This window comes from Labrus mixtus, chromosome 18 (genome assembly GCF_963584025.1).
Source record: "Labrus mixtus chromosome 18, fLabMix1.1, whole genome shotgun sequence".
Classification (NCBI taxonomy): Eukaryota; Metazoa; Chordata; class Actinopteri; order Labriformes; family Labridae; genus Labrus; species Labrus mixtus.
In genome coordinates this window covers 4,238,179-4,451,087 of record NC_083629.1, presented here as the reverse complement: position 1 = coordinate 4,451,087, position 212,909 = coordinate 4,238,179, and the positions used below count along the sequence as shown (strand labels likewise).

The 212,909-nt window shown below is 41.0% G+C and overlaps 4 protein-coding genes and 2 long non-coding RNA genes across 10 annotated transcripts; 3 read left to right on the top strand and 3 right to left on the bottom strand.

Annotated features, from left to right (window-relative positions):
- Positions 1 to 19,943: 19,943 nt before the first annotated feature.
- daam2 (dishevelled associated activator of morphogenesis 2) lies at positions 19,944 to 127,246 on the top strand. 4 transcript variants are annotated; one of them, XM_061063837.1, is made up of 26 exons: positions 19,945 to 20,105; positions 59,993 to 60,288; positions 73,493 to 73,582; positions 82,406 to 82,480; positions 88,551 to 88,645; positions 98,624 to 98,957; positions 99,729 to 99,839; positions 99,995 to 100,098; positions 100,419 to 100,485; positions 100,769 to 100,886; positions 101,095 to 101,233; positions 103,964 to 104,022; positions 104,204 to 104,388; positions 104,955 to 105,257; positions 105,761 to 105,868; positions 107,471 to 107,500; positions 109,621 to 109,727; positions 111,155 to 111,239; positions 111,607 to 111,713; positions 112,396 to 112,484; positions 114,957 to 115,125; positions 116,703 to 116,810; positions 117,597 to 117,657; positions 119,218 to 119,349; positions 125,206 to 125,376; positions 126,177 to 127,246. In XM_061063837.1, the coding sequence occupies exons 2-26, from the start codon at positions 60,121 to 60,123 to the stop codon at positions 126,387 to 126,389; spliced, it is 3,228 nt and encodes a 1,075-aa protein (XP_060919820.1). In that variant the 5' UTR covers positions 19,945 to 20,105; positions 59,993 to 60,120; the 3' UTR covers positions 126,390 to 127,246. The 4 variants fall into 4 exon arrangements, with proteins under 4 accessions (XP_060919823.1, XP_060919820.1, XP_060919822.1 ...); XM_061063839.1 differs by lacking the exon at positions 19,945 to 20,105 and adding an exon at positions 44,721 to 44,989; XM_061063838.1 differs by lacking the exon at positions 19,945 to 20,105 and adding an exon at positions 44,721 to 44,993.
- A 5,019-nt stretch (positions 127,247 to 132,265) lies between these two features.
- On the top strand, positions 132,266 to 133,742 carry LOC132993635 (uncharacterized). Its single transcript, XR_009676497.1, has 2 exons — positions 132,266 to 132,338; positions 133,573 to 133,742. It is a non-coding gene; the product is annotated as an uncharacterized LOC132993635 (long non-coding RNA).
- A 3,901-nt stretch (positions 133,743 to 137,643) lies between these two features.
- LOC132993567 (uncharacterized) lies at positions 137,644 to 138,326 on the top strand. The gene is made up of 2 exons (XR_009676490.1): positions 137,644 to 137,963; positions 138,181 to 138,326. It is a non-coding gene; the product is annotated as an uncharacterized LOC132993567 (long non-coding RNA).
- Positions 138,327 to 138,930: 604 nt separating this feature from the next.
- LOC132993479 (interferon-inducible GTPase 5-like) lies at positions 138,931 to 142,715 on the bottom strand. The gene is given in 2 exon segments (XM_061063348.1): positions 138,931 to 140,335; positions 142,157 to 142,715. Coding segments are annotated over 2 exon segments (1,197 nt in total). The 3' UTR covers positions 138,931 to 139,697.
- A 15,609-nt stretch (positions 142,716 to 158,324) lies between these two features.
- LOC132993258 (interferon-inducible GTPase 5-like) lies at positions 158,325 to 160,493 on the bottom strand. Its single transcript, XM_061062985.1, is given in 3 exon segments — positions 158,325 to 159,650; positions 159,922 to 160,409; positions 160,411 to 160,493. Coding segments are annotated over 3 exon segments (1,191 nt in total). The 5' UTR covers positions 160,479 to 160,493; the 3' UTR covers positions 158,325 to 159,015.
- A 4,429-nt stretch (positions 160,494 to 164,922) lies between these two features.
- Positions 164,923 to 176,615, bottom strand: mocs1 (molybdenum cofactor synthesis 1). Of its 2 annotated transcripts, none has more exons than XM_061062468.1 (11): positions 176,343 to 176,615; positions 173,818 to 173,929; positions 172,521 to 172,688; positions 170,858 to 171,022; positions 170,004 to 170,065; positions 169,682 to 169,793; positions 169,069 to 169,181; positions 168,684 to 168,794; positions 167,948 to 168,068; positions 167,822 to 167,869; positions 164,923 to 167,337 (listed from the first exon to the last, which is right to left on the bottom strand). In XM_061062468.1, the coding sequence occupies exons 1-11, from the start codon at positions 176,526 to 176,528 to the stop codon at positions 166,223 to 166,225; spliced, it is 2,313 nt and encodes a 770-aa protein (XP_060918451.1). In that variant the 5' UTR covers positions 176,529 to 176,615; the 3' UTR covers positions 164,923 to 166,222. The 2 variants fall into 2 exon arrangements, with proteins under 2 accessions (XP_060918451.1, XP_060918452.1); XM_061062469.1 differs by having other exon boundaries at positions 167,205 to 167,337; positions 167,807 to 167,869; positions 176,343 to 176,613.
- Between the last annotated feature and the right edge of the window lie 36,294 nt (positions 176,616 to 212,909).

The window sequence follows — 212,909 nt, the reverse complement described above, 5'->3', positions numbered from 1 at the left end:
TATGATTCAGCACCGTACACACTCTACCACACAATAAGCCATTGGCTGTTACATTATGCTAATAGGTGCAGCCATATTAATAGATTTTACATGTGGGACACTGAGCATGTTTGCAATACTTTTTGTTTTTATCTCAGTAACTCAAAGCTATATGGACAAGATTTATTTTTCATGTAGGCCTACTAGGATACATAAAAATGTGTCTGCTTTATACCCACACTATTTATATATGATAACATGTGACTATTAATTTTCAAGGAAGAAGCCAGATGTGGTGAGAGTCCCACTAGATTCCTCAATTAGGATGGTGTTCTGAAAATATAGGTTACATTGATTATGAATATTAGAACATTATAATAAAAATAATTATATTATTGTTTTCCTTAAAACATATAACTCCATTGAGTCAACATGCATATGTTACAGATGTTATTCAATCCCTCAGTTTTTGATTGTGAGACAGGAAAATGGAAGAATTTGCAATGCAACAAACGTAAAAAAATAAATTAAAAAAGGTTTAAATTTATTTCTGGGACGACTGAATCTAATTGAATTTGCTTTCTTATTATTGCATATAAAACAAAATGCAGACAACATAACCAAAAGGAAAAAAAAAAAAAAGTTTATTTAATTCACCAAAAGTTCAAATTCTGTTTGGGAAATGAAACTAGAATTTGTTAAGGTTATAACTAGATGTCTTACTGAAATCCTTGTGTGAATGTGTGTGTATGCTTTGTGCATGATGTGGGGTAAAAATGTATACCCAGTGGAGCCACTAGAGTCCATTTAAGTTACTAGCCAGCTTGCTTTCAGGCCCCCCCCCCACACACACATATGAATAGAAACATATAACTCTGCACCCAATGTTTAGGGGTTTATGTTTATTCACAAGGTTAAAGTTGACTTTGTCACCTTATTATACCTGCACAGTATGCGGCTTTGCTCAAACAGATCCACCAGAGTAAAACAGACTGTCACTGAACTCATAAAGAACACAAATTCACTTATCAGCTGATTTACACACAACCATATGTCTTGTGTTTAGAGGTTTGGGGTTGTGGCTTTGACCCTGTCTCCAATTTCAGTGTAAGAGCGTCATGTAGTTTCTGGTATTTCACCTGAACCCTGTTTGCCCCCCCCCCCCCCCCCCCCCAAATATAGCCTACCAGGAGGCCTCCCCCCAGGCTGCACACCAGCCAGCGTACCGGGAAGGCTGTGTGGTTTCATGGTGGCATTCAACTGAATGTATCATGTTTGTTTCAGTGCATTCCTCTGTGCCACAGAAAATACTACTTGTGTGGCTCCTTGTTTTTAAAAGAGCTGCATGCGAGTGTGTGTTTGCTTGTTGTGCATAATAGTACAATATATACCGCTGAGTTGAGTGGGCAGCTAGGTTTAAATGTGTAGATAATAATATACCAAGTTTGCTATGAAGAATGTGTGGCAATATACAAGTGTGGTCGCCTCCACTTTCGGACTGCTTTCTGTGAGTTATGGACTCGAGAAAAAAAACTGAAGAGCACTATATAAAACCAGCAAAGTTGGAAAAAATATTTCAGAGAGCCACACCAGAAGTTGAATGAAAGACTTGACTGTGTTTCCTCAAACCTCCCTGTCAATGTCCAAATGGAAACATTTTATAACTTGCATTAATTTTGCTCCTCGCTAAACTTATTAGGACAACATAAACAGTTTGTCCACTCACACTTCAGCAGAGGATCGTGTGAGGCAAATAAATTGGGTAGGATGTGTTTTACATGCTTTAACATGCAGGTGTGCACTTCTTGAAAGAGGCACTGTGTGTTTGGGATATTTTCTATTATGCAATGGGAAGGGCTCTGTGAAGAGAACATGCAGCCATCCAGAGAACTGTTGCTAACATGTTCACGTGTTTCAGTGTGCTACCAGTCGGCTGGTTGAAGCAGCCGTCAGGCAGATACTTCTCACCATGCATGGTTGAACAAAAGCTTCTCTTGCAGAACCCTGAAGTAGTAAGATAGCTTCAAAGAGAAATGAAGAATGTACTTTCAGGTGTTGTAAAACACCCTTAGGTGGCCATGTTTAAGGTTGGCAGCATTTGAAATGTCTCAGAAGATTTCATCTCACTTTTGATGCAAACCATGTTGAAAATAGATCCGGTTTGCACGCGAGTTCTTTCCTGGTGCATGTTGACTGTGTAAGAACATTTACAGCTCGTCTCCGTCTGTTGTACAAAAGTGAAGCCAAAACACCCCTGTGATGTTTGTGATGTTTGCTGACTTATTGCGCGGGGGACGAAATTTTGAACCAAGATGTGCAGAATTTCATTTTCATTTTCTACTCTGCTAATCTGGTAAAAAAAAAAACACAGCAAGAAGCTACATATGTCAACAGGACTGTTGATCATGACGCAACTTCTGCTCTTATTTTTGCATCAAATAACCAATAAAAACAAATCTGTTCAGAGAAGCAACACTTGGAAATAAATCAGCATGATAATAATGAACTATCTGGATGGAATCTGGGTTTGACAAAAATGTACTTGACATGTATCTTAAAGGTACAGTATGGAGTTTTGGAAGTGAAATTTCAAAGTTGGAGAAGTGGAACAATTCTATGCTATATTTTCTGAACTGAATAGACAAACTTTATTCAAAGAAAAAAATTGACCCCTGGAACTCTGTTTGGAGCTTAAAAGTTACCAAGAGAGTAACAGTTTCTCTGTTGCGTGCCATCCATCATAACTTCTCACATAGCATTTTATCTTCAAAAAGAGTTACAAGGACCAAATTGTCCTCTGAGGACAGTTTGTGTGTAGAGTAATGAACATATACAACACAATCTGTATACTTCTCCAACTTTCACATTTCTCTACCAAAACTACATAGTGCACCTTTAACTTCCTTGTTTGACCCATGTCCCCTTTAACATGGAGGAGGTAGGGTCATTGATCTATACTGCAGCCAGTCAGCAGGGGGAGCTCTAAATATTTTGTCTTTACTCCGAGACTGCTCTTGTTGCACCTTCGCACAATATATCAGTGAGAAGAATAAAATGCTGGTTAAATTTAAGCAAAATAAGCACAAAGATGAAAAATAAATTAGTAAAAGTTGTTTGCTCAGACTTCTCAAGTAAGTATTGGGAGCACCTTGTTACGACGGAGGATTAGGGCCACGTTAAAAAAAAAAAAATTGAAGAGATTAAAATTGTAAATTTACGAGAATAATCTTGTAAATAAACGAGTTCGAGACCAGCCTGTGCAAAATGATGAAAGTAGAACTCTTAAAGTATTTTCCTCTGCAGACAACTTCCATCAAGTCAGTGTGCTTCTTTCTTCAGTTTCTTGCAGTATCTTTTCAGGGTGCTGATATTTTATGACAATGTGAAGATGATGATGTGCTAAAAGCATGTGTAGTTTCATATCTGCATAAGTAAAGCCCCCAATACATCTATTTGTGTCTGTCATCAGTCTGCCTTGTTAAAGTGTCTCATGTGCAGAGACAGTTTGTGTCCTGTTCATCATTTTACAGATAAACAAGATCTTCCAAGTTGAAGTGAAAACTTCTCTTGAACTGTTTTTACCGACTACACAAGGAAGTAGCCTATTTCCTTATTAATGAAACCTTTAGGACAAGATGCTCCATGTTTGTCATTTGAGAACAGGATGCTGCTGCTCTTCTGATATAGACTAAAATAACCACTTTATTCTTTTATTCTTTAAAGACTTTAAGAGTTCTACTTTCATCATTTTCGCGCAGGCTGGTCTCGAACTCGTTAATTTACGAGATTAAACTCGTAAATTTACTACTTTAATCTCGTAAATTTACGACTTTAAACTTGAGATTATTATTATTATTTTTTTTTTAACGTTTTTCATAGAGATGATTTTCATGGTGGAAACACATATCAGACAATCATGTTTTGGGGAAAAACATATGTTAGCGTCCTTCCTTAGCAAAGCAAAAGAAGAGGAAATATTTAGTCAATTAGGGCCATATATATGCATTTTTTGCCTTTATTTGATAGGACAGTGGATACAGGAAACGAGAGAGAGAGTGAGGAAGAGTGCAGGAAAGGAGTCATGGGTCGGACTCGTCCTCCTGGAGGACTACATCCTCCGTACTGTACATGGGGCGTGACCTAACCCCTAGGTCATCTGCGGCACATATAAGCATGAACAAACATGTCGATCACATCACATGAAGTTTGAGTGATTGCTTACTAAGTGCAGCCTGTTCAGGAAGAATCCACGAGATTCAAAAGGAAAGCAGCCACGTCCACTTTAGTCGAAAACAATTACACAGTGCAGTTAAATCAGTTTCCTTGACAGAAGAGAGCGCGCAGTAAACACCAACCGAGGGCCGGACTGGGCTTGTTAGGGAGCTGTGAACTCTTTTTTTTTAATATCCTGTTTTGGTCCATGAGTTGTCTTTAGCTTTAGCTGACATAGCTGTGGTTTCACCCTCAAAAAGACAACCAACTGTACAGCATGAGTCCAATGCACGGAAACAGGCTTCAAATCTGGATGCAAGACATTTTTACTCTCAACAAAGGAACAAACACTGAGTCTGTTCTTTTATTTTTAAATAAGCATGCAAACCAAACGGAGTCCCTTTCCTCAGGCAGAGGGAAATGATTTTAAGCTTTTACCCTATAAATGATTTCCCATAAATCTGACTCTTTTGCCCTCTTTTATCTTTCACATTCCCTGTGTTGGGTTCAGAGAAAGATCAGCTGACAATGAACAATAAGTGTCGCAATGATGTTGTCACAGTGGATAATGGTGACACAAGTTGACACGTGCGAGAATCACTGCATGCACACACACGCACATTAAAACACACACTCACACAAAAGCATGCTTCATTGACCCTGAAAGAGCTGAGGTACAGTAAAGACTGCTGTTTGGATACAGATAATGGTTGAGGCTTCTTGTTTCAACCGAATACATTTCAAAACTTGTAGAACCTTAAAGGCAAAAACAACTTGAGCTTGCAGCAGCAAAGAAAAACCAGTTTTTTCAGTCATCTTTGCCAGCATTCGACACCTTTGTTTCTTAGCACTGGCCTGGCAGTTAATCAAAAAGGTGTGCTCAGTGTTGGAGGATTACAGCCCCGATTGGGAGTGTATGCAGCGCTCTTCCGACAGAGCTCTGGTTTGTGGTTGTTTGGATGTTTGGATCATGAATTCAGTGCGGGTAGAATTACAACAGGATGAAAAGTGTCCTGCACTGAAACTTATCCATGAATGACAAAAATAGAAATGAGACACTATAAGAAACAGTGACTGATTCTTTGTGCAGATTTGTCTCTGCAGTTTTACTCCTTTTCATAAAATCCAGTCCCAGGACATTAGAAGAACTTGCCACTGCTTGCTTACAACAACAACAACAGCAGCAGCAGCAGCATGACAACCAAACACAAGCAGTACACAAGACTTTTGGTTTCTCTGTTTATCTGTGAGCAATAATTGTCATGCATTGTTGGGTATGTGTGCAGTGAATGTAATAGGGGCAACACACACACATTCTTCTCCAAGAGCAACAACTGATACTCTTGTAAAAAAGAAAGTAAAAGTACTGATTCAACTTCTTTTACTGAAGTTAAAGTGAAACAAGTACAGGCTATGAAACAGGCATTAAGTAGCTCTCTGAAGGACATCCCTTCTATTTGTTTCTCTGAGAAGTGAACCTCACATCACATTAAGAATATAAAAAATATAAATAAAGAACCTAAATCTGCACTGAAGTCACCTGTAATGTCTCCTGTAACAAAGCACCAGTACTCTGTGGTCAAGTCTATTTCATCTTGTTACGACTTTTAATTCACACAATAAATGTTTTTTTTAGTTTCCACCAAGATGCATCTGCAAAGAGAGCTATGCACTGATGGACATGCAAAGTGTGTAACTGTCCCTACACTTTAAGGTGGTAATGTTGGAAAGGCAACACAATGATGCAAATAGTTGTTAATTTCCCCTGAAATGTCCCTGTTACTCATGCACACAAACAAAAGTGTTGTGATGCTTTGTTTCTTCCCTGTCTCTGCATCTGTGAAGTGCACACACCCAGGCCAGGGTATACAGTAAACACTGTACCCTCCACAGCTCCTGGCTAATCAATCCCTTACGAAGGCATCCTGACGTTCCTTTCAAACAGAGTGGTTTAGATTTGGCTCGGCCATCATTACAGACTAGGAGAAGATGATGCCTCAGTTAAGTAGTTGCCTCTCAGTGGCTTAGTGGTTGAGGTTAGATGGATTCCATAGGATGATGTGTCACTTTCTGTGTGTGTGTGTGTGTGTGTGTGTGTGTGTGTGTGTGTGTGCATGCGTGCGTGCGTGCGTGTGTGTGTGTTGTCCCAGTTCTGTCTGAGGGTGACCACAGAGGCTTTGTGGTCGAATGCCAAGAAGCTCCATTAACCAAAAGAAAGATTAGAGACAAGCTTCTGCTTCTACTGTACCTTACTTATACTGAGTGTCATCACACACATATGAAATACACACATCTCTCCATCTGAACTGCAGCAACATCTGCGTACACCACATTAACACAGATATATCGAGTGAGCGTGGGAAAAAGATTAATATTTTCTTACAGCAGTGTCGAGTCAGAGAGGGGATGACGCTAACAGAGTCTTGAACAAGTGCTTTGGTAACTATGGTAAAAGGAGGTCAGCCCATGCAGGGACCTGTGCATGCAAGTTAGCATGTTGGTGTTTTTTGTATGCTTTCATTTTTTTTTACATTTTAACACTGCTCTTCAAAACATGGAGAAACTGATTTTAGTGAGTATGTGAGTTGATTGGTGCCAATGCAGACATGTAAGTTACAGCTGCAACTGTGTGCAGGATTTATAGCCAGTCAGATCCAGGACGAATCAATCTTCACTTTTTTCTTTTTCTTCATTTTCAAAGTAAAGCTACAGCATGTAACACTATTTCATTAGAAATTCTGTTTAAATTGGGCGCTGGATGGCCTGGCGGTCATGATGCATGCCCAATGTACAGAGGCTATAATCCTCATTACGGTAGCTATGAGTTCAAATCCAGCCTCGGCCTCGTTCGCTCCCTGTCTTCTTTTCAGCGGTCCTATCCAATAAAGGCAAAATAGCCAAAAAAATATAACTTAAAAAAAAAAAAAATACCATCATGGTCTGAAAAAGCTGCAACACTGGACCAAATCTGTAACTCTTCAGGTTGCTTACTGAAAAAAATATTCTGTAGAGTTTATGGGAAATATAGACTTGATTGTAATTGATAGAGCAGGTTAAAGGAATTCTTCTTAATATAAAAACACAGTATACAATATAGCTGTGTGCACTGTGTATTATTGCCCAGTACTGTACAGTAAAACACATTCAGTATCCCTTCGAGTATGTAGGGACATTGTAAATATATCTCTTAATCTAATTTCAGTTGTGTCCAGAAGCTCAGGGTGTATCTCAGGCAGCCACCAGCAGTGAAGTCTGAACTATTTCAGTCTGGGGTTGCAGCAGCTCTCCACTGCACAGTTTTCTGGTCAGAAGTTGAGTCCAAGGGAATTCTTTAGGGCTTTGGTTGTGTGTTATTCTCTGAGGCTTTTGCCCTCTGTTTTGCTTGCTAGGCCCAGGCATATCAGACTTCAGTCTGCATTCCTGAAATACTGTATATGAATCACCAAGACCGGCAATATTGTGGGATGGATTTGGGGATGAGCAAGAAGTCATGGACAGGGTGACATTTAACTGTTGTTTTGTTTTGGGATGAGTCAGAGTGTTTCTTTCTGTCTGCATCCAGACAGTCCAGGAAATCAGAAACAGAGAAGTGTGTGCTTTTCAATGATTGGTGTATGAATGTTTTGCAAAGTTTTTGCTCTGCACACTAAATGAGTTGTGTTTAAGTTCTTCTTCTGCAGGGACGATGTCAAGTAAAAGACAAAGTCAGAGTTGAAGACTTCAATATTTGACATCACTCATATGCTTTGACTTAAAAATGATCAAGCACAATTTTTTCTCAAAGACTATTTTTAGAGTGTTCATTAAATTCCAGGTTAAGTAGCTGATAGTAAATTTAGACACAACATTTCATTCAGTCTCTCTCTCTCTCTCTCTCTCCGTACGACCGACTCAGCCCACTCCTTGTTCTCAAAGATTACCTTGAGTTATATTTCCTGCTGTCAATGAATATTATGTTATCACATAACTCTCTCCTGATAACAGCTTCATAATTCCTCTTCAAAGTGAAACTACTGCCGTCATGTTCAACAGATTTATTGAGCTGGAAAATCTGATGCATACCTTCTCCTTTTATAGCAGTTCTCATGCTTGCCATTTTTAGCGAGGGGGGAATTTTGAGGCTATTGTTGCATGATGGACATTATGTTAAGAGTTTTCATTGATTGCAGCCGAGAAAATCTCTCTTACCTTCTGCAAATGGAATTCATCTCGAGCCATCTGTTTAAATAACTACTGACCATTTTATCAAGCCTATTCTTTGCTCTTCTTTTCTTCTCTTTAGACATGTACATGTGGAAATATATCAATATAATTTAAAATGTTCTCATTACAAAACACTTGAATAAAAAATAAAAAGTAAAAAGTATTGATAAAAGTGAACACAGCATATTTATTGATTGTACTATTAGTAGAGAGAAATTGGGAAAACAATGTATCCTTTAAAAAATAAAAGCATGAAAGTTTGCACGTGTGCTGTTCAAAATACAGCCATCGCTATAAACGCTCTATCTGAGCAATGGCCACCATTCTCCTTTTTGTCATTAAAATTTTATTGTATTTCGGGGACACTCTTTATGAGCTGATTTCTTAATATACACTCATGTTGAATATCTTTTCAGTCTTTGCAGTGACTTCATTGTCAAGGTACATAGAGGATTCCACCACTCCATCCATTATATGTAGCGCTTGTCTCGTTCGGGGTCGTGGGGGGGCTGGTGCTGATCCCAGCTGTCATCGAGCGAGAGGCGGGCTACTGATTGCTAGTCAATCACTGACATGTGGAAACAGACAGTCAGGCACACACTCACACCTACGGGCAATTTAGACTCACCAATTAAACTGATGAGCATGCCTTTACACTATGATAGCCGGGGAACCCACACATGCTCAGGTAGAACATGTGTACTCCACACAGAAAGGCCCTGTCCCAACCAGAAACCATCTTACTGTGAGGTGACATGTAACCACTGCACCATAGTGCAGCAACAAAATAATCACTAGTGAGCAATTTGCCTCTAAAAAGACAATAAAGTGCTGCATTAATTATTAATTCATTACTATGAGGAATAAGTGCTGAAATGACATCTTTGCCATGACTGCCATGATTTTCACCCACCAATTCAAAAAACATAAATCAACTGGTTGTCAAAATTATTCAACACAATTGTGTTGTTTTTTTTTAAGATTTATTTTTGGGCTTTTTGTGCCTTTAGATAGGACAGTGGACAGAGAGAGTGGGGAATGACATGCGGGAAAGGAGCCACAAGTGGGATTCGAACCTGGGCCGCATGCTTGGATGCTGCCTGATGTATCACTGCTGTGAGGTCAGTGGAAAGAACCAATCAAATGCTTCCCTGGCTCCCAGTCCATACTCTACCATTGCTGTGCACCAGCCCGCAATCATATGTGCTTCATCGCCTCCAGAGGTATTCCAAGTCCACGGGAGGATGGCAGAGAAAGCTCAGCTGAAATGACCACTGCCATGGCACCTTGTAACCGCTCGCCCTGATGAACATGGCAAGAAAATAAAGACAGGAGCAGAGAAGGTTGCGACTAAATAAGACTTTAGATAAACCAGAGGACACAACAGAGTAATTTTTATAAAGATTTTCAGCGATGGAGACCACCGGGGAGTCAAAGGGTCTGAAAGGTGACACCACTGTTGCTGTCTTACTGTTGCCTTGTTTGATTTTTTTTTAACATTATGTTAGGTGCCTGAATGTGACATGAGGTAACATAGTTGACTAAAATTGAAAGCAACGGTTTGAGGTCCTTCCTCCGCTCTGTTGCAGAGCAGTTGTGATCGGGCAGGGATGAGTTGAGACAGAGCTCTGAGGAGATGTTACTTTCTCTTTTAAGTCTCACTTTCCAGACTTACAAACCCTGCCTTTAAGCGTTTTAAAACACTACAAAACATGCAAAAATAAAATATTGTCATGTGTCTTTAGAAAGTTATTTCCTTCTGACAACATCACAACTGTATTTTATTGTACTGTATTCAGCATTCACATGAACAGTTTATGATACTGTGCCTCACACTTTTTTCTTCAGGGCCCCAGACTGTATAAGTAAGTTTCATGCTTTTATACAAGATACCATACGAGGACCATGAAGCTTTTTACACTTCTAACAGTACATGCATCTCAAGTGACTCCTCCATCCTGTCCACTCCTTTCATCTGCTCCGCCTCTCCCCATCAGCTGCATGTGGTCAGCAGTTTGGTCAGTGGACAGGCACATAGCTGGGCGGTCGGTTGGCCCTGCTGGCCTGGCAGTGCTGTGCAGTGCGGAAAGTGAGTGGATTAGGCCCTCCCTCCATGGGTCTAAAGGGCCCGGAGCTCTGAACGCAGCGCTAACCACTCTAACTCCTCAGTATAAATAGAACAAACTTGGGTTTGCGAGAGCCCACATCTTCACTTCTGCGCTTCTTCTCAGCACACAGGAGAGTCAGGAGCACAGGGAGAATGTGTGTTTGATGAAAAGTGTTGTTACTGAGAAGTGGAATTTCTAGTGAACTTCTGCATGAGAAGGATAGGGAGTTGAGGAATGGGGAGAAAATAAATGGATGTGAAACGAGAGACAGGGTTGAGAGAGCACTGGAGGAATATTTGCAGCTGGAATGACAAACATAGTCGCTTAATGAATTGTAATGTGTTGGAAATATTGGCAGCACTTCTACAGTAAATCCACTTTCTCCACCTATTTCCGAGCGACTGTCCGCCAGAGCCAACAACTTTCATTCCAAATCCACTTCCCGACGCGAGCCAAGTCCAGGTGACGGTTCAGTGCAGCGTTATGTAAGCATGGCGGGAATGCTTTCTGTCCCGACTGTAACGAGCTGAGTGGGAATTTAACAGGAGAGTTCCGGTAGGAACGCTGAATTCCTGCTGGAAGATTCGAACGTCCAAATTCCTCTCCTCGCTGTGCGGTAGAATTACAATGAAATACCTCGCACTGCTGCAGCCTTTGAAGTGCTATTCAGAACCGTGTGTCAGGCTTCTGTTTTTGCATGCCATTCCTCCAAACAATGAGCTGTGTTATGTCACTGTAACCCCCTGACCAACCCTGTGAGGTGTCACGCCAGAGGAGGCCGATCATGTCAACTCTGCCAAATGATTTCTGCTTTGACGCGATGAAGAAAGTCGGAGTGGTTGTGTGGCAAAAACCCCGACACCTTGCACATGAATGCCTAGCAACAGGGGTTCTCAAAGTTTATTAGTTACCCTCTTTTTAAAATTCTTCAGTCAAGTACCTTTGGTGGTCACTGTGGAAATGCAGCAGTCCCTAAAGGTTTGGTTATGAGAAACAGTTTGCAAATTCAGTAACAACCAAGCAGCAACCTGTTAAAGTGGAAGTGCAAAAAACTGCTGTTCCTTAGGTGTCCACTTGAGGCTAGCTGCAAAAGACGCAGACCGCCCAGTACACTCACATGTTAGAAAGCCCATTGGACAGCAGATATAAACATCTTTACAGCCTGGTTCAAAATTTAATTTGGTCTGGATAGTACATGACTTTATCGGCGCACACTGCACGTGGGAGAATTTTTTTAAACAACTCATCCGTTTTGATTTTGAAGGATAAGGGTGCTGCGTAATTAGGGGGTTCTGATCTGACTGCAAGCGGGCTAGATGTAGCTCCATCTCTTTGACTGTTACTAGATTGACGGACAATCTGATTCCATCAGTATTTCCATTATTGCAACCGCCATCGTTAGGCATCAGACCTACGATTCAGGAACCAATGGGGGACGTTACCGAGATTAAGTCCATGTCTCATGCTGTCTATGGTAACGACACAAACTGGAGACTATATATTTAGCTTTTTTTGTTGCTTATTTTTGTGAATTTGATTTTCATTTTTTATGAAATTGCAGAGTGTTTTTTGTCGATGCATATGTTTTCCTTTTTGCAGCATGTTTTCACATTTTCTGTGTGTCTCAGTATTCGCATTCTGTCAGTGACCATTTTACGAAACAACAACGTCGTATCAAAAAAAGTTTGGATACAGATCACATTTGATCACCAAGTATGAACAAGGTGTTTGCCAGCCAGATGAGCTCCAGATGTGTTCAGGCAAAACTGTTAACATTTTGGTCCAAATTGCGTTTCACCTTGAAATATCAAAAGTTCTTTCTTTCACATCATGTTCAGATACAGATCACATTTGTTCATTGGTTTGTTTCATTGTATTTTTCAAACTTGGCACACAAATAGGGATGGGGATAGTTCATTGAGGATGTTTCCATAGCAACAGACTTGGGCTTGTGTATTGATTAGTAGTAATGTGTCACATTGAATTAGGCCACCCTGAGTAGAGTGTGTGTGTTAGAGTGAGCGTGCTCCTTTATCATGTTGTGTTTTTTTTTTACTGGTCTGAGAGTAAAGAATATTCTGTTTGTTTTGTCGTTGTTGTAAAAATCAATACATCTGCCAACACTGGCTTTGCAATGATATTACTCTTACACTCAAACACACAGACACACAATCATATACACACTGATGAGATAATAGCTTCAGTGCTCTGCAGCCGAGACAAAAGAAAAACAAATGAGGAGAGACTTTGATGACAGGCGGGAAATGAAAGTGAGTGGAGGCAAAAAAAATAGAACAGAGAGGCATTTTATTGATTCTCAGACTTTCACGATAATCATTGCAAAGTGTATCGGGAAGAGAGGAAGAAGGGAGGAAGATGGAGGCAGGATGGTTCAGAGAGGGAAAACACACATAGATGACTTTGCATCCTCCCGAGGTGAGAGCTGATGTTGGAGATGAAACTGAGCTGCACTTTCTCGTCCTGACTTTCAGAGAGGTTACGGAAATACACACGGATTGGAGTAGAAAATTGACAATTGTACGTTTGTGATTCAGTGTGTGTGTGTGTGTGTGTGTGTGTGTGTGTGTGTGTGTGTGTGTGTGTGTGTGTAGGTGTGTGTCATCGGAGAGTAGACACAATCCAGCAGAGCTTGCAGTTTGATGGACAATGGCGAGCCTCTGTGTTGTGTTGGAGAGCAAAACTATGCCAGCTGTTCAGAGCATGTCAGGTGTAGAGGAACAGGAAGCCCCTAAATGGAGGTGACAGTGTTTAGAGATTAGTGTATGATTGACACCCTTTATACGTACTTTGACTCTTAGTCTCTCTAGTCATCTAGCTCCAGAGTTTGGTCAGTGGGCCAAAGTGTCAAACTATAAAACTGCAGCTAAACAGAAACCAAATGTAATCTCTGGATTCTGTCCTGTAGCTTATTGTTTTTTTGATGTGACACAGCATCAAGGGTTTTATATAAAAGTTTCAGGGGATTTCTGTTAGCCAGAGTTCCAAATTGTCGCCACATGTCTCCTCTGTTTAGTCACAACAATATGTTGAAAAGGGAAATGAAAGACTAATAGTGTGTAGTTCAAACATGTTTATTTTCAGTGTATTATAGCATACTTATCATATTATGACCGACCTCTACAAGGAAGTTCTGTGTCTTTTTCTGATTTGTATTTTTGTGAGCTTACATGCAAGTACTTTACATGTTACCCTTTCCCCCAAATATTACTGATACAATTAGGGAGCGCTCTTTATGAGAATCTTTCTGTTTAAAACTAACCCTCATATAGTCATGTTAAACCATTTTCATAGTCAAACATGTATTTTTGTTTAATTGACAGGGACACACAACGGTGGCTGGGAAGTGCAAACCAAAAAAACAAAGTGTGAAACAGTTTTACCAAGGACATAACACATTTACATTTCGGACAACACATTTACAAGATGCTAAACCATTTTGTGAGCAACAAATTTACAAGCGACAGAACACTTTTACAAGTCTCAAAACAAATTTACCAACAACAGAATCTTGCCGGGAAAGGAATGTACCAAATGTCGGAAGTGACCCGTGTTACGGCTACACACAGCCCCACAGCTAAATGCTATCCTAGCGCCTATGCTAAGGCCAGTGAGCCAGTAACCTAAATGCCTCTCCTTATGTGTTGCATAAACGTGAATGTGTATCCTGCCTTATCTGAATGTGTGTGCAACTGTCCTGTCTGTTTGAGGGGTGTGTGTAGGTGACTCATCCCAAAGATCCTCGTACGTGCCGCGACCAGCTCACTCGGACAGCCCGATCCACGAAGCCACTTGGGGTACGATCTCCTCCGCCAGCCCTCTCCTTCATATCAGGGGTTAGGGTTTAGTTCATGTGTAAAAAGCAAAAAAAAACCTTACTTCAGATTCAGTCCCTCAGGTGTCTGCGTCCTCGCGTCTCCCTCGTGGCGTCTCTTCGACTCGAAACCAATTTTTCTTCGGCTCCTCCGCAGGTGCTGCTAATGAAGATTACAGAGACAGAGCCACCACACCCCCCTCAGGTGTGTCATCAGTTCTGACCCTGCTTCTCCTCCTACCAACCACACCTACTGCTAAAGACACTGAAGTGAATCCTCCTAACGCATTATCAGAACACCCGGAAGTGACTGAGTTGAGCGTTCAAGGAGATGGCTTTGGCATCTGTGCGAAATGTGTTGTATGGAGTTTATGGAGAACGAATTATGTTTTTGTCCGTTTTGTGGAAATCACCTGAGACAGTTAACGCGGTCTTTCCATCAAAACAAATTAATTGGCCGCTCACTCTGTCACTTCAGGGGCACTTCCGATATTTGGTTCGTTCTCTTTCCAGCGAGATTCTGGTAAAAGTTTTCGGTCGATGCTAAATCTGTCTCTGTGCTTGTAAGTGTTTTGCTTCTTGTAAATGTGTTTGATAAAATGTAAATTTGTTTTGTCCTCGGTGAAAGGGTTTTGCTTTTGTCATTTTTTGAAATGTAAATTTTTTTTCCAAAATGTAAATTTGTCTTAAGCTTTGACAAATGTTTTTACACTTTTTCTTAATTTCTGGATTTTGCACTTCCCAGCCACCGTAACACACAGAAAAGTGGTAAATAGGATCTAAATTGGAGATGCTTTTGAAAAAATGGAGAGAGGTTAAAACACAGAAAGGTTTACAAGACTGATGCAGCGCTGGCTACAACATGGAAACCCATGTCCCCAATGACTCTAGGGAGGAGGGGGCAGGGGGAAACCAGTCTCTCCAGTGTTTGGAATTTGGACTGCAGTACCAATTTTAAACACTAGGTGTGTCAGAGTTACATATAGCTCCTTTAATAAACAAGCTATATAAAAGACTAAGAGTCCACTAACAGTCGTGTCATGTCATCTTTTTTGGGGGGCTTTACAGCATCGACGGAGTTTAACTTTGACCAAAATGTCACATGGATGCTATTTAATGAGCTCCTTTTTTAAGACACACTTCTTTTGAAGTAAACAAAACAATAAATAATGAGAGGGAAATAAAGTCTCCAGATTTTGTGAGGGTGGCGTGTGATGGGGAGACTTTTTGACTTCAGTCCTTCTTAACGGCCCTGGTTGAAACACATTGCTGTTATTAATAGTTCAAGATGTGACCGAGTAAAATAAAGCCTTGTAAAAGGCTTGGTCTGGGGACACTTGGATTCTGCCTTTTGTTTTTCAAAAACAAACCAAGCTGTCTCTGGTTTTAATAGGGACATGCTCTGATAATCATTGAGACCAAACTAATACCAGAGCACTTATGTTCGAAAAATTCTGTTTTGACTGGCTTTCATGTTTTTTTTGCCCACTCAACATAACGTGATATTTTTACACATTTCATCCTTCATGCTCCATGTGATTCATGCTCTTTTTCTTTCAGTTAAATTAGAGGTCAGTATTTTAAAGCAAACCGAACTCGACACCACAGAGAATGAATTATCCTGAAATATTCAGATTCAGACATATTTTTTTTTTCATTTGAATTACATGAAGCCATTCCCCTTATAGCGCAGCGCTTTTATTTTTCCATCATCACTCACACAGCTGAATGCACACACTTACCGGAGTCATTTTCACCACTTGCATTCACGTTGTCAGCCATTTATTCAGCTGGCTTGTTACTCGCGCAATTAGGGGGAAAGTGCTGCTGTGTCAAGGGCACCAAGTCATTTCATCCCCCGGAGGTCAACCTGACAGGCAAGTCTGTACCCTGACAGCCAGACACACCTCATGATGTGAATGGAAATGCTTCATGAAGGTACTATAGTACTTCTGAATTAAGGAAAGATTAATGCTTGATTATATCTAGATAAATATTTAAAGGAATTAGAACTTAAACTAATTTTTTTTGGCTACTACAGTATCTGGTTCTGAACTTTAGGATGACCCCATACAGTCAAATCTTCTACCATTTGAATGAGCCTCATTCGACCGCCAATCTCACAGCCTTAGCCTCCTGGATAAGACCCGCCTCCTCGTCCTGTCGGCGACTGATATGATGTTAACATTGCAAAAAAAGCCATTTAAAGAGACAGTTTACATTTTGAAAACAGGCTACATTTTACTGAAGCAACAATAAATAAAACATGTATATTTCTTGCTTTAATAACTCTTTTTCAGTATTTGGGTTTAAAAGAAAATGTTTTGATCATAGCTTCACTTTAGGATCAACCATGTTTTTTGATGACCTCAATGGGGGGCCCCTAGGCGGCCTTACCCCTGAAAGCTTTCCCTGCTAATGGGCAGCCTTGTCTTGCTGTATATGTTCCTCTTGAAAAATGATATAGATATTTAGATGATGAAGAAATATTTGAGTTTGAGGCTTTTTACTGTAAAAGAAAAGTCATGGCTTGTATGTACATGTCTTCAAGTTTCAGCGTACGCAAAAGGCAAAAGTACATGTGCATAATAAATGCTCATGTGTGCATTCAGTTAAACCTGCTTCTGTTCTGCCAGACACCCCTGAGATCCGGAGGTGTCGACTGGACCTTTTCACATCTGCACGCCCGTCAAATCAAGCCTGTCTCCAAACAACCGGGCTCCTGTCTGACAGACGCTCAGAAAATCCTCCTGTAACTACATCTGTTAGTTTTGGCTCTCTGCAGCGTCAGGCTTGAGCACAAAAGCTATAGAGTTTCAAATGATTTGAAAGGTTTGAGGTGTGCTTGATACGTCTGCCTGAACACTCCCGCTGTCTAAGAAATAGGGCCTTTTCCCCTTGTGAGATCGTGAATCCAGCAGACCACGCGTCTTCCAGACATCTAAAAAGTTCAAAATACATCTAAGCTGCGACTTTACCTCTGCCTAACGTGTCCCTCTAAGATTAAAAACTCTGGAGGCCTTATTTCCCGCAATGCAACTCAATGCAAAGTCACCAGTCTTGATAGTCTTTAAACTTGAAAAAGCTTGATCCAGAGCAGGAGACCACTGCTGTGACTGCATTAAGTTAAGTTGGCCTAACGCTTCACAATATTTTCAAGAGATTGATCTGTTGCTGAAAATGATTTCAGGATGGAATTTGAGTTTTTCTGAAACGCCTACCATGTTGATTGTTTGGTGTAAAGTGGTCTGTGTTGTTCTAAGTCAGTTTTCTTCTTGTTTTAATCAAATAACTTTTTTAATTAGAACCACATCTGTCTGGCACTACACAGGAAGTAGCAAACAGGGAAGACAGCAAACATGGAAGGACTCCAGGGAGATGGAAACCACTGCATTCACAAGCGGCTGCTGTCTCAGTGAATGTGGTAGTATAGTTGACAACTTGCCTGCTGTTGTAACACAGTGTTTGCAAGGCGGCAGTTACTGGTAAACCTGAGGAGAAGGTAGGAAGGAAGGAAATGTCTCAGGCTTGTGGTCTGCTGGCTAATTATGCTAAGCCTGAATCCCAGCAGATAACACAAACCAACAGCACACAGGAGCGGCTGTGACCATAAGCTGCTTCTGTTTCAGGTCCACTGTTTGTTTTTTCTTCTTGCTCATTTCCATCAGGAGCATGATGGGAAACAATGTCCATGTCTGTAGCTTTGTAAATAGGGCTGGCTGTTGACAAATCAGGTTGCTTATATTTCAAGGGTATCAGGAAGTCATCTCTGATATGGTGGCTGCATGGTGATGCAATGGTTAGTGCTGTTGCCTCACAGCGAGGAAGTTCCTGGTTCAAAACCCCGTCTGACAGGAGGAGCCTCTCTGTGTGGACTTTGCATGTTCTCCTCGTGCATGCGTGGGCTCTCTCCTGGTACTCCGGCTTCCTCCCACAATCCATAGAAATACCTGTTAGGTTAATTGGTGACTTTAAATTGCCCGTGGATGTGAGTGTGGCTGGTTGTCTGTCTCTATATGTCAGACCTGTGATTGACTGATTGGCTAACAGCCCAGGGTGTAACCCCGCCTCTCGCCCAATGACAGCTGGGATCGGCTCCAGCCCCCAGCGACCCTGAACGGGAAAAACCGTTATAGATAATGGATGGATGGATTTCTGATATGTGTTGCATGGCTCCAAGCGTATATTCTGATCATTACAAGTTTTCTCCTGAGGCAGAAAACTGTGATGCTGAGTGTCTGAGTCTCCAATGTATTCACCCAGGCAGCCTCAGAACTTTTGCATTTGATGTGTTCATATTACAGATTGAGAAGAGTTCATTTCAGGCCCCTCAACTGACTTCTACAACACTCTCATACACATATCCCAAAACCCCACACAGCGGGGGGTTATTTCATTCTCAAACACATGAAATGAGTATTGATGCCCATGTTTGAGCCCAGGTCAAAGCTGATGCCCAGAATTTGCAATTAATGAAGGATTACAAGCTGTGAGGAGATCAAAACACAGCCAGTCATACTGTTTCTTCATATTTCAGAGGATTAAATGCTTAGCGGCCAGAGCAGAAAGACCTTTACTTTATTTCATCTGCAAACATCCACCGTGGCACATTTTCAGCTGTAGTAGGGTACTCTTTACTTGAGTTGAGTTGCTGACCAACACAAAGTAAAACAAAGAAATAGACTGCAATTTGAATTGAATTTTAAATGAATTCACACCAGATGTCACAACAGTATCTCTTTTTTCTCTCATTAAAAAAGGGCTCGTGGGGCGCCAATGGCCTAGCGGTTAGGTCGCGCCCCATGTACGGAGGCTATGGTCCTCAAGCGGGCGGCCTGGACTCGATTCCAGCCTGTGGCTTCTTTACCCTATGTTATTCCCCACTCTCTCTCTCTCTCCCTGGTGTCCTGCTCTATCAATTGTCCTGTCCATTAAAGGCAAAACGCCTCAAAATAAATCTTTATAAAAAAGGTCTTGTTAGTTTTTGCAGCTTGTAGTCACACACTGAACTGCTATTCTATACTTTTTGTAGCCAATGTTTGAGATGAATGCGCTTTAGCAAAGAGTGTGACTGACAGTGAGTTTAGTTACATGTTGATTTGTATGTTGAGGGGGGTGGTGGGGCTTAAAAATATTTTCATCTGCCAAAGTGAGGCCCTGCATTAAAAGTTTGGGAACCTCTACACACTGTGGTGACAACCAAGCTGTACAACAACCAAACCACCCTTCTGTTTTATACTACTTTTAAATATTTGTAGTTACAGCAACACATTTTTTTATGTCAGATTTGAGGTAGGAATAAAAAAAAAAAAAATAGGAGAAGGTATGGGGTTTCTAAATTTTCCAGAATGTGTTGACTGAATCCTTTAGGGAGCATTCAAACGCTCTGCAGAATCATGTTACCGGCTGCTCGGTTATTCCTTGATAGCAATGAAAACATCTACAAGAGAATATAAATATTTTTTGAATTGGGCTACATTGGCTTGAATTGTGAGTTCTCATCCCTTTACGCGCTGAAGGTGAGACAGGTCGACGCACAGACAGAATGCGGTGGCTTTAAGAGGGGAGGCGTGGTGCTGCTGTTTTGACCGACTTGTCAGTCCTCCTCACTCTCCACTATCATTCAGCTGAATGAACGGCGAGCGCAGGGCATCGGCTCTCTATTTTTAACAGCCCGCTGCGAGACACGACTCGGCCGTGTTTTCCTGGTGACAGGGACAAGGGATTATTATTATCGAGCAGACATTGTTTCTCCGCAACGAAGCTGCAAGGTAAGTTTGGAAATCCAGTGTAATTCAGTGTGAATTGAGCGGTAGGCTACCTTGTGATGGTGCTCAACTACCCCCCCGGTTCTCCCTCCAGCAGCCGCGGAGGCACAGGGAGCCATCGGCTGGAAGTAGTTCCTCTGAATCACAGATTTACGGACGTACGCATGATGAAGGGAAATCAAGTATTTCCTGCCTGTTTTGCCTTTTACGACACATTTTAAGAGCTGTTCAATGGGTTAAAGATGGAAATGAGCTTTTTGCCATGCTGCTGTTTATTCTGATGAATCGTGCCCACTGAATCCAGCACCTGATCTGGAACATGCCAGTGCGCATTTGACTCATATATTTAAGGAGAATGGCCTGATTCCCGTCAAATCGAACACGTTGACCGCCATTAAATGCATATTGGTTAATTTATATGCAGCTCTGCGCATGACAGCAACAGACTCGATCATAATGAGATTTGTCGTTTAATGATAGTCTCACAAATATTTCCTGTGATTTCTAAAGATGTGTGACACAGTGATGGACAGTACTGAGCCGTCACTTGACGTGCAATGCAGTTGACCTCGATATTAGGCGGCTGAGCGTTCACTGGGCTAAACCTGACAGACAGACAATTAATACCTGTGAGCATCTAAAGAGGGCGCTGTCACTACACAGCCTGCCTTCTGTCATACTGCAAAAAAATGTCTATTCATAATATAGCCTAAGTAGTGCGAGGCTATATCAAGTGAGATAAATGTTCATCTTTCAGAGCTTCTCTGTTCTCCTCAGGTCAAGCCTCTAATCAAAACTGATCTGGATAAGGAAAATTATATTGAGATTTTTTTCATGTTTGCATAAAAATATGACATTTTGGCTCAATATTAAAACAAAACACCTGTCATGGTCGACCCTTTTTGCAGTGGGCGGTAATTCCTTTTTCTCCTGAGCTAAATTTAGCCACAGTTTTAGACATCAGCATGCCATCAGCAATGTATTTCCTGCTGTAACAGAAAACAGGTGACTCTTTATAATTTAGATGTCTAAATTTAAGGACTGAATGAATCCAGACGTGAGGTTCGGTTAAAGGATTGAGCTATTAGAGTGTCCGATGCTCTTAATTTGTACTGAATTTAAGAAAAGCAATATTTATTTGTAATGAGGAAAATTGAGGGAAATGTTTGCACACTTTGGGGAGGGGGGGGGGGGGGGGGGGGGGGGGCATTCATTCCTCTTAAATCCTGCATGAAAAGTCAGTTCATAGGATGGAAAGTCATCAAGAGCTATTTAATCTGAAACTGAACATCTGGCAGTGATGCAGCATTGGGTCATTTTGGTCAGTTGTTGAGGCTTTACAAGCAACAGCACCACGCTAAGCAAAAAAAAAAAAAAAAAAAAAATCCCCTCCTCCTCCTCCTCCACCTCCTCCTCCTCACCCGCACAGCTTTGCCTAAGGAGTACTTAGCATCTGCCACATTCCTCCTACTGGATCAAGATCGTGCTGCTTGGGAGCGTTAAGTAAGCCACGGTGATCCTTAACTGTTTACGGCCACAGTTCACAGACATGAGAAGAAGTGAAAAATAAAAAAAAATAAAAAATATGGGTGAAGGGATTGGAACAGATTATGATGTAGATATTACATTTTAATCATGCTAACCCGTCGGGAGTAAGTGGCTTGCAGGATTTGACCATGTAAGGCCACCGGAGGAATTTTCAACAATGTGCAATGCACATACTTTACAGGCATCAATAGGCTGCCCACTGAACCCCGCAGACTTTGTGTTAATGGACATCAATGCTGGATGGGTTTATTAAAAAGCCCTGCACTATAGCCAGCTGTATATCTCTAAGCAAAGCTGCAATCCACTGAGCTTTTAATACACTTTAAGCTTTTTCACAGGTTCGGCTTTGAGCATTAAAATCATACATATACAACGGGAATCTTGTCTGTTTACTCTGAGGTCAGACAAGAGCAGCTGTTGCAGCAATTTGGCCGCAGTATTTTAAGGTCCCATGTTTTGATTATATAGTGCAAATCCGTGTCCAGCTACCTGTGTTTTTTTAGAGGGGGAGGGAGGGAAGGAAAATAGGTCTGATGTCCAAGAGTAACAAGGCCACTGAAGCTGAGGTGTGCTGCGTGTGGTTGTCCCCATGCTGACTGAGTAGAGGGCACAGAACCTCTGTTGTGTGTGTGTGTGTGTGTGTGTGGTGTGTTGTGTTTGTGCGGCAGGAGGATGACTGGAAGCCTTACTCAGCTCAGGGTGGCTGTGTGTGGTGATGACCAGGTGTTGGTGTGCCACAGGGAAGGATGGTCTGCAGGGGAATGACAGGGCCATTGTTCCTTTTCAGCCACTGAGGCAGAGGTTTATCGACTTCTAACTCACACCAATGTTTTGGTTGGCATCTTCCTCTGCCAGTTCAGGCTGTAAGGTGAGAATCTGGTGAGGCGGGCAGGATAGGGCAAGAGCTCAGGCAGGGTGGAGGTATGTGCAGGAAAGCAGGAAGCACATTTTTTGCATAATTTATACAGATTTAACGATATGCACAAATCTTCAGGTTCTCCCTGATTGTTAACTGGTTGTTTAGCTTTTCAGAGACAACCTTTAGCTTCAACTTCATCATCCATTAGATGCTTTAGCTCATGCCTTAGTATGGTTCTGATACCATTTTTATACCCCATAGTAATTGCACTACCCTAACTTGAGTATTCACTTGTGCTGAGTTCCTTTCTGATACCACTGCAACAGATAACAAACCAACATATAATTCTATTTTAGCATTGATCCGCCCATTGCCTTGTGCATCGTTCTGCTGTGGCCCAGTGTTTTCTTTGTATTGTGCATAGACAGGCAGCTGGCTTACTGTATCTGTGCAGAGTTTCTGGCACAGAGGGAAAGAGTCTGGGAGTAATTAGCTCTAAGGGTATAATCCTATAGTGGTGTGTCTGTTAAAACAGTATTGCGTCTGTGCGCTCCCCCTTCTCCTACTTCAAGTCCTCAGTCACTGGTGGTCGTGAATCCGACCCCCAAGCACAAGTTCTTTACTTTACTTTCATGTATAAGTATGTCTAAAACTCTAAAGAGAAACATAAGTTCTGTACGTTTTCTTAATATTTTTTGGACTCCAAAATATGGACATATTTGTGTAAAATGTGCCCAGAAGAATCCTCAAAACTCTGCAAAATATTGTTAGAGATGCAGTTTTTGTCTGGGCATCAGTCTGTTGGGGGAGATTCCTGAAGAGTGCTGCAAAGGCATGGTTCTGTTTCTCCCATACAGACCTCAAGTTGTTCTACCTCCTGAAGAAGCTGACTTGGAGATGATTTCCAGCTTGGAAGCCATGCCCAAGAAATGCTAATAATAACCCTTGACACAAGTTCAGAATTTGGGTTTTAAAACTGTGAAGCAGAGCTCTTGTATCAATCTAATGTATATTTGCTTGCAGACAACTTTGATAAACTGCTAAATGTTCTTTGCAACTGTAAATGTTTTAACCGTAATTGCTTGTAAAAATCAAACATCCGTTGGAAATGTGTTGTATCTATTTGTTGAAGGAAGAAACCTCCTGTCCAGTGGAACTTGTTAAAAAAAAAAAAAATTTTGCATTCCTTCCGACCCCTCATTTTCCTCTTTCCTCCTCCTCAGTCCGTCCCTTAAGACTAATTTCCTGTCAGTCTCACGACACATATCCACTCATTTACTATAAATTGAAAAGAACAGGTTATGCAATCGAGTGGTTAATTAAAATATCAGAAATAGATACATTATTACAGGAAAGCACCTCATGTTCTGTTCCTGCAGTTCTGCAAGAACAGCTCTTGAACTCTGCAGCACTCATGCCACTGTACGTATTTTTTTAGATACAGTAGCTTGATAACTTGACTATCTGATTAGACATGCATGTTTCCACCACTTGTATAAAAGGAAGGATATTTAGGTCCGGGTTTCATGCGTCATTATTCCTGTTCTATGCAGGGGAGCTTGCAGCTACAGTAAGGGTGGTATATTACAATAAATGTGCAAAATGGCTGGATGACTGGTTTCTTCAATCATATCAGGGCTAAACACAGGGAGCAGGTGCCCACGTTAGATTGGCTCTTTAATGTCTTGAGGAATTATTTTCCCATCACTGTGAATGATTAAGCACTGGGGGTAATGGAGGTTGAGAATACCCTAATATGTCTTCACTTCCTGACAGCTCCCTGCCCCCTTCCTCTCCTAGCTTGTTTCCAACCTTGGTCCCTTTTACCCTCTATCCTGCCCCCTACCCCCCACCCCCACCCCCAGACAACTGACTCAATGCAATGGTTGTTTGTGTCCCCTGGCTCCACGTAGTCACAGGCAATTAGCTCCCGTCAAAATAGACTGCTGGATGGAAGGTTGAGACTCGGGCATCTAAATTCTTGTTCCCGCCCCCTACACTTGGCTAATATAACCCTGAGCTACTGAGGTAAGGCCAGATATGGGGGGGAGTTCCACTTGGGACCTGTGCGCGTGCTACCTCACTTAGCACAAAGCAGCTCTTTCACTGGGGATCTGGAGCACATATGGAATGGTTTATCAAACCTTTAGTTCGTCAGTCCCGTATTCTCTTGGCTGCAGGTTTCCCCTCACTTCAGCATCTCAGGTTCACTTAAATTAGCTTGAAACACTGCACCTTGAGATGGTCTTTCATAGGCCCTTGGTACTCCTCAAAACTCTCCAATATTTCCCCCACCAACTTTAAGGTCTGCCCCTAAAGATCTCATACATTGTCTTTCTTAGATGTGATCTTTTGCTCTACCTACAACATCCAGCTTTAACTAATTATGACCACTTACATACATTCAATGAAGGTAGACTATTTATTAAATATTCCTGTATTCACATGAATATTGCAATCTTTTCCTGAATACTTTCACCAAGGGACAGCAGGATGCATAATAACTGCTTCTTGGTCATGTTCCTTAATCCAAGGTCTATCTTTTTTAGACTTTACTTTGAATAAATTTGTATTCCCGCAGAATGATAGGAATGCCATTTAAACAGTAACACAATGCCAGCGTGACATCATCTCCAAAGATCGGCCCCTAAACTGCACAGCTGGGTGCAGATAACAGAGCTGGGTGGATGTTTATTTTTTTCCCCTGCTGCATTCCAGCTTCTTATTTTTAATGGCTGTGATATCCAGCTCGGGGGGTTACTTCTATAAAAGGAAGTTTGAAGACTTTTGCTGACCTGCTCGAAAGGAGGCTTGCACGCTACATTTTCTCAAGATGTAACCTTTTAGAAGAGGAAGGGCATCAGTCAAACAGGGAAAAAAAAGAATGGATAGTTTGGCTTTGGTCAAGGACAGTTGGATGCATGACTGCAAACACTCCCCAGTGATGGTTATTAGCTACCTCATGGTGTTTCCACACATTCACAAAAATCCAGAAATTTTAGGGGAGCTGCATGTGCTAAAAAAATTGTCTTATTTTTCACCCCGACTTTACTCAGACTTTTTCGCATAGCACTGTCACTTGGTCCACCATCTTTGATTTCTTAAGCGTCTTACCATCATGTTTTTCCTCCTGTGACTGGCCCTCTCGTCCAACAGTGGAAACTCTACAGTGAGGGGTATAGAGATAAGCAACTCAGGAAGATCAAGGGCATGCTGTCCTGAAATTTTCAGAACCACATGTGTGAAAACAGCTTCTGTTGAGGATCTGCTTTGTGTATCCCAAAGGATTTAGGGCCCTGACTTTTTTTCTGTCTAACTGAAACATGGCACAAGAAAATGCTAAAAAAAAAGCTGTGTTAAATGCAGCTATTATTTACTCTGATCTTTGTGTCAGAGGTCAAGCATGTTTTTGTTGTGAACAGACTCAACCCACAGCGGGGAAAGGCGATCTTTGACCTATGACCAGGTCTAACTGCCTGGCTGGCCCTTTCAGAAAAAAAAAGAATGTGTGTTTACACAGAGCTTGTGATTATATGATTGGATGGATGGATAGCTAATGGCATTTGAGGTCTATCTGGATCCATGTGGTTTTGTTTTGCCTGAGACCTAACAAACGTTCAGCCAGTTCCTCCTTAACAAGAAAATATCCTTGCTTGCAAACTGAGTCAATTTGATCTTCATTGCCATCTGACGAAAACTAATTTGGCCCAGATAGTTGTACTTGAGCTTGTATCATGTATTGTTGGTTTCCTAGGATCAAATCCCTCCTAAATTAGCAGTAACAATTCAGATGCCCTCAGTAGCCTGGCACACCATTTAGAGCCTAGCAGATGGTATTTGTGCTTAAAACAGATTACCTTAAAGAGGTCATTTACCAATGAACTGTGTGGTTTTGGCCAAATCATCTGGTAGAGGCCCATACCAGCTCACTGAGTTTCTGAAATGTACTTAAGGATACTTACAAGTTAAACATTCTTAAAATGATTTGAGTCTCTGCTGGAAGACTGAATATCCTTTATATTGCATTCAGCCTGAGGGGCCTCTTCACAAGAGATATGGAATAGCATGTTCCTCTTCGGGCAGTGTTATTGTAACTATCAGATCTTCCTTCTCTTTCCCTCCCTCCCTCTGTCTCCATGGTGGACAAGGGTCCCCTCTGCTGCCCTGAGCCGCTCTGTTTGTGTGTTTGATTGTGGGAAAATTTCTCGACAGTCCGTGAGAGTCCCCCGCTCTCTGGACTGTTTTTTCCCTTGGGGTCCTCCATGCTTGGAGAGTCAGAGCCCAACCATTGCTCTGCGGCCCTTCTCCTCCCTGCAACTCTTAGTTGTTGTAGGGATAGTATAAACCCCCCTCCCAGTCTTTTGAGTCTCAACCCCTTGTCTATCCGTTTGTATGATCTGTCCCCTTCCCTAACAGCCAGCTTCATCTTTGTATTTTCAGGTCGGTCTTTTCAGAAAGAGGAGATCCTTCAGGCTTTCAGCACACTGATTCAAAAGCCTGGCAAAAAGTACCCCCTACCAATAAATCATTTTAAATGATTGGCTGAGATGGAGACATGGATTTGTAAAAGAGAGTTTTGGGAATGGACCAGCCTTTGGTGGGTTTACTTTGGCTGCTCTTGTAGAATATGTCCTGGCTCTAAAGCTGGATTTTGAACCTTAGATAGGTGAGGTTTATAGCTCTAAGCTTGCAGTTTTGTTAATGAGATGGGTTCTGGTTCACATACAGTATGCTATTTAGACAGAGGAATTACCTCATTAAAAATAAGTTGGTGGCTTTTACATTTAGATTATGAATTCTTGTTTTACTTTCAGTGCAAGCCACTGGCATTGATTTACTTCCATTTTCATATTTGGATGCTGGTGCTGTGTGGTTTTTACTTTTGTTTCATGGGATTCCCCCTCTAATACCGGGTGTATTTCAATTTCACATTTACATTTATCTTTGATCATCCTCTAGCAATACATTCACCATCTTTTCAGTTCAGAAGCAAATATACATCACATTCAAATGCCTTTCTCTGTCATAAGTAATGTCAAGTGACTGAATTCTCACAAAGTATAAGAAACTAAAACTGTGCACCTTGTGCATATTTAGTTAAAAAGTCCCAGTGTATCTAGGCGGGGGAATACACTGAGAGCAGGTTGTAATATAATGTTACATCGCCCTTTTTTGAAGTGACTTTGCTGGTATTGAGTCTGACTGTCCTGCTACACTACCCTCCCTATATATCATCTCAGTAGTTGTGTGGTTTTTGGTTGTTTTGAAACCCATCATGCAATATGTAGTGCCTGTTGTCCTGTTGTTCTTGCATTGTTTCATGAATAACCCCCCCCCCCCCCCACCACACACACACACACACACACTCCAAATATCAAAATACCCATAACAGTTTGCATTGAAATGTTTTATTTTGTACATTTTGGTACACATTGCCAAACCGTAGTAAGTGTCACTAAAAGTTCTCAGACTTTAAATCTACTATGAGTTGCTCTTGTTTGACTCAACACTGACCAACCAATAAAGAAACTGGAACTCTTTCCGAAGGATAAAACAGGCTGTCAGGTAAATGGGACTCCCTACACCGTACTATATCAAGTTTTTTCCGACCGTAATTCGCTTTTCATGCAGCATATTAAGAAGATTTAAGATATAGATCAACCCATCTTGTTTTCCTTTGTAATCATCAATCAAAATAGTCTTATCCTATCTTAGCCTGCAGAGGTTGGATGCCGTGCAACCATAAACTGTGGCCATAGGACATTTTTTTTTTTAAACATACAGTGTCACACAAAACCTTCCCAGTGATCTCACATGTAGAATTAAGGCAGTAAGAGTAAAACATTTTACAGGCTTAACAGCATCATAACTCTAGCTAAGACTTTCAGATGATTCAATTTGGCATATCTATCTTCCCATGCATTTCTTCCCAATCATGTAATGACTTTATAGTTCACTTCAAAGCTCTTAAGTAGAATAGAAAGCTGTGACAGGCACTTTTACTGTTTTCTTCAGACTCTCTCAGCCCGTAATGCATCATCTGACCAAACTGCCATCTCACTGTGTTTGAGCTTTGAGCTGGATGAGCACATGCAGTTGAGGATCAGCGAAGGATATATAAATGGTCTTGTCTTTTTGCTATCGAGTAACAAAACATACAAACACTATCTGAACAGTGGACCTGAGCCATGGATCCTTCATCCCCAGCAAGTTCTTTTCAAAAACTCCTTTTTGCCAAGTGACAAACCGCGTGGTTGGCAACAACTAAAGCATTCAGAGGCAGCATGAATAGAGGTCTGTCTCAGGAGAGGCTTGTTGAAATGGGGCCTTTTTACTTGTATCCCTCCTGAGAGGCAGAGTGATCTCGAGCACGTTTTTTTTTTTTTGCACTGGCAGTGCACTTCAAATGGAGCGTTGAAAGGCAAGGCGTTTATTTGCACTGTGTTGTAAACTGTCCTTACCCCAGATTTAGCAACTGTGGGTGTTCTCCATCATCTGTAAGCAATGCCATTGCCAGGCCATGGACTTTTTTAATAACCAGGGCTTTCCATGAACATGTGGAGTAGTCAGCCATTGGGAAAAGTAGTCAGCTAGGGGTGTCTAAGGGCATGCACCCCTCCAGAGAATCCACAGTTTTTCTGCAGCAGCCCACTATATGTAATGATGATGACCATCTTCGCGTCTTCTTCTCCTCAATCATTTTTCTCATATTTATCGAACACTGAAATCTCCTCTTAGTTGAGCGCTCCCTTGGCCCACTTTTACGCTGAGGGGCGGGGTTACACAGATGGGCATGATTTTAGTGGAGGCCAGTGCTCCTTCAATGAACAGGGAAAGAGGATAGCAACTTGTTAGTCAAACTTTTGTATCAGAATCAACAATGGTAAAAAGTCTGTGTGTTTACTTGTAAGGGGTCTTTGAATAATCATCAAATATTTCCTATTGAATGTCAAATAGTATTTCTGCTTGAACTTCACATCTCTACTCCTCAGGATGAAACCTGATGTGAAACACAAGGTTCTTTTTTCTAGCAGATTGGACGTCCAGTCTGAGTCATTGTTTGAGTTTTTGCAGATGGGAAGGAGATGGAGAAGAAGCCTGTTAATACTGTTGTCATCCTCCTGTGATATACACGCGTCAACTCTGCAGGATAAACATCACATGTGGACATCAGGTGACCCCCTTGGTGCTGTTCTCTTGGTTACTAGGAACAGACCCCCCCGCCCCCTTCTTCCTATCCTCCTCCTCCTCGGCCCTTCCTCGCTGCAGCAGCCTCTCAGAGCGGAGGGCTGTTTTTCTTCTCTCTTCACTCGTATAAACCAGGAGACTATCTGCCATCAGCATTCAGGAAGTGTGGGGGTAAACAAACGACAGGAGCCAGCAGGGGGAAACTCAAATGACCCAGCCATGTCCTAGCAACCATGGAAAGGAGGTTATTTTCGGTGCATTTGTATCTTATGTGCATTGTGGTTATATAAGGGTTTATTTATATTTGTTTATGCGTCCGGGGGAAACTTGTTTGTGCACTTGTGAGATTGCAAAAAACTGAAGCAGGGCTCAGCTTCCTTTTTATTTCAAGCATCATCACTGACGGTGCCAGATGGCCTATGATGCAAGTTCTTCCCAGTCCCTCAGTTGACTAATGAATTAATCATTTATAGTATGTCCGCTTGCATCCATGACATTCTCTGCTACTGTGGTCATGCGGGTCTCCTCCAACTTCTCTCTACTAATGTGCCTCTGGCAGTGGTTGCTATGACCAGTTCTGTCATGACTTGTGAGTGTAGTGAGAGGATAACAGTTTGCTTTTCCACGGCAATTTTTCAAACGTGTCAAAATGAAATAAATACAAAACTAGAGAGCTAAAAGTGGCGCAAAAAAAACAAAGTGTGTCTGTGTGCATTTATTTGTTGAGACGTCCAACCTGTCAGCAACAGTGATGGAGAGAGAACACAGAAACCATCGCTGTGTGCGCCAAAGACTCTCTCCGCCACACAAGAGTTGGCTTGCATTGATGGGAAATTCGGGTATTATTAAGCCTAGGCTCTCCTTTACATATTTTGTGGTCCAAATGACCAATAAGTAAAATAAGTTTGTCCAGTTCATTTGCCTCAACTGCCAAACACAAAACGGCTTTTAATGGCTGCAATGCAATCAGTTATTCACAAAAAATGCTAAATTGGAAGGCTAGTATAATAAATATAAGTGTCTGATAACTTCAAATAATGAGTCCCTATAGGGATGGACCTTTTAGTTACAGTCAGGTCAACGTGATGGTACAGCAATTAAGTCCTCGTGAAGATATGCAATGTAGCAATTAAAATATTAGACAGGAAGCCGATGAGTTGACATCATTGTCGTGTTCTAATCAAAATTAAATATGCTACGCTAATCTTAAACTATTCCATAACATCTTAAATCATCAGTCTCCTCAGGTGCTCAGTGACCTGGTGTTTCAACTGAGAGTCTTTCAAACATGGAGGAGCATCTAATGCGGACTGTAAAGTTCCCTTTCATACAGGTAGCTCATCACTTACAGCCTTTTCTGTTTAGAGGATCAATCTGTTGGACGCCTACAGAGCTCAAAGTTGATACTAACCAGAGTCATTTTAAACTTAGTCATGTTTGATCTTGGGCTGCCTGATTTACAGTATTTTGTGGTATGATATTTCTTATCTTGTATTGGTCCATCTGTTTTAGTGTTTGGTTTGTACAGTCTCCTGTGTATTTGTTGTTAAAATGTGTGTTTTAAAGGCCAATCTAGGGACGGGCGTTCAGTTCTTTAAACACTGAAGTGTGTTGCAACGGTTTACCTGCTTCATACTTATCCTTTTGTGTAATTTTGTTGTTTTAAGTTATTAGTTTGGGTCCAACACAATCTTTGTGTGTCACATTAAAACTAAGAAAACTGTAAACTGAAAACAACCAACAAGCTTTGTGTATTTTGAGGTAAAATGACTGTCTTTGTCAATTGAGTCCAGTGATTTTAAAGAGGGCGATGTAACATTCAGACATACAGTATGTGGAAATATTGCCAAATTGAATTGAATCTGCTAGAATAACCCTTTAAAGCTACAGAGAATGATGTTTTCTATTTCTCCCATACGTTTCTCTGCCTCTCTTTTTCTACTGCTTTTGACAGGCTGTCTATTTTCATGTAACACCAGAGCCCGCAATATTTCCTCCGGCGGTGATCCATCTAGAAAATGGCTTTTTAAAGTCCATTATCACAATTCCAACCCCTCTACCCCCACCGCTTTTTACCCCCCACCTTCACATTGTCCAGCAGCCGCAGGGATTAGCTGGAGCATGTAGCGTGAGGACTTTGAAAGATATTGTGATTATCGGAGAGGGAGAAAGAGGTGAAATGGGGGGGGGGGGGGGGGGGTCAGCAGGGCAGTGGCACTGATGCTACCGGACTGTAACCATGCCCTTGACCACATCTACAGGGATTGACGCTAGTGGTGGGGGGTGGATTAGAGGTATTAGGCGGACCGACCAGACCCTTGGTGCAGACTTTAATGCTGTAATATCAACCCATTCAGAAGCCCCTGTCAAGCCAACCCCAACTCCAATCCTGCTGTGCTGACTGACAGAATCCCTTAAATGCACAATTTAAAAAATGCTTTTAACTTCTGTGTTTTAAAATTAATATTTTTTGATTGTAGTTGTACTGGGTTTGGAGCTAAAAATTTAACAAAAACATCCTCCACTCACACACTTTTCCCTTCCCTGAATCACCAACCCTCTAGTCCTGGGCCCTGATTCCTGCCAAGTTGCCTTGACGATGGGCTGCAGTACAAAAACTAAGGGGATGCTAGAGGAACACAGCGCCGTGAGGCAGGAAGTCTTCTACATTTTTTATCTCTCACTCCCTTGGTTGTTGCTCACTCTGTCCTCAGCAGGGAGCAGCTAAAGCCACATAAGCAAACGGAAGCCTGATTTTTTCTATCCGGTCCTTTTTTTCCACCTTAGCAGCCACAGATAAACAAACTCTTTCGTGGTTTGGACAACTTGGATTCTTTAAAACTACTGGTGAGATGTCGTATATAAATTCATATATCTTCATCTTGGAGCCCAGTACGAGGGGTATAAATCAACGGTTTATTGTGATACCATGTTACATCAATTCTTAAACATACAGTGTTTTCTGGTACCACAAGGACTGTCACTTTCTTAAAATTCATGGAGAGCTGGGATCATATGCCCATTTGACACAGTCAGCACAATCTAGATGTGACTAACCTAAGCATTGTGAGTTGCCATTCTGAACTAAATACGTTTGTTAAGAGATCTAAGAAGATTGAATGGAAATATTAATTCAGATGCAATCATGTAAGACAAGTTAGGAGGATGAAGAATGAACTGATGCATATGATATGTTTCAAGGGATTTTATCAAAGAAGGCTGACCTTACCATTCATCATTTCCATTGTATTACTCAAGTACCGCACAAAATGAATCAACACACTTTCACATCCTGCCCATCAATACCCTGCCTTCCTGACATTCCTTCTAAGAGCTTGAGGAACAGGAAAGGGCCGCTCTGCTGATCAGAAGAGACTGCTGGTCTGGCCCATGAAACAGAATGGAGGGAAGAAGCCCTACTGTGATTCATTTATGTATGTTGGGACATTTAAACACAAAGCCGTACACACACACACACACACACACACACACACACACACTCACTTAGGGCACAGATTACAAAAGTATTAAAACAGACGCTGATCATAAATCTGTCTAAAGCTTCTGGCCCCTGGTCAGTGTTGTGCAGAACATTTCCCAGATTTATCTTTTCTTCCTTTAAAAAATAAATAAATAAAATAATCATTTTTTGAAAACTTGAAAAAAAAAAGTTTAAGGTAAATTAGTTGTCAGTAGTTTTACTGCAGGCTATTTTTAGCCAATACCTGACACCTCGCCAACTTGTTTTTCCTTAATTTTTCAAGGTTGACTCCATTAGAAGTAGAACAGTAGGGCAAAGCTGAGTAAGCCTTGTGGCTCCCTAAGGAGACGGCTGCTGACAGTGAACGACTCTGAAGTTGCTGTTCTTTCTTCTTCTGTCATCAGTCTGCTCCATTTTTTCTTTTCATCCCAGTCTCCACAATCAATGCTCATGCTTATTGAAATTGCTGTGTTGGACCAAAGAAAGAAGTAAAGCTTCAATTCAAGGTCATTGAGTTCTCCGTCATATCGCTCATTGCATCTCAGAGGGCAGCCGTGCTAACTGTCTGGGAGCACCACAGTGACCGATGTGGTCATAATAATGCCCGTTCTCACTACAGTTCCACCGTCTCTGAAGGACAAAAAGAAAAAGGCAGACTCATTGTTCTACCAAGGAAACTAAGGTTCAAGGAGAGGAAAAGCTGCAGGGGAAGAAATGCTGACCCACATTTTTGTTGCAGCGTGCAATGGGACAACAAATCGCAGCCCAGCCTGACCATTTAACTTAAATGGCATGTAATAGGAACAATGTGTGTTGATTGTACGCTGCAAGAGCAGATGTGATTAACCCAGATTTGTACTACAGCGGTCAAGGTTTTTCTTTTTTCCTGGAGCAGGTTTCCATCCTGTAGGGGACGACAAGTGGGACAAAGCTTATTGTGGGAAAGTCTGTTCACACGCATTTATTGGACACTATGCATTTTTAAAGCATGAGGTAGAAGACATCTGTTCTAAATAAATACAGTATAGAGTAACTAAATGCTTGTACTTTTGGTTGTGATCTCCCTCATTGGATGCGGTTATAACTCCCAACTGATCACATTTATAACCCTGAGGAACCAATGCTTACTTAGTTCAGTAAAGGTCATACTTTAAACTGGAAACCATTGCAATTATGTCTCTGGCTTTATTTGCACGATAATTGTATAACCTAGTGACCTTTAGTAATTTGAAACTACGTATTTAAGGTGTTGCTCGTGATCTTAATGACTGGTGATTTGCCATGTCTATAATTTGTAAAGAAAAAAATCCCAAACAAATTAATGCTATAATCTGCCAAACACAAACGACATGTGAAAATAGTTTGTTTTTTTTGGTTTGGATTTCTTTGGTGTGTTCTACATGCCCACTGCCTCTCTCCATCCCTCCAAGTCCAGAATTGAGGAGATGGTATTGGCAAATATCAAAGAGGAAAAAAAGCTGTGATGGCAATCAGTGTGCAAATTCAGGAGGCTCATCTCCCCACAAAGCGTGGACATTGATTTTGAGAAAGAACACGCTGAGAACCATCAAAAGAGAAGGGGATGACATGATTAAATGCATGATTTAAAGAAAATGTATCTGTCAAAGGGCTCAACAGAAAGTCTGTGATGACTCATAAGAATGCAAATGTGAATCCCAGCCATGACATCATATCTGAGAAAAGATGTCTTGTTGTAGACGTCCAAACAAAGAGATGATTGTGATTTACAGAGCTTAAACTGGGAGTTTTTGATCTTCCTGAAACCTGCAGTAAAATGAATTTGGTCTGTGATGATGATTTGGCTTCTCTGAATGGCGCCACCCAAATGCAAAGCGAAAAATGACTGCTGTGATAGAGAGGGGGAGTGATGCTGTAAGGTGATAATGGTTGACAATTTTGAGCACTCTGATACTCAGGGAAAGTGAAGGCAGTAGCTGTGTAAGGAATAAAAAGGGGCATTTTTTTCAATTCTGCATCTTGAAGACTTGCTGTGACAAGTAAGCATGCTTTCCTGAATGTCCCGAATTCTAACATTGAATTCAGATTCAGGGTTTAGGGGTTAAATTAACTATTTCCTCTTTAAAAAAAGAAACTAGAATCAGCTTCAGGCCTTGTTTGTAATCATGTAAGAGCCTTAATTAGTGTAGCAATACAAACCTGTGTTCTTGTATGTAGGAGTAAAGTGGTCAGATTGTGGCTGTTCTGTACCAGCATTGTAGCCAAACCTGTATTCTCATGAGGAAAAAGTCTTATTTGTTAGCTTGATTTCACAAGCACTGCGGGTGTGTGGGTGTGTGTTTGTGTACAATTTTAGCAGCAATAAGAACAAGCGTGCAGAACTGACTTGTCAGTGGGTGTCATTGAGAAGCCAGATGGATTTCAGTGGCACGTGGTGCTGGGCGTGTGTCTTCCACTGCAGCTCCAGGAGCCTGCCCCGGGCTCAGCTGGCTTTAATCAACAGCATCATTTTCCCCTCTTGCGGGTAATCGGTGCACAATGGGCCCCCTTAGCAACGCTCCCCTCCACCTCTGCTCCCCCGGCACAGCATGGTGCTTTCTGTATTTACATTGTGTCTCCAGCACACACAGCAGTGAGAAGATACACATGAGCTCTCCCAGTCTAAAACCAGCTCATCAACCCATTCTGTTATACTTAAAGGAAACGCTATTTCACACATTCAAACCTCATCACATGTAGACATTTCAGCTCATGTTCAGTTATTTACATAATAACAGTTTATTACCACTTTTGTTTTATTGTCATAGTTTAAGCCATTCATACCAAACCCATTGCTTAGATCTTGAAACATCTGCACACCTCCTCTTTGCGCTTTAATTACTTGGTAGGAATTCCCATTTTGGTATGAGCTCTTGACTGATTTTATTGCAATATTTTATTTGGTTTTTTTTGTTTTATATTTTGTTGCTTTTTCTGATTTTTTTAAATTCATTTTCGTTTATGTTTTATGGTGATGTTGTCCTTGTGTTTCTTGTCTTCATGTGTGCTCCTGCTGCAACGCAAATTTCCCCTTGTGGGACAATAAAGAATGTAAATCTGAATCTTAAAAAAAGCATCGGTGATGTGCAAGAAATGACATCTGTGCAATCAGATGATGAGGCAGGTTGAAGGGTTCATTTGGAAGTTAAAGTAAAGATAAGGGGGCATTGCTACATTAGTATAAATCCATTTTATACTTTGTAGTGATTGAGTAGTTATTTTTAATGCTCTTTGTTCCAAAACTTTTGTCTAACCAGGAGGCAGGGCTCGGTTAAAAAGACTAAAAATAATTTTCTGACTTTTGTCAAACCCAATCAGATTTATGGTTTTTAGTCTGCTGTGGCTCAAAGGTAGAGTGGGTGTTGGTTGGTGGGTGGTTGGCTGAATGTGCAGCCCTAAGTTTTGGTAAGGTGTGCTTGAATGTGTTCATGACGGTAATAAAAGGATTTCTTAAATATACATTTTTAAGCTTTTACCATGCATTAATTGAAAAGGACAGTGGGTACATGTGGGTATGACATGTGGGAAAGGAGCCGCAAGTGGGACTCAAACTCGGCCAACCCACTTTGAGGACTATAGCCTCAGCACATGGGGCGGGACCTAACCGCCAGGCCAGCTGGCGCCCCATGAAGTGCAGTTTTTAACAATGCTCTTTAACCATAAATTCCTATTGAATGATTAAATCCATTAATGAGACAGCTCTTCTTGGGGTTAGTCTTATAGAGGATAGTGACTTATTCTTCAACTGTGAATTCTCTTTTTGCATTGTGAGATAGATGGAAAAGAGTGAGTGGGAACATAAGATCACTTGGTTTGTGTACACACACTAACCCGATAGCTCTCTGCAAACAGAGCTGATCGCTCCCTAACTCCCGGAACAGAGTAGTTCCTGAAACATGCATATCAAGGACAGTTTGCCCCAACATGTTCCTTTCAACCAAGAAAAGGAAGGTGTTGACCCAGAAAACAGCAGCAAAAACCATGTGATAATCCACCATAAATTCACTGAACACCAAGTGGCATCCTGTGATGAACAATGAAGCTAATGTAGCCTTTTCTTGCTAGGTCCCATATCAAAAAATAAATAAATAAATATTTTGACAGCCTTGTTCATATAACAAATTTGATATCTAAAGCGTACTGTAGGAGGAAAGCTACTGATTAATCTGTTTGGATTTCATTAAGCTAACAGTTTTTCAGACATTTGCATAATTAGGGGTTGGGTTGGGTTGATTTGATTTGACTGACAGGCGGGCTTAAGCTCATCCTCTTTGAGTGTTTAGATTGATCGAAGGTCAGGTTGAGATAGCACTTCCAACATTGTGACTGCCATCGTTGGATTTTTTAATTCCTCTTCAGAAACCAGTGGGGTGACCTCCCTGAGATGATGTCCATGTTTTATACAAAGACACAGCACAGTAACTTTTTTTAGGGAGCCCCCTCTCTCAGCTGGGGAACAGGATGTGGCAGGGGGCTCCTTCACTAAGGGGGATAGTAAATCAGTGTAACAACTTGTCTGACCCTTCCCATCGTATAAGAAGCAGCTGGGCTGACAAACGCCTTGTGTGGTTGGATGGAACATGAGGCACGTGGACTTGAGCGATGCTCAGGGGTTGAAGGTTGGTTGTTATTTGGCTCTGCAAGTTTCCTACACATGATTGAAGGGGAAAGTCTGGCTACATTGTGGTTGAGGTGGTGTTTATGAAGCTCCTGATTTTAGAGATGAGCTGTGTTTGGTTTGTTTTTGTGGTTGTGATGTTAAAGTAACTGTTCTTCACTATGTAAACCATGCTCGTTTCCCTCCACATAGAGACATGATAATGAGTGGATTTGTGTTGAAATGAACAGTGGCTCAGAACAGATTGCTGTGACCTGCTGTGTAGAGATAAACAGGATATGTTTGTTATTATTCTGTCATCCGTGAAGCTCCTCAGACAGCTTCAGTGCAGTTCAACAGCCAGCAAAGCATTACATCTGAAAGACAGAAAGGAATTAAGAGAAAATGGTCAAAAATGGCAGCTTGTAATTTGACTTTTCAGCAGCAGTGCTGTGGGTTTGACTGGGTTGGTTGGACCCATTATGGTCAAGACAGGCCAAAGACTTTGAGATTAAAATAAGTGGGCTATTTTTAGGAAATCCACTTCCTCTGGTTTGTGATAAAATCTTTAGAGAGAAGATGGAACTTTATTTTCGCCCTAGTAGCTTCAAAGGTTTGTCCAGTTTTTGCTTCTGCTGTCACAGCACTATGCAAATTCACAAATACAGCTGTGTTTTGCTTTCTTTTCTTATATTTCACTTAGAGAATGGACCGATCCGATCTAACATCGGTATCGGGTTCGATATGGACGTACTGTACGTTTCTGATATCGGTCTGATGGTGCAGATCCAAATCACCAATCAAGAAAGATGTTTGGGCTCAAACAGTCTCGCTTTGAAAACATTCAGACTGAATTAAAGTCATTGAAAGAAAATGTCCCTCCAAGCTATCCAATCTTTTAAAATCACATAGTGTGTGACAAAAATGTCATTAAATATGGGCTGGCGTCACACTTCAGTGTTTTCAAGGTCTTCTAGCACCAGGTGGGCACAGGGTTACTTAACCTTGGCTCCTGACACTGCTCTGTTTGTGTCCATGATGGTGCCACTGGGTTGAAAGAGTTTCCAACCTATAACAAGAGGTCAAGAGTCAAGAAAAAGGGCATAAGGCCACGGATGGAGACACCCACCTGTTCACAGGGGGTCTTTGGTTTCGCAGAACAGATGACTCCCAGATGTTTTTATGAACATACTGTGAGAGCCATGACTGTTTGAGTGTGTGTGCAGGGCTATGATACGATCACCAGAGAGAGGGTACCCCCAGCTAGATCTCTGTTTAGAGCTGGAGTAACTTCCCATCACACTCTCCAGCCATAAATGGACATATGCAATTCTTTAGAGGAACGTAAAACCTTGATTTACTTTGTTTTGAATGGATTTTAAGAAGGGACATTTTTCCACCTGCAAGGGCTCAGATGGAGGACTTATCTCGGGTTCAGTCTGTGGTCAGCTCTTTCTAGAAAGTCGCCCCTGAGAAGATCGGTACTTTTGATCGTTTTCTTTTGAATGGCGGGATACGAAACAGCAATAAATTGTAATGGCAGTTGTACAGCTGAAGTTGCACACCGTGGAGCAGAGTCCCCATGTTGCCAATATAACAGCAACTGGAATATATAAACCTTGCCTTTGAATACAAGCATCTGGAAAAGGAGCAAGGCCCTTTCCTTTCAGTTTTACAATCAGTCTTTTTTCCCCCATCAGTGTTGTCTATCAGTCTTCCCTGTTTAATGGTGCACACACCTGGATTCATTGAAATGTAGTAGCAGGATTTTCATGAGCATCCTTCGTACTTTATATTGATTGTCTTAATTGATTGTCTAAAAATGTCTGTCACTGAAAAACTGTGCACCTTAAAAAGATAGCAAAATTAAATCGATTTGCCTTGACTTGTATATATGCTTGTTCAAAGCAGATTTTCACCAAAGACTGCCTGACACTTTGCAACTGTAGCTGCTGTTGTTGTTGCCATTGCTGTAATATCTGTAAAATTGACAGATTTGCGTGGGTTTGTTTACCAAACACTTTATCAAATGCAACTGAGGACTATGGAGGTGTAATATTTGTTTCTTTATATATCATTGTCTATTAACAATGAAAGCTCAGTGTTCCTTTTAGAGTAAGGATTTTGTATTCATACTGGCCAATCCTTTGAATCATGCTGTGGAGCATGTATTTATCACACAATATGTCACCACTGACTGCTTTTTATATTTAGACTGATGTGGTTGTCAGACACTGATGAAGACTTTCAGCCCATACTCACCCCTTATGCTCAAATGACATTTCTAACTTTATATCCCCTTAAAAGGGAGTGTCTCTTTCATTCATGCATGGCAGTCCCACTTAACCGCAAGTACGTTTCTGACTTTATTCAAAGTCTATTTGTAATGTCATTCATGCACAAAGATCAGGGCATTACATCATTGGTCAACATGATGAAGCTGTCATTAGTCAGTCAGCAGAAAGCTGGACCTTTGTCCAAACATGACAGCGTTTAGCTGGCCCATATCCAGACAGACAGCAGAGGTTCTGGGGGGGCAAGTGACAGGGTGACCTCTGATCTTGCCCAGTCTGCCTTTTGGATGAAAGAGCCATTCAGATGGCCATTACTTTTGCAAATCACCCAAAATGCACTCTGCATTTAAATCAAATGACTGGTAATCCTGGTGAAATACTTGTTTATTCTTTGTAAAGATTGATAAAAGCAGGTGGATTCAGTTTATCTGTTGGAGGAGAAGAAAAAATACAGGAATAATTTCATCCTACCAGTAGAAAAGAATGTATACAGAAGGGGTGTGATTTTATTAAACAGGAGTGAACAGCACCATATGGATTACTGTCCTCAGTTAGATTTATGGTTTATGGCTTTACTGTCATTAGGCTATGTTTGTGAGGCATTTGAAAGATGGATAGTGTAGTGTTCCCCGCTATCAGGATTTATAGCTAACATACAATTGCACCATGTATAAAAATGTGCCCTAATGTTTATGCTGTCAAGAGTTCAGGCTTTGTGCTCCAGCGTTATTTTTCTCACTGGCAATTTATCTCCGTGCGGGCGTGAAAGAAATGCTTGTGTGCAAAGTGCTGTCACAAGGAATTCCTCGCCTCAACAAAACAAACTTAAATCAGAGCTGCCCGGAAAGGGGGAAAACCTAAATAATACATTGAGATTCAACACGTCATAAAACATGACTGTTTGCCATATTTGATCTGGCAGATTATAGGAGGACTCTCGCCACATCTTTTCATTGACAACATTGGAAAGATTGCTTCTGGCGCCAATATCCGCAGCTTTAAACACTTCTTTACGGCTTCTTTTCCAGTTGTTTCTCCGCCCGTTATCAGGTTTGACTGCTCCTGCACATGAGAGGTCTGAGGGAGAAAGAATGGTTTATGAGCCTGAAGGAGACCACCTTAGGTGACCCACTTCTTCGTGGCCAATATTCCATTCACCTTTTGTCCAACTTTACAGAAGGTGCCAAGTTCTTTTTTTACTATGCTCCCTGACAAAATGTAGCACTTGTTAGTCAGACGGTGAGTGCTCCTGCACACGGTGAGTTTTCTTTACCCAAATATCACTGCTTGGAATGCTTAGTCGAGTCTGTCATCTACCTCCTCAGTGGGTAGAGGCCGGTGTAGACAGCAGTGCTGTGGGCTTCACAGACTTGACTGACAAGTGACTGGCAGGTTGTCTGGAGCGCTGTGTCATTCCACCACACACGGTTCTGCAAACAGGCAAGCAACCTATCTGAAGTGTCAGTGTTGCTTGACACACCCTGCAGAAGGTTTATCTGTCCTGGCATTTCCATTAAGAGTGATATAGTATAGTTAAACACCAGCCTAACTTAGATTTACCCAGGGTGCAGTGAAAGTTCACCGAAGCCAAGTCTGTCGAGCCCACAATCTGCGGTCATCTGCCTGGCATACAGCGTGATGTGGAGCAGCAAATGAGAGTGTGCAGCCTCTTTTGTTCATTCTGTCTGCAAAATGCATGCTGTCTGAGGCAAGGGAAAGACAAACGGTGAAAACAGAACAGTGGGAAGATGGACTGGTGGGTTTTCTCGCATTCCACCCTGCTTCTTTTTTAAGCAAGCTTGATGTTTATTCAGGCATTTGTTACCATACAAGTTATTATTTGAAACTTAGACCGAGTGCTCCCAGGCAAATAGAGACATTTAAATAATTTACGATGTATTTACACAATAATCCATCTTATTTTTTCCAGCAGTGCCTTTTCATCTTGTCAGACTGCTACCCTGTATATAGAAAATAGGTTACTATCTTAATATCTTTTAATATCTTAAAACATGTGAAGAAGGATGCCTTTTAGCACATGCTGAACAGGCAGGGTGTTGTGTATCTGTATCAGTTGCCAAAGGTGGACCCCAACAAAGCATTGCATTTCAAGCAACTTATGAGGGCAAATTGGGTTCTTGCAAGTATCACTAGCCCATTCCAATTGTGTCAATAAGCTAATGTATACCATGACGTGATGGATGATACTGGGGTATCTGAGGTGCACTTTGCTAGACTGGCACATAAGCTCAGCCTATTCCTCAGGGTAACTCCCCCCTGCTTTTGAGATGGAGACATTACCCTAGAGACAGAGCAGATGTGATGCAAACTAATAACAATGATGCACTGAAAGTAAAGGAAATAGGGAAAGACGCAGTTGGGGAAGTGAACGTCATGGAGATAAGCTGGCTCTGTCTAAAGAGCTGGGCTAATGGATGCGTCCCCAGGGCTCGCTCAGGAATGTACCCAGGCATAATCGCCAGCAACTTGATGTCATCTGTCTTGAGTCCCTTGAGAAGATGACAAATACTAATACGGCTCCTCCTTTCTCCTCTCTCTAACTAGCACATCAGTGCAGTGTTAAATAGGTTACATTTATGAGTCGTGCCCATGGCAACCAATCTAACATAAGAAATGTACATATAAATGCAGACTCCGTAGATCAGCCAGGAGATTTTTTGTGGTTGATGTGCCCTGGTTTCCATTTGTTGTTGATGTTGCCCAATCATTTTTGGTAAAACTACAGCTAAGTGCAGGACAACAAGCAGTGTGGGCCAAAATGTAAGTATTGGATCCATCTGTCATTTTTTGACTAAGCTTGGACTTCTGTTGTTTATCACTGAATACAGATATAAGGGCAGACACACATCTGGTTGTTGAGTTTGTCTCTCAATCTAAACTCAATTCTCACACCTGGAATCGCAACTGTAAACAATCACTTGCACACTCTCCCTAATGAAAGGATAAGTGCTCATTGAAGAAAACCCACATCCCAATTATGCCCCAATGCCCTGCTGATATGACATAACCTTACTTTTGGCCCTTAGTTGCCACTTAGACCAAAACATTGTCAACCTTCAACAGATCCAGGCTCTGTTTATGTGAGTTAGTCAGCTAGTTAAAACACAGATACTACTTACCCTACCACATGGGCCCTTATGACCCCCACAACTCAGCTGTGTAGACTAACAGGCAGCAAGAGCCAGGAAATCATCTGTTTTTTAAACCTTCCTTCAACAGCGTATCTTTTATCACTTACGTAGCCAACACAAGAAGCCTAAAAGTTAACTGCAAAGAAGCTAAAGCGTCTTATCATACTCAAGGTGTTCTCTTCCTAAAAATCAGATGCTCTTTATCTTCATGCAAATATAAGCAAGGCTGGAATCAATCATCCTGTATTGATCAGAAATCACAACCAGACAAGCTGTCACCGGGCTTGACTTGTAGACCAGACAAGCAGTCTAGAGGAACAGAAGATCACTCAGTATGAAATCAATTCACAGTTGACCCTTATCATCCAAGCTGTGGTTAGCTTAGGTAGAAATGTGTGGCATCTGGGAATGTCAGGAGATGTGTTATTGATCCCTCAGTTTTGGCTCAAGATGCCGTCAAAGATGTCTGAAGGTCCTGCTGATTGATGTGTAGATAATATTTTCAGACACATTGACTGTCTGAGGAGAGTGGTTAATCGCATTTTAATTCATAATGACTCGTCAGTAACACGTCATTTAAGTGTTCATCTAAATAATTTGGTAGATCTTTTTCTTATTCATTACATTTTTTTCTCAGGTCAGTGTGTAGGAATGGGGTCATACATGATGCCTGTGTCCTGGCCAGTACAATGGGAGCCTTGGGGATTCTTGAGTACTTAACACTAAAGCTTGCACTCAATGACCCTTCATATTATGAAAGTAACATACTTGAACTCCACTTTATAGAAATGTCCATGGCCCTCCAGCTGCCATCCACCCCACCTTCCATACTTCCATACATTGCATTTATCTGAGCTAATAAGGGTGGGACGTGACAGGGCGAACATCACCCACAACAATCGAGCATCCTGTCTCACCTTCTTGTATTGAAAATGGATTTGATCTCAGGTCAAGACTTGTGTCATAGTAGAAATTATGAGAGCTGAATTCCGTCTTTGGCTTCTCCTTAAGTGTGCTTGTGCTTATATGGATCTGTGTGTTGTGTTGGGTGTGAAAAGTCTCAACAGGAACAGGGGTTTCCTTTGGGCGTTAGTGTGATATGCCCCTATCCAAAACCTTTTCTTTCCTGCTCAGAGAGGGAATGCACTGGGTGGAGTTGAGATGTTGTGGGCTGGGTTTGGAAGTGTACGCTGCCAAGGGTCATTTCCTTTCCATCCTGCCGTCTACCTTGACATAGCAGAAAAAACACAGACTCATACTGTACATAAACACATTTGTAATCACTGAAAATCCATCACCTTCCCAATGACATCCACATTGATGCTGTCATACACTGGAGTTAGTATCCAAACGGGAAGGAGAAGGGAGGGCTAATGATTCAAAGTCAGACCGCGAGAGTGAGGGAGTGAGGGCAAGAGAGGGAGGGGGAGAGAGAGAGAGAGAGAGAGCGGGGACAATGTCAACAGCTCAGCTCCCAGCACAGTCAGCTGAAATCCAGAGCTCTGCTCGGAAGCTCACAGAGAGCAGACAAAACGCAGCAGCTTCAGCCGTTAAACGTCAGACTCAGCAGAGGCATGGAATTTGGCAACGAAACGCAAACTCCAAACAGCAAAACAAGAGACTCTGAGACGGAATCTACAGCAGTTTTTCAAAATCTTCATGTGACTTTCTGTTTTTAAAAAGCTATTTTTTTTACACTTCAAGTGAAGCAACACAGGGACAATTCATCTCTCGGGGCAGCCCGTCTAAGGTAGGTAAGTAAGAGACACATGAGCTTGACACTGATACCCGTAACTCTGCCGGTCATTATGAGAAGCGGCTACACCATGGGGCTGTTCACCCAGTGGGAGATTGCAGTCAAGACAGACTACAGATGTTAAAGCATTTATCTGTGTGTCGAGCCCCACTGCTCAATCATAGCAAGCACAGACTACTGCAGACAATAAAATAAACATCAGTCAGTGGGCTTAGCAGAAAGCTAAGCAGGAAGAGATTGGTGGGCAACAAAGGCTTCTGTGATCCCACAGAGATACAAAAGTTTCCACATTTTTTGTGTTGTTATGATTGGAGTCAAACGTATTGCTTTACAATAAATCTACAGAGGCTTTATTGGTCATAAACAGCAGCAACAACCGGGTCGTGAAATGTTTGGCATCTTTCTTGTTTTGGCTCTTTCTCCAGTGGTGTTGACAACGGGTCTCGCTACACGTGTACTGGTGCAGGCAGTCTTGGATTGAGACTTTTCTGAGATCTATTTTCATTGGAAAACCTTGCATGATTTCAAGGACGGATGAGGGTCCAGCATTTAGAGCTGGAGGAGTAAATCAATTGAGGGTGATATCCATGTTTGGTTTTAGCAAAAAGCTTGGCCTGGGATGTCTAGGACTTGACTTTAAGTTTGAGGAAATGTTCCAGGCATTTCAGGAATTGAGGGGAGGATGGGACACTGTCATACATAGTAAACCGGGGTCTATTTTAGGTCATAGATGTGGACAGATGAACATGTTCATCAATCATGCAGACAGAGCTTTAGTGTAAGCCAGACATTCCATATGTGCTGTACATCTACTCCCAGCAACTACCCATCCTGGAAGCAAGGGGACCAGCTTCAACTTACCTTCAAATGCAGCTTTCTTTATGCTAATGCATCTTTATAGTCTATCCATTCACTTTTCCTTCAAGGGTGCCCAATACTACATATCAACTCAGACCAGCATAAACATGGACCTAATCTCTCAGGGTTCCTCAGTTTTTAAGAAGCCCTATTTCTCCTCTTGGAAGCATCCCAGTTAAGATGCTGTCGTCTTGGCGTTAAATCCTTGCATGTGTCAAAAGTACAGTAATGAAAGTTCATGCATCATCCTTCCAAATTTCCACCTGTGAAATCGGTTTGGGATGCCTACTTTTGGATGGCTTGAGTCTTATTGGTTGTTGGATGGAAAACATTCCAAACATCAGGATTTGTGAACATTTTTCCTGGAGGCTAGGCTTTCAAACAGGTGATCCAGTGGATTATAGCAATATGAAAAAGCACAAGACAAACATTATTCCTGTAAGTAATTAAGTCCTTTCAGTGGTTTGCATTTGAAGGTTGATGAAAAGAAGGCAAAACTAATTTAGAGATTCATTTGGCCATGTGCTCTTTCTTTGATCTCGTTTTGCATTGTGAACAAGACAGTATCCTTACTTACTAGACTTACTTCTTCAGCCTGCTGGAAATTCTCACTCCTACTCTCACATGTGCCAGGGGGCAAGCAGAGTGACATCGCTAAAAGATTCAGTGTGTTGGTAGGGCTTTAATGAAAGTTGAGGACTTGCATGTAGTGTACATACACACCCTGTGCTGCCGTCAGCACTCTCTGGGCTTTTCATATTTCATCGACCATTACGGATGCATGAACGGCTCTCTCAGGATTAGAGGGAGTGTGAAGGAGAGTTAGTGAGCGACGGTCAGACTTTTATCGCATCAGCCCTGCTGTTGACTCTCAGCTCAAAAGCTTCCTCATCAGGGTAGGGACTAAGAGCGAGGAAGACGACGTCTGTAAAGCTGCTTAAATTCATCAATCTGAACTTTTGGATGAGATTATTATCATGTTGTATTTACAGCTGAGTGGTTGCGGCGTCTAAGGGACAAAACTCATAAAGATTTTAGAAGTAATGCTTCTGTTCCTTTATTTCACTCACTGGAAGTCCCCACACTGTGTGTGTCAAATGGCCCTATTGTATCTGTACCAGTGACACACTTTCAGGGGCTTATGATGTGTAAGCATATCTCCTCGTTACAGTGCCTCAATTCAGCGCAGCATTACTGCAGGCTATTTAAAAAAATGCTGGTCACTTCTGAGGGCTGCCCCGATCTTCATTTCTATAACTGTACCAGAAGAGCATTCCAGTCATTACCCAGAAGCCCTCTGTCCTCTGTGTTGCAGCTGTTGACCTCTTACCCAGGCAAGATTAATGGCTTAACAATGTACAATATAGAGTGCTCATGCCCACTTACTGACAGTCTTCAAATCTTGGCACAAAGGATGGGAAGCCACACCATTTGATGCTAACAATCCATTTGTAATGCTTAGCAAACAAGTGCAATGGCTGTTAGCACAAGAGTGTATGGAAACTAATTGGTGAATTGGACAAACCATTGTTCTTGCATCAGTTTAAAGTAAAACAAATCTCTTTGGTTAATAGAAAAGGAAACGTCAAAGCATTGTTATAATTTGCAGAACAATATGTTATCAACACACAGATGCCAAGTATCCATCTTTTATAAACACATTATAATGGTAAAATTACAAATGTAGCAAATTCAGTATTTGCAGGTTGCTAAACTAGATACATGACCTCTTAAGTACATGTTTCATTGTTCAAAACATCTGTAATAGCACAGTTGTTACCATGTCCTGTAGAGTTGGATTATATGCACAAATTCAACATTAGTGGCTAGTTTTCATTACAGTATTTCAAAGTGTATTGACTTGACAATCCTATTTTATCAATTTATAGTAAATACACAGAAAACTGCACGTTAATCAATTGTTTGTAAAGATTAGCCAGAGGATGAAGTTTGCATTCGATAAAGGGAACATTTCCTGATATGTTTTGTTGCAATACTCAGTATATTTTGTTGCTTTGTGGTGATTCACACGGTTCAATGTTGTCCCTTTCATCACCAAGAAGAACTGGATCATCTCAAGCATCAATGCAATTTGGACAAGTGCACTGTATCGATGGAAAAGGGCCATTCCTTCATGAAGATGAGACTCTGGGGTGTTTGAAGAACGCTGAGTCTCTGGGAAGTCCAGATTCCTCCTCCCTCTTGAGAGTCATGGTAACCAGTTCTGAGGTTGTACCCGTTCCAATTTTTTTTTTCTAAATATATAATAACACCTCTTTAGTTAGACTGGGAGCTCGTGACTCTGGCGTTCCTCCCGTATGAAATAATTTGACACGGCTGGGTAGCGCTTTGGGATTCGAGGGAAAGTGATGCCAGGGATTTGATTTCATTCTGAGCTCTGTTAATATGTGGGAATGTCGGGGCCAGTGGAATGTGGCATGGCTGACTTCCTTCTCATTCACAGTATTAATAGCATAGTTATCCCTGTGATCCTGCCTTGTCGATGAACAGAGCGGTGCCCATCAGACAGTATAGAAGTGGGTCACCAGTTGCTCTGAGCTTCCTTCTAATGTAAGACCCCCCTGATACGACCTCCAGTCTGAACCAACAATAACATCTGTATTGTTACTAATGCAGAGTAGCAACTGCTGGACTTTCCTAATTCAACATGTGGATGACCTTTTGAATACAGTTAATACTTCCCAAATGAAGGCTTGAAAGATGTCTGCCTATTCATACAATGCAGCCTATAAGGCCTCCCATGGGCTAGCTGGGCTTCAACTGGGCATTGGGCTACTTGGTTGGTTAGTGTTGGGGCCAACATGGTTAACCCAGAAATATATGTGCTAGAAATGGACTTGCTATTTAGACTGTAGTTCTGGGAATTAGTTTGATTCTAAGTCGGGCTTGATTCTACCTAAATGGGTCCTGTAGGAAGCTCTTCTGTACTAATCTATGTGATGCCATCCATCGAAACAAAGGAAAAAGCTTGGCTCTAGTCATTTGGGCACCATATGGCTGTGCTAGCTGGTAAAATACTGTTTTGAAAGATTCAGGGTGCCTCATGAAACCATCGTTTTATCCTGTTGGAAACAAAAAAACGTGTGTCTGCAAGCTTGGGCTGACTGGTTGTTAACTCCACACAAGTCGTCTGCTTCTGCACTGGTTCTGATTTCAACTTTTTTTTCTTTCAACTCGTGTCTGTGGTTGTGGCTTCTATAAAGGGGTTTAGCATGTTTAGTATAATTTGCTTCAAACTGCAACTGTGCACGGTTGGGAACTCGAGGCCCCTCCACTGCTGCACAGAGCTGCTTCATTGGTTTTAATCAAAGTAGAAAACTCAGTCTAACAGCACAGTTGTGACAACCCCTTGGTTAATGTGGTCCACACCATTATGAATGTTCCTCACATCGGGAAATGCATTTTTTTAGAGTGGCTTTTAATGATTCAAGCTTAATGAAATGGCTATTAATGACATCCCTGGAGGATTGGAAACATCTCCCTCCTCCTATTTTTCCAGTGGGTTAGTCGAGGCATTTCCTCTCTAAGGTGGGTTACTGTGCCTCATGGCCCTATTAAAACCAACAGTGCTTATGTGTTTGTTTTGAATGAGGCTAGAAGCCAACAAGACCTATGAGAATTCTTAAATGTTGGCTGTGAAAGAGTTGACACTTAAAAAGTTTATGATATTGAAACACTGCCATGTATATGGTGGAGATTTGGCTTTTCACTGTTATTTAAGCAGAAAGGATTGTTGGAAAGAAGAGATATAATATGGACTTTGCAGACAAATTGAACAGCTTGTTTAGTAAAACCAATTTGTAGAAGTGGAGTCCCTGGTAATGGAATATCAATTGATGGTATCCAGGGTCATTCAACTATCACCATTCATCCTGGAGGGTCGATGAGTTCAATTCATTTACCAGATGAGAACAGATCACAGGACAAACCTCGGGTAAATACATATAATTACACTGTATAAAAGCTGTTGGTAAACAATAGAAAATGCCTCTCTGTCTAAACTTGATTGCATTTGCCTCTGAGACAGTCTGGAAATATTTAAGTATTATAGCATAATAATGGTATTAACCACAGCTGATTAAAGTAATGAATCATAATGGTGCTCTATTTAAACAGAAATACGTTGACTTATTTTTTCTTTCTCATGTTATCCACACTGCTGACTCTGTACTATATGGTAGCCCCATGAAACCGGCTCAACCGCAACTCCTGAACATTGTTCTGTTGCTATTGTCGAAGCTTGGGGCTGAACGTGGGCTGTTTTTGAAATTCTATGTGCTTGAAGTCCATTGTCATGCTGTGTCAGGAGTATCATTTCACTATGACGGCTCGCAGTGCATGTTTTGCCACTGACTCAGACAGTCCTGCCTGAGACTGAAGTCCTGGCGTCACCGTCTGAGAGCACAGTTCCCAGGCCAACAGCTGAAGTCTCATCCCGGCAGCTTCTCCTATCTGATTGCAGGGCCGACAGGAAGCAATCGAGGGAGAACGTAAGCAAAGTAGTGAAGTAGTTTTGTAAGAATAGTTTTAGAGAGTGGGGAGTTAAAGGGAAAGGAGGGTGGATTTCTGATCTCTTGATTCTGGGCTCTTTTCCTTGAAGATGCACGTAGGCATCAGAGCCGCGTCCCTTATCAGTAGCTGTCTTAAACACTTTGAGACCATGTGCATGGAACTCTCATGATGATCATTAATTGGGTTTCATTGGCTGCTTATCTTGACCGCTTGACACATGTCAATTGAAACAAGTACTTGGTGCCAATTTGAGATTGAGATTGAGAATGAAAAAGATGAATCTATTTCATCAGTCATTTAGAATTCATGGTTAAGGATGGTGTTAAAAATTGACGGAAATGCAATAGGTTCCCTGAGCAACAAAGTTCATACTAACACAATAGTTTTTTTCAGACACCCAGTAACACAGAGAATTGCATTAGTGGTAATGAGGGTGAGGAGTTTAATCGTGAAGCAAGCCTCCCTAGCTTTGTTTAAAGGGTGCAGCGTCTAACCTCAAGCAAACCATTGTCTGCTGTAAAGTTAGCTTAAAGTATGTTGCATTCAAAATCAGTAGTAATACAACTAATCTATTCTAGCATCTCAATGAAATGGAACAAAACCAAGTGGAAGAAGTGTGTAGTGCTGTGAGTACAAAACATGGACACCTCTAAAACACCTTCAAGAAGGCAGGTTTGGTGGAATCTACTCTGCTAGCAAGAGAGATAGCGATAGCTTAGTCTTTTGGACTTTTCTTCAGATACAACATTCTAGTAAAGCTCTGATAAGCCCTGCATAAAAAGTAAAAGACAGAATAATACCCTTGCCTTCTTTGAAAGAACCCTATAATACTTGAAAGAATCCGAACAATATCTCTGAAATTATTCTCTTCTTGATCATTAAATTTCTTCACCGTGCAAATCAAAGACAGCGAGCATGTTTTCCGAGGAGAGACTGTGTTGTCATAGCTAAAAATAACTGCCCTCTGCACATCAGATGCACATGGGCTCTAAATCAAGTCGAGGAACTTTAAACGTTGCACAGGCCGAAATAACTATCCCTGCCTGTATTTTTCTACCCTGATGGGCCCCTGCAGAATTGTCCAAACCAAATCCTCTGGCCCATTGTCCAGGTCCACATGAGAAAGCCACTCAGAGTACAGACTCTTATGAAAGCACTGGAACTTCTGTGTGCTTTCAGAATGAGCAACAGGAATGCATCATGCGTAAATGTACCGTGAAGTATTGATAGTCCCTCCCCTGTGAGTGCAGCTATGGTCATTTGTCTGTTGAGGCTGTAGCACGCTGCTTACCACGGAGACTCGCTCGGGAAAAAGATGGATGGGTGATGTCATGCTTTAGGAATGTGAATCACAAAGCTGCTGGTGGTGGATTTAGAGATCTGTGTTTATAATGTACAGTACATTTGATCAATCATGGATCAGCATTTCTTCACATAAACCCAGTAAACTGACCACCCATGTTGCTAAACCCCAGTGCAATTGAGTAAGTGATGCATGAACAAACTCTCTTTAATTGGTTTGGGACAGAACAAACTAGAAATTCTTGCCTGTATGTTTCACTTATTTAACTGATTAGCACAACAGTTTGACCCCTGACCCTTACGGACTAAGATGAACGACTTGTGCATTGCTTCTCTGAGGTTCCAAACAGTGACTGTGGGTGGGCTACAAATCCTATGGGGTCCATGGGAGAGTGAGTTTTCAGTGTCCCAGGTGATTTGGCTCGGGGCCATTGGCAGTGGATGGGGGTGAAAAGAATTGAAGCATAGGTCCATTAGTCATCGCGCAGAAAGGCAGACAGTAGAAGGGAGGGCAGGGCATGTTGGAGAGGGCATGTCTGGGGCAACGGCATCCAAAAGGTGGCATGGCAACAATGTGTCCAATGGCAGCGTTTAGTAGCTACTTCATGTCAAATTAATGAGATGGAGTGATTCACCTCCTTCTGTCAGACAACACATGTAGTAGTTGAATACCAGTACACAAATATGGGGACATGAAGACAAATGCCAACACTGCTCTATTAAGACCTTGATGTGTGTGTTTGGGCGTTGTCCTTTCATGTTTGTGTCCTATGTATGTTTATAATCTGCTGTGACTGCCTGAGGGAAAGTGTTAATCTACGATATCGGAGAAAGACATGTGATGTTTCATTGTTCTGTTAGAGTTAGAATTCCTTCACATTTCTTTTCAAATCAATTCCCAGTTTTCTTTATCAAGCTAACTGTTTGGCTGGGTTTTTGTCCTTAACATGGCCATTCAAATGGTATAGATGGAGTATGCAGGATCCAGGTGCAGGATTTTCAAATGCATAATCCAGCATTCACATGCTGCTTTTGATGATCCCATTTTTTGGCATTGTGTTCAGGGGTCATACATCTTAATGTGGAAACAAAATGTGCACCACAGAAAAGTTATATTTTATTGCTTAGAGCATTTTAACAACATGTTTATAGCTGTTCCTGTATCAGATTGTGTTCCAATCATTTTACTGCACCTCTAGGCCTACATTCTTTTTAACTAAGGAAATGTACTGTACCTGCTTTCATATCAGGATTTCTGCTTCTGTTTAACTTTTCTAACTATTCAGGGTCACTTAGTTTCAGCAGATGGCTGTTCGACTTGAGCCTTGATCTGCTCGAGGTTTCTGCCTGCTAGAGGGAAGTGTTTCCTTGCTCAACAAAAAGCCCATTTTTGTGAACTTTCTGGCACCTAACAAAGAGTGGTGGAAGTACGGAAGCCTTCAGCATAATTTTCTCCCTCCTGATCCTGTCAACATTGACTGTCCTGTGATCATCAACTGAAATGAACCTGTCAGCAGAGGCCAAAATAACTATATAATATAGAAGCAAAACTGAGTTAATTAAAATGTCTGGATACAGTCCTCGTAAGGCTTCCATACATAAGACAATGTGGCTGGCCCTAATAGATATTTTTGCTTCGTGCATGAAAGCATTCAAATTAACCAGGATGGAAATTTTTCACATCATGCCTTCAGCTGTTTGATTTTGCTACTCTAGTGAAGGCTCAGTCCCCTCACAGACTGCGTGCCAACAGATTGCCAAAACAATACCAATCCTTTAATCTGCATTCAGCATCTTGTTCCTGTCTGTGCCAGCGTGGCACTGCCCCCCCCCCCCCCCCCCATTTTTGCTGTCTGGTGCTTACATAAGCTCGACTGTACCCTCTTCTTCAACCCATTTCCCTGGAGGGATGTTCCTAATTTGTGGGACCCAGATACAATGTGTTTGCTGCAGGCTTTGCCTCTGATCTTTAATTCATCGCCTCCTAATAATGGCGCTCTTTCTTCTGCGCCTTTGCCTCTCCTACTTGTCCTTTGTTTTCAACAGTTTTTATCGCAGCTTCTTGTGTGTTTTCTCAACTCGCCTCCCTTGTTTTGCCTCACTCTGTACTGGCAGAGAGATAAGTTACGTGAAAAGTGGGAGCTGTATTATAATCCATTCATCCGTCAATGCATCACACAGACTATGACAAGGGAACTTCCTTAAAGTGAAAGTAAGTGGCAGGTAGAGGCACTGGGGTGTGGAGGAGGAACAAAAAGCAGGAGGATGAAGGCAGAGATGAAAGGGGGAGAAGTTGAGTGAGTGGAGCAGCATTTTAATGCTGGAGCGTACTGGAGTCAAGCTTTGGAAGAAAAAAAGTGTGCAGAGAAGGAACGTTGACGATGGATGATGAAGCTTTTTTGATTTGGTCCGAGTGTGTCAGGGGGGTTGATTTGTATCAACTTTGGCATCTTGTGTTGTGTCACAGATATTCGGTTAGATAATTTAAATGACTCTGGCACAGATGTTTGAGAGGACTGATCTCTGCATAGATATACACCTCTCTTTTTCTCTTGCTTGCACACACACAGAATCACAGCAGCAGCAGAAGCAGCTCTTCTCTCTCCTCACTGCCTCCTCCTCCTCCTCCACTGACCTACTTCCCCGGCGCTGTGGATGAGGCGATGAGGTAGTGGGCTGAATGAGAAGTGGCAGCAGTATCTCCCTTTTATCCTTGCCTCCCTCCCTCACCTCCTTCATCTCTCCATCTCTCTCTCTCTCCCTCTCTCTCTCTCTCTGTGCTCGGCTGCTCTCCAGACTCCTCAAACACAGCGAGCAGCCATCAGGCTCCTCTCTCTGCTTCAGGGCTCTGTGTGCGCGAGTATGCTAATGCTGTGTCTTTGCTTACATGTGAGTCTGCAGTGGGTGTGTCTGAATTTCAAAGCATGAGTACATGTGACTTCATGGCTGTGCACAGACGATGCTGCATGTTTGTATGCAAGCAGCATATCCATAAAAATGGGTGTGTTTTCATGCTTTTAACCCATGCATGTGTGTGTAAGCTGAAATACTTGTCTCTTATGACATTCAGTTTGCAGTGACAAATCTCTTGTGCTTCACTTTCTGCATCTCCCAGTGTGACACAGATGCTTCTAATTAGCACCAGCCAGCCTTTCACTCTTTCAGTGATTGTTTCCTTTTCCTGCGACTTATATCACAACTGAACATACATCTGTTTCCCCTTGTTGAGCAGGGACAAGTGAGGAAGTCTGTGTGTGTCTGAGTGTGTGTGTGTGTGCGTGTGTGTGTGTGTGCGTGCGCGTGTGCGTGCGCGTGTGCGTGCGCGTGCGCGTGTGCGTGTGCGTGCGCGGTTTTCCATGTCTAAAAGAGCGCTGGATGTGTGACAAGTTACTGACACGAAAAAAGACGAGAGGGAGAGGCAACGACGGAGAGAAAAAGAACGAGTATTATACAATTTAGAGAGAGCTGCAAAAGTGGAACACAGAGAAAATGAAAGAACTGTTCTGTTGGCTAAGAAATAACTTTAAATGAATGGATTTGTTTTGTGCTCAGATTGAGATTCAGTAAGATCCTTAATATGAGTCTCAAGTTCATGACAGCTTGTAGAATAGTCAAAAAATAAATTTACAGAAATGCTATTATATTCAACAATAATATGAATGTAAAACTCCTTTTATATCAGTTGGAAGTTTAATTCCTGCATTATGAAAGCTTGCAGGAAGGCTGCTGAGATAGTGTAGATACATTTGCATTTGCAGTTGCAGGATTTGCATCTTACAAACTGGCATCAAGCAAATCCTTAGACTGTATAGTGTTTGCACCATACCAGAATTTTAAACTTCAATACAATTGTAGTTAAAATCTAACAACATCCTACAGTTTTATGCTCAGGCAACAAAAGGCGGGTCCTAGGCATCACAAAGTAAAACATTTTTTGTTTTCATTTACCTTAATTTGCAATCAACCTCTGCACAATATCTAAATTGCACTAATACAATTGCATTATTTGAGCACCCATACAAAGCCAATGTATCTGTGCATTTTAGACAGTGTCATGTCCTCTGCTGTCTGTTGGTAAGAAACATAAACATAACATTTGCATTTTGCATTGGACACAGATGTGTAGATTCAACAGCTACAAGTGTACAATGGTCACTCTTCAGGCTGGCTGTTTATTCTTGCGTCCAAGTCAGGGCACGTCTAAACAAAAACTGTGTCTCGAGCAAAGGGAAGCAGTAGCACACGGATTTAGGCACAGAGGAATAGAAAAAGGGGGGATAAATCTGGTAGGAGGAGATGCGTGGCAAAGAAAGATGACAGATGTTACTGTCAGAGGGGGGTTGATGGAGGGAAATGTCACCGCATTCACCCTGAAAGAGAGGAATAATGGGAGATGACAGCGAATCAGAGAGGGAGGGAGAGAGGGATGCAGAGAGAAAAGCTGGGAGATAAGAGGGGCTCTCGGGGCACATATGGCAGCGGACATGGTCAATTTGAATGTGTTTGTGTGGGGACTCCACTATACAGAGATATTCCTCATATTTCCCCTATACATACAGTATTTCTGTGTGTATATACTATAAGTGTGTGTATTTGGATTCCTTGGCCTACTTTCCCTTGGCATGAGCTGGATGACAGCCAGCAGAAGGGGTGTTGAGTGAGGACTGGCCGCACGTGGGGCTCAGTGGGAAAGTGAAGATAGAAACAGACACACACACACACACACACACACACTGGACAGGAGGTTTAGGTCGTGTTTTATGCTGAATGGCTTTAAAACCCCTGTAGAGCGGCCTCTTTTCCATTAGGCTCCGCCAGCTGTCCACAGCAACAATAACTAACTCACCACCATAAAGTTTTGGCACTGGCTCCCACTTTATCTTACGGCCATAAAAACGATGAAAAGCCGTCACTGTTAATAGTACGAGGCGGAGTCTCCTTAAGTGTAAATGTATGGAAAAAAAATCTGATTTAGCTTCCTGAAGTTTTTAGCTGTCATCTCCCCGTGCAGTACTGTTTCCTGTTTCTCATTGACTCAACATTAAGTCTCATATATGTCCATATAGAACATCTTCTGGACAGCATGCTGTGGTTAGCCACATCTGGTTCGATCGAAGCCAATGACACACACATGCAACAATTGTTTTAAACGATCAGCACTGAGTCTGTTTAGGTACGAGTTTGGGGAAAGTTGGTACTGAATGTTCACATTGTGTCTGGGATTTTGCTGCAATTTCAGTAGTGCCCACATAAACTGTAGGTTTTTTCTGTAGTGATAAAATGTTTGTTAGGGAAGGTCAGTTCATTTGGGTTTAGTGGGCAAAGGCAACAGCCCTAAAATCACAGATTATCATTGGCCCGTGAAAACTGACGACAGGTGAGCTATTTGACATATTTATTTTAAAGATATTTTTTTTAGCTTGCATGACTTTATTGGCGAGAAGGACAATGGACCAAGGCCCAACTGGGGACACGAGTTGGAAATTAGCAATAGCTATATACTCTTTATGCAGCACATCAGTTTCATGCTTTGTATTGAAATTATGTTAAATTGCATTGTCCCTATTAAATAAATAAATTCAATGGACAGAGCAGAAAACAGGAATGATTGGAGAATGAAAACGTAGTGGAGTGCTGAGGGACAAATTCAAACCAGGGCCGCCCACCTCAAGGACATCTGAAAATCTGAAGGAACTCTTGCAGTGGCTGCAGATGTGAAGCAGCAATCGATGATCACAGACAAATACAAAATAATCTCTGTTTGAAGTTACAATCAGGAGTGAGGTCTCCTGTAGGTTTAACTTAGCATTAAGGCAAAACATTCAGTCAAGATGTCTCCTTTCCAGAAGACTTCTGAAGCCATAATGTTAGCTTCAGCTTGTCCAGGGTTCCTATGTCAACATGTCATTTTATTGCATTTATTATTTAATGAAGCCTAATACTGTCCTTTATCAAATACTGTGCATGCCATGAAACTACAACATACTAATTTGAATCCAGCCTCATGAGACATCACTCTAAAGGTAACCAGATACAGACTTACACTATGCAAAGGGAATAAGAGCGATAGTGAATTAATGGTCAGCAGCAGGTCACTTTTGCTGTGGAGTCACATAACAGGTTGGTCTACCCTCACAGAGGGGTGTACAGGGATTGTCACGTCTGCTGTCATAACACACACACAAACACACACACTGCTGCAGTATCAAATGAACCTCACCCACAGGCACACGTATACAAGATGCCACACACTGCTATTAATTACATTCAGCACAGTGATGCAATGACCATGAAACAGTCCACATATTTAGAGGATCATTTAAGATATAGTTCATGTAAGAAAACATGGTTGCAGAGACCTCGCTGTGTTAAACAACCTAAAGAAATGGCTGCTTTTCATTTCACACATAGTTATGCACAGCTCTTCTTCTTCCTATAGAAAGATGGCAGAGAAAAAAAAAAGCAAAAGACGAAAAGAGCAAAATGGAAATGCTGTGTTTTTTCTCTTTACTTTTCCCCCCTTCTTCCTTTAAGCTCTCGTCGAAAGGCTCAGCGCATTCATAAAGAATTTACCATCCGGCTATTTATAGACAGTGCAGTGAGAACTCAAGGCTGAACAAACGTTTGAGAGAGCGATGGCAGAGAGTCGTGCTCAGCTGAGATGTAGATCGTGGCTTTTTTGTGGAAATTGGAATCATAAACTTTCACTGCCGTATTTAACAGGCTTGTGTAAGGCTCCAGGCATTACTTAATGCATGTTTGGTTATGTAAAAAAAGAGTCAATAAAAAGCACAACATTCAGAGTGGAAAAGAGGGATTTGCTTTTTTTAAAAGCTGCTTTGGTGCAGTTTACTTGAAATCAACTTCTTTGTATTTTTATGGAACAAAGGTTACAAAGGTTGCTTCCTGTATAAAATGTTCATGTAAATCTGAATGTCAGTGATATTTTGCATGACAAGCTCGAGGTCCATTCATTCACAAATGCAGTAAACCGGTGCATAAAGAAGAGCTTTGTGAGCTGCTGTTGGTGTAAGCTCACATTGTGCAAGTGAGTGTGTGGCTGATAGGACATAATATGGTGTAAAGAGTGTATCATTCATACAGTGAAGACCACCCATTTCCTTTTGGTGGCATTGAGGAAATCCTCCAGGGTGTCTCGGCCTATTCAGTCCTCTTCTCCTGTTGAATACACACAGACACGCACACACGCATATACACACACAATGTACGCTCCATTGACGGAGCGAGGGCACTACTGGGGCAGATCTCAGTGATTCTGCAAAAACACAAACAGACACACACTCTGCACAGGCTCCATTGTACACCATGGACAAGAGCTCTCTTTGTGATGGGTTGAAGAGCAGCTGATGTAAAGATGCAGATATCATGGCTCCCCTGCTGCCTCCATGTCTTTTTGACCATACTTATAAAATGTACAGGAGGTGGTGAAGGCCACGGTGATGCAGACATTTGTTTGTGGGCTGACTACTAGAGTGCTTACCTACCATTTGTTTTTTGTGTTGCTGGAGTGGAAGCTACTTGTCAATGAAAAGATTAGCCATACCCAATGCTGTATTGAAGAAGACTTGACTTGCTGCCCCCTCTTTGTCATGGAATCTTTTCATGATGTAGTTAACTACACTTTTCAATGTCTTTGTCGATTATGGTGGCTGTTGCATCTTATGTATCCGTGGCCAGTTAAAACAAACGGAAACTGATGAATGAAGCCAATGCACAAGTGCAGAAGTGATGATAGAGGCTGTAAGAGTTTTACATAATTTAACATAATTAAGGGGCGTGCATGATTTGACAAACAACCGGGTGCATTGTAGTTTTTTTCCAGGAGGCTAAAGGCCACCTCGACTTCACCACTTTGTCCTTTAGTAGACTGTCAGAAGGTTGGATTGAGTCAACATTTCCAACATGGCAACCTCAATGGTTCAGCTTCAAAGCGCTTCTTAAGAGACCAATGCATGACGTCACTAAAACATCCATGTTTCATGCAGTGTATGGTGAAAACACATCTCTACTTTTTTGTGCATTTAAAATAATTTCTAAATCATCGGCATTGAGTAGATGCTGCTCGTGTAGACAGCCTTGAAGCCCTTGTGACTGATAACAGGCTGAATCTCTGCTGTGCTCTGTTGTCTTTGTAAATAACTTGAATTATTTACTGCTCATTAAAATGTCATGCATTGTACAGCGTGCAATTGAAAGTCATTCCCGGTGACACTTGGGACACCAAACAGGCCAGCTTGCATCATCAATGTCTCTATAACCTTTTTTCCCTTCTCTCTCTTCCAGATCATGCCCCCCAGATAGCAGCCTCGTCCTCCTCTCCACTCCCCCTCCCTGCCCCTGGCCCCCTCCCCCCCCCTCCTCTACCTTCCTGGTCCAGCATCATCACTGCCACCTGTGTCACAACAGCCACCATGCCCCCCAGGAAGAGGACGCGGCCAGGTCTGGGCTTCTTGTGCTGCTTCGGGAGCAGCGAGCCCCCGGAGATCAACCTAAAAGACAGCGTTCCCCTGCAGCTGCTGGAGTTCAGCGCCCCCATGCCGCCCGCCGAGGAGCTGCATGCACGCTTCTCTGAACTAGTGGTGAGTAAAGACGGGACTGATCTGAGCAAGCTAGTTTAATAGATGTTGGAGAGGATATGATGAGGTGTCTTTTAATTTAAGGCCTGGAGTTTGACTCCACTCTACTATTGAATCAACTTAGGCCCTGAATGGCTCTACTAAATGACCCGATATAACTCCTGGTAGCCATAATAAGGACCAAATGAATTCAGCGAATCTTGAACCAAGACATAATTGTAAAATTTTATAATAGAAGTTGAATACATTTTAAAACTCATACATTTACTGATAGTTTTTTTGCAGAAAAGTAATCTGAATGAACAGAAAAATGAACCAATGGAGCGGTCAAACCAAGAGGCAGCTTCCAGTCCTGAAAAAAAACTGCAGTTCCATAAGTGTCCACTTGAGGCTGGCTCAGAAAGTCCTGTATGTAGATCCCCATGTTTACAGTAGGAATACTCTCTACTAGAGACAATTTAGCTTAATGCTCCATGATTTATTTTTTCATTATATTGGAACAATGCTAGGATGGTGCAGAAAGGTATAAGACTACGTGTGGATCATCTGCTTATGCAACTACAATCACCCACTGATTCAGTTGGAGCCAGTTCCACTAGAATCTAATGCAAAACTTTTCTGTTTTCGATACGAACTCCAAAATTAGTCACTTTACAGATTTGCCATCCCTAGAGTGGAAAAAAAGTTAAATATACAAAAATTGGCTTCAAGCAATACTTGGATAGATTGTAAACCTTGGAGTTTTCTTTTTTCCTTTGCCAGGCAATCCATTTCTCTTCTTTCCCTTCATTTGTGTGTTGTTAATTATCTGAAACAAACTGGATCATGGACAGGAGCTGGGAGGGAGCAGATCATGTGGAGAGTGTCTTGATGGTTGAATGAGACCACGCCCTAAACCCCACAATCCACAAAATTCAGAAGCTCATCCTTTTCCACTACTCGTAGACCACCTTCATGCGACGCGTTCCCACCGCCCTCCGTCTTGCACTGCTCACACTTTTTGGCAGGAGATGTAGGACTTAAGCATTGGCAGACTTGCGTGGCTGTGTTGGCGTGTTCCCATGGTGTGGAGAGGGATCAGGGCACAGCTGTCAGGATGGAGGAGTCTGCTCTGGCTCTCAGCTGCCATGCAATCTGGTTCTGTCTTTGCTGGAGGAACAGAGCTTTGCTGTTTCTGTTCCTATGTTTGCTCAGTTCCTGTCTCTTTGTCTGCGTCGGTCCTGTCTGTCTCCATCTCAGCGCCTTCTGTTATTCTCTCTCAACCCTCGGATATTTCTCTTTTCCTCTGTCTCTATCTCCCTCTCCAAACTGTGTACTCAGCACCATGGCTGCAGGACTGCTTCTGGCACTGTGGAGTCTCAGTCTTGGGGAATGCTAAACTTCACCGCCTGCAGGATATATCACTCCGCCAACTTTCAAAATTCATTCAGAAGATTAAGCGAAATTCCATTTGTGATAGGAAATTATGCACAGATATCAAAGCAGATGTTTTCCCATTGATGGTCTTTTCCCCCATTTCCCCAGCTGATTTAACCTGACTTGACCCTACATTTACTGTCCTGGCTCCTCTGTAAACATTAGCAATGCCATTAAACCCTAGGAGCTGCTCTATATGTGAAAAAAACAGATACAAATCAGGATTTTAGCATTCAAGATAACTGCCCTAATCTGTATCCTTTGACTGAATAGAGAAGCATGATAATCATCGATACATCAATCAGGTTTTTATAGAGATCTGGAAATGCTAATTGTATGTATTTCTAAGATACAATTAGCTTTTTGGAGTAAATATCTAAGCTTTCAATGAACCTGACAGAGATGCATCAGCTGAAGAAGATGCAGAGCAGGCACATCTGTTTTTTCTGAGACACGAAGCTGTCGATCTAGAAGACAAAGAGGATTTGGCATTTCTGTCTTTGGATCTTGTTCCATCCACATGTTGTGGATAGATTATTCTTCAAATGCTTGTTGAACAGCTACATCCGATGTTTCACTGTCAAGCATCAATGTTTTGTCTTTGGGGTGATTTTTTTGGGCTGTGGCCCATCTTACCTTTACTTCATTGCTAGATGTACTCAAAAGGTCAAAAACCCAAATGGAAAACAAGAGAAATTGTACAAATCTTTTTGTATTTTATTTCATACATGCATTACCCCTCTTGAGCATTGGACATGAAATACAGACTGCAACTGAAAACTGCTGCAAAAACAATTCTGCCTCATCAACAGTTCAGCGTGCATATTTTCACAAGCCTATAGCTCTACTGAACATGCAAGGTATGCAAAATTGATCTTTTAAGGATACACCTGCAGCACTTCTTTGCCAGGTTGTGTGAGCCAGAGTATATCAGCGGGATGAGGTTTTCTTTCTTTGGGGATCGTCTCTTCAGTTTTTTGGATCCAGCAAAGTGTAACTTTTCACCAAGGTTGTGATGTATGCTACTAAGTTAGTAAGCAGCTACAAACTGACACTGATTAAATTAATCCAGACAATAGAAGGAACTCTCCAACCCAAGCTGCTAACAGTTTGTAGCATCTGTTCTTCAAATGGTCTAAACTGAAAATGATAAAATAATTCAATCCCTGACTGTTTGAGGTCGTGTCTGCTTTGATTGGATGACCATTGCATGAACTGCCTCTACCTAAGGATGCTCATCTGGTCAATCTATTTTTCCTCCACATCTGTTTTACTGATGCTGTAGTCGACATGCTGACGCATTTGATCAGACGTCCAAAAACACAACAGCCATCACTCGGTGCTGACACGATGCTTGTAATGCTGAGACACTGAGAGCCAATGTGAGTAGATGAGGAGCTAAACTCTAGGGGAAAGATGATATAGAAAAAAAAGGGAAGACATAACACAGTGTGTTTCCAAGGCAACAGGAGACAGGGATTATTGTTATGAAAGCCTTTTCCTGAGGAGGAGAATGAGACTCAGTGGAGCCTCTAGAGTGGGAGCGACAGATCTGGGCCAAACGGAGGAGTTAACCACCTCCACGTGTCTTCATGTCCATAATGGGGTCTTCCTCTGTGACTAGAGGCTGAACAGTGTGCACTCGGCGTACACTGTTAGAAGAAGAAAAGACTTCAGATCACTTGTCCCTGACGTTTTGTGTGTGGTGTTTTTGTCCAGCTGTAACTTGTGCCATTACTGTTACTTTGAACGTGTACATGGAACACATTATTGACGTCTATTTTACATGACTTTGATTTGTAAAAGTTTAAATAGAAATAATGTGGTGATGAGCTAGGTTGCCTCATTTCTGGATAACAAACCAGTCAAAGAAGCGATCTCTAACTCCATCTGGCATCTAAGATGGGGGTCTGACTGTAAACAATGACGAGCATGTGGCAAATGAAGTCTTGGCCTAGATATTCATTAATGCTATGCTTTTTACAAACACAATGGCAGATTCCCTAAAATATTGTCAGATTCCACAGCATCTTTGTGTGCAGCATTTTGTCCTCGCCTTGGTTTTGCTTCGTCCAGTTGCGCGAGCCCTTACCCACTTGGTCTGTATCTGAAGTGAAGGCATGAGCAGCTGGACTCATGGGTTCACAAGAATCACAGGACACAGTTCCTTTGCCTTTCAGAGGGTTAATGTGTTGTTGATTTAGTGTCTGTTTTGACACAATGTTGATAAAGTAATAGGATGTCGGATTGTGAGTCTGTATGCTACATGGTGTTTTATTTTGAAATTTAACCAGATGCTCGCTGCAATCCCTTCTCTGCCACCCTGTCTGGTTCCTTCTGCTATGTTCAGCTTGATGCATGCATGCATCTTGCTACGTCAAAATAAACTTGGCGTGTTTTTGAAGCAGAGTGGAGTGGCGCTTGCGGCGCTTGCAGTAGATACAGGAGTATTGACGAGAGGGTGCGATCAGCTCTGCAGTGTGCGTTGTGGACAGAATGAGTCGCATACAAATACGCTGTTGACTCTGCCCGTCAACTAATATGTAGCTTACAAAACAAATGATGAGGAATAAGAGTGTGGTGTCCATCCTTGATTCCCTCATGTTAACACTCCTCTGGCAAATGCTCAACAAGTTTTCAGAGCCTGGAGAATAAATCTGCCTCCATGTCCTCTGTAAAACCATATGAAAGCAGTCTGCAGCCAGTAACAACCTTGACGAACTCGTGCAAATGAACCTGGGAGTAATTGTCTCTGATTTGAACACATGAAGAAAACACCACATCAGAGGGGCTAATGGACCATATCAATTAAAGTACACTTGCAGCTGGCTGCAGAATGTCCAAAATGTGCCACAGCTCTCGGTTCTGTTTTATGAATCTGGGTGCATTTTTAAACAGTGATTTTCAATCAGGGTTTCAAGGCTTGCATGCATAGCTGATATCTAGGCCATGTGTGAAGTTTGGCAGCAATTCAAGCACAGTGAAAGCTTTATTTATGTTTGTCGAGGCAATTCCCTGCTAATAACACTTTGTAATCAATGCTAAAATGCTGTAATTTCTCAAGTAATCAAGAAGGGGCCCTGATCAATCATTTTAATGCTGGAAGGCATTTCACACTCGTAGCTGTTGAGTAACCAAGAGGGCAGTAATCATTTATCGACGAAGGAACCAAAGTGTGGGGTTGATTACGGGGACAACTAGAATGACATTTACAAGTTACAGCTGATGGCACTGAACACAAAGCGTTTGCTTTGGAAGGTGGCATATGGTCACAATGTGTCGACACATTTCCCCTGCACACTAAAACGTGTCTAAAATGAGAAAAGCAAACATAGAAGAAGAAGTTATGCAACTCATTAAGAAACATTCAGGGTGGAGAATCTGCAGTGGAGTAGAATTTAATGTTTGTTTGATTAAGATTGAAGTTGTAAAGGAAAAAAAAATGAAGTCTGTATAAGCTTGTTGCTGGCTTTTTTTTCCTTCCTATAAGTTTCCCCTAGTTTCCCCTTGGGGCTGTTTCCTAAAATATGACATTTGGAATCATAAGTTGAGAAGATTCAAACTTCACAAACCAGGTATCAAAGTGGAGCTGAATGATCAACAGAGATCTCAAACATTGTAAAACAAACAGGAATGGTGAATCAAACTGGCAAACACACTGAATACGTGTGAAATGTTCAAATTCAATGTCTCTCATATTTTTTGATGGGACACATTTTCCAAACCGATCAGGTCTTGTAGGCCAACATCTGGCACAGAGCTGGCCGACATCAGATTAGTGTGTGTTCTCTCTGCTTTTTTCTCTCTGCCCTCTTTTTCGATCTGTTTTGTCTGTTTGTTTCTGTCCCTCATTCTTTCTCTCTCTCTCTGTCTCGTAATTTGGGCCAGTTTTAATCCGACCACTCCGGGAAATGGTCCAGCTGTCCAGTGTCAGGCACCGCCTCTGTGTGCCGCAGCCTCTAATAACGTCCATATTAGAGATGTTCCAATACATTTGTTTCTCCTGATATAGATTTTGATACTATTTTTCTGATCAGATACCAGGAATCAATGAAAATCTAGGCAGATAAAAAACATGTATATTTCACTTTTGCACTGATGTAATTTTCCACTACAAAACATGAGAATAATTCCTTATATTTTGCTAACTCCAATGTGACATGCAATGATAGAACCACAGTTTTGGTTTTGCTTTCACTTAATGTGACTTTAAAACTAGGGTTGTGCGCTATAAGCCGACTAAACATTTGAACGCCCGCTAGTTGACATCAGAATCACTAACATGTTTAACTAACTACTGTTATTTCAATTCATTCCTTACCGCAATGCCGGTCAAATGTCGTGTCTAATTTGTAATGCTGCTGCGTGTCACTTACCAGGACTGTAGCTCCAGTCAATGGCTTCTCCTAGACATACATACATACTAGTGGTGCTGTACTACCTGGATATTAACCATCACAATGGACGGATGGCATCTCATAGGGGTTTAACAGTATTTTGATGTAGAAAATGGAGCTAAAGTTGGCTGTAGGCTGTGTCAGGTTAATCTGGCATATAACCACTCGACTGGAGCAATTTGTAACCAGCACAGGTATGTGGACGGAAACCTGCAAGGAGGCCTGAAGGCCTGCAGTGCAAGAACTGCTAACGTTAGCCACACTCGCCAAACGGATTTGACATATTTTACTTACAGACGCTGAGATTCCATGTTTAGCCGTGTAAAGTAAATTGTGCTTGATTTAGATTGTTTCTGAGTGTTTTCTTTGATTTGACAAGTCGACCTTTTTATTAATTATTATTAACCAGCTTTGAAGTTAGTCCCCCTATTTAAAACACGTCTTCATTTGTGCTCTTGAACAGAAGTCACCAGATGCAGTCATCATAAAGTCCATGGCTACAAAACAGGGCAAAAACATAGAATCAGTGCATGGTGTGGTATATTTTAAGATACTGTTCTCCTTTTTTAGGTGGACTTGGATCACATTTCAGTAGTATTTAAACGTTGTTCCTAAAGCAGAAATAGTTTAATTAGACTTTCTCATTCAAAAACCTAAACCTGTGTTTCCAGGAGAACTGCACTCTTTTCAAACATAAATCCTCTCCTAATGTTCCCTCCAGTAAGCCGGACGTGAACCAAAAATGTGTTGCATAACAAGAAAGAATGGAAATGTTCCCCACCCTCTGAGCCGTTGGGAGTGTGTTTCCTCCACTGTGTACGCCCTGGGATGCCCCATCTTTCCTTTCGATTTCCCTCCCTCCTTCCTCTTCCTTTTTTCATTCGTCTAACTGATGCTTCTTACCTCTGTTCTCCAGCTGTCTCTTACTGTCCTGAGCTAACCTTATCATGGAGGTGATGAAGCCTTGTTTGGACTAGGGGAGGGGCGGTAGGTTGAGAAGTAGCTACTGACCCTGACTCATCAAAGAGGATACTGTGACTCATATAAATGTTGCAAAGTGGTGTGAGCCCAGTGTGGGTATGTGGGTGTGTGTGATGTGGTGATTTGTAACTGGACTTAAAGCGGTTAAACCCATTCTGACCAGATCATAAGAACATTAAAATAGACTGTGACCTTTTCTAAGTTGTGGTCAATGATTCAGAGCCAGTCTTTACCGTATGAGAAGAACTCAAGTTGACATGCCTGGTTTAAAAAAACACTTGAGTTGTCATGATACCAGAATTTCAAACTTGGACTAGATACTAGTAAAAACAGACGGTATCGATCACTGTTTCAAAACTATTGCAACAAAAATAGAAGTTCTCTGCACCCATGATTGGGTCATTTCTCTTATTTTATGATGACAAATGCAGGCAACCTCCTGCACACTGTTTGAATTTCCCAAACACATTGCAGTCGACTGTAGAAAAATATATCCAACTTTTGCAACTTAATGAGATGCCAAAATAACTTGAGAAACATTGGTATTTGCCAATGAGTGAACATGAGGGATGACTGCTGCTCTCTCTTTTGCTTTTGCAGCTGTTGGTCAAAACAAAACAGAAGATCTGTAGTTTTCTAAAAAGCTTGGTATCAAAATATCTAAAATTTTGAAAACCTTAAAATGAAAACACGTTTTCACTATTATATTACCAACAGAGGACCATCAGGCTACTGTTTATGTTCAATTTGAACCAATGACAAAATCTACTTTTAAGGTTTTTTTTTATTTAAAACTTTTAATGTAGTGGCTTTTTATTGTAGTCATTTTTTTCAAGAATCGAGGAGACTCACAACTTTAAGGGATTTCTATCTACCAAAGAGGGCAATTTTTAAAACATCTACTTTATAAAGTTTTGAACTCTACTTGAAGTTATTCTAAAACATCCTCCTCTTTAAAGTACACTTTTTTTATTGATGGTCCCCTGTTGGGAAATGCGACAATACAGAGGTCCCGTGTAAGATGGGAATGCAAGTTGTCGCACACACATACACATCCATGCACACACAATCTCACTGAATCTGGTTTGGGTCATTAATGGCAGCTACAGCTTCCTTTGGGTCCCCTGGAGGCCTCATATGACTTCCTGCCATCTTGCCTGTCTTTCCTCTGCCTTCCTGTCTCGCCCAGAGACCACTGCAGGATATATATACACTGTTTGTCTCTCCGTGTGTGTGTGTGTGTGTGTGTGTGTGTGTGTGTGTGTGTGTGTGTGTGCGTGCGTGCGTGCGTGCGTGCGTGCGTGCGTGCGTGCGTGCGTGCGTGCGTGCGTGTTATGCTAGATGGACCCTCCCTGTCAGTCCTGTAGGACTTTACATGAAGTAAAGTCCTTCACATCCTCCCCTCAAATGCCACTTCATAGACACACATGCACGTGAAAGGATGTCATTCTTGGACCACACGTACTTCTCCTTTAGGCGGGCCTCACACATTCTCAATCAGCCGTCACACAGACACACACCCACTCCCACCCCTCTGCCAGTCACTCACACCTACCCACTCACTTACCTCTTTTATTTCCTGCATTTCTCTTTTCAGATTCCCCCCAGCAGCATGAACACTTCCTTTCATTCTTCACTTTTTCGCCTCTTTTCACCACTTTTCATTGTTACCTCTAACAGCCACTCATCTCTGTCTCGATGCAGTCAGCCTGAAGTGAACATGCAGTCTAAACAGCAGAAGCGGATATTTATTCACTCCCATGTTTTATCACAACCTATCTCTTCCCCCACTCTTTCCATATGGTGCAGATAAGTATTTTAAAAATCTCCAAGACTTGTTGCTTTATCTGAATCCCTTTTTGTCATATACATGAATTTACTGAGGCCATGAATGGTGGAACATGTGCTTAAAGATTGAGTTAGTTGTTTTTTTCCTAAAGCAATAAAATATAGACTTCTGGACCTCCATACATGTGTGGTGGTGACTGTGTCTGAAGAGACTGTTTGGTTTTGGTTGACACAGGAGGTTTCTGGGCGGGAGCTGGTGTGTTTCCCCCGGCCAATGGCAGCGCACAGATGAGTTTAGGAGTGGATACAATTCGGCGATTGGACGCAAGTCAAACCGACAAATATGACGGACGTGGAAGTAGCGGCAAATAAGAAAAATATAATCATAGTAAGGAAAAACGCCAAGCGAATACAGCTTATTCCAAAATTAGGGTGAGCCTTACGTTAACCTGGGAGAACCATGCAGCCTCCCGCTGGGTGTAAACGCTGACCCATCCAGTTTTAACAAATGGACAGGCTCGCATGTCGGGCGGACAAGGGAGATCCGAATTCAAGTGTAAACGCCTGTACTTCAGTGTCGTCCACTTTCATAGCAGATTACCCAAGATTGATGTTAATGCAAGGTGTAAACAGGGCCAGAGATCCGCTAGCTTTAAGGCTTAATAGTTTTATGTCTCAGGTTTGTATGCAAAGCCAAGCTAACGTTAAACATGTATTTCCTACAGTTAATTGTATAATGCACATACATTAGTTTATTATTGATTTTCACAGTTCTTCCAATAGAGAGGAGAAAAGTGTCCTCAATATAAGTCTTAGAGTATGGATGGTACTGTATAGTTTCTTTAAAATGTTAAATGTTTCATGGGTAGCCTTTTATAAGTGACTGCAGTAAAACCTGTTGGGGCAACACATACAGAATAATCTTATAGGCTGAATGTGTAAATCAAGAATATTTTCTTTTCTGAAAAATGTCCCTCACCAGATCTCGGTGAGCCTGTTTTGTCAGCACATTTGAGAACCCCTAAGAGTCAAGTGATTGACAGGGCTGATCAGTCAGTCTGCAGCATATCACGGGCAAATCTCACAGCCTTTTCATAATTTGTAACCTTATTGGATTGGCAGCTCTGGAGGAAATGTGAAAGAAAAGGCCTTAGGTTTGTATTTTACCCCTCTCTACTGTAGCTGCAGGTGTAACAATATTAGCTTTGGTTTATGTGAATCCCCGACCGGAGCGCGCTGGTGGAGGAGGACCGGCGCATATCAAGAGAAAGTTTTTATTCAGCAAAGTGAAAAGCGGGTTCAGTGTTGTTTTGGAAGACTGAGACAGGGACTGGGTGTTTCTTGGGTGTTGTTGTGGTTGTGAATAGAAACCATGTGATGCGGATGTGGTATTGGAGGAAGTTTTAATGGTTTGAGCGATGGAAGGAAAGAGTGGGAAATTGCATAACGAGAAAGTGAAAAGTCTTCTGGATGGCATTACATTGGCATTCCTCTACCAACCCAATTTCCTTTCCCAGCTTCATCTCTGTTTTATCACTTTTACCCAACTATGACTAAATAAAACATTCAGCTAATGTTCCCAAATCTCAACATAAATAAGCACCAGGGCTGCACGGCGTTAAGAGAAACTGACATCTTTTTCTGAGATGTATATTGTATAATGAAAAATGACAGCTTATTTAACCACACACCTGCATTTTGTTCCTCATGTACAGATATCATGCTTTTTCATCTACTGTGTCCTTTTAAAGTATATCTGAAGTATATCAAAACAACCCCCCCTCCTAGTTTATATATATCTGATTCAGCCCTCTAAGTCACTCACCAACTTTAGCATGGAGAAGTTGAAGAGAAAGAGGGTAGATTTATGATCTACCCTAAAGATGGAGAGAGATGTGTTTACATTTTCTTTCTTTAGTTTATAAGTTTTTCCCAAAAGCTTTATTGAACATTTATCGAAGCATTGTTTTAACCACATTAAGCACAGGCATGTGGACGTTAACCTGCAGGGAGGACAGAGTTCTGGCGGTTCTAGCACTGCTAACGTCACACTTTGCAAAACAAATTACATTGTTTGCCTGCAGACAATTTGATATAATTTTGACTCAATTTTGAGTGTTTTCTTACCTTAAAACTGTTGGTTAGTCTTTATTTTAATTCCTGTTAAGCCAACAGAAGAAATTATCAGTTAAACAGCTAACTAGGAACATTCCCAATGTATACACCTTGAACCTTATACAATAGCCATCTGTGTTCAATCTATTTCTAAATGGAACTATTGGGTAGCTTTCTCCCAATAACTGTTAAACCGGGGTGTCTCAGACACCTAAATCCTCACTTTTATTGCTGGCGTTCACACAGGACTCACCTCTTTTTAAGCTTTAATTTAAGGGGCCTGCGGTGGAGTTTTGCAAACGGACTCAGTAATACAGTAGAGTGTACGAGAAGCAGCACAGAGATCAGCTGCCGGGCTCAGCTCCCATCTGGTTCAAATCCAGGGGTCTTATTCTCACTGATTTCCCCACCAGCTCCCAGTATCAGCTCTTCCAAACAGCAGCCGCTTGGACTGCAGGGCTTTGACCCAGGAAGCAGGCGGCAGGCCAGAGACGAGCTGGTTTCTCAGCCTCAGTTTCTAAGCCGGGGGATGTGGAGAGAGGATCATGGTCTAACCCAAAGCTGAAATCTGTAAAGATTGAAGGGCAGAGAGTCAGAGGTTGGATGTTTAGCCGCCAGGATATGGCTTGTTTTTCTACTTGACACTCACGAGTGCACATTGGTCACATGCAGCATGCATTTATTGTAGCTGGTCATGTAGACCCTGGAGGATGGGCTCTGTGTGTGAGTCACAATTATTCATTGAACCCACGTTGCTGGGATGAAAAATGCTTTGACCAAAGATTCTAAAGCTTCTTTGTGGTTTCTATCAGTATTAGACCCCCTTGAAGTTCACACCCTTCAGATTTTTCCTCTTTTGCCAAAACCGCAATAATGCTGCTTGCTGGTTATCCCACTGAAAGGACTTGGTAAGAGATGATGTCATCCCTCATAGAGTCGAACACTTGGAATGTGGGCCACCTCAGCCCGCCCCGGCCAGCTGAATGGATGAAAACAAACCCTGTGAATCTACTGGCCTGCTTTAAGGGGGCCCCACCTCTGGCAGCGGTAGCCATCTTCACTATGGGGGGCCCGGGAGGCCCGATACTTCTGGCTGACATCATGGTAGCAGAACCATTAAGATGAGATTAGTTTGAGCTTTAGCACAAAGCCCTTGTGCTATAACATCTCATCCTTTGCTCCATTTTTTCAGGCTTATCCATTTTTGGTATTGCACAGCCTCTTTCTCTTCCTGTCGTCTTCTTTTTCCGTCAGTGCATCTCTTCTTTTGCTTTTCCACCTGATCTGTCCATCTCTTTTTTCAAGACTTTACTTTCCTCCCTGGCACATAGAGACTCATTTCCTGCTCTCATATGCATTTCAAAAGGTGCAGGAGGCTCCTTGTACCAAGCGGAAGAATTAAGTAAAGCAACTGGGTGAATATTAAAACCCTCCTCTGAAGTCTGTGGAGACCAGTTGTCTGTCAAACAGAATCAAATGTCACTGTGTAAACGTGACTCCTTTAGTAATCTGCTGTCACTGCTGAACATGTATTAATACATGGGACTCTCTAAAGAACTGGCTTTCTAATGAGCTGTGTCCGTTTGTCCTGCATCACACAGACTGTTTCTCACTGAACTTTATGCACATTCTTGGCAGCTCATAATGGATCCACTCACTTTGTGGATAAGCTAGCCAGGAAACCTTGACCCTTAAAGAGTTGTCTATTATTCTGCTCTTTGCCTTCCTTCTGAGATTTGACCTACAGGAGACCTAATGCCTGACTGTCACTCCATAAAGACATGATTTTCTTTTTGAACAAAACTAAAACGTTGCTGCTTGTAACTTAACTGCGTGCATGACTGGAATTAGTAATGTAGATATAGATAACTTAAATGTGCCAAGCTGGAAAAATAACATTTAGATAGTCCAAATCATTTCAAAAGTCAAAGAAAAAAATCAACTTAGGTTTCTTGTAATACATGTCTAGTAGGGCTTTAAAGGCACAATCCTATTCCTCAAGCTTACTAAAATGAAACAATAAGTTGCAGCTTGGTGAAGTGTAGAAACAGAACTTGGTTAACTTTCAGATAAGATCACGCTTTGAGGATATAATAATCCAGCATGGTATTGTGGTTTTACAGAGGAAATAGACCCAATTTCACTGCTTTACACTCATTGAGAGTGCTGAAATGTGCAGTGTATGATCCTGCAAAACTATGCCCCGCCCCCTTTTATTGATAAAGTGTGTTACTGGGAGTTTCTTTTGTTTTAAGGGATATCAAAACAGCTGTGATTATGTTATCATGTCCTACGAGATGGAGCGATTATGCGCATGTTTCGACTACTCGTTGCTTAAAATGACCGTTTAATTTGATTTTGTTTTCTTAATCATTCTCTATCTAATTCGCAGCATGCTATAAAAAGTATGATCTATTGGATTATCAAATATAAGATTATCATTTAGCACTTAGTGTCAAAGTTTATTGATAAATACTGTGTGGTTAAAACAGCATACCCTCTTGTTGCAGGATGAGCTGGACCTGACGGACAAGAACAGGGAGGCCATGTTCGCTCTTCCTGATGAGAAGAAATGGCAGATCTACTGCAGCAAGAAGAAGGTGAGTGGCTCTCTGTCGTCCTTTCTTTACATCAGCTCCAATCTCTGGCTGGCCCTCAGCTGACTGGCTGCCTGAGCCCACAGATCAGAGACAAACTGTCTGCAGCGAATGTTGTTGAAGGGCATTTTCTTACCAGAACTAATTTTCTCATTTCTGCATTGACGTAAACATGTGCACCAGCACAGTATTTTTTTAAGGCAATTTTGTGAGTCCACATGTGTGTGTTGTTACCACACATGTAAACATCACTTAGTACACAAATGCCCCCCCCCCCCCAAAACCCTTGTCATAAGACCCTCAATCTCTACATCTCCCTCCCCACATTGGAGCAAGCAATTTCCTTGTGCTGCTTAAGAATTGTCAACATACTGTGGAAGCACTAGAACATTCTGGTCAGCCCTCTCGTTCACCCCTTTCCCCTCGCCAAAACATATTTCGTTTTCTTCATACCCTTAAGCGTGTCTCTGCAACAACAACTCTGGTCTCACTTTGTGGTCAACTGTGCACCATGAGATGGCATTGTGCTTGGAGGAAAAGTGAAATAGAGCCCCCCTCTTTCGCTCAAAAGCAAATTGAATAAATAGTCATAAACCCTCCCCTGTGTTTCTGTGCTAATTTGTTTTTTGGATGAGGGTTTGGAGCTGGAAGCAGGACGAGGCTGTGACCCCTCCTCTCTTTCCAAAGCATGCAGGCTTGGCTTAGCTGATATGATAGGCTCTGACAACCTCTTTAAAAAGTAGTAAACACACACCACTTTCTGTGTGTTCGTGCATGAGTGTGTGTGCACCTGCATGTGTAAGAATCTGTGCTTGTATTTAAGCCAGCATTGAGTTTCAAGGAAAAAGGAAAAGCAGTGGAATTGTGGTGTTTAAAGGGATGTCAAGGCGAGGATGGAAGCTGGAGGTGCACATGAGTTTACAATGAAATGCAATATGGGTAAAAATAACACAAGTGGAGGATATAATCTGTGTATTAAAACATTATGATAACCAAAGGACTTGCAGTTTGCTGTTCCCTTTGAATAAATTGCACGGTATCAAAGAGGATTGCATGTCCGGCTGAATGAGTATTTGCACATGTGAAGCCACATAAAAGATGCAAGTCCAATATCACTCCTATATCAGATATTAAATATCTCAGCGAAGAGACCACAAACGTTTATGAGGACTTCTTTGTTCTGTAACAAGAGGTAGTGGAAACAAAAATTTGGCAACAGCCTGGACATACTGGAACCACAGTGGTTTGCAGTGTGCTCCTATAAGCCGGGTTTAGAGGTAGGATATATTAGTTTGTCGTCCCTTCCCCGATCAGGAATCATTTCCTCTGTGAGGCTATATGGTGGAAAAAAAACAGCTGTGTGTCCACGCCAGGAAACGGAGAGCAAAACCGGGGTCACAGCGAACAGCAGAAAGCTTGAGGAAAAATCTAACAAACCCCTCATTCATGGATAGAGGCAGCGTAATGGAGAATAAGGGGGGAAAAAAACTTCTGGCGTACAATATGGGATAATAACCTGCGTGTCTGAGTGTGAATATTTGGGCAGGAAGGCTTGAATTCTGTCCCCACGTGCACACACCCACACATACATGAAGAACCACATACGGAGGAACATGCGCAGGTTATTCAGACATAACCCACATGCTTACATCACACAGTAGTGCCCTGTGTTCCTCAGACTTACAGCATGACAGTGATTTGAATGGAGAGAGCAGTGGACAGCAGAATTTCCCTCAGCCCGTCCTGTCCGGGACAAACACTGGGACCCTTGTTTCCTCCAGCCGAGCGACGGCTCCAGTTGTTGTGGTTAGATAACACTTGGAGCGAGCCACTGAGGGCACAACAAGGGGACAAACTAACTTTGTTCACCTGCTGAACAAACCGGCCAACACATTTATCCCCAAACCAATGAAGCTTTGACAGTTCTATTTCACCCGCTGTCCGGTGGAAAACAAATATTCTGACTCTGATTTAGGTTTAGTTTTTCCCATAAACTGGAGAACTAAATGTTTCTTTTGTGTTGAGTTTGTTCTTCTATACGTCCAGCCTTTTTAAAGGTTGGAACCATCAGTATATCAGACTCTGAGTTGATTCTCTTGTTATGTTTTTAGCTGCATCACTGATAGAGACAGTGTGGGAAGCTGGAAACTTCATAAACAAAGACAAAAGTAAACTTTCAGAGCTCAAATTCAATTTTTATTTTGTGAGATGATTAACCAGCAGAGAACTATTGAAACTCTAACACTATATCAATTCCTAAAGAACATTGAAGTTAAATGGTCAAAAGTCTAAATTAATGGGGGAAAAAAGAGATTACATTTCTGAACTCCGAGATCAAAATATGAATTCAGCAGTTTGGTATGAAAATGCAGTTTTATGAGACTCTTGGTCTTCTTACAGCTCAAACCACTCAGCAGTGATGTAAGGGAATTAGTATAAATATGATCTCTGTGTAGCATGACTAACTCGAACATCTTGTTGAGGCCTACAGGCTTTACATAAGCCAAATGTATCTGCACCTCTGATCTCAGCCACCCAGTCAGCCATAGCCAGGGGTGTTGGCTAGCTGTATGTGTGTTTGTGTGTTTGTGTGTTTGTATAAGCGAGAGAGTAGATTTCATTCTTGGAACACTTGAGAAAGAAGGGACGTCTTGTATACATGTTTAGTGTACAAGTGAAGTAGAGGTAGCATGAGTAAATCTCTGTATGAGTGTTTCGCATTGCCTGTCAGTGAGGGTAGTGTGTGTGTGTGTACACTTTGTTTTTCGAAGCATGACTCGTGTCCAGAAGCCCCCAGGTAGGGAACACACTGTAACATCTAATAGCTCCTGATAATCGTTCAGTGCTTGGAGCCGAACAGGGTCTCCTGACTCCCATTAGTAGCGCTGCACTGACACACTCACACACTCACACACTCACACACTCACACACTGTACTTGCAGCCCACCATCCCACAATATGGCCCTTTATCAGAGCCAAAACACTGACAAAACAGGCATTGATCCATGAGTCACTGTCCTCAATTTCTCTAAAAATAGGATCTTTTTGTAAACCAGGTTTGCTGTACAAAATCACACAACTCAGCCTTTAGACGCTGTGAGTGGAAAACCGTCTCTAAACACACTCTGGCTTAAGGTACCATATGCACCCTCACATATCACTCCGCAAACGTGCAGCTGATGTATTCAATTATTTGCCATGTGTGCTTTATCCGCATCACTTAAACTAATTTGACCCCGGGTAGAGATGTCTGCCGGAGCGTGTGCTTAAACGTGTGTTGTGTTAGCTACCTGTAACAGGCAGCAAACGTTACATAATCGTCCAGAATTCAATATCCTGCCCATTTCCTGCCTCTCTAGGTGAGACTTTATATCCCGGCTTCCATAGATAAATATTCCCCGCAGAGAGATGGGGTCTTTGGAATGTCGGACCGTCCCCCTCGTTGCACAAACGGGAACATATTGTGACGACAGCTGATGAAGAGAGCATGGAAAGGAATTGACAATACAATAGTGTAGACTATAATGTGTAATTAGCAACTCTCTTTAATGGACTTGAAAGTGATTAGATTGAAAAGAATGGGGTCCTTGCACTTGGAATATTTGATGCAGTGATACCTTTTGTTTCTGGGAAAGTCACACATCTTATCAGCAAGGGCATGTGCACGCTAACTTGCAGGGAGGAACGAAGGCTTGCGGTGCTAGCACTGCTAGCACTGCTAACGTTAGCCACGCTCGGTAGCCCAAGCAACGTCATTTACCTCCAGACAATTTTAAATAAATTGTGCTCAATTTAGACTGTTTTTCGCTGTGTTTTCTTTCCTTTAGACATTTGTTGAATTACAATTTGATTTAATCAACTTTGAAAGTAGTCACCCAAGAGCGTCCCTAACAGATACAAAGAAAACTACACAGAAGGCAGAGCACATATTAAGGACTTATAACTTGGGGAAGGTGGTTTTAGAAGTTGGAAGCAACTACAACAGCAAGTTTGTTCCCTTTTGTATAGACATGGATTTTCTAGGGCCTTAGTCAGAAGACCCCAATGATCTCAAATTATCAGGAGACACAATGACATGAATATAAAGTCAGTTCTGTGTTTTGTGGTTAACCAGACTGGCCAACCCTTGTGTTTGGGTAAGACAGTAAACTGTTTTTTCCCCCCCAGATCTTCAGAGGATAAAACAAATTTGATATTGTTGATTTATCTAAGTTGGAAAGAACAGGATGGGACCGCTCACTTTGTCTGGCACTCAAAGGTCAGATGTTGGTCAAAGGAAACGTCTAGGTTATTTTAGGCTCCCTTCACAATTGCTACAAAATGACTAATGTAATAGGTGTTTCAGCAGAAAGGCACTCATGGCCTATAATGAGGACTTCTCTTCATTCAGGGTTAATTTAGAGGAAGTAATCTGACTTCCACTCCTTGATAGCTGGTAGGAAGTCTTGCAACATCAAACAATCAGTACTGTGCAGCTTGTCGGTGCTTTCACGGCTTTGGGACAGCTCATGAGAGCCCCTACATTACACCCCTGGTCCCCTTGGGCCTCTCTGAGCACATGGGAACAGAGTTTAAGTCGTTGACAAGCACCCTGATTGCCAGAGAAACTGGAGACCTCTTTGGAAAGCATGTTGCTGAGAGACAATGCATGGATTCTGGCTCATAAGGGACCCAGAACAGTTTGACTTCAATTGAAGAAGCAACTGGGCCAAGTTGGCTGCCGAAGCCCTGAGATCGGAAAATGTGAAAGTGAAAATATGCTGATCTGTAATGTGCAGAAGATTATTATATGAAAGTATATCAGGGTCAAGACCAAGCACATGTTGAAGTCATCATGATTGATAAACTCCTGAAACAGATTCCTACATGAATGCAGAATCTACGATTCCGGTAATTGAAGTGTTCTAGTTTCCATTAGTAGTCAGTTTATGGAGAAAATAGTCTTGGGTGGTATCCATTTGAGAGAGCTTTGGTTGCAATTAGGAAAACACAGATTGAAGGCATTGATTAAAATGCATCTCAGAGCCCATTGGCTATCCTCTGACTATGATTTAGCTAAAGTTACGAACCCACCGGCCATTGTCCAAAAACGAGGAATCTATCTGTTTGTCAAAATAACTCTAAAAGTTGCTAGTTGGACATAATGGCAAAATACATTGAAGATAAATGTGTGGTGCTATCCCTTATCCCTCAAAGGCTAAAGTGAAATCAGTTAATGGCTGACTAGTTCCAAGATTGGCTATCTCAAATCAACATGTACATTTTCAAAGACGAGCAAACTGATACCAGAATTGTAAAAATCCTCAGCAACAAAAATAGAAGTCCGAGGCTCCTAATGTTGGGTATTTTTTTTATTTTTTAAATAACTTAAACTGCAAGCAACTCATGCACACTTTCTCTATTGCACAATTGCATTGACAACATTTCACTACCACAGTATAGCCAGTGTATTAATGCAATTAAGACTCTCTCTTTTAGTTCAAAGATGACTGAAGAGCTGTATTAAAAAAATCGTTGGCACTTTTCGATTCTTACAATCACTAAAATAACAGAGATGGTATTGTTTTAAAACACATGGTATCAAAGAATCCAACATTTTGACAACCTTTGTGCAAACGGTAGAAGGAAGCCAAGACACTTCAAAGTTTTTCCTGTGGCCAATTGAACATTTGGACTTTCTATCACCTGTTGTTCTTGAAACCTTGACTTGAAATCCATATGTGTGTAGGTGTCTCCCAATCTGTGAACTCAATCATCATCGTCAGTGAAACCTTTCAGGAGGTTTTGACCCTTAAGCCAGGCTTGTTGCATGACAGCGGGGGAGCTGAAATATGTAATTTCATCTACTCTTTCAACAGGTGCCTCTGCAAATGCAATCGCCTGCCAAACACAGGGATCTGTTCTTGAACCCTGGATTTAGTCAGTATTTGGGTCTGCAGAGAAACAATATATTCCTCAACAGATGTTTGTAACAAGAGGAACAACTCACAGAAATATACCTGAGACACTGCTGGGGATTCCTGTCCTCTTTTAGCTTGAACACAATTGTAAATCATATTTAATGTCACCAGACATGAGGAATGCACAGTGCAGTTTAAGTGTGTAATTTCTGTACTAGAATGACAACGCTGACCTTAAACTGCCGCTGCGATGTACACGGCTGGAATGTTTTTACCCAGATTAGGACCATAAGCAGAGGAGCACTAGGTATGCAAACATTGTGCTTAGTGCATTTATACAAATATTAACTTCAAAACTATTCATAGCAAAGGCCTGCTGTTTGCAGTTTGCACTTATAAGAGGCTCCATTCTTTGCCGTCTGGCTTCTTATCACAAGATTTTAATACCAGTCATCAGCTGTGATTAACTTCCAGAATTATTAGATGCAGAAAGCAGCACACAAAAACAGACTCTGAGAAACTACTTTAAACATGAAACTATTCAGAAAGGGTACAGAGATACAGGACTTGAACCTCCCAACAAACCTAATGTTGTAATCATTTTTCATTGGTCCCAAAACAAGAGGAAAATTACAGTACTTTACTCCAGCTCGTGAAACTGCCAGACTAAATGTTGCATTGGACCCAACATGTTTCTGAGGGCGTGTCGGCGGCGGCTGTAATTCAGCCGGGCCAGAAAGAGGCATTTAAGTTGTTAATCTCAGCGTCAGGATCTGTCTGGCATCGCGTCCTGAGCGTGTCAGCCGGCCAGTTTGAAAACACAAACTGAGTGGTACAGTGCGCTCTATTGTTTTTGTTTCAGTTCAGCTCTCTCAGACTGAGCTCAAATATTGGCAACGAGTGCTGTAGCTCAGAAACAGAAGTTACTATGGGAATTATAACTGACTTTTGAACAACCTTTATATTCCAAAAAAAGATAGAGTGGAGCTACTTGAGTGTTAATGATCCATAAATCAGTGAGTTTGCTGATCTGCAGCTTATTTTTATGTCCAGCGTTTAAATGAATTGGGTTACTACATAATAAGGGGATTTTATGTCTTGGGACAATCAATTCAGGCTTTTCCAAGAAACTAGTTTGACTGGCTTAATCAACAGAAAGGGTAATTTGCTTTCAGTGCCATGCAAATATAGAAGCAACATTTCACAAATGCAGGGATAGGGTGGCAGGAAAATGGATTTTACCAAATCAAGAAGACACACAGAGAGAATTAACGAGCACTTACTGTGCTGTGAATGACCTTGCAGTAAATGATGTTGTAAAAGTACTTGAGGAAAGTTATGTAAGCAATCAGAACGCCCCAACAGCTTTAGTTTATGTAAGAAGCTCTTCGTAGAAGGGGATCTTGGCACATTTAATGTGAGGATACACTTTGATTTAGCATCAGCAGTTATTAATCCAAGTAGAAAACAGAGTCTTTGAGACAAGTCATGGATCTATTTTGACCACATTAAGACAAAAACAACAGGTACTTTTTGATCGTCTTCTCCATTTTATGATCAGAAAAAACCCAAATAATATCTCCAAACTTTTTCTTACACAGCTATCTTATTCTGCTCTTACAGTATATAGCATGCTTAAAGTTTCCATCTTTCGTTGACGTGCAGAAACAGGAACAACAACAACAACAACGCTCCACCAGCACTGTAAGCCCCATCTAAACAAAGCCAGATGTGAGCGAGGAACACAGTCTCTGTTTTCCCCAGTGCCTTCAGTTGCTCGTGGCACCACGCTTCCTCTGATTGGCCTGGACAAATTGATCTCAGACAGAGCCCCTTGAAAGCTATTGGGGAGTGCATTTCTTTACCTGGGGCAATGCTTCATTGTTTCTCTTGTTTCTCTTTCTCCATGTGGTGAAAGCTAAGACAGGTGGATAAAGTGTGATTTTGTGACCCCATTGTGGTGGACTCGATCGCCTCGTCGATTGAGTCTTTATGAGGACGTTGTTGTATGTCGCTGAGGTGCAATGTGAAACAATGATGTAAGCTGGGTGTGAAACAGAATAAAAACACAGTGCAAAGAGGAGATGTAACAGTCAAAGCCTGACTTCTTTGTTTGTTTCAACCCATGAAGGTTTTTGAGAAAATGGACCAGATAATGATGTTACTGGGCTTAGCACGTGGCTGGCTTCTTGGTTTAAAGTGTAAAGAATGTCAAGATATTGGCATGAGCTGAACATTTACCAACAGTTTAGATAATGTCTGTAGTACATCAAAGTCTTGTGTTCATCTTTCAATAGATTTGGTTATTACCAGAGTACGTGATTTGATCCACGGCTTCTGGAAAGGGTCAACATCAGAATCAGTCTACATAGGGGCATAGATATTCCATCATCCATTTTCCCATGCCTATGGCCGACTGACAAAAGACCTTAAAGTTGCAGTAGTCTTTGGTATTATGAAGTATGATGTGAAGAGTCTACATTCCCTATCAATCGCAAGCCCATTCAATGATCCAGCAGTGATTTGTGAACCAGAGAGAAAAGGCAGAAGCGTTCATGTTCTCTCTTGTACCTGCTGAGTTGACCGTGAACTTTGACTTTGGCCAAAAAAACAAAGGAATGATCACTAAAGATGATGGTACTTACAAAACAATAAAAAGTTTGAAGAAAAGACGGGAAAAATGGAGGTTTAGATGAAGACAAATAGTCAAATCTGTGATTGAGGTCCAAAACTCTTTCTGCAATTACCTTCGATTGCAGTAGGTGCTGCCAGACAGAACGAAATGAGAACTTCCAAGATTGCTTGCATTGTTTTCATCATAATGTGCTATTTGCTTGCATTTAAGCATGCAGAGCTATAATGAAGGGTTTTCTTTGAAAGTGGAGTGCTTCATTCTGTCTTCTTTGTTCTTTGTTTTCATGCACAGGAGCAAGAGGACCCCAACAAACTGGCCACCAGCTGGCCCGACTACTACATCGACCGCATCAACTCCATGGCTGCTGTAAGTCAACAACATTGTTTGGATGTCTTTTACCCGTCGATGAGAAATGTCCTTTGGTAACTTTGAAGTTTAGCTGGTTATTAAAAAGACTGATTGTTTTACTGATGCTTCTATAAGACCTATAAGGAGGCTATAGTCCTCCAAGCGGTCCGACCGGCTTCAAATCCAACCTGTGGCTCCTCTCCAGCATATCATTCCCCACTCTCTCTCTCTCCGTTTCAAACTCTATCCATTGTCCTGTCTCTTAAAACGTAATAAGCCCAAAAATAAACCTTTAAAATAAAGCAAACAAAACTTAACAATTCCTGAAACTGTGACTCCAGTGCAGAAACTGCATTTTTTAAATTAAATTTCCATGGTGAAGATTTTCAATGAGTGATTTATTTGACTGATAAGAGTGCAGGATTCTATTTTTTCATCAGAGTATTACTTTAGCATGTACAGGACAAGATCAGCAACAAGATAAAACGGATATCCAAGATCCACCCAAAATGAAAGTTCCTCATGGTAACTTTAATTTGACTATTTAAGGACCCCCCCCCCCCCCCCCCCCCTCCTCCTCCTCCCCATTCCTAAGAGGTCAGTGTTCACTCAGTCATTCTTTCTCAGACTTCTCTGTTGGCTCTCTTTTATCGCCTCCCTGCTGACTGCTTGTTATATTCGCATGACCACATTCCTGCGCCGCGACCCCAGCAGTCACACACACTGTGATGACAAACAGGCCACTCAGACACTCGGCAGTTCAGTCAGTGGGAATGACTGTCAAGCACACGGAGCAAAGCCAGGATGACAATATTCATTATTTACAGCGAGCATGGCTGCCAATAAAAACTGCATGATACCATCATAATACGGCCGTCAGTCCTGATCCCAGTATCGTTTGAAACATGGATTCTCATTCTATTATACATTAGGCCACTGACCAGTTCTCGACCAGTGAACTTTGACCCCGAGTCCTTCTGTGGACGGATGGTTGGCTCCTGAATGTTTTGAGATCATAAAACATCTTTAGGGGGGCTCTTTAAGGATGACATGCAAGCATGAACATTTAGAGACCAACAAGTCACTGATGGAGACTTTAAATAAGAGAAAGAGCCTCAGTCAAGGACTTTTCCACATTCCACTGAGTTGATTTTTGTTGTTTGTTTCCCTTATCTAGCAAAGGAAACACTTAATACATCTATCAAGTCTTTCCAGGCGATGAATCAGATTAAACTGTTCGCAGACTTCCTTAAACATAATGGTATTTCATATCTCTTTATTGCAATATTATTTGTTTTTCATACAAACATGCCTGTAGCCGCGACCCATGTTGAATGTTACTATTTTTGCGGCTGATTTTGTCTACAAGCGACACTCAAGGGACAAGAACGAGATGCTTCTATAAGTGGAGCTGAGTGTTGAAGTCTGGAGAAACTATTTTATTGTCATTCTCTTACAGACTCAGACAACACACACACACACACACACACACACACACACACACACACCCGTACAGTATTTTAAGTATAGCTAAGAGAAGCTGCTGATTTGTGAGTTGCCAAGAATTTATAATCTGCCCGGGCAGCAGCAGTGGTGTCTCTATGCTATTTTATGTCAGACACTTTTTAGAGTTATGCTTCTGTCTTTTTTTTTCTTGTATAGCAATTTATATATCTACTGCACAACAACCTTAAACTACGAGGCTGTCACTCTTATTTTTTGGAGTTCACGGTCATTGAAGTTTTAAATTCTCGTGTGTAATGGTAAAGTAGTACCAGGCATTCTCCTGAATATTACCTGTGTTCCCTTTTTCGCTCACCTACACTCCATGCTTAAATTTTAGCCGGGGGTCTGTCCGGTAAAGACGGGTGAAAGTTTTTTGCCTTTTGCGTTCACACATGCAGCTCACCCCTAAGATTTTGGGGGAATCTTCAGTAGTTTTGTGGATGTGTTAAAACAGCTTCATATTCAACACATACAACATACATTTTATTCCATTTAGTTTTTCGTGCTTGCACTTTCTTGTTCCAGCTCTACTTTATCAGCGTCCCCACTTTTAATCACAGCATCACTAATTTCCTCCCCTCCCTGAATCATTTTTTCACTCTCACCATAAATCATCAATTTTCTCCACCATCCACCCCAGACAGCGTCTTGACATGAACACCCTTTTAAGTTTGGAGATTCTCTGCTCGTCCATGACTTCATGTCTTGGCGAGCTCACCGGGGGCAGCCCCTCCAACAGTAGCTGAGTTATTGGATGAGCTCATTTTTGCTTTACCGCCCGGAGAACTTACTGTTCAACCAGCGTCTTGATGTTCATTCATAAAAGCATGTCAGAGCCCTGAGGTCGTTCGTTGGTCACAGTGTGATAATTCAAATGTTCTTGTTTCACTGACAAAAGTTTCTTTCGCCTTGCTGAATACGAACCAGTGTTGAGCTCCTTACAGCACAAGGCTTTGTGTAGATAGAAGATAATGAAGATTTAACACACAGGGAAGCAGAATGGATCCTTGTGATGATGTAAAGAAATATTGAGAATGCAGCCGTTGAACTGTTGATCCTCCACCTCAGAAAAGACTCAAATCAGCTTTGCAAAGTGCTTTTGCTTATTCATTAAAGTGCAGCATTGACGAGTTTAAAACAATGATTCATCTCCAAATCTGGGCTTAAAGACTGAATGGTGACATTGTGTTATTATCACCCTGCAGCTTTTACAAATGGGCTACTTTTAGACACACTACAAAATGACTAAAAAATGTTTGGGATATTACAGAATGGTATGACTTCACAACCAAGTGCCAGTAAATCTGTTCAAACAAAGCTGCTAATTCCTCTTGTTTCCAATCACTTCCAGTTGTTGGTTTCTGGCCAAACAGGAACAATAGCATAGCTTTCAGTAATCATTTTGTTAGCTTAATGAGGTTTTGTGCCTTAACTTTTGCATGATTATTTTGTTCAAATAATGCAGTTTGCCTTCATTTTCATTCAACAAATGCTTTTTTTTTTGCTTGGCCCAACATGACCCACATGGACCAAATTAAGGTTTTGATGAGCTGCACTCATCACTCACTCGGTTAACGACGCACTGACGACTAGCTTGAGGGCACAGTTCTGGCTCTGGGGGGCACTTCCCATAATAAGGATTTAGGGAAGTACGTTGTGCTGGTTTACTGACTGCCTATAATAGTATCCGTATGTGCATGTTGGCCACGGGTTCGATTGAGCTTACAAATAGCAGATGTAGGGGGGGAGCGAGTTGGCTAGACTCATTGACACGGTGAACTGGCCCGCAGCACGACCGAAGCATTCACTCTCCCTGACACTTGTTGTGTCCAACTTCCCATTGACTATGAACATATTGGTTGAGAGGAACAGGAGCCAGAGCCTTTTTTCCCCCTTGGCACTGGACACACAAACCATCTGTACTTAGGACTAAAGCTACAGGATGGATGTTTAGACTGAACTGTTTCTGGACTATACACTCACACAACGGCCAGACCATTGACCAGATATATTGAGATATGGCAATGTGTCTCCACCTCCTCCCATTGTACAAAAGTGAAGCTAAATTACCCCCCCACTGTTAGGGCCGACATAATCGTGCATTTGGACCCAGAGTCTGCGCAGTCTGCAAACGTCAAACCCCTTTCTGTTCACAAAGAAAAACACACTTATCTTACCAATAAAACAACAAAGATCCCTCTGGTTGGTACAGCCCACAGAAGAAGAGATTCTTGTGTAGGTTTGAAGCAGATATTCACGGTTACTGAAGGTTCAATGAGCCTTGTGCTAGTGTCCGTTACTTTTACTCCTCACTGCTCCTACTCTGCTCTGCTAATGTGATGCACAGGGGAGACACACTTGTCAACAGAGCTGTCAGTTATACTATAAAACATCTTTTATTAGCTTTAAATAACTAATTAAACTTCTTAGAGGGCATAAATCAGCATAATAAGAACTATTGTGACAGAAACATTGACGTGTATTTTGGTGGTTAAGTTGGTCCCATCTGTTAACATCACCATTCACATCCAGTAGGCTTTAAGGTCTATACTGCAGCCACTCAGTAGGAGCAGCACCAAATGATTTGGCTTCCCCTTTGGAGAGCTGTGTTTAAGTGCAGTCAATGGGCCTTTCTTAAACCACTGCCTACACACTTCCACTCTGTTTGCACTCGTGTGTAGTGTCCACCATCACAAACTCTGAGGGTGGAGTGAGAGTTGGGTGTTAAAACCCTCCAACAGTGGGGTACTAAACGGGTGTAATGCGATTGACGCTCTGTACTTGTTCCGCGATGTCAGCCGCAAAACTTAAAAATAAGATAAAAACAGTTGCATCAAATAGATGTCAAGATCAAGAAGTTACCATTATTATCAGGATCTGATTAATGATTCTCTAGTTTTCTAATGTTTGTTCTTTGACTGTGAAGAGTTCAATGTTTAGAGGGACCAAAAAAACAAAGCAGTAAGATACTGTATAAACACCAGCTTCAAACAAGAAGATGTTAAAAAGAGAAATGCCACTAAATATGACGTTTTTGTCTCCCTCATATTGCGGATGGAGTCAGATGGAGGTCACTCTGTGCCCGAGCGTGAGTGTAGAGCATTTTAAGAAAGGCCCCTCTGGGTCAGACCAGAGTGCTGTGTGGTTGTTGTAAGTCTCTAGAACCCTTTCTTGTTATGAAATATTCGCAACCAACTTAAACTTAATGTTTTTAATTATTGGAAAAGAGAGTCACATGAGGCCTTTTTTTTATCAGGAAAATGACTGGACATTCACGGTGACTTGTTACTTAACTGTAGTGAAACACACTCTGTATGAATCTTTGCACTTGGCAGTGAGCTGTAAGGAGCCCCGAGAGGCTAAACAGAAGGCCTGTGGCCCTGACTAATGGGAGCACAGCAGCTCTTTGATGTTGCTGATGGGAGGCTTTTAGTGATGCAGAAATGCATTAACACCACATATGGTCAAAGTGTTACTTTATTTCATCTGTTGTAAACTGGATTGGAAGCTAATTGCCTGATGACATGACTTATTTTGGCGTCTTGCGTAGCTTCAAACACATGGTCTGTTTGTGTTTCCTGGAAGGAGAGCCTACCACACTGCAAAAACTCAAATCTTAGCGAGTGTATTTCTCTTATTTTAGTCAGAAATCTCATTGCACTTAATATATGCTACATTCAGCTGACAAGTCCAGGTAAACATCGTATTTCAAGATATAAAGAGCAAAAAATATGGCCTGATATGCTTGTAATAAGCATTACATTTTACTTGTCTGGGTCTTGAAACGAGATGTAAATAGACGCTTTTCTAGTCTTCCTACTACTCAAAGCACTTTTACACTGCAGGTCACACCTACACATTCACACACTGATGGTAGAGGCTGCTGTGGAAAGGGACCATCAGAAGTAACTAATCCCATTCATACACGTTCATACTCCGCAGACGAAGCAGAAGGAGCAATTTGGCGTTAAGTATCTTGCCCAAGGGTTAGGGTCACATCAGACATGTGGCTTCAGGAGCTGGGGATCGAACTCCCAACCTTCCAGTTGAGAGATGACCGACTCTTCCAACTGAGCCACAGCCGCCAATAACTACTAATTTAGAAACAGAGATCTCGTTTAAGGACACCTTAGTAAAATTTGATTGCTGCTTTGAAAGATATTTGTTCGTATTTCAAACAATTCTGGCCTCAGTTTTTGCTTGTTATATTTTTCAATAGGGTGTTTATCTGTCAGGTGAATGTAGCTTATATTACAGTAAGTTAAATTAGGCAAATACATTTGGTAAAACTTGAGTTTTTGCAGTGTAACAGGCTCAATTTCTCCATCCACTAATGGAAACAAACAACTAAACTTGAAAAGAGGATGAAGCATGTAGCTTTAGTGTTGTTGTTTTATTGCTGCCAAATTAATGAGAACATTCTCGTGTTGACCGAGTAGAAACAATAAAAGTCTCTTAATCCAAAGTGAAATAATTATTTTCCAGCAAGTAGCTTGCCCAGTTCTAACTGTGGTAAAGCCAAGTGGTTCATAAATCTGATGTTTCCACTCGATTTAATTTGTGCTTCTCACCACCTCTGCAGATGCAGACCCTCTTTGCCTTTGATGAAGAGGAAATGGAAATGAGGAACAAGGTGGTTGAAGATCTGAAGACAGCGCTTCGCACTCAGCCAATGAGGTAAGAAAATCTCTCCCTACAGCTCAAATGTGACCCTTATCCTGTGCTGCACACTGAAGAGAGCCCGCTTGTTAACAGTGATGATGCATTACACATCCTGTTTCCTACCTGTCAGACATAGCATTGTTAAGAAGACTTTGGTTTCATAGTTTCACAGTCCTGCTAATTCTGGTTCTCTAGTTGAAAATCAACCATTAGAAGAGGGATGTTGTGAAGGGTGTCAAGACAAGACAGGTCTCAAACAGTATTCATTATCTCTCTTTTCATAACGTTTGGAAGAATATTGCTCTGACATTTAAAACAGTGGGACAGAGCGATAGGTCTCATCCTACAAACCCACGTCTACAGATACAGGAAATTACTTTCAGTATGGCGTCTCCTCTCTGAACTCTCCAGCTCCTCATCTCTCAGCTCTCCTTTAAGTCATGTATTTGGGCTCTTTGGCATGTTGAGTTAATGCCAAAAATATTCAATCCAGTTAAAGCAGCATGCTACAAAAATATTTATTTTCCATGAAGAACTGTCTCTTGTCACCAGAGGATTACAGGAAAAAAAATCCCTTTTAATTACTTCCAATTGAAAGGCGTCCAATTAGTATTATTTTAAGACCCACACCCTTATTTTCCCCCCTTTGAAAAGGTCATCAGCAGCTGTGGCGCGTCACTCATCAGCACAAAGAAACATTCAAGGACACTGTACAGCCCTCTAACACAACCCGCCTCCCTCGCCCCGTCAGCAGCTCCTTTAAAGCTGTCCATCAGCCTGTGTCAGTCGGATGATGCAGTTGTCTGGACCGTGGCGTGGTGCTGACTTTTCTCAAGGGAAGCTATGAAGTGCTAGACGTAATGTGTAGAGTGACAGAAACCCAGGATAGCCTCAGAGTCTGGGTCACGTCTGGGGGGGGGGGGGGGGGGGGGGGGGGTGTGTGTGTGTGTGTGTGTGTGTGTGTGTGTGTGTGTGTGTGTGTGTGTGTGTGTGTGTGTGTGATAATATCGATACCAGTTTCTATACCATAGCAACAACATATCTAATTTGTAGGTAGGCTCCAATATTGCGTTATTTCTTGTATTTAATCACCATAAATTGCAGTCAAACGCCTTCACACTGTACAAACTGTGCAAATATGTTGACAACATTTGAGTAGCCAAACACTGCCAACATATTTGTACAAATTAAACAGTACTCTCCTTGTTTTTGTAGAACAGCAAAGGTTAAAAATATGATGACCATGTGTGTTTTTTTAAAAGCTTTGACAATTTTTAATATTACAAATCATAAAAATGACAGAGGGTGTATCATTTTAAAACACTTGGTATATAAAAGTATCAAAGTATGGAACATTTAAGACAACTTTGAACCAAACATCCTTGATTTAGACGATTCAGTCTTGAGTTGAATAAATTGAGGGGATATTATGTGAACAAGGCCCGAGCCTACACCAAATGTTTCAATAATTCCAGATTTATTTTTGAAATTGTTCCACAGGTGTTATTTAAAGCTCCTGTAAGGAGTAGTAGCAATGTGCATCATTGTCCACTGAAAAAGGATCAAGTAAGTGATGTGTTGGACAGTAAAGGACACAGGAGGAATTTGTTTAAGAGAAACAATGTTCATGTACAGGATAAGATCAGAAGACATGAGATGTACAACTTTGTCCACTCACGTCGCCAAAATGAACTCAAACTCAAAGTTTCTCACAGTGACAGAGAGATACTGTATACACTCTCTAAGTTATCACCTACACCTGCTACCAGTCAAATCATGGTCAGGAAAGAAAATTCCCATTAGTAGATTAATGTCTTGTGATAACATTTCACAATATATGGTCACATTTAGGTAAGCCTGGTGCAGTACATGAGCTGAAACTTCAGTGAGAAACTCTTCACTTCAATAATGCAGGAGCAGTAAAAATGTCTGCTTCTTTTATTTATTTGACGTAATCCCCACAGTTCTCACTCCTCTGTTTTAAATCTTAAGTTAGAGTTTCACGGCCACTAAACAGCTTTTATTCACATTTCTGATGACTGAAACTAGGCAGAGTTAAGAAGACGTCTGTTTTAGCAGCTCATTATGCAGCTCAGTATGCAGGTTGCAAATTTAGACATGATAAAAAATATGTGTTTTTGAAAGCATGTAAAAAGGAGAGTAAATACCCTTTAGCACAGTTTCAGACAAATGAGGTCACTAGTGCTTCATTCTTTGATTTAGAAGGTGAGCATGTTTTTTGTCACCCCGTGTTCTCTCTGATTGGTTGAATTAACTGTATTATAATCGAGTGTACTTTATTTACTTCATCAAAAGGAGCTTTAATGCTTCAATCCACATTATTCAGCATTGCACCTGCTCTCATGCCGTGCACAGTGTGAGTTATTGCTCATTAGCACATAGATGTTTTTTGTACTGTATAGCAGGTGCACAGAATATGGGTGTTCAGGGAGAGCATGTGCAGTGTGTTAATGTCCCTGCAAGTCAGTCCTTTGGAGGAAAAAGGGTGGATAAGTAAAAAAAAAAGAGAGGGGGATTTGTATGATTTAATGTAATCACCTAAACGTCGCCTTTGTGTGTCGCCTCTGTGTGTGTGTTTGTGTGTGTGTGTACGCCTTTTATTGAAGCTTTTGTAAGACATGTTTGTGTCTGTATTCAGCTTTGATTCATTTCTGCCTTTGGATGCCTGCCTATAGTGCCCCCCCCCCTTCCCTTCTTTCTGGCGTTTTCGCGAGGCAGCTGGGCCTGGTTGTAAAGAGGTGCCCTTGTGCCTTCAGCCCGCTCCGCAGGGACACAGAACCCAAACACACGGAGGGCATGCAGGGTGCCAGGCAGAGCGCACAAAAACAGCACAGTGTCAGCAAGCCACCCACTGCTGTCCCCTTTCATTCACAGGCTGATTGTATCACATTTAAATGACAAGGTGACATGTTGGGGTCATATGTTCTGCTGTGGGTTACATCAGATGAAACTTTGGCAGGAAAATGTTTCATTTTTCAGACTCTTGATATCCTTATCAGAAACTGTCAATCCAAACTTTATTTTAAAACCATGCATTTTAAAAGTTGTTCACTTGTCGAGTAATGCAGACAGACTTGACAAAGGCATGAGATTTTAGTTGTACAGTCTTTGCATCATGAGATAGTTTTGGCATCCCTTGCAACCCGTTACTTTCCATGAAATCCATGAAAAAGAACATTCTGTATTTTCTGCCTCCTAAAGCGAACATATTCTTATCATGTTTGTTATCTGTTATTATGCTTTCCTCTCGGCATGACAAACTGTACAAATGGACGCAAACAGACATGTCCTGTTGTCGTCAAGCTCCAGAAGCATTGTCGGTAATGTCGGGGATGTAAAACACGAGGCGGAATGATGACGAGTTCAACAAAACTTGGACTGAATTAAACAAAGCCCTCACTCAGTTATAGGAAACAGCAGGGCAGGCAGGTACGTTCCCGCTGCTCTACTCCATTTGAATTTCACCAGAAATTGTTTTTATGGCTGTGATTGTCAAGCAGATTTAAAGGCACAGATGTTTTATTTAACAAAGAAATTGGATTAATTATAAACAGCCATAAAGTGAGACATTTGGATAATTTTCTACATCTCTCTGTTATGCAATTTCACAGCTTATCTAATTTTCTCTGCCAGCAGTTGTTGCTGTGTTTACTAGCTGCCAAATGGAGCATGAACCATCACGCTGCAGTCGTGTGTTTACTCGCACAGCGCTGATTTTCAACTTAAAAGTGCATGTTATAGTCCTTATACAAACACAAACTACCACAGCTGGAAGTGTAGTCACATCAAGTCTGAGCAGTTTGGTGTACATGTTCAATCCAGCTTCCAAACATTCAAATATTTAAACTCTCTTGAGGTATTTAACTGCTTGTTAAGTGTACTTACATAAGGGCGGTTAATGTGCACTCATCTTTATGTCCATGCTGATGAGCATACTGTGCGTGCATTCTTGTATCTCTTATGTGACTCTCCACAATCACTGTCATTTCCGTGCTGAGACGACTGCAGGAGAGCAGGAAATGAAGTTTTCCTGGAGGTCGCTGAGGCCACGCTGGCCCAGAATGCACTGCAAGAATCAGGGGCACGTCAATAGAGCATTGCAATGTTTCCCAAGACACGCACTCTGGACATCGTTCTTGCAAAACTCTTCCAGCAAGAATATTGACTTGGGTCGACTGCAGCCCCCACCCCACCACCCACCCCACCTCCACCTCGCTCCTGTATCAACAGCGCTGTTGGACGAACCGCTACTACCACATGCAAATATTATCCTTCAAAACATTTGCAGCCAAATCTCTAAAAGGTTCTGCTTAATAGAGAGTGAACTTAATATCTGTGTTAACATATTCCCAAATATCTAAGCGGGGTGTCACACCTTAGCAGAGTGTTGGACGGAGCAGTGTTTTCACTCTGCAGATTTCTCACCCCTCAGTGCTGAGATATTAAAGAGACATGCCAGGTGGGTACAAACAGACAGTTTCAGAATGTCTGAGCCTTCACATGACTTAGTTTTGGGGGCTCTTTGTAATAAACTGAAAGAAAGGGAGGGGCTGGGAACAGGGCTTTATTTTTCACTCTCAGGGACCCTAAATAAATGTGACTTTTAATGTCCAGGAGTGCTCAACAACCTACAGAAGACACTGAGTTTGTTGTCCTCACCTGTCTGAGGAGCATTCAGTGAGCTTTTTGCATGGAGAAATCCTCCCTGATTCACTGTAGTGTTGAATTATCTGCTTATTCATTTTTTCAAGTTGAACACAAGGAGTCCACTTTGGCTATGTACGCACTTCAGTGTTTTAATTTTAAAGCGATATCTGCTGCATCTGTTATTAGATTTCTGAAGCTCAAGTCAAGGATTGGTGTTTGTGAGGAATCAGGTGAGGACACGTTGCCACGGATACAACCCAATTTACAAACCAATGAGGTTGTCTGTCTCAATGTCTCAAAATCAAAATAAAAAAACATCCACTGCTGCAGTTTTCAAAGTGAAACAGGGTCAGAAGCATTTACAAAAGTGTCAGATTTAGGTGCTTTAAAAAGCAAGATAATCATGGATGGAACAATTAATTGAATATACAAAGTCAAGTCAAGACACAGTTATAGCTCGATTAGGGCCATATCATTGGACTACTGTCCTTATCCCAGTTTACAAGCACCTTGGCTATATGCCCTACTCTGCTTCAATAGGTGGCACTTTGCCTCTGTATTGGACCTTTTTGATTTTGGTTGACTTATCATGTCACACACATAATATTTGACAAACAAGTGAGCATGCAACTTTACAACTCTGAACATTTTGTATGGACATTTTGTTTTCTTCTACAACTTCCTCTACACCTTTAATCTGTTTAACGTCCGAAGCGTAGCGTGAGAATTGCGGAGCATGCGCAGAACGCCAAGGCCAGTTTGGGGCTGATAGAGATGTAGACACTGGACTTGGCATGATGTCAGTCAGACTAACATGTTTACATCTATCATAATAGAATGTTTTTTGTTGGACTAACACAATAAATCATTGTTTTAACTGTGACTGATTGTCAATAAGAGCAGGAAGGTCATACACACCTCACTGAAGTAGAAGTCTCAGAGTAGATGCCAAATCGCTGTAAGAAGATATGTGGCTTTCACCAAGAGAGTGGTGCATTAGAACTGTGATAAATCAAATGTAACCTTTACCCGAGCTCAGGAGTAAATAATACCATGAATCAACACAACGAACCGTCATTATGTCATCTTTAATGTAATACGTTGTTGTGAATTCCATGTACTCTTCACAAACTACTCTGTGGGACATTGTGACTCAGTGTCTGATTAATGTCTATGTGTGTGTGTGTGTGTGTGTGTGTGTGTGTGTGTGTGTGTGTGTGTGTGTGTGTGTTTGTGGTTTAATAAACAAGTCATATGAACAATAGTGGAAACATGGCTCACTTCAGTCTGTGTCACACACCGCAGACTTCTCCCTGTAGATTAAACTATAAACCCATGTCAGGATATACTATACACATCACAGATGTGCACCTTGGCCAGGGCTTTTATTGTTCTGTGTGTGTATGTGAGTCAGTTCTGTGTGTGTTGCCCCTTTGTTCTGCCATTGCTGTACCACAGTTATACGCCGGGCCTCACATCAAGTTAGATTTACTTGAGCTAACGCGGTGGTGATATCGTATGACTCCTCATCCAAAAAGCTGCAGACACCTTGGTGAAAGTTTAAAGCAGCAGCTCTGCAGAACCTCAGGGCTCTTGTCCACACCGCGGTCCCCTTTTTATAGCAGAACAAGACACGAGTATGTGTGTGTGTGTGTGTGCATTGTGTGCATAGCAGTGTGTGTGTGTCCTGCCTGAGGGTAGGTGAGTAGGTGTTTGAAAGAGATATTTCAGTATGTGTGAAGGCAGTGATTAAATGAAGGGCAGAAGTGAGGCAGGGAGCACACGCTGGCTGATGGTTTCTGTTATGTATGTATTTGTGTATGTATAAGGCTGAACTTAAAGGCAAAAACAATCTCTCGACTGACTGTCTGTTACACATGGGTCATCCATAGTTTAAAAAGTCAAGAGTGTTTTGTCTGCACTGCAAAAACCTCAGAAGGTCCAGTCAGTTGGAGGGAACTTCTGAATATAAATGTGAACATCTGGATTAGTTTCTGCTCATTTAGTGTATTGTCTGCCTGCTAGTGATTGGTTTTATGCTCGTTAGATGAATAGAAATTACATGACCCCAAAGGGTTTTAAACACAACCCTTGCATGTCACTGTTCCTTTAAATTTATGTAACATAAAAACAGAAATGGCAAGGCATTACTTTTGAGACTTTATATATACAGTATTTCTATATATATTTACTTTAAAGTACTTATTTGTTTTTTTCCCCACTAATATGCGTCTCTAGTCTGTCTACAATCCCCCCCCCCCCCCCCCCCCCCCCCCAAAAAAAAATGAGTAAGTCCATCCTCTCCGTCTTCTGCCTGCTCCACTTTTCAGAAAATGTGTGCTCAAACAGGCCGTTTGGAGATTTTCCCTTCATGACATCACAAAGGGCAGTAGCCCCTCCCCCAGGTGGGTGACACTCCCACAGCTAGGTGCTTGTTCTGCCTACTAATTCCACCTTCTCACTCTAAACAATTGGGCATGGTGCAAAAAGAGCCACACAGCTCATTCCCATTTAAAGCTACAGACACAGAAACAGCCTGTTCCGAGCAGACATTTTGAGCATTTGAAGAGTCTCCTAGAAATGACAGCACAATAAACAAAACAAAAGACAGATGCTGTATGTTCACTGGCAGACATTTTAAATTCAGGTCATGAAGAAGGGTTTTGTTTAAATTTGACTCTGCAGTAAACCTGACGTTAACTTTAACCATCCTTGGCCTTGAATCGACACACGCTGCAGTCGTTTTCTGCTCCACTGTCACTTTTGTTTTAGTCTCTTTCAATTCCAAGTTACATTCCTTGCTTCTTTCTTTGTCTGTCTGAAGAAATTAGTGTGCGTTTGTGTGTGTGATTGTGTGCTTGTGTGTGGTTGGCCCGGGCTCTGCATTGTTCAGCTCTGTCTGAGCTCATATTGTATGCAGCATGTTGTTGAGCTCTGGCTGTCTTTAACCCAGCCACAGCGGCTTTTTAGGTATGCAGCGGTTGTTCCAAAAAAAAAAAGGAAAAAAAAGAAAAGCAAAGGGCCTGCATGACACTCGACTGAGCGTGAGTGTCAGTGGATTTGGGAAGACGAGAGGAGACTCCAAAGTCGAAGGCGATGGGATTCATTGATTCAAGTGCTCACTGGAGAGAACATGAAAGCAGGGGGAGGAGGACAGAATAGTAAGATGTTGGCTTACATGTTGTGTCCTTTACTGTAAAGTCGCTGTTCAACATCGTTTAAGGAGCAATGCAGATGTGTGAGATATTTGTACATGCATTGATTTATCTCCTTACTTTCCCTGCACAAGCACTTGCAGTTGTTTTTGCCTGCAAAGGATTGTGTGCATTCATCTGTGCGCACTGCAAGTTTCTGGAAAGCTGTCGACAATCCAGCAGAGCGAAGCGAAGCCTTGAATCCCGTCCACCCTTTTGATCCCAGACTCCAAGAGCAACATCTCTCCTCCTCTGCCTCCATACATTAATCACAGGGATGTTCAGCTTAATTTCTCTCCCTCTATGAAACCTCTCTTTCTCTCTCTGAGGTGGCCCTGTGATTAACGGGCAGGCGAATGACTACTGACGGCCAAAGACTTGTCACTGATATAAGATGTGTAACTTTTAACACTTGGATCACGTCCGCCTTGCTCTGCTTCCAGTGTCTGTGTTACATCTGAATCAAGTCGTATCTAGCAGTTTGGATTTATATTTTTGGCCACCTTGGTGTTGAATGGAGGCCAAGACTGTAATGTCTGCACTGAAACAAAAGAGTATTGGGTTGTGGTTGTCTTATTATTTTCACTGCATCGTCAAGGAAGGTTCTTTGTAAGGTTGTTTAAAGTGAATTCAGTTTTTTAACCCAAAGCTGTGAACAAAACGGTAAAGTAATGTAAAGAGAGACAGCAGTGTTTTGGAGAACAAAGTTGTGGATCGGAGGAATAAAAAACGGAAATACACTTTAGAACCCAAATAAAGAGGCAAATAAAGGAAGCTTAATGTTTAGAGGTTGTGCCCCATATATGGAGGCTTTAGTCCTCCAAGAGGGCGGCCCAGATACTGCTGTTGAAGATGGCATTTCAGCATATATCAAAAATGTTGATACCGAATGCCAACACTTTCTTTCATGTTCGATCATGAAAACAGAAGGCAAGAATACAAAAAAGGATCCTCACACTGTATTAAAAGCTCCCAGCAACTTTAATTGCAAAAGCAACAATTCGATCTCACAGACCTTTTTCATGCAGTTTCAAGTCAAGACAACCTGTGAGATCAGGGGCAGACTGTGGATGTGTGGTGACAGTTTTATTCTTTTTTTGTTTGTGTGTGTGACCAAGACATTTGTCTCTTGAAATATATATAAATAATTGTTTTATATGCTAGATTTGGCAACTTGACTTGGCACCCCAGTTGGTTGCATGCTTGTTGTATGACCTCCTCGGTCTCATGCTGGCTGCTGCTGATCAGAGGATTACACGTCTGTGAGAGATTTACTGGCCATGCCAGGTAACATCAGTGTGTGCATCTGCTGGAAATCTGGGACTGATTGTGTGTGAGCTGAGGACGAGCCGTGGCCTTGATGTAAAGGATAATAATTGGATGATTTACATATTTTTGTGTTGTGTTTTTCCTCGCCGTGCCTGAGCCAATTAAGCGGTGGGAGACATTAAAACAATGTGCAGTGTCTAAAATAATAAGAGGCAATAAATCCAAACTCACACACCCTCCCCCTCTGTCCTCACTGTCCTTTAAACTTTTTTTCTTCCTCCTGTGTTTGTCCTCGTCTCCTCTCCCCGTCAGCTCCTCATTTGTATAAAATAATTCATGAGGCCTCTCAGGAATCTTAGTGAGTGGGAAGGTCATTTACGATACAGCCCACAGTGAGCTCTCTGTAGATGTGATGTTCCTCAGTGTGTGAGGCCTGCCTGTCATTTAATCGGTGCTCTTCTCTCCACCAAAGCTTAATTACTCGCTGATTCTAATTAATTCAGCTAATGAGGGTCATCTGTGGGAGACGGGGAGAACTCGGGTTATTTCACATGTATAGAAGCTCTGCATGTTAGGAAGCATTTTGTAGGTTTAACTGTAGACGTGCAATTGAGAACTCAAAATATAATTTTAAAAATATTTGTGATGAAATTATGCCTAAATTAAAAGTCCATAAAACCACTTTACACAAAGTTCTGGTTCCTGGAATATCTATTAATCAGAAAAATGAGTTCACAAATACTAGGGTCAAGCTCAGCCATACGAGTGTAGAGATGCTTTTTCTTGTTTAAAAAGTTCCCAGGGTCTCGGCACCCTTTTTAAGATTTGAATTAACGCTGACTTTCCTGTCTTTGTCCTACAGGTTCGTCACTCGCTTCATCGAGCTCGACGGCCTCACCTGCCTCCTCAACTTCCTGCGCAGCATGGACTACGAGACGTCGGAGAGCCGCGTCCACACCTCCGTCATCGGCTGCATCAAGGCCCTGATGAACAACTCGCAGGGCCGCGCCCACGTCCTCGCCCACCCGCAGAGCATCAACACCATCTCCCAGAGCCTGCGGACGGAGAACATCAAGACCAAAGTGGCCGTGCTGGAGATCCTCGGCGCCGTGTGTTTAGTCCCTGACGGACACAAGAAGGTGCTGCAGGCCATGGCACACTACCAGAAGTACGCTGCAGAGAGGACTCGCTTTCAGGTGAGGGGAACTGAGGGGAACTGAGGGGAGGTGCAAGTAGATCTCACCTTACTTAAATTGTGGCATGAACATACTCGGTGAACCATTCCTGGAGACATTGAGGAGAACAAGATTATTGAAACAGTCCAAGCTGCAAGATGAGAAACGAGAAAAGAAGCCAACTAACGTGCTAGCTCCTCTGTAGCGCCACCTTCTCCTTCAAATATCTAGTCTATGGAATGTATGACATATGCAGTAGTTGTGCGTGATAAATCAAGCTGTGGTCATTAAAATGAGTTAGAAACTAATGCTGCAGCACCTCAGACTGTCTGCCTGGGGTTAAGTCAACACTGTGGCCTTATTAAAGGCAGGTGAGGACAACCAGAGTTATTGAGGTCAGCTAGTCTTTAGTGCTTTAGTGACTAGCAGGACTGTGTCAACAAGCCACGTCTCGAACGCCCCCCCGCCCCCCCCCCCCCTCCCCAAGGGTTTGTGGTAAATCATGACACCTCAGGCTAAACTAAGAGCACAAGAGCTGAGTGATTCTGTGCCCTTTCTTATGTCGGTTTGAGTTATGACCAGGCCGAGAAGTATGTCGGGGTGTGAGGCGTGAGCACAGTGACCCGCTAACTGCTTCTCTTTAGCGTTATGTTCAAACAACTCACTTTCCATAAATCAAGATTTCTTTCAGTTGTGTACTTTAATGTCTGATCCAGTTGATTACATTCATTTTTATTTTGACATCAAACATTCTTGCTGACTCACTTTCCTTTGTCTGTCCTGACCCTGTAGACGCTGCTGAACGAGCTGGACAAGAGCACAGGCCGCTACAGGGACGAGGTGAACTTAAAGACCGCCATCATGTCCTTCATCAACGCTGTGCTCAATGCTGGAGCTGGAGAGGTCAGCATGAACACCTGCACCACCTTGACATTTACACCCCAACAATTACAGCTGTGCCGTGCACATATCCATGCGTCTGCCCCTACCTAATTAAGAACACAAAAGCCTTTTTTTATACCTTGACATTGTTTTTGTTTTTTTCTATTTATTTTAAGGACAACCTTGAGTTCCGCCTCCACCTAAGGTACGAGTTCCTGATGTTGGGCATCCAGCCGGTCATCGACAAGCTCCGAGGGCACGAGAACGCCACTCTGGATCGGTGAGACTTAGACTTTATATGCAGTCAGCTTGTAAATGATCTTCCACCTTTGGTAACGATGCAGTCGAGCAGAGCAGAGCAGCAAATTAATATCAATCACTTCTTACCTGTAATGCAGGAGCAGCACATGACTTTTGTTTTCTAAAAAAGTAATTCAACGATTAACAAATGCAGACCTTGTTATCCAACATAGTGTTGTGACCTGCTACATTACTTCCTGTTAAACAAACGTCTGTGAAACTACACTACAAACTTACATAAAGGGTTAAATCAAGCTGCAGTAAAACTCTCATCTCACTCTGTTATTTCTCTCTGTGAAGGCATTTGGACTTCTTTGAGATGGTGCGAAATGAGGACGACTCCGAGTTGGCCAAAAGATTCGATATGGTGAGTTACCTTGTGAACAAAAAACATCTATTTTCTTGTCAAACTAATGTTGGTGCCTGTTCCACTTTTGGCTTTATATCTCAAAGAAAGCTGAGTGATGGTCACATTCAGTCATGAGACGAGGAGAAGCCTGCTCACTTACTCAGTGTCTCAGGAAGTTTAATAATCAGAAAGTTCCCACAGAATGTTCTGTCTCTGGAGTAAGATGTTCCTCCTGTACTCGGGGGACTAACATGCTCATGCAGATTTAATAGTAACTTACGACTGTGTCCTATCCGAACAGAGTCATGTAGATACTAAGAGTGCTGGTGCCATGTTTGAGCTGATCAAGAAGAAGCTGAGCCACACAGACGCCTACCCCAACCTCCTCTCCATCCTGCAGCACTGCCTGCAGATGCCCTGTGAGTATAGCTGCATAATAACGAGTTTTTTATTTCCTTTTTGAAAAGGTTTCAAATTAAATCAAATATGTTTCGCTGCATGCATGTAACTACGCCCTATAAAAAAGGCTGTTATATCCCATACATTACCATTAAATCATAAACTGTGCATCAGAGGCCAACCTTTCATACCTGACTGTTTGGCTTTGTTTGTGTGACTTCTTCTCAGACAAACGCGGCGGTGGTAGCCTGCATCACTGGCAGCTCTTAGACAGGATCCTGCAGCAGATAGTCCTACAGGACGAAAAGGGAGAGGACCCCGACATCGCCCCTCTGGACAACTTCAGTGTTAAAAACATTGTTCGCATGTAAGTGAAAACTCATAACTAACCCATAACAAACAGGGAGAGAGTGTAGCTTATGTCATATTTGCTGTCCTAGGATATCATTAGAAGGTGTTATAGAGGCAAGATATGATACTGGAGTTCATACTTTTACAAAAGATAGTTAACTTAAGTAGTTCACTTCAATGTTTTTTATGTTTTCTATTATGTCAGAGGTAACAGAGGAGAATGTGCAGGGAAGGTGAGGTGAAGTTGCAGCAGGGGGTCGTGGGTACATTTGTAAGGAAGGGCATGAAAGAGGAAGCTGGAGATCAAAAGGAAATTTCTCCTAATCACATTGAATGAGCAGATCTGCCAAGTCAGCCGTGTTCAGGTGCGGCGAAGCAGTCACTGCGCTTCATGCGGAGGGAAACATGGAGGAATGATCAATTCATCTCGGAGAGCCGAGCATTAGGACTCCACGTTGATGTTTTCTGTGTGGAAAGACGGTCTGCAGTGACTGTCAAATACACCGTTGATGTGTGCTGTGTTTTGAGGTCTGAGGGTTTACTGACTTCTGAAACAAACCTGAAGTTGTGTTGAAAGACTAAAAACTGGTCCAGGTAGTGTTGAAAAAGCGCATTGTTGCATTTCTGTACGATAGGGTGTGTGATTGGTGTGAGTCTCACACAGGGTAGCTTCAGTTTCTCTTTCTGATGTGCTCTCGTTCATTTCTTCATTATATTTCTTCTCTTCCATTTTTCTCGCTTTTTTCTCTGCTTTTAAACCAAGATTTATATCAGTGATGAATTTTGTTTAGTCTCTGTGTCACCATAAAACACGAAGCGTTGCTCCTGCCTGCTCCAACTCTGTTCAGTACTGATTCAGCTTCTCCTGTTTGTGCATCATCATCTCACTCCAGTGAATCGCAGCGTGATTCTCTCCAGTAGTGCACAAAAGAGGAACTTGAATGTTTCATCTAAGCCTTCACATGCAGTACTGTCCATTTCAAAGCCTTGAAACTCCACACTACCCTAGTAAATGGTAAATGGATTTGAGCTTTTCTAGTCTTCTGACTACTCAAAGCGCTTTTACACAGCGGGACACACCTCCACATTCACACCACATTGACACACTGATCACAGTGGCTGCAGTGTCCATCAGAAGTAACTTATCCCATTCATACACAGTTAAAACTTGGGAATAAATGTTTTGCCCAAGGACACATCGGCCATGTGGCTGCAGGAGCTGGGGATCGAACCCCCAACCTTTCAGTTGAGAGAAGTCCAACTCTACCAACCGAGCCACAGTCGGCAGCACCCACTGGTGAAACAAGAGGTGTTAAAGGCCCAATGACGGACGCGTCATATTGAAAGTCCTGACTATAACTAACTTTTGGTCAATCTTGAACTGGCAGAGAGGGGCAGCTGAGGCTGAATCTTGGTTTCAACATGCCAAATCAGCCACACCATTCCCTATGTATATATAAATATATATAACTCTCTTTCTTAAAACAGATGAGTTTAAAAAAATCATAATTCCAAACACAAAGAAAGAAATGAGCTATATTGGGGAGTCCTGGACCTTAGCAACCAGCCTCGAGTGGACACTGGAGGAAATGCAGTTTTAAGCACTTCCTTATTGGTTTCATTGGAGGGTTGCCGCTAGCATAAAACATCGCTTCCATTCTTGTTGTCTTTCCATTAACTCTCCAAGAGTAAATCACACAGAGTTCAGAGTGCTGGAGTAAAAATGCACTTCATGGTTTTTTTTTCTATTGCGGTGACTAAGAGGGGGGGACGTTAAAACAACAGCTCAAACAACCAGGAGACCAAGTCATTCATCATCTAGGATCACATTTGCACGATCCAAAAACACTCTTTTTGACAGTATTTAAGGTTTTCAACATCTTCGTAGGGATTTACATGACCTGTTGCCAATGAAGTTTTTTTATTGGAAACAAATTGGATCAATAGAGCGTTGCGTCAGTTGTAATTAAAACAGCTCAGACTTTCTAATCGAGTTCATTAACAGCAGAAGGTTGAACCCCGAGTCTGATTAATGCTTAATTTGCTTTTAAATTGCCTGTTGGATTTCCCCCCGTGTTGAATTGATTCGAGGTTTTTAGCGGAGAATCATTAGAAGTCATACCTCAGCACTTTTCCTGCTAAGTAGTAGTGAAGACTCCTCCTCTTTCTCTTCATCAGTTCTCTTCTCTCTGACACTGAAATATGTCTGTTCTTTCAACTCCAGCCACGGCTTCAACCGATTCTCAAGGTTTCACTTTCCAGTCTTTCCTCATCAGATTTAGTTTCTCTTTTCTCATTTTGTTTTCGACTTCTTAACTCCTACTTTTAACTCAAGAGGCAGTCTCCCTGATTGCCTCGTTATCAGGACCACTCATCTATTTCACATCAGTTGATCTCATTTTTATTTAAAAATGTCATTGTAACCCTGTTTAAACCCCAGGCTGGACTAAGTGCTTAAATGAATAACTTTGAATATATATGCAGGATTAATTTGTGGCATTAATGTTGTGTTACGCTGCTTCAAAGAGCAAACTGCCTCAACCAAGTCCATGCTGACCTCACACACACAAAAAAGACTTTTGTCACTTGTCAATGGATTTCCAATCCAATGATTACATTTCCTCATCGTTCATGGCTCGACTTGTTTGGGCTGCAGTTGACCCTTACCTGCTATCATTCTGGCTCTGCTAACTTTATCGGACTGTTTTTGTGTCTGTTCTTATATTTCCGTCTGCCTTCTCCACAGGTTGGTCAATGAGAATGAGGTGAAACAATGGCGAGACCAGGCAGAGAAGTTCAGGAAAGGTACGACTTGTTTGACACGCTGCCCCCTGCAGGTGGAGAGAGAGAGAAAATGCATCATCCAATTCTTCATGCATTTATCTATCAATCTGGTTTTTATTTTATTTTTTCATATTTGCACACACATTACTCTCTGCTGCTCTAAATGAACATTGTTCTGTTTTCTGTTCTGTTTTGCTTTTAGACCATGCAGAGCTGATGGCTAAACTAGAGAAGAAGGAGAGGGAGTGTGAAACCAAGACCCAGGAAAAGGACGAGATGATGAAGACTCTGAATAAGATGAAGGACAAACTGCAGCGTGAGGGAGTGGAGCTGCGCTCGGCCAGGGAGCAAGTCATGGACCTGTCCACACGGATCAATGACATATCTGTAAGCACTGATGCTTTTTATGTTGCACACTGAATGAGTCATGGATATATTATAGTGTAACCCTAAGGTTACATTTAAAAAAGATAATATTAATGATGAAATACCCCTCCATCTTTTAAAATACAGTAGTCTGGTCAGCTGCCCTTCGTTGCAATATTTGGCCAATGGTTGTAGATTTTCCAGATAAAGTGGTTCAGTTGGCATTAACACATTATAATTAAAGTAATGCACACACATTACTTAACCTACACACACAGGTTAATTACATTACAAACATTAATCAACTTATTAAAGTCTCCTTCTTTAAAGAAGTCATCACTGATGATGGATTTAACATGGGGATCAAACCATATCTCCCTGAAGAAGTTTATGTTTAGTTTGACCCATCTATCCGTCAGTCTGAGTGTACTCTCGTCCTCATTATTATTTGTGACATGACTTCAAGGTGGAAACAAAAATGGAGGATAGAAACAGTACTGAAACTGAAGAGGAAAACAATGTACTTCACCTTGTGTCAGTGAGAACAGGCTGTCTTCATCTTTTCATTTCCCTATCTTCTCCAACAGAGTGGCGGCGTGTCATTCCCAACCCCTCCTCCCCCTCCTGGTGCCCCGATGGCTCCTCCTCCGCCACCTATGATGGGTGGCTGTCCTCCGCCTCCTCCTCCTCCGCTTCCATTCAGCTGCCCGCCTCCTCCTCCGCCACCTCCTCCTCCACCCGGAGCACCGCCTCCTCCACCAGGGGCCCCTCCCATTTTTGGAGCCCCGCCTCCTATTCCGTCGTTCAACTCAGCGAGCACCATGCGCTCCAAGTCCATCCCTCAGCCTTCTCATCCGCTCAAGTCCTTCAACTGGGCCAAACTAGGAGAGGTGAGAGAACATGTATCAATATGTTGGTTTGTCTTTTTTATATCTTTTGTTTGGTCTGTCTTATCCATAATCTTGAAGATCTGCAAATTTAGATAATGAATATTTTCTTATTGCATTATTTCTGATTAAGTCTGTATCAGTCTGTATTCCTCACCTGTTAACAGCTCGGGTAGCCGTAATGATTTGTAGAATGTAAAATGAATCAACAAAAAACAAGAAAGAGAAACAAGTTTAAAGATCTAAGATTTTAACTATTTTCATGAAGGTCACAATTGTCCAAAAAAAGATCATGATGTAAAGAAAAATCTGTTCTCAGAGTCTTACATCATTACATTATATCCCTGCTGTTCTTATAATATGATAGCTTTAGCACGGTGTCTCTGCAGTTTGATGTTTTAGCTTCTATAACTACTACGTTCAAGGCATCTAATCGTACTTTAAGTAACTGAAGAAACTTTGAATGCTTGACTTTAAGTGTTAACCCTTTTTGTCCTCCTCTTCAGAATGTGATCAACGGCACCATCTGGAACGACATCGATGACCTGAGAGCGTTCGAGATTCTCGACCTGAAGGACATAGAGAAGATGTTTTCAGCCTATCAGAGACAGCAGGTTTGGATTTATTAGCACACTGAGAAAAAAAAAACTGAATTACATTTTAGGAAAATGTGTGTGGGTGTGTGTGTGGGTGTGTGGGTGTGGGTGTGTGTGTGTGTGTGTGTGGGTGTGTGGGTGGGTGTGTGTGTGTGTGTGTGTGTGTGTGTGTGTGTGTGTGTGTGTGTGTGTGTGTGTGTGTGTGTGTGTGTGTGTGTGTGTGTGTGTGTGTGTGTGTGTGTGTGTGTGTGTGTGTGTGTGTGTGTGTGTGTGTGTGTGTGTGTGTGTGTGTGTGTGTGTGTGTGTGTGTGTGTGTGTGTGTGTGTGTGTGTGTGTGTGTGTGTGTGTGTGTGTGTGTGTGTGTGTGTGTGTGTGTCTTGAGGGTTCAGCTCCAGGCTAACACGAGCAGCTGTTCACTGCTGAATGCCTGATATTGTAGAGATGCCACACGGCTCAAGCTTTGCCCGGGTATCTGCCGAGCGTTTGTGTGAGAACTTGGCGATTTGACTGCGTCTTCACGGGGCTCATGGATTAAAATGAACAGACAGGAAAGAGGCACTGAAGTCACAAGGAGTCCCCACACAGGAACCTCTGTCGGCATAGAGAGGCATTGACTAAAACCATGTTGAACCCGAGACTAACTAATAGGATAATTACAGGACGCACGCCCTTTGGGACCGGAGCATACAGTACACAGTGATTACTTCTGTGTGTGTGTGCTTCAAACTCATTTACCCTCCACTTGTCATGTGATGATATTCATGCAGTTGCATAATACCGCCTCAAATGGCTCTAAGTGGAATGTTAATGGTCCTAATGAGTTTCTAGTAATCGCAGTTTAAAGCAAGGTCGTTAAGGCTCGATGGAGCAGCAGCACTTAACCTCGATGGACGCATTGTTGAACTTCTTTTTTAGGCATTTTACTGCCATGCTTAAAAGCATTCTGACAGCTAAACGCAAAACTTCTCTTTTCAGGCTTTTATTAAAGGGAAACGGGTCGTTTGAGGCTTTTGCCGACGGTGATTTAGTGCGGGTATTTATTTATACAGAGCAGGTTTTTATTGGCTCAGGTTGACACCGATCTCTACGGACGGAGCCGCATTAAAAAAAACAAGATCTTTCTGGCCTCGACAACTTTGGTTCCATTTGGCAAGAGTCAGACGAAATTCAACAGGACGATTTTATAATGTTTACACGGGGCATAATTGCTTTTTTGAAGCTTGTCATTGGTGTTTCTTTTTAAAATGGTCTTATGTTTACATTTGCCCTCTGTAGGATTAGGAACCACACTCATTTTTCATTTTTTGCGGTTTTTCCACGTCAAGACAAATGTAGATGCAATCAAAAGAATACATTAAAACAATCGTGACCTGTTTTAGGAATACAGAAACCAAAATGAAACGAGATATTTTAGACTTCCATGAGCCCCTGATGACTTTTGACAGCAGATTATTACAATTTTCTCTCTCACTGAGGGGCTTCCCAGCTGCAGCTTGTAGTTTGCATAGTTGTAGTTCTTTGCACTTGCCACCACTCTGTTTTCTGCTTGAGTTGCTAATCTTTGCATGTGTTTTCAATTTTTTTTTGTGTCTCTCTGCATTTCTCCGATTGCCTGCGCAGGAGCTGCTCACTAACCAATCCTTCAAACAGGTGAGTTCAAGTTCTCCCAGCATCTTTATCTCAAGTGTTACCTTCACTTCTCAATCACCTTCTCCTCTGCAATGCAACAGCCTCACAGAGCGGACACTTCTTTACATTATGAGTGAATAATGATGTGAATGTCCAAAAGTGACGGGATGACCCAAAGTGGTTGGCATGTCCTGTCACACATCAGCCGTACGACATGACATAGGACACAAGGCACTGACATGAAGCTGATAGTTGACATTTTGTGTTTTTAGTCCTATGGGTGTTTAAACAGGATGCAGTCACTCAAGATGATGCTGTTGCAGGTCGCAGCATCCAGAGCCCACCACACAATCATCTAAACTATGCAGAACACAAAAATAAAAAAGACTCCAAGCCCCCGTCCTAACCTTTGTTTGCTGTGACACAGCCTCTGCAGACGCACAAATAAATAAAATAAAACCATATCTGTGATTATAGCAATGTTCACACTAAAGTTCTAATGCTCAAGATGGATTTGTTTTGCAGATTCATGTTCACATTACTTTTCAAAAAGTGGCATGAAGTGACCCACATGTGCAAAAAAAAACAAACCCAAACAATGACGTCACAAGAGCACAGTGTTTGAACAGTTCACTGAAGTAAATGTGCTCTAAGGTTTAACTCATTGTCCCTCTTCTGTCCGTCTACATCTCAGCTGTCTTCCATTTTGGTTTTTTTTGGAGTGCGAGTGAGTCCTGCCCCCCTGCCTTTCCCTCCGGCGCAGAACTAGGACCCTCAGAGTGTTGTGAAAGTCACATACATTCTGATCTGGCTGCTCAAACAGAGGTTCTGATTGCTAAAGCCTCGACCTGTATCCGATTTAGCGTCACATATGAATGTGGCCAAACTCTGATTTGAAAATATCAGATTCCATGTGACTTGAGCTGGTCAGACTGTCAAAAACAATTGATAGTATATATTTTGGTAATATCCAGGAAAATTCACCAAGCGAATGGGAGGGGTTTATGCATTATGCCCCCCGTCCTGTCCAACAGAGGTCGTCTCCTACTGTGCTGTGAGGGAAATGTGTGAACAGGCAACTCAGGAAGATTTCAGCCGCAGCCTGCCTGAAATGTTCTAGAAATGTTTCATGAGTGCATGTGGGAAAAAGGCTTTAGGAATTAGAAAAGGATGGAATGGAAATGGAAGTCTTTAAATGCAGCCACTTTTATGTTAAACAGTCCAAACAGCATGTGTGGGCAGAGGGGGTTCAAGACGTCCTACAGTATGAAAGGGAGTTGCCCCCCTTACATAGTGCCAACCTCACTCTGATGCCAGACAACCTGGGTCAGTGCAGACATGGAAAAACAACACTTTTCTTTTCTCTCTACAAGCTGCATCTGTTTCACATACGTCATTGGCAGAAACCTCCAAAAAGGACAGGAAACCAGCTTGGACCTAAAATAGAGCGCATTTTAACATGCGGCCCCGACCAGTTTTCTCAGACGTGTGTTCTTTTTCTCTTGTGGATTTTTAAAAACTACATTTGTGTGGAGCTTACAAAAATATCTCACTTGGCCTGGACTAAGTTTTAGCAGTGTTTCCTGCTCCTCGGAGAGGTTTTATAGGCCTGCCTGCATTGTGTTTCTCAGGATGACTCACCAAATAAAATCTGCTTTCACAACACATACTATTTAATTTTTATTTTTTCGCCTGCACAGGCATGAATTTGTGAGTTTCCTCCACTTTTTTGGGCACATTCTTCCAATCACACATCTTCCAAAAACTCAATCCAGGTTTAGATTGTTCTAATGAGACGTGTATTTTGTTCTCTATGAAGTGATGCACAACACTCATCTTAGTTAAATCAGGTCGGAGAACTTGACCCGAGGCCAACTAAAGTATTTGGCATTAGAGCAACCTTTTAGTCTGCGTTTGAAAGTGGCAGTGATCAAACTACCACAACTGGTTCTTCTGACTTCTCCAAAGTCTGGTCCAAATTAACACACTGTTAAATGCTTCGAGGGGCTCATATCATCTCTAAACAAAATAAAGATGTCTAACAGATGTGAGGAGGAAACCTTTGCATTTTATGTGAGCGCTTTTAACTGAAACTATGTTGCAGAGTTAATCTTGTTCTTTTTGTCTTTGTCCTCCTGCAGAAGGAGACGGGCTCCATGGATGACTTATACGTCAGCACACGGAAGGTCAAGGAGCTGTCAGTCATCGATGGGAGACGTGCACAAAACTGCATCATCCTGCTTTCAAAGTAAGACCCCAGGACAGAATTATCAATCATGCTTCTTTATACCATCAATAAAAAACATGTTACTGTCTGTTTATTGGATTAAAATACAGAAGAGATGTCCTAAAGGCAGGCTGTAGTGAGATCCTGCAGCCACTGGGTCAGGGGTTAGAGCTGTAACTCACTTGCTTGAGGCAGGTGCCTCCTTTGTCTGCTGCAAGAAATGTTTTTTAATGGACACAAGAGGACATCTGTCAGCATAATTGAATAACCAGATGTGACCTTTACTGGGATACATGACGGTCAGTGAAGAATTGGAGTAGTGGTCAGATTTCAACAAGGTTTTTGTTGGATATTCTGAATAACACGTTAAGTATTTCTTAACCCAAATGAATCATATGACTCTCCTGCTTTACGTGCAAATGAACAAAGAGTCTCAACAACCTTAATTACCCCTTCAAAACATTAAAGGATGTGTACAAACCGTGATCCAGGCTCAGCAGAGAAAGGAGGGCTGTGCTCATGTTTCCATGCAGCAGAAAGAGAGTGAGCCGATGATTACAGACTGAAGTGATGTAAAACGTTGTTTGATCATGAAGCCTGATGTTCCTCGACAGTTCTGTGGAATATCAGTGATGCATTGGGAACTGCACTGCAACATCTATTCTCTTTTCACTGTGAGAAATCAGGAAAGAGATCAGCGTCATTAACACACCTGTTATGAAACATCTGTCTCCTCACCATGCTGCATTATCACAAACTTGCATCAATAAATGGTGAGCGAGATGGATCGGCTCAGGTCATTTTGCCTTGGCGGCAGGGGTAAATCCAGGGGGGTCGGATGTGCTACTCTGAAATCCTAAATCAACTTTTTGGGCTGCAGCAGGCTTCTAGTATCTTCTATCTATTTTAAGGGCTCTGATGCACCAGCTCAATGAGGATGCTGTTCGTTGATGTAGCAAAAGTTGTTCATTTTAAAATGAAAACATAGACGTGTGGACGTAACCTCCCTTTAGACGTGTTAAACTAACCCCTTCCTCCTGAGGGGGGCTGCAGTCTGTGAACTGGAATCAGTTATCATCATTTAAGGTCCCAACAACATTGACCCAAAGCCCTGTGGAGAATTTGAACCCTTTTTACTGATCAATAAACAGACTTCCTGAGACCCTCTCTGTCTGCCTAAACAGCAACATGGTCCCAAAGCTCGCTCTCGTGTGCACCGTAAATGACCCGAGGGTACAAACCCGACCCGACTGGGGTCAGCACATGGTCAATACATGACAAAGACCGACGATGCTGTTATTGATCATAAAGCTGCACACTTAGCACAGAAGACACCTGGGAGGACGCAGCTGACTCCGGTCCAGACCCAGGCCCAGTAGTTCCATGTTTGAAATAAACATACTTTTAATGTGTTCATGTAAACAAACTACAACTTCCTTCCTGTGCAGGTTAAAATTGAGCAATGAGGAGATCAAGAGGGCCATTCTAGAGATGGATGAGAGGGAAGAGCTCGCCAAAGATATGCTGGAGCAGGTAAGGCTCAGAACTCGTGGTGTCATTAGAACTGTTTGTTTTTCTCTGTAACAACATTGTGTCCTGATTTGATTGATACTGAACGGAAATCGATACTCTATCGTTCAAAAAGGCGCCATGGAGGTTTGATGCTTGGTCAGCAGTCAGTCCAGACAAAGTACCTATAGATTTCTAATGGGGACAGAGGAAGTAAAACAGAAAATGATTAAGCATCCTGAATCTTTTCGATGTATTTCAGTGTGTAATGTTGCCTTGGATGAACTTTAAAAGAGATGTACACTCAGTACAGCCAATAGAAACCGATCCTGTTTATAGCTATACAACTTTATCAGAAGTCACTTTGATGTTGTTCCTGGTGTCTTTGCAGTTGTTGAAGTTTGTCCCCGAGAAAAGCGACATTGATCTCTTGGAGGAGCACAAACACGAGCTGGAGCGGATGGCCCGAGCCGATCGCTTCCTCTTTGAAATGAGCAGGTACTGAAAACGACCTTATTGCATTTCACTGCTTCAGGTGACAACCTTATGAAGTGTATATGGTAGAGCCGGGCAATAAGTCGGATCAACAGGTAGAAATTGTGCAGAATAAAAAGATTAACCAGTAAACCATTATTTCCTCCTGAACAATCGGTTCAAAAAGAATAAACCTGTAAAGCTTTGTGAAGCATAAAAAAACTGACTGAGACTTATCTGAGAGGAGAAGAAGAAGTCATGGCTGTCCTTTTAGGACTCTTAACACATTTGAAGTTGGTGCCTTTTCTTCTGTGTTACAGAATTAACTGTTTGTCCAAGATCATCAAAGCCTCCCATGTCTCCTCTGAAATATAACCCTGTCCTCTCTCTTTCCTCTGGTCAGAGGAATACTTCTGGGATTAAGTCGTTTCCTTTTTAATATCCCTGGTCCCACTTTGAAAATTCACACTCCCTCCCTCTGTGAACCTTTCGGAGAGTTTAACATTCCCATTTGTCAACGCTTGAACTTAATGGGAGCCTAATAGATGATCAAAAGTCTGTGAAAACTAAGAGAGGGAGTTTTGTTCGTTTGGGTGATTTCTAGCTTTGAATTTAAGCTTCCCACGAGACAGATGTAACTCACCTCACCTTCTGTTTCCTTTTCATCCCTTTTCCCCTCCCTTTACCTCTTTCTGCCTTTCATCAGAATTGACCACTACCAACACAGACTGCAGGCTTTGTTCTTTAAGAAGAAGTTTGCAGAGCGTCTCGCTGAAACCAAGCCGAAAGTTGAAGGTAAGGGCAAAAGGCTCTGAATTTAACTTTCTGTGTTAAGGCATGCAATGCTCTTGTTTTCACTTTTAATTAATCAACAAAAACAAAAGACAAAAATGGGACTATCAAAATAACAAAGTCAAACCCCCGATTTATTGGAGCTGCACTGTTGTCATTCCACTAAACACAAGATAAACTTAATAAACCTGCACAGAAAATGTTCCTGTGAGAAAAGCTCGTAACACTTTTCTTATATTTTTCAAACTTTAGCTTGAAACTATGTTGCCCAGCTTATATTCAACATTACCACCCATGTTTAAAACATCTATCCATCCATGATCGATACCACTTAATCCTGTTCAAGGTTGTGGGAGAGGCTGGAACCAATCCCAGCTGCCATAAGGCGAGAGGCGGGGTACACCCTGGACTGGTCAAAGGTCAATTAAAGGGGCAACTTCAGGACACACAAACATTTTTCTAAAACATGAACACAAAATATTTTAGACTTTTGGGTTTTATGAAACGATGATCCCAGAGGCTTGTTAGAAAGTCAGTCATATGTGTGTTTGTAAGACGTGATTATTGAAACAACTAACTAACTTAACTTTCAATAAGGGACTTAACATCCTTTTAGTATAAAATGTGATCCCAACTTCATGGCTCAACAGGTGAAGCAGAATATAATGACAAATATGAATGGTAATAAAAACCATGATAATATTAGGAAGCATTGGAACGGATCTTAACTTGAGCATAACTAAGGATTTTACTGCTTTATGGACCTTAAAGTTATCATTTTTCATCATCTTAAACATTTGATAGATTGAGTGATGAATAGACTGTGAGAGTAAATGTTCAATAAATTGATATTTGAATGGAATTGAAAGTTGCGGGCCTCTTTTATGACACCCTTCAGACTTTTCTTGCATCACTCTTACATCTGAGGCAAAGGATTACAATCTCAAGAACATGCTTATGTCACACTTAAAATGCCATTTGTGTTGAACTCTCTGACCAAATCCTTTACACAGTGACTCATGAAATCCTTTCTTCCTGTTGAGTTTGCACATGTGTTTGCGTGTGTGCACAGTTCAAGCGGATGGCTTATTGTATGTTGGCCCGCTGTAGTTTTTCCCCTTCTAGTCAGCCTCAAGGTTACCAAGGAGGCTGTTTTGGAAAGCTGGCCCATGTTGAGAGGGGGAGAGTCTTTCTCATAAACACTGCAGCTCACTTCAAAGACTTGACAAAGAGGGAAAGGTCTTCCAATGAGCTGTGTGTGTGTGTGTGTGTGTGTGAACATGGGTGTGTCCCGGCTGAGTAAGATTGTCGCAGGTTTTTTCCAATGCCTAGCTAACAGCCGAGGGTAGCAAACCAGCACCAACACCACCATACGTACATGTATCGTATCATCCCAGTTGTCCAGGTGCAACAAAGCACCCAGCTTTACAATGAGAAAAATATAAGTGACGACAGTATCTGTTTTAGCCAAAGATACTTGAAAGACCCTTTTTTCCTCAACAAATAATCCTTTCTCTGCTCTGATGAGCACATTATATTTTATGTGCCAGCAGTCTTGTCTTAGCAGCAGTGCTTCCTGACAGCTAAGCCGTGTGTGCTGTAGCTTCTTTGTCAAAAAGCCTCTCACTTTTAGTTTGCCTTTGTTTAAAATGTGTTCTAACTGGCATCACTGGCTGCCAGTAATGGAAATAAAGAAGGAGCAGAGGAGTAATCCTGTGAGTTCGGGTGTAGGTTTAAGCCTCCTGGATCTTTGTTGTTGGATCCAAACGTTCCCAGAACCACAAATGTTCAACGCTGAAGATGAAGTTCTCATATCCTTTTATTATTCATGCTACTTTGTCATATACTCTAAATGAGACTATGTTTCCAGGACCACCCAGCATGTTCAATAGAAACATTTGAGCAGACAGTGCAGTTAGCCTTTCCTGCATCCAGCAGAACGCCGTCGGCACAGCCAGAGGAGCAGTTCCCATGCTGCACACAGCAGAAAGAGCTGTAACAATAACAAGAGAGGGTTTTGTTAATGATTTTCACATTCACACTGAGGTTTCCTCTGTGGAGCGAGGGAACCACCTGCACTTTGCCAGACAAGTCCGCTCTCATGGGGGAGGAATGGGACAGCACGGGGCTGTGTTTGGAGTAATATCTTCCCCCTGCTGTTTTATGGATGGATGGAAGGGATTGATGGGTTTCCCCTCTGAGCTGCCCAGTTGTTGTGTGGAGTATTGATCAATCATTATGAGTGATGTTAAAAATGAAGGAAAGGATGGGAAGCCCAGGGTCAGCTGAAACTGGAGGTTTGCATATGTGTCCATGGGGGCTGAGTAGAGAAACAGAATGGAAAGGATTGAAGGGGGGAAAAAACACCGGTTTATTATGTAATATAAAAAAGGTGATACACTAAGTGCACACATATCAATCACCAACTTATATGATCTCTCCAGCTGCTTCTCTCTCTTTCCATTTTCCCCCCAGCCATCCTGAATGCGTCCAGGGAGGTGGTCCGGAGCAAGAGGCTGACTCAGATGCTGGAGGTGGTGCTGGCCTTCGGCAACTTCATGAACAAGGGCCAGAGAGGAAACGCCTACGGCTTCAAAGTCTCCAGTCTCAACAAAATCGCTGACACCAAGTCCAGCATAGACAGGTGGGCCTTTTAGCGCCTTAAACTGAAGCTGTCAATCAAACGTAGAAAAAGAAATAGCCTCTTCTTCTCAGCTTTCTAAGTTCTAAAAGTGAAAAGGAAGGTTCGCACAGATGTCTCACACATGGGGTAGGAATCAGGAAAAGAGTCGCTCGATTTCTTCAAAGTCTGTTTCGAACAAAAGTCCAAATGTTGGTTTAGAATTTATGTTTTTCTTTCAAAGATCTCTCGTAATAGTAAGAAAGAGTCACAATTAAAATAAAGCACCAAAGTTGATTGATGCGATTGATTGAAGTGGTAGAGTCGATCACCTCTCGACCAGAATGTTGAGGGTTCGATCCCCAGCTTCTGCAAGAAGTCCTGCAGCCACATGCCCGATGTGTCCTTTGGCAGGACACTTTACCCCAAGTTGTTCCTGTTGCTTCTTCAGTGGTGTATGAATGGATGAGTTAATACTGACGGTCACTTTATACAACAACTACTGTCATCAGTGTGTGAATGTGTAGGTGTGACCTGCAGTGTAAAAGTACTTTGAGTAGTCAGAAGACTAGAAAAGAAATATACAAGTCCATTTACCATTTACTGTTGTATTTCTGTCAGCATGGACTGTAAGCAGTAAAGCAGTATGGTTCTCCAGGGCTTAATCAAGAACAAGTCAAGAACATTTGAGTCGAGCGTATTTGAAAAATTACTTCCAAACTAGTTTAAAAAAGAATCATGCTAATGCCCACCTCAAGTGGGGACAAAAGTTTTGGAAAATCTGGTGAAATGTTTTTATTTGACTTGTGGAGTTCATATCAAACCAGGTTTAATGTGAGACACTTTTTATGAATCGACAAATTGTTCATACAAAGTTGTGCTCAGAGGTAATTCCAAGTACATCCCATCCATGTGCAGTGATATAGAATCAATTAAGAGTTGTTCATTAACAAGAACCCTTATTTAAAAAAATAAGAATATACCGGTGCTGCAGCAAATCTGTGTCAAAATTACAACATCAACAAAAAATACTGAAACTGGAAGAGCTATTAGCATGTTGTTTAAATACTTCAAGAAACAATATACTAGTTATTTTTTGTAGCATGCATTATCTGGACTTAAAATTTAAAACACTATAGGGTCAGAAAAAATACTTTCCAATTCAGGAAATGGGATCATCCACACAGAGCCTGTGAATGCAGCTGTACTCCTTCACAGTTTTACATTTCCTGTTTGAATCACCCATAGCATGTTGGGAACTGTAGTGCAGAATACAAAAACTGAAACATTGAACTTATAATAAATAATATTTTGATGGTAAAACAGAAGAACATCTTCACTTCTCTTTTTTTTGTTTGATTCCATAAAGTTCTCATTAAAAGAACAGTACATGTTCCCGGGACAGGAAGGTGATGACTAGTATGCCATAAGTCTGCAAATAGAGTAACAATAAAGAGTTAAAGCTGAGCAGAACATCCTGAGGTTCAAAGGATTAAAGAGAAGTATTCAAGATGAGCCTTTAATTAGCAGCTCTGCATGACGTTATCTATCCTGGATTACTTTTGGTTTTCAAACTTTTGTCTTCATTTGTGACTCAACAGGAACATCACCATGTTGCACTACCTGATCATGATCTTTGAGAAGAACTACCCGGACACACTGAACATCCAGCAGGACCTCAACAGTGTCCCGGAGGCTGCAAAAGTCAAGTGAGTGTCCCAACTCTTCACTGAAGGGAACATTTTCCCCAGAGCCATGTTTGAGTAGAGACAGGTGTCAACATGTAACCCTTTTAAACCCCTACATTTAAAGGTATATCATCCAGAAATCTAAAAATCTTAGTTTTAATATTAATTCTGTATTACTGAAAATCAAAAGACCAGGTGTGAATTTTGGATTATTATCTGTAATGTATGTGTTACAATAAAGTTAGAGAGCAAGTTTCAACCATTGTAGTGCTGCTCATATCTGCCTGTTTCCTCTGTGGCCTGGTGCTGAAACTTGAGTCCATGCATTTGTGTCTTCAGTCAAACCTTTAACTTGTTTCTATTAAATACTGCAACTAGAATCTTTGACAAAAAAAAGTAAAAAATGAATCATAAAGCAACCAGTTCTGGCCTTCATTTCACTGGTTTCCATTGTGTGCTAGGGCTAGTTTGAAGATGATTTCTTCTTGTCAAGATGCTGCATGGACTTTCAGTATCTCAAATCACCTGATTGATGTTAATGAGGCTTTTACTGCCTGGTTCAGTTTGTTTGTAGTCTGTTTCTCCTATGTATTTATTTCAATCGTAAAGTGCATCAGGACTATGCTGCGTGAGGATTTAGCTTTTTGAATAAAGTTGTAAGAACACTTGTTAGTTGGATTTTAAAAAAAGTTCCTTTCCTCCACATATTTTGGAGTGTTAAACTGAATAAGTCATAAACTAGTGCCATAAAACTTGTAGAAAGCTTCAGTATAAAATTATCTGATTCGTCTTTTTTTCTTTCACTAGTTTGGCAGAGCTGGAAAAAGAGGTGCACAACATGAAAAGTGGGCTGAAGGCTCTGGAGGCGGTGAGTTGTGTGTGTTTGTGTCGTTGCTCCCTCCTGTTGGTTCTTCTGATGTCTGTTATTATGTTTTTTGGAGCAGAGCAGCGATGGACAGCAGGATGAGGTGTTTAAATGCTGCTGATGTTTAATGCTAACATGGACTGGAAAATGTTTACAGCCACGCAGAGAAACACGGCTAATGTTCCTGCACTCTTAAAGACACATAATAACTATAAGAACTTGATCGTTTGTTGTTGATCCTCCCTCACTCTTAAATCCTTGGAGCTCTGCCAGAAGTCAGAATCTGTGACTGGATGAGGGTGCATTAGTGCACATGGCAAGGGGAAGCTGCACGTCTGTGAAGGCACCATTAATAGAATAGAATAGAACTAGAATAATAGAATTACTTTATTGATCCCAAACTGGGAAATTGTGGAACAATTATGCTCAAATATACAGTATGCATACATTTTTTGTATGTATATACATTTTACATATGTGACATATGCTGCAAGATAAATAACATCTTTTTCAGGGAGGGCCTTATTTCATCCAGACGATGACCCACTGCATTCTGAAGCTAAACCATACTTTCTGTCGTCCCGACCTGTCACCAATTGAAAATGTTTGCCGCATTATGAAAAGCAGATTGGACACTAAAGACTCTAAACTGTTGAAGAAAAGTAAAAGATTCCACTTGGCAGAAACTGTTCACCTCAGTTCACCAAAACGCTTACAAAGTGTCTCAACGTTTTTTAAACGTGTTGCTGGCATCAAATTGAAAATGGACACAAAAAGGAAAATGTATTTTAAAATTTCAAGATGTGATATGCTGACTTTGTACTTTTTCTATTAAAAACGGGGTTTCAATGTGTTGAAAATCATTACTTTGGGGTTTTTAATTTTACATTTTCACACAATGTAGCAACTATCAGGACATGGAACTGTATTTTAAAATGATTTATTTGACCTTAAATATACACAACCTGAGCCACTAAGTGATTTAACTCAGGTGACCGTGACTATTGAGAAATGTATTGTACCTGTGGCATAAATAGAAGAATCTAATAAACACACAGTATAGAATTTGTCGAAACAATTTGAATATAGAAACATAAAAAACTCATTAGAAAGCTTTTTGAACCCTCTACATTTAGGTATTTTTTAGATGAACTCATTTCAATGTGGAGTGTTTTGATACATCACTGCGATAACAAAGCAGTGCCTCTGTCTGTGATTTTGCTCATTTTAGTTCAATCAAAGTATCTGTAAAAGCTTTATATCTATCGGGTTTCTTTTTAAGTTAAGCTCTAGTTATTTTTATTGGATTAGTCTGTTTATAATTTCAGTTCAATCTTAACCGGATCATGCAGAAAACACTCTCCTGCAGCAAGATCATGGCTGCCCCCTAGTGCTCGATGTCCCCCAATTCAGTTTTCAGCCACAGGTGGTGTGTTTTCATGGGGTTGAAGGAGATGTCCCTGATTGCTTTATAGAACAAAAGAACCCCTATAATCTTAAGTATTTTCTTTTTTTTTTAAATCCCACTTTTCTCGTCTGCTCGCCCCCCCCCCCCCCCTGCAGGAGCTGCAGTACCAGCAGAGCAGGACGAGGGAACGTGGGGATAAGTTCGTGGCTGTGATCGGAGACTTCATCACCGTGGCCGGCTTCAGCTTCTCTGAACTGGAGGACCAGCTGAGCGAAGCCAAGGACAAGGTAGCTAACTGCATGAGCACCGAGCTATACAGGAAACAGAGCGTTTAAAACACGAGACAAGAACATATTGCTAGTTCATATGTCCATGTGGGTGGCTTTGATCTGTCCTCTGTGACTTGTTGTCACTGCCAAACCCTCATGTCAGACAAAAGAGAGACGAAACGCTGAAGGGAGAAACCCGACCCCAGTGTGATGACTTCAGCAGTGCAGGGGAAACCCAGCCTTGAAAGCTTTCTGTGGATTCCCCCCTCGTCCTGCCTTTGTGTTTGTCTCTCTGAGTTTAGTCTTTTAAATCCACACTCTCCTTCTTTGTGCACGAGGACATATGGCCTCTTGAACCCTGCTGGCTCATGCACTGATGTCTGGTAGGAAGCATGTAAGCTGAAGACATCAGTGGGACTGCAGGAACCCCAGAGTGAATACAGTGTTGAAAAAATTAATGTGAGCAGGTTTTTTCGCAGGCCTTCGGGTGCTCTCTTGCACACAGCTTTTAAGTCCTGCAGATAACATGCAGTAGTAATAGTAACTCCAACATGATGTTTAGGTTGAGGCTCTTTTTTTCAAAATAGTTTATGCACTGATGAAGAATACATAAATAGTTTTAAACTCTCTGAAGAACTGGTTCCCAACCTGTCCAAATCATGGATAACTATCCATCATGCAAATGACCACAGAAGATTTTACTAGTAAGTGTTCTGGTCATTGTTTGCAGTTTCACCAGCCCTTCTCAGTGGTGTAGCTAAGCTCAGCCATCATCACATCTCTGTACATTCATGATTCTACAACGTCGTAAGATTGGTGTCCCAGTCTGTGAGTTCACTTTGCGTTTCGGGATTGAAGAAGCACAGCAGTGTCGGAGCTCACACAGTCAGACATGCATGCACACACACATAAGCCGCGAAATTCAATTTTTCTCAATATAAAAAAACAGCTTATTTTTTTACAAGATTGTCTTTTTATTGCAATAATGAATATTAGTCTGCAAAACATGAAATTAAATGACCAAAATTAGCTTTTGTAGACCATACAATGAAACTTGTGGGACTTGAACCAAGGTCAGGGAATCACTGCGCTCATGAATCAAGAGAGCTTGAGCAAGAAAGGAAGAAAGAGAGGGAGACCCTTCACTCTGCTAAATTATCTGTTCAAGGAGGAGTTCGCTAAAAAGTTGGAGGGAAAAATGGGCCTGTTTGGATGTCATGGGAAAAGAACGAGAGAAGGAAGGCTTCTGTAAAACAAAAGAACCTGTGTTCAGCAGCCCAGACTCTAAACACACTCTTTTCCTAACTCCACTGTGTGTGTGTGTGTGTGTGTGTGTGTGTGTGTGTGTGTGTGTGTGTGTGTGTGTGTGTGTGTGTGTGTGTGTGTGTGTGTGTGTGTGTGTGTGTGTGTGTGTGTGTGTGTGTGTGTGTGTGTGTGTGTGTGTGTGTGTGTGTGTGTGTGTGTGTGTGTGTGTGTGTGTGTGTGTGTGTGTGTGTGTGTGTGTGTGTGTGTGTGTGTGTGTGTGTGTGTGTGTGTGTGTGTGTGTGTGTGTGTGTGTGTGTGTGTGTGTGTGTGTGTGTGTGTGTGTGTGTGTGTGGGGAGGCTGACACATTAACTCAGAGCTTGTCACAGCTCTCTGACGCTCTGTTAGGTTTCCAGCAGAATACAAATATGGAAGAGTGGGTGTGCACTCAATGTTTTAGTTCTAGGTTGAGAAGGATGACTAAACAGAGCAAGCAGTGCAATGCAGCTAATAAAGCTCCATGGCAACCAATGTGTGTGTATTTGTAGGAGAGAAACACACACACACACCCTCACCAGACACTACTACATACATTACAAAGGATTACAGATGTCCAAGGTCATGGGGGTTATTGGGACAGAGGTTTCTAGAGGAGAGAAGGGATTTTCTCTCTGATCCAGAGAGATGGGTTGGGTTTATCTCTCGCACCCTCATCTCTTCATGTTCACAAACAATTCAGTGCAAGATTCAGTCTTCAGTCTGAAACAAAACAACTACATTGCTGTTCTGACCCAGCTCAGTTCTGTTCACATAGCGATGATGAGCTGGATGGGGACGGGATACATTTGATCAGTTTGTGATGTAGGGACCAGATAGATGTGATACACGTTTCATTATTTACAAAAGCTCCCTCACTGGAATGAGACATCAAGAGCTGCTCGTCAAGTTAGAAAACAAACACTGTCAACCCCCCCCCCCCCCTCCCTCTCCTGCAAAACGTCTCCAGACTAACTCTGTGCATGTGGATAAAGTGTGCATGTGTGTGCCGGGGTTTAGCCTCGCACAGCCATCCCAAGATTGTGATAATTTAGGTCATACAGAGGTGGAATAGTTTTCATGATCACTGAAAGGTTTGACATGAAATTCCTTATCAATACTGTAGCACAGCTGCTACAACATTATAACTGTACTTGGCTTTTGGTGCCCGTGATGAGTATTGCAATGACAATATTTTGCATAAAATCAATTTTACCTCAAATGACTGCCCAATGGCTCATTGAAACATGTACAAACAGCACTGGTGTACAGACACGCTGTATTCTCAATTAGCACAATGTGCTTTGTGAATTAGACACTCATTTTTGCACAGGCTGAGCAAGCACAAAAGCCATGCATCCTTTTCTGAATTAGGCCCTCAAACTTATTGGTGCAATCAATGGAGTCGCCCCCCAGTGGACATTAAGGAGAGTGCAGGTTGAAGGCAATTATACTTTATCCTTATTTGTTAAGCCAAAAGTCTATGTCCACTTTCATATACAATCTACAATGCTGCTATTGAATTTAAAGTCTCAAATTTGACTTCCACAACAAAGGAGTATCTGGCTGATCTTTTTTAACCATGTAACCAAAAGGAATAAATGTCTCCTTGAGCGGTGGAAATACTCGATCAAACCTGTTTCAGTTGAAAACTGTAGATTCTTTAATGCTGGGGCATCTTACCAAAGCTCTGCACAAACTGATCTTACTACAGGCTCTCCTTGTATTTCATTTGCAGCTCAGCACAAACTTATTTCCCATGTGCCCACTTTCATTAAACCTAGCCTCTCACAACTGCCAGTCCATGACACTAACACCGTGACAACATCACTGAGCTTTTTGTTTCATGCATTTAATACATTGGCACAGAAAAGCTGGGGAGGGAAGTTTATTTAAAGACAGGCTTGTCTCATGCTGAAGTTGTGTATGGAGGAGTAGGGATCAGACTAAATCAGAAGTGACTATTTGAACTCTAAATTTCTGAATTTCTGAGGGCCAGCCTCCGAGGGCTGGATTATAAAACTAATCTACTTTATTTTTATCTATAAATTGATGCAATTAAGTTTATTTGTTTTCCCTCAAGAACATGTTTATTAAGTTCCCACATGCAGAGCATTCACAAAACCTCGGATGGTTGGTGAGATTACAGCACTATTAATCAAAGATTTAATCTAAAACAGCCTGTAAGAAAGTTTGTGGTTTTTAACAACTTAAAGCTCCTGTGAGGAGTTGTGAAACAGACTGAGATAAATACAGATGCCTTTAAACATGACGGAAACGCAAACAAGACCATAAGCTGCAAGACTGATCATTTTTGTCATTTTAGATGCTTGTTACCACTGCCGCCTGCCAGGTGTCATATAGTGAGTTCAACACAGTGCAGAAACTGTTAATCACGACAACATGATCACTCCTTACACATGTGCAGGACAGAATCAACAAAGAGATAAGAGTCACCACTTTTTCTACAGGGGGCGCCAAAATCCCCAAGAACCTGGAGTTCATCACAGGAGCTTTAAAATTAAAGAACATTATTTTGTCAGTGTACGATAAACAAATACAAACACAGTAACTTGTGAGTATCTTAGTGTAGATAGCACAGGATTGATACACTCATCCCTATGAATAAGCCTCTCATAGTGCCAAAGAGTTTGGAAATCGTAAATGGACTTCAGCTTGTTTAGCGCTTTTCTAGTCTTCTGACTACTCAAAATGCTTTTACACTGCAGGTCACACCTACACATTTACACTCTGATTGTAAAGTGTCCATCAGTATTAACTAATCCCATTCATACACATTCATACGCCGCAGACAAAGCGGCTGCAGGAGCTTGGATCGCACCCCCAAACTTCCGGTTTAGAGACGGCTGACTACCAGCTGAGCCACAGCCTTGTGTGTCTGTGTGACAGGGGCTAAAGCTGTGGGACTTAATATGATCAATTTCCGTGTGTGTGTGTGTGTGTGTGTGTGTGTGTGTTTTCTTCTTCAGCTCAGACCCAGAGGGGACGAGAGGAAACAGATTTGACCAGACACATAATTACAGGAGGGAGAGGGATGATGGTGGTGGTAGCCATGGTGACCAGCCCATAATGACAGGATGATTGTGTAGCCTCAGAAAAAAGAAAAAAACAATCCCATCTCCTCCGTATCAAAACACAAGAAGTTGAAACAGTTTACTACCCCGGCTAAAAACTACAGTGATCGGATGTTTTCTGTAACATACCCAGAGAGGGCAGGCCTTAAAGTACAGCAGATATTCATGCTTTCTTACTACGGCTGTTTTATGTGAGGATGATGATGGCCTTAAGGGTGGATAATGATACACCAGCAAAAATACATTCACAGCAGTTTTCTCTATATTGATCAAAGTGGATTTTTGTCACAATTCATTATGTTCGAGTTCATATTCATATTTAATAATACTCCTGTTTAAGGATTTTGTGATGAGGTCAACTTAAAGAAACCACATCTTCCATTAATTGAATTTAAAAATATACATTTTTAACATGTTTCTAAGAATGATGCGATACTCGATTGAGCTAAAAAGCCACAAAAGTCCACAGGGTGATAAATGCAAAAATAGTCTCTCCAACAAAGAGTTGGTTTCAACTAATTAGTAGAACCAGCTTGTTGATTAATCAGACCTGGCCGTGTATCTTTGGCTGTCTCAAACCAGATACTAATGTACTCCCTTCTACATAAACAAACAGTAGCCTACTGAGCCCACTGTTAGTATGCTGTTAGCAACAAACTGAATTACTGACCACATTACGTTTCTCCAGTTAAAGCTACGTTGGATAAGCTAGCATCAAGCTAGCCTGACCTTAGTGAATGTGACATCATATTTAGTCTGAATAGTATGAAAGTATATGGTTTCTGACACAGCCTTCTTCTATGTCTGTATCTGCTCTGTGTGATACTCATTTCAGTAGCACTGATGATTGTCAAGATGTTTTTTATTTACCTTTTTGTTCTGTGAGCACCTTTTGTTCTCACCATTCCTGTCCTCAATAAAGAGACTATTTTTGCATTCATGTCAGTCAGTGGTCTTTTAGCCCAGTCGAGTTGGTGTGCAGGGGATCTCCTCTGCCATTTTCTTTTCACATTATTGTGAATAATGATTACATTTACAACAGGTTAAACATAACGACATCCTTTTGGCAACAGAGAGGACACTCAGTTCTGTTTTCTGCTGAATGCTGCAGTATGAAGCTGTATGTGTGCAGGAATGTAGAGTAGGTTTGGCTGCAGGCGTCGTCCTGGCACAGAGCACCAGACAGCTTGGACTGAACAGGGGGGACATACGGTGCTCAAATCATGCAGTCAGTCTCCCATCTTCTGCTTGTGTGTGTGTGTCTGCATGTGTGCTGCTGCAGTCCTAGATCACACAACATTAAACATGCATTCAAGCAAAGGAATTTGGGCAAGGATGGATACTCTTTTAAATATAGGAACAAGCAATGAAAGACCAGTGTTTAGCCGAGAATGCAAGACACAAAACTTTATTGTTTTTTATCCATTTGTTCTAGGCTTGCTTTTAGTCACTTCCTATCAAAATGTAAAAATGTTGAACATGGTCTCTGTCTCCGCACAGTTTACCAAATCTCTGAAGCACTTTGGGGAAGAAGAAGGGAGGATGCAGCCTGATGAGTTCTTCGGGATCTTCGACACCTTCTTGCAGTCGTTTTGTGAAGCACGGCAGGACCTGGAGAACATGCAGCGACGTAAAGATGAGGAGGAGAGGAGGTCACGAATGGAGGCCATGGTGAGAGACACATTTTGATAATGATTAGAGCAAATGTCCTGGTGATTCCCATGATGGAACTCCATCAAAAACACTGTATTTCACGCACATGGGCATGTTTTTAAGAACTAGCTGTGCACGCTCTGATGAGCTCAATGACAATCCAGGTGAAGCCGTTTTACCTTTCTGCAGGACGCCCCTGTGTTTCCTGTGAAACCAAAACATATCTTTGTCATATATGACAGCCAGAACAATGATCTTTTTTTTGTTCCAACCAAGTGGATTTGAGGCCCAAAAAAAACATTTTACTAACAAAACAAAACCATCACTATTTGGTAAGTTTTAGGTAAAGATCATGGTATGGGCTTGAATAATAACCAATAGTCCTACTACATCCATATCCAAATACAGACACACTTATAACATCCATCTGAGAAGATCTTTGCTGTTGGAAATAATTTATGCATAATATCTGTATTTTAGAAATTTTTGCATGAAGTCATTATTGTCCCTTTTTCAAAGTCTGGTGACCTCATTAGCTCACATTGCTGATCTTCAATACGATACAGAATGGTACGGCCAATATGATGTCATATGATATGGTACAGTACTTTAGGACAAGGTACAGTACAATTAAATAGGATACCATACACTTTATTGTTTTAAATCTATTGTTTTAGAGTGAAGGTAAATCCATCTAAATTTAAACAGATTGAACCATCTCTATGTGATATAACATGTTTTTAGGGACTCTCTTTCCACCACCACTCCTCTAAAGTGTCTGCCTGTGTCCCCTGACTTCCTGTTCTTTAATTTTCCAGCTCAAGGAGCAGAGGGAACGGGAACGGCGGGCCAAGAAGAGCGGGGCCTCAGACGAGGTCGGCGGGGAGTTTGACGACCTAGTGTCGGCTTTACGTTCCGGTGAGGTCTTCGACAAGGACCTTAACAAATTCAAGCGTAACCGCAAACGCTCTGTCAACCAGCTGGTGGAGGGCGGGGGCCGCGAACGAGCTGTCACCAAGGTCAACTACTAGGTCGAGGAATGGAAGGACAAAAACTAAAAACATTTAACACCTAAATTCTATCGAGGTGTTTGACACCTTTAGTCCAGGTTCTCGAGTGGTGACCTTTGACATAGGAGAGGCTGTAAATAAAGGCTGGACATGTGGCAACATGTATGGACAGTAGCGCCACTTTGAAGGATGCAACACTCTCCTCTGATTTGGTCTTGTAAAGCTGTTTCCAACCTGTTTGTCCTGGTGTTGTTTGATCTCATGAGCTGGATGAAGGACACTTGTGATTGGTTGATCGATGGATGGATAGACGGACAGACAGACCACTGTGACGCACTATCCCATATCTTTTGACCCTATCCTTTTAGCACTGTGTTCAAACTTCCAGCTCTCCATCACCCCTTCTTTTTCACTGCTCTTTATATCTTACAAACCTTTCTCCGTTTCTCAGTAACTTCCTCGGGGCTTGATCAGCCCATTCTCTGTGTATCTGGTTCTAGAGACACATAGGACGTTCAAATCCACCAGTCACGCTGTAAATAGATTCCAGGCCAAGAGAAAGGATTGGGATGAAAAAGTATATCTGGAAAAAGAAGGTGGGGAGCTACGGGAACTAAGCCATTACCTCCACGGCCATGGTGGTTCCCGGGACGAGAGACACTCCAGCATCAGTATTGGTGGATATTCATGAACTACCTTTCCCAGAATGCTTTGCAAGCTTCTGAAAGCGTGAGGAAGGGCACCACAACAGTGCTTCATAACAGAGGATTTATCCCAACCTGGCCTCTTGAAATGCACAGCATTCACAAGTAGGGAGTTATTTCAGAGGACACAAAATGAAAAAAAAACAACCTCTCTCATCTTGTTCTACCCGACAACACGATGACTGTGCCACCAGGTTTTAGCCTCACCTACACTCTCCAATGGTTTCAACATTGTTCTGGCATTAACGAGTGCCAAAACAAAGAGAGAAACACAAATGTAAATGTATTAACAAAAAAACATACTGCAATTAGGCGTTGATATATATTTATATTCAGATGCAGACAAGCTAATTGCAAAGATGTAGAGGTTTTTTTTTATGTTTTCATGGCATTTGGGGGTTTTGTACACACAATGCATTATTTGTTGGTGTTGCAAGTTCACATTGCTGTTGAAGTGAATTTCTATACATTTTGCGCTTTATGTAAAATAGATAATTGCTTGACCTTTTCTCACCAGTATGTGTTGTTTGCACTGTAGATTTTCTGACAAAACTTCACTCTCAGTGGTTCCCACAGGCAGGTCTCGTCGACAAAGTCCTCTCTGTACTTAAAATACCTTTATGTGTAAAAGATAATGAAGGAATGCCACATGAAAATTAAAACATAAAGGCATATTCGGCGGTTTGTTTACAGTGCTCTCACTGCTCAGCTGTCTGCTTGCATCTGAATGTGTTTTCTGATTCATCTGCTGCAACCACTATGCAGACCAGAGGGTGCGAAAATGATGCTGCATAATGGTTCCCATCCATTGTATCTATAGGATCTTTTCCACTGGTGCTAAAACTTGTGGTTTATGTAAAGCCATTAGTCCACTTTAGGATTTAAACCAGGGATTTATTGCTAAGATTCAGCCTCATTACACACATTTCTGTGTTTTTATTTCAGCTGGCATTGTGATTTCAGACCACACTTTGTAATCAGTATGTTACAACAGAGCACTTAAAGGGTGTACACAGTGTACAAATGGCTACATGGAAATGTTAAGGGTTCTTTGATGGTTGTAAGTTTGAAGAAAAAAAACAGAAGTGTGCCCATAGGGCATCAGAAGGATTTAAATTGGGTTATTAAGAGTCGGCCGTTCACCATATTCACATGGCAGCCATTTTTTTCTGGCAGCTAGCTCAGGATGGGAAGCTCAAATTCTGCTATCGGAAGGAAACTGTTGTATTGCTGTGTACATATTTCAAAGTAGAAAAACATGGGGACACAGAAAAGTTGCTTTAAGATTTATCAGTAACTGAAGTGATAATGGTGGTAGAAACAGAGATACAGGGATATCAGAACATATAGCCTATTAGCTAGCATTGGACAGCAGCTAGCAGCATTCAACAACAAACAGTGTAACGTGTGTAGCTGTTAGCTGAAGTGGTTGAATGCTAATGTGAGCTGTTGTCCAACAGAAGCTAATGTGTAATATTATATATATATATATATATTATATTATATTTGAACACAGCCACTGCCCGCTGTCTTTTTAGTTGCTAAACTTTATAAGAGTATTAAAAGGAAAAAGGAAAATTGAAGCTTCCCACCATTATTCTACTTCCAATGTGCCACCAAGCAGTTTATTGTGTCAGAATTTGAGCTTCAGTGTGTGTATGGTAAATGGAGATAGTCTCTTCTTGTCAGTTTTTAAGGGTGATGAGGACGCAGATAGGTTCACACTCCATTAAATGAGTGCGATTAATATGCTAAGTTTGAAAATGCATCTGCATCATGTGCATATAAAGAGTTGGAAGGCAAAGAGTTGGAATATCATACATGGTTACATCTATTTTTGTTTTTTAAATAACCCATGTCATTCAAGGTTGTTAGTGAGCTCCAGAGTCCAGGAGTAGAGTTTTAAGATTGGATTTGGTCTTTTTCAGAGCAAAGGGACAAAAAAAAGAAACACCCTGTTAAATCTCCTTTGTTGGCTCAAGACGTGAGAAGTAAAAAATGAATAATTTAGTTATATTTGGTATGATTATAACCAAACACGAGATACTTGTGCCCTTATTGTGTGTGGATGTATCGAGTGTGAGGCCCCTGATGTAGTCTGTAAAAGCAAAGAGGTTAAAGGTTTTTCTCACAGTGACAATTACAGTTAACACTTGTCTCCTTTCCTCGGATTAAATCAGATCAATGACCCCACAGCACTTGAACCAATGAGCACTTGGTGTACAAACAAAGAAGTACATTTCCAAAAAGATTAATGCTTATGTCATTCAACAAACTGAACCTTTACTCTACACAAATTTCTGAATGCCACACAAATCTCCACAGTAGTGAAGGCTATCCCAGTTGGTCTCTGTTATAATTTGATCCAACACATTTTTTGTTTCACCTTTAAGTGCCTCTGTACCCGTTTTCACACACGTATCATTCCTATTATTGTGTTAAGTGCTTGTGGCTTTCCCAAAAAAATAGTGTTTTCCAGAAGCTGACAGTTTGAATCGGCCTAATTGGCGCCACCTTGTGGCTGCAGATGGTGCACTGTGTCAACACCTACTTCTCCTCAGTGTTAACACTAGGTGCCAGTTGACCTGAACGTTAGGTAAAATTACTCACTCACTTAATTTTTCCATAAACTGTAACTTCACAGAGAACCATCATCCTACCAGGAGGTTATTTATTAGATTTTTCTGAAGTAGAGAAAAGCTAATGTAAGGTTAAAAAGGTGAGAAGTGTGCAGAGAGGATCTTTGAATTAAGAGATTAATTGGTAAACCAAAAAGATTTAAACATTCAGACACTTTAAAAAATCTAAAAAAGTCCCTTATATCTTAAGGGGAAGAGGACGTTTGATTGCCTATTCTTTAACCAACGTCTCATGTATTTTTGAGCTGTTCTATTTCCTAACCTCTGCTCCTTTGTCTTTCAAGTAAATCCGAGTTAGTATTTCAGACTTTGGCAGACCCTTCACACTCTTAATCCAGAGCTTTAACCTGTAGTGTAGTGCAGACTATTTACTGAGGGGTATTGCAACATTGTCAGTATTATTACATGTTTATGTTGTTACATGTATGGATGTTTATTTGGCCATTGACTGGCTGATTGTGGAGTGTACAGATGGAAATCAGAGGAATGAAATTAGTAGCTTGTTCAATGCACTTTTATTATGGGACATTTCCATTTGCAGCGCCATTATGAGGGGCTCAGATCCCTCCTAACTTGAGAAGGGTGCAACGGAAGAGCGGTGCAGAAAAACACAGTGTGAAGAAGAGGAGGGAGATAAAGGGCAAGTGAGCTTGGACGCTCCGGCTGGGCCGCTGTAAACACATTAATATTCAGTCTGTATGGATGGCAGAGGTGGGACTTTTGAGGACACAAAGAGGTGACACTTGTTTGAAACCTATATGTGTGTGTATGTTTGTGTTACCTCCTCAGATGTGTCAGGGGGGGAAAAGGTAATGTTGTCACACTAACACATTTCTATGAAATCATGCACTCGGCGTCGACCTGCATGCCTAAACAACGTGCACAAAGAGTGACGTGTTGACTTTCACCTTTTAATAGAAAATCGTTAGAAAAATGGAACACACCTGTTACACAACAGTTTGTACCGCCTGAGAAAAAGTTGCACCCACTTTTAGAGGTTGTACCATGGTGAGGAGTCAGTATTTTTATGGTTGGAAAAAAATGAATCCTCCACTGAAAAATGTACAGTTGGATAAAAAAGCATTTTGTACACGCTTGATGTTTGAGATGACATTAAAAAAAGATAAAAACATTGAGGAATGTTCCATTTTCCTGTAAATTGTACCTCTATTTATTTGCCTTATTTAGTTTGCTATATTTTGTATGTACACACAGCATTACAATAAAATGTTATATTAAAAAATATGAATAATTCAACTGTGGTCCATGTATGATGGATAGTTTTGAGACTTGTATAAGAATGCAAATCTTTTTCTTTTTTTCATTTCTATAATTTTATTTTTGTTTTGTATTTTTTCTCACCCTGTGTCTTTGGTAGGGTTACAATAAACTTTTGTCCCTTAAAACTCATCTGTTGTTTTTTTTCTGTTATCTACAACTCTTTGGTGCACAGATGTAGGCCTACATAACTTTAGGAATCTAAATTATTTGTATTTGAATTTGTAATCTAAACTCATGCTGACATTAGTCCTACTCGTCATTTTACTGAGAAAAATTCATAATATTGATGAATATAATGGATGAAGTTGTTACTCAAGTATAAATCTCTACATGGTTTGCTGCTTTATAGTTTTCAGATGTTTTACAGAACAAATGCTGGACTGATGTGACATTTATAACTAAATTATCTTTCATTATCGACATGAAAAAAAAAAATGAACATGCACAAAAAGAGGAAGACTATATCGATACAGACCTAAATCTTTTGATGCATATAAACATTTGACATATATATTAATGATTTTAAGATGATGTAATCTCACCACCATTAGCAAGACAGTCCAGAATCATAGCAGTTTATAATCCTTCTGGTTTGGTATGCATTTTAAATCTCACCCACCTGATTGGGTTAAGTAGGACCTGATAAGTATGAAAAACCCAAGTTTTCATAAATAATGATTTACAGTATGGGGACTTTTAAAAAAAATGTATAACACAGAAAGACACCATTATGTAACTAATTAAAGTATATACACATGGCCGTGCAAAAACTAATTAAGAAGACGTTTTCACAAAGCATAAAGGGTTTATTTTAATGCCAAAAGATGGTCGTTTTAAAACATAAGGGAAAACCAGTGTGTGCGCATCCAGGCAAAATGCATACAGCTGCAGGACGAGAAATGTAGACATACTAACTGCAGAAAACAATTGGACAATTTTATTGCAATCGAAAATGGCCCATTAGGAGCAGAACAGTATGCAGACCTTTTTTCTCTGTAACCCATATGAAATATAGGGCTACCTATTAAACCCATGTTGTCTAGATGTGCAGTTATCCATTTTCCCCAGTAGAGATCGCTTGCTGCTGTGTAGCAGCATCCAGCAGCAGTAAAGTGCCATGTGAAGCCTGCGCTTCTTGTCCTATTGTCCTGCAGACGTGAGGTTCACAGACACGACCTGATAATGCTTTTCCTGGTATAAATTGGAATAAAGTAGTCGTAAAACTTTGATTAATCCAGTCATACACTTGTTTTGGTGTTAATAAGTCTGCTCTGTTAGCAGAACACAATCAGTGAGCTTGAGTAAGATAACTCCCGTCGAGTTGTTATTGTGTTTATGAATCTCAGGTGAGTTCATGTTAGCCTAATGCTAATCTCTGTGGAGAGAAAACTGACTGTATATGCTGTTTAAGTTCAGATATGAAGTGTCTTAAATATAAGACAGATATATTATACTGCTCTTTAAGTTGTATACTGCACACATCTGGAAAGAATTTGTATCTGATAGAGGAGTCCCCTTCAGTTGAATGTTTGCTCAGAGGTGTTGTTGGCAGGATGAGTGATGAGTTGCCAGGGAATGCCTAAATCTAAGATAGGATCCCCCACAGTGGAAGGTAAACAAGGGGACCTCTGGGTCCAGAGAGATGCCCAAGAACAAGAAACAGATGTCCTCATGTGTCCTGTGACATTATGTATAAATAGCACTCTCAATGTATGTTCGAGAGAGATCATTATTGGCTTCTTGACTCTCCTGGGCAGACGTGTTCAGTGATTCTGCAACTTGTTAATAAATAATTCTGTTTAAAAGCAAGTCAGTCTCAACGGCAAATTTCTTCATCATCAAACATATCATCAACAACGGAAATCCACATCAGATACTTTTACTTAAATACCAAACGGAGTTACCAGATGATTTTCCTACATTGCCACTGTACTCTGGTGCACTTCATGTCATTGTTTATATGTTTAAAAAAGATCGCTAATGCTAATGGCTAACCCATAAATTAGACTGGCTAGTAATATGATGTGCAACTGCATGCTAGAAGCTAGCTAATGCTAATGCTAAGCTAATGTAGCATTCGCAGCATAGTGGCACAGACTGAAACCTTACAGGAGCGGTGATATGAAAACAACTTCTTTAAGTGTATTTATCCACTTTAATGGTTTAAAGTACAATTAAAATGTGGTTATACTGATCTTAGTTGTTAAAATGCACTAGTTAAGTGTACTAGTAGTAATAATTTAAATCATTTTAATGTTTTAAAAGGTAATAGGGTAATACAATGTAATTTGTGTAAAGGAGTTTAAAAAGGGAAATATGAACCGTTAAAGTGTTTGAAGGAATAAATAATTCATTTATTTGCTAAAATACCGTGACATATCGTAATTCATAGTAAGTCTTATTTTTTGTGGTTAAAAACTCATTGCTGTGATACATAGCAATTCATTTTATTGTAGTTTTTCCTTGGCTTTTGGTTAGACATTGAAAAATACGCTGAAGTAGTTAATGAGGTCTCATGTTAGAAACAGAATAAGAACTTGATCTTTTACAATTCTGCACTGTTTGTGTACCACAACATAGATGAACTTGATGGCGAGCCCAGCCCAGTGATTCAGAGGACGGTCGCTTACGCAGTGAGGCCAGCTGCAGTACCTGCTCAGAGGACGTCAGATTGCTTGACTCATTCATTTGACTCCAGATAAGACACACTCTATTAACTTACCCGGGTAGTAATAAACATTGACACTGAACACACACATCTGGATTTTCCCCCTGAAACTGAACTCTTTTGAGCTTTGAACTCTTCTCTTCTCACAACCCGTCTCTACAGAGGAGCATTTGAGCTGGAAGTCCAACTCGAAGGGACAATTGCTTTCGGTTTTCTTTTATTTTCACAGAACTCTATTTTTTCTATGTTTTATACACACAGCGCTGGTTTAAATGTTTCTTGATGCTGAAAAAGGCATTAATAAGTGTCAACTGTTCAAACCAACACCAACTCCCTCTGGAGTCATTCAAGGTGTATACTCCTTTAGGACGATGTTAGTATCTTATCTATTTAACCAGGTTAGGACCACAGGTGCTACATCTCCATTTAAAAAAATAACAAACAAAAAAATCTCCTGAATGGCCTTTTAGTCTCAGGGTTTTTCCTGCATAGAGAATTCTTTGGCGCCCCCCAAAGAGGTTTTACCCAGCGCCAAAGGAAAATCACAAGCGCCAAAAGAAAAAAAAGACGATTCAAATTACAAATCAAATCCTCCCTGAATGTATGTTAAAAATATCAATACATCAAACGACTGTTGAACAAGAAGAACATAAACTTAAATACGACGTCTCTGACATCTAGCAGCTCATCCGTTTACGCATACGGCTCGCGCTGGATAGCCAGCTGATTGACTGGTCGTTTCTTTTGACTGGTTCATGACGCTCCGCTGACACCCACAATCGCTAAATGCGGGGTGATTTTCTGTTTGGTGAGTTAATTTCAAAGAGCAATCCACTTCATGGCGGTAAATATTTATCCCAACAGTCATGTTAAAACTATACTAAACCGTGTATGATGTAGCTGCGGCTACTTGTCCCTGCTCCTCTGCTGTCTGCAGACGGGTCATCATGGGGGCACGCAAAGATGAGACACACCAACACACATGGCTGCAAACACACACACACACACACACCGGAACGCCAACCACCGCGTGCACCTGTTTACTTGTAGTGCAACGGAACACGGTTGATCCGCTATCCGTATGGACCGAGTCGGGAACGCACTTTTCTCCGTCCACTTCCACCGTGTCTGCTTTTAGCAACAATCAATAATTTAATGATCGTAACGTCAGCCAGCTGTAGTCTGTGAACTTCTCCACACAGACTGTCAAACAGTGCTGCGTTATAGCCAGCAGATATATTATTTCTCAATTTCCTGATCTGATCAAATGATCCAAATGATCTGTGACTTAAATCTGTGATTATTTGAAATACCGTAATACCTTAGTAACTCAAATAAACGTACTTAAACAAATGTGTATGGAAAACGAAAACACAATTCAAAGGAAAAGAGCAGCCATCATAGGAAGAGGGTGAAATGCACTGGCAGGATGTGACCCCCCCTCTCCCAATCTCATTACAAAAATCCTCTCCCTTAAAATCCCTCTCCTCCCATGTTTCACTGTTGCAATAAAAAAACAATCTTTACCAGATTTAAATGGGGTGTCAGTAACTTATGCAGAATGATAATATTGTTTATAAAATGGTCAGAAATAACAGGAAATGCACAGATTTCTGTCAAATAATGTAATATAGACTCAGACTATACTGTAATACACGGGTCGAATGTTTACTACACCGCGTATAATCACCCCCCAAAGGCCCATTCTGAGCCAGGAAAAACCCTGAGTCTGCAGGAACAACACATAGCTGAGCTGTTATGTTTTGTTTTACCATATAGCTCTGAGTCAGTCAGTCAGTCAGTCAGTCAGTCAGTCAGTTAGACAGGTAGAGTGTCAGTAACTCAAGTATGGTGTGTGTAAGTAAGTTAGGAATGGTACCAGTTGGGTATGTTATTTAGGTACAGGTATGATGTCAGTCAGTTTAGCCAGTTAGAGTGTCAATCAGTAAGACAGGTGTGGGGCCAATTCAGTAAGTCAGGTAGGTTGTCAGTCAGTAAGTCAGGTGACCAAACCATGATGGGCAAAGTTTCAATGAGGCCTACGAACTGACAACTTAAAATGATGAATCTTGTTTAAAGCCCCAATATGTAACTTTTCAGTTTTGGTGCCCTTTAGCACCAACAGAAGGTCTCTGACTGCAACTAGACTGTCGTAAAGGTAACGACTCTCAGAGATAACGTGCACTTGTTGACAAGCCGAGGGTGAGGGGACACTGTGAGAAGATAAAGAACCATGTCGACGCAGAAGGTACAGTAATATTACCAGATTTCTTTTTTTTGGGGCATTTTCTGCCTTTTATTGGAGAGAGAGGATAGAGTGGATAGAGTCTGAAATCAGGGAGCAAGAGAGTGGGAAATGACATGCGGTAAAGGAAAACCTGAACGTCTACAGCCTGTTGTTTAGTATGTGTATGTGTATACAACTGTTACCATGATGCTTCTAGGCCGTAGCTAAATGGCTACATGTATACATGCTAGTTGTAGATCGGTTTTGTAAGGTTATAAACTTCTTTGAGACAACGTAAGATAGATATATTTATCTATTTGTCTACAAAGAGACATAACTTGTGTTGACTTTTTGCTGCCGGTAAAACTGCTAAACGTGAGACAACGATGATGACGGTAATGATGCAGCCTGACGTTACGTCTCAATCGGTTATAAATAAGTCTGCAGGGATGTTTATTCTGCCATCGAATAGTTGCTTTCCCATTAGGCATGAAACAGATTATATTACTGACTTGTTGGGCAATATTATAACTAGACTGCATCCATGTACATGTAATAAGTTATGCTATAGTGGTCTGTTTATGCATTGCAAACAGTGGATGAGGTTTTTGTTTTACAGCATCGGTTTTCCTTTTATTCCAGGATTCAACCTGAAATTGCAGCATATAGACAATGTGTGTTATGGCAGCATGGCTGCTTGGGAAAGGGGAACAGAGTTCTGAATCAAAGCTGCTGTGTCTGAAAAATCAGAGAAGCTTCCTCAAGAAGGATAGGAATCCTGTTTCTTCACCATCCTGGAGCTTTGTTATAATGAACCTGAGCCCTGATGATGCACAGCTGTGCAGGCAGAACGTTTAGGAGCAGCTTCTCCCTGTTGCATGTGAGTAAAGTTCAGCTGTGGGTGGTGCCTGTGGATCATCAGCACTTAGACTCTGGCCCTTTCCGAATTGTCACAGTTCAGTATGCAGTACGTACTATTCAGTAGGGAGTTTCAGTATACTGAACTTTAATGGTCATTCAGTATGCATTTTTTGGGTCCACCTCAGTATACTGAACATTTCAGTATGGATACTAACTTCCGGGTTTCATGCAGTATGGATCGGATGCGTGCTTTCAGGAAATGAATTGTATTTTACCACCCACAATGCTGTGCAAAATTAAACGTAAATCTTCACGTCACGTCACTTCTCCAAATCAAAACAAACGAGCGTGGATTAATTGAATCAATTTTTAATCTAGAGTTAAAGTCCCGACTGAAATCATTACTTTTAATTAACAACAGAAAATATAACAAATGTATACATTATTATAAAACCTTTCCCCCTCTATTTAAATAATGATTTCACTATTTAAATGCGTCTTTATTGGTTTATTTTATATTCTGTATATTACTGTCTTTCATTTGTTCTTTCCTTTATGTACTGTATGTGATTTAGTTATTTAATCTGTCTTTTACTTGATTTACATTGTGATATTATTTTTTTTACCTGACTGTATATGTGCTTTACTCTTCTTGAATAAAGCTAAACAAAAAAAACGGAAAAAAAACAAAACGGGTGAATGCGGCCGGTTCGGGAAACGTAAATGATGTCACTTCCATACTGAATGAATCAGACGAAGTAGACACAAATATCTGCCTACTGTGTGTAACTACTGAATAGTAGGTACTAAACAGTATACAGCACGGATAGTAGGTACTGTCTACTGCCTACTGACAGATTGAGTAGGTACTTGGCAATTCGGATACAGCCTCTGTTTTGTAGGAAGGCCCGTTCAACTTTGAATTCTCTTTGCATCAATGGCCGTTGTCTTGTCTCTTTCAAGGTTTACACAATCCAGCTTTTTGATTTTTTTTATTGCATCAACCATGGACAATAATATAATGTTGTATTAGAGTTGTAAAACTTGGAGATATATAAGCTCATCGTGTATCAAACTGCATTAATGGCGCAGTTATGGTTACCATAAATTACACAGTAATAAAAGTAACACAACAGTTTTTGCAATTGTTGCAATAACTATGTCCTTTGTGTCATGGTGTAGTGTAATTCTGTACCATGACCAGAAGAGGGCAGTGTGGTCCCTCTCAATGACTCATGTCAGAGAGGGACAATAAAACTTACGATTGGTTTAGAAGTCAGAAATAAAGATGTCAAAATAAAGGAAGGGTTTTTCTTATCTTCTGTCATTTCTTTGTATACTTGGGGTTACATGTAACATCTGCTATCACTGTTGTCTTAACTGTTTACATACCAAGACACTGCTGTGACGAAAACGGATACAACTGCTACAGAAACTATTTTAAATGAATCATAAAAATTGAAGAATACTGAGACAAAACAACCTCATTCTAAGGATTTTATTATAAGACTCGTGAACATTTAAACATCATGAATATCTTTCAGCAACCACATTACCCAATTTAATTGAAAATCTCTTTGCATTATACATTTATATACTAAAATAATAGTTACTATCTAAAGAATTGAAAAGCAAATTATCATGTGCTTTTAAGGGGGAAAAATCTGCAACTGCATTATCTGAATTAAAAATGGACTTGCAACTTGATCTACAAAATATGTGGTGCACATTTTCTTAAGAAGCTGATTTACAGAAGTTAAAAGTTGAACGTATGAATACATTACAGTATGACACTGGGGACTTCAAACCAGCACCCAAATGTAATTTAAAAGTCCTTTGCTTTATAAAGAAACATATTGAAATAACAGAATACATTTTAAAATAATTAAAAAGCAGGTATTCGTGTGCTTAAAGTAATTAAGTTATTTTTTAAAAACTGCGTTACCCATATTGAAAATTGTGTTTCTCTATGACCTGTGTGTCATGTTACTGTTACATACTTTTTATAATGGGAAATTATTATGATAAAAAGGTGTCATTTTTACACTATTGTTTTGGTGTTTTTAAAGATAATATAATAATCAGTTCCTCCCTTGGTCTGATTTCCCTAAATGTTGATTGCCCTGATTGTCCATACCTGTGCCCCCCCCCCCCCCCCCCCCCCCCCCCCGTGTCTAGGCCAAAAACAATGACCTTGACATACTAAAATGTTCTTGCCATTTCTGTGCAATGACCATTTCATTTGCAAAGTTCTCAACTCAGGCGCCTCTGCTCGTCAGCATAGTGGGAGAGCAGCTGTGTCATTTATGTGTAAGCATGTTAAAGGTCCACTTAGCAACGTTAACGTCAACACTAGTTTGGTTACGTCTGCTTTCGCACTAATCTCATGTAAACTAAAGTGACAAAGTTGCACAATGACGTCAAAAGGAGGAGAAACCGGCACACTCTCTGTTACAAGACCAAAACTCAGTTTTCCCTGTCTACACCTCAAACAGATTTTCTGAAAATCTTCACCCTTGGAGCAGTTTTCCAAATGGTGAGTTTTCAGTGACCTTAAATGCCGTTTACTCGTGTACGAAAGCCTCAGTTTTAAAAAAGAACCACCTACGTTTGGACTAGGCCTTAGTCTCAGTGGTCCTTCCCTATAGGTGTCAGTTCATTGTCAGATTTTCCCCGTGTTCCTGCATGAAGTTTCCTCGTAACACTTGGTTTTCTTCTTTTGGATTTTTGTTGGATTTAGAAAAAAAAGCCTCATTTAGCCTTTTGTTAAAATATATATATATATATGTACCGGTATATATATTCTGGTTTTCTGCACATGGGTCCTCTTTGTTTTTTCAGTCTCATGACACAACTGCACAATAGCCTATATGATGCTCAACATGTTTAAATATGCAGCTAATTTACAGAAGTATAAAGTTGAATATATGAATACATTTGTTTGCACTATTACATTGGGGGTTTCAAACCCATGGCCTTTTTAAATACCCGATGTGCATCTTCAGCAAGTATGTCGAGGAAAGTGTTGAGACCTCTGTAGGTTGTGATGAAAGACAGGGTCATTGCTGTTGGGATTCCTAAGACTGGAATGAATCTGGTCCCTTCCTCTACTGCCTTTAACGTTATTTGGTTGGGACTCTGGGCAAACACCTTCATTACAATCGAAGGAGTTACTCGTGTTGCTGTTAGTGGTGAAATTGTGGCTTCTTTTAATTCCTTTAAAGGAACACCTGCCCTATTCGCTAAGCTCTGCAGCGACTTGATGTCAAGACCAAACTTGTATACATACTGCTTCACCACACCAACCAGCAAGGCTATATCAACAGCAATAGAAAGCCCGGGAATTAATACACCTGCTACACCTGAAGACAGAGTAGCAAAGTATTTAATTTTTGAATGAAGAGATTTTTTCTTTTTGTTGATGATCTCCAGGCTGATATTGGGCATGGCAAACAGAAAGGCATCTCTCTTGTGTTCAGGAAGTTCTCGCTCCAGAGTCTCCTCTAGCAGATGGAAATCATACCGTTGCAGGTCAAAGCTGGACACCAGGAAGACCTGAGGAGACTTGATATTGTGTTCCTGAAGACCTGTGTCACAAGGAGAATTTATATTAGTTGATAAAATATTTAAGATATTAGATATTTCCCACTAGTAGTGTGATGTAAACAGTGTTACAAAGAAATTCACTCACTGTACTTATGTTTCGTCTGGCTATATTATACTATATATGTAACATTAGGCCAGGCTATAATTTTGATATTTTCTGATAGTCATCAGAGAAGAGGAAGTTGTCTGATTTCTGTCATTTAAAAAATGCTCCACTTAAAGATAACTGACAGCATTGGAGTCAGGAAAAAAAAACTATGGGGCTGTCAGCATTAACTAATTCTTCGCATTTAATTTATGTCTAAAATAAATGTATTAATTTTTGTCTTAACTCATGTCGCCATTGGGGGGTGAATTTTTTGATGACTCATCCGTTTTGATTTGATGAAGAATAAGAGTTATTCACAATAGATTGCGTTGCTGACCTGATTGACAGGTGGGCGCGTTGTAACGGTTTATCAAGGGGCTTAAAACCTGCCTCAGCTCCATCTTTCAGCCTGTCGTTAGGTTGACTGAAAGTTAGGGTGAGACAGCATTTCCAGCATGAAGACTGCCATCTATGGGACCCCAAAGCCCCCTGCAGGAACAGATGAGTGACGTTACTCAGGCTTTATCCATTAACATGTAAATCACTGTACAGGGGAGGATGTAATGGTTTGGCTTAAAACCAGCCATCTCTCAGCCTGTTAGTAGCCCATCAATGGGACTCCAAAGCCCCCTGCAATAACAGATGAGTTACGTCACTCACACTTCATCCATTAATATTTAAAGTCTATGGTTTAAACACAGACTTAAAAACAGACATGGACTGAAATGAAAACATGCCGAGAAATCTATCAGAAATGAACAACAATTGTGCTGCAATTACAGACACCATGAATTGTCAAAAACACACTAATCCTCACAACAACTGTGACAGACAAATGCTGCAAATCAGTTTCTGCTGATGATGTAGAGAGCTGGTTTGTCTCAGTTGTAACTATCGGATGATAAAATTATGTTGTCTTTCCTGAAACCTCTGGCACTTGATTTAACTTACTGGCGTCCTTGACGTGTTTTGTTTGTGTTGTTTGGAATGTTTGGCTAGGTAACTCTTTCCTCGTTGCCTGTATACCTGTGGTGTCAGTATCGCTGCTCCCATGATTTGATTATAAAGCCAGCATCCAAATGTCATTTAAAAGTTCTTTGAATTTTAAATAAACATATTGAAATAACAGAATTAATATTGAAATAATCAAAAGCATGTAATCGTGTAACCGTGGTCGTGTACAATCGTGATTAATTGTATGCTATTTTGTCCCTGTATGCACACCATGGATAAGCCTCCGCTGTGTCTCCCTGTAGTCACAGTGATGGGAAAGAACAGGACTGCTGCATCTTTGAATGTCTAATTACACTTTAAAATACTGACAGCTCAGTTGACAAGTCAACAGTCATTTCCACCTTATGACATCAAACATTAACGACGAGTAACAACTTCCTTTTTCCGTGGTTAAGTTAATGTTGTAACCTTCGATCTTCCAGAAGGTCCTTACTTTATTTCAAAATAAAAGAAGGGTTGAATTCAAACGGCAAATATAGTACACTCTTCAAACCATAAAACAATTAAAAATAAAAGCCTTTTTACAATTTATATATTTAAATGCGAAATAATGGAATTTCAGACATGCGATTAAAGATGTGATTAATCACGATTATCTGTGGAACAAAATAATAATTTATTAAAATGATTTAATCGTGTGAAAGCCCTAATAAAACATTAACACTGAGAGATACTAGTCTTTTAATGATTCATCACTTACATTGAATGCAGTTATCTTTGATTTTTCTCAGAGACCTTTCTTCGTTAAAGTTCCTCTGAGTTCTTTCCTCGTCACGCATGCTATTGTCAATCTTTGAGCGAACAAAGTAGAACTTCTTCTCCATCCTCTGAATCTCTTTAGCCAGCCTCACATCGTTTTCTCTGAAGCGATCGGATGAAACAATGATGAAGAAGTCAAACTTTTCAAATCCAACATGCTTCATGTACTTGTCAGCTGGAAACTTTGTGGTGCCGATACCAGGAAGATCCCAGAATGTCACATTGGGATAGTTTGGATGGGGGTACGGTGTGACCTCCACGGTGGTTTCTGTAGTACCAGTAGGAGCAGCTTTCTCATCCCTGTTGTCTATGCCTCTAAACGCATTAACAAAGGTGGATTTACCAGAGCCAGACTCTCCAGTTATAGCAATATTTAGTGGAACATTTTTCTGTTGATCGAAATACTCATTGATCTTTGCAACAGCTAAGGCTTGGTCATTTTTTAGGAGAGCTTCTTTAATTTATTTTTGTACTTGTTCACTGTCAAATGGATTCCCCATGGTGCCTCTTGGAATCTGAGTAAAAGAAAAGTAAAACTTTTTCTATTATCCTCTTAATATCATGCACAAACAAAATAAGACAGATGCAAATATACAGTGTGTGGTAGTACAGCAACACATTCAGCTATTATTAGATTCTCTCTATTCAATACTTTTTCAGATAATTCAAGGAATGGGCCGGGCAAAACTAAAAAAACAGACAAACTTATTTTGCACTGGAGAGTAATTTAAAACCAAACTGTGATGAACCATCTATATGTCTTTTAACCTGTTTTGGCCTGTTTAAGCAGCTTGTATCTTATTATCAAAGATTACTCACCTAGGAGTCAAATAGCAGAAGCAGTTGAGACAAAAGCAGATCGCTGTACAAGTTGTTCACCTGCAGGAACAGCATTCACATAGTTTCTTTACTTCATTTAAATTCAAAAGAAGTTTTTTTTTTTTTTATCATAGTCCAGCCCTTTAGGTAGTAACCAATAAGAAGTCTTCTGTTAGTTAAGGATCACCCATTGGTCTTGTATAATAGCAATATTGGAAGTTGCGCATCACCACACCCCCTGCAGGTTTCTAAGAGCACGGCCAAACATTTCATTTGTAGTTAATCCATTCTTTGCCATGGCTGCTACTGGAAACCCTCCTTCCATGCTTCTTTGTTTCCCTTGAATATTTTAGGCAGAAACGGCTCCCTACGTGCAAGATAAAGAGTTGTCTGTTTTCCATCCAATCTTGGAAAATGTTTAAGCTTGAAACGCTCACCTTTAAAGCTTGAGCTATAATTTGAAATGGAATTTTAAATATTACATTTGGATTAAAGCCACCAAGGTCTATTCTGTGGCACTTGATTTAACTTACTGGTATCCTTGTTGTGTTTTGTTCGTGTTGTTTGGAATGTTTGGCTAGGTAACTCTTTCCTCGTTGCCTTCATATCTGTGGTGCCAGTATCGCCTTACCCATGATTTAAATATATCAACACCTTAAACAACACTCACTGGTTCTATCAAGAGGAGAAATACAGGACCACATTATAAGATTAAATAAGTTCATGTATGTTAAATATTAACATATGAAAGACTTAAATTGTAACCTTGGTTCCCTGAGGGAAGAGACTATCTCTCCACCCCATTATATAACATGTATGGGATATGTTTCCCCTGCTCTAGTGTCAGTGGATAAAACTGTAAGAGACAACGGCTTGCCTAGCCATATTTAAATGCAATGATAGCCTCTTCACTCATAAACCAAGGTTACAATGCAAACATACATTATCTACTGAGACTAACTCTCCGCCCTGTTACATAACATGTACAGGGTAATTCTTTTAGACACCCTGCAAGAACAGTGCAGCACACAATCCAATAAACCCAAGTGCACCATTTACATGCCAACAGAACCAGGCTTCGCCAGGCCACCCCTGAGAGGCAGTCCCCAAGACTAAAACCATCCCAAGAATATGGACAAAGGCCCCATCAAGCACACAAACAGAGTCCATGCAGGTCAACCCTCAACTGCTAGCTAAGGGAAACCCTTTTGTCTAACAATAAGCCCAACTCAGTACCCCCTCCCAAAAGGACAGGCTGCTACATAAAGATTGTAGAACCTGGAAAATGTGGTCTTAGATGAACATATAACAGCTGTACTTATAGCAGCAAGAGAGGCTCCCCGCCACAACGTCCAGGAAGTAGCCAACAAAATAAGATAGTAGAGACTCTAACCAGGTTCCTTCCAAATGCCCAGAGCAGAAAAAGAGATGGTTAGACCTCCTGACAGCACCTTCAGGACTCTGCTGGATCCCTAACTGGGCCTGAAGTCAGTGTGTATTCACCAATCTGAACCTGTGCAATCTGATTGGGCTGCAGGTACAGCCTCATGCTACTAGTAGTGACAAGGACACTAGCAGAAAACAAAAAGAGTTTAGGGTCCTGCTTTTGCCCCTCCATTGCACCTGTTTCTTTCATTTGCACCAAAGCAGGTGAAATTGATTCACAATCACTTGTGCTAAGTGAACAGATTGATAGCCCTGAAGTCTAACTGACTTGGTGGTAAACTGTCTCAATTCAGTGTTGCTTTAATTTTTTGAGCAGTGTATTAATGTGCTAAAGTTGAGAACTGAAGCCCATCTTGGACTACCTAGATTCTACCTTGAGGACTTGGACTTAGGCTCAGGTAATGGGGACTCTACTTGGACAGAACTCAGATTCATCCTGGGCAAATTGTAATTCTTGATATACAAAATGTGAACTAAAAAAGTTCACTAGAGGATAAGAGATGGATGTTTAGCTTCTTCATCTACTGGAAGTCAGTCTTTCCTGCAATGACTTGTAAGTATACTGCTACGATTTTACTTTATCAAAGAAGGTTGTCTTTGTTTCCTCGTGCTTACATTTCAGTGGTTCCTGTAAGGAAGCTGACTTTCTCAGAAAGGGAGGAGTCAGGAATATTTTGGCATGTTTACAGAACCATGTTTACAGCTCTGTGATCTGCAGTATCTGTGGTTCAGATTGAGTGACAGAGTTTACCAGCAGTTGAGTCAGACAACTCACGTTTGTATCGTTTAAAAAATATATATTTCAGCAGAGCATAGTTTGTGTTTCTAGGCTCCGACCTCATCACTACTCACAGTTTAAATTTACTTGCAGAAATGTATGGACTGATGGGATGATATCTTAAACCCTCCATCTGGAGCCTATAGGTGGATGCTAAGGTGGTGGTGGGGCTTAGCAAGAGTGCAGTACTGGTGCAGGTCAGAGCTGACAATGTAAGAGACAGGAAATCTTGCAGCTTAAAAAGACCGCTAATTGAAATAAGGTGTTATCATGGGTTTTTGAGAATGAGGCATGTCAAGGTTGAAATCAGAACAGCTCGAGTTGACTGCCTGAACTAGATCGTAGGCGTCACCTCATATTTGTTTGCTGTATGGTGATAAATAAAATCAGAAATGTAGTGATGATTCAGCTGTAAAAGATCGTAGTTTAAATTGTTGGAGTTTATAGATTTTCCATGTATCTCAACTGAGGCAAAGCCATTGTTTGTTTTACTTCATTTTACCACAGAGCACTCCTTGTCTTATTTGAAGAAAACGTAAATTAAGCAACACAGTTTCGGCAGATGGCTGTTCAACGTGAGTCTGGCTCTGCTCGAGGTTTCTGTCTGTTAGAGGAAGTTTTTAATTGCCACTGTAACTGTTATGATCTACTAGATAATTGGACCCAAAAGCAATGTGTCGGCAGTGAATAGTGTTCAGGGTGGGGGGCTGTATGTATGTGTTTTTCTGCTGACTGCAAGACAAATTGCCCTTGTCAATGATAAACATCATGCACAAAGAAAGTATGATGGAAGAAAACACTTAGTATGTCGAGTACAGCAACACATGAAGCTTTTCTCTGCATAAAGTCAGAGATTCAATTCTGCCAAGACAGGAAGGGGGCTGGGTGAAAATAAAAAACAGGAAACTTGATCTTCCCTGCAGGCTGGAGTTGATTTAAGTCAAGATTTAACTGTTATCACACTGCTAAGTACGGCACTGACCAAAAAGACTTTACAATCTGTTAATGAATATAACATCAAACACACAAATGATCTTCAAATATGAATGTTTGTCCGCATAGAAACAGGAGAAAAGTTTATCAGTCTTGGGCTGCAACCAAGCAAAAGTCCTTCTGTGAGTTCAGGAACATCCTTATTTTTAAAGCAGCTGACTTTTAAGAAACATGCTGATTTACAGGAAATGTGAAAGCTACATGCTCTCACGTCTTCTGCGGGTTAATAAGAACACGCCACACCCTGAGAAGTAAACAAGCACTAAGATTGTGGTGAAACTTCCTCATCTCTGAGATGTTGCATAAAGCAGCAGTTTGTATGTCTGATGGTTTCAGCAGCTGTCAATTGACTTTAACAGTTTTTTGTGTCTACGAAAAATATGACTTTACTTATTTAATTCACTTCTACATTTATTTGTCAGGGACACGATGTGTAGGCATTGTTACATCTTGTTACACCTAAGTGCAACCAATGCAATGTCTATGGGACTTCATGGTTAATTTGCAGTCCTTGTCCCTGGTTAGGCTTTTAGGAAATAACACAGATGATACAACAACGCTGTCCAACAGATATAAATACTTTTGCAGCAGACATAAGCAGCGGCATAGATGAATAATAACAGTAAAGAAAACATAGGCATATTGACGATAATGACCAGGATATATGAAGAGCTCTTTTCCAAAACGCTATAAATCCATTTTAATTGTTTTAAGAAAAATGACATTTATCTACCCAGACCAACAAATTTTACAAAGATTAATTTTATCCTGTTAAAACAGTTCATTGGCTCAGTCTAAACATGTTCAACAATAATTGTGAAATCTTACAACAATGTTGTTGATTATAAAACCAAAGTTTATTATATTTTTTACAAAACGCTATAAATCCAGGCATTACATTTTTCTCTTTTCTTTTTTAAAACAAAAGAACATGCAATGGACCTGCAATATCAAAAGCTCACATTTGAAAATACAATCAATAATAAAATAAATAAAATAAATAAATGCTAAATCAAATAAATAATAACTTAAAATACATTCATTTATGTTTAAATCTCATGTTTTTAAAAAGAACACAACAATATAACAATATCCTAATAATCAGGACCATTCAAAGTGCATCTGTGACAGAGCGACCTGTCACTGCGGTTGAGTATGCGCTCTGACTGCCATGCCAGCAAGCTTGGCATGGCGGTAAAGTGGCACGTCTAGTGCTCTGGAGACCTGGGTTCGAGGCCACCCTTGCCCTTTGGTCTCCAGAGTCACCCCACTCAGGTCTCAAGAGTACTAAACGTGCCACTTTACCGCCATGCCAAGCTTGCTGGCATGGCAGTCAGAGCGCATACTCTTCCTCCCCTCTGGTGCACTTCCCACTCACAGGGTGCTTGCACCCCTTGCAGGAGACAATGGTCATATTCTTCTTGCAGTGCGTGTTTGTCTGACACTGCCTCCTTCTCAGCTCTTGTGGATGCTGTGGCTCAGTGGGCACCGACATCAGACTGGCCTTGACACGCAGGTGTTCCTCTCTCTGTTCCTTTGCCGGCTCAAGAATGAGCATGTGTGTCTATGGTCTCTATCTATTTGTATATCCTATCTATCTGTCGCTCTTTGTTAAATTCCCGCGCATATGAAGTCTATAAATAGAAACAATGACGAAAATAAAACGACTCGCGAAAACAATCCAGGGAAATGTATCATTTTCAACTGCTGTCAAGATGACTCCAGTGGTGGTTAGAGGTAGCCTATAAATGCTCAGAAATCTTGTGTGTTTTATTTTAGTTACACATAGGCTTCAGAAAACATACAAGACACATATTTAAGAAAAGTCATAGGATGAGAGGCTCGTAGTTTTTATTTAAAAATAGTTATTTGTAACTCGTCTTTCAGACGGTCTTTGCTGTACAGAACTTACCAGACATTATAGGTTGGAAATAAACATTTGGTAAAAACTATCTACGAAATGGTATTCAACTATTTCTTAAATGAAAACAATACTGACCTAACACTGTGAGGAATGTTGCTTTGCAGACAGGCACTTTATCTGGATGGTCGTTACACAGCAGACATGTTCCTGTCCTTTCGTTTGTCCTCATCCTCGACCTTTTGACGCTGCCGTTTCACCGTTGTTACAGTCAGTAAGTAAAGCCCTGTCCTGTTCAACCTTTTCAGGTTTGTCATAAAACTTGTGGAAATTCATGACCAAGTCATCGGGTGTCAGTTTGTCTGCATGGCAAAAGCTTGTGGCAGCAGCGTGTGTACATCCTACTGTTGGAATCAATCCGCCACCAGAATGGCGAATTTTCTTAATTTGTTCTCGTTTATGGTTGTATTTGTTCAATTGATGTCGTCTTCCACCTGATGAAAGTATCAGCTGCTCATCTGAACCGTCAAAAGTGTTCATTTTAAAAGCTGTTACAGTTTCAAAAGTGAGACCGGCAAACAAAACTCCTCGCTTCAGGGCGCCGCCGTCTTGAAGAGTTTAGAACGCTGATCGAACGCTGATTGGTCGAGAGGAGATACCGCGTTCAGCCAAAAAACAGTCACAGCCCTTAGTTTGGAAAGGAACTGCACTTTGAGGTACATTTTAAACAAGGATATATAGCGGTCTGGCACAAAACTTTGATGCGGCAGTGAATAGGATCAGTACACAACAGAGCGAGATCGTTTTTTTTTTAATTTGGCGTTTATCGCGTTTTGGAAAAGAGCTCTTCATATATATATATATATATATGTGTGTGTATATATATATATACAGTAAATATATTTATATATAAATATATATACTGTATATATATATTTATGGAACTTGAGAGAAAGGTGACAAAAGCAATGCTACAATGCACTGACCATATTAACATGTCATCCATACAGGCGTCTAATTGAGACCAGTGTTTCTTTGTCAACATTCAGCCACACACTGCTTGTTTAATCTTGTTTATTTAAAGTTTTTTGTTTTGTCAAAATATAAAAGACCCCCTTTAAACTACAAACCAGTACAGTTATTGGATTATAGTAACTCTACTTTAGTGAATGAGAGGTTTTTCTGCTTTGAGAAAGAACTGTCCCTAAAAAAGTTGTTTTCTGTGACACAGGTCTTCAGGATCTAGGTCTCCAGTCTCCTCAGGTCTTCTTGGTGTCCAGCTTTGACCTGAAACTGTATGATTTCCCTCTGTTAGTGGAGACCCTGAAGCAAGAACTTCCTGAACTCAAGAAGGAAGCCTTTCTGCTTGCCATGCCCAACATCAGTCTGGACATGATCAAAGAAAAGAAAAAGGCTTTCAAATCCAAAGTCAAATACTTTGCTATTCTATCTGCAGGTGTAGGAGCTGTGCCAGTTCCGGGACTTTCTATGGCTGTTAATATTGTCTCTCTAGCTGGCGTTGTTAGACAGTATGTATTTGGGTTTGGTCTTGACACCAAGTCACTGAAGAGAATGGCAAACTTCTCGGGTGTTCCTTATGAGGAATTGAAGAAAGTCATCAAGTCAACTCTGGCAGCAGTCAAAGTAACTCCTCAACTTTTACTGGTGTTGTTGGCTGAAATTTGCAGCACAGCTGGTTTAATGGCAGCAGAGGAGGGGGCCACACTCGTTCCAATACTTGGAATCCCAGCAGCAATGGTCCTCTCTTTTGCCTTTACCTACAGAAGTCTTAACACTATCCTTGACATGCTTGCTGACGATGCAGAGAGGGTATTTACTAGGGTCCACTTGAACACCACAGGGTGATAATGTTAAAGAAATAGCATTCAGTACTTATTTGTGCTGTAAAACAATGTGTACATTTTGATTTATTCATTGAAATCACATTGAAAATAAGATGTTAAAAAGAGAAAATCCATGATGAAATTAAATTAGTTTGTAAATGAAAACATTAATGTGAAGAACTGACTACAGTGAAAATGTAGAAGTTAGAAATAATCAGCTAGAAAAAGAGAAATGCAGACTGAGTAAGTCTAGCTGCAGCACAATGCTTCTCACATTATTGATCTATGTGATTCATCTCATCCTTAAATGTTGTTCATATGAATCAACTTTTGACTTTTAGCTTCACATTTTAGAGAATGTGCTTCATGTTTTTTCATTTTCTTCTTACATCCAATCCCATTTAAAACAGTTTGTTTTTAAATGTCTGTATTACTGAATAACTTTTAGCATTAAATCACATTGAAACATGCCTACTGATCATCTTCATAGTGATAATGTTATTATTGTATTAAGGTTTATAATGCATGGAGCTTAACTAATATTTTTGTACAGCTCTGCTGTTTTTAAGTGCTGTATACTAAACTGATTTATAATCCAGCTGCACATATCAGTAATCTGTTCAAATCAGGAAACATGAGTGTTGATATCAAAATGTTTATAACATGTTTAAACTGATGTTCTTGAGTCTTTAAATAAAATCATTAAAACAAACTTAAGTTAGTTATTTTGAATTGTTAAGAACTTTGATTTTTTAAAATGTTTATATTAAAGATTATTTAATAGATTTTATATGAAATATGTAGTTTTTAAACCATAATACCCTCTGTTCCTTGTAACTGTCTTCACTCTCTTTAGCACTTAATGGGAAACTAATTTTTTTTTTTTTGACTTGTTAAAAACCACTTTGATTTATTGTGTTTATACTAAGGGTTATTTTCTGAAGCCTCATAATAATAAAATATTATATATTAAATATGTAGTTTTTAAACCATAATACTCTGAGTTCCCTGTAAAAAAAAAAAACTGAAAATTCCCCTTGCGGGGATCAATAAAGATAAATCTTAATCTTAATCGTAACTGTCCACCAGTGGTCACCAACCTTTTTAAGACCAAGATCCCTGACCTCAGCTTTGGTGAAAGACAAGATCTACCTATTGAGGAAAAAAAGACAGCCCAGGTTGTATTTCCAACTTGAGGCCTTTTATTTAAACTAATTGTATTTGAATTACATGAAATGTGTTGGTCCAGCTTTCAAACTGTTGCTACCAAGAAAACAGTAACACAAAATAAATGCATATGGCTCATTTTCCACTTGTATGAGGAAATTATTGTTTCCATAAAAGACAACAAAGAAAAAAAATCTCCACACTTGCAGTGAGCAGATCATATTAAGTGCCATTGTAAACCATTTTGCTTTCTAATTACATGACATGCTTTAGTTCAAATTTGAGAATTTTAGCAACTAAGGAAACACTAACAAAAAATAAAGGCTTGAGGCTTATTTTCCATTTGTATGAGGAAATGATTTTGTTCATAGTAGACAAAGAAAGAATCAATACACTTGCAGTGAACAGGTCATATAAGTGCCATTGTTGTGAACGTTTTGCTTATCAATTGAAGCTTCATGCAAGTTAATACATTTAGCCTACCATGTGCATTTTAGAAAGTAGAACTCTAACATATGCTATCAAAATTCTTAGTCAGTGCAATTAAGATAAGTGCAGTTATGTGTCCCCTCCCATCCTCTGCATCACTTTTCACATCATCAGAAGGCAAAACTGTTGCAGTCATGCTACTCACTCAACTCAGTGGGATGGCTGTGACTGAATACTGTCTGTGAGTGCCTTGTAGTTTGGCTCATAGTTACAGACAGCCAGTCTGAGACAGTCAGTGAGGTGTCTGTCAGTTAGGCGGCTCCTGTACTTTGTTTTGATTATTTTCATTTGTGAAAACGCCATTTCACAGAGGTAAGTGGATCCAAAGTAGGCACTCACTCTTAGTGCACATGCAGTAAGAAGAGGAAACTTCTGCTGACAAGTCCACAAAAGTCAGTGTCCCTTGATCTGGCTTTCAGCTCTATGTCATTTTGCAAATCAACTATCTCCATGTCAACTCCACTTTGCAAAGAAAATACTTGCTGGAATTTGGCTGATAACTGTTCTATATCAATGGGCAGGAATGGGTTTGAGACGAATGCTGCAATATCTTCCATGACGTCTAACCAAAACACCTATTGAACTCTGTTGCCACTTTGTCCAGGTGAGCACAGTACTGCTCAGGGTGAAAAGCATCCTTGTCTTCGATGGCCTGTGACATTTTTTCCAGGTTGGAAAAGTGTGTCAGCGTCCCGTTCTTTAGATGTGTGGTCCAAACACCGAGCTTGGCCTTGAACGCATTCACTGCGCTTATCATGTGGGGCAGGTGTCGGTCTTAACCCTGGAGCTCGTTGTTTAATGCGTTCAGTTTTGCCGTTAGGTCTGTCAGAAACCCCAGGTCCAGTAGCCACGCATCATCAGACAGTTGCTCGTGCTCCTCGTTCCTTGTCGACAGAAAAGTCTTAATCTCTGGCAGCAAATCAACAAAACGCTGCAGCACTTTGCCGCGACTCAACCACCGGACATCAGCGTGGAGAATTAGGTCTCCATATGCGGCATCGAGCTCATCCAATAACGCCTTGAATAAGCGGTGCTAAAGTGCTTTTGCTCGAATCAAATTCATCAGTTTGACCACCAGTGCCATTACATGAGAAAAGTCCAGGACCTTCCCAGCTAAGGCCTGCTGATGAATAACACAGTGGTAATTCACAAAGTCAGGAAAATCGGGGTCATTACAACACAGTGCTACGAAACCAGCGCGCACACCGCGCATTGCCGGGGCCCCGTCAGTAGTAATAGCAACCAGTTTATGAATGGGGATGTCGTTTTCACTGACATATCTTTTAAACTCATTGTAAATATCCTCACCCTTCGTTCTCTCTTTAAAATGCAAAAGAGTGAGAAAGTCCTCCTTTGTTGTAGAATCCTGGAATGCCATTCTGACAAATACAACAAGCTGAGCCGTATCCATGACAACCTGGGATTCATCGAACTATAGAGAAAAATATTCACAGAGAGACCAGTGGTCTACACTCTCTTTAGCAATAATTGTGATGAGCGTTCACTGCCATCTAGTGGTCATAGTACTGATTTACACAAAATGTAATTAAAATTTATAATACAGATATTCAATTTAAATTATCAACATTAATCAAAACACAACTTTATCTTTATTATAAGCACTTTTTTACATTACTGGTGTAGACAATTTACATGATTAATTTGTCATCAAATAACATGAATAAATTCTGATTTATCCACTTCTACACACATATCCATGTGTGTGTGTGTGTGTGTGTGTGTGTGTTTTTTGAGGGACAAAATAAAGAAGATATGGCTTTCACTTGAGAAAATATGAATCTTCCCTGTTCGTCTGAATTAACGACGTAGATATCTCATTGAGAGGGAAAAAAAACTGCCCCGTTTTTATTAACTAACTAGAGGCTTAACTAATTTATTCAGAAAAACACAAGATTTTTTATTTTCACTAGTTATTACAATAAGCTTCTGTAAAAGAGGATTCATCTGATCAAATTAAACTTCAATAAGCAATAAACCTTAATGATCATTCTTATTCATTTGTAATTTATTTATTTATTTCAGGAGATATCATTTAAAACTGGGGAAATGACATGTGGAAAAGGAGCTATATGTCAGAATTGATCCCGGACCGCCCACTTAAAGAACTACAACCTCCATAAGGAAGCTGGCACACTAACCACTATGCTACCAGTGACCCTGAATTATTTTTTTCTAATAGAACCAGCTGGTGTTGTCAAAATGTTTCAACAGTTAACACTTGAAACATACACAGGGCGAAAATATACTGGCAGTACGGGTATGCAGTATAAAACAGTTTGTTCCTTCATTCAGCTGCATACAGCAATGAATATCAAACAACACAGTCACTCAACACACAAAGAAATCAGGAAATCAAGTGCCAGGAGTTCTTGAGAACACCACTGAGACAACGTGAGACAGATCCCTCATCTCCTCTGCAAAAATCAATGAATCTTTATTTGTATAGCTCCAAATCATAACAAATGTTGTAAAATGAAGTAAAACCAACACTGACTTTCCCTAAGTTGAGACACATGGAAAATAACATACCTTTGTTGTTTATTTGCACAAACCTGAGTCTATTAGCTTCAACATTGTAAACCTCCATCTGTTAGGTTCTTCATTGTTTTTTCTTGTATAGAACTGGTCAGCCTCGTTAAAATGTGAAACACTGGATATTTACCTGCATAATGTTTACAGAGGAGGTAAGTGATCATACACATGTGAAAGTCTGTGAAGGAGTCTGTGTGTCTGTATTCATTCTCCATACTACAAACGACAGTCTCTGCAGGCACTGGCTGAGAGCAGGAGTGTGTGATGAGTTTGTCCGCCTTTGAGAGCTATTAGGGCGGATAGAAGTGTGTGGAAGTCGGCCTCTGGCTGTGGAGGTGAAGACCAGGAGTGTGTGATGAGTTTGTACTGTTGATCTCTGTAAGCGGAGCGGAGTGAGGAGGACATTGAGAACGTGCATAAAATGTCACTTCCTGGAGCTATCACGGAAAATATTTTTTATTTTTAAACGAAAAACGATTTATTCATGTAAAAAGTTACCTTTTAAAGCCCCTTTAAGTTAGTTATTTTGACTTGTTAAGAACCACTTTAATTTTTTAAATGTTTATATTAAAGGTGATACCATTGGACATAGAGATGTTCATGTAAAAGAAACATGTTGGAGCCTCTGAGAGACATGAACAAGCTGAAGGAAGCACTGTCCAGTATGAACACAGAATCAAAAGCAACAAGTCCAGAGGGAGTTTGATTTTTTTTTTTTAAAGCATTACTCAACGTTATTTTTAGAAACAATATATTTGATATCTGCTATAATGTTTAAAATGTTGCATACAATACCTTTAAAGTTACTCCTGTTGAAAGACACAAGGGTGTCTCAGGTAGTAACTTTGTTAAGCAGCTAATATTTCCTTTATTTTTCCACAGATTTTGTAGGAGCACCGTAAATGTTGTGTGTCTGGTGAGCTGGAGGTTCAGAGGGCCTCATAAAAAGTCTGCTTAGGGCTTAGGGAGCATTTTTGGTTGCAGCTTGTAAACAAAACATTTAAACAGAGCCCTCTCCTCTTGGGGCTCATTGTCCCCAGAAGTGCACACTCACTGCAGGATGTAGTGTGTACAGTTACTGCTTGTACTTACACTGTAAGCTACCGCACGCTAACTACCGGTGTTTGTTGGCACCTGCCTGTCCAACAGAAAGCAGGCCAACTCCCAATGTTCACCATCATTTTGGAACGAGCTTTATCCCCTTTTGCGATTTGAATTGCGTCCAAATCGCTGAATCGTGTCCACTCCTAAACTCACCTGAGCTGTCATTGGCTGGGGATAACACACCAGCGACCTATCCAGAAACATCCCGAGTCAACCAAAACATCAAAATCTTGTCAGAGGACAGAGTCCCTACAGACACTACAGTCTCCACCACACGTGGATGGAGGCCCAGAAGTGATGATTGAGTGACATTATTTTGTACAAGTGTATATTCTATTTTTTTCCAGAAAAACCTACTGACTCTGCCTTTAAGCTAGGGTGTACACTCCACACTCAACTAACGTTGAAACTTGTTGATTTGCAGCTTCAGTCATGTCAGTGTTTGTCTGCCCCACAGGGATGTAAGGTTCATTGTAACGAATATATTGTCACATCTAAACTGACCAAAATATTGTTGCAGAGATGAAGTTTTAACTTCATGTGACCAGTCAGTGGAAAGCTTTTATCTTAATGCAGTGTGTTTGTCTCTCAAGCCTTGTTGTCTTTAAAACAGACAAACAGCTGAGAGTAACTTCTGTTTAAGGACAAAGAGCAACAAAAAAGTTCTGCAAAATATGACAAGGCAGGATGATCAGGTTATAACTAAAAACTACATTTTTAATGTACAGCTGGTGTAAAGAAACAACGGTGACATCTAGTGGTCAAATCAGCACAAGGCTTTAAAACACTTCACAATCATTTCTGAGGGATGTAATCTCCAGTGGGAACTAACCTATGCTTGGATTTATGCACAACTGGTGCAACCCATTTCTGATTTGTTTTTTCTTTTTAAGATTATTTTTCAGCCTTTTTGTCTTTATTGGACAGCATGGAAGCGATTAGTGATCAAAATTCAAATGATAAAGCTAATTTGAAAATTCAAATGCATTAACAGAAATGCTTTTTCATTTTCAGAATATGAGTGTATTATTTGACTCAAAAATAAAATGATGATTCATTTATCTAATTTGAATTTTAGTTTTCAACTTCAAAAATGCACTTTGACTAAATTAAGAAGAAAATTACATTTGCTTTTTCATTTTCAAAAATTGCCCCGCTAAATCTGTATCATAATTCAAATGAAAAAGCTAATTTTAAAATAAAAACACAGGAACAGAAACACGTTTTAATTTTCAGATTATAGGTGCATTAATTGACCTATATTTAAAATGAATATTCAGTCATCCAGTTTGCATTATACTTTTACTCTCTATGTATGCATATTGTATGACATAATTCAAATGAAAACAAAAAGGTCTTTGGCTTTCCGTTTTCAAACTTGCTGTGCTAAAAAGTGATCATAATTCAAACCAACTTGAAAACGAAATGGCAAAGTGGACAGCGCAGGAAAGTGACGTCAGACTCCAGATCCCAGGCAGGTGAACGTAAAATTTACAGTCTAAGACCGGTTTATTGATAGATTATAGATCACTCTCTTCTCTGCTTAACTTAGTTACATTAAAAAAGATTATCGATTGAATTTTCTGTTTCAAATAATCTCTCCAGCTCTGTACACAAAGTGTCTCTCATCCTCATCCTCTGTGCATAATGGCACACACTCTCCCTCTCGACCGACTGTATGAGCTCTCTCTCCCTTTCAGAGATTGTGTTGTAGTTATTAAAAGAATAATCAACTACAAGGCTAAAATTGAATCAAAATCAGGGCAACAACTAGTTTGGAGCTTGTACCAGCGTTAAAGATTCACCCCGCCACCCATCGTACTGCGTGTTCTGCCCGCTCGCCTCATAGACTGTAAACATTACGTTCACCTGCCTGGGAGCTGGAGTCTGACGTCACTTTCCTGCGTCGTCCACTTTGCCATTTCGTTTTCGAGTTGGTTTGAATTGTGATCACTTTTTAGCACAGCAAGTTTGAAAACGAAAAGCCAAAGACCTTTTAGTTTTCATTTGAATGATGTCATACAATATGCATACATAGAGAGTAAAAGTATAATGCAAACTGGATGACTGAATATTCATTTTAAATATAGGTCAAATAATGCACCTATAATCTGAAAAATAAAACGTATTTCTGTTAATGCATTTTCATTTTAAAATTAGCTTTTTCATTTGAATTATGATACAGATTTAGCGGGGCATTTTTTGAAAATGATAAAGTAAATGTCAATTTCTTCCTCATTTTAATTTAGTCAAAGAATGTGCATTTTTGAAGTTGAAAACTAAAATTCAAATTAGATAAATGAATCATCATTTTATTTTTGAGTCAAATATTACACCCATATTCTGAAAATTAAAAAGCATTTCTGTTAATGCATTTGAATTTTCAAATTAGCTTTATCATTTGAATTCTGATCACTAATCGCTTCCATAGGACAGGGAAAGCTGAGAAGAGATTGGAAATACAGGATAGAGAAGGGAGTGACGTTCAACAAATGGTAATGGTCAGGAGTCAAACATGCTTTGAGGACTTTGTGACCTCAGTACGTGGGACTCCTGCTCTACCAACCGAGCTAAATCAGCACCCCACCACAGCTGATTTTAATCGATGCTTTCATGTGCTGTTGGGGGACATTATACTTAATCCAAAAATTACCAACCCTGCCTTTAATTCAGAAAAACTGAACAGTTTTTTTCTAAATGAATGCGATATCTACGTCATTAATTCAGAAGAACCAGGAAGATTTTTATTTTCTCAAGTGAAAGCCATATCTTCTTTATTTTTTTCCCCTCAAAACACACACACAAGTTGATTATTAAAATTGAATGCATGTATTATAACTTGATGAATTAGGTGGTGTGTAACTCATTACTATGACCACTGAATGGAAGTGAACACTCATCCCATTAAGTGCTAAAGAGAGTGAAGACAGTTACAAGGAACAGAGGGTATTATGGTTTAAAAACTACATATTTCATATAAAATCTATTAAATAATCTTTAATATAAACATTTTAAAAAATCAAAGTTCTTAACAATTCAAAATAACTAACTTAAGTTTGTTTTAATGATTTTATTTAAAGACTCAAGAACATCAGTTTAAACATGTTATAAACATTTTGATATCAACACTCATGTTTCCTGATTTGAACAGATTACTGATATGTGCAGCTGGATTATAAATCAGTTTAGTGTACAGCACTTAAAAACAGCAGAGCTGTACATAAAGAAATAGTTAAGCTCTATGCATTATAAACCTTAATACAAAAATAACATTATCACTATGAAGACGATCAATAGGCATGTTTCAATGTGATTTAATGCTAAAAGTTATTCAGTAATACAAACATTTAAAAACAAACTGTTTTAAATGGGATTGGATGTAAGAAGAAAATGAAAAAACATGAAGCACATTCTCTAAAATGTGAAGCTAAAAGTCAAAAGTTGATTCATATGAACAACATTTAAGGATGAGATGAATCACATAGATCAATAATGTGAGAAGCATTGTGCTGCAGCTAGACTTACTCAGTCTGCATTTCTCTTTTTCTAGCTGGTTATTTCTAACTTCTACATTTTCACTGTAGTCAGTTCTTCACATTAATGTTTTCATTTACAAACTAATTTAATTTCATCATGGATTTTCTCTTTTTAACATCTTATTTTCAATGTGATTTATATTAATCAATCAAAATGTACACATTGTTTTACAGCACAAATAAGTACTGAATGCTATTTCTTTAACATTATCACCCTGTGGTGTTCAAGTGGACCCTAGTAAATACCCTCTCTGCATCGTCAGCAAGCATGTCAAGGATCATGTTAAGACTTCTGTAGGTAAAGGCAAAAGAGAGGACCATTGTTACTGGGATTCCAAGTAGTGGAATGAATCTGGCCCCCTCCTCTGCTACCAGTAATACAACTAAACTGCTGAATTGAGACAACAACCTCATTAAAAGTTCAGGAGTTAATTCTATTGCTATCAGAGGTGACATGATGACTTCCTTCAATTCCTCATAAGGAACACCTGAGTAGTTTGCCATTCTCTTCAGTGATGGGATGTCAAGACCAAACCCGAAAACATATCTTGTGATGACACCGACCAGCAAGGCTGCATCAACAGCAACAGAAAGCCCCGGAACTGGCACACCTCCTACAGCTGCAGATAGAGTAGCAAAGTATTTGACCTTTCCTTGGAAAGCCTTTTTCTTTTCTTTGATCATGTCCAGACTGATGTTGGGCATGGCAAGCAGAAAGGCTTCCTTCTGGAGTTCAGGAAGTTCTTGCTTCAGGGTCTCCACTAGCAGAGGGAAATCATACAGTTTCAGGTGAAAGCTGGACACCAAGAAGACCTGAGGAGACTGGAGACCTAGATCCTGAAGACCTGTGTCAGGAAATAAAAGTTATTCAGGGACAGTTCTTTCTTAGATCAACAAATTAGATTTATTGCCAAGAAGAATTGTTACAACAAAGAAATAATCTAGCAAACAAATGTACCTTACATTTTGTGGGATGTTTATATATATACAGTAAATATAGATAGAGATAAAATAATACTCAAAGTTAATGACAGCATTAATGTCAAAAGAACATTCTAAGCACTGAGGTAAATCAGTTTATTATTTAAATTATTTCTTAAAGGATATATCACCTACCCTGGATGCAGTTGTTCCTGATTTGTGTCAGGGTCCTTTCTTCATTGAACTCTGTCTTACGTCTTTTCTCATTACGTATGTTATCATCAATCTTTGAGCGAACAAAGTAGAACTTCTTCTTCATCTTTTGAATCTCCTTAGCCAGCTTCAGATCATTTTCTGTGAAGCGATCAGCTGAGATGATGATGAAGAAGTCAAACTGTTTAAATCCAACCTTCTTCAGGTACTCAGCAGCAGGATACTTGGTGGTGCCGAAACCAGGAAGATCCCAGAATATCACATTGGGATAGTTTGGATGGGAGTACGGTGTGACCTCCATGGTGGTTTCTACACAACCAGTAGGAGCAGCTTTCTCATCCTCGTCGTCTATACCTCTAATGGCATTAACAAAGGTGGATTTACCAGAGCCAGTCTCTCCTGTGACAGCAATATTTAGAGGAACATTTTGCTCCTTGTCCAAATACTCCTGGATCTTTGCACGAGCTAAGTCGATCATTTTTCACCAGAGCTTCTTTCATTTCTGTATCTATTTGTTGACGACCAGATTGATTCCCCATGGTGCTTCTTGAAAACTGGAATAAAAGAGATGTTATAAAGTCACTATAATCCTCTGACAAATAAAAGTGAATGTAAGACTACAATGATAAACATCATGCACAAAGAAAGTATGATGGAAGAAAACACTTAGTATGTCGAGTACAGCAACACATGAAGCTTTTCTCTGTATAAAGTCAGAGATTCAATTCTGCCAAGACAGGAAGGGGGCTGGGTGAAAATAAAAAACAGGAAACTTGATCTTCCCTGCAGGCTGGAGTTGATTTAAGACAACTGTTATCACACTGCTAAGTACGGCACTGACCAAAAAGACTTTACAATCTGTTAATGAATATAACATCAAACACACAAATGATCTTCAAATATGAATGTTTGTCCACAACTCACACCAAATACATCTCACAATGAGCAAAGTGCTGTGTTTATTTATGAATCTGTTTATTTGTCAGGGACATTACATGTAAGCATTGTTAAATCTAATTAAAGTGCAACAGATGTAATGTATCTAGGACTTCTAGACATGGCTAATGTGCAGTCCTTGTTCCTGGTTAGGCTTTGAGGAAATAACACAGATGATACACCAACGCAGTAAAATAGACATACAAACTGACATTTGCAGCAGATAAAGATGCATAAAAACAAACAGTAAAGCAGACATAGACACGCAGATTGAAAATACTTACTAACTGAACACACATTTTATGCTATACTCACCAGATCAAAAGATCACTGTACGAGTTGTTCAACTTTTAGAAATGCAGACTCAAAGAAGCATAGAAACAGTAGAAAAGTTTATCAAGTCTTGGTCAGCAACCAATCAAAAGTCCTTCTGAGTTCAGGAACACCCTTATTTTTAAAGCAGCTGACTTTTAAGAAACATGCTGATTTACAGGAACAGTAGAAGCTGCGTACTCTCACGTCTTCTGCAGGTTAATAATAGTGCAAATCTTTATTGTGGCTGCTGCTAGAAATCCTCCTTTTCTACATTTTTAGTTTTCATCAAAGCTTTGTCTGTTCCAAAACTAGTGATGTTGGGAGGCCTTATTGTGTGATATCTTCAGCTTTCAACAGCACTATTAATGGTGAATAATATCAGAAGCATGGGGATGTTTCAGCAGCTCTGAAAAAAAATGTGTTTTAGGTTTTTACTAATTTACAAATGTTATTTTTCATGGCAAAAGCTTTCACTTTGATTTCGTACTTCTTAGATTCTCTCCTCAGGTTTATTGAGAGGACAGGAAATCACTCCATGGGAAAGGGAACAAGCACATGAGATTGTGGTGAGACGCCCTCGTCTCTGAGGTGTTGCATGCAGAAGTTTCTGTGACTGATGATTGCAGCAGCGGTCAACTGGCTGTTTTTTTGTGTCTACAAAAGTTATAATACGTGCTCACTAAGGTGAAACGTTTTAATGACACCGCGCAAAAAAAAGGAAAACTCACCACACCAACTCATGACAGTAGGCTACTTCTCAAAGTGTGGGAACGTTTAGTGAGCTGTTTCTCACCTAGGTTTGAATGTTTTAGTGTGTGTGTGTGTGTGTTGTAATTATGTTTATGTAGTAGTTTTTCTGTAGCTTTGTTCATGTGTGTGTGTCTGTATTTGTGTGTGTTCAGGTTTGTCTGGTTGCCCTCAGCTTCTAACAGGCTGTGATACATTGTGCAGCTCTAATCTCACATTTTGGTTTTATTCCCAGCAGATACGAGAGAGTTTGTGTGTTGTGTGTTCAAATTCAGGATGTACGTGTGTAATTTTCACTTTAATAAAGTGCTTAAAAAAATAGAATGTACCTGAAATCAGGGCGGCTGTAGCTCAGTGTGTAGGGACTTGGGTTGGAAATCGGAGGGTTTCCAGTTTCCGGAACAAGTCCGGAAACTGGTCTGGTAGCTGGAGAGGTACCAGACCACTTCCTGAGAACTGTTGAGGTGCCCTTGAGCAAGGCACCAAACCCCAAAACTGCTCTGGAGCGCTCGCTGTGGGCAGCCCCCCTCACTCTGAGACCTCTCCATTAATACATGTTCATATGATCCTGTTTGTGCGTGTGTGTAGCATGTTCATTAAACAGAGTGTGAAACTGAATTTCCCCTCACAGAATTAATGAAGGATAAATTGCTTTTTTTGTGTTCGTGTTCAAAAACATCAAAGGACTGTGATGTCACAGGATAGTTGTGATGTCACTACCAGCGTGTTATTTGTGTCCTAGAACACACAAACGTCTAGAAACACATAGCTAACACAGCCACAGAGACAAACAGGAGTGAAACAAACCTCATCCCAGTTCAAAGTCTATTATTTTGTCAGGTGCGATTGAGTTTTATAGAATAACGAACACAATGGCAAACAGACAACCGGAGCAGGAATTTCTCTCTATCGAAAAGAAGAGAGCCATGATTTTGGCATCCCTGGTGATGAAAAGATGTGAGATTAAGAAGTTTCACAAAGCTATAGAAGCAAAGGAGCAGGATGTATCACAGCTTGAGCGGCGGCTTGATTGTATTAAAAATCAGCACAGGGAGTCACTCAACAGAGCTGAGGAAAGACTTGCAAAAGCCAACTTGGACTTTGATAGAGCGCACAATTCAAAAGAGGATTTAAACGCGATAAGTGAGGACTTACATGACAAAATAGCGACCATTAACAATGAATTGGAACAGACTGAAGAAATCATGCGTAAATACGATAAGTATAAAAAAATTGTCATTGACTTCTTGCCTCAGTCCAAGGCCTTGTGCAGCCTTGGTGGGGAGATGCCTGGACAGTCCACGGCCCAAAACAAAAATTCTGAACTGGATGGTGACAGTTCAGAACTTGAGCAGAAATTAAAGAAAATGCTATCTGATCCCAAGCAGATTGTGGATCAGAGCCAGCAGCTGGTCCAGCTACACCTAGTCCTGTGTCAGAGCGTCACCAGAAACAACGAAATGCTGAAGGAGTTTCGTCTGCAAACAGAGAAAACTGTAAATGCATTTAATGTGGAAGAAGAGAAGCTAAACTCTGAGCTAAATGAAGTAAAGGATCAAATCAAGAGATACAAAGAAAGAGGTGCCCAACTCAAACGCAAGGTTCAGCTCCATGATTCAATACCTAAAGATGACCAGGATCTCTTGCTGGAAGCTCTGGGTATGAGGGTGACTGATGTGTATCGCACCATAGTAGACACTCGGTTTAACACTCTCGACACTTTGGAGAAAATGACCAGTATAGAGCGCCGTATGTTTCGACTGTTTGATCAGCTTGACAAAATTCCTGAAGAAGTCTTGGCAGAAATGAGAAAGAAGCATGACATAGAGAAGATGATGAGGCTGCGTGCAGAGGAGTTTAGGTTGAAACTTGAGAAACTGAAAGAAAGGGAGGAGAAGTGCATGCAAAGATCTACTGCTAATAACAAGCCGGTAAAGTGTAAAAAGCTCATGTTCAGATCACGCATCAGCATAGAGAAGCAAGAAGAAGAGAAGAAAGATGATTTGCAGGAGGAATATGACCCCTTTCTATCATTGGACGAGGAGACTAAAATATTTAACAAATGGGATGACAGGTGGAGGCTGAGAAGTCCTACATCCACTTCCTGTAGAGACAATTTCAGGGCTGGAGAAACTTCAGCCGAGTGTTCTCCTGCTAGTGCAGAGTTGTCTCAGCATCAAGCAAATGGTACAGAGAAAACTTTGCATAACTCTGGCACTGCTCACATTGAAGAGCTAGGTGAGGTACATCTAAAGCAGAACCACTGTCTCTCAATTTCTGACACCCAAGAGTCAGGGTCAATATGACACTGGAGATATACAGAGCACCACAAAGTGTTTAAAACAGAACAAGACGGCACCATCTAACAGAGCCAACAAATGGATCAATCCGCTGGTAAACCGTTTGCCATCTACTAACTCAAAGAACACATTCAAAGGACAGTCCTGCCCCCAGCTTGCCGAGAATTACAACTACCATTCTAAGGAGTCTCGAGAATCCTTGAGGAGATTGGCCACTGTGCAGACCAAGTACATTAGGCAAGACTTGGAGTTCAAAAGATTGCTGACCAGAAAGACCTAAATGGTTAACAGACATCATTGTCCTGTCCCTTTCTTCTCTTTCTACTCTGTTCCCCTCTTCTATTTCCCTTTTCGAGTCACCATGAGGCATTAGCGGCTAGCGGCACATGAATGTCCTCCTTTGTGTTGATGAGATTGGATGTTCTGTGTGTGTTAGGGTTTACTCCAGGTGCTCTGGTTTCTCCCACAAAATCTCACGTAAAAAAAAACACTGAACAGAATCGATCAACACAAACAACAATGAATAATGAATGATAATAAACAGCATTAAAAATAAAAAATTGGGACCAAGTCTATCAATGCAACATTATGTCGGAATTCGGTTTGGGGTTTGGTGTGCTTTTGTTCCCACCAAAGTCCTCTGAGTGCAACTACTACCTTAGAAATCAATGATTTGACTCAAATGATAATTATGAAATTACTTTATTAATATCTCCTAGCACAAAAAGCAAATTAACAAACACAAAACTTTGACAGGGAACAGGTTTATGTGTTATTTGTACGGAAGAGGAGTAGGGCCACGGAAAAATACATTTTAGGGTTCGGACTTTAATCTCAGAATTCTGATTTTTTTTCCTCAGTCAGACCTAAAAAAACAAAAAAACGGACCCCCCAAAAAATGTTTCAGTGGCCCTAATACTCTACTCTTATACTCTTTATCTGCAACTATGTAAAGAGTAATGGGTATAGAACGGTCACCTCACTATCATGTTTCCAGTTTGCACTAAAGAGGTCAAAGTAAAGTATAGCCTATAAGTCTAAACATTTCATGCCGTAGATTTGGAGGGGAATGCTGAAAGTAGTTACTGTTATATTTCCTACAGTCGAGTCAACCCCAAATGTCAAATGCTCAGACATGTAGTGAAGTTTTTTACAGCAACATGAAGCAGGTGAGAAGAGGTCTTTTAGAGACACACACACACACTCCTCTGTTCCCATTTATCTGTTTCTGCCAGCTTTAACAGCTAACTAAAAACTACATTCTTAATGTACAGCTGGTGTAAAGAAACAATGGTGACATCTAGTGGTCAAATCATCAACTACAGCACAAGGCTTTAAAACACTTCACAATCATTTCTGAGGGATGTAATCTCCAGTGGGAACTAACCTATGCTTGGATTTATGCACAACTGGTGCAACCCATTTCTGATTTGTTTTTTCTTTTTAAGATTATTTTTCAGCCTTTTTGTCTTTATTGGACAGGGAAAGCTGAGAAGAGACAGAGAATGAAATGACGTGTACCAAATGGTCATGGTCAGGTGTCAAACAGGCTTTGAGGCCTCAGTATGTGGGACTCCTGCTCTACCAACCGAGTTAAACCAGCGTCCCACCAGAGCTTTCATGTGTCATGGCATGCTCTCCACACAGTCTTTCACGTTGCTGTTGGGGGACATTATACCACTCTTGACGCAAAAATTCAAGCAGCTCAGCTTTATTGAATGGCTTGTGAGGTGATCACCAAATCCTCAATTAGTATAATGAGGTGTGCCTCCGTTGAATTTTATCAGACACTACAAAAGGATGCCTTCTATGCATATAGAGATGTTGATTTAAGAACTATTTGCAGTGGTCTCTTCATTTTTTCTATAACTTTATATATTTTCTTCTTTCTGATCGCTACCTTCAGCTTGTAGAACATACATCAAATCAAGTGAAAAAGGTGCACTTCTTCATGCAGATTACAAATCATTGATTCTCAGTTTTCTTCATGAGGATTTATTGTTGAGGGGGAAGGTCTGCGGGTGACGATGGAAGTCCCTCTTCCCGCCTGACTTACTGACCAGTTTGACATCTGTGATGACGATGTCATGGCTCACGGCCTTGCACATGTCGTAGACGGTCAATGCCGCAACAGAAACTGCTGTCAAGGCCTCCATCTCGACCCCTGTCCTTCCCGTAGTGCGACACGTTGCTGTGATGACCGCAGCGTCCTGCAGCTCATCCAGGTGAAAGGTGACAGAGACGTGGTCCAAGGGGAGCGGGTGGCAGAGTGGGATGAGGGCTGAGGTCTGCTTGGAAGCCATGATGCCAGACAACTGTGCCACGGCCAGGGCATCACCCTTGGCCAGCTGGTTGTCCCTCAGCAGCTGGAATGCAATGGGGCCCAGGACGACGGTGGCCCTGGCTGTGGCCGCTCGCCGTGTGGGATTTTTCCCCCCTACATCCACCATGGAGGCACGGCCCTGGGCGTCTGTGTGCGTCAGCTGGGCTTCAGTGGTTTCAATCTGGTGGGTGTTGGAGACACTTGTGCTTGACCTACTCTGATCTCTGAGTTTAAGACTATGGTCTTCACTTGAGCTTTTATTATGGCACAGTCTAACATTGTAGTGCTTTACATTCATTTTGGCATTCATTAGTGTGCAAAAAACAGGTGTTCCTAGAGTCCTGAGTACGTTCTTCTTCAGAACGTTAGGACTCCTGGCTATTGCGTACCTGAGACAGTCCTCATTAATGCTTCTCCTGATATTTGTGTGGGAGGTTGAATTTGAAGTCTTGCTGAAATTGAGACTATCAGCAATCTCAGAGGAGGGAAGAAGTGTTTCACTTTGGATGTTTTCTGTCACATTAGGTGTTTCTTTGTTCATTTCTGACCAGGCATGAATTCCCCCACTCATTTGGGTCCTAGAGGAGCAAAAACAGTCTCCTTGTATTGAACGAGTGCAGTGTGGAAGGCACAATAAATCCATTTCTCTCACTGGGACTCCTGAAGCGCACATGTGAGGAGCTGTGTCTGCAGAGAGGACTGTGTTGTTTGTAAGCTGGGAAACAATGGGGAAATCTCTCTGGTTGTCTTGTGACATAGGCGGTTGGAATCTGGTACCTGTTGGAAAAAGGAGCATCTGTGAAGGACAATGCTAAAAACAAGAAAGTGTGTATGTAGATGAAGATGTAATACCCATAGTAAAGAGCTATTTTAATATGGTAACACCTGATCCTTCTATATGTATTTAGATCTAAATGACTTTGGGGTAATAAAGTTGGAATGGAAGTACTTTGATCAGTGTTTTTCATGCAAACAAATTGTTGCAAAAATGACAGCCAGTGTCACATCTGCTGGTTGAAGCGATCTAATTTCACAGCTTTTTGTACCTGTTTGTCATTTAGACCCCAAATTATAGAGCTGAGGTTCAAACATGTAGGAATACGATCAAGATTGTATCTGTCATTGGTTCAATGTACATTTGATTGTCTATATTTCAATGTGAAAGGGCTGCAAATACAGTGGTATTTACAGAAAATCCTGACTGGGCAGTGATGGAAAAATCTGAGTGTGAGAGGTTTGTACGTACAGCCATGTCACCCACCAATGAGGATCATAGGCCGGTTCTTCATCTTGGAGATATTGAACATTCCTGGAGATGCAAACAGAAGATTGTAACATTTCATGTGGAAGTTTACCCCGACCCCGGTGTGTCTGAAGACAAGTCTACCTGCATGTTGTTTCTTCTTCCTGCCCACTGCTGCTCCGATGATGTGCAGAAGCTCTTCCTCTGATGATCCTGAGCGCAAGAAATCTCTCAAGGACACCTCAGAGTTCCCAAACAAACACACCTGAACGAAGACAGACAAGGAGGGAAGAGAGGACAATAAATGAAGGCTTGTACAAAAAGCTGTGAGACGGGCTGTAAAGTAATCTTTGAGGGAAAATGTGCTTTGTCAAAAGTCCTGTTCAGACTAATTTCTGCAACAGCGCAGTAACTAAACTCAACCATTATTACGTCATCTTTGTACATTCATATAGATTCGGCGGCGGCTTAATATTGGTGTCCCAGTTTGTGAATTCACAAGCGCTAGAGAGCAAGGCACATCTGGGGCTCCACAGACACACAGTCAGATATTCACACACACAGCGCTGTGCTCCCCCACTAGCTCAGCCGATGCGCAGCATTAAAAAAAATAAAAAAAGTCCCTAGTCTGGGAGTCAGTGGGTGTGGAGATTGGGATTGGGTCTGTGACACCAGACTGACATCCAATTCACCCAGAGTTGTGCTGTCCACCTCTGCTTGTCACTTATCTCAAATTTAGAAGTCATTTCAAACAAACCAGCAGCCCACAGGTTTCAGGAGAGAGCTGTTAAAAAGCTTTGTATCCCAACATGCTCTGGGCAGTTGACTGGACGGTGGGCTTTCATTTGGGTACCCTCCATCAAAAGAGCGGTAGCTTTACCTTGAGGCTGCCGTCTGCTGTGATGCGTAAGCGGTTGCAGGAGCCACAGAAATGCTCCGACATTGAGGTGATGAATCCAACCTGGCCTTTGAAGCCTGGCACTTTAAATGTCTGTTTAAAGACAAATAAGAGAGTCAGGCAGTTAACAAAGGCTTCAATTATTCAAAACCAGTGAAAAAGTCATCGATTGGCTCTTTACATATGTCCGGTGATAAGATATAACCGCTTTTCAAAACATAATTTCTTTGAATAATACTTAAACATATCCCAGCTTTATCAAGAATAAATGTCGTTGACATGATCCTAAGTTTTCCAAAGTAAAATAATCGTTGGTATTGGCAGCAAATGAGTATTTGAGTTATGGAGTACAGTTGGAGGCACTGACCTTGGCTGTGTCTGTTTGTCCAGTTTGAAGCATTTCTAGGTCGGGCCACTGCTGCCTGATACGATCCAGCATCTCCTGGTAACTAACCATCTTCTTAAAGTTCCACTTGTTGCCTGCATGGGGAGAGGATGAGGCCTTGCACTTCAGAGGAAAATCCACTCAAAGTTGCACAAATGTTTACAATGCCAACGTATGAAACACACGCAAATATTCCCGTGCACATCGGCTCGCTCTCTTCACAACACACACATATTTGTTCAGTGAATAGGGGAAGCGACTGTCTGACATGGACTCTGTGTGCCCAACTCAAGCATGGCTCTACCCTGATGCTAGGGGTCTCTTCACAAAACGGCATAGCCCCTGTCGAGCCCATCATCATCACAGGAGCGCAGTTTGGATTATTGATTGAAATAAATGGGAGAAAAAGCATATAATACTACATGTTTCAGCTCATAAACAATCCATCCAGCACATCAGTACACCATCTTTCCATACTGCATTCAGATTGAAATGTCCGAAGTAAAATGTAAACGATGTGTAAACATGACTCAGTAATACGATCTCTCTCTATGTGTACCTTTCCAGCCCTCTGTTGTGGAAAGTAAGCACTCACCGTCGAAGGGCATGTATTCAATGAAGCGCACCTCCAGAGGCTTCTTCTCCGTCAGAGCCACGAAATCCAGCAGCTCATCCTCGTTCAGGCCTCGCATGACCACACAGTTCACCTACAGGGGGCAGCACACGACACACAGCTCAATGAGGACCACATTTTAGACAACTGCACTCTTCTTCTCATCCTTCCTGTTCATCCTACATGTTAAGATATCCATTTACAAAGACCACTTTAAGGTTGCAATGTAATAACAAACAAAACAGTATAGAGTATAGAAAACACTTCTGGGGTAAAAACAACTTTAAATGGATGAACTAAGTACCTTGACAGGGTTGTAGCCCATTTCGATGGCCTTGTCAATACCCTCCATGACCTTGTGGAACCCTGGGGAACAAATTGGATTTCAATATTTATCAAACATTGTCGTCTTTAAAGTCCGATATGTCAGGCTTCTGCTTTCACTGTTAACTGCCTTTACACATGATTTAATAAAGGATCCATAACCACTGATATGTAAAGAGCTAAAGGTACTCCTTTACAAGCGGCCAGAGCTTTTTATCAGCACAGTACTGCTAAGGGTCAGAGCCCTTGTTTGTTTTCATCTCTTAAAAAACTCAGAAAACCAGACGCTGGCCAGGAAGCTTCTCTTCAGTGAGGCTTGTATTTCGTCAACTGAAATCCCTAAATGTCGTGTAATGAAAGTCCTTCACACGCTAAGAGACAAGATTCTCTAAACCTACAGGTCTGACAGCTGCTAAACCTTTTAAAAACCTTAACATTCAAAAATAATGGAGGAAGGCTGGCTCAGACATTGATTGTTTTCTTTGTGCCAGGGCTCTTTTCTTTTTCTTCCTTCAGCTACTGACCTCACTGGGCCCAACTGTAGCCCTTTTTAGATAAGATAAGGAGGCACATCATAGAGACAAGACGGGCATGATGTTTCTTATTTGATATGTCCTCCATCCTTTCTTGAACTAAAAGTCAATCTTGTGGGCCATCCTAAAGCACATATGTGTAGAAAATTCATCTGCAACAGCTAATTTAAATTAAGGGCACAAGCATGGTGTAGGGAAGTGTGCCCACACAGCTGGGGGGGGGGGGATCTTTCACACATCTGTCTATGCACACTGTTCTCTTAAATGCATCCATGACATGAACCCACATAGTCTTTCGTACCTTTCCGCCTTACAATAAACTCAAATTTAGCCGGGACCAGCGAATCCAGGCTGATGTTAATCAGGTCGAGTCCGGCGTCTTTAAGCTTAGGCAGAAGCTTGGCCAAGTTCATGCCGTTGGTGGTCACTGCGATGGTTCTCAGGCCCTCCAGCTTCCTCAGTTCTGCTGTGGACGTAGAGAAAGAAATGGGAACAGGAGAAAGGAGGAAGAGGGTGAACACAGAGAGGAAACTGTGATGCTAAATATTTGAGTCAGTTATATTCCAGAAATAGAGACGTTCAACATATGACTCCCTCCTGGATTTCACTTGCTTTAACTGTTGCAGCCTGATGTCTGGTTTCCCAGCAGCTTTTGCAAAAACTTGAAATGTAAGTTGAGATGTTTTGATCGCACGTCAACTGTGAGTGACCGACACGACTCGATAAATAAAAGCCATCTATAGACTGAGTTAGAGCCGGGCATTTAATTGAGTTTCAATTAGCAACAGTAGCAATTACAAATGTCTGAATTTATCACATTAAAATGAAAGAAAAATCATTTATATAAACAAGAGAGGATTTCTCACTCAGCATGTTTAACTTTCAGCTGGCTTTAAACGCCATTCATGAACTCCATTTTGATGCAGTCAGAGGAAGCTAAAGCTAGCTATCAGCTTCCCCTCAGATTAATCGGTGCACATGTAGTGATGGGAAACAATACTCTGGATGTTTTATGGATTCATGAGAGACATGTTGCAAAGACAGATCCTGTGTCACACATGGAGAACAGCAGATAGACACAAGCTGTGAGTAATGGCTGATATGCAGTCCAGATCATTATGACCATCGCATATTTTTCTCATATCGTGCCTATAATCTCATTTTCTACTCCACTTATTTTCACAAAGTGTCAGAAAATCAAACCAGCACACACGGTAGATGCGGACTCCGGCTTCTCGTTCCTCTTAATGTGAATGATTCACTACAGTAAATGTTCAGGGTCATGTGAGGTCACAGCAGAGGCCTGACATGTGACACAGTGATAAATACTGATCTTTATGGGGCTGTTTGTAGACTCGGGTTCTCTTCCTACTAAGATATTATAGAGTGGTCACACCACATTGCTTTGTTCATATTTTTAAGGCTGTGAGAGTATTCTCGATGCGATGTGATGCAAATTGGCCGAAGATGCATCATAATTTATCCCTACCATAATCTAGCCCCCCCCCCCGTATGTCTTAACCTGAGGTCATCAACGGAGAATCAGCTCCTCCCCTCTCTTTTCTTTTCTCTCTTCACGTTAGTTAGAAAAGTTAGAATTGATAAGATATTAACTGAATCATGTGATGGCCTTAGATAGTAAACACTGATATATCCTCTGGATGGTCACACACACACACACACACACACACACACACACACATTTATACGCTGCTTACAAAGTGCGAGCAATTCGGGGGTAAGCGTCTTGCCCAATGACACATTGGACATGTGGCTGCAGGAGCTGGGGATTGAACCCCTGACCTGTTTTTATGCTCCTTATTCAAAGCTCAATTATATCCTTTTTTGATTAACAATGTCTTAGCAGCTGCTAATAAATGATTACTGTTAAACTGACGTTACCTCCTCGCAGCATATCAGTCTGATGAAGGCCCTCATAACTCTGTTTCATACAAGCTCCTTACCGATGATTTCCAGCACATCAGGTCTGATGAGAGGCTCTCCTCCAGTCAGGCGGATTTTCTCCACCCCCTCCCGGACGAAGAGGCGAGCCAGAGTCAGCACCTCTGAGGTGGACAGCAGCTGGCCCCGGGGCGTCAGCTTCACCCCCTCCTCCGGCATGCAGTACTGACCTGAAGAATGGAAGAAGGTCAAACGTAAGGAGGATACTCAAAGATGTGATGATGGTGTCACTCCATCAACAAGTTCACATTCATTCAATAAGTACTGTGTGTCAATATTAGCATAGCACCAATTCATAACAAATGTTCCACTTTACAGAAAGCAGGTAAAATGACTCATTGCTATATTTTAGAAAGATACAACATTAATCCATCATCAAGCAAATTGACTGGAGCAATATGTAACTACACTCAGCACAGGCATGTGGACATTAACATGCTGGAAGGACCGAAGGCTGCTGGTACAAACACTGCTAACGTTTAACCCGGTCAGCAAACCATGACATTGACACGCTTTTGTTTTAGACCGGGCCGTGACCCTACTCGGTCTGAAAACTGCACAAGAAGTGTTTTCTTACCTTTGGACTAGTCGACTAGTCTGTGTTTACATTTTTTGTTTAATCCATGAGGAAATAAGCAGCTATGAACATTCCTACTGCGGAAAGAAAACACTCTTCTCATGATTCGTTTTCTAATATCTCTACTTTTTTTTACAGCTTTTATCACCTGATCTGATCGTTGAGGAGTGAAGCATACGCCTTCAGATAATGAAGTCCCTATTTAAAAACCTCTCTAAAGATAAACACTGAAGGAATCCTAACCTAAAACACACAAGAGGATTACCTTGAAACAATCTGAGGTAACACAGGCCTCTCCTAATGTGCTGTGTGCACTGAAGCATTGGAGGACACTAAACTAGAGCACAAACTTCTTTATTTAGATCTGACCGATGGTATGTTGTCTGCTAGCTCAGAACTGTTTGCTCTCAAAAAAGATGATAAATGACCTGAAATCAGTTCACTGCTCTAAGAAAGAAGTCGAAGGTGGCGGTTCTCATAAATCAATGGTGGCAGCAAAGTTCTTAACCATCTCTGATGTCAGCACAGACATCGCTGCTTCTGTTTGTTTTAACTAGAAGATTGGATTCCCTGAGAGAAAAGTTGTTGTTTTTTAAGGCTGATAAAGTTACGGATTGATACACAAGACTGTACTGGAGGCATTAAAGATATAGTTATCAGGGCGGTATCAGGAAGGAGAAGAACCTGCATCCTGTGACATGGCCCAGTGGGATCGTACTCACAGCGCAGGTTGCATTTCTCAGTCAGGGAGATTCTCAGGTAGCTGTGCTGCCGGCCAAAGTTGTCCGTCAAAAACGCTGAAAAGGGAAGTATGCTGCTGTCTCCTAGCGTCTCCTGGGGTTAAAGACAACAGGACAATGTCAGACACTCTGGGAATAATGAGGGTACAGTGAACATGATGTGTCTTTTTTTTCTTTCAAATGAAAGATTTCTACATTCATTTTTTTATCCTTTTTAATGTCTAGTTAAAGATTATTGGTAGAATATTGAGGCTTAAAGGCAGGGTTGGTAATTTTTTCGAAAAACTAGCATGATTTTGAAAGTAGCATCCCCTCTGCGCTCCCTCTAAAGCCACACCCCCTCACCTAGAGCGCCGTTGCTCCAGAGGCGGACCTCAGCTCATCGCTTACATTGTGTAGAAACTACGTCGTCTCAAGTCTCATTCAGCAGTAAGGAAACACTAAACTTTATCATAATACATAAGACTATTTTACTACTCACAACGTCCAATAACAAACTCACAGTGTAAACTCCGTCATTGATGGCGCTCTTTGAGTGTGGGCTAAGGGTTAGAGAACGAGCAGGGAGGCATGATTGGTTCATCAAAGTAGTACCTCGCAGCAGACATTGGTCGAAGTTTCAACCAAAATCTTAATAAGTGTGTCTGGAGAAAATGACCAACCCTGCCTTTAACTGAATGTTGGGTCAGTGACCGTGCATCAGCATAGCACTCTATTATAATAAAAGCCAATGTCTACATGTGGACCTCCATCCAATAACAAAACAACACAGCTAGATTTAAAGAAGCATAACAAGAAATAGAAACAAAAGTCCTAAAGAGGGTGGCTCCAACAAAAACCCCACTGACAAGCAGGAATACAAACTAAGAAATGAAGGTGTTAAATAATGAAATACATCATGAACGAAATAAAGAAATGACAAAAATCTTCGACGAAAGACTTTAAAAAAACATTGAACCTCCAATGAGTGACTCGCACATGAGACTGTTTGTAAATGTGTGTTTTTAAACTGGTATTAAAAGATTATTTTCCTAGCCCTATCTCCTCTGACAGGTAGAATATATATATTAATGTTTATACACAGCCCGGTCAGATTCAGAAGTTAAGCCTGGACTGTTTTCTGGTTAGAATTTGAGTAAATATAGACCATGTCTGAGGTCAAACAGCATCGTGAAACACTGAATCCAACTGGTCTGTCAATCAGCGAGCATCATGTAATCATTACAAACGTTATATACGAGATCATTTCATGATTCACCTGGTGACAAACGACTAAGCACCACCTACAGACCACTCAGAGAGGGCAGAGTTATTATTATTATTATTATTATTATTATTATAGCATTATTGTAGTTATTATTTTCTTGTCTTGACCCCCATCTGAAGAAGTTCTTGGTCCTTTGCATCAACAGTGAATAAAGTTAAAGTTTTTTATTTATCTTGATGTTAAATGTATCTGCTGAAGGGAGATGCCAAAGCAGTAATGGCAGCTTGTCAACTTCCTGTTTTTTCCCCGGAATGGTCTATGGGGGGGGGGGGGGGTCATCCCAAAAGTTGTTGCTGTATCTAACCACTACACCTCAATGAAGGGAGGTTCATTCAGCTGTGAGTGTGACTTCAAAACTTCAAAACGAAGTTCATTGGTCATAAAGAGAGGGAGCGTCGAGGGACCAGAGTCCATGGTTAAGTGTATGGCTTCTGACCTTTGACTGTCAACAGTGAGCTCCAGTTAGGTCAGAGGTCATCAGCCTACAGGTAAGCATGAGACTCAATGGTCATTAAACGAACTGCATAGCCAGATACTGAGGATACCAACTTCTATCTGTGATGAAGACTACAATCACATTAATCTGCTAACAGGTTTTGAATCGTTTTGTATCTAACAAATCCATTTTCATCCAGGCTCATGAGCATGAATTATTAAGGTTAATGTTTAGTCAGTAACAGCTGGTAAAGCCTCTCTGGTACCCTGAGCTGACCACAGATCGTCTTGTTGTTTGTAGGTAAACAAAGAGAAAGCATGACAAATGGACCAAATATTGTGTGAAATAAAAAACTCACTTTGCTGATGATGAGCCAATCATGGTAAGACTCCTATAAACTGAGCTGGTCTTTAAATTAAGCTGGATAAAAATGCATTTTCACTTTATGTCATGAGAATTAAATGAAATATATTGTTGTTTAGGTTTTTTTTTTTTATATCAAACATACTTAACATAAAGTATAAAAATTGTATTATATAAACCATGGGACTGAGTATAATCCAAGGAATACATTACCTGATATTTTTGCACATAATTCATTAATAGTCAAAACATTTCTAAATCTGACTGAATCATAAAATGAAGAGTCGTTTGGAAGCAGAAAGATCCGGCTCTTATTCCTGAGCTGAACTAAATGATCTGATCACTGAAAGGGTTAGCTATAACACCACTTATTCTCCTGCTGTTGGGCCTCAGAAACTAAAAAAAAAAAACTTATAGGTAGTGTCTGTTAGTCAGTATTACCTGTCTCGATGCAGAAAAGTTGGTAGCTGATAAAGTCGAGTCTCTAAGTTCAAATTCATTTTCCTTTTGCGTCGCACCGGAATACAGTCGCTGATAGTGCGCATTTAGGCATTGTATAGGTTTCAAATGTGTAAAACTATTGAGTCTATAAAACAAGCGCCAGCTAATGCTTCCGTTAATCGCCATGATTTAAATTTCTGACAGCTCCAAAGTCCTCTGTACTGACTGTTCACAGCTTTCTGTGCTCCTCTGCAGTCGAAAACATGCTAGGAAGGGAGTATCAGGGGCGGGGCTACGTCAGCCACTCGCGCCGACGAATGTAAGTGGTGATGCATGCTGGGTACTGTAGTCAAAGGTGATAACCAAGTTGACAGAGATGTTGTCAGATCCCAGATGCTTTGACTTTTCAAATTGAAGACTAAATGTTTGTTGTTGTTGTTGTTGGTAGAACTAGTTATAAAACTAAAGTTTAAATATATATGTGTCTTAAATGTTTCTTAATTAATTTAAACATTAAGCATTTGGTTATAATTATACTTCTGTTTTCTGTTTTTTGATAATTTTGCACTATCTGCTTTTTAAACATTGCTGTACATATAGAAACAACACAACTCAGAAGGTCAACACTTTTTATTTTTTATATTCAGGTCTAATTACAGATTTTTTTCCTCAACTGTTTAAAGGTTCTTGTTTAAATTTCACATATATTTTTATCCCTGCACGGGTTATGTACATTTTTAATTGCACAGTTTAAGTTTGATTCATCTAGGGGTATTCTTTAAATCTTTTTTTCAGGTTAATATATGTATGGGAGGGGGGCGTCGGTTTTGTGGTTTAATTTGTAACAAATGTTTCATGTACGTCTTTGTAACCTGCTACTGGATGCTTTGAGTTTCCCTCAGGATCAATAAAGTATCTATATATCTATCTTTTTTTAATGCATATAGCTCTAGTATAAGCCTACATTTCATATTTATCGATATATAATACTCTTTGCATTCATTTTTTACTTAATCTCAAATGACAATGATGTCTGTAACTACTTTTTGCTGTGCACTGTTTACTCTTCATATTAACATGCTTATCACGGTGTGTAAGATGAGGTAAGTTAAGGTACCTGTAGGTAGATTTGGTTTACAGTGAGTGAGTCCGCCTCCTTATACATACAAACGACAGCACAGGACAAAACATGATGAAGTGACAACAGTGCTTCAAAGAGAAAGGGCCTTAGTAAAACCAAGGTAAAGTATCCCATCAGTAAGAATGAGAGAAATAAAAAGAAGACCAATCAGTCAAACATGTTAAGTCAAAGCAAGATAGAAACGAGCCATCAGACGAGATAAAGGAAAGACAAGACATTTCTTATCTATGAAACATTTCTTCTGTTTGTTTGTATTTATGAAAAACCTTTCGTGCATATCTAAATGACAACATCTCTCAGTTTGCTCCACTCCGAAATGCTTAAGAACATTTCTGATGTGATTCCCTCCTGTTCAAACGTACTCATGTGACACAACTTTTTTAACAACAATTCAGCTGTGTCTAATTTCATGTAACCTTGAACTTGTTTACATTTTCTAAAGTGAAATTCAATAAGTCTGAAGGATCTCACAGGACATAGGATCTTTTTAAAAACGTCTGAGTTTTTGGTTTATTTAATTGAGTTAAACATCAAACTGAAGTAAAGAGGGGAAAGTCTGGAGCTGACGGTGCTTCAGTGTGTTCAGTGGACTGTTGTGGTGCTGGAGCGTCCTCACATCCAACTGCTTGTGTGATGTCGTCTTTGTGATGTTTGACTGATGTCCACCCTCAGGAGCTTCAGGAGAACCAAAGACTCAGGAATAGTCCTTCTCTGTGAAATTAAAAAAACAAACCATGAATACACAATGGACTGTAGTTTAACTATGATTATTTTTGTCATAAATATTGAAATTGAGCAAATAGGCACGTTACAAAGATTTAGACTTTATCCTTTAAAATGCAGCTTATTTACTTTGTGGACTGAAGCATGAAGCCTCTGCTCTCTGTCTTGTGGTCGGTCATCTCTCTCATCATGTCAGGAAGAGCATTTCCTCTTTGTTGTCGTGGAAACGTCAGGAGGTTCTTCAGGAGCTTTGGTTTCTGTAAAAAAAATGGAAGAAAAATCAAACTTTAAAATATTGAACAAATGATTCCATATGAAAAAAAGAGCATCTCTCAGTTCATTTTTATCCCATATTATGAGAATTGCAGCAGCTCAGGTAGAGCGCCTTTGGAGAAAGCAGCATACAATGTGCAGCTTGTTTATACATGCAGCCTAATTTTACATATTCTAATTTAACAAGTAAAAACGCATCGTCTTGATATTTGAGACTCGTCCAAGTTGCTCATAATAAATAAGCAGATACTCATCTTTTCTTTGAAGCTTTCTGTCAGAGTTTCAGCAGCAGGACCAAACCTAAACATGCATCATCCAACACATACTTACCAAACCTTTTCCATTGTGTGCTACAGCAGATTCACTGCATTTAAAAGCTCATACTCTCCTTTGGTTGTCCAGTGATCAGCAGCCGATCAGCTGGTGGAAAAAAGAAAAGAGTATTAGAGAGTTATTAAATAACAAAAGCTATAACAAGCTTACACAAGGTGAATTATTCTCTTCATTTACTACTTCAGAAGGATGTCAGACAACTATATTTTTATGATAAAACTATTCAACCTCACGTGTTATTCTTCAGAAAGTCATACTCACCTTTGCTGTCCAAAGTGAAAGGAAACAGGTCATCAGGTGAAGTAAGAAGAGTGAGACAATAAGCTTAATAAGACAAAAGGTTATCTTTGAATTATTGACACATGACTTTCTCCTTCTTAATATTATCATCTAGGCCTGTTCAATTACGTTTCTAGAGACTAAAACATGATAACAACGTACATTTGTTCATCTTAGAAGAGAGGTAGGTTGTTGTTTTAATAAATATTATGTTGCACCTAACATTTAATTTAACATTCAGTTTAACGCTCCTAAATCCACTGTGCTGAAACAGCCTGGGTTAAAAATTGATGGTAAATATGCATTCCTCTTTTAAACAACAGACAAAAATATGAATGGACTGAAGAGCCTACAAACCTTATTAAAAAAGTAGTGATTCATGAACGGACAAGCTCCAGAGTCTTACCTATTCCAAGTCACTTTCTCAGATACTTGTACTTACTTTTTCCATCCATATGAACTGTCAGTCTGTATTTTACCTCTATAAGCTAGCTCTGACTCTTACGTCCAAACAGCTGGTGCAGAGCAGACCAGTGAGGTTCTGGTTCCTGTTTGAGGTTTCTTCCTGTTTCTGCAGCTTCCCTTTAGTTTTCTTCTTCTCTCTCCCTGTGCGCTCCAGTCACTGCTCATTCAGTAAGAGTCTCTAGTGCTGTGACCAGGGAGCTCAAATCCATCTGAAGACACTACCAGGACTACATCTGTCCTCTCCAGCCCCGCCAGACGCAAAGGCTACATGCACGGGGGGGTCGACAGCCCCGCCAGACGCAAAGGCTACCTGGAGTCTTACAGGCCCAGCCAGACGCTAAGACCCGCCCTCAGGATCAAAGAAAGAAAAGTCCACCCAGCCGCCGTGCAGAAAAAAAAGTGGAGATGTTGCAGATATGCCCCCGGTGCAAGACGCTACCACAGGGGTCTTCAGCCCTGCCAGACGTGAGAGCTGTCCCTGGAATCACTGGTCCATCCAGACGCAGAGGCCGGTCATCAGTGGAAGAAGAAAGAGTTACTGCAGCATCCTCTGGAGAGAAACCTGTGGTGTGAGGAAGAGAGAACAGATAGAATTAGTAAGTGGAGTTAGTCCGAGTCGCTGTCATCAGACGACCTAGGTCCCCTGGCATCAGCCCACTCCTCCTCCGAGTCGCTGTCATCAGACGACCTAGGTCCCCTGGCATCAGCCCACTCCTCCTCCTCCTCCTCCTCGTTGTCATCAGACGACCTAGGTCCCCTGGCATCAGCCCACTCCTCCTCCTCCTCCTCCTCCTCCTCCTCGCTGTCATCGGACGTCCTCGGTCTCCTGGCATCAGCCCCCTCCTCCTGCTCCTCCTCGCTGTCCTCCCTCTTCCTCTTCCTGGAGGAGCCGGAAGTTGAGGGCGATGCAGGATCTTCTTCCAGAGAGTCGTCCACCTCGGTCAGGGGCCCCAGGGTCTCAGGTTCCAGCTGAGGGATCTGAAACTCAGGATCAGAAGCAGGAGCATCAGCAGGAGCATCAGCAGGAGGAGGAACAACATAAACAGGAAAATAAGCGTAAGCAAGAGGGGCAGCAAAGTGAGCACAGGGATGAGCAGGATAAACTGCATACGCAGGAGCATAAACTAGAGCATAAGCAGGAGCATTAGCAGCAGCATAAGGAGGAGCATTAGCAGCAGCATTAGGAGGAGCATTAGCAGCAGCATAAGGAGGAGCATTAGCAGCAGCATAAGCAGGAGCATTAGCAGCAGCATAAGGAGGAGCATTAGCAGCAGCATAAGCAGGAGCATTAGCAGCAGCATAAGCAGGAGCATTAGCAGCAGCATAAGGAGGAGCATTAGCAGGGTCAGCAGGAGGAATTTGGGCTGCAGGACCTTCTTGCAGCAGAGGAGGAGAGGGAGGTCTGACATCATTCAGCTCCTCCTCTCTCTCCCCTCTCCTGCCGTCAGGACGATCAAACCTGTCAGGAGCATCTCCGTCGTCTCCCTGAGGCTCGGCCACCTGAAGCACCTCCTCGTCCACCAGAGCAGCGACTTCCATCTCCTCTTCATCTGTGTGAACACAAAGCAGGATGTGTTTAGAGACAAATTCAGTGAGTCTACTTTAAATGAGGAGATCCCATGATATAAACAGCCTTAACATGTACTGTCTTCTGAACAATAACATCCTCATTTATAAACCTGTGAGCACCATCATCATCCCACTTACCATCCACATCACATCTGTCAGGCTCGGCCACCTGAGGCTCCTCCTCCTCCTCCTCCTCCTCATCGTCCAGACCCACGACGTCGATCTCCTCCTCCTCCTCCTCGTCAGCAGGGGGCGCTGGAGGATCGTCCATGATCTCTCCAGGCCTCTCAGCGACGGGACGCTCGATGAAGTTGTTCAGATGTCCACCTGAGGGTGAGAGAGTTTGAAAGAAGTCACAACCTGCACTATGCTGAGAAGTTACGGTATAAATAAAGAATTTGACATGAAGCTGAGGTCAATAAGCAACGATGTCCACAGATCAAATTCTTCAGTATGCTTTCACAGAACATTCACAGATTGAACTATTATCACATCGACCTCAAATAAACCATCAAAATTAGAGTATACTGTTGATAAACAGATATTTCAATCTCCAACATTTCTTACCAAGCTTTTAGCCTGCTACTTGATTTAATGACATTGTTGTTTCATTTATCTAAAACTGAACAGCAAGACAAAGTAACTATTGTTTAGATGCTAGGATAGCTATGACAGAAATATTTTAAATTAAGAAAAGTTCAAAAGTCAAATATGTCTTAAATCTACTTGAGTTAACACGCATTAACATTCAACTATTGGACTTTTTTGAATATATGGCAGTGTTATGACGCCTTGGAAAGTACCAATTGTTTGACAAAAAAACATCTCAATTTAAAATTGGGAACTATTTCTATTATTCAATTCTATTAAACATGAATTCATTTTCATTTTCATTTTACCTTTATTTATTCTCAAGAAATCATTGAGGGCAAGCCCTCATTTACAATGACGTCGAGAGTACAATTAAAACGAATAAGAGACAAAAAAGACAAAAAACAACGAAGACAAAATACATAGATTATAAGACCAGAAGAATAAGCAGGAAGCAGGTAACTACAGTTAATAACATTTACACTCATGAGTACAGTGAGCTGTGATCAAGTTTTTAAATTGACCCATGGTAACCATTGTATTGAGTTTGAATGTGTTTTGTATTGTGTTCCAGGTGTGTGCAGCACAAAAGGTGAAGGATGTTCACCAGTGATAAATCTGAGGGCGGAGTGATAAACTGTGTCTAATGATTTTAGGGTAGTCCAGAACAGATAGGAATATGGCTTCAATTATTCGCTTTCTACTCACTAAGGGGAAGGTCACTTTGTTTCTGTACAAGTATCCAATTTTTTGTCGTAGTTTAGTGGTTAATGTATCAATGTGAAATTTAAATGAAAGGGATTGATCCAACCAGATGCCAAGATATTTATAATGAGGTACTCTTTCAATATTGTGACCTTCCAGAGTTGTTATATGCAATTCAATCCATTTAAGTTTAAAAGACAAAGAACTGAAATTGTATTTAATTGTCAGAAATATTCAGTGATAAAAGCCGTGTTAAAAAGCTCAAAGTTTCAAAAATCAAACTCATGTATCCACACAGACGTCCATTTGTTTACATCTGCACGTGCTGACGTTCTGACGTCAGCTCTCTAAAATTCCACCGTCTCCATGGTGATCAAGAAAAACTAATTTTAAGCATTTTACGAAAAATAGCCCAGTCGCCATCTTTATAACCAAAACTTTATATTAAATTTAGAATAATTCATGCCATCAAATCAAAATAACAAAGTTTTCAAATCCCTACATCAGTGTTAAACACATTATAAACATTTCCCGGCAGAATATTGACTTTCCCACCATCTCATATTCATTTTACACATAAAAACGAATCTGTGAGAGGTTTTCAAACTTCTAACACTCAGTTTGACAAAGTGTCGATCTTTACTTTAAACAATTGTATGAATTCAGCATTAAACTTGTACTGAACATTGTTTTAAATGATTTTATGGATATAAATGAGCATAATGAAACATAATGTGAGAGTAAAAGATGTCTTACCACCGTAGTAGTGCAGCAACAACCTGTATCTGGCCTGCAGGTACTCCTCCATCAAGTGTCCTGAGGTTGTTCACTTTAAAAATTTAACTTTTCTCCTCGGGTGAAGTTCTCCAACAAAATGTTCTCCAACAAAAGTTTTTTTTTAGGTGATCAGTTCTCCAAAAGTTCAGCTTCCAGCAGAGAGACTTTGCATCGGGTCAACTCGTGTCAAGTCCAAAAGCGAAAGACAAATGTCAAAAGAGCTGAAGCTCTGAAATCACCTGGTTCACGTCACCGTTCCGTTTCCATGGCAATGACTGATGTACGTCACGTGCGTGTTAGTGAGATTGTGTACAGTAAATGGATAATAAGAATATTACACTTGTGTTTAAATACTAGGCCTATATGTATTTGTTTTTTCATTGTCTCTAGACACTCTGAGACACCTGAGTGTGTCTGTTTACCTATAAACACAACATGGTAACTTTATTAATTCATGTTAACGAATTTATAAATAAAATGCAGATCACAGACTGCAGAGGTCTCTGTGTTATATTTCATATGGGATTAGGATACAGTCTAATGGATAGACCTGTGTTATAATTACTATGACGTTTTTTCAATGAGACGTGTACTTAAGACCTCTCCATGTTCACCTCAGTAAACTGTGTAGGGCTGTTTGAACAATTACTGTTTCTGTTTAGACAATTTTAAAAGATTTTGTATGCTATTTTGGCAGCTTTTTTTAGTGCACTAAGCGTGATTTTACACAAGGCCCAAAAATCTACTTTAAGGATCTCATGCAGCTTAGATATGAGCTGTTACAGGCTACAGAAACCAAGTTTAAAGGGTGATATGCTGCTATACAATTGTATTCTCCTAAAATCATTTTGTAAACAGTTTTTTGTGTGCTTGTGTGGGCACTCACTCTTTGTATTCATTGAGAGTGATGAAAGAATCATCTCACTGCAGTCAGGTGTGTGTGTAACTGATTGACTTTGATTAAGTCCAGGTGTGAGGAGTTTTTATATAGTCTGAGGCCGTTTTCAAAACCGCGTACTATACTACTATACGTACTGATTTGGCCAAAATGCAGTACGCAGTATGCGAACAAATGTGAGATCCGCAGTATGCCAAAAATACCCGGATGTCATACTGATTCGGGAAAAATGTACAGTATGCATCGGACCAGTCTACCTCGCGTACTGTCTCCCAGAATGCAAAGCGCCAGGTCAATATTTACAGTCATAATGGGGAGCGCAGTATTTTGACGGCGGCGGAAACTGAATATAAATGTAAGTACCAATTACCAGACAACATTTGTCATCATTTGCTTTTGTTTCATTATAATAACGTAGAATTTTTATTTGGTTAACATTATAATTTGGGCCCTTAACGAACGTCAAGCTGGTCAAGTTATGCCTGCTAACGTAATGCTAAATATCACAACGACGGCAACGCTAGCATGCCGTCACCGTATAAACACAGGCAACTTTACTATTACACCACAGTAACGTATATTTATTAAATTAATTAAGGCACAGAACAGGACACAAGAGGCCCTTATCCGTTGGCGAACAGCCAACGAAAGCCTGTTCAGTGGCCGCAGGAATGCAGCCCAAAAGGGACTTGGACGTTAAGTTATTATTGTTCTTAAGTGAGCTTAGCTGCTAGGTAAATTCACTTATCTACAGAAAGTAGTGTGATAAAGTTACATCTTTGGCGGTACCAGTGTTCTCATACAAATAAGCTTTTATTGTTGTGTTGTGGCTGGTGGGGAAAGTGGACGGGAAGATCAAGCACAAGTGGGAGAACCTCAAACAAAAATACAAGGTAGGGATAAGTAAGCTGCCTTCCAAAGGTGTGAGATCACCTGCAATGACTTTAATTTTGCCTGTGTGTGTGTGTGTGTGTGTGTGTGTGTGTGTGTGTGTGTGTGTGTGTGTGTGTGTGTGTGTGTGTGTCCAAAACGGGAGTGAACACGGCGGGAGGAGAGGCCACCGCTGCATCCTGGAAATGGCATGCCCTGATGGACGAGGCACTGGGCCGGAGGCCTTCAATAACACGTCCGGTCACCATTGACTCTTCAGGCCAGGATGTAGTGGTGGTCTCTCCTCCCTCCCCTGTACAGAAATGACTAAAACACAGTCACTTCTAAGTGAAATCCAAATAGGCAAAATGTGAAACAGGCACTTTTATTAACAGAAAATGCAATGTGAACATGCTCATGAAAAATTATATATGTGAACAAACAAAACCTAAATCTCCATAAATAAAAGTAGTGGAAATGATAATTTATATATTATTAGTTATGGTCCTCCAGTGCTTGGATGACCCCAATAGGTGCAAAAACTTCTGCTGCCAGCCTGTTCCTCATGTTGTCCCCTGGCATTTGATCATCAGGGTGGTTGGGGTGGTCAACGCCCTGTTCATGGAAGGCCCCCTCCTCCACCTCTGGCTCCACCAAATCCCCATTGTTGATGGAGAGGTTGTGGAGGAAGGCACAGGTCAACACCACTGCTGGAACAAAGGTTGGCTTGATCTACAGGAAATAATACAAGTTTAATGTAACTGTATAATGAAAGTAAACATGATTGAATAGCTTGCATTACGCTGCTCTTTTGTTTTCATTATTGTCTCAGAATGTCCATACCTGTATTACTTTGCTGCTTATATTTAATAGCCACTGCTCAGCACTTATTCAACTAGTGTGTACTTAGATTTATACATTAATGCTGTCTCTCACCTCCAGGGCCTTGAGGAAGATGCTGCGCCACCGCGTCTTGATCATGCCAATTGCCCTTTCCACCACACACCGTGCTTTGGCATGATGCCGGTTGTATCGTGCATGAATAGGGTTTTGCACTGGCTCCCTGAATGGGGTCATCAGGCTGATTGGTGCAGCCAGGCAGGGATACCCCCCATCCCCAACAATACACCAGCCATGAGGGGGGTAAAGTCGGTTTACATATAGAGAACTCCACCACAGGACTCTGGCATCATGGACAGAGCCTGGAAGTCCTGTGAACAAGGGTGATGTATTGTGAATATGTCATTGTACTTGGTACAGGACAGATTATGTTGAAAATGCCCGTCTCAAACACTTCTGAAATGTGACATCACAAATTCAATTGTGATTATACAATATATTTTAAAGTAATTACAATGTTTACAATCATGAGATAAGTAGAAATTCACACATGAACGTAATGACATTGCAGTTGTTGGGTGACAAATACAAATCACAGTAAGTGTGAGTCCTGGTCCACATTCACATTAATTGTATGTGAGATGACTGCAACACCATTTCTTGTGAAACTCCAGCAGTGTTAGATGGACTTAAAGTTAACCCAACCTTCCATAGGTATTAATGTCAGTAAATGATGACTGAATTATTTATTAAATCAACAATCCCTTAAGCAGTGTAAGCTGTACTAATACATTTCTGACTTTCATTTCTACCTGTATATGTATTAAGGAAGCGACATTTGTGATCACACACTACCAGCAGCTGAATGGAATGGAAGAGCTTCCTGTTGAACAACACAAAATGTAATTGATAACCACTCACATTGATATGGGATTAAAAACAGGTTTATATGAAGTGGTATTTTGTATGCAGGTTACCTGTTGTTGTTGTTTGCTGCAGGTGGCTATATATATATATATGTATAGATATATCCCCACTTTGCTCCAGCCATGGTCCTTGGTGTATCCCAGACACTCCACCAAGGCCTTCACTGTCTGCCTTGACAGACGGAAGTCTTTCTTTAGTTCTCCATCTCCCAGGTAGAGGCGGACAATAGCGCTGTGGCCATTCAATTAGAGGTACTAAACAGTATACAGCACGGATAGTAGGTACTGCCTACTGCCTACTGACAGATTGAGTAGGTACTTGGCAATTCGGATACAGTATCCGAATTGCCAAGTACCTACTCAATCTGATTTCAGTCGGGACTTTAAATTAAGATTAAATGAATCAATGCTCGTTTGTTTTGATTTGGAGGTGGACGTGACGATTTACGTTTAATTTCGCACAGCATTGTGGGTGGCATTCATTTCCTGAAAGCACGCATCCGATCCATACTGCATGAAACCCGGAAGTTAGTATCCATACTGAAATGTTCAGTATACTGAGGTGGACCCAAAAAATGCATACTGAATGACCACGAAAGTTCAGTATACTGAAACTCCCTACTGAAAAGTACGCACTGCCTACTGAACTGTGGCTATTCGGAAAGGGCCACTGTTTGTCTCATGCCACATTATCCTGATGAAGATCTTATGGATGGAGATGTTTCCCTGTTTTAAATAAAGTTGCTCATTTGGAGCTGAGCAGTGTGCGGACCTTTCTCTTTATTCTGGTTGATTCGTTAACTGAAACAGATGATTAAACATTTCATCTTTGTCACAACATGACCTTTTCCTATGGAGACACCCTCAGGGCAAAAAAGTTTTTTTCTTTCAAACATCCATCGATCCATCCATCCATTGTCTTCCGCTTATCTGAGATCGGGTCGCCATGGCAGCAGGCGCAGTAAGTCAGCCCAGACTTCCCTCTCCCCAGCAACGCTTTCCAGCTCCTCCTGGGGGATTCCGAGGCGTTCCCAGGCTAGACGGGATATATAATCCCTCCAGCGCATTCTGGGTCTACCCCAGGGTCTCCTCCCAGTTGGGTGTACCTGGAAAACCTCTAAAGGGAGGCATCCAGGAGGCATCCTTAACAGGTGCCCAAACCACCTCAACTGGCTCCTTTTGATGCGGAGGAGCAGCGGCTCTACTCCGAGCTCCCCCGAATGTCTGAGCTCCTCACCCTATCTCTAAGGCTGAGCCCAGCCACCCTCCGGAGGAAGCTAATTTCAGCCGCTTGTATCCGCGATCTTATTCTTTCGGTCACTACTCATAGCTCATGACCATAGGTGAGGGTTGGAACGTAGATTGACCGGTGAATCGAGAGCTTTGCCTTCAGGCTCAGCTCCCTCTTTGCCACAACGGTTGAGTACAACGCCCGCATTACTGCTGACGCCGAGCCAATCCATCTGTCGATCTCACGCTCCATCCTACCCTCACTCGTGAACAAGACCCCGAGATACTTGAACTCCTCCACTTGGGGCAAGGACTCACTCCCCACCCAGAGAGAGCAATCCACCTTTTTCCGGCAGAGAACCATGGCCTCGGACTTGGGGGTGCTAACCCTCATCCCAGCCGCTTCGCACTCGGCTGCAAACCGCCCCAATGCCTGCTGTGAGGTCCCAGCTTGAGGAAGCCAACAAATCCACGTCATCTGCAAAAAGCAGAGACGAGATTTTGAGGTCCCCAAACTGGAAACCCTCCTCCCCCCGGCTGCTCCTTGAGATCCTGTCCATGAAGATCACAAACAGGACCGGTGACAAGGGGCAACCCTGGCGGAGGCCTACACGCACTAGGAACGTGTCTGACTTTGTGTCGAGGATGCGGACACAGCTCCCACTTTTGTCATACAGGGACCGGATGGCTCGTACCAAAGCCCCCGGGGCCCCATATTCCTGCAGTACCCCCCACATGATCCCCCGAGGGACACGGTCAAAAGCCTTCTCCAAATCTACAAAACACATGTAGACTGGATGGGCAAATTCCCACGCTCCCCCAAGAAGCCCTGCGAGGGTAAAGAGCTGGTCCACTGTCCCACGGCCGGGACGGAATCCATATTGTTCCTCCTGTATCCGAGGTTCGACAATCGGCCCGAGCCTCCTTTCCAGCACCCTAGAGTAAACTTTCCCCGGAAGGGTGATACCCCGATAATTGGAGCACACCCTCCGGTCCCCCTTTTTGTAAATGGGGACCAACACACCGGTCTGCCACTCCACAGGCACTGTCCCAGATTTCCACGCGACATTGAAAAGGCGTGTCAGCCAAGACAGCCCAACAATGTCCAGAGCCTTTAGCATCTCAGGGCGAATCTCATCCACACCTGGCGCCATGCCACTGAGGAGCTTTCTGACTGCCTCAGTGACCTCTGCCAAGGTTAGTGGTAAGGCTACCCCCGGATCTTCAGACTCTGCCTCCTCTTCAGAGGACGGGTTCAGGAGTTCCTCAAAGTATTCCTTCCACCGCCCAACAATGTCCCCAGTTCGGGTCAGCAGTTCTCCACCCCTGCTGATAAGAGCCTGGGGCAAGCCCTGCTTTCCCTTCCTGAGCCGTCGGACGGTTTGCCAGAACCTCCTTGAGGCTAATGGAAAGTCCTTCTCCATAGCCTCCCAGAACTCCTCCCACACCCGGGTATTTGCTTCCGCAACCACTGAAGCTACAGCCCTCCGAGCTACCCGATACCTGTCAGCTGCTTCCAGAGACCACTCGGCTAACCAAGCCCAAAAGGCCTCCTTCTTCAGCCTGACGGCTTCCTTCTTCAGCCTGACGGCTTCCTTCACCACTGGTGTCCACCAGCGGGTTCTTAGGTTGCTGCCACTACAGGCACCGACGTCTTCTGGCCGCAACTCCTAGCAACCGCTTCCAAAATGGAGGCTTGCTTTGAACCACTCGAGCTCCATGTCCCCAACCTCCCCCGGGATGAAAGAGAAGTTCTTTGAGAGTTGAAGACCCCACAGACAGGGACCGCTGCCAGACGTTCCCAGTTCACCCACACTGCACCTTTGGGTTTGCCTGGTCTGTCCGGCAGCCTTCCGCGCCATCTGATCCAACTCACCACCAGATGGTGATCAGTTGACAGCTCTGCTCCTCTCTTTGCCCGAGTGTCCAAAACATATGGCCGCAGATCTGACGAAACAACTACAAAGTCGATCATCGATCTTTGGCCTAGGGTGCTCTGGTACCAGGTACACTTATGAACATCCCTATGTTTGAACATGGTGTTTGTAACGGCCAATCCATGACCAGCACAGAAGTCCAACAACAAAACACCACTCGGGTTCAGATCGGGCAGGCCGTTCCTCCCAATCACCCCTCCCCAGGTGTCCCCATCATTGCCCACGTGAGCGTTGAAGTCCCCCAGTAGAACTATAGAGTCCCCAGGCGGAACCCCTTCCAGGACCCCACCCAGAGACTCCAAGAAGGCCGTGTACTCTGAGCTGCTGTTAGGTGCATATGCACATACAACAGTCAGAGCCTTGACAACCTGAAGTCGCAGAGAGGCAACCCTCTCGTTCAACGGGGAAAACTCCAACACAGCGGCACTCAGCCGGGGGCTTGTAAGTATGTCTGTTTGAGGGGTGCGTGTAGGTGACTCACCGCCAAGATCCTCATATGTGCCGCGACCAGCACACTCGGACAGCCCGATCCACGGAGTCACTTGGGTATGATCTCCTCCGCCAGCCCTCTCTTTCATATCACTTTCAAAATTCTCTCCCTGGGTAGATGCAATTCCCTGCGGAGTAATGCAGCTCCTTCAGCGATGGGGTCCTCGAGAAAAGGACACGCCATGTCAACACAACTCTGACGAACGAGGAATCTCTAACACTAGCGAAAAGGACTGAATGAAAGAATGAGGAAATGAAACAGCGTTTCTGGCTCTGAAAGAGGGAGGAGACGGGGAGAAACTCAGGGTTCAATGTAGAAAACCTGCTCCCAACCAGGTTAGGTTCACAGACTCAGTTACCATAGTAACTGACTCAGAGGTATAGTTACCTCTCCATCTGCAACGGACTGGAGTTACCCCTCTTTCTCGGGTTTGAGTGACCTCCCCCTCTGAAACGGAATATCCAGAGTTTCCCTCATTTCAGGGTTAACTGACTCAGAGTTTGCACAAAACCTTCTTTCAGAAATGGGCCCCTGTTAACAATCCTCAAGGACACAAGGCACCTGCACAACAATGTGACGGATTTACTGGTTCTGACATTTCAAAACTTACCGGTCTCAGATGAAGCGAGAAAGGCAAAGAGGAAGTGGTGACTGCCCTGGATGCTTATATGCTTCGGGGCTATCCCCCTAAGGTCAGTCACATGACTTTGTTGTTATTTTGGTCTCAAAGATAGGTAGAAGGATGGCTTCATTCACGGTAAAGACCGTAATGACGTTCTAAGTGAGGTCGAAATAGATCTCAACATGCATGTCTCACTTTGTTCTGAAAAAAGTCAGAGATGATTGAAATGTCTGCACAAATATTTGTTTTCTGTTCCGAGCAACTTTTAGTGCTTAGGAGGCTTTGTGAATACGGGCCCTGATATTTGACAAACTGACGACAGTAAAAGCTGTTTAAAGTCTGACGAGAGCTGAAGCTGGCTGGGTGTTTAATAAAAGTAAACTATTGTGCACACATCCAAGTAAGATGCATACAGGTGCAGGACAACAAACACTTCTTTTAGCTACATTGTAACAAAAAGAGTTTTTTTAGTTGTATTTTTTAAACTATGTTTCTGCTTCCTCAGGTTTCTGTCACTCTCTTGTGGTTGTTATATTTATTATCCCTGTTTTTTTTTTTTGGGTCCAACTGGTGATTTCTTTTTTTTTTTTTTACTGATTGCCTCACTTTAGAAAATACTGAGGAAGATCTTACGGATGGAGATGTTTCCCTGTTTTAAATAGGAAAGTAAAAATAAAGTTGCTCCAAATGAGCAACTTTATTTTTATTTATTTATTAATATAATATTTATTTATTTATTTATTAATATAATAATATAGCAGTGTTTATTTAACATTTGCTGTCCAACATTTCTCTGTTTGTGTTAAAACGACTCATTTGTTTTTAGACTCCTCTAAATGACAATAAAGCTCTGTTTGCTCTCCTTACTAAAGTGTTGATAATGTGTCTGATGTGATTCCTGTCTGTTCAAACAGACTCCAGAGAGCCCACAGTTTCTGAAACAGTTCAACTACATCACCTTTAATGTAACCTTTAAGTGATTTATTATTGTAGAAGCTTTGTGTTAACCCAACATCAGTGAGGCTGAAGGATCTCACAGAACACAGGATCATTTCACATGTCTAAGTTTTTGGTTTATTTGATTGAATTTAAAATCAGATTGAAGTTCACAGTAGAAAGTCTGGAGCTGGCGGTGCTTCAGTGTGTTTAGAGGACTGCTGTGGTGCTGGAGCGTCCTCAAATCAAACTGGCTGTGTGATGTCATCTCTCTGTGTTTTTTTTCTTACGTCGTCTCTCAGGAGCTCCAGGAGAACCAAAGACGCATGAGGAGTCCTTCACTGTGAGATCAGAAACATTATCATGAGTACAGATTATTCTCTTGGTCTCATGTCAGTGTCTACCATTTTCACAGATGTAGAAGAAATCCTTAAAAATGCAGCTTACTTCAGTAGTGGACTGAAACACAGGAACATTCTCTTCTCTCCATGTCATGGTCGGTCATCTCTCTCATCTCGTCAGGAGGAAGATTTCATCTTTGTTGTCAAGGAAACGTCTGGATGTTCTTCAGGAGCCTCAGTCTCTGTACGAAGAGTCAACAGACAAATAATTATTGCCATGAAAAATAATCTTCAAACTATGAATTTAGTAATGGTATATGAAAATACAAAAGTAGTGTCAGTGAGAAGCTTTTGTTCCCGCGGTATGACCTTAGGTGACCCGGTGACAAAAGAGTCTATTAGACGATAACTATTTAAAATGTTGCAATAGAGATATTTGTCAGGTGTTCAGTGAAGTCTGTTCTTGATCACTTTGTTTTTTTAAACTTTAAACTCACATTTTTTTATCAACAGTGAATAATGAGACACATCAGGATTCTTTGACTTAAAAAAAAGTGGTAAAATTAAATTAGAACACAACGAGCAGCAAGTTTACACAAACACATGCATTACGGTCTCTATGAAAGAAACATTATATTGATGACTCACCTTTGTTTTCAAGCTATCAGTCATAGTAAAGAAAACAGGAATACATCACCACTCGGCTGTGCTCCTTTCGGCGTTTCTGTGAATACTTATCAAACCTTGTCATCCTCTCCTTCCTCCTATCCGTGCGGCTCCTGAGCGGGTCTGTAAAGTCTGGATGCTACAATATATTATTTATTGAGTTCATTAAATAACACAACATTTAAGAAGTTTACACAACATAGAAATATTCTCTAGAGACTGAAACATGATAATGTAGATTTGTTAATGTTAGAAGAGAGGTAGGTTGTTGTTTTAATAAACATTATGTTTCATCTAACATTTTATCACTCACTTTATCTCTCCTTAATCCACTGTGCTGAAACAGCCTGGGTTAGAAATTGTCAGTAAATATGCATTCCTTTGCTAAACAACAGATTCAGCTAGTAAATGGACTGAATAGCCTACTGTATGGAATAATTGGTTTCTTCTAAAAGTGACACATGACCTGACACTTGTTCAGATGAAAGAGCCTGAAAGGCCACAGGTTAACGATTGAGTAAATCCATTCTTACCTATTCTGAGTCACTGACTCCACATGTCAAACACTTGTACTTACTTTTTTCATCCATATGAAATATGTGTCTGTAGTTCACCTCTAGAAGCTGTTGAGCTGATCTCCAGGCTCTTGTGTTTGATAAATAAAGACCCCCCCCCCTTGGCCAGTGTGGTTCTGGTTCCTGTTTGAGGTTTCTTCCTGTTTCTGCAGCTTCCCTTTAGTTTTCTTCTTCTCTCTCCCTGTGCGCTCCAGTCACTGCTCATTCAGTAAGAGTCTCTAGTGCTGTGACCAGGGAGATCAAATCCATCTGAAGACACTACCAGGACTACATCTGTCCTCTCCAGCCCCGCCAAACGCAAAGGCTACATGCACGGGGGGGTCGACAGCCCCGCCAGACGCAAAGGCTACCTGGAGTCTTACAGGCCCAGCCAGACGCTAAGACCCGCCCTCAAGATCAAAGAAAGAAAAGTCCACCCAGCCGCCGTGCAGAAAAAAAAGTGGAGATGTTGCAGATATGCCCCCGGTGCAAGACGCTACCACGGGGGACTTCAGCCCTGCCAGACGCGAGAGCTGTCCCTGGAATCACTGGTCCATCCAGACGCAGAGGCCGGTCATCAGTGGAAGAAGAAAGAGTTACTGCAGCATCCTTTGGAGAGAAACCTGTGGTGTGAGGAAGAGAGAACAGATAGAATTAGTAAGTGGAGTTAGTCCGAGTCGCTGTCATCAGACGACCTAGGTCCCCTGGCATCAGCCCACTCCTCCTCCGAGTCGCTGTCATCAGACGACCTAGGTCCCCTGGCATCAGCCCACTCCTCCTCCTCCTCCTCCTCCTCCTCCTCGCTGTCATCGGACGTCCTCAGTCTCCTGGCATCAGCCCCCTCCTCCTGCTCCTCCTCGCTGTCCTCCCTCTTCCTCTTCCTGGAGGAGCCGGAAGTTGAGGGCGATGCAGGATCTTCTTCCAGAGAGTCGTCCACCTCGGTCAGGGGCCCCAGGGTCTCAGGTTCCAGCTGAGGGATCTGAAACTCAGGATCAGAAGCAGGAGCATCAGCAGGAGCATCAGCAGGAGGAGGAACAACATAAACAGGAAAATAAGCGTAAGCAAGAGGGGCAGCAAAGTGAGCACAGGGATGAGCAGGATAAACTGCATACGCAGGAGCATAAACTAGAGCATAAGCAGGAGCATTAGCAGCAGCAGGAGCAGGAGCATTAGCAGCAGCATAAGCAGGAGCATTAGCAGCAGCATAAGGAGGAGCATTAGCAGCAGCATAAGGAGGAGCATTAGCAGCAGCATAAGCAGGAGCATTAGCAGCAGCATAAGCAGGAGCATTAGCAGCAGCATAAGGAGGAGCATTAGCAGGGTCAGCAGGAGGAATTTGGGCAGCAGGACCTTCTTGCAGCAGAGGAGGAGAGGGAGGTCTGACATCATTCAGCTCCTCCTCTCTCTCCCCTCTCCTGCCGTCAGGACGATCAAACCTGTCAGGAGCATCTCCGTCGTCTCCCTGAGGCTCGGCCACCTGAAACACCTCCTCGTCCACCAGAGCAGCCACCTCCATCTCCTCTTCATCTGTGTGAACACAAAGCAGGATGTGTTTAGAGACAAATTCAGTGAGTCTACTTTAAATGAGGAGATCCCATGATATAAACAGCCTTAACATGTACTGTCTTCTGAACAATAACATCCTCATTTATAAACCTGTGAGCACCATCATCATCCCACTTACCATCCACATCATATCTGTCAGGCTCGGCCACCTGAGGCTCCTCCTCCTCCTCCTCCTCCTCCTCATCGTCCAGACCCACGACGTCGATCTCCTCCTCCTCGTCAGCAGGGGGCGCTGGAGGATCGTCCATGATCTCTCCTGGCCTCTCAGCGACGGGACGCTCGATGAAGTTGTTCAGATGTCCACCTGAGGGTGAGAGAGTTTGAAAGAAGTCACAACCTGCACTATGCTGAGAAGTTACGGTATAAATAAAGAATTTGACATGAAGCTGAGGTCAATAAGCAACGATGTCCACAGATCAAATTCTTCAGTATGCTTTCACAGAACATTCACAGATTGAACTATTATCACATCGACCTCAAATAAACCATCAAAATTAGAGTATACTGTTGATAAACAGATATTTCAATCTCCAACATTTCTTACCAAGCTTTTAGCCTGCTACTTGATTTAATGACATTGTTGTTTCATTTATCTAAAACTGAACAGCAAGACAAAGTAGCTATTGTTTAGATGCTAGGATAGCTATGACAGAAATATTTTAAATTAAGAAAAGTTCAAAAGTCAAATATGTCTTAACTCTACTTGAGTTAACACGCATTAACATTCAACTATTGGACTTTTTTGAATATATGACAGTGTTATGACGCCTTGGAAAGTACCAATTGTTTGACAAAAAACCATCTCAGTTCAAAATTGGGAACTATTTCTATTATTCAATTCTATTAAACATGAATTCAATCCATTTAAGTTTAAAAGACAAAGAACTGAAATTGTATTTAATTGTCAGAAATATTCAGTGATAAAAGCTGTGTTAAAAAGCTCAAAGTTTCAAAAATCAAACTCATGTATCCACACAGGCGTCCATTTGTTTACATCTGCACGTGCTGACGTTCTGACGTCAGCTCTCTAAAATTCCACCGTCTCCATGGTGATCAAGAAAAACTAATTTTAAGCATTTTACGAAAAATAGCCCAGTCGCCATCTTTATAACCAAAACTTTATATTAAATTTAGAATAATTCATGCCATCAAATCAAAATAACAAAGTTTTCAAATCCCTACATCAGTGTTAAACACATTATAAACATTTCCCGGCAGAATATTGACTTTCCCACCATCTCATATTCATTTTACACATAAAAACAAATCTGTGAGAGGTTTTCAAACTTCTAACACTCAGTTTGACAAAGTGTCGATCTTTACTTTAAACAATTGTATGAATTCAGCATTAAACTTGTACTGAACATTGTTTTAAATGATTTTATGGATATAAATGAGCATAATGAAACATAATGTGAGAGTAAAAGATGTCTTACCACCGTAGTAGTGCAGCAACAACCTGTATCTGGCCTGCAGGTACTCCTCCATCAAGTGTCCTGAGGTTGTTCACTTTAAAAATTTAACTTTTCTCCTCGGGTGAAGTTCTCCAACAAAATGTTCTCCAACAATTTTTTTTTTTTTTAGGTGATCAGTTCTCCAAAAGTTCAGCTTCCAGCAGAGAGACTTTGCATCGGGTCAACTCGTGTCAAGTCCAAAAGCGAAAGACAAATGTCAAAAGAGCTGAAGCTCTGAAATCACCTCGGTCACGTCACCGTTCCGTTTCCATGGCAATGACTGACGTACGTCACGTGCGTGTGCGTGAGATTGTGTACAGTAGCCTAAATGGGTGAAATACCAATAATGTGTAGTTTTGTAGTTTTTCATTATCTCTTGTGGCTGTCGGAAACTAAATACGTCTCTGCATTTGTAAAATGACTTTATCAACTTTATTAATTCTTGATAAATGCTAACTTCAAAGGATATCCAAATTGTCCAGACACTAATCATTTATTTGTGCTTCATTATCTCATTATATTTTGGCTGAGGAGCACACTCACCACACTCACTTTTTCTGTTTTGTAAATAAAGAGTCAATCAATTTTTTCAGTGCTCAGTGGGTAATTTCACACACAGCTTGAAAAACATTTTAGATGTTTAATTCTCATTTAAATTTTAAAAGGAAGTCAAATTCTTAAAGAAGCTGATACTATTTGTAGGTGAGATTTTAAACCTGCTCAGGCCAAAGAGCAGCTTAACTCTGTTTATACTGTCAAAATAGTCATTATGTGGACTATTTCTTCTGTTGTTTGAACAAACATAACATATCTCCCTGTGTAAGTTAAAAATAAAGTATTTATACAAACGTCTTTAACACAAAGCAGATATCACCAGTATGGTTCTCTTGAGTCTGGCAACTAAGACAGTAAAGCCATAAGGATAATAATATACAGACTGGTTTATCAGATAAATAAAGACAATGGTACTTGTAGTTATAAACGTTGTCATAATTAAAATATCTTATATACTATAAAATAAAGACTGTTACTGTATAAAAACAAAGGAATGGAGGAGGGTTTCAGGATGAATGTTCTGGCTTTTGATTTCATGTTTGTGAATAAAACTGAAAATCTTCCCTTTCTTTTTTTACATTTTCACACTGAAATATAATCTAGTCAATGTTATCAAGCCTCTACTGAAGGTATAATATCTATAAATAGATTTTAAAAAATGAAGTTCAGAGTAGAAAGTTGTTTCTTGGTCAACACACCTTTTAGAATAAAAAGCTTTTTTCTTTGTGTTTTTGTGCATAATATTCAGCATATCAATCAAGTAAAATGTAGATAACAAGAAAACAGCAGAACTCTTACTGCTAAGAAGCTGATAATAAAAAGTTTAAATCAGGTGATTAAAGTTCTGGTATTATTTTATTTATTCACTCGCACTAATGAGCAGGTATTGTTGTCTACACTCAGCGTACCTTTCTCCTTAGCTCGTTCAGTGTTTTTTTTTTATCTCGATGAGCCAGTGCATTAGAGTCTGGATTGATGTTGGCTCTTCCCCTCATTGTTGAAATGTTTCTGCCACATTCACCCTGAGCTCTGGACAGAGCAGCATGCACACACCTGTGCTGGCTGCAGTTCATCAGACACACGTGAATCCACTCTCACCTCAACCAGGATTCTTCTTGAGAGGATGAGAGCTCATTGCTCGGTTTGCTCTGCCACCAACAAGACCTGTTTTCACCTTGTACTGAAGTATCTGATAGATGTATTAACTGTGTTTACACAGAACTCTCTTTATGATAATATTACTTGTCAAAAGATTCATTGTGCAGAATTATAATATGACATTTTTAAAGTTTTATTCCCAATTTCTTTCCCCTATATATATTGTACCATATCTGAAGTACACATATCTAGTAAAATAATCATCAAATTTGATATTTTATTTTTAGACTGTTTTGGAATGTATTTCCTCTCCCCAAATTTGTCACTACCGAAACATAGTATTGATGATAAAAACAATATTATGTTAACCTGTAAGTATTATGTTTACTTCCCTCATGTAAAAATTATTTTAAATAATTGTATTGAAAGTTTTCACAATAAAATCAATGAAAATTATTTTTTTAACAAATTTCAAATTTCAATTTTTTTAATTCTTCAAACTCTATGTGCAATCTTTCTTTCTAAAATGTAAAACGATGATCAGATTGATTTCAGAGTTAATGATTTATAAGACGGAACATACAGTTAACCAATCAGTATCATAACATTTTAGTTGATAACTCAATATATCTATATTTTTGTAAAAACAACCAGTGTTCGGTAATGACCAATATTTTCTTTGTAGTGTTTTATCATATTCCTTCAACCTTATTGCTTAATTTTAACTCATAACATGCCTGATGTTGGGAATATTATAAGCACGTATGTTTAGTGGTCAATAAAATAATTTATTTTTGAAGAAAAATGTTCATCCATGACCATATAGTACAAATATTACTTATCAATTGCTTATTTGCTGTAAATAGATGATTGAAATGATGATACTTTAAGAAACTCATTGATTCTAAGACTTTGGAACACATTTATTTCAAAATGATTAGATTTAACTACTAACCAGTCCATTTGGTCACATGATAATGTCACCACCGAATTTCACCATATGATTCGTGACTGTTTCGGTAGTCACAATTCTACCTAATTTTGAGCATAATTAAAGAATGCTAGCAAGCACATGGCTAGCAAACACATCTTTGAAGAGGTGTACACCCATAGAAACATAATAATTTGCATAAAACCCCAAAAAGTTGACATAATTGAAGAGAATGTGTGTTCGGTAGTGACAATTTTTTAAAGTTACACTGATTTTCAGACTTTGGAGCACATTTATTTAAAAATTATGGGATTTAGCTGCTTATCATTCAGCCATGGGGGACAGGGATGCAATGTCACTTCCTGGTCAAAAATTCAGGGGTGTGGCTTAAATGTAGGCTCAGCCAAGCCACTAAAACTCTTGTGTTTCGATAGTGATATGAAAACAAGGGACATGATTTTTTGAGCATAGTTTTTTAATTTAAAAATTAAACCCACAATAAATCTAAGTCTTTCAACCTCTGTTTAAACTTAATCACAAAGATCTTTTAAATTACACAGTTGAAACAAATCTAAAAAATGTTTTAAGTGGTATTTACATAAATTTAAATTTAGGGGACAGGATTGGGGACAGCTACTTCTCAATAGAAAGTACCCTATAAATGATAATTAGGGCCCAAGCACGAACCGTGCGAGGACCCTCTAGAAACCCTAGCGATTATTATTTTTATCTTTATTTTTAGGGCCCGAGCATGAACCGTGCGAGGACCCTCTTGAAACCCTAGCGATTATTATTTTTATCTTTATTTTTAGGGCCCGAGCATGAACCGTGCGAGGACCCTCTTGAAACCCTAGCGATTATTCTTCTTCTTTTTATTGTTCCTCCTCTTTGCGGCCACTTTTGAGGGCCTGAACGTGCCCGAAAACTCACCAAACTTTCCACGCTCATCGGGTCTCATGAAAAATTTGATATTTTGGTTGTTTCGTAAAAAGAAATCGCAAAATGGCTCAGTGGCGCCCCCTTCAATACTTCGAAATGGCCTCCCCATAAAGGTTTTTTTCACGTACACTCACGAAAATTGGTATGCATATTAAGCTTGTCGGGACAGACTAAAAATCCTCTTGCAGCGTTTCAAAAAACCCGACAGGAAGTCCACAAATTAAAGTTGAATTTCACGATAACGGCCCAAAATCGCCGATTTCAGCCTTCCTATTTGAACGCACTTGTCCGAGGGCGCTCATCCGATCGACGCAAACTCAGTGTCAGTGCGTTCTAGACAGGCTCAACATATCTCGTTGTGCTCTGCACGTTATTTCGTCAAAGGGCGTGGCCGTGGCGTGCGTTTTAAGTTTTTTGAGCATTTTGGCAACTTGCCAAAAAAGTCAATGCTTATATCTCTGTCATCTAGTGTTCAATCATATTAAAATTTCTCATGCATGATACGGGACCTGACCTGAACACATCCATGATTGACACTTTTTGATTAGTCACCTGTTGACAACAGGAAGTTACTGCTTCTCAATTAGCATTAGCCATTGCTACACGGTAGCTAATTTTCCCCTCAAAATTGGTGTGGACCATGCTAACACCTTGGCCATACAACACTTTCAATCTCAAACACCTACATCCAACGCTGTCGCCATACGGACGCGTCGCTCGCCATCAAACAGGAAGTCATTTTTTCACGGGCTTAACATAGTCGTACTGTCCCGAAACTTCATACATATAATCCTGGTAGTAAAGTCAAACATGTTATACCGTTATTATAATATGTAACTTTACCACTTTTTGCCTTGCATCTATTTATTAACCAGGCAGCCATCCTCACACTATAATTGCCTTTGATTTGTATTACTATTTTGTCAAGTTTAACATTTTTGTGATCAATAATAAGGGAAAACTAGTGTTCCATTTACAGCCTTCTGTTGTACCTGTTTTTTTAATTTACACAATAAAGGTAAAATAACCCCACCCTTATCAATATCACCTAGCTAATAAAAGAAAAAGGGTATATTGTCAGTTTTATCTACATACCTGCAGGTCCTCATGCTTGATGTGTGAACTGCTGATTTTCATCATTACAACACACAAGCTATGCAACCGGATATACTCAGTAGTATAGAGATTAATGTATATACTGTAGTTTAACCCATAATATTTATGATATCATAGTCACTGTTAACTAAACCATATTTGAACAGGTTCACCTGTGGAGAGTGCAGGATGATGCACAGAGAGGTGGAAAGTGTGTGCTGCAAGCAGCTTAACGCCGTATGTAAAGACAAATAGTTTCCTTATACAAAATGATCATTCAAAGTATGACTACACAAGATTAATACTGGATCTTCAGAACAGAAACACCTTCTAACACATATTCCAACAGGTTCAGAATAAATGTCTGGAGCTTCCAGAGGAGCCACACTGCATGACTCTTCATCCAGGCCTTGAGCCTGTCTGCCTGAACCCCTACTCCCTGCAGAATGCTCTGAACATTTATCAGACAGACCATGGACCACTGGAGATGAAAGAGAGCTGTGTAAGTCTGAAAAAAACATTTTTATTCAGGAATGTCAAAATAAGAGTTATGTTAGTCAAATTGAATGCATTTCTTAAAAATAAGCTGAGAGTTTTAGGAAACACAGAGTTGGTTTAGTGTTAGTTTAACTCAGTTTTGGTATTGTCAGGATCAATGCACAGCCAAACAATTAGAATGTAAAGTGTCTCTGAGCTATAAATAAAAAGCCTGCACTCATGTGGTGCCTACAGACAAATGTAAATAATCCAAAATAATGTTTTACATTCACAAAAGTTCTAGACAGTACAAACACAAGTGAGTGAACATCCAAAAATGACTAGAGAATATACTCAGTAGAGAGCAGTCATCCACCAAGGGCAAACAAATCAGAAAAATGTCCAGGCCAATCCATACAGCCAAATAGATTTCAGGCATGCTGCAGGTTGATCCATCTTTCATCTTCTAGGGATCATGATGTGCTGTATAAGACAGACAAAATGAGAAAACAAGACTATAAGACCACTTAACCCAAAATAAATCTTGATGAATATATAATCACATTACTTTTTTACGTTTGTCATTATAGACGTGCTCGCTACCTGGCATCCTTCGTTTCCTGGTGCTGGGGATACCTGGGAAAGCACAACCGGGTAGTGATACCTTCCTGCATTGTTGTCCGTATCCACCAGGAGTACCCTGATGAAGAGGAAGAGGACACCGGTTTTAGGCCTCCAATTTAAATTATTTCCAAGTTAATGTATTGTTATGTTTGGACATGTGTTTTATATAAAGTCATTTCATTTATTTAATAAACTTTGAATACGTTCCTCCATTCCCTCTCTTTCTGTACAAATCCATTCCCACACATGTATGTTACTAACTTGGCTTCCTCCCATCCTCATAGTTCTGGGTTCTTCTGCTGAGTTGAAGGTTGTGCATGATGACTGGTGATTTCTGCCAATACTCTGAATCATTTATATTTACATTAAAATCACACAATCAAAGGCTGTTACATTTGAAGACACCTGAACACATCTTAAAACATTCATCAGATACTCAAATTACCATCTCCAGATTTTTTTCTCATTAGTGGTTGTGGCAATAATTCACAGTGGTTTAGTTTAATCTCAGGTCCTGCTCATGAATGCATCAAAGAGCTCATTCAATGTTAAGGGGCAGTCCATTCTTTTCTCACGATGCACTCTGGTATTAACCTTTTTTAAGGAATGAATTATACTCAGGTCAAACAATAAATGTGAGTTTAGGTGGCTGGGTAAAGTGAAGTGTTTCCCTTAAATGGGATGAGGATGTAGGATGTTATCAGATCTGCGGCCTGTTCTGCTGAATAGCTTCCTGTGATCTGATGGAAAGGATCTTTACATAAAATATTCACATCAGATAAGAACCAAATTATCAGATACACATATACAACAGATGTAAAAAATACAGATATGATATCAAGAGTATGGGCCAGACCTTGGTAATACTACTTCATATTCACTGTATTAAAGCTGTTAATGAAACCTAACAAAATAAACCTTCAGCTGATACATTGTTTATTTATATACGATCATGTTTAATGTCTGAAACCACTTACATTGGGTTGGTGTCAGAAAAAATGCTGACACTGCATTTTTTTAAAACATTTTCAGAGGTAAATATTCTCAATAAGTGATATATATTTATCTGTTAAAAAATTCATTAGAAGGAAAAAAACAGAACTTTGGGCGTCGGATGGCTTAGCGGTTTGCAGAGGACATAATCCTCACAGCCGCAGCCGGGGTTTTCGGGTCCTGCCAGTCCTGCCTCGGCCCTGTCATCCCCACTCTCTCCTCCCAGCGTTTCCTGTCTCTCTGAAGCTGTTTTGTCCATAATCCAGGCAAAAGCATGATTTACAGATGTACAGTACATAATCAGCAAAGAGATAAGAGGTACCATTTTGTCAACATAGGTAGCCAAAGATGACAGAAACTTCCTCACAGGAGCTTTAAAATAACTGATTCCCTATAAATGTACTCGAACACCTAAATGTTTAACCATGCACTGAACCAATTCTGCATGAGACAAATAGTTACATCACAATTGGAAGAATCAGATACTTTTTTGAACTCATTAAACATTTAGAATATATTTTTTTAAAGCTTGTCTTTTTCTTCTTCCATTAATCTGTTTTTTTTTTCATTCTATGGGGGAAGAAGATATCCTGTCTATATGTGGCTGCAGCAGGCCTGAAGTAAGTCTGTTAAGTCAATCTTCTCTTTTAACTAATTGAAATAATTGGATGACTTAACCTGCCTCTTTACTTACATAAGTGCTGAGTGCACTCAGTCAGTGCACTCAGAACACAGGTCAACTCAAACACAACCTACCAAAGGAGGGTTGTTTGGTATTACTGGCAAGAGAACCTTCTGTTGTAGCTCATCCTGCAGCACCAGCAGTGAGGAGGCGGACTAGTCCAACCTGCTCTGAGGGTTTGTCTTCTTTTTTTTTTTTTTTACTAACTGGTACTCTTCAATACTAGTCGGTTCTCTCTTGTTAGTTTCAACACATTTTGTCGACCACAGCCTTGATGATGTGAGCAGGTGGAATTGTTTAACCGGTTTAACCCCCATCACATCAACACAAGTGTCCAAAAGACCTCATATCCAAACTACCTCAGGAAGGAAATTGCAACTGTTTCACAATGTGAATTCATTTAAATGGACATGGTTTACATGTATGAATATGTGTTTCAGTGTCTAGATGCTATTATTAGTGGGTCCTCCCTGCTATGCTAAAATAAAGGATAAATATACACATTTTTTAAGTGCTTTATGATCCTCCAACCTATTTTTTCTGTCAAACCTTAAAGGAGCCTGATTCATCATTACTTTTTATTATTTATGATTATGTCAATCAACATGCTCCTCATGTCTGCATCTCAATTGCTGTTTGTTTTAATAAGAGCTTGATGGAAAATAAAAAATACATTTAGCATAATTTGTCTGGATATATTTTGCCATAGACAAACGTTAATTGAGGCTGTGGTTTCCATGGGTCCATGAGTTGAGGACCTAAGTACACTTGTACAATCTGAAGTGCTTTACAAAAACACTATGAATAGGATTGTTGTTTCTTGTGTTTAAGTCTTTAACCTCGACGTCCTTGTATGTTAAAGGTTGATCAAAATGAAATGAATATCATGTTAAGGCTTTATCGTTTATGATTAATAATAAGCTATCAGTGTTTGTAAGTAAACAAAAGAAGTACTAATTCACACAGCATAGCACCAATTCTTATGTCTTTATTGAAAACAATCGTTTACATGTCAACATCCAGAAACAAAAAATGGATCGGTGACCAGCTCAAGGAACTTTTATTTAAAACTTTTAGACTTGTAGCGCATTTTAAGAGATTTATTTGATCTAGGAAAAATCCAGATTTAATTCTGCCAAAAGATGAAATTCCATATGTAAGCAGCAAATTCAATAAAGAGTGCCTCAAAGTGGTCAGTGTTACATTCTTAAAGCTGTAGTTTGTAAAAGATGAACAGAGGTGATCATTTTCAGTTTCACAACAAAACCATGGGGTGGGGTTTGTTTATCTGCTTTATCTGTTTTGCAGTCAGTTACCTGAAGGCTCCTTGAAAAGTGTAACAGCATGTTCCAACTTGGTTTGAACGCGTGGATTGACACAGAGAAAAAAGAATTGGGAGTTTTTAACATTCATATCCAAAGCAGGAAAGTAGAAGAGAACTCCTGACAGCAAAAAATAACAAAGTGTGAAAACAGAACAGACAACATTTAAAAAACAAACTTTGAGGACCCATTTACACTCCGGCTAAGGCTGGATAAGTATTCAAATGTATGAATGGACATATTTGATGAAAAATGCCATTGCCCAGCCCTAACTGTTGCCTTTAACCCAGTTATTACCTGCTCCGCACTGGCCTGTGTGACATGCAAATACAGAGATTAATCACAGCTGTAGAGTCAACACTTCCTGGATCTGATTCTATTGGAAATATGACTCCATCACACAAATAACTGGTATTCTGTTTTGAATATATTGAAAGTTGAGCTGTGGAAAATGACTTTCAGCTATCACACTATGGGAATGTCATCAACCCAAGTTACAACACATTTCATTCTCACCAAAGACAAAATTGTCTGGTCTAAAGATCTGGCCAAAGGGACCAGACCTCACAGAGTCCATCGTGCATGGCTCCAAGTCCACCAACACTGCACGAGGGACATACTTGCCACCTGGTGAAGAAAACAGAGGGACAAAATGGAAAGTTAAATCAATACCCCACAGTGTTAAAGCACTTATATCAAGCAAAGGCATGCTCATTTTGCTTTTGAGTTGAGATTGTGCATAAAAAAAGGTGCTAAGGAACAACTTTTTCAGCGTCCATGGGATGAGGTGATTACTTCTAATTTTTCTGCTTAGCAACAGATTCTAATGTCTAATAATTTGAGTTAGTTAATGCAATTTCTACAATGGCTGTACTGTTTTATAACTATTAATCATTATGACTTCGCATTTTTGCAATGATATTATTGATCATATATATTTTTAGATAGCATAAAATATATGAAAACTAATTTCTAGTATAGTCCTGGATCAGAGCAGTTTAATTGTCTGACCGTTTTTAAGTTTCTGATTATGGTTTACTGATTAAATACAGTAATGCATCAGTTATTTAAATTTACACAAGAACTAAACAAAATACTGTGGTTCAATAGTTCATGGAGACGCTTCTACATTTGTTTGGGACATTTTCGTTGGCTGAAGGTTTGTTTTTTTGTATCATGGAAACGAGGCGACAGTAACCCGCAATTCACACATACTCCGTGTGCGCCACGGTCCGTCAGCGCCACGGTCCGTCAGCGCCACGGTTTTGCTCCGTCGGACGGCTCGCGCCCATTCACACTGGATCCGTTTCTGGGACGTCAGCGCAGCAGAGCGCACCCATGACACATCACAGATAAACTACAAGATCCCGCGGGAATAAAGAGAAAAACATGCAAACAACATGTTGCTTTGTCTTTCTGAAGATGCATTGTTGTTAATTCGGTTCCTGTTTTGACGTAATGTTGATAAAGTGATGAAAAATACGATCGTGAGTCCGTATATTGTGTTTTATTTTAAAATTGACCGGATGCTCTGTGCGTTTCCTTGTCTGACTTCCTGTTCAGGCTGTCATATTCTGTCCAGCTTGACGCTTGCCTGCAGCGCACTCCGGTGAAAATAGACTCGCTGCGTATTTGAAACGGAGCAGAGCGTAGTGCCGTTGGTGACACGCGCCAGAGACGGACCGCAGCGCGCGCTGTGTGAACACAATGATAGACTAGAGTAACAGCTAAGTACAACGTAGTGCGCGGCGCTGACGGCCCGTCAAAAACCCAAGATTTATTTTGGGTTAAGTGACTTATTAAGTGGGTTAAGACTTATAGTCTTCTTTTCTCATTTTGTCTGTCTTATACAGCACATCATGATCCCTAGAAGATGAAAGATGGATCAACCTGCAGCATGCCTGAAATCTATTTGGCTGTATGGATTGGCCTGGACATGTGTTTTTTTTCTTTGTTTGCTTTTTTCTGATTTGTTTGTCCTTGGTGGATGACTGCTCTCTACTGAGTATATTCTCTAGTCATTTTTGGATGTTCACTAACTTGTATTTGTACTGTCTAGAACTTTTGTGAATGTAAAACATTATTTTGGATTATTTACATTTGTCTGTAGGCACCACATGAGTGCAGGCTTTTTATTTATAGCTCAGAGACACTTTACATTCTAATTGTTTGGCTGTGCATTGATCCTGACAATACCAAACCTGAGTTAAACTAACACTAAACCAACTCTGTGTTTCCTAAAACTCTCAGCTTATTTTTAAGAAATGCATTCAATTTGACTAACATAACTCTTATTTTGACATTCCTGAATAAAAATGTTTTTTTCAGACTTACACAGCTCTCTTTCATCTCCAGTGGTCCATGGTCTGTCTGATAAATGTTCAGAGCATTCTGCAGGGAGTAGGGGTTCAGGCAGACAGGCTCAAGGCCTGGATGAAGAGTCATGCAGTGTGGCTCCTCTGGAAGCTCCAGACATTTATTCTGAACCTGTTGGAATATGTGTTAGAAGGTGTTTCTGTTCTGAAGATCCAGTATTAATCTTGTGTATTCATACTTTGAATGATCATTTTGTATAAGGAAACTATTTGTCTTTACATACGGCGTTAAGCTGCTTGCAGCACACACTTTCCACCTCTCTGTGCATCATCCTGCACTCTCCACAGGTGCATCTGTTCAAATATGGTTTAGTTAACAGTGACTATGATATCGTAAATATTATGGGTTAAACTACAGTATATACATTAATCTCTATACTACTGAGTATATCTGGTTGCATAGCTTGTGTGTTGTAATGATGAAAATCAGCAGTTCACACATCAAGCATGAGGACCTGCAGGTATGTAGATAAAACTGACAATAGACCCTTTTTATTTTATTAGCTAGGTGATATTGATAAGGGTGGGGTTATTTTACCTTTATTGTATAAATTAAAAAACAGGTACAACAGAAGGCTGTAAATGGAACACTAGTTTTCCCTTATTATTGAACAAACCGAGCTGTCCCTGACAGGCAGGGAAGATACACTTGCTGCCGAGGGTATAGCTAGCTAGAAGATGCTACAGCGCTCAGTGTTTTTAGCATGGAACGTTGAGATGAAGGGCCGATCTACGTCATAGCTCGACTTAGCTCCGCCCATTAAAACCTAGAACTGAAACTTGAGAAAACCGTAAAAACGGTGACACATGACCTGACACTTGTTCAGATGAAAGAGCCTGAAAGGCCACAGGTTAACGATTGAGTAAATCCATTCTTACCTATTCTGAGTCACTGACTCCACATGTCAAACACTTGTACTTACTTTTTTCATCCATATGAAATGTGTGTCTGTAGTTCACCTCTAGAAGCTGTTGAGCTGATCTCCAGGCTCTTGTGTTTGATAAATAAAGACCCCCCCCCCCCCTTGACCAGTGTGGTTCTGGTTCCTGTTTGAGGTTTCTTCCTGTTTCTGCAGCTTCCCTTTAGTTTTCTTCTTCTCTCTCCCTGTGCGCTCCAGTCACTGCTCATTCAGTAAGAGTCTCTAGTGCTGTGACCAGGGAGATCAAATCCATCTGAAGACACTACTAGGACTACATCTGTCCTCTCCAGCCCCGCCAGACGCAAAGGCTACATGCACGGGGGGGTCGACAGCCCCGCCAGACGCAAAGGCTACCTGGAGTCTTACAGGCCCAGCCAGACGCTAAGACCCGCCCTCAGGATCAAAGAAAGAAAAGTCCACCCAGCCGCCGTGCAGAAAAAAAAGTGGAGATGTTGCAGATATGCCCCCGGTGCAAGACGCTACCACGGAGGTCTTCAGCCCTGCCAGACGCGAGAGCTGTCCCTGGAATCACTGGTCCATCCAGACGCAGAGGCCGGTCATCAGTGGAAGAAGAAAGAGTTACTGCAGCATCCTTTGGAGAGAAACCTGTGGTGTGAGGAAGAGAGAACAGATAGAATTAGTAAGTGGAGTTAGTCCGAGTCGCTGTCATCAGACGACCTAGGTCCCCTGGCATCAGCCCACTCCTCCTCCGAGTCGCTGTCATCAGACGACCTAGGTCCCCTGGCATCAGCCCACTCCTCCTCCTCCTCCTCCTCCTCCTCCTCCTCCTCGCTGTCATCGGACGTCCTCAGTCTCCTGGCATCAGCCCCCTCCTCCTGCTCCTCCTCGCTGTCCTCCCTCTTCCTCTTCCTGGAGGAGCCGGAAGTTGAGGGCGATGCAGGATCTTCTTCCAGAGAGTCGTCCACCTCGGTCAGGGGCCCCAGGGTCTCAGGTTCCAGCTGAGGGATCTGAAATTCAGGATCAGAAGCAGGAGCATCAGCAGGAGCATCAGCAGGAGGAGGAACAACATAAACAGGAAAATAAGCGTAAGCAAGAGGGGCAGCAAAGTGAGCACAGGGATGAGCAGGATAAACTGCATACGCAGGAGCATAAACTAGAGCATAAGCAGGAGCATTAGCAGCAGCAGGAGCATTAGCAGCAGCAGGAGCATTAGCAGCAGCATAAGCAGGAGCATTAGCAGCAGCATAAGGAGGAGCATTAGCAGCAGCATAAGGAGGAGCATTAGCAGCAGCATAAGCAGGAGCATTAGCAGCAGCATAAGGAGGAGCATTAGCAGGGTCAGCAGGAGGAATTTGGGCAGCAGGACCTTCTGGCAGCAGAGGAGGAGAGGGAGGTCTGACATCATTCAGCTCCTCCTCTCTCTCCCCTCTCCTGCCGTCAGGACGATCAAACCTGTCAGGAGCATCTCCGTCGTCTCCCTGAGGCTCGGCCACCTGAAGCACCTCCTCGTCCACCAGAGCAGCAACCTCCATCTCCTCTTCATCTGTGTGAACACAAAGCAGGATGTGTTTAGAGACAAATTCAGTGAGTCTACTTTAAATGAGGAGATCCCATGATATAAACAGCCTTAACATGTACTGTCTTCTGAACAATAACATCCTCATTTATAAACCTGTGAGCACCATCATCATCCCACTTACCATCCACATCATATCTGTCAGGCTCGGCCACCTGAGGCTCCTCCTCCTCCTCCTCCTCCTCATCGTCCAGACCCACGACGTCGATCTCCTCCTCCTCCTCCTCGTCAGCAGGGGGCGCTGGAGGATCGTCCATGATCTCTCCAGGCCTCTCAGCGACGGGACGCTCGATGAAGTTGTTCAGATGTCCACCTGAGGGTGAGAGAGTTTGAAAGAAGTCACAACCTGCACTATGCTGAGAAGTTACGGTATAAATAAAGAATTTGACATGAAGCTGAGGTCAATAAGCAACGATGTCCACAGATCAAATTCTTCAGTATGCTTTCACAGAACATTCACAGATTGAACTATTATCACATCGACCTCAAATAAACCATCAAAATTAGAGTATACTGTTGATAAACAGATATTTCAATCTCCAACATTTCTTACCAAGCTTTTAGCCTGCTACTTGATTTAATGACATTGTTGTTTCATTTATCTAAAACTGAACAGCAAGACAAAGTAGCTATTGTTTAGATGCTAGGATAGCTATGACAGAAATATTTTAAATTAAGAAAAGTTCAAAAGTCAAATATGTCTTAACTCTACTTGAGTTAACACGCATTAACATTCAACTATTGGACTTTTTTGAATATATGACAGTGTTATGACGCCTTGGAAAGTACCAATTGTTTGACAAAAAACCATCTCAGTTCAGAATTGGGAACTATTTCTATTGTTCAATTCTATTAAACATGAATTCAATCCATTTAAGTTTAAAAGACAAAGAACTGAAATTGTATTTAATTGTCAGAAATATTCAGTGATAAAAGCCGTGTTAAAAAGCTCAAAGTTTCAAAAGTCAAACTCATGTATCCACACAGACGTCCATTTGTTTACATCTGCACGTGCTGACGTTCTGACGTCAGCTCTCTAAAATTCCACCGTCTCCATGGTGATCAAGAAAAACTAATTTTAAGCATTTTACGAAAAATAGCCCAGTCGCCATCTTTATAACCAAAACTTTATATTAAATTTAGAATAATTCATGCCATCAAATCAAAATAACAAAGTTTTCAAATCCCTACATCAGTGTTAAACACATTATAAACATTTCCCGGCAGAATATTGACTTTCCCACCATCTCATATTCATTTTACACATAAAAACGAATCTGTGAGAGGTTTTCAAACTTCTAACACTCAGTTTGACAAAGTGTCGATCTTTACTTTAAACAATTGTATTAATTCAGCATTAAACTTGTACTGAACATTGTTTTAAATGATTTTATGGATATAAATGAGCATAATGAAACATAATGTGAGAGTAAAAGATGTCTTACCACCGTAGTAGTGCAGCAACAACCTGTATCTGGCCTGCAGGTACTCCTCCATCAAGTGTCCTGAGGTTGTTCACTTTAAAAATTTAACTTTTCTCCTCGGGTGAAGTTCTCCAACAAAATGTTCTCCAACAAAAGTTTTTTTTTAGGTGATCAGTTCTCCAAAAGTTCAGCTTCCAGCAGAGAGACTTTGCATCGGGTCAACTCGTGTCAAGTCCAAAAGCGAAAGACAAATGTCAAAAGAGCTGAAGCTCTGAAATCACCTCGGTCACGTCACCGTTCCGTTTCCATGGCAATGACTGATGTACGTCACGTGCGTGTTAGTGAGATTGTGTACAGTAAATGGATAATAAGAATATTACACTTGTGTTTAAATACTAGGCCTATATGTATTTGTTTTTTCATTGTCTCTAGACACTCTGTGACACCTGAGTGTGTCTGTTTACCTATAAACACAACATGGTAACTTTATTAATTCATGTTAACGAATTTATAAATAAAATGCAGATCACAGACTGCAGAGGTCTCTGTGTTATATTTCATATGGGATTAGGATTTTAAAAGATTTTGTTTGCTATTTTGGCAGCTTTTTTTAGTGCACTAAGCGTGATTTTACACAAGGCCCAAAAATCTACTTTAAGGATCTCATGCAGCTTAGATATGAGCTGTTACAGGCTACAGAAACCAAGTTTAAAGGGTGATATGCTGCTATACAATTGTATTCTCCTAAAATCATTTTGTAAACAGTTTTTTGTGTGCTTGTGTGGGCACTCACTCTTTGTATTCATTGAGAGTGATGAAAGAATCATCTCACTGCAGTCAGGTGTGTGTGTAACTGATTGACTTTGATTAAGTCCAGGTGTGAGGAGTTTTTATATAGTCTGAGGCCGTTTTCAAAACCGCGTACTATACTACTATACGTACTGATTTGGCCAAAATGCAGTACGCAGTATGCGAACAAATGTGAGATCCGCAGTATGCCAAAAATACCCGGATGTCATACTGATTCGGGAAAAATGTACAGTATGCATCGGACCAGTCTACCTCGCGTACTGTCTCCCAGAATGCAAAGCGCCAGGTCAATATTTACAGTCATAATGGGGAGCGCAGTATTTTGACGGCGGCGGAAACTGAATATAAATGTAAGTACCAATTACCAGACAACATTTGTCATCATTTGCTTTTGTTTCATTATAATAACGTAGAATTTTTATTTGGTTAACATTATAATTTGGGCCCTTAACGAACGTCAAGCTGGTCAAGTTATGCCTGCTAACGTAATGCTAAATATCACAACGACGGCAACGCTAGCATGCCGTCACCGTATAAACACAGGCAACTTTACTATTACACCACAGTAACGTATATTTATTAAATTAATTAAGGCACAG

Excerpts from the sequence above, each read along its gene's own strand:
- daam2 (XM_061063837.1), top strand. The coding sequence starts at position 60,121 with ATGCCCCCCAGGAAGAGGACGCGGCCAGGTCTGGGCTTCTTGTGCTGC. Across the intron at positions 112,485-114,956 it reads AACCAAGCCGAAAGTTGAAG|CCATCCTGAATGCGTCCAGG; the intron begins GTAAGGGCAAAA and ends TTTTCCCCCCAG. Across the intron at positions 117,658-119,217 it reads GGCTGAAGGCTCTGGAGGCG|GAGCTGCAGTACCAGCAGAG; the intron begins GTGAGTTGTGTG and ends CCCCCCCTGCAG.
- mocs1 (XM_061062468.1), bottom strand. The coding sequence starts at position 176,528 with ATGGCGATTAACGGAAGCATTAGCTGGCGCTTGTTTTATAGACTCAAT. Across the intron at positions 168,069-168,683 it reads CAGCAGACGGCAGCCTCAAG|GTGTGTTTGTTTGGGAACTC; the intron begins GTAAAGCTACCG and ends GTCTTCGTTCAG. Across the intron at positions 167,338-167,821 it reads CCGGCCTATGATCCTCATTG|GTACCAGATTCCAACCGCCT; the intron begins GTGGGTGACATG and ends TTTTTCCAACAG.